This window comes from Cydia amplana, chromosome 4 (assembly GCF_948474715.1).
Source record: "Cydia amplana chromosome 4, ilCydAmpl1.1, whole genome shotgun sequence".
NCBI lineage: Eukaryota > Metazoa > Arthropoda > Insecta > Lepidoptera > Tortricidae > Cydia > Cydia amplana.
The window spans coordinates 8,915,726-9,147,110 of NC_086072.1; the positions used below are offsets into that span (position 1 = coordinate 8,915,726).

At 36.2% G+C, this 231,385-nt stretch overlaps 4 protein-coding genes across 4 annotated transcripts; 1 reads left to right on the forward strand and 3 right to left on the reverse strand.

The window, feature by feature from the left end:
* Positions 1 to 359: 359 nt before the first annotated feature.
* Positions 360 to 4,666, reverse strand: LOC134663186 (endoribonuclease CG2145-like). Its single transcript, XM_063519565.1, has 7 exons — positions 4,474 to 4,666; positions 2,750 to 3,644; positions 2,337 to 2,448; positions 1,773 to 1,857; positions 1,403 to 1,546; positions 1,000 to 1,088; positions 360 to 596 (listed from the first exon to the last, which is right to left on the reverse strand). Exons 1-7 carry the CDS (start codon positions 4,532 to 4,534, stop codon positions 363 to 365), a joined length of 1,620 nt encoding a protein of 539 aa, XP_063375635.1. The 5' UTR covers positions 4,535 to 4,666; the 3' UTR covers positions 360 to 362.
* Positions 4,667 to 7,388: 2,722 nt separating this feature from the next.
* Positions 7,389 to 69,753, forward strand: LOC134663213 (dynein axonemal heavy chain 8). The gene is made up of 91 exons (XM_063519601.1): positions 7,389 to 7,837; positions 7,923 to 8,033; positions 9,260 to 9,371; positions 9,789 to 9,931; positions 10,813 to 11,014; positions 11,285 to 11,448; positions 12,905 to 13,081; positions 13,525 to 13,628; positions 13,930 to 14,149; positions 14,323 to 14,469; positions 14,547 to 14,686; positions 14,789 to 14,873; positions 15,022 to 15,167; positions 16,082 to 16,226; positions 16,482 to 16,580; positions 17,248 to 17,374; positions 18,729 to 18,831; positions 19,387 to 19,552; positions 20,250 to 20,385; positions 20,952 to 21,063; positions 21,602 to 21,666; positions 21,905 to 22,064; positions 22,220 to 22,352; positions 23,207 to 23,339; positions 23,933 to 24,072; positions 24,521 to 24,701; positions 24,934 to 25,141; positions 28,063 to 28,192; positions 28,606 to 28,769; positions 30,527 to 30,670; positions 30,965 to 31,075; positions 31,557 to 31,711; positions 32,027 to 32,112; positions 32,203 to 32,402; positions 32,850 to 33,021; positions 33,157 to 33,405; positions 33,538 to 33,672; positions 33,971 to 34,099; positions 34,203 to 34,408; positions 34,482 to 34,620; positions 34,840 to 35,050; positions 35,353 to 35,509; positions 35,659 to 35,852; positions 36,335 to 36,500; positions 36,706 to 36,807; positions 37,034 to 37,256; positions 37,520 to 37,649; positions 37,809 to 38,026; positions 38,692 to 38,828; positions 38,996 to 39,048; positions 39,194 to 39,401; positions 39,577 to 39,838; positions 40,248 to 40,370; positions 41,277 to 41,394; positions 41,669 to 41,764; positions 42,019 to 42,125; positions 43,757 to 43,920; positions 44,113 to 44,313; positions 44,633 to 44,773; positions 45,258 to 45,362; positions 46,156 to 46,340; positions 46,460 to 46,593; positions 46,792 to 46,923; positions 47,623 to 47,825; positions 48,104 to 48,218; positions 48,509 to 48,685; positions 48,950 to 49,117; positions 49,204 to 49,304; positions 53,418 to 53,616; positions 54,171 to 54,382; positions 54,768 to 54,906; positions 55,019 to 55,203; positions 55,900 to 56,026; positions 56,442 to 56,577; positions 56,787 to 57,004; positions 58,046 to 58,288; positions 58,364 to 58,499; positions 58,760 to 58,913; positions 59,172 to 59,291; positions 59,401 to 59,461; positions 61,794 to 61,973; positions 63,000 to 63,112; positions 63,231 to 63,316; positions 64,927 to 65,188; positions 65,717 to 65,956; positions 66,304 to 66,471; positions 67,224 to 67,365; positions 67,688 to 67,877; positions 68,196 to 68,317; positions 68,583 to 68,744; positions 69,299 to 69,753. Exons 1-91 carry the CDS (start codon positions 7,535 to 7,537, stop codon positions 69,422 to 69,424), a joined length of 14,034 nt encoding a protein of 4,677 aa, XP_063375671.1. The 5' UTR covers positions 7,389 to 7,534; the 3' UTR covers positions 69,425 to 69,753.
* Positions 69,754 to 72,044: 2,291 nt separating this feature from the next.
* Positions 72,045 to 113,715, reverse strand: LOC134663174 (uncharacterized). Its single transcript, XM_063519537.1, has 5 exons — positions 113,437 to 113,715; positions 79,330 to 79,555; positions 73,125 to 76,013; positions 72,746 to 72,863; positions 72,045 to 72,412 (listed from the first exon to the last, which is right to left on the reverse strand). Exons 2-5 carry the CDS (start codon positions 79,505 to 79,507, stop codon positions 72,349 to 72,351), a joined length of 3,249 nt encoding a protein of 1,082 aa, XP_063375607.1. The 5' UTR covers positions 79,508 to 79,555; positions 113,437 to 113,715; the 3' UTR covers positions 72,045 to 72,348.
* An 83,813-nt stretch (positions 113,716 to 197,528) lies between these two features.
* Positions 197,529 to 203,721, reverse strand: LOC134663158 (uncharacterized). The gene is made up of 5 exons (XM_063519507.1): positions 203,577 to 203,721; positions 200,219 to 201,845; positions 199,041 to 199,801; positions 198,182 to 198,311; positions 197,529 to 197,733 (listed from the first exon to the last, which is right to left on the reverse strand). The coding sequence occupies exons 1-5, from the start codon at positions 203,662 to 203,664 to the stop codon at positions 197,685 to 197,687; spliced, it is 2,655 nt and encodes an 884-aa protein (XP_063375577.1). The 5' UTR covers positions 203,665 to 203,721; the 3' UTR covers positions 197,529 to 197,684.
* Positions 203,722 to 231,385: the final 27,664 nt, after the last annotated feature.

Consider the following 231,385-nt stretch of genomic DNA (forward strand, 5'->3'; position numbering starts at 1 on the left):
ACTCGGGAGAAAGTCCACCTCATCCTTATAATATTGTAGTCAACTAGGTAGTCTTACTTCTTAACCTAAACAACGGGGATGAAATGATACAAAATTTGACAACATTAACAGCCACTAAAATATTTAATGAAAAACCAAAATTACAAGCTTTAGTTGTATCTAATTTAATTTGTAATTTGTATCCTTATTTTTTAGTTTTATCAAAAAAAAATTAGGATTACTATAGCTATAAAAAAATTACAATATAATGTTAAACAAATCTCATATAACAAGTAAATTTATTTTTATTTATAAAATGAGTCAAAATAATCCCTTACAATGCTTACAATACTTTATAACATGCTTACAATATTTATTAGGCCTTAGATTTGAGGATAAGCACTACCAATTAAATTTTTGCTACGATAGCGGAATGTGTGAGATATTATTTGGACATCTTTATTGGCCAGCTTCAGCCTGCAGTCATTATCAGCACGAGTAACAAAACAAATAGTGTACAGTGCTACTTCCAGTTCCGGCGATGTTCCAACGAACATAGTATCAACAGGTTTGTCAGCACCATTCTGGTTAAAGTGGAGTTTCATTACAGCTCCTTTCTGTAAATATAAAATAACTATAGTGTAGTCGTATAGTAACTAGCATAGTGTATAAAATTGTGCATTACTATTTTGGCTGGTTGTCTTGTTATACTTGGTCAAGCAGATCTTGTCAGTAAAAAAGGTGGCAAATTTGGAAAATGTAGGCGTGAAGGTATATCGTCCCATAGAAAATTTGAATTTCGCGCCTTTATTTACTGACAAGATTTGCTTGACCAGCTATAAATACTGAATACATTCAAAGGGTTATGTTATTGTAAATTCTTAATTTAATTTAGTAAAAAAAAATTAACAAAAGTAAAATGCGAGGATAGAAATGGCATTCAGCAATTATACATCCATCCATTCACCGATGTCTGCATTAACTGGTTAAAATACCTATATAAATATTTATTTTACTCACGTCACCAATGGGCAAGTATTTAAGGTATCCCAAATAGTTGACCCTGTTTGCTGCCTCTTCTTTAGCAAAATAAATCCAGTTATGCAGTCCTGTACAAACAATATAATAAATAAACCAGTGCTACGTTTTAACAACTGATCGTTGTCCAATAAAACTCGGACTCCTGTTTCTTACATATCAGAATATTTTTTGGGTTCATCATTGTCAGAGGCTCAGAGCGCGTTCGCAAGAAATCTTGTGAAAAACAAGAAATTCTATTTAGTGTAGGTAGAGTCTGTGCGGAAAGAGAAGAGAGTGGGATCCAATACATTCTACGATTTAAACTTGTAGGTACACCGTCTTTCATATTAAGTCTAAATACGCCTAAATATGTATGTATATACCATCATATGATTGTACTTACCCAAAACTTCTCCGTTCCTTAATTCAGAAACAAAAATATGTTCAAATCCTGAACTGCTTATTTTTCCTTTACCTCTTGAATACAATCCAAACCACAACTGCTTTAGAAAATCACGCTGCTGTCTTGGATCCGGTGTAACATATCCTTAAAACACAAAATGAGTATTGTTAATCTTCATACCTATTTAGTGGAATATCAAAATTTCATAATACGGATAAAAATAAAACGTAGGTACCTTTACTTATTTAAACAACAATAGAATTCACATTATTAACTCAGTTAACACTTTTTTGTGTACACGATTTAAATGAAATTGACATAATATAGGTCGTAAAAAATCTAAATAGGACTAGATCTAAAAAAATCTCACCTTTTTCCTTCAAGAAGTTCATCATGTGACGTATGACGGTAGTAGACATGATAACGTCCATAAAAGCATTTTCTTCGTTTCTTTCCTGAAAGGAGAGTACTTACATCTTTAACTACTTTTTTATAAATTACTAATAATAATAATTACTATATATAGTTTGTCAAAGGACTGTCTCATTTCAAACATAGACAGAGAGAATCATACTATCTTTGTCTTACAGTAGTACTAGCTAGCACCCAAAAGAAATGGATGAGTATAATTTTCCTGGTTCTTACTGACTGACAAATTGGTTTGACCAACTGTATTAACATATACTTATAAAAGTAGCTATATAACTACTGTAAATATTTATCTTTTATTTATTTAATTTTTTTCATAAATCCATTTCTCGGTCAGTAAATTACAAAGAAAAGTCGATAAGAACAAGTACGATTAGTGCTTAAAATAGTGTATTCGTAATTTGGTGACAAAGGCCAACAAATTCATATTTTTGTAAATTAAATATTTTATATCTTGGATATTACTTTGTAAATTAAGCTTAATTTAAGCAACATTTTAACTAACCTGTGGAGTAACATATTCATTAACAAGAGTATCCCTTTCGTAATTATCTAATAGAGGTACAAATTTTTGAATTGTCGGAATGTTCCAGGCTGCTTGTGAAACTGTTAGTAATCTGTGGAAAAATATTGTAGGTAAACAAGTCATTCATCATCCGAATGATTCGAATATGACGGACATGCTATAATGTATAATTTAATTAAATTACGTAATGGAAAGATAAGAGAAGTGACAAAGAGCACTTCTTTAAAAAGTTTAATATACTTAATTTGAATTTAATTTAAAATGATTACCATAATGGTAATAAATCGTAAAAATAAAGATGCTATATATTATATCTAGCTATCAATAATTTATAAATAGAAATGAAAATATGTAAATATGTAAACATAGAATAACTACACAATAATACTTACGGCAGTGGCGCCTTATCTTCTGTTGATTGGGATGTTGTTTTTTCTTGATAATTAATAGTTACATACTTTGCCGCATTATTAGTATCCTTCCTCAAAAGCTCTTCACTTAACGATTGAAGTTCGGCATCACTTGGACCATTGGAACTACTGGGTTGGTTATTATTTTTATTGTTATTTAAAATTGCACTTGGCAATTGTGGAGACACCGGTCTTGGCGTTGGTGACGTAACTCTTGATATTGAAAATGAAGGTTTCGTTGAGGGCTTTAAAGTACTTTGAGCATTAGACCCTGACAAAATAGAACTGTAACTTTTGGTCGTTTGTCCTGGAGGCAGTTTCGGTGTAGCATCTGTAACAGGCTGATTTACTTTCGTACCTCCCCAGACCGTTACAGTGGAGCCTTGTTTAGTTGTTCCTTGCAAGATGGAGCTGTAAGATGGTGGCTTTGGTGTTACAACTCCGTTATTGCTTTTACTATCAAAAAAGTTTACTAGGTCTTGCACTTGTCCAGGTCGTTTTTGATGATGTTGAGAATTATCTAAAGGCTTTGGAGTTGTGAATTTCGGGTTAACGAAGTCTCTTCTAGGAGCTGTGCTTGATGGTTTTGCTGTGGTGTGTTGCGAAGTTCCGAGTGATTGTGTTGAAAATGTAGATGGCGATACGTAATCTCTCTTTCCAGTGGGATTAACAAAGTCTCTTTTTGGCGATGTTGCAGTATTAGCAGTAGTTTGATGTGAAGTACTGGATGGAGATTGTGATGAAAATGAAGGGGCTACATAATCTCGTTTGTCTGAGTTTGTCTGTGTCTGCCCTTGATATTGTAATGACCCTGTAGCTTCATGTAGCAGAAAATCCGAGTTTTGATTGTATCGTCGTGACTTATCAATCTCCAGACCTGGAAATATAAATCAACTGGTAAGTTTTTTAACTCCCTTAAACTTTTTATACAAAATCACTGGTAGGGTGACAATAAATTTCTGTTAAAATTTAATTTCAACTTCAAAAGTAGTTATGATAAAAAAAGAACTGAGTTGTGTTTTTTTTTTACGATGATTACCTTCCTAGTTACAAATTTCACCTAAGACTTATGTACCAAACATATACCTATTCCTGATTATTTTTTAATTACCAACCTTATAAATCAGTGTGTCTATAATTAACCTACGGGTATGATTTATTCGATCATCAAAGAAAATTAATATGAGTAGTTAATAAAACCATATTTATGTCACCGAAATCGAATCAGCAATGTCATTAATTCACACAATGGTCACACACCACAACGTCCACAATAAACCAGCTCACCAGTAAAACAAAGTATTGTTTGTAGTGTTTCTTATTTGGTCAGCCAAAGTAGGAAATATTAGCTAGGTATAGTAGCGATAGTAAAATTTCAAGACTATTTACTTTAGCTTCTCTGCAATAAGCAGTAACGGAGAAATAACTTTTGGATGAAAAAAAAAAGATTTAATTTCATTGTTGTTTTTGATGTAATAACAACAAAAAATAATATAGGTAGTGACTAAAAACATAGTGACAAAACATTAATATGTGTTATTAAATGTTATTATAAACTCTTAATTTAACAAGAATCATTTAGTTCGCATTGATATCAATTACAAGTGGGTATTTAAGTTTTCAACCTTATTGACTTATATTTTGCACTTTTGCTCAACTCCACAAAACCTCAAACAGTTAGATAAACAAGTGAAACAACGACTCACACTGATTAACATAAAAACACATGAATATCGTAAATATCACAGATAAATGTTTATCAAACATTTTCACTACTTAGTATTAACCTATATAAATAAATAATGATTTCACAGCAATTCAATATTGTGACTAGATTGACCACTTTCGTTAACACCGTCTGGCCAGACGCTATGTTGAATGTTCACTAGACGTGTAGTCGTGTACCAAGACGTTCATAATATCTCATCTGCCCTACTTGTGGCCGCTTGTACCAGATTGACTGCCACAGACTTTTAATTCTGCATAACATGAATCGTCGTTATATTATACATTTTTTATACCGTAAAAATATGATAAATATACACAGCAATTAATCAACGAGTAGTAGGTAATATGATGATTTCAAAGATTTTATATTTATATTCACTGTCAAACTAGGTAAAGAAATGACGCAGAAAAAACAGATGGCAGCACTAAAGTCATTAAAAAAATCTTCCGCGGGAGCACATAAAAACTTCCTCTTTTATAAACTGAACTATACAGGGTCAACCAAATCTTGTCAGTAAATAGGAACAAAAAAAATTATACGCATCCTTTTCTTTTGGGTGCTAGTACTAGTGTTAGACAAAGATAGTATGATTCTCTCTATGTTTGAAATCAAACAGACCTTTGACACACTATAGATGTCATGTACCAAAGAATAAGTGACCAAAGTATAATTTATGTATAGGATGTGTGACTACTTAAAACACAAATACATATTTTTTAATAATAATTATAATGTGATTTGTTCTCTACTTGAACTTCGTTTTTTATTACTAAAATAATGAATACAATACTTTGTATTAAAAGCACTGACTAAAATTGTCTAATAAGTGACACATTAAAATAATGAATATAACTATATAAAACTATTTAAATTGGTTAACTATAGTAGTTTATGCAACAGTGATATAATAAGGGTTCTTAAAATTCAAGGGTCGAAGTTACAAAACGAGACGTAGTCGAGTTTTGTAAAAAAAGACCCGAGAATTTTAAGAACCAATTATGAGCTGTTGCATACATTACTTTTTCTATGACAGCTGCAGCAAAAAAAAAAAAAGAAAAAAAAAAAAAAAAAAAAAAAAAAGAGAGTTATTATTAAAAAAAAAGAGATTATTAAAAAAAAAGAGTTATTATTTAAAAAAAATTGAGTTATTATTTAAAAAAAAAGAGTTATTATTTAAAAAAAAAAAGAGTTATTATTGTAAATGAAAACATACCTCTTTCAATCAAGATGATCGGAACTAGTATCTTTAAAAAAAATAAAGCAGTTGTATTATACTCATAAGATGACTGCTAGCAGTCATCTTATGAGCCTATAGACAAAGCATTCAAATGACATTGCTTTAGATATCACTGTCAGTCATTTAATTGACACATTTAAGTGCTGGAGTAGAAAAACATATAAAGAGCGTATTGTAGGTATATTACGTATTATGTATGTATGTATGTATATACTTTATTGCACATGGAAATAAAAACACGAGAAACATAGTTACAGAGTAAATTAAATACAACAAAGGCGAACTTATCCCTGTATGGGATCTCTTCCAGTTAACCTTTGAGGAAACGAATAAAACAAAACATAAGTAACGATTAACCTAAATAAAATAAATAAATACTCAATATATATCATAAATAAATAGATATGAGCTCGAACCAGAAAAGTAAAGGAAACTAAAGAAGTACTAATCGAGGAAACCCGAATTACTTACGTATCGAAAAGCCACATTTTTTTAAGCATATTATCGTCTTGGTCTTGGTTTATGCGTTTATTACATTTAACATACCTACTACGTTGTACGCAATTGTTGATTGTTGTCAATAAATTGACCTTAATTTATTATACTGGTCATGCTCAAAGTAAGTGTCGTACCGTTTCTAGGTTGTGAAATTTGTACGGTTGTATATGATTTATTTTAGCACCTAAATTTCATAAATATAATATTGTCTTCGGTGACCGCGATAGTTACTCACCTCACTCGCGATAGTTTTGAATATATTTGTCCCGAAGAGTTTCTTGCCGGTCCCATTCCTCCTCCTACAATTTAGGAGATAATTAAATCTTCTCGGGTCAGAGGTGTAGGGTTAGAGCCGGCGTAGCTTTATCGCGTAGCTTTATCTTTACTAGAAAATAGTTGTTATGTAAAACTAGCTTTATGAACTAATTTTGCACGTTTAACGTATAACCAGCCTTTGCATGTATATTCGTCATAATGGAGAGCAGTACGTAGTACTGACATTTTAGATTAATTTGGTTACTTAATAATAAAAAAAGTAAGGTCAAGTAAAAATTGCAAATAAGTACGAACGTTAGTTTAAGATAAATGAAAAATAATTGTGACAGGAATTATAAAAAAGAAGAAGTAATTTCTCTCTCAATCTCTTAACTCTAAACTTTTAATATTTACCCTACTTTATGGGTAAAGGAACTCGCTGACCACTTCGCTTAGATACCAAAAACAACAACACTCAAAGAAGGTAGGATCCATGTAGGATCCTATAGAAGTGGTATACGCGTGCCTCCGTGAGGGACAAAACAAAGGCAATGCGACACTATGATTGGTCGAATTTATTTGTTGCGCACCATAATACAGTACTAAATTTACGATGGGGAATAAAAAAAATGTGAGACTGTGACAAGGACACACAATAATAGTGCTTTCGCTGCTACTCTTACTGAAAGCTACATAAGACTATCCCGTTCGGTAATTTCCCCCACCCCTCATGCCAGGTCCAGTTAAAATACTAGATTCATGACAACCCCTTACACAGAGCAAGAAAGAAATATGTAGACCATGATGCAGACCAGACCAAAATCACGGTCCGGGACGCCCGTCTAGTGATGCCATTATAGGAAACGGAAAAAACATTTACAAAGCAGAAAATGTCTATGGTAGAAATATTCGATATTTAAATTTGAAATTGACCTCAATTTCGAACTACAGTTTTTATGTGAATGTTTGATACTTACGTCAATCAATTATAACAGAGAGGCTGTTTGTGCATATTGTATTATTTAATTGAATTGATTTTCTTAAAGCCATGGCAGACGAGGCTGGTGGTGCGGAAGCTCCGCCTGCCGAAGGCCCGGCAACCAGTGATGACAAACAAAGAGCGGAAGACATTGAGAAAACTGCGGAGAAAATTGAAAGTCTAACACACATTGCCCACCGCAAAGCTTCCATGTTTCCGCAATCACAGGCCACTCAGGAACGGGTTGAAGTGGACCGAACCGCGCTTGAGGCTATCCTTGACGTCGGATCACGGCTGAAAGACATCCAGAAGAGAAGCAAAGTTTCTATGAGCACTTTGGCACTAGGCCAAGAGTCTTATAAAGAGAAGCAAGTAAATAAACTTTCTGATTAGACTGGTTTGTTTTATTTGTCTAGTTAATTTAGATATAGTTCTGAATTGACTTTTACTTTTGTAGGCTAAGGCAAAGGAGGCGCGTAACAATCGCGTGGGAAGCCTGAAGACTCAGCACAGGTTTTTACTCGAGATGGCAGGCGCTATTTTGAATAGAAAGGCAGATTATGTACTGGTTAGTTTTTTCTTAATGTATTTCTTTACTCACTCTTATCTACATTCGTATTTCTTCTTCTTTTCTTTTTTTATTCTTGAAGTGACAATGGACACCCATATCAAATTTTAAGAGGTACCTAGGTAGTAGCTATTACAAATATATTTGCAATAGTTTTTAATTCGCGGACATTAAGAGCTATGGGACATATCTTTGAGTAGGTATGATGTGTGCACTGTGCACCCATATTTTTACACTTGACTGTACCATTGAGTAGAGTACTTGTTAGTCTTGTTACGATAACATCATGGTATAGACCATGGATAACATTATGAAAGCCGCTAGGTATCTCTCATTATGACAATGTACGAAATGGTACAGTAATGAAATCCCTTGAGAGAGAGTATTCGAAGATACCCTGAAAAAAGGTACGGTACCTTTTTTCAGGGTATCTTCGAATACTCTACCACTACCGATATGCTATTGAACATCAAAAACGTAATTACTTTAGAAAATCCTTTCTCCGGTTAACTATTAGTTGTCAAACTACGAAAAGGGTTCAAAAGAGCGTAACATTTCTAAGTCTGAAAAGCAAACTACGGTGCGGCTGCTCTAGTGAAAAGTTTTAACCCTTAAATGCATGATTTTTTCTTTTTGCCCGTAATTAATATATGTATCACATAATTGTTTGCCGTTTCTAGGAAAAATTGTAAAAAAAATTATATCATCGATTTTCACTGCGAAATCAGTGTTAAAAGTTGCATAGGCTAAATCATATTTTTGGAAATATATAGCTATTAGTAAAGGATATAGGAAAAATCTTAACTGCCATCTGAAAGGTACACTATTTATGATGTTCCTATGATAAAGTTTGTAAATATAAAATAATTACAAACCCCAAAAAATCTGCCCAAAATCACATACTAAAAATCATCAACTTCCAGGTTTTTCCAAGTTTTCCGACATTTCGTCTATAAACAAATGTAATTTTTATAAATTAAAATACTGCGTAAATTTATGTTATAATTCGGAAATTTTATTAGTTTTACTATTGAAATAATATACATGAACAAATAGAATTTGTTTAACCCTTAATCTGTGAGCTGTCTTATGCTTTGTAGACATTTGGCAACATTATGCATTTAAGGGTTAAGAATAAGAATAAGAATGATTTATTGCAGTACTGTGTACATATGTAGATGGTAATCATGGCACAATTTGTTTCAACAGTTGTTGTTTAATTTCAGGAAGGTGTCTACGATGCGGATATTCATATTGATTTGTTGGACAGTGCAGTCGCTGAAGGTGGCCGCAACTGTATAGTTCTCTGCGATGCCTTGTTACCACCAGTAAAAATGGGTAATTTTTGACATAATATCTTGAACGTTTTATAAACAAATATTACGAGAGGAAAACCGAACATATTTAAAATAGAAAAAACTCTACTTAAGTAGAGAAGGTAAGTTAATTTATTTTATTATTTTTTTTATTTTTATTTCCACACTTACAACTATCTTTACAGGTGACCTAAGACAATAGTGTAACTATTAACCATACAGTTAACAATCAATCTTCAACATCAACATTAAGTTGACAATCAATCTTTCTTTTAATACCTATGTGCTCAAATTCTTTCTGCACACGCTTATATGTTTACTTCATTCACCATAGCTACTTACAAAGTTTTGATGGTACTTACTTAAAAAAAATGGCATTTTTTTATCACTGAAAGACTAAGTGCAGAGGCTATAATCATATACGTACTTATTTTTTCAGAATCCGGCCGATTTGTGCCTAACCAAAGAGGCAGGATGGAGCGAACATACATTTCAGACGCTTCGTCTATTGGCACTTGCGGACGATGTATCGCTATGTATAGGATTAAAAACAAAGTCATTGAGACTAAAAATGTTGCCGACGTAAGTGCCTGAAAGCATATTTCATGATATTTTTGCCTGAATAGTTTGTAATGAATGGCGTGTTTGCATGAGGCGAAAGATTCCAGTGTGAGTGTGATTATCTATGTCATTACTTACCACTGCTGGTCTGTTGAATGGAGACGATTAGAGATTATAAATAATCTCATCCTACCAATTACCTATCTACTTACTTTTATTTTAATTGTGTTGACAATCCTTCATGGAGTTATGATTTTATTTCATTAGTATTGTTATCATTTTCATTTTTATTTTCACGATCATGATAGATATTCTTATATTTTTGACATCAATGCAAACTTATTATGTAGGTAATTGTCTTTCATGAAATAAATCATCTAATCTAATCATCTTCATGTAGGTATCTACTCTCTAGTTAAAGGTTTAGCACACCTAAAAACTCGGCACCGGAACGGCACCGTCTCAACCGGTCCCGCTCTGTGGGTATTACTTATTTGTAGGAAACAAAATACAACGGGAAATGAGGTTAACGCCGGGTTATTCCCAGTAGTTACCACCAAGTTGTTACCAGTGGAAAAAAATAACAACTTGGTGGTAACTAGTGGGAATAACCCTTAACGCCTAGTTGACGGTGAGCCGACTTGGGGCGGCGGCGACGCTGGTCTGATGGCGAGGTTTCAGATATTTGCATTTGTGACAGATTTTCCATCAAATTTATCTACGGCTGACTATACAGTTCGCATTTAATAGAGGCGACAGTCAAAGTTGCCAAATACATTGCAACACATCCTTGTTCCTATAGTACCAATATAATCTTGAAATATAATTGGCCAGCAGAATATGGCCGAATGAGGTATATTTAAAATAATTTGTTCTCTAGTATCAAAGGTGTTGGGTTACAGGATTATTACTTGGTCTTTATTGACATGGACCAAGAGAGTGAAAACGTAGTGTCCGGAGTATACAAGATGTTGACAAGCGCGTATGTGCCCGCTCTGCAGGCGTGTAAGGCGTGGGGCGATATCAACCCCCCAAATCCTAAGAGCGATGATATAATAAAAACGTACTTGTCTAAGATGAACTTGTTCTTTGATTATTTAGCAAGTGAGTATTAAAATACCTTAAAAAATATTTATTTATTTTAATTTATTTAAATACATTAAATTATACCTTACCTTAAAGCCTAAAATACCTTAAAGTTACCCTGGTAACTATAAAATAATTGTAGCCAAACTGTGAAAGCGGAGCTCAAGGAACCTCATTGAGTTTTGGAAGATTATAATTATTTTGGTTGTGCACCTAATGCACAATGACTATCTAGCTGTTTTACATTTAATTTTGTCATAAACTTGAAAAATAACTCATTTTGACCAGAGACAAAAATCGACTTGGATTGCTGCACGAGATTTAAGGTAAATGAGGTGTTATATGAGGAACATCTGTCCAGTGCAGAGAAAATGAAAGTTGCTATTACGAAAACTTACGTCTTGGAAGAAATTTGTACTTTCGTGAAACAGTGGATGAAACAGATTACTATGGTAAGTCAAAGCTGCTAAATTACGACGTAGCATTGATGTAGAATAAAGAACTGGATACCCAATCAGCCGCAAAAAATGGCCCCGCAAAAGTAACGTGAAAACAGATCACGCGTTACTTTTTCGTTTAGTCTTGTTTGGAACGCTCAAATGTGAAGTTGTCAAAAATGACGAAATGTGCAGTAAAAATATGCAAAAATAACAACGATAAAAAAAGGAAAAAGGATGGAATTTATTTCTTTCGGTTAGTTCTTTTGATAGCATTACAGAATTTATGTAATCTGGTGGTAATTTCACGGTTTTGAATAAATTATTTTGTTAGTACCAAAGAATCCCTGTCAAGGAACAAAAATCCAATGAGTCGATGTGAGGTCTATATTTTTTTAAATTTTTATATAGAATTCATAAGGAATATTATTATGTTTAAATTCAAGATTTCCAAGAAAACCTATGCGACGTGCAGAGTGGAAAAAATTAGATTCTTACAATGAGCTCTTTCATTTGATATGTAACACGATATAGTTTGAAAAACTTTATTTTTTAATTTTATCATTTACCCCCCAAAAATGGCCTCCATATTTAAAATTCATTTATTTACGTTACACGTCCATCTTTGGGTCACAAACTTACATATGTGTGCCAAATTTCAACTTAATTGGTCCAATAGTTTCGGAGAAAATAGGCTGTGACAGACGGACGGACAGACAGACACACGAGTGATCCTTTAAGGGTTCCCGATAAAATTAAACCATACCAAGAACCTGTGTACGTTAGTTATAATGAGTAATAACCGCGATAGTTTAAGGAAGAATATAAATTTGTTTTATTTCTTATTTTGATTTATCTGTAAAATTATATTAAAGTATACCAAGCGACTCCATTCGTTCATTATTTTAGTTTGACGTAAATACAATGGTCACGTTACGTTAGTGCCATCGGACTAAATTTTTTAACAGTGTTGGTACCTCTGTTTGCAAATTTGACACTTAACGCTTACGACATTAAGCTCTTTTATGTACGAAACATTTATCTTGACTCAAAATTTACGTAAGCGTTTTTATCATCAATGCAAATGATGCGAAACGTCATTGGGATTGGGATCCACATTTGTTGATGTTTTTGTTCTGCTTTGTGTGTCTATTTCTTTTATATTAAGTCAGTGCGACGTAGGTACAATTTTTACCATTTTTTTCCATCAATATCATATTGCTTGTGGAACTTGGAAACGACAATACAAAAATAAAAAATAATTTTCGCTTAAAATTAATTAAAAAAAAATCTTGATCGTACGTGCTTGCAAACTATTAAATTATTGCTTTAAAAAATATTGGTTTAAAGGGTTAAAAACCGAAGTGATCCCATAAGTGTTCCGTGAACAGTTTTGTAAGGAACTCTAAAAATCGTGGTATTAAGATCAGGCCTTTTGAATTAACATATTGTATTTGGGTGTTACTTTAAGGTCTTAGTACAAAGCCAGCAGCTAAGAAGAGAACCGTCCAACATTGGTCCTTTGGCTGAACTGGACCATTGGAGACGCCAACTTACTACGTTCACTTCTATCATAGAACATATCAAAAGTGACTTATGCCAGATGTATATACATACACTTATCCGGGCTAAATCCAAACTTATAAAGGTACTTATTAACTTTTGTTTTTTTAACTTTTAAATGTGCATCTATCTATCGAGAAAATTGTTATTTAATTTTTATTTAAAGGTCAACCCAAGACAATCTTAACCGGTTGGTAAAGACGATGAGCGATGATTTTGTAGTAGAAGGTATCTAAGTTATAGGACTAAAACTAGGGTATCGTCTCTCTCATTCGTTTTATGATTATTTCGTATCATTCTGTATTCGTCACTTTGTTCTTTACTTTTTCGTTTTTTTCGTTATCTTGTTTGGTCAAAGTCTGTCACTCTTCATTTCTTATTATTTTGTTGTCACGGTCTTCCTTGGTCTTATTCGCTATTTGCCGTCCCCGTATTTCGTATGTAGGTAATTATTACTAATCGCCTCTGTTACGGTAGACCTTTTAAGTAGTAAGTAGAAATAATTTGATAACGTTAAATAATTTACAGAAATGGAGATTACTGGACAACCAAGTTACCGATTATTATAATGAAGCGTTTGATAACGTTAAATATTTATATGCTTTGGAAAAGTATTGCGAGCCGTTATATCGGTAAGAAGAAGAGTTCTCATATGTTGTTTTATGATTTCAATGAATCCCTACCCGCCTTGTTCATGAACCTTAGCTAACCTGTGTTAAGCTATATCTCTTTCTAACAAACACAAATGACATAATGGCAGATAAACGATTATCAACATTTTGTTTTATTTAAAAGCCTGAACAGACGATTACATGTATTAAATGTGTTTATTAAATGTATGTAAGCTTAATAGTAAGAGTAAATTGATGTAAATGTATCTGATTGATTTTGCTTTACTTACTTTAAGTACTCGTATACATTTTTTTCTTCCAGATGTGATCCACATACTATGGAACAATATATACCTGGACTTTTATACACCGTGCGCATGGTTTATGCTACATCTCGTTATTACAACACCACTAAACAAATATCAACATTGCTGGTCAAAGTCACCAATCAAATACTCAATATGTGCATGAATTATTTGACCAAAAACGGAAAAAAGACTATTTGGAATCAAGATAAACTAAACTTTATCAGTAAGGCATTGGTAAGATTTGAACAAAATAATAAGGTACCTATATAAAGGTTTGGTAGCAAGTATTTGCCACTCTAAGACGGTTTCTAAAAACTTTTAGAACTCATTCTTAAGCTCCTATGCTTCAAAAATATGTGATCCAATAGATATTTAGATGTAATTTTGATTATTTTGTCGCTTTTCAGTTTTGTCTGGGTTTATACAGCTTTTACCGTGAATGTTACGATGAGACACAAAAAGAAATGCAAGAGGCAGCGGACGAAAAACCTTTCGGTTGCTCTGAAATGTACATATTCGGAAAATTCGAGACTTTCAGGAGAAGACTTATCAAGGTGTATTTGAAATAATAGAAAATATAATTTACATAGTGACGTTTGGTATTCTAATACTAATTTAATATTGTTTACAGATTATAGATTTGTTCCAAACTTATATTACCTACTATATCTTAAACAAGACCACTTTAGAGGGCATCGAAGAACATGCGTCATTGTTTAATAAATTCTTTAAATCTATATCGTCAAAAACCTATGACGCACTGGATCATAGGTAGGTACCTACTTCTATTTTTACGGTTTTTGAAATACGACATGAAACTGACATGGAGTACCTACTTGTTACGTAGATATTTATGTTTTACCTAAATTTCAGACGACCTGATTTCGACAAGGATTACAAGACCTATAAAGACGCTGTTGCTAATCAAGAAGTGTTATTAGAAAACTTTATGATAAATGTAAGTACCTGACATAACTATCTTATAGTACCTATAATGTTACTTTGTATACCTTATTTATAACAAGAAGGTTGATTGGAATTAGAACGAAAACATTTAATTTTCTAGAGCTTGATTGAAACAATGATGAAAAACATTTATTTTTTAGAGCGTCAACAAGTGTCCCACTACTGAAATAGCTCTCCATTTGCTGAAACGATTCGAGAATCTCAAGTTGGGTTGCTTGTATCTTGAAGATCAATACTATGATTTGATAAGCAAGTTTACTTCCGAGATTGAATCATTACGTGACAGGTACAATAATTGATTGCAGCAAGCCCCACTATTTTCTTATTTTATTATAATCAAATCAAATACATATCATTTATTGTTCGGCTGTAATGGCCCATAGGTTGTAGGCAGCCAAGTCAGCTGGTTATTGCTTCAAGCAAAGATTCATTGATTCTATAAGATGGGTATGTAGTCTAAGAGAACAGAGTTTGACAGCTGAAGAAGATGGCACTGTTTTGTGGAAACTGTCAAACGTAAACTGTTGACAACTAGAGTAGCCACATTCAATCAATGATTTTTGCTACCTATTGTGCGCTATTTGCAGTTTTTTGCAGCACTTAGTTTTGTGATTACGCCTAATGTGTATATTGCATATATATAATTAAAATAAAATCATTTGATTCGTGCCGTCGAAGTTTTTAATGGTTAAGTATTGAAAGTAAATTTACAAGATAAATATGAAACATTAAAAACCTAAAGTTGCCTGGGGCATCGTCCCCAGAACGCTTGCTGCGTTTCCCCGCTGGATTGCCAGAGGGCCTACCGCGAACCACGTTCGATGTGTTGTCTCCCTGTCACACTTACGTACAAATTTACAAGTGCGACAGAGAGCCAACACGTCGAACGTGGTTCGCGGTAGGCCCTCAGACTAACGCTACGTCTTACGTAGGCGAACAACGCGCGAACGCCGCGCGGCCGCCGCGCGGCATTCACGTCTAAATCGCTCACGTACGAGTAGGACCTACTACCTATACGTATCAACGGTTTGTTTCATCCTCGCCGCGCCGCGCCGCGCCGCTCCGCGTTCGCGCGTTGTCCGCCTACGTAAGCCGTAGCGTTAGCCGCTGAGCGAAATATTCGTCCGCCCGAAAGTCGCCAGACACCCAGATAAATTTCTTTCACATCTTGTCTGGTGTCTGATTGAATCGTTTTGGTAGGTATAATGAGGAGAGAGAGGACCCGGACGTACCTTGGAACATGCCCCCCGTGTCCGGAAGGATTATGTGGATAAGGTTCTATGATAAAAATATTCAAGGTCCGATGGCAGAGTTCAAGAAGCAAGATGAGATTATAACACATATGGTATTCAATCCTTATATCTTTTATTTTGTGAAGAGTTATTTTTGATCAATCAAAATGTTGTGTTCTACCGATGTCCGAATCCGACCATCGAATATCATACTTATTAGTAGCTATCAAACTTGAATATTTATATTGCGTATGTATACTTATATAATTAAAAAGGTCTTGCTGTATATTATTAAATAGGTATTCGCTTTTATGTATAGTTTAGTAGTAGTTATTCAGATAGTAAGATATATAATTGTTTCATTCCAGAACACGCAGAGATGTATAAAACTTTTTAATGTCATGTACATAGTGTTTACTGAATTCGAGTTAATTTACCACAAAGCTTGGGCTGAAAATGTCGGTCAGGTGGGTTAAGAATAATTACCTACTTACTTTAGTTCCATGTGTTACTGTTATGTTTGAATTTCTCGTCAAAATAAAAATAAGATAAATATAAGTCACTGCATTGCACTTACCACTATTTGTATTGAAAGATTTCACTTGAAACTCACTCAGTTACACTACATAAGGTGCTATTTTACCTCCCTAGCGCGGAAATTAGCACTTTACGTGCCGATGTCGAAAATTTAGCTTCATATGTACTGTAGAACGTTGTACGATAAACGTGCGAATATTTAATAATTCGCAACTCGTGTCAATTTAAAACACTCCCTTCGGTCGTATATTAATTTATTGCCACTCGTTGCGCATTTCTTACTTTTCGTACTTGTATCGTAATAGACTATTGTCTATTATCAAAACTTACCTATGTATACGAAAACCAAATTTACCTTATAATATAATTGAGTATAGAACAGTGGTTCCTAACCTTTTCAGTCCGGTCACTCCTATGACTAACTAGGGAACCTGATTTTACCCTTCCTCCCAATGGTAATAAAAAATAAAACGTGTACGTTTGTTGTATTGTTATATTAGGTTAGCTTATTATCCCCGTAAAATGCCAGTTTTACCCCCAGGTTAGGAACCACTAGTATAGAAAAATATAATACCTAGGTACTCCTTTTTATTACAGGTCAGACTGGGCCTGATAGCGCCACTTCTCATAAGGCACCCGACGACAAATTTGTATATTGTTAATTTCAATATTTATATCCCCGAATGTATCAGAGAGGTCGAATATATGTGGCAATTAGGACTAAGTATGTATATGTAATTTAATTAACCTTTTAACCGCCAGCAATTTTTGATCGAGCGTGCTCGTGTCGCCACCGACAGTAATTGTACCACGCAGAGTAAGGTTGGCATAGTTACGGGAGTTATAAATGTGCAGAAAAAACCAAATCAGATCTTTGTCTTATTTATCAGACTGTGGCGAAATGAGCTGGATATGTAGTGTCTTATACACCGTGTTTTTATTGAATTCCGTTAACTTCGGGGTTTGGTTAAGTACGTTTAAGAGAACTAAATGGCATATTCAAATTTTCAAAAACAATTTTTTTTTTTTTGGTTTTTATACAAAAAAAAATAAGTTTAAAAAGTAATTAAATGTAGCACATAGCGTTGTTTTAACACGGGCATTACATTAAACTCAACCAAACAATTGAAATCTGTGACATATCAATGTCATTTCGAACATCGATCGACCGAGATTGTACTTAAGTTTAGTAGGAAATGTATGAACTCATTCTAAACACTAATCAATATGTAAACCGGCCCTAAGGCAAGTGTACACGCTTGTAGAGGCCTTATAGGAAAAAAATAAATTATTGATTATCTCCGAAATGGAGTTAATTAGAATATTGGTGTCTTTGAGAAAGTTACTTAATTTAAGCTCAGGAATGCACCCTTGAAATTAACGGAAATCAAAAAAAACACGGTGTATATCAGACTCTGGCGGTTAAAGGGTTAAATACACTAAGTGCCAGTTGCACCATCCGCATTTTAAAGACTGAACAACGTCGCCCGGCGCGCTGCGGCGGTTTACTATGAAACTTTCCATATAATAAAATTTAGCGAACTCTTTAACAATGACAAACAGTTTGGTGCAACCGACCCTCAAAGTGGTAAAAGTAACAATTACCATAGAGAAAAAAATACATAGAGTGCTCACTCCATACATCAGTTCAGACTATTAATTTCAGTGTCTACATCTAGCATCGAGTAGCGGAACTATCAGTACTGCTACTTGACAATAGATGTAGCAACGACCGGAAAGTCCTATCTCAACAGCATAAGACTTTCCGGTCGGTGGCGACATCTATTGTCAAGTAGAAGTACTGATAGTTCCGCTACTCAATGCTAGATGCTAATAGTCTTTTTGGTACTAAAACTGATGTATGGAGTGAGCACTCTATGTGTTTTTTTCTCTATGCAATTACATAGTATAATTATCCACTAGCCGCCCACGTCAAACCTTGCCAAGCAAAATTAAATTTTATTTTGTCAACACAAAGTTCAAATTAGAATGGAACAGGAGACCTTTTTATAGGTCTCTGGGTGACTAGAGGTTATACTATGTGATATCAACCTTGGTAATATTAACAATAATTTTAGGTGTACCAGATTCCGCGCAGGTCGTCGCATATTGTAAAGATCAAATATTAGAGAATTTCGAAAAAATGATGTATTTAGTGGAGCGAAATAACAAAATTAGAAAGTAAGCTTTTTGTTCATCCTATGATCCTTTAGCTTTTGTAACATTATCTTGAATAACCTATTAATTATTGTAGGCAATTGCATAATGTATAAAAATCAACAATAAAATATTAATTTAGGCTAATGTTTACCAATCTCATATTTGGGCGTTTTCTAAAATAAATATTTAAAACCCGATTCTCACAGATCCTGGTGTTTTTGGGTTCTTTCAACTCAGAATCACTAGCATATACAATCTTAATGATAAAAAAACTTGTCCCAAAAATTAGTATGAAAATAGTACAGTCCACTACGTCACGTCCATACAAGTGAAAAATTTTCTCATAATAAAACGTGACGTAATGGAATGGACATTTTGGGACATCTTTTTTTAATGAAAGGATAGAGAGTGCTGTCGATTCTGAGTAGAATGAGCCCAAGAATGTCCAGATTTGAAAGAATCAGGTTTTCGATATTTATTTTAGAAAACGCCCATTTAAGGTCACTAATTTAACACAGATTAGTGATCTTATGGATAAATTATAGCCATAGTATAAAAATGTCCGAACATATACAGGAGTATGCCAAAACTATATCTGCCATTGCTTCGAGCGCAGCTTGTGAAGTTGGAAAAAGCTTTCCAGCCCGGCCTCTCTACCATCACTTGGACATCTCTCGAGATACCAGCGTACTGTAGTGCCATTGAAGCCGTGCTTAATGAAGTCGATTTGTTTGTTAAAGAGGTATTTAACCTTTTAATGTACCTATTAATCCTCCCAAATATTCTTCGGCCCAATGCCTATGTTACTCGCCAATACATATTATAAAACAAAGTCCCCTGCGGCGTCTGTCTGTCTGTGTCTTCGCGATAAACTCAAAAACTACTGAACTGATTTTCATGCGATTTTCACCTGTCAATAGAATAATTTTGGATGAAGGTTTAGGTGTATAATTTGTAATGGTTTTGTGTAAATTGGTTGAACTACCCGTGCGAAGCCGGCCGTGATATGTATATAATAGGTATAAATGTACTTAACTAAAATCACACTAAAATAATGTCTTTAGTGGCAGATACGAAAGATGCTGATAAAAACGGACAGACAGACAGACGAGTGATCCTATTAGGGTTCCGTTTTTTCCTTTTGAGGTACGGAACCCTAAAAACATTAAGCTATCTATCTACAAACTAAATCTTCTTGAGGTTTCTACCACACCACAGTATAAAAATACTTCAGCAAACAGTTATTATCTGCGCAACGCATCGAAAATATTTGCTGGTCTCTGATTTGAGCCTTTAGTGAATTGCATAAAATTTGTCTTACATTATTCAGATGTCACAACTATGGAATAAAACATTGTATTTTAATCCCATAAATGAGCCATCTCATAAAATGTTATAGGAATGTACCTCAAAACACCATTGTTTTTAATTTTTTTAAGGTGATAGATATCAAAGAAGCTCGAATTGATGCTATTTTGCAATCCATCGCCAAGACCTTATTGGTATTATTGCCTGAACAAGCGGTTGACCCAAATGTGTTCTACGAAGATAACCTGACGAGACGTGATGATATTGGTAAGAAAAATTATAGACTTTATGGCACAGAAAAGACATACTCCAGACTGAGCATAGTAGCGCTACCCCCTCTGCCACAAATATACGGTAGTTTTACTCCATTTTCGAGTCAAAGTGTCTTTGTGTGACGTCCGTGTCTTTGAACGGACCAATCACGGCACGGGACTCGCTCACCTCGTCCTCCGCACCCCAGTATTCTTGGCAGCATCGCGGCTTCATGAAATAATTGCTCTAAACTCCGTCTAGAGGATTCCTAGTCTATGCTTTATGCTCTCTGGCAACCCCATATTTCGTTTAGGCATTTTTATTACACTCCTCGTGTAGTCGTTAGTACCCAATTGGTATTTAATTTGTATTTACCTGAAAACATTTTTCCTCTATCTATAGTTTGAAAGTACAAGCCAAATCAAGTTAGGGCTCTGTAGAGCCATCTCATTAACCAATCGTCAGCGTGGTGAAATAGGCGCCTTAGCATAGATATTTTTAATTAAATTTGTATACATTATGAATCGAAATATACTTCAGAACAGTGATTAAAATTGCACTCTACATATTTTTTCTGACAGCGACGGAGTTGCAACACAAATCATGGACTGCAGAAACAGCTGTGATTGAACTTATCAACAAATTTCTGGACAGTGTTCCTAGCCAAGCAATAAAAGATCTAAAGAATAAATGGTAAGTCCTTTTTTAATGCTAACGAAATAAAATAGCTATAAAATAGTATTTTTTACACTGGACTGTACTGTACATACCTTGCTTAGGTATGTACAGTACAGTCCAGTGTAAAAAATACTTAAAATAAACGAACATTTTCATTTTGGAAACGGAATATTTTGATGCTAAATACAAAAGTCACATCAGTAATCAATTCAGTAGCTTTTCCATGGCTATTTATCATTATATTTTCAACTTGTACAGAAAGCTGTAGAATAAATTTTAAAGTGGTTTAGAAGTGTAACGGTAGATGTCGCTCGGGCGCCTACCTAGGCACATATGGTGGAAATAATGGCTGTCCTTGGGAGAGGTCTTGGTAGCTCAGATGGCAGAGCAAAGGGCTAGCAATCCAGTGTCGTGAGTTCAAGTCTTAACCAAGACAGTAAATTTTTAAAGATTAATAGCATTTCGCAGATGTTTCTGCTTAATACAAAAATAATTGTAGAATAGTTACGATGAATTAATTTATTGATAAAGTACCTATTACTATAACTTGTAGGCTTGATCCGGATAAAGCCTTGAAACAAGTTACTTCAGCTACAAGAGTATTTCCAGAAGACGCTGGTTAGTAGACATTTATTTCGTGGGTTGGGTTTGCGTTGCTTTCTTTTGACATATAAAGGAAAGAGATGCAATACGAATATTAGGGCAAATCCCGCGAAAACGAGCTGCTAGAAAGCTGACAGGCATAATTTTAATTAACATGTATTGTATCTAATTGCGCTGTATGATTTGATAGAGGGCCTCTAACGTTGATAGATGGATTAAGATTACAATAAATGTCGAATGTCTGTTATTGCAGCTTTCTTGGAGATAGAAAATCCAGATCGTTTTGAACCTCAGCACGCAATAAATGAATGTAACGAACTATTTGCATATTTTGCTACAAAGTGCTTTGAAGCACTTATTAAATGCACTCGGACGAGTCTTGATATGCTGAGACGCAGAGCTTCCGTCTCTAGGTAACATTGTTGCAATTTACTCGTATAAATGTTTACCCCTACGTATGTGTAGTAATATGAAAAGCTTTGACAATGTTAGCTATTTAAGTCGCACAGAATCCCTTTTCGAAATATGTAGTAGGTACCTTCACGAACTAATATATTTCTATTTTCAGTTTCTTAACGATGACAACTGATCCAGAAGAACAAAAGAAACTGAAACCACTAATGAAGACAATGATGTATTTACAAATACCTCGTATTTTAATTACACCAACATTAGAAGAGATACAGTCTGCTTTCTCTCAAGTAATCTTAATTTTTGCTAAAAAAATCCCAAATCATAGTCGGTATTAGCTTTTAAATTCATAAGTCATATTATATCTAATTTTCCACTTATATACTGAAATGTCGCCGACAAAATGCAGGAGAGTAGGCTGTGATGATATGGCCACCTAAAGAGGAGACCACCAGACTACGTTGGAAATTTAGCACTACGACTTTCCATCCCCGGTAAAAGAGGCAGAGGTAAACCGAAAAAAAAGATGGAAGGACGTAGTGCCAAAAGATATCGCCGCTATACTTACTCAACCTCGTATCTGCAACACTCATTTGATGACAAAAACACCCGTATTCCGAATGAAAGAAAAGCGACATTTCCATCAAATGATTGTTGCAGATATGAGGTTGAGTAAGTATAGCGACGATATGATTGAGTGCAAAGTATCCGAAAGCGACGTCGAGAATAGGGCGAAGTGGAAGCGAGAGACACGGAAAGCTGACCCCAACACCATGTAGGATAAATAGCTTGGAAGAGAGAGAGATAATACTGAAATGTTGCTTACGAGCTTTTATTTTATTTGCAATGTTCGTATGTAATAAAGAACGATAGGTATGTAAGTTGTTTCCAAATTATGCAAACATATTTCGATCACTTGTTTGACCGTTTGAGTCGAAATAAAGTGAAGAACTAGAGCAATATTACGATAAAATCCATCTGATTGGACTGATCTGATTGATGGATACCGAAGGTCGCCGTGGGAACTCGGTGATAATACATAACGCAATCTTATTGAATTTGCTGTTTTTGGAATTTAAAATCGTTGCAATGTAAAAACTAGGAAAGAAAAGGATATTTTTTTGCAGAAAGTATATACTTTCAGGTCGTGTTAAATTGCATCATGGACACTCACAGAAACGTTTTTCAATGGAGTCAACAAGAACTAATACTGAAAGAAGGTGGAGTCGCGTTTACTTCTGGAAAATCAGTATCAATGCTATCTAAAAGTAGCATCGGTGGTAGGTTTCACTATCATTCGTTGAGGTAAAGGATGTCCTAAATTTAAGAGCCTGGCTTTTGTGGCACGAGTAGCTATTTTGTTTATTATATTTCCATCATTTGAGTTTCCTACGCCTCGGTTTTTATTTATTTTTCTTCCGTTACCTATGGCAAAGAAAATTTAGCATAGATGCGGATTGTCAAAGTAATTTTTGTAGCCACAGTAAATTTACTGCCATTTTTCGACACATGATTTAAACTTACAGAACGCAGAATTTGACTTTGATCCTTGTTTTTTCACTGATATGTGTTAATTGTATTTTGATTTCATTTGATTTGATATCTTTAGATAGCGCCATAAAAACAAAGATGGCAGTAAATTTACTGTGGCTACAAAAGTTACTTTGACAATTCGCCTGTATACTAAAATTCTTTTGGTTATGGTCTTATATGTAATCGTCATGTCGCACTACCTACATGTTCCAACATATGCCCCTCGAAGTATATTTAATTCATAAAAGAAAATCATATACCTTAAATAAGAAATAGTGTTCTTTTCTCTCAATAAAAACATACATGTATGTATATGTAAGTATGCCGATTTTTATAGGTTCATCAAAATCATCAATGACTGGTGGAATCAAAAGTTACTTCCGTATGGTGTCCGAGCATAAAGATGTTGTTCGTGCTGTTATGGCTTTACAAGGGATGATGTATATGTATAAACCTGACATTGAAAAGTTACTAAAGGTAAAACTGCCTGCTTAACAATAAAAATGATGTCAATGTGTCGGCTCGGCCACGACGCGGACGCCATACATTTGTTGAGTGTGCGTTCCATAGTAAGCCAATCAAATTAGATTCAAAAATAGTGTTTTGAGGAATTAATTCCCGGCTTAAAACGGAAAAAGAGCAAACATTTATGCACGGATAACAAGCATTTAGGACCAAATGAAGGTATGAATAAATTTTCCGACAAAATCTAATTTGATTGGCTTATGTCCCTCTGGTTAGTATAATACAGATGCAGGGAATCAAAAAGATTAATAGAAAATTATTATCTTAATATCTTTTTGTAGAGTATTTTTAAACCGCTTAAACTTAACAATAAAAATTGTAGGTTCGACTTGCAAGAGCTTAATTTCTTATATGACCGTAAGAAAAACCTGTAGAATTTTATTGTACGTACCAATTTCAGGGTTACGGTAGATATTCTTACTTGTGGGCGGAGGATAGAGTGCAGCAAGTCCAAGAATTTGTAGATTCTAACCCCTTGAACGTCATCATCAGAGACATGTTGAAGAAGTACGAAGGACAGACGGAAGAAGTGAACAACTTGCCAGAGAGGCATATTATTGGATCTATACAAATTAACACTGGTATTTGTCAAAATCATATTAGTTGCTATGTATTTTTTTCCTTTTGAAATATACTGCTTATGTGGAAAGTTGTATGTGTCAGAGATCGAAGTTTTACTTGCATTTAGTGCCTTCTTTTACGGAGTTTTTCACTTGCTCGTGACTCAAATTAGTCAAAATTCGCACTTACAGCAAATACTACTTTTGCTCTATTGTGCTGAGTTAATTTAAATTAACTTGTTCTATGGTACAGATAATGTCAAGTTGGGTTTACATGTTGAATCTATTGAATGGAAGAGGATTTTGGGCAAACTGCTGAGTGTGGCCTATAAGGAGCGCGTACTTAAAATGATGCAGTTCATCAACGACCGAATGAAGGCAATGGCCAAAAAGATTAAGGATTTGGATGACGTTCGCGTCGCGATGCTGTGCCTCGCAATGATTCGAGAAGCGTTTATTGAGTAAGTATTTTATGGATGTTTACATTTTTAGTGATACTGCCTATCAGGCTATCACTAATCTATATATATCTATATATATAAATGCACGTGTCCTGACTGATTGACTGACTGACTGACTGACTGACTGACTCATCAACGTAGAGCCGAAACTACAAATGCTAGAAAGTTGAAATTTGGACACTAGGTTGCATTTATAAAATGTATAAGAGCTAAGGAGCGATTTTGAGAAATTCAACCCCTAAGGGGGTTAAAAAGGGGATGAAAGTTTGTATGGGGTTCAAATTTTATTTTGAGCTAGGAAATTGAAACTTTGTAAAAATGTACTATATTAAAAAACAAGAAAACTAATTTCTGCGTTTTCAAAAATTCATCCCCCAAGGTGGTGAAAAAGGGGTTGAAAGTTTATATGGAGATCAAATATTTTTATGAGTGTTGGACTTGAAACTTTGTATATGGGGATATTATTATAAGACGGGAAAAGTAATTTCAGCGTTTTTGAAAATTCATCCCCTAACAGGGTTAAAAAGGGGTTGAAAGTTTGAATCCATTACAAATGCTTTGAAACTTCTTAGAAAGGCATAATAGCCGATGACAAAAAAAAGTAATTGCGACGTTTTAGGTAATTCAACCTCTAAGGGGGTAAAAAAGGGGATGAAAGTTTGTATGGGGTTCAAGTTTTATTTTGAGCTAGGAAATTGAAACTTTGTAAAAATGTACTATATTAAAAAACAAGAAAACTAATTTCTGCGTTTTCGAAAATTCATCCCCCAAGGTGGTGAAAAAGGGGTTGAAAGTTTATAAGGAGATCAAATATTTTTGTGAGTGTTGGACTTGAAACTTTGTATATGGGGATATTATTATAAGACGGGAGAAGTAATTTCAGCGTTTTTGAAAATTCATCCCCTAACAGGGTTAAACAGGGGTTGAAAATTTGAATCCATTACAAATGCTTTGAAACTTCTTAGAAAGGCATAATAGCCGATAACAAAAAAAAGTAATTGCAACGTTTTTGGAAATTCAACCCCTAAGGGGGTTAAAAAGGGGATTAAAGTTCGTTTTAGGGTGCAAATTTTATTTTAAGCTAGGAACTTGAAACTTTGCAAAAAGGTATTGAATTAAGATACAAGAAAACAAATTTCAGCGTTTTTAAAAATTCATCCCCCAAGGTGGTAAAACATGGGGTTGAAAATTTGTACGGATATCAAATATTTTTGAGAGTGCGGGACTTGAATCTTTGTATTTGGGGATATTATTAGAAGACAGGAAAAGTTATTTCAGCGTTTGGTAAAATTCATCCCCTAACAGGGTTAAAAAGGGGTTGAAAGTTTTTATGGCGTTCAAATTTTATTTTAAGCTAGGAACTTGAAACTTCTTAAAAATATATGTAATTAAAATACAAGAAAACTAATTTCAGCGTTTTTGAATATTCATCCCCTAAAGTGGTGAAAAAGGGGTTGAAAGTTTGTATGGATATCAAACATTTTTTCGAACGCGGGACTTGAATCTTTGTATTTCGGGATATTATTAAAATACAGGAAAAGTAATTTCAGCGTTTTGTAAAATTCATCCCCTAACAGGGTTAAACAGGGGTTGAAAGTTTGAATCCATTACAAATGCTTTGAAACTTCTTAGAAAGGCATAATAGCCGATAACAAAAAAAAGTAATTGCAACGTTTTTGGAAATTCAACCCCTAAGGGGGTTAAAAAGGGGATTAAAGTTCGTCTTAGGGTGCAAATTTTATTTTAAGCTAGGAACTTGAAACTTTGCAAAAAGGTATTGAATTAAGATACAAGAAAACAAATTTCAGCGTTTTTAAAAATTCATCCCCCAAGGTGGTAAAACATGGGGTTGAAAATTTGTACGGATATCAAATATTTTTGAGAGTGCGGGACTTGAATCTTTGTATTTGGGGATATTATTAGAAGACAGGAAAAGTTATTCAGCGTTTTGTAAATCCCCTAACAGGGTTAAAAAGGGGTCGAAATTTGGTATGGAGTTCAAATTTTATTTTAAGCTAGGAACTTGAAACTTCGTAAATATATATGTTATTAAAATACAAGAAAACTAATTTCAGCGTTATTGAATATTCATCCCCTAAAGTGGTGAAAAAGGGGTTGAAAGTTTGTATGGATATCAAACATTTTTTCGAACGCGGGTCTTGAATCTTTGTATTTCGGGATATTATTAAAATACAGGGAAAGTAATTTCAGCGTTTTGTATAATTCATCCCCTAACAGGTTTAAACAGGGGTTGAATGTTTGAATCCATTACAAATGCTTTGAAACTTCTTAGAAAGGCATAATAGCCGATTACAAAAAAACGAATTGCAACGTTTTTGGAAATTCAACCCCTAAGGGGGTTAAAAAGGGGATGAAAGTTCGTCTTAGGGTGCAAATTTTATTTAAAGCTAGGAACTTGAAACTTCGTAAATAGGTAGTTAGGTAAAGTTAGGGGCTTGAAACTTCGTAGGTTGTGAAAGACAAGTCTCATGCGTCGTATAATATTAATAATTAAGAAATGATTAACCGTCCTACCGCAATCTCTTGCTGCATAATGTTCTAAGCTAATGTAGAATATATAACCACCAATATACAAATCCACGCGTACGAAGTCGCGGGCAACAGCTAGTGTCTAATAATTTAAACGTTTGGTCCTATATTAAAACACTGTATTCCGATCTACGTTCTATCATTTTTTCATATATTTTACACCACATCGTAATACATTTATTGTTTGGATGCTCATAAAAGGCAGAAGATAACTCCGGGCGGTATTAAAACCATAATCCAATCTGAATTTTATCACTAATCTAAAATCTCGTTGAAAATAAGTTATTCACGCGCCTATTATTTAAGTTTAAGCTTCTGGGAAAAGTTCTGCCAACAGTTCAGTACTTTTGTCACCTCTGTTTTATTTACAGCATGGACATGGAACTGGATTTAATTGAAGAAAGTTACGCGACATTCCATCAATTTAATATTGACATTTCCAAAGAAGATTCTGATATGGTTGACGGGCTGCGCTATGCATTTACAAATATGTTAGAGACTGTAAGTACAATTATGATGATAGAGTATAATGTTTTGAAACTAAATTAGAATGATTGCGTTAAATCTCGAACCGATTAGAAATGCTATTAATATAAACAGTGTTATGTATAACATTATTAACAATTTCTTGTTTTTTTTTTCTGTTACAATGTAGCAAAATTAAAACAATATGACTTTAAATTGGAAAAGTCGAATTATGTACATGAAGCAAATAACTTACGAATTTTCACTTATGTGCGTGTTCTGTATGTTGTGATCTATTAAACCTCACGATTTGACTTGGCGTTTTATACTAGTCATCTTAAATTTAGCTAATCTACTTAGTACTTACCACCTTTTCGATTTATGATTCTAATTCTTTATAATACATGATTTGATGGTAAAAAATACAACGGCACATTCTTTTGATCCAGGCTGCTTCAGTACAACAAAGAATAGTCGATATGCAAGGTCCACTGCAGAAGGAGTTAACCTCTGGCGTAGCAACCTTCATGCAAGAAGTGCTCAAGTTTGACGCTGATTACGACGCCTTTGGACCTATGACTCCGGGATTAACAGCGCGGGAAGCTAGTGACAGGTTGATTTTTATTGTAGACGCGTTGTTATATAAACAACCTATATATAACACAATAAAAAATAAATGTAGCAATTTCAGTGCCTAAAAAAAGAAGTTTGACAGCTATATATTACAAATCATACCGTCCCTTACTAACGCAACAATAGTTATTTGTACAACAAGAGATCAAAGTTTGATATTTCTTCGAGTGCTTATTTTGAGTCCCGTGCACGCGAAAGATTCTATAATAGATTCACGAGCGTAGCGAGTGAATCTAATTTAGAATCTTGAGCGTAGTAAGGGACTCAAAAGCGCACGAGATGTAAATAACTTTGATCTCGTGTAGTTCACAAAACTTTTCACCTCAGCAGTGAGAACATATTAGAGAACCCGAAAAATGTATTCCTTCTTCATCACTTACTTATTCACTCATGTTTTCTTAAGATATACCAACAATTAAGTTTTCACCTCAGCAGCTCAAACAAGGGTACTTTGCTACTTAAAAACAGTGAGCAAAATCGCATTTTGCTCACTGAGTGAGCAAAATCGCTTTTTGCTCATTTTGTCTTATCAGTGAGCAAAATGCGATTTTGCTCACTGTTTTTTAAGTAGCAAAGTACCCTTGTTCGAGCTGCTGAGGTGAAAAGTAAATTATTATCAGGGTTTTCTAGGAGTCATATTTTGCGCATCATTAGTATTACCTATCGCACTCAATATGGTTATAATATCATTATTCTCTTTATTTATTTTTCATCTTAATTCGTCTTTCGTCTTATTATTATTACATAAAATTACCCTATACTGAATAATTGTTATCATCTTATCCGTGGTCGTGTCGTGGTGCAAAGTAAGTAGTAATCAAAATTGTAACAACTTTAATAACTGCTTCGAGCTCGCAATGTCTCGAGTACGTCCGAGTTCTCTTAAATCCCCATAACCTTTTAAAGGACAAACTGAAATCGTATTTTTCTCAAAAATGGACGGCAAAGTCGACGTTGCCGGTTAAAAAATAGGTCGCGAAGTGCGTAGTTTATGGTCATTCAAAAAATTAAAAAGTTAAAAACATTGCAGTCTCGATTTCGGGACTGCAATGTCGCATACAAATTCCATTATTTAACGAGTTCCAAACTTTTTAAAACTTTAAATGGCCATATCAAATGAAGGCATAGGTCCCTTAAACAGCCAAACAGATGATCAGCACTTATTATTATAAAGCCTATAACAGACTATCGCACCGCACCGCGACCTTGGAGCGTCGCACCCATAAGTGAGAGCGAGAAAGAGATATCTGTTTCACCCATAAGTGAGAGCGAGAAAGAGATATCTGTTTCACCCATAAGTGAGAGGGAGAAAGATATCTGTTTCTCGCTCTCACTTATGGGTGCGACGCTCCAAGGTCGCGGTGCGGTGCGATCGTCTGTTACAGGCTAAATGTTGGTACCGCGACTATTTAGGTGTCTCAAATAGGTTGGCGTATTTTCAGCAGAAAAATACACTTCTTTTTTTTTTAAAGGCGGCAAGCAAATTTTTTTAATGGTTGTATTTTTCTGTGAAAGTTAGAACGTTGCTTCTGTAAGTTCTGTAAAATATTTCTATTTCTTGCACCATTTTTGAGAAAAGCACTATATATGACTCCCAAGGTCGTCCGTTTAAAACGAATCCTCAGCCAGCAAGTAGCTACTTCCGAACCTCGACAATAATGTACTATTGAACTATAGTGGAATAAAAGAAGGTTCCAAATTCAAAACTGCAAAAGTACAAATCATAATATTTTTCAGAGTCATATTGTTTCAATCGAGATTTGATGAGCTTTGGAGAAGATTTGAAATGTATTCCAGTGGTGAAAAGCTGTTTGGCATGGAAGTAAAGGATTACCCCATCCTACACGAAAAGAAAAAACAATTCAACTTACTTAATAAACTGTAAGAGTTTTTTCGCAATGTTTCTCTTTTACATCGCTTGTCCATTGATGTGAACAAATTGGTTTATTGAAATGAAATAATAAAAAGAACGTTATTATTTTTTACATTCATGTGTAAACACTTGGAATAGTTCTACAATTATAATACTTCTTCCTAATTTGTGTTTTTTATCATTTACTTATCATGACTTGTCATCTTTATTTCGTCTCTCGAGAGACGATATATGCTTGCTTGCTCAAAAATGTTAAAATTAAAAATAACAAACATCACAAGATTTAAAATATTAAATTACAGGTATAGTTTATATTTAGCCGTAATGAATTCCATCGATGGATACTTTGAGACTCCGTGGATAGCAATTGATATCGAGACCATAATTAATCAATTGGGAGAGTTCGACAAGAGGTAAGAACGAAATAATGGCTACTCTATGAATGAATTAATTCATGATGGGTTTTTAAAGAATGTAGCCACAGGTTGGTGGGATTGACGCGTGACCAGAGGGCTGGGTCATATCTAGCACAGCGGATCAGCATTGCCATACAACGTGGCAATGCTGCTAGCCTTCTGGGCACGCTGCCAATGGACGGCGATTTGGGCCAAATTTTTTATGTATAGATTATTTTTATGCTTAGTTTTTAATTCTAGTTTTGAATTTTAGTTTGTAATTTTTATTTTAAGGCTTTTTATTATTTGTTTTATTACTTTTAGAATTTTAAACAATAAAACCAACACACACTATTCATGATGTGTCCATGCAATTTTGTAGCTCACTATATGTAGAAATAAGTATTTCTTTACCAGTTAATAAACATCATCGATTAGTAATATATAGGTAGTTATTGTATTTATTAGCGAGCTTCTAACGTTGAACGTGTCTGTTAAGGTGTCGTATGCTGCCGAAAGCGATGAAAGACTGGCCTGCATTTATTGAATTGAAAAATAAGATTGACGACTTCAATCAGACTTGTCCACTGCTAGAATTGATGGCTGAAAAGTCCATGAAAGATCGCCATTGGAAGAGACTGGAGAAACTATTAGGTAAATTTACGTAGTAACGTAGGCCACTATTCCCTAGTCTTACCTTCTACTCGTACGTAGTATTCGTATGTAATATGTAATTGAAGTGTAGTAAGTAGGTTAGTACCTACTCCCTAACCCTAGTGGGTTTACACGAAAATTCACGGTCTAGATTGAGAGGCACTTCTTGGTAGGCACACGAACATGTTACGAAATCGGAAGACTTAGGTAAGTTTATGAAACAGGGTACCTATACTTATCGTTTAATAATGTGTTTAATTTTAATATTAAAAATTTGGTTTAATGGATTTAGCCATCTATCTTTCGTATTTTTAGGTTGTGTTTTGGATGTGGAATCAGAAACGTTTACATTGGCTAACGTAATGGAAGCACCGTTATTGAAATACAAAGAAGATGTCGAGGTAATATTTAAACTTACTAACTAATTACCGCATAAATAAACTATTAAATAACCATATGATCGTGTTTGTACGCATTTTGGTTTATTTTAGGATATCTGCATAAGTTCAGTGAAAGAGAAAGACATTGAATCGAAACTGAAACAAGTCATAGTTGATTGGGCTGTTGTTGATTTAACATTTGCACCTTTCAAGAATCGTGGAGACTTACTAATAAAGGCTCAAGATACCTTAGACATTATTACGATGCTTGAAGACAGTTTGATGGTATTGAACTCCTTGGCGTCAAATCGGTACGTTTTTGAATGTCGCAAATTGTGTTGTAAGCCTCCTAGGAATTCTAGAAAATACTAAACAATTTAATAAATAAGCTCTAATCGAGATATTTAGACACTTGACAGGTTACAATTTTATGAATATTGGTAAGTTTATTAGCTGTTTTTTTCCCAAAAATTTTCCAGTACAGTCAGCAGCAGTAATTGATAAGCGGGCGAATTTTGAACACCTCGCCCGCTTAGCAACTGCTGCTACTGACTGTACAACGCAAATTCAGATGTTTTACAGTACACATAGAGAAGTAAGGAACAGTGCATCGAACAAAACGACTTGGCAAAATATTGTATACTTACCATATATTTTTTTTTACAAACATATACTATTGCTGTGTTGCTACTCCTCATTACAGTCTTATTCTCAAATAAATCAATGTGTCTACTAAAAAACATTATAAATTCATATAGATACAACGCTCCATTTAAAAAAGATATTATATTATGGATTAACAAACTGGTAAGCACCAGCGAAATTCTCGAAAGGTGGCTGATAGTACAGAACTTGTGGATGTATCTGGAGGCTGTGTTCGTGGGAGGCGATATATCTAAGCAACTGCCTGCAGAGGCTAAGCGATTTGCGGTAAGTTTACATTGGACGAGTTCTGGTAACATTGTATTCAGGTCTCATTAGCTTTTCTACACTTTCGCTTTTTCACACTCGGCTAGTAAAAAAAAATGTCATTAAAAGATTTAAAAGTAATAATCTTAATTTTAGACAATCGACAAGACTTACGTTAAGATAATGTACCGTGCTCGAGACATTGTAAACTGCGTTGAGACTTGCACATCGGATGACAGTTTAAAACAGCTTTTGCCACATTTGCTGGAACAACTAGAGGCTTGTCAAAAGTCTCTTACAGGATATCTTGAAACAAAGAGACTTATTTTCCCACGGTTCTTCTTCGTCTCAGATCCAGTGCTGCTAGAAATTCTTGGTCAGGCTTCAGATCCTCATTCGATTCAGGTATGTTAGCTGCATTTTAACGCTTACCGCATCGAAAACCTGATGACTGTGATGTTCATGGCCTCATAAATGAATCAATGACCAGGCTTTTTCTGTGATCTACGAAAATGTAACTATGAATTTGTTGCTTAGCCGCATTTGCCCAGTATTTTCGACGCACTCAACACGGTTGACTTCGATGACAAGGAAAGGATTGTCAATATGAATTCTGATAACGGAGAAAAAATACCATTGGAAAGACCAGTTGTCTGCATGGGTGGTGTTGAGGTAAAGTTACCTAATTATTTTTACAATCGACAATCCCTAGAGAAAAGGAAATGTCACATGATAAAGTATCATGGATTAAGCAGCCAGCCTATTATGGATAGCTTTATCCATCTTTATCCACGTGATAAAATAACTGTCACTGTTTAACACCGTGGGAAAGAAAGTGACGGACACCGTTTTATCACGCTGTCACGTAGACAAGAACGACCATCATATCCGTACTGGTTCTATGTTGGAATGTGGATCAATGCAGTGGGTATTGTAGTCTAACACAGTTATATAGCATTAAAATTTTCAGAATTGGTTAAATGTCTTACTAGACACTATGAAAGATACCGTTCGAAATGTGATTGCAAGTATTTCACAAACCTTGGCTGGAGATCCAGAATTTGATTTTTTAGTCGGATTTTGGACATTTCCAGGGCAGGTACAAACATAATTAACCTTATACTTAGACTTTAAAATTTGTAAAATAAATAGCATTGTTTTAGCATCGCTCGATTAAATGACATGTTAATTTGGCGTTTTAGGCAGGTCTCTTAGGCATGCAAATCCTATGGACAAGTGACGCTGAATATGCACTTAAGAAAGCTAGAGCAGATCGCTTTATAATGCGTCTTACCAACCAGAAATTCCTCGATTTACTAAATGGCTTAATCGATTATACTGTTAAAGATCTTCTTCCTTTGGAAAGAACCCAGATAGAGACCATGATTACAATCCATGTACATCAGAGGTAAGAGTAAACAAAAGTATTGATTGCGGTTAAAGTTCATTTATTTAATTGAATTCTTATTTTTACGTTACAGAGACATCTTCGATGATCTTGTGAAGCTGAGGATAAAATCACCAGGGGACTTTGAATGGCAAAAACAGGCTCGGTTCTACTACTTTGAAGATACAGACGACTGTCTTGTGTGCATCACAGATGTCATCTTTTTGTACCAGGTGATATCTTACTGAATCTGTACGATGTTCTTCAATGCTATCTTTTAGTTATATGTATATTGTATTACCTAATTTAAAAAAACTCCCGCGGGAGCAATATTGGCCTTTGTCTGTGTGAAGAAAAACTTTTAAATCACAAAACAAAAGCAACTGGAGTTGATGCGTCATGCACAAAATTAGTCAGCTAAACCCTGTATTTTGTAACATTATTACGCACAGAACGAGTATTTGGGCATCACCGAGCGGCTGGTAATCACACCTCTAACGGATCGATGCTACATAACACTCTCTCAAGCTATTGGAATGAATATGGGTGGAGCTCCGGCCGGGCCTGCTGGTACTGGCAAGACTGAAACCACCAAGGACATGGCTCGGACTCTAGGCAAACTAGTCATCGTGTTTAACTGCTCGGATCAGATGGACTTTAGAGGTAACTTTTTGGGCGAAGGTAATTAAGGAGTCTGAATTCTGTCTGGTTTTTCTGAATAACTTTATTAAAATGACGTTTGCGAAATTTCTTGGTCATGTCATGGTTAGCATAAGCCTACATTAATCCAACTGTAGGCCTATATTAGGGTGAACGTAGGCTACATACATAGGTACTAAGTACATGACCCAGTGTGAGTGAAGAATGTTGAAAGTATTATTTAAGTAAGATTATTATTTAAGAACTAAAGAAATCTAGACGAACTAAAAATCAAATATTTTAAATTAAATTACCCCATCTTTCAGGTTTAGGTCGTATTTATAAAGGCCTGGCACAGTCCGGGACATGGGGCTGCTTCGATGAATTCAATCGTATTGAATTACCTGTACTCTCTGTAGCAGCGCAGCAAATTTACATTTGCCTTACTGCAAGGAAGGAAAAGAAGGAATTCTTCTTATTCAGGTATTCGTCTCCGATCCATAGTATCCGTTGCATCCTTAGTTCCTTTAAAACGGTTACATTTTTACATTTTTATTATTACGGTTTTGTGAGATGTCCGATAACATTATGGAACTTATAAATTACTTACTTGTAACTATGTCAATTTTTAGTGATGGCGATACAGTGAGCCTAAACCCAGAATTTGCATTTATCATCACGATGAACCCTGGTTACGCCGGAAGACAGGAACTCCCTGAAAATTTGAAGATCCAGTTCCGTTCCGTAGCCATGATGGTGCCCGACAGACAGATTATCATTCGCGTCAAATTGGCTAGTTGCGGTTTCAAAGAAAACATTTTATTAGGTGAATGGTGAATGTTTTACATCTTAAGGATGACGGTATTTTAAAAGCAACCGTTATTACTCCTCAGCTGAGCATTTATTTGGTTGCTTTTTAGAGTTCAAAGTCTGCCATTTTTGCTTGCTGCTTGCTTTCTTAACTTCCTGAGAATTAGTTTAAGCAGTTTCACATAAAAGACTGTCACATTATCTGATCATTCAACACAGTGGTCTAATATTGGGATTACTTCGCTGTGCTTTGTTAACCTGGCTACAACTACCTTATCACTGCCATCGAGCATAAATACAGTGCAGCAAGCTTTTTTGTAGATATAAATGGGCTGTAATCTCAATCTGGTACATTCACTCACATTCACATTCACTAAGATAAGAACGTACGTAATAAGGTTTGAAGAATAGTCTTTATTGTCTATTCCTCATAATTCATAAGCACTTGCTCTACTACTTAATTAGTACAATTATGATTAAATTCGTGTTTACTTGTAGCACGCAAATTCTTCACATTATACAAGCTGTGCGAAGAACAGTTGTCCAAACAGGTGCATTATGACTTCGGACTTCGCAATATTCTATCCGTGTTGAGGACTATGGGTGCTCAGAAACGTGCTAACCCCGACAGTACTGAAGAGAACATTATGATGAGAGTATTAAAGTAAGAAATATTATCCACACAACACTTGTCATTAAATTTTACTCGACTAAAGACGAGTTCGTTCGCAATTTTATCAATAAGCAAAAAGCTCAAATACTAGTGTAAATCAACCTCTGACCCGCCTTCCTGGTACTAATTAATAAATATAAACATTAGGCTGTTGAAACATTGGAAAGATAACATCATGACAAAACTTTTTTTACAGGGAAATGAATGTGTCAAAACTAGTAGACGAGGATGAACCACTGTTCGTATCTTTGATTGAGGATTTGTTTCCGGGAATGAAACTCACTCAAACAGTGCAAAGGTGACTAACTGTGAAATTAAGAAAGAATTTTTATCACCAAGACCACGAGCAACTGGCGGATGAGGGTAACTTAGGCAGGTCGCTGTGGAGATCATTGATGTAGGTCATAGTTCACCAGTGTCACTTATCCTGGCTGATATGATGACGAGAACAGTTATTGATCTACGCCGGTTCATAATACTCGTACTATGCCGTTCACGTCACTAATGTTTTTGTCACGTTATAGAGAAATGCAGCGTGCTATAACTGTGGTGACCGAACGCACAGGCTTAGTGAATCACCCCGACTGGAACTTGAAGATAATTCAGTTGTACGAGACTTCCCTCGTGCGGCACGGTCTGATGACCATGGGCCCGACTGGGTCTGGCAAGACTACTTGTATTCACAGTTTAATGGCAGCGTTAACTGTGGTTGGGAAACCGCATAGAGAGAATCGGATGAATCCGAAGGTGATTATGTAGATTTTTTGTAAAAATAGTTGTCATTATTTACTTTTTTTTATAATAGTAAACTTGTGGCAAAAAGAAGTGTTTGAGAAACATCGATAAATCTGTTATTGATAATTTAGTCATAGATTAATAAGATGTTACTTCTACTTGCTGTAAGTAACCGAAAAATTTTAAAAATGCAAATCAATTACAAATCGGTACATTTTTGCTGAATAAATGTTGAAGTTTGAAGTTTTAAGTTTATAAATTGTTCATAATTTTAGGCTATAACTGCTCCTCAAATGTTCGGACGTCTAGATGTCGCGACTAATGACTGGACAGACGGTATCTTTTCTACTTTATGGAGACGAGCGTTGAAAGTAAAGAAGTCAGATACCACGTGGATTGTCTTAGGTAAGTCGAGCCCAAGATAATCATTAATCAGGTATCTAGTCTTAATACACCGAACTTTAGAGATCTACTTGTAAGTAATGTCAAATCTTCTGAAACTTTTGTCTGAATTTTGAATGCATGCACCAACAATTAATGTTGTAAAAAACTAATATTGTTTAGATGGTCCTGTTGACGCTGTGTGGATTGAAAATTTGAACTCCGTGTTGGATGACAACAAGACTCTAACTCTAGCCAATGGTGATCGTATATCCATGGCGTCCAATAGCAAATTGGTGTTTGAGCCAGACAATGTCGACAATGCCTCGCCGGCCACAGTTAGCCGAATGGGGATGGTATTCTTGTCGTCATCTGTGTTAAAATGGCAGCCGATATTAGAGGTTATATATTATTTGTTTATAGTCTCAACCCTTTAGGCTCCTCTACACCATTGGCCATGATGGGCAATTACAGGTGATTCCGATCGTCTGGAGGGCTTAATGGCATACTGTGGCCCATGAACGGCGATGATGGGGCGTAATCGCCATTCTGTCGGTTTTCGGGCAAGTATCAAAGGAAGTGGTGGCCATGACTGTGCGCGTGCCCACACGATGCAATTGTCGCCCATTCTGTAATGGAACATCATTGCTAATGGTGTAGAGGAGCCGTTTAAAGTGACAACTCCTTGACATGTCATTTTCCACTGTGTAGGTACTTTTCTTAGGGTACGTTACTACCTCTATAAAACTGTGTAGTACGAGTAAGTCGAGTAAGCTGGCCGAAACAAACTAAGTTAAATTATACATTCTATGAGCACTATTAGGTTACGATATGATTTTTGACGGCCAGACCCCACTTGTGAAGTAATATATTATCGAGGCTTAGAGCACATGAAATTTATAATATTTGTTTAATACTTACACATTTAACAGAGCAGACGGAAATCAATACACAGTAGAAGTGACTCGATTGTCAAAAATATCTAAAATATACACACTGGATTCAATATATATATTCTTACTGCTGCCTGTACAATAACATAATAAAAAATCCGTAATTATTTTAGGGTTGGCTAAAGAAAAGGACTCCAAAAGAAGCTGATTCTTTGCGTAACGCGTTTAATAAGATTTACGACGACGTTCATGCATTTGTACAACAGAAGCTACCCGCCAAAATGAAATTACTCGAAGCCATTTATATCCGGTAGTACATTTGTGCTACTTAAAGTATTTAAGATTTTTTTTTAGATAACCGGTTATTGATATAAATATTGTATGCCATCTATAGAATCTTATAATTTTTTATTTAAATAACTGAGTCAATTACAAGTACCTACAGTAATATGTAACGCTTGATTATATTTTAAACAGGCAATGCATCGATGTACTTACTGGACTGCTTACTATTGAGATTCCTAGTGGAAGTAAGTTTTGCTATTGATTATTTTTAATAAAGTTAGGCCGGCAACTCGAACGAAACGAGTTTTTACGAGTTGTACAAAAATATGACTATAACCAGTTTACTGGAGAATTAACATAGCTCATACTCATAATATAACTCACTTTCAGAAAGTCACACGGATCGACATTTGGAACGTCTCTTTATCTTTTCCATGATGTGGTCGTTGGGGGCCGTATTAGAACTGGACGCTCGCACGAAAATGGCCGAGTTTTTCACTAAACTACCTGTTAAAATGGACTATCCGGGTGGCAAAGCGAAGGAATGGGTTATGCCATTCGAGTTCATGGTCAATCCAGCTGGACAATGGCAACATTGGTTAGCTTATTTCAATTGCTCTATGCGTTTGCTACAGCGTCATTTTACGAAGTTGGTGCAATACATACGATACATGAATGCATTAACGACGATTTTTCAAGTTCAAAGGACATTAAAATATAATCCGCTGTAAAAGCACAGTTGTTGCTATACTTTATTCATACGTCCTTTTTAGGTCCGAAATCGTTGAAGATTATATTTACCCGACTGACAGCGTGCCTGAATATGCTTCAATTTTAGTCCCTAACGTCGATAACGTCTGTATTTCATTCTTGATCGATACGATTGCTAAACAGAATAAGGCTGTATTGCTGATAGGTGAACAGGGAACTGCTAAGACAGTAATGTTGAAGAGTTATATGGCGAAATACGACAATGAGGTCAAACTTTTCAAAATGATAAACTTTTCTTCTGCGACTACACCAAATATGTTTCAGGTACATGTTTGTATTTCATGTTAATTAGATCAATTAGGGTTCCGTAGCCAAACCGCAAAAACGGAAGTTCAGAAGTTAACATTTCTTCTTTAGTCCAAAAAAATGTGCGCCCACCCTCACTAACTGAACTGGGCGTCCAATAACTAGAAAGGTAAGTAGGCCCTTTTGTTTTTATGGCTTTTTCATATCGTATGAAGGCACGGGACCCTCCATTAAGGATAACGCACGCTAGAACAGTCCGCGTCCGGACAGACTAGAATTTCGTACTCGTGTTAGATTATTCGTTGAAACAACTTCAAAAGATAAATAATAGGACGTAAATTTAACTTATTCCTCGCGCGTTGAATGATGATCCCTATGGATATGCTAACAATAGGTGCAATAATAACTGCTTTTTGTTTTAAAACAGAGGATTATAGAGTCTTATGTGGAGAAGAGAGTAGGAATGACGTACGGCCCTCCCGGCAACAGAGCTATGACTGTCTTCGTGGACGACATCAATATGCCCGTTGTAAACGAATGGGGTGATCAGGTAAAATCAATTATAGTTATCACTTACTTTCTGTCTTGACACCAATGCTTTTGTTCCTAGTGATTCATGTGTGCAATGCCAAAGAGCCATTGATTAGTAGTAGCATAGAGAAAGAAATACATAGAGTGCTCACTCCATACATCAGTTCAGACTATTAATTTCAGTGTCCACATCTACCATCGAGTAGCGGAACTATCAGTACTGCTACTTGACAATAGATGTAGCACCGGCCGGAAAGTCTTATCTCAACAGCATAAGACTTTCCGGTCGGTGCTACATCTATTGTCAAGTAGCGGTACTGATAGTTCCGCTACTCGATGCTAGATGCTAATAGTCTTTTTGGTATTAAAACTGATGTATGGAGTGAGCACTCTATGTATTTTTTTCTCTATGGTAGTAGAGGTGTAAAGTCACAAGTCTAAACTAACCAGCAAAGTATATCGTGCCGGTACTTATTGAGAAAAATATATTTTAAGATGATACCTACTCGTATTTCCGAAAAGAAGGTGGCGGGACGACTTAGACGCGTTCTACCCAGAATGGTGGACACAATACGTAACCAACGACAGAGTCGAGTCCTAGCAGTGGGTCACTAAAGCAGGCTTTTAACCCTTTAACCGCCAGAGTCTGATATATAAGACATTACATATCCAGCTCATTTCGCCACAGTCTGATAAATAAGACAAAGATCTGATTTGGTTTTTACAGCACATTTATAACTCCCGTAACTATGCCAACCTTACTCTGCGTGGTACAATTACTGTCGGTGGCGACACGAGCCCGCTCGATCAAAAATTACTGGTGGTTAAAAGGTTAAAAAAAACATGATATGTATATCAATTTTTGCCCACGATTACGATTAATTACGTCAAACAAATAACAGACATTTGTTTCTTGCATTCACAGGTCACCAATGAAATAGTACGTCAAATGATGGAGTGTGGTGGTTTCTATTCTTTGGAAAAACCTGGAGAATTCATAATTATAGCTGATATACAAATGTTTGGTGCAATGATTCATCCAGGTAAAAGTTTAGGCAGAAAAGGTCGCTGTGTACCCAATGTGATGATACTGGACACGAGTGATTATATTTATAAATGCTTGTTTTGATCACCAATCATGACCGCCGCACACAAAATTGTATGTTGGGCAAACTACATTAAGGACCACTTGCATCACCCAGAGTTAGCCACTAACTCGGAGTTAACCTTTAACACAGGGTTAAATTATACTGGTGTCTCCGGGTTTAACGGTTAACCCCGAGTTAGTGTCCCTAAGTATAATACCTGTTTTCACAGGTGGCGGTCGAAATGACATCCCGCCTCGACTAAAGAGACAATTTAACGTGTTCAATTGTACATTACCAAGCGATGTATCGATGGATAAGATATTCGGTAAGTCACTGTTTTCATTATATATTAAACTAGCGACCCGCCCCGGTTTCGCACGGGTTAACAAATTATACACAAACCTTCTTCCAGAATCGTTCTATAAATAAGTGAAAACCGCATGAAAATCCGTTCAGTAGTTTTTGAGTTTATCGCGAACATCCAAAAACACAAACAGACGCGGCGGGGGAGTTTGTTTTATAAGGTGTAGTGATTAATTTTGCATGTCACTATAAACACGTCTTTTATTGCATAATCAGAAACCATCAGTGCTGGATATTTCTGCAAGACTCGTTTCGACAAGAAACTTGTAGAGTTTATGCCAAAGCTTGTGCCTGTAACGCGCGTAATCTGGCAGCAGACAAAGGTAATAAAAGTATTTTAATCTGATTTTCATTATCAATAAGCAAAATGCTGCTGTGCGGCAATAATATAGTAGTTTATGCAACAGTGATATAATAAGGGTTCTTAAAATTCAAGGGTCGAAGTTACAAAACGAGACGTAGTCGAGTTTTGTAAAAAAAGACCCGAGAATTTTAAGAACCAATTATGAGCTGTTGCATACATTACTTTTTCTATGACAGCTGCAGCAAAAAAAAAAGAGGTATTATTAAAAAAAAAGAGTTATTATTAAAAAAAAGAGTTATTATTTAAAAAAAATTGAGTTATTATTTAAAAAAAAAAAGAGTTATTATTGTAAATGAAAACATACCTCTTTCAATCAAGATGATCAGAACTTGTATCTTTAAAAAAAATAAAGCAGTTGTATTATACTCATAAGATGACTGCTAGCAGTCATCTTATGAGCCTATAGACAAAGCATTCAAATGACATTGCTTTAGATATCACTGTCAGTCATTTAATTGACACATTTAAGTGCTGGAGTAGAAAAATAAGTATTTTATACCTGCTGACACGACTAATTTGTTGGAAAGTGACGTTGTATGTACCAGGAACTATATGTAGTCAACCTTAATGTATGAACAACGATTATATTTAAAAATACTTCAATTCCATTCCATCCTTATAGTTAAACTGATGAAGGAAGGAACTACGAAATAAATATAAACAACATGGACTTAATACTAGTCACTAGTAAATACTTCTGACTAGAAAACATTAGTTACATACTTGCGTGTACAATATTATATTACACGAAGATTATCGTAGCTATAAAAATCTAAAATGATATAATTAACTTCTTAAATGCCTTCTATTCTGCACGTCACAGTGCGCACTAGATTTAAAGCATTCACTGCCAGCAACCCGCCAGGCGGGTGCACTATCCGTAGTCGTTTTTCGCTACATATGGTTTTTCTCATGTTATCGGCTACGCTCGTAGCGCGTAGGAAGCGCTGGCACTGAATGTGTTAATTTTAAAAGTAAGTACCTAAGTAATCGTGTATACTGTAATTATGTTCATTGATTAAATGTTATTATTAAAAAAAAAGAGTTATTATTTAAAAAAAAGAGTTATTATTAAAAAAAAAAGAGTTATTATTAAAAAAAAAGAGTTATTATTTAAAAAAAATTGAGTTATTATTAAAAAAAAAAAAGAGTTATTATTGTAAATGAAAACATACCTCTTTCAATCAAGATGATCGGAACTTGTATCTTTAAAAAAAATAAAGCAGTTGTATTATACTCATAAGATGACTGCTAGCAGTCATCTTATGAGCCTATAGACAAAGCATTCAAATGACATTGCTTTAGATATCACTGTCAGTCATTTAATTGACACATTTAAGTGCTGGAGTAGAAAAAATATTTATCGATCCAGTTATTTATTTTTGATATTGCTTGCTGAAGCTTTCCTAAAAAGCCTTTTCCTGCTATGACGGACCGTTCTAAAAAATAGTAATAGGTACATTTTTTTCCATCCATTCTATTTTAGAATTTCAGAAAATGTAGGTATTTGTTATTTTTACTCAGAATCATATTTTGTTAACGGTATAAAAAATGTATGACAAATATCTGGAAAACTTTCTGATTTTCTAGGCCAAAATGCTCCCAACTCCAGCAAAGTTCCACTACGTGTTCAATCTTCGTGATTTGTCTCGAATTTGGGAAGGCATTCTCTTTATTAAAAAAGAAGAGCTGCAATCTATTAATACTGCTTTAAAACTGTGGTTCCACGAGTGTCTACGAATAATTTCTGACAGGTAAACATTAAATGTGTATTTGTGAACACTCTGAACTCTTACTTTAGACCTACATTACACTAACCCATTTCTTTGGAATACTCAAGTATAATGTAGCAATAATGTTATAGGATCACCATCACCAACGATTAAAAAATAAACCTCATAGCGTATACCATATAGTTACAGAAACATACATATTGCATATTACAGATTCACAACATTCGACGATAAAGACTGGTTTGTACAGAACTTTTGGAAAACTGCAACTAGGGAATTGCCAGAATATGTGGCCGACTTTCCCGAAGGGAACACATATTTCGTCAACTTCCTGCGGGAGCCTGCCGATCCCACCGGAGATGAAGACGAAGAGTTCAGTTTTGAAGCGCCCAAGGTTTACGAAGAATTGCCGTCGTTAGTTTTTTTTATTGTATTATATTCTAATGATGGGTATCGCATCGCAGTGCACGTGATACAGATGTAGTACATAATACTTTACCATCGCATTTTCCCGAAAACGTTCGTATTTGTCATGCTATGTCAGACAACCTCAGTACTTTTTGAACTGAAACTGGACATTTTGAAACTCTCTAAGTATGTCGCAGCGCAGGCGTTTCAAAATTAGGATTAAAGATAACAATAAAGTGACATTATTTCCTGATCAAAGTAATTAATAATTACGGCTTTTGTAAGTCGTGATTGTTGTTTATTACTATCCTCTATGTTGTTATAGATGGGAATTTGTTCTTATGAAGTTGGCAAGTTTCCAAGATCTATATAACGAACAAATTAGAGGATCTTCTTTGGATCTGGTGTTTTTCCTTGATGCGATGGTTCACTTATTTATAGTTTCGAGGATCATAAATACACCAAGGTATTTTCTCAATATCATCAATAACTGTAAACAACTTCACTATTTTCATAATCATGCCATTATTATAAGTCCTCATGTGTATCTTATCTAAATTAGAGTTGTCTTGCATTTTATGAGGGCCCATCGTGCAGAGGGCGTACTGGAGATAAAATTTTATGCTGTTTATTAGGCAGACATTTTTACACATTTTAGATTCCGTTAACTCTCAATATTCTTTATTAACATGGTGGTTGCTTTGTTTATATGTGTCCTATGGTATGGTGTGGGTTCCGCTTAGTGTACCGTGTACCCACTACATTTCATTAAATTGTCAAATGGGCCTATACTTGTGGGCTTCGGGGCATCATTAACCTGTGCGGTAAAGATACAAGTTGAATGAAAAACCATAATACTCGTATTCATAATTCTATGCTTAATTGTTTCTCTTAGTTTGTAATTTTTGTACAAATTGAAAGTTTAATTTTAATTTAATAATAATTTTTAGAGGGAACGCCCTTCTTGTGGGAGTTGGTGGGTCTGGCAAGCAAAGTTTGACGAAATTGGCTTCATTCATTGCAAATTTTTCATTCTATCAGATAACCTTAACCAGGTATGTTACCTACATTATAATTAAAATGTGAATTGTTAAAACAGGCCTCTTTCTGGTTGGTCGATACATATATAATTAAGTTCCCGCGATTTATGCAATAAAGCATGAGATTAGACGACTATCTAAACTATAATATCAGCAAAATGAAAGGTGCAGCAGCTACTCCGTAGTTAACTTTTGTGGAGCAACACTGTACAACAATAGATATCTAGGTTAGTTAGCTAATGTTGCAATGTTGCTCCACTTTAGTTAAGCTCTTACCGCCCAATGTACATTAGGATGTACACTCAGTTTCGATGGAATGTCAACCTTAATTAAAAACAAAGTAGGTACCTTTGTCATTTCATTTGTCTCGTAAAATTTTCGAACAAACGAAATTCAACCCAATTGAAAATAAAACAAGATTCAAACTTCCTTGGCTATACGCAGTGTGGATACATCTAAACTGACCGGGGTTGTAAAACTTCTCATTCACACGGTTTTCGAATAGTAATAGTAGAAAAAGCTACACCTTGATCCTCTGACTGATTATAACAAGAGCCAAATGTTGAAGTCTGTATATGTAGGTATATGCGTTATTAAAATTTTGCGATTGCTAAGTTTTGGTAGGTAGCAGCAGTGTGCAGCGTGTTTCAACTGAAAATTTTCATCGGACACATGCATTAGATACATACACTGATGGTATTTATACCATTGTAATTTGTGAGAATTTTATTTATCTTACTGGACTGGGAACGTTATATTATGGCCATCAATAATTTCATTTTACGTACCTATACTTCCATCATTTTAGATCATACAACGTGAGCAACTTTATGGACGACATTAAATATTTATATCGTGTCGCTGGTTTACAAGGAAAGGGCATTTCGTTCATATTTACTGATAATGACATAAAGGACGAACAGTTCTTAGAGTTCCTTAATAATATTCTGAGCTCAGGAGAAATTGCTAATCTGTTTGCAAAGGATGAAATGGGTAAATATTTTAAAACTTACTTTATTTCCTACTACCACTGCCACTTATTTCCTACATTGACTAGTAATCGAGATACAGAACAAAAATATTCTGCTTAATCGAACTGATATTTATTACAGATGAAATTTTAAACGATTTGACTCCCATCATGAAAAAATATGCACCAAGAAGAATTCCAGTGCCTGACGTGTTATATGAATATTTCATTATGAGATCTAGAGCTAATCTACACGTAGTGTTGTGCTTCTCTCCGGTAAGCATTCAAATTTATAATATTTGTCCAAAACTTACTTTATAAATTCTTAGAAGTATAGTGGTCAAACCAATTTGTCAGTCAGTAAGAACCAAGAAAACTATACTCATCCGTTTCTTTTGGGTGCTAGTACTAGTGTAAGACAAAGATGGTATGATTCTCTCTGTAGCTTTTAATGATGAATGTTTTTAATTTTAGGTGGGTGAGAAATTTAGAAGCAGAGCGATGAAGTTCCCTGGATTGATTTCTGGATCAGTGATGGATTGGTTCCAGAAATGGCCAAAACAAGCGCTCATTGAAGTGGCTGACCATTTCCTGAGAGAGTTCCATGTTAGTTATGTCACAAAATACTTAATTCAAGTATCATAGGTAATCACTTTATCACTCAGAAGAAGTTGCTGCTATAGATTGGAGTTCAATAGATATTTGTTAAATTTTACAAGTTTTTATTGAACTTGCAATGTATGTATATGACACCGTAAGATTGTGAACGTGTTAATTTACAATCTAACGTCGCTTAAGGTGAGTTTACAGTGTTTTTTTATTTCCGTTAATTTCAAGGGTACATTTCTATGCTTAAATTAGGTTACCTTCTCAAAGACACCGGTATTCTAATTACAGATGTAGTGCATAATTGTTTTCCATCGTATTTTCACGGAAACGTACGAACGATTCTTGCTGTTTCAGTCAGTCTCGGTACAAAAAGTACTAGAATGCTTAGTTACCTAAATAGGTACCTATTTGTTACGTAGGGTAGACTTACAAGTATGTCGGTAGTTGCACATTTGGAAATAAACCAGTCTGCTATGGATCTCGATATTTTATTCATCGAACATTGGCGCAGCCGGTAGGATACACCAGCCAAGGTAGGCCGCACCGTACCACTTTGAAAGAGGCCAACGGGTATTTTTTCGCGTGTTAATAGTTTTGTTAAATTAAGAAATGAAACTATTGATAGCGATTGTTAGAAAAAACTTACTTTTCCCAATATTATCAATTATCATTAAATTGAACTACTTTTGAATGCAGGTCGTCTGTGCTCCAGAAACCAAAACTATGCTTATTGAGATTATGGGCATGGTTCAAGATGACGTAGCCGATGCGTGCGTTATGTACTATGACAGATTTAGAAGACAGGCACACGTTACTCCAAAATCATATTTATCGTTTTTGGAAGGCTACAAGGTGCTGTATAAAGAGAAGCACGAAAATATCGCAGAAATGGCTAGGAGGTTTGAGATTTTTTGGAATTTGATTTATTCTCAGAGTATAATTTGCCTCTTCCGTATTATTCAATAACTTTCCTCTTACTTGAACCATTTTCTCATTTATTAATACCTAAAATGCTTAATACTTATCATTTTATCTTACACAGTCGATATCATTAGTCAGTTCTAAAACTTTCGCTTTGAAAGATATGATGGAAACATTCGCTAGGCAGGCTGATGTCCTGTAGTCGCCAGTTCGAGTCTCGCCCGAAGTAGCTGATCAAATTATATTTTGATTACAGAATGACAACAGGTCTCGACAAACTGGTAGAAGCAGCTGCAAGCGTAGATATACTGAAGAAAGAATTGGAACTCAAAGGTATAGAGATTGAAGAAGCTACCGCTAAAGCAGAGGAGGTAAATATGAATATGGCGTAGTTGTTACTTCTATTCTATTAACCTTATGATCAGAGGCCGGAGTTTACGTTTCGTGGCATTTTGAATTGACATAGACTTCTTATTTATCGACTTCCGATATGCAATATAATTCGATACAATAAACATTGCCGTCAGTTTGCCACACATACTTATGCGTCGAAATAGGTAATGAAATGACGATGGATAAGTCCATTTTCTAAACAACACCGGTAACAAATAACTAATCTGTTGAGGTTTTTTCAAATCATGATTGAGAGTGATTGCCATAGGTGCTACAAGCCGTAGCAGTTTCACAAGCGGCAGCCGAAGTAGTAAAAACAGAGGTGTTGGAAGTAAAAGATCGCGCCGTGAAGCTCGTGGCCGTAATAGCAGCAGAGACTGCCATCGCGGAAGAAAAACTTGCAGCCGCACGACCCGCGCTCGAAGCTGCCGAGGCTGCATTACTGGTAATTCCGAGACCCTTAAATCTATCCTTTGGACGTGGTCTATTTTGACCATGGCTACTGTTTGCTAAAAGATGATACCACGGCCTCCAGTGCCTCAGGTTGGAATTAAATCAGCATATTCAGCTTCCGCGGTTGACGCCATAAACGCCCCTTTCGCTTCGCTTTCGCTTTTTCGCTTGCTACTTTGCAAACAATGTTATGCAAGTTAGGCTGGCTATATTGCCGTTTGCCGTATTGCAGAGAAATATCAATCTTGTTTTACAGACTATTAATGCCGGTGACATTGCTACTGTAAGAAAACTGGGCAAACCACCGTTCCTCATCACACTTATTATGGACGCAGTAATTATACTGTTCAGAAAGAAAATTGATCCTATCAAGCCAGATCCTGAGAAAAACTTTTTGTCTGCCTCTTGGGCTGAATCATTGAAGGTAACGTTGCCGATACAACTTCCCATTCCTTAACATTATCGCAACGTAATAAGTTCCTCTATCTCATTTATTATTTGTGTGTGTAGGTCATGGCTGATTCAAGATTTTTGAATAACTTGAAATTTTACCCAAAAGATGAAATCAATGCTGAAATGGTGGACTTGTTGCAACCATATTTCCAATACCCGTAAGTTGCTGTTTTAATCAAAATCATAATAAACTCGGACCATTGTCTCTTCGACTGATAATGAATGAATAACTTTCAACTATCCAAGAGATCGGGGCATTTAATTGCATTTTATTATTATTTGTATCTCTTACAAAGTCTCGGGTATATACATCCCCGGTTATTTGATAGGCGTGAGTGGGGATACAGATCCAATACGTAGAGGCCGTTTGGAGAAGTTTGCTGTTATGTACGGTGTTGAATTTTGCCTGGTCAAAAGATTGGGCTATTGCTGACAAGTCCGGACACCTGCCATAACAATGTCAGTACACGTTATTGAGGCAGGTGGTGAGTCGCCGTGAGAGTCAGGATGGCGGGTGTATGTAAACAAAAATAAACAAAAAGCATACCATATTTTAGTACCTAATTTGTACTATTTGGTACCTCATATACAAAAATTAGTACCTCACGGTATTTAAAGTTATCAGCAAAAAACGTTACACCCGCCAACCTGACAGTCAGAATGGCGGGTGTATTTTATTACGCTATGATCCCGCGATTATTGATAAATTCTATAAAAGCCAAATTTTAGTACCTTTTTAGTACTTTCATATTCAATTATAAATTGAGCCATTTTATTTGTGGTTTCCGAGTTATACTCATTTTACATTTTGCATTGCTATTAAAAAAATTCAGGCGCTTTAATTTTTCACCGTATTGATATCGTTTTTAAGAAAAAACGCTACGCTACAACTATTTTTATTACGCCAGGATTTAGTACCTTTCATGATTAATCTGTTACCCTTTCACGGGTAATCTGTTAGGTTCAATTAACTATGAAAATTACGTCTTACAAATGGCCAGGCGCCATGTCAAAGGATTCTTCCTAAGAAGAAATTCCGCTCTTCGTTGTGCATGTAATTGTGTACATAATACCTACTCTTAAGTAGGTACATGGTGATTAATCAAATAAGAAGAGTGGAGATCGAGGGGGGGAGGCCTTTGCCCAGCAGTGGGACACTGTAATTGTATAGGCTTATAATAATAAAAATAATAGGCCCATCTAGTGCGCGGCAAGTCCCCACCTGCCTCGATAACTTGTGAACACATTGTTATGGCAGGTGTCCGTACGTCTTTGTAATAACCCAGTCTCATAGTCCACCCAAACTTCAATCCATAGATCGGTATACTGTTCTCTTTTTCTACAATAGTCCCAATGCCTCTGTCTATTGTTGCACCTGTGAACGGGTTCCAGCAGGCGTTCTACATGACATAAAAGCTCTCCAAGGGGCCTCTACGTGTTGGATCTGTGTCCCCACGCAAGCCTATCAAAAAACCGGGATTATAGGCCCGTGATATCCAAGGAGATACAAAATAATAATATTTATAATAATACACTAACTATCCGTCCTGAGCAATTTCTATTTCGTTAATGTCTGCCCTATTATTGGGCACATTAATGTGCAATTGTTTTACAAGGGGCAAAGTTGTTGTTTAATATCCTCGTGCTAATATTGATACACGAGTAAGTGAAAGTTTCAAAAATAGAACCATGAGCGTAGCGCGTGGTTCTAAAGTACAGGAATCTTGAAAGTAGCGAGGGTTTCAACTACAACGCATGAGGCTTAAAAAAACTTTGCTACCAAATGAAACACAATTTCTTTCCACACCAACGCGAGGAAAATACTTAAACAATTTGAAATCAAATTAAATAAACGAATGCTGTAATTATTAGTGGCTTTTGTTCACTAAGTATTATACATTAATTAAATTTACAGAAATAGGCATGCACGTCATGCTCGGCGTTTTGGCACTTTTATATGCAATTATGATTATGGTAAGTCAGGATTATGATAATCATATTGATCATATGACCAGTCGATAGAGTGTGTGCAGAAGAGTCGTGGAATGTAAGGCATATTTATACGAGTATAAATATTTTTTTCATTTTTATTTTCAAGGCAGCCCATACATTTCACGACTCTTCTCTTTCCGCACAGACTCTATTAATCTTTACAAGAAATTATAATTTTCACACTCGACTTAAAATAATAATTATTGTTGAACTTTTTTAAGGATGCACATGTTTAGCGGTATTTTTTTAACACCATTTCATGATAAAAACAAAGGTGTGTTACTAGTAGATTGTTAACCAAGGGATGAAAGGCACTCATTTCTGCCGAGGTAGTTTGGTGCTCGAACGCAGTGAGAGCGCCAATAGTCCGAGGCTGATATGATGCCTTTCACTCGAGTTAAACACTCTACTTTTCATTTCGAATACGAGGAAAGTAAAATACGTGTTTTATTAAAACATGACTAAGTATAAAATTATATATTAAATCTTGAGGGTACTTATTACAATTACCTCACAATTTAGGCAAAAGTATCGTTATTTATGGAATGGGGAGTTAAATATCAGAATGAAAATTGTATAACAAATCCATTTAAACTCAAATTTCAATTGCTTATCGTTAAAATTTTAACATAGTCTTATTTGCAACTTAACGTAACATGCTCTACGTAGTACGTAGTGCAGAAACGTATCATCAACACCTTTTAGAACAACGTTCTATCAGAGCATAAGAAATATATTTCCATCCATTTTGATCCTGATTTCGGTTTTAAGTTTCGTTATTTAGATTTACTTATTTCCATCCGCTCTAAAGGAAAATTAAAGACACAAAAGGCGCTAATAGGGTTCAGTAATGAAATTTATAATGGTACATTACGAAAATCTTGCACAAACACGGCTTGCACGTTTTTATTTAGATAAAATAACGACATTTGAAAAAGTAGTCGATATAAAACAGTCAAACACCGATAGGTTATTAATCTAATATCTATACTTAATATACCTCCCTGGCAACGGAAATGCACTTATTTTTTGGCCAACCTGTATACCTAGCTAGTGTGAATCATTAAGTTGACGAAGAAGAAAGTTTGTCAAGGAAATGCTTGCGCAGCATAGGTACGCTTGAATGTGAATTTGGTCTGCGCTTACCTGATAGAGAGTGGGAGAACGTTCCAAAGTCTGATAGCCTATGCCTGTACATGTACCTACATACTATGCCTTAAACAGTTTTTTGAAAAAAAAAACACTATAGCCTAGTTCGGACTATATTAGTCGAGTGGCGAGTATTTTAGTTGACTAAAATCGGTCAGCTAAACTAAAATCGTTCGCACTACAGATGAGGCCACAATGAAGAGCGGAATTTCTTAGGAAGAATCCTTTGACATGGCGCCTGGCCATTTGTAAGACGTAATTTTCATAGTTAATTGAACCTAACAGATTAACCGTGAAAGGGTAACAGATTAATCATGAAAGGTACTAAATCCTGGCGTAATAAAAATAGTTGTAGCGTAGCGTTTTTTCTTAAAAACGATATCGATACGGTGAAAAATTAAAGCGCCTGAATTTTTTTAATAGCAATGCAAAGTGTAAAATGAGTATAACTCGGAAACCACAAATAAAATGGCTCAATTTATAATTGAATATGAAAGTACTAAAAAGGTACTAAAATTTGGCTTTTATAGAATTTATCAATAATCGCGGGATCATAGCATAATAAAATACACCCGCCATTCTGACTGTCAGGTTGGCGGGTGTAACGTTTTTTGCTGATAACTTTAAATACCGTGAGGTACTAATTTTTTTATATGAGGTACCAAATAGTACAAATTAGGTACTAAAATATGGTATGCTTTTTGTTTAATTTTATTAACATACACCCGCCATTCTGACTCTCACGAGTCGCCGCTGAGTAGATGGGCGACGTTTTAATAAGGTTACCATATAATTGGGTAACCAAATTGATTGGGTTACCGAATTGATAGACTTGCCTAGAGAGGGCTATTCTGGTCCTTTGACGGAGGTAACGGACTGATCGGACCGGAGTAAAATGGAATTCCACTCTTACTCGTATTCAGTGGAAGCACTTGTATCCATTTCACCATTGCGATTTAAGCGGACTCCGGACGGAGCCTGTTCCGCTCACAGAGGAAGTAATGTGACGCTATACGCAGCGTACGGTATCAACGAGAGACCGAGTCCTTAGTAAAGCGATAACTATGCGATACGATGCGATGTTTATGCGATAACTAATTTTGTGTATAACTTTTTTATGATTTTTTCAGTCAGTACACGTTTGAAGCGGCTAAAGTTGCTTGCGGCAACGTTGCTGGTTTAATTTCGTGGACTATTGCCATGGCTCAGTTTTACTCTGTGAACAAAGACGTCTTACCCTTAAAAGCTAATTTGGCTGTAATGCAGGGGAAATACCAAGCTGCAAAGAGAGAGCTCGACACCGCAGAGGCTCTATTAGCAGCGAAGGAGGTACTATCATTATCACTGTTATTTTGCGGGCCTTCAAAATTCATCCATTTCGCTGGGACTTGTCCGTACTCCGTACACTTATAGTATATTAGCGCGAGAGAGACGCACGCGCGAATTAAATTATAAATCATTCATTCATATTCATAATTTTTGGAAGGCTACAAGGCTACTGCTATTTAACTATACCTCACGCGTCGAATGTTGATCCCTATTACTTAAACCCACCTAAAAGAAATTTGAAGGAACTGCCATAGGGACCATCATTTAACGCGACAAGTATAACTGACATGACATCATTCAGATATCGTTTTGATGTCAGGCGCAAATTCGAATTGGCCTGATGTTCACAGACTGGATTTAGATTGACCCACCGTGTACAAAAATATTTTATTCAATCTTCCACCCATTGCACACTCTTATGAAACATTTACTGGATAAAATGTTATGTGTGCTATTATGTTCTGTTTAATCACAAAAGCATCATTTTATCATACGAGTATCTATGATATCAATATGGAGTACGGATGTAAATGTGACACCTTTTTAAAATACAGCGTGAGTTAGCTGGTGTCCAGCGGCAATTCGATGAAGCTATGACATTGAAGCAAGCCGTGTTGGACGACGCTGCCAAATGCCAGGAGAAGATGGACGTGGCTACCTGCCTGATCAATGGGCTGAGCGGAGAGAGGGTCCGGTGGACTGAACAGTCCGCTCTGTTCAAGTCGGAAATTGAGCGGCTCATTGGAGATATAGTTCTCTTATGCGGGTTTGTGCTATTTTACTTGAGTAATCATGTTAAAAATAAATAGGCGTACTGTGAAACAGTATAAAACGTAGAAATTAATAAATAAATGATTAAATATTGGACATTCTTACACAAATTGACTAAGGCCCACAGTTAGCTCAATAAAGCTTGTGTTGTACTACTCAAACAACGATACATATCATAAATATCATAATTATCTATTATAAATACATAAGTACATAGGAAAACCCAGGAATTAAAATCAAAATATCTGTGCTCAAAATACAACGGCTTCATAGGCAGGGTCACTGCCCACTAGGCCAGACTGGTCGTCAAAAGTTATGTACTCGAGTTACAAAAAAAAACACAAATGAATATGTAATCGCAATTTATATTTGATTTACAGATTTTTGTCGTACTCGGGTCCATTCAATCAAGAGTTTCGACAACTTTTAATAAGGAATTGGTTGAACGAGTTGATTAGAAGAAAAATACCCGTATCTATTAATTTAAACATTACGGAACAACTCACAGATACTGCTACGGTAAGATTTTATACAATTTAATGAAATCTATTATATTAGATATACCGTTTTTGAAGTTAATTTTTTACGTATACCTTTTTAAGAGTTAAGTACAATGTGCTTTCCTTGACAGATTGGCGAATGGAACTTATGCGGTCTGCCAACGGATGATTTATCAATTCAAAATGGCATAATCGTCACAAAGGCGGCGCGCTTTCCTTTACTGATTGACCCGCAAACTCAGGGAAAGAACTGGATCAAAAATATGGAAAAATTCAACGATCTCATTGTCACGACGCTTAATCATAAGTATTTCAGGTGCGCCAAAAATAATATTTTCACCTCAGCAGCTCGAACAAGGGTACTTTGCTACTTAATAACAGTGAGCAAAATCGCATTTTGCTCACTGAGTGAGACAAAATGAGCAAAATGCGATTTTGCTCACTGTTTTTAAGTAGCAAAGTACCCTTGTTCGAGCTGCTGAGGTGAAAATTTAATTGTTGGTATATCTTAAGAATCTTAAGAAAACATGAGAATAGAGGTAAGTGATGAAGAAGGAATACATTTTTCGGGTTCTCTAATATGTTCACACTGCTGAGGTGAAAAGTTTTGTGAACTACACGAGATCAAAGTTATTTACATCTCGCGCGCTTTTGAGTCCCTTACTACGCTCAAGATTCTAAATTAGATACATAGTATAGAATCTTTCGCTTGCACGGGACTCAAAATAAGCACTCGAAGAAATATCAAACTTTGATCTCTTGTTGTACAAATAACTATTTCTGGAAGTTCCGGAACCGTTGAATGAGGGAGTTAGAAATCGAAAAAATAACAGATTTTGTTACTTACTTACGTTTAACGTTAGATCCCACTTTCGTCAATAATGATTTTTTACAGTTTATGTCTAATGTCTAATTTGTCGATTTTATACATCTTCTCTAAACAAACTTGCCAATTAATATGATGTAAGTATACATACCTAATACACAAAAAAAAATGATACAAATATTTTAGGAACCACGTAGAAGATTGCGTATCATTGGGAAGACCAATGTTGATTGAAGATGTTGCAGAAGAACTGGATCCAGCTTTAGATAACATTCTTGAAAAAAATTACATCAAAATAGGTTCATCTTATAAGGTGAGAGGAAAATTATATTAATGTCCTATTAACGATAGCTTCAGAGTGCATTTATGTGAGCGCGATTAACCTACCGATTTACATTTATGATATCGATTGATACATTGATTTGGTTACAATTATATGGGATCGTTGAATCCATCCATCTTCAATTATCTTTTACAGTTTTTTCCTGACGTACTTTGTCGAGTATCTTTAAGTTTCTCAAACCATTTTTCATTTGAAGTGACTGTTTATGAGCTAAGTATAACGAGTTAAAATTGTTACCTACATGTAGTAGAATATACACTGTCGGGTTTTTGTTTTAAATTTACTTGTTAGTTAAAATTGTTACATGTAATAATAATATAATACACTGTCGGGTTTTTTAATGTTTTAAATTTTCTTGTTAGTAATAAATTAAAACTTGATTTAGGTAAAACTAGGAGACAAGGAGATAGACGTGACAGCCGGACATAAGATATACATCACGACAAAACTTCCTAACCCTGCCTACACTCCTGAAGTGTCAGCGAGAACCTCCATTATAGATTTCACTGTAACCATGCAAGGTAACTGACTGTTCATCACCTTGTATTTTTAGAAAAGGCGCACTTGCTTCACGTGGCTTTAGAACTCATTACCTATGTTATATGAAAATATAAACTCCATTTACCAATATGTGGTAAATGTAAACAGCCAATGGATATTAGCTAAGTCTCGTTTGGTATTGTAAATGAAGTCTATTTAGGAAAATATTTAATAAACTTAATTTATGTAGGTTTGGAGGACCAGCTACTAGGTCGAGTGATTTTAACTGAAAAGGCAGAAATGGAAGCAGAACGTACGCAGTTGATCATGGACGTGACTGCGAACAGGAGGAAAATGCAAGAGTTAGAGGCAAACCTCTTGCACAAACTGACCACTATTCAGGGATCATTGGTTGAAGATGTAACACTAATTCAAGTGCTCAATGTTACCAAGTCTACAGCTACTGAGGTAAATTACATTTTATTGTCTATCTATGTAGGTATTCTTTATTTTATTTATTACCTAGACACTCAACTGTTGCAGCTGTTGATAATGTTAGTATACAAATGTATTCACGAACAACAATAGTTACAATGTAAGCATAAAAATTAAAAACTGTATTGACTACAGTCTGTACATCGTTGCATCGCATTGGCATGTTATGTAGATGTAAAGCATTTGTTGCTGTATTGAAAATATTTATTGTGATCCTATTTAAGTTTGACATATATTATTGTTACTCCACTTTGGACTTCACGGGCCTATAAATCCCGGTATTTAGATAGGCTTGCGTGGGGATATAGATCCAACACGTAGAGCCCTTTGGAGAGCTTTAATATCATGTAGAACGCCAGCTGGGACCCGTTCCTAGGTGCAACAATAAACACCCATGAACCGGTCTCAGCAAGCATTGGAACTATTGTAGAAAAAGTGAACAGTATTCCGGTCTATGGATTGGAGTTTGGGTGGACAATGAGACTGGGTTATTGCAAAGATGTCGGACACCTGCCATAACACTGTTAGTACACGTTATCGAGGCAGGTGGTGACTCGCCGCTAACTAGATAGGCCCCTGAAACGGCCGTCGTAAAGACGACCAGGGACAACATCGGTGTGAGCAGCCCAGGGGTGTCGAGAGGTGTGCGCCGCTTTCTACCCAGTGGCTGTTAACAGCCACTGTGCCAACTCGCGTCTTATGTATCTTTCACTTCCACCCCTGGAGCATATAGCTCTTACGACTCCCCTCTGGACGGCCAATGAAGGTAAGCCAGAGCTGAGAGTCCTGCGGGTCCCCTTGGGGTCCACTCCGACCAACGAAGACACGCCGGAGACGGAGACCTTGACCGACTCTCTGGAGCACTCGGGTCCGTGGGGTCGTTACTCCCCAACAGCTCGCCACAAGCTGTCCTTATATTATTATTAATCTATTTATTTAAATAAAGAACAGTGATTATATTTATAGCTTGTAATCAATACATTAATATGCAATTATTATTCCTTATGATCCTAGGTAAAAGAAAAACTTGATATAGCAAAAGAGACTGAGATAAAAATAAACTTCGCTCGAGAAGAATTCCGGCCAGTGGCAACCCGAGGTTCCGTCTTGTATTTCCTTATATGCAACATGTCTCTTGTTTGCAATATGTATCAAACCTCGCTGGCTCAGTTCCTAGAACGATTTGATATATCCATGGAGAAATCGCAGCCTAGTCCTATAACGCAGAGAAGAATTGGGTTTATTATTGATTACCTGGTAATTTTTTTGTATGCTTTGTTAAGTAAGGTCAGTCCGTGAATCCATACTTCATATTTTGAATTGGTTTTACAGACATTTGACGTCTTCAAGTATATATCCAGAGGATTTTATGAAACGCATAAATATTTGTTTACGTTGCTGTTGACGCTCAAAATAGACATGCAAAGAGAATATGTATCATTTGTCGAGTTTCAGACACTCATAAAAGGTAATTCATTATGTCGATTTTTTTCTACCAAATATTATGAACACTCCATTATGTTATAAATATAACCTACTACTAACTTTTATTTACTTAGTAAAAAAAACTCCTCAAAATCGCTTTTTAATCATTTCTTTGCACGTACGGTGTGGAAAAATGTTACATTTAACCGGAATGGTTACGGTTTGGTTACCATTCCGGTTCTTTATATCCATTAACACTCTCCGTTGACGGTTTAAACAATAGCTTTTTAAATACTATCATAGGTGGCGCCGCGTTGGATCTCAATGCATGTCCTCCGAAGCCATTTAAGTGGATAACGGATATGTCATGGTTGAATTTAGTGTATCTCACTGGTCTACGTCAATTCACTAATATATTAAACCAAATCACGAACAACGAAAAAGGATGGAAAAATTGGTTAATATTTATTTTATTATGAGCTTCTACGTATAGTTTCGGTTCTTTTAAGTTATTAGGTAGACATTTAAGAAAGTGGTCCCAGTAGCCAAATGGGCTAGTCCAGATACCGATATTATGCGACTTACAAACAATTGTGGCCATGGAATTGAATCCTTGTGTTTACTATGCGGAAAAAATCCTTTTACCAGCAGCTTAGAAATTAAAACTTGTCAGTAAAGGCGTTAAATATCGTGATTGGTGATGTGTGTTAAACAGGTTCGATAAAGAGGCCCCTGAAGAAGAAACTTTGCCCGACGGGTATCATACACTAGATGTTTTCCGAAAGCTGTTAGTAGTGCGGTCCTGGAGCCCCGACAGGACTCTCGCCCAAAGTTTGTAAGTATTCTTTTAATCTACATAATAATTATCATGATTATATTATTTTATTAATCGACAATACATTACGTTTTGTCTAACTAATGCAAATATGTTTTTCCTATTTTAGAAAATATGTTGTATCTTCAATGGGTCAAAGATATTCAGAAGCTGTAATTGTTAATTACGAGGTATTTAAAAATTGTTATTTACGATACAAGTGCGGAAAAGAGGAAATTCGAAACGAGTGGCGATAAATTAAAACACGACCGAAGGGAGTGTTTTAAATCGACACGAGTTGCGAATTACCTATTCGCACGTGTATCGTACGTTTTACAGTACGTACATATGGCCCTTTAACCTTTCCCACGCCGTGTCAAACACAAAAGCTGTCACTCAGACGCCACATCATTGAAGTGTCAAAACTGAAGTTGAACTTTATGTATATGAACGTAGGTCGATGTTGCTCTGTGGTCTGTGACCGATTAATCGGTCTTTGGCGTTGAACCTACGGTGCGGATATATCGGCCATTGACGTCCAAAAGGTTAAACTTTTGACATCGCACGAAAAGTGCTATTTTACGCACTTGTGCGGGAAAATAGGACCATATGTACTGTAAAGATCATTTCTAACGTGACACCAGATTATGTAAAATTTTTAGTCTCTGAAGTTCGGCAAGAAAGGGTATAGCCGGGTAAGCATGGCCAAACTGCCCTTAGCGAAAAACACAATTTCCTTTTACTGGATTATTAACCTATATATAAGTAGTGCTTTCACCAAATATTAAGCCTCAAATGCTTCAGATTTAAAAAAAAAATGCAAAAAAAGAAAAATCATTTTTATTTTATTACAGCCAAAGTACTAATCCGATTTCTTTGTAATTTGGGTATGTTGTATATACAATTAAGGTCGCTTTCTGAAAAAAATAATATTGAAGTATCTCTTAAAATAATAGTAAAAAATTGAGATGAAAAATTTCAGAAAAATAAAAAAAATACGTGCGAGATAGCGACAGTTACCAAATTTACATATTTTATGTAGAATTTAATAATGTTTAACATATATTTTTTTCAAAAATTAAAATCGGGATTAACAGTGTGAAAAACTCGAATTTGTAACATCCCATAATACTCTCTCTTCATACAAGCAAAGCTAAGTAGTCATAAACGAATGAAGTATATTGTGAACGCAGTCTTTACGAATTTGAATTTAGAATGTGACGTATTTTATTCATCAAAGGAACAGACATTTTTCAATCGTTAACGCTCTGTATAAAATTCGTGCCTGTTTTCCTGTTCCCGCGCTTTTTTTAGGGTTCCGTAGCCAAATGGCAAAAAACGTAACCCTTATAGATTCGTCATGTCTGTCTGTCTGTCTGTCCGTATGTCACAGCCACTTTTCTCCGAAACTATCAGAACTATACTGTTGAAACTTGGTAAGTAGATGTATTCTGTGAACCGCATTAAGATTTTCACACAAAAATAGAAAAAAAACAGTAAATTTTTGGGGTTCCCCATACTTCGAACTGAAACTCAAAAATTTTTTTTTCATCAAACCCATACGTGTGGGGTATCTATGGATAGGTCTTCAAAAATGATATTGAGGTTTCTAATATCATTTTTTTCTAAACTGAATAGTTTGCGCGAGAGACACTTCCAAAGTGGTAAAATGTGTGTGGCCCCCTGTAACTTCTAAAATAAGAGAATGATAAAACTAAAAAAAATATATGATGTACATTACCATGTAAACTTCCACCGAAAATTGGTTTGAACGAGATCTAGTAAGTAGTTTTTTTTTTATACGTCATAAATCGCCTAAATACGGAACCCTTCATGGGCGAGTCCGACTCGCACTTGGCCGCTTTTTAAATCTCTGAATGCCGTTCGCCCTAGCCGCATACAGCCACGGAGTTTAAGGTCCGCGCTCAGCGAAATAAGTCGCGTTCTAAATTCAAATTGCGTTGGGAATATAACTTTCTAGTATAACGTACAAGTTATTTTGTATGAAGAGAAGGTATTATGGGATGTTACAAATTCGAGTTTTTAACACTGTTAATCCCGATTTTAATTTTTGAAAAAAATATATGTTAAACATTATTAAATTCTACATGAAATATGTAAATTTGATAACTGTCGCTATCTCGCATGTATTTTTTTTATTTTTCTGAAAATTTTCATCTACATTTTTTACTATTATTTTAAGAGATAATTCAATATTAATTTTTTCAGAAAGCGACCTTAATTGTATATACAACATACCCAAATTACAAAGAAATCGGATTAGTAATTTGGCTGTAATAAAATAAAAATGATTTTTCTTTTTTTGCATTTTTTTTTTAAATCTGAAGCATTTGAGGCTTAATATTTGGTGAAAGCACTACATATACATAGGTTAATAATCCAGTAAAAGGAAATTGTTTTTTTCGCTAAGGGCAGTTTGGCCATGCTTACCCGGCTATACCCTTTTGGTCATTTGGTTTTGTAAAAACAACGTGATGCTGTAATGAAGTTCTACGATTTCAGCATATGGTTCTGGAATCTCGACCCCTGGTTCCATTGATAGGCTTTTTGGCGATGGGTTCAGACCCCACGCCGAACATTGAGGTAACAGCTAAGCGACTGGAGTGCGTCTGTTCCGCGATATCCATGGGCCAAGGACAGGAGGTTCATGCTAGGAAGTTGATTGATCGCGCCTTAAAGGAGGTAAACTTGACCTGTTGTTATGTAATTGCCAGTTAGGTACAATACATTTCAATTGTTAAGAGTCTGGGAGAGAGCGTTTCCATTTCATGCTCAGGTTGTATCAAACATTGAGCGTACTCGTAATGTCCCTAAATTTATCAAAGCTTATAGTATATGCCCTAAAGGTTGGAGCTCACCAAAGAGCTCGGCACCAGACCAGCGTGCAGCGCCGCCTCAACCCGACCCGCTCAGTATTCTTACTACGAAACTTCATACTGCAGCACACACCATATCGGCATCGGGACAGCATTGCCACAAGCTAAGCGGTGCGTTGACAACTCGCAGTAACGGCGCTTCCAACTGGTTATCATCGCGCTTGCGTCTCGCCATCGGCGCAGGATCGGCGCGATTACCGCCCGTGGTTTCCGCCTATCGCTGTCATGCGCTGTCGCCCCGACCCGCTGCAAGCGCGATGTTAAACAGCCGTAGTCGTGCCTACATGTGGGCCATTTTATTTAAAGTTGTCCCCTACACTTTTTTTTTAATTTGTGAATTTCTAATTTCTATGTTATTTCTACTCAGAATCACGAGCTCTTTCTATCCTAATAGGAGAAAAAAAGTGTCCCAAGGTTTTTTCCCATTGCGTTACCATTTTTCATAGACTTTGTATGGCGGTTTCGGAATGGAAAGATCGAAAAATGTATGGAAATCTTGGGACACTTTTTCTCTCCTATTAAGATTAAAAGAGCTCATGATTCTGAGTAGAAATAAAATAAAAAATCCAATTAAAAAAAAAGTGTAGGGGACAACTTTAAATAAAATGGCCCATGTCTGAGGCGTTGAGTTTGCTCCGTTACGTGCTTGACGAATGGTAATGGCTAGTTGACGTCAGGGCATGAATTGGTGCGCCGCTGGTCTGGTGCCGAGCTTTTTGGTGTGCTCCAATCTTTAAACATCATTTTAGTATAGATGCGCCGGGCAGCCGGCACCCACGAGTGCCAAACCCGTGGACCAATATTTTTTAAAGACACTTATGTATTATTTCAGGGAATGTGGGTTTTATTACAAAACTGCCATTTGGGCCTGGAATACATGGTAGAAGTTATGGAGCAGTTTGCCGAGTTAGAAAAGGAACCGGAGAAGGTTAATGAGATTTTCAGGTATTTATTTTATAAATAAATATTAATTATGAAATATTTAGTAAAAACCTTACTTTTATGTTTGTAAAATACTGTAAAAGGATGCTATGATATTTATTTATTTGTTGTACATTTTCAGATTGTGGATTACCACTGAAGTTCATCCCAAGTTTCCGATTACATTATTGCAAATGTCTATTAAATACACTTGCGAACCTCCATCAGGTACGTTTCGTTAAGTAGAGGGTCACTGATGCTGATGTTGATCCGAAATTACTTATATCGTTCTTATTCATTACTAATACAGTAATTTTATACATTTAGCGTTTGCGTCAAATCCATTAGTTCTGATTTTTTGCAGACTTATTTATGATGTTGATCCAATGAATAATCCAAGTTGTGACCTCGAGCGCCGAACGCAACTTTGTCAAAAATCGAAAAAACCGCGAAAATTTCGGTTTTTTTTAGTTTTGGGCGATTCCAACCCTAAAGGACTAGTTTTTGATAGTACCTTCCTTAGACGTTTTTAAAGAAGGCTAAATTTTGTACAATACGAGATTAGAACTGTTTCTGTAGATTGAACAGTTTCCGAGATAAAGGATTTCAAAATTTGGATTCTTTTGAAATTGAGCTCGTAAGCTAAGTGAGTGCAGTGAGTATGCACTTTTGACTCGGGCGATGCCGCTTGGCACGATTGTTCCTAAGGTCAAACAAAGCTGATTTGGCCCAGTAGCTACGAGATCGTACCGTGCCTATCCCCCAAAAAGGGAGGGGAAAGGGTCGGATTCCCAGGTCCAATCTTAGCTATATTTCTTCCTGCTCTTAGCAACTAGTGCAAGTTATATATGATTTTCATATAATTTAGGGCTTCCTTATTCTATAAAGTATCACTTCAAAGCAGGCATTCATACATTTTTTTGTAAAAATATGAAGCGGATTGAGTGACGATTTCCATAGAAATGTAATTATGGCCAAAGTCAAAAGTTAAAAATCTTTAAAAAAACACTTGGCGTTTTAAAAGTATGAATATAATGTTTTCATCCCTAAATTATATGAAAATGATATATAACGTGCCCTAGCTCCTAAGAGTAGGAAGAAATATAGCAAAGATTGGACCTGGGCATCCGACCTTTGCCCTCCCTTTTTGGGCGGTAGGCACGGTACGATCTCGTAGCTTTTGGGCCAAATCAGCTTTGTTTGACCTTAGGAACAATCGTGCCAAGCGGCATCGCCTGAGTCAAAAGTGCATACTCATTGCACAAACTTAGCTTACGAGCTCAATTTCAAAAGAATCCAAATTTTGAAATCCTTTATCTCGGAAACTGTTCAATCTACAGAAACAGTTCTAATCTCGTATTGTACAAAATTTAGCCTTCTTTAAAAACGTCTAAGGAAGGTACTATCAAAAACTAGTCCTTTAGGGTTGGAATCGCCCAAAACTAAAAAAAAGCTTACGAGCTCAATTTAAAAAAGAATCTAAATTTTGAAAGCCTTTATGTCGGAAACTGTTCAATCTACAGAGACAGTTCTAATCTTGTATTGTAGCAAATTTAGTTAAAAACATCTAAGGAAGGTACTATCAAAATCTAAAAGAAAACCGAAATTTTCGCGGTTTTTTTCGATTTTTGACAAAGTGGCGTTCGGCGCTCGAGGTCACAAACTTGGATTATTAATTGGGCCAACATCATAAATAACTCTGCGAAAAATCAGAACTACCGGATTTGACACAGAAGAGCCGCATTACAAAATTCTAAAATTTTACTGGATTATACAAGGTCTTTGTTAATTTCTTCGACCATACCCAACAAAGATTTTATTTTAATTTCTCCTAACAGGTATCAAGGCCGGTCTAATGAGAACATATGACTCTATGAGTCAGGATTTCCTCGACTACAGTGACAGCCCCTACTATTTGCCCTTAATCTACACCATATCGTTCTTACATACCGTAGTGCAAGAGAGACGTAAATTCGGCCCCCTCGGTTGGAACATACCTTATGAGTTCAATTCAGCGGATTGGTTGGCATCTTGCATGTTTGTACAAAATCACTTAGATGGGTTGGAACAAGGCGAATATATTAGTTGGACAACAGTGCGGTAAGTGTAGAACAAACGATTACTTTTTGATTATGCTACTATGGAGTGATTATGATTATTATAAAAAGTTTACTCTTGTCTTGTTTTGTCTTGTTTGTCTTGTCTTGTTGTGTCTTGTTTTTGTCTTGTTTGTTTCTCTTGCAAATTAAATCCCAGTATGGAGTTACCGTAAGGCGCGAGTAGGGTCCAACCTGAAATAAGCGGCAGATTCCTGCAGCCAACCTGCCTCCACACGTATTGGCTCGCCTTTCCTGTGGGTTAAGACAGTGAAGCCGAGAGGGTAATGCAGGTGCTGGGCATCCCTGCGTTTCCTTAATTCCGTCCCAGGCGGTGTTAAGTCTGGAGAGGTCATTGTCTCTCCGATTTGCACCATAAATCGTCTGCAATAGACGCAAAGGCCAATTGACTCTTGTCAGTTATTATTTATGATTTTTATGAAACAGAGATGTCGAGTGACTCACTTATTTTTTTACAGGCAAAATTTATTCTTCATTTTAAGGAGTTACTATTTAATGTAAAATATTTTAGGTATATGGTATCAGCGGTGCAATATGGCGGTCGAGTGACTGACGACTATGACAATCGTCTCCTTGTTACCTTCTGCCGCGTCTGGTTCACCGACCAACTCTTCACTGAAGATTTCCAGTTCTACAAGGGCTATGGAATCATGAAGTTTAAGAATATTCCGGAATACCTCGAGGAGATTGAAAAGATGAAGACGGTTGATCCGCCCCAAGCATATGGACTGCATACAAACGCTGATATTACGTAATTATGACTTAGTGTGAGGCCTGAGTCACTGAGTGGACGCTCGAAGCGGAGCGTTCGGCGGGGCGTGCAGCGTGGCGTCGGGCTCACAAGTGATGTGAGCAGCGTGCACGCCGCACGCCCCGCCCCGCTGCATGCCCAACTCGAGCGTCCACTCAGGCGTTACACTTAGGCTTCCATCCAGCGGAGGGAAGCGAGTGGAGAAGAGAGAGTATTTTCTGCTGGCGTGTTTTTTAGTAACCGCTAAAAGTTGATTTTTAGACCTGTAATTTTAATGTACCTATTTTACGTTAGAAGTTTTTGCTTCACATATCTTACTAATATTTTATTGAATGCAATCATTATAGTTACCAACGAAGCAAGACTCAGAATCTCCTGGATACAATTTTGTCTATTCAACCCAAAGAATCGGGTGGCGGTGGCGGGGAATCCCGGGAAGCATCAGTGTACAGACAATCCAAAGAAATGCTGGAAAAGATTCCCCCGAATTTCGATCCTTTCCAAGTAAAAGAAAGGTATCTGTGCCGATTTTATCTGATACTTTACGTTCTTTCCTCAGTCCATATTTTTGTATGTACCTATCTTTTACAGTTCGAACATTGCTGCCCAGTGAAACCTTTTTTTTTACACTAACGTTAGGAAAATACTAGCTGTTGTTAGCTAATTTAAATGCTATTATACAGGGTGCTTCCTGTAACAGGAGCAATAAATTAAACTGTAGGCTGTACTCCTCAAACTGACCAACATTTGTTCAACAACTTTTGAAAACAACTCATGTTTCGATTTTTATTACACTTTAAAGTTTATTCTAAGACGCAATGTATTGCAAATTTTGTTATGATTAAAGCGTGACAAGCAACGTCAAACACACCGATGTCAGCGTACATTGAAGGCAATATTTATTTTGTATGAAAAAGAGGAAGTCTAAATTTTTAAAAGTTGCTGAACAAATGTTGGTCAGTTTGAGGAGTACAGCCTTTAGTTTAATTTATTGCTCCTGTTACAGGAAGCACTCTGTATATTTATCATACAAAAATAATGACTTAAAAGAGTTAAAAGTCCATCCTGCCTGCTAACGTTACTTTGCCCGCCTATTCCAAATAAGTACCTAACAAAGAAGTTCAGAGTGTGGTCAAATAATTGACATACTTTATTTACAACTTTCCATTCTGGGTTTAGTGAAAATATTTCTTATTAAACACTTTTTTACTAGCCAAAATGCTGAATTCTATTTTCGTGATAATTTGATAAAAACGTTGTTTCACAGGTTAAGGATAATGGGCCAGTATAATTCAATGGTCATTTTCCTTCGACAAGAAATCGACCGAATGCAAAAAGTTATCGGCTTGGTGCGAACTACTTTAAAAGATTTACTCCTGGCTATTGACGGCACTATTATTATGAATGAGGTAAAATAGTATGTCACATTTTATGTCATTTATACTTAATTCAATTTAAAACAAGAGGTTAGCTGTCATTTTTTTTTTATTTCAAAAAAGAAACTGAAGTTCAAGTTTTATAAAACATAATTATGTATGTACGTATATATACTTTCATTCATGATACCGATATGGTTATTTCTTATGTTAACAGTGTCCTTTAACATTGAAAGTTAAAGACTTTTTGTTGTCTGCCTTCACCGCAGTAACCCTATATTATGTGTGTCTCTCTGTTATATTAAGGTTGTGCAATAAAGAGGATTTGTATTGTATTGTAACCCTATTTGCTCAGGCGCTGCGCAATTCTCTAGACAGCATTTACGACGCGAAGGTGCCAGTGATCTGGCTGAGAAGTTCATGGTCGTCGTCCACTCTCGGTTTCTGGTTTACGGAGTTTTTGGAGCGCAACATTCAGTTCTCGGCTTGGTGCTTCGTAGCAAGGCCGAACTCTTTTTGGATGACTGGATTCTTCAATCCGCAAGGTTTGAAAATGAATAAAGGCGCAGAGCTTAATGCAGATAGCGCCACAATCGTTTAAATAAACATATAGGTGTGTCGTTAAGTAGATATGCCGAGTCCAAAGAAAGATCACTTCTGCGGATTTCTAACCTCATTGTTTTATATGCCCACAGCACAGGACGCACGTTTTACACGTTTATATACATCGGGTGCAGACAATTTAATATTTATTTTCATATTTGGATGCTCTTATAATGATAATAAACTTTAAATTGCTGGAAGTGGAGGTCATTTATCTACTAGGTAAAATAGTGTGATGTAAAGTTTTAATTGTTTAACAGGCTTTCTTACGGCGATGAGACAAGAAGTGACTAGGGCCCACAAAGGTTGGGCTTTGGACATGGTCGCTCTGCATAACGATGTCACCAAGTTTATTTTAGAAGATGTGAAAGCTCCTCCACCTGTAAGTAATATTTTTAATTGGTTGATACTCAATGTTTATCTCTTTTATATTAATAAAAGAGATAAGCATTGTCAGGACACCATAACTTAACAATTATGTTTAGTTATGGTGTCCTGACTCAGCAATTCGATTTAACTCGTACTCGTAGTAGGTACTGTTCTAATTTTTATATAGGTAGTAAAACTTTTGACTGAAAACCAAACTTTAATACCTTAGCGCTGATCTGTGCTTTAATTTTATTTAATATGGGGCGTTCGTCTTTTAGGAAGGTGTGTATGTCCACGGCCTGTTTCTAGACGGGGCGAGCTGGGACCGACGGAATCTCCGTCTTTGTGAGTCTACGCTCAAAGTTCTCTACACAGCCCTGCCAGTAACACATGTATATGCGATTAATTCTACTGCCCCAAAGGACCCCAAATTATATACGGTAAGCAGCTCTAATATAGTTAATAAGTTTTCAATGCATTTTTCAAGTACAATTGCACATTACATAATTATACTTCTAGAGTCCGTGAAAGGATAGGTAATAGGTATGTTATTAACTTAAAAAGGTTAGGTTTAAATGAATTAAAACCTTGCTTTCTAACTAGATAGCGTTGAATAACTTTATGTCCATACCTATTTGTATTTGTGAATCTGGGGGATTTACTTATACGGTCACATTGTGTATGACTTTATCATTTTCCTTTGTAATCTAATACCTTTAAACGATCAATTCTTGTTTATATATATATATTTCGGGGATCTCGGAAACGGCTCTAACGATTTCATTGAAATTTGCTATATGGGGGTTTTTGGGGGCGAAAAATCGATCTAGCTAGGTCTTATCTCTGGGAAAACGCGCATTTTCGAGTTTTTTTTATGTTTTCCAAGCGAAGCTCGGTCACCCAGATATTAAGTATTTATTAAGGAAAGATGATGCCGAACGAATATTTAGGCGGCCATAAGGTTTTGCATTACATTTTCCCGTGCATATTACAGTGTCCCGTATACAAGAAGCCAGTACGTACCGGACTGACATTCATCACGCCACTATGGCTGCCGACGATCAAAAACCCCGACCACTGGGTACTACGCGGAGTTGCCATACTGTGTGATATTAAATAAACAACAGACGCGTCTGGTAAAACACATTGCCCTACTGAAATACAGTATTCCTGTCAGCCTCGCTTCTCACGAAAACCACAAAAATTAAGGAAGAAATGCTGAATGTCATTTTTGCTTATTTTTTTGTAAGAGCCCCATAAATATGGGTGGCCTATCTGTAAGAAAGGTACATGTAATGAAATAAAGATATATTATGAGAATTTTACCCTTTTGAAATGATATTGTAATAATAATTTATGCGGCTCTTAATAAGGTTGTAGAAACGGTAATGGAAACTGTTCATTTTATATAATTTATACGTTTTGATAAATAATATTGTCAGAATTATTTCGAATTGTTTTATTTTGATAGGAATGAAGCCATATGTATATAATCATTTAAATTCTTTACAAATGTTGTTTACTGAAAAGTTATTAGTATTACAAATCAATACTGTACACGGTATGTAGTAAATATTACATAACAATTGGATCAGTTAGATTGTTTGACAGGTTCTTATTTATCTATTGGCAACGTTTCGCAAAATACCTGGTTTGACTTTACTCTACGGCCACTATCGTGGTCTGGCGAAGATTTTAGTTAGTAAATGGTGCATTATAAAATCGTCTAACTTATTTCATGTTGAATTTATTCCATGATTAGCCCTTTAGACCTCCTTTCGATAGTCAAGTCGGGTTAAGAGCCAGGTTGGTCTAAGCTGATATGTGGTAGTTTAAACTGGCAAATGTTGACACCCAGTCGTCAGGAGACGGCACATTTAGTCAAGAAAAATTTAGAAGTATATGATGCACCAGCACTAGTTCATCGAAACCACAGGATAGGCATAAAGTTTCAGCAATATTACTTTGGCTGGCTATTTTGCAATAGCCTGCGCAATGTAATTATACATTTTGCTTCAAACAGGTACTTATGCGCAATTACGCTTGAAGAGCATAGTGCGGTGGTGTTTTACTATTAATAGTTACAAGTGTTACAACCAGTTTTACTAGAGCTCTCCTTAAAGCTTCAAACTGTATCTGAATTACAATAAGGGTGTGGATAGGTATATACTTATTTGAACAATTGACATTTTAACAATTTAATTGGACGGAGCTAATCGGTGTTTTGTGTAAAAACTGTAAATAAAACAAATCGTTACCTACAGATTTATTAAACCTACGTTTAAAAGCACGTTGTATATGGATGGAAGCATCGTCGTATTAGGTTGATTTTTACACTAAGTTTGGCCTACATTTTTTCATAGATTATACATTTCATTTAAAAAATCTGATATCGTCATCAGTTTAGTCTCGTATCGTAGTTTATTCTCGTCTCGAAAAAAAACTTAATTTATTAATTAACAGGTCAAGTTATCGGTGTATTTTCTCGTAAATAAAAAACTAACTTTGTGTAGATAACTATCTAAATTCCAACTCCAATATTGTAGTAATAACATGTCAACATGAGTAGTTTAGAATTTGACTGTCACGTTTAATATGGTCAGCTGACGTGACTAAAATTTAGACGATATAATATGTAGTACCTCTTATACAAAATTCAGAAGTTAAGTGTCCTTAGTTTTCATTGTGCCTATATTTGCCAACTTTCATCTTAGTTTTTTTTTAATTAACCATTTCGCCGCCACGTCAGTGAGGTAATAAAGTGTCATCAACGCCAAGCCACAAATTGCTCGTAAACAACCCGTATAATAATATAATATATCAATTAGTGGCGTTTGGTGTGTGTAAATATAGACTTTATATCAAGTCAATGGCGGCGAAAAGGTTAAAGTCATTCATACATTTTACTAGAGTCAGACCAAGATGACTCTGTACGCACTTTTCAAATTTCTACGAAAATATGACATTTATTGTGACAGTTCCACACTTTGTCAGCTTACATGGAATCTATGATAGAGTGAGGCTACGAATGAAATGTACTTTGCACAATAAAAACTTATATTATAAGTCTGTTATAGTTGTGAGATTATGTCTAACTTTGGTAGTATTTAAGGTGCCTACTCAAATTAAAAAGATCAGTCTATAATAAGAAATATCGAGTACATGTCACGTTAGTAGGTAGGTATACATTATTTAAAATACAAAGGCTCCTGATAGATACAAAGCAAATCAACGAACATCCACGAATCATAAATCATAGTGCTCTTGGCATAGATACACTAAACGCCCATTATCTATCACAACAGCTACAAATTCATTCTTACTATCATGGTTAGGTTTCAACGAGATCTAGCTTGCCTAACAAAACAATATAACGAAAAAATTACATATACAAATTACGAAATTCTCTAGTAGTTTTTCATAAACGATACACATAAATACAGTCTTATTGTAGGTCTTCGGCTTATTTAGCCCTATAACAATACTTTGCATTAATGCTGTATGAATTCAACATTATTTACAATCAACATTCCGTAACATGTATAATATAAAATGATAATTATAAAATCTATTTACTAAACTATGCATATCTACATAAAAGCTTACACGGACATCATACACATCGCAGTTATACTTAATACGTGTTTCGTTGGAAAGTAGAAACTGATTTTTTTAACGTTTAACAAGAGACTTATAGATTAAGTAAATATAGGTTTAAACATAATAAATAACTATATAGTACATATAGTATAGCGACTACGTCGCAAAAGTAGATTCAACTCTGTATGAAAACAGTCATTGATAATATTACAGTACAATGATTGTTATAGTTGTTATAACATTTAGCGTCTTGTGTACAATACTATGCGTTGAACGCAATTATTATAAAATACATTCTTCTGAATACTATTTGAATGTTATTGCAGAAAACTGTATTTCTACGTGACTCCAGTTAGTTGTTATAAAAAAAAAGTATTGCACACTATTAATCAAAATTTCTACAAACTTTGTTTTTATCGCGGTTCTAATTCATCTGCCAAATATTCACTCCTTTAGATTGTCGCAGCGGAAATTACCCAGAGGTTCCACAGATCTTGACCTAGGTGCTCTGAAAAAAATTTCAAACCATAAATTAGTTTTTTTGTAAACCTTTCTTCAACTCTTGTCAGGTTAAAATGTTGATTTGAAAAACGGAATACATGGTAGATAACATTGTTTATGGTTCGCGCTCTTAACTTTTACAATGCAGCTCTTGTTCTTAACTTTTACAGCCGTTTATCTACGAGTATAATTTGTCATTCATATTGATACAAAGCACGATACGTAAGCGGGCCTTTAAAACAAAACGGCTTTTAAAATGAAATAGCGCCACATTTAAGTTTTTTGATGAACATATGACGTACGAATATATATTCTCAAAAAGATCAAAATTCATCATTACCTTCTTCTTGAAAGCGTCAGTTCAATTTTTCCTTCTTTAACTTGTTTGAAAAGCGATATGGCCCCTGCATGGCTCAGTCCACGGGTTGGCACATTATTGACTGACAAGATCTCGTCACCTGTAATGCAAAAATATGAGCACTTTAAAGTATCGAGTAGAAATTTCGTGGCAGATGGATGAGCTTATAGGAATCTCTACAAACAGTATGGTTCGTAAACGTCATTAACTCTATAGTGATCTACTTATAATTTTAACGAATAGGTTCCAAGTATAAGAAAATAGTTTCGTAAAACTAATCAAACATTTTCTATGTATGTATATAGTACTAAACAAAAGTTTAATATTTGTTATGTTATGTTATTATTGTCACTATAATTACCTTCAAAGATAGTCCCCTTATCAGCAGCTTGTCCGTTAGGAAAGACAGTTTTCACGAAAATTCCCATTTGTCCTTTCGGGGAATCGGTCCCTCCAACAATACTAAATCCTAAACTTTTATGACCATGTCCTTTCCAGAATTCTGCGATGTGCAAAGAATTGTTCGAATAAATACCACTTTGGTGTCCCTCATTCTGCATTAATGCGTGTTCTTGCTGTCGAGACACATGACCATGGCTTGGAGAGCAGCGTTGGGAACCAACCCTATTGAAAAACCGGCTTCTGTTACTACTTCTCAGAAGTTGCTCAGGAATGCTTTCAAATGATCGGTTTTGGTATAATCTTGGGACATGTTTTATGTAATGGGGTGACTTTTCCTTTATCTCATTTGTTGTGTTCTCATTACTTGTTGAATACTGCTCGACCATAGGAGGTGGCCTTGAATTGTGAAGAGAAATAGGTCTATAATTATTTGAATGTCTGTTTCTTGGTGTTGGTGAAGATCTCATTGATATTTCGATATTTGTAATATTTTGCAGTGTGGCTGATGGTGCCGGATAAGCCCTCTCTAATAATTTTTCGTCATCACTCTTTTGATTTAGTTGAATTGAAGGACTATTGTTTCGTCGTCGCGTACTATGCTGGAAATTATTGGTAGTGCTATTGGTACCACTTCCATAATTACTATAAAATTGGTTTTCACTAGGAAAATGAGTTTCAATCGTTATTTGATTTGAAGCCGTGGGTTTATGAACGGTTTCCGAAATTATATCAGGTGGAACGTTAGATGTCGAAGGCGCTATCACATTTTGATCGCTAGTATGTCTGTTTATTATCCGACTTAATGTTACTGGAGTAATTTCATCATGGGCCATAACAAGATCAACTTGGTATTTTTGTGCTCCTTCTTGGCAATTTGCTTCAGTTGAACACGAGTTAACAATATGCTGTACTTCTTTTAGTGATGATAGACCTCTTAGAACTTTTCCATTCACATTAACTATTTCATCACCGATCCGCAGTCTTCCATCCCTATGCGCTATGCCGTCAAAATCTAGTTTTACCACAATATAACGTACCTCAAAATTAGAGCCACTGCTATCGAAGTCTACTCTGTGTTGCGTTAAATAAACTCCGAGACTTTCATCTAATCTTGACTTTATTAATCTTAACTTTCTGAATCGCTTTGTACATGGTCCCCGTCCAAAAATATCAGTTTCTGGTACAGGAATACTGGGGCCTTCATTGTCCACTGGTGGTATTACAGTACTGAGATTGGGGTTAGAGGAATGTTCTACTGGCAATAATTGGGAATGAAGTAATTTAATTTTTCGTGTTTCCACACGTTCGTCAAGTGTGATAGTTTTATAAACAAAAGGTATTTTTTTGTTTAATGTCTTTTTTGGCAGCGGCGGTGGTTTAGCATCATTATAATCTAGAACTTGTAATGGGTTATTGGGATACTTATGAAACTGTTCCCTGTTATTGTTTACATATTCATAAGGTATGCTATTTTCTATTGGAAATAAAGCACATGGTGTAGAACTCCGTCTAGCAGGAACATGTACTCTGCTCACGTTAATTTTATGGTTTAAGCTCAATTGTCTCGAAAAATTACCGTGAGTTACATCTCCAGTAGTATCAATTGGTTCTGCTCGCACAGTACCTGGCGATATATGACTCGAGTATCCTGGCGGTGAGTGGTTGCTATGTTCATCTGTAGGACGTCCATCGCTGTCATAGCCAGACTCATTTGAACTAACATAGTTGCTTAGTCGATGAGTCTGAAGAATCTCAGTACTTTCTGGCCCGAGATGTATACTTTGAGACGATGTCATAAGTTCAGTTTTTATGTCCCTGACGGACCCTAAATACGGACCATATTCATATACAGGTAAACTGTTTCGATTTCTCGGTATGAGCATTGGATCGTAATCTAAAGGCGGCCTATGCGATATCATTGACGAACGTCGGTGAACGTCTTCGAGTCGCCGTGCGGGGTACGTGCCATCGATTTCATTGATACTTCTCATAGAACTTCTATTGAAATCAGAGTATTCATTTCTTAAGGCAGCATTAAGCAACATGTCTTCATGAACCGATATACTATCGTTGCTTTGATATCGTTCCTCGGAGCGAGAATTTGAAAGAAATAGCCTGTCTTTGCGAAATTTTGGTGATTTTCTATCTATTCTTTCGGAGTAACTTTGCCTTATGCTGCTCGTTCGTTGTTGTGATGCCATACTGTTTTCTTCGGGTAAAACCGATAATTTAGACCTTAAAAAGGCGTACGGAAAGTTTGGTTTTTTACACATACCATTACTTTGCCCTTCAAGATTAGGGATATTATCACAACTAATGGCCTTTGATGAATTCACTAACGCATCTTCAGTTAAAATATTATTGTTCTTTGAAGGAGACTTTTTAATATCATTATCAGCGTTCTGTAAATCAATATCATCAGATGGATCATCAGCCTTAACATACGTAGATAGATGTGAAGTTGAACAGCTTCGATAAAGCGTAGGTCCACTTGCCACCGGATAACTGTTTTCTGATGTTTTATGGATATTTAGTGTTTGGGACCTAGATGAGTTTAACATTCCCGTTGAACCCATTCTATGGAAGAAAGATTTGAATGGGCTAGGCGATCGGTCTCGGGATCCGCTTCTAATGGAATCAGTGTCGTTATCCCTTTTCAAGGAAGTAGTTTCAGAACTGCTTCGTTCCATTTTCCATTGCTGCTTTTTCTTGAACTGGCCAGATATGCTTCTCGGGGAGTCCTCATTAAAGCTTTCATTACTAGGTTGTTCTTGTGAAGCTTCTTTTGCGTCAGGTTTTCTCAGCATGTCAAGCTTTTTTCCCATACGACGACCCCACGTTGCGAACACTGGAAAGTAAATAAAATATAAATTAATATTCATTAGACATTAAAAACATATTCTGGTATGTAACAAAATGTCACAGTCGGATCACCAGTCGTTGAGGATCGACTTTATAAAGATCTGTCAGATTACTTATCATAGTTTCTCGTCTGTAGGATATCTTGCAAGTCTTGCAACCTATATCTAGTATTTGACGTATTTAACGAAATCTCAACCAAATAGTCACAACTTTTATTGATGCATAATTATGTACCTACTTTACTTAGAAACTTATCAAGCGTATGTATGTACGTAATATGTGTATGTATGTAAATTTCTTTGGCATGCCTTACAGCCCAAACGGCCGGTTATTGACATAATGAGGTGTGGTTGAATTCGTCAGAATTATGGTAGTGACATAGGTTAAGATATTCATTTTTAAAATGGCGCACGCAAATAAAATGCGGGGTTGTTTTTGTTTTCGTACCATTGAAATATGGGTATCAAATGAAAAAAAAAAACATTTCAAAAGATAAGTCCACAAATAAAACTAAAAAAGTCTGTTTCATTATTTTTAAGTAGTCGGGCTTTTTGTTTTTATCTTCTATCTATCTATATATATAAATGCAAGTGTCCTGACTGACTGACTGACTGACTGACTGACTGACTGATTCATCAACGCAGAGCCGAAACTACAAAAACTAGAAAGTTGAAATTTGCACACTAGGTTGCATTTGTAAAGTGTACAAGAGATAAGAAGCGATTTTGAAAAATTCAACCCCTAAGGGGGTTAAAAAGGGGATGAAAGGTTGTATAGGGTTCAAGTTTTAGTTTAAGCTACGAATTTGAAACTTTGTGAAAATGTATTATATTAAAAAACAAGAAAATTAATTTCAGCGTTTTCGAAAATTCATCCCGCAAGGTGGTGAAAAAGGGGTTGAAAGTTTGTATGGAGATCAAATATTTTTGAGGTTGTGTGACTTTAAACTTTGTATATGGCATTTTATAAGACAAGAAAAGTAATTTCAGCGTTTTTGAAAATTCATCCCCTAACAGGGTTAAAAAGGGGTTGAAAGTTTGAATCCATTACAAATGCTTTGAAACTTCTTAGAAAGACATAATAGCCGATTACAAAAAAAAGTAATTGCGACGTTTTAGGAAATTCAACCCCTAAGGGGGTAAGAAAGGGGATGAAACTTTGTCTTGGGGTCCAAATTTTATTTTAAGCTAGGACCTTGAAACTTTGCAAAAAGGTATTAAATTAAAAAACAAGAAAACTAATTTCAGCGTTTTTAAAAATTCATCCCCCGAGGTGGTGAAAAAGGGGTTGAAAGTTTGTACGGAGATCAAATATTATTGAGAGTGCGGGACTTGAGTCTTTGTATAAAGCCATATTATTAAAACGCAAGAAAAGTAATTTCAGTGTTTTTAAAAATTCATCCCTTAAAAGGGTTAAAAAGGGGATGAAAAGTTGTATGGGGTTCAAGATTTATTTTAAGCTAGGAATTTGAAACTTTGTAAAAATGTATTAAAAAATAAGAAAACTAATTTCAGCGTTTTCGAAAATACATCCCACAAGGTGGTGAAAAAGGGGTTGAAAGTTTGTATGGAGATCAAATATTTTTGTGAGTGTGTGACTTTAAACTTTGTATATGGGTATATAATTATAAGACAGGAAAAGTAATTTCAGCGTTTTTGAAAATTCATCCCCTAACAAGGTTAAAAAGGGGTTGAAAGTTTGAATCCACTACAAATGCTTTGAAACTTCTTAGAAAGGCATAATAGCCGATTGCAAAAAAAGGAATTGCGACGTTTTAGGAAATTCAACCCCTGAGGGGGTAAAAAAGGGGATGAAACTTTGTCTTGGGTGTAAATTTTATTTTAAGATAGGACCTTGAAACTTCGCAAAAAGGTATTAAATTAAAAAACAACAAAACAAATTTCAGTGTTTTTAAAAATTCATCCCCCGAGGTGGTGAAAAAGGGGTTGAAAGTTTGTACGGAGATCAAATATTTTTTAGAGTGCGGGACTTGAATCTTTATATAAAGCCATATTATTAAATCTCAAGAAAAGTAATTTCAGCGTTTTCAAAAATTCATCCCTTAAAAGGGTTAAAAAGGGGTTGAAAGTTGAAAGATTGTATAGGGTTTAAATTTTATTTTAAGCTACGAATTTGTATCTTCGTAAAAAGTTATTTCATTAAAAGAGAAGAAAACTAATGTTAGCGTTTTTCAAAATTCAACATTTAAGGTGGTGAAAAAGGGGTTGAAAATTTGTATAGAGGTCAATATTTTTTGTAAGTACGGGACTTGAATCTTTGTATAATGACATATTATTAGAATACGAGAAAAGTAATTTCAGCGTTTTTAAAAATTCATACCCTATAAGGGTCCAAAAGGGGTTGAAAGTTTGTATAGGGTTCAAATTTTATTTAAAGCTAGAAACTTGAAACTTCGTAAAAAGGTATTTTATTAAAAAACAAAAAAACCTATTCAGCGTTTTTAAAAATTCATCCCCCGAGGAGGTGAAAAAGGGGTTGAAAGTTTGTATGGAGATCAAATATTTTTGAGAGTGCGAGACTTAAATCTCTGTACAACGCCATAGTATTAGAACACAAGAAAACTTATTTCAGCGTTTTTAAAAATTCATCCCATAACAGGGTTAAAAAGGGGTTGAAAGATTGTATAGGTTATAATTTTATTTAAAGCTAGGAACTTGTAGCTTCGTAAAAAGGTATTTTATTAAGAGAAAAGAAAACTAATTTCAGAGTCTTTGATAATTCATCCCCCGAGGTGGTGAATGGGGTCGAAAATTTGTATGGAACCCAAATATTTATTAGAGTGCGGGACTTGAATCGTTGTATAAAGGCATATTATTACAATACAAGAAAAGTAATTTCAGCGTTTTTAAGAATTCATCCCCTAAAAGTTTAAACAGGGGTTGAGAGTTGGTAGAGGGTTCAAATTTTATTTAAAGCTAGGAACTTCAAACTTCGTAAATAGGTAGTTAGGTAGTAGGTTTTATTAAATAGTGGACTTGAAAATCTTCTGGGGGTTGAGAGAGATTATATCGAGATTATCGAGAACAATTTTATTCAGTTAGGGGCTCGAAACTTTGTAGCCAGGTTGTGAAATACAAATCTCATGCGTTGTATAATAATTAACAAATGATTAACCGTCCCTACTGCTATCTTTTGCTGCATAATGTTCTAAGCTAATGTAGAATTTATAACCACCAATATACAAATCCACGCGTACGAAGTCGCGGGCAACAGCTAGTACCTAATAATTGACTTGTCTACCGACAAGTTGGGTCTATTTCAGTATAGATGATATGACGCACCTTTCTTCATTTCCCTAACGTCGTCCTCCATGACCATAGCTGGTAGTGCCGTGACTAGGGTGAAGTCGTGCGGGCGGGGTCCGGCGCCAGCGGCGTCTCGGCACGGAGACGGCGCCGGCGTCGCTGCGGCTCGCGGCCCGGTCACTTCCCTGCGCTTCGGCCCTCGGAAGAGGCGCATGATGACCGTTCACGAGTACATCGCGTCGCACCGCACGCGCTCACTGCTCTGGAAAAAAGACGGTGTCTTTTAATTTGTTGTTAAAAAATTGGTTTATTCTCAATACAACTTGAGACTCCGGTGCCGTTATAAGATGTAATCGTCTTTCGATAGATGTCGATTTATGCCACACCAAATGCGAGTATACATTAGGGAAGGAACGGAAAGACTTGCGAGGTGTGGAGTGCAAGGCTTCCGTAGCTCAATTGTTTAAGAGCAATGCACGGATTGCAGAGGTTCCTGACGGAAGCATATTTTTTTTTCTTTTAATATAAAAAAAATATGTTAAAGCTTTGGAGCACTCTGAAATCAGGCAGGCGGTCGCTTGAACTAAACTGTTATCGTTAAAACGTAGGCTATTTTTAGTATGGGGAATTTCTAAGTTTACTACTGAGTAGCGTTGATTAGTCTGTCAAGTCTGAATGAGTTTCTCTGAGAACCCTTAAATTGATAAACTCGGTTGTTATTAACAGTGATATTTAAAAAAAATCCCTAAAAGTCAAGTTGCCTACTCATTCCACAAATTCTCAACTATATTGATAGTTCAGGTTTCCCTTCACGGCAAAAAAACTGGTACATACCTACGCAAATTAATCATACCTAATAAGTCTAATAACGCCGTCCAATACACACACAGGTAAATGATTAGGAGACATATATTTCAATGAAATCTTAAATCTCGACTATTACAATTCTCTTTTGAATTAACAAACTGAGCATTTTGATTGCGTTGTTCTACAATGATTATAAGATGTTTATAAGTAATCGTAACTTGTTTAACCGCAGGACATGGATTTTATGTATCCGTTCTCACCGGTAGCTGTTTCTCATTACTTGATTACAATGATTACTAGATAGTTGTAGTTGGACTCACGCATAGCTTGAATCAACTGAATAGGGACGTATTTACCTTTTAAACCTTATTAGTCGGCTGTTCTAAAAAATATAGCCTCTAGTTTTTTTTTTAATCTATACCTACTTATAATTTTTAGGTGATTTTTATTTCTACTGAGAATCACAAGTGTTTTTTAGGTTAGTACTAGGGAAAGTAGGGAAATATACAGATTGAACGATATATTTCAGTAAATGATGTTTGCGTGTTACTTAGTATAGATAGGTCAAGCTATACGTAGGTATTATATTTTTTGCTTTTATTCTTATTTTTTTCGGTTTATTATGTATGTGTCTTTGGCACGCTATATATTTGAAACCGCTTGTATAGCATGTAATATATAAAATTTACACATATCTGAGCGTTTTCCAAAAAAAGTGTACATGTCATTCATGTCTTCAAAATATTGACTTCTTGGGCTCATTTTACTCAGAATCATTTGTACATTCACGCCTCATACATGAAAAAATGTGTCCCAAAATTTTGTATGAAAAAAATTTTTCTAGTGCGTCACGTTCATACAAATAAAAAAAAAATCATACAAGAATGTGACGATCAGGAAAGTAAATTTTTGGACACATTTTTTTATGTATGAGGCGTGAATGTACAAATGATTCTGAGTAAAATGAGCCCAAGAAGTCAATATTTTGAAGACATGAATGAAATGTACACTTTTTTTTGGAAAACGCTCATCTGATCAGCATTCGCTTTATATTAATTGTTTTATTTGTCTTTTATAATCCTCTTTTGTTTTATTAGTCCTTTATACTAACATAACAAAATATAAATAATGTAACTAATAATATTAGCGAAAGTCTCTTTCTAATCAAAGGAATGGAAAAGAGACTTCCGCTAATATTATTAGTTACAAGTTGTTATGCAATCGGCCCCTGACTATGTTTCTAGAAACTTGGTAAAGTATCATCCAGGATTAAATTAGCCTTAAGGTTTTATTATATACTGAATGAACAGGTCCAAGTGACTCATCTTAATGAGGCCCCGTAGTAATATAGCGGTCGGTAAGCGCCGGAAATCCATGAGACCCGCCACGCTCATACTATGCCAGATTATATACCTGTTACGGCAGACATGCCACTTATAAACTATCGAGACGGATGTATTGTACAGTCATCAACAGATATATCGGAGCGGCCGAGGTGGTCAAAAATATCTGAACACGCACTCTAAACCCTTGACAATAGAGACGTGTTCAGATATTTTTGCGACTGTACATGCATCACTACACCTTATAAAACAAAGTCCGCCGCCGCGCGCCGCGTCCGTCTATCTGTATGTTTGCGATAAACTCAAAAACTACTAAACGGGTTTTCATGCAGTTTTCACCTACCAATATAGTGATTATTGAGGAAGGTTTAGGTGTATACTATTTTAAGGTTTTGTGTAACCTGTGTTAAGCGTTACGATTAAATTCAAAATTGATGGGGAAAATTAAGTTTCTCTGGGAAAATGTAAACGTACATTGTTGCGAGTGGCGAATCTGCTAGAAATAATCGGTGATATTATACAGTAGCCGTCCACAACCTGTTCTGACAACTATTCCTCAGACCAGTCCAAGGTCTTATAATTAGGAGATAAATATAGCGTGGATAAATATCAATTACGTAAACCAGTGGTGGGCAAACTTTTTTCAAGGGGGGCCAGAAAATTACAAAAAATCCGTGGAGGGCCGAAACTGCAGAAAAAATACATTTTGATTTGAAACAGCGACGTCGCGAGCCATAGGTACCTATACTAATTATTTCGAAGGACCGGCAGCGGGACGGATAAAATTCTTGCGCGGACCGGAGCTGGCCCGCGGGCCGTACTTTGCCCACCACTGACGTAAACGTTAAGAGAGAACTTTGTTGGTTTTTATGTCGCTCTGCCATATTTGATCTGAGGAGCAAATTACTGTAGGTAGGTATAAATATTTAGAACCCAGAATTGGCAACCCCATAATAATGCTAAGGTACACTTACCTTCCCCCTTATTAATCCCTTGGGAGTATTGTCCTATTGTTTATTTCAGGATATAAACAATTTAAATACAAATTTAATTAGGAAAATCAGTTCAGCCTGTGGGGCATAATAAGTGCAATCAGACTATTGGGTGAATTGCAAAAAAAACTTATTTAAGGAGCTGTAATTAGTCTTAAGTTGACTCCATTGTGTTACGACAATTACGCAATTTCTATTTAAGTTACAAGCATGAAAGTGTGTTGTCGTATGCTATAAACTCAAATGTGTATAAATTAAGTACAATACAATACAATTTATGTGATCGAATTTAAACTGTTGTGAGACATACTAACATTGAATAATTTTACGGTTTTAAGTCACTCGCACTGTTAGTGCTTGAGAAAGGAGACCTAGGCTCTCCGAAACATGTCGCGCGAGTGATTTAAAACAAGTGAGTCTAAACCGTAAAATTATTCAACAATTTACGTGGTTAATTTTCATAACAAAATGGAATAACACCTACTATGTACATGACAATAAAATATTGAATAAATTGAAATAACTTAAGATTGCTTAAGACGAATCTACTATGCTTAGCTACGTACAATTTTTTTGCAATTCACTCAATTATCGCTATTATTATCTTTATATTGTTACACGAATATTAGTGAATGCAAATTACTGATTCCCATACTCGTAAAAATATCATCAAGTGTATCAAGGAGCTTGTCTGCTTATCGAAGTAATCGTAGGCGATTGCAATACGATCAGGGCCTATTAGTTTCTCAGTTATTATTTAGCGCAGCCCATAGATTACCTCCCAATAGATTACATACCCCGCAACGGAGCTAGCAAAACCGTAGCATATGACAGTTTTGTGTCAGGGTTGGCGATTATGATGAACCATTTTGCTTTAACTTTATTGTATGTAAGATTAATAAAATTGATCGAGAACCTTGTTGATCCTCTTCCGATATAACCCGGTTTAATTTACTGTCAAATAATATAAATTAACAGGTCAATGTCAATATTAGATGCGTTTCAATGTATCTGTTATTTTGTTTATAAAATCAGGTTTTTTTTTCGCATATATTTCAAATATTAAAATGGAATTTTCATTGCTTGAAAATATTGGTGTGTTTGAAAACAAAGAAAAAATATTTTTTGTACTTTAGTTTATGCGTAGTTGTGATAACCTTGACGTACAACTGCTACAGATTTGCTAGCTCGGTTGCGAGGTATGTAGATTACATTTTAAAACAATATCTGGACACCGAGCTTTTTTGTAAAAAATAGAACTTAGAATAAGCATTTTTTTATTGAGATTTTCTTCATTAAATATTAAATGCATTTTAATTTCAAACCCCTTCCCGTCCCAAGTTATTTTTTCTTGATATTTTGGCCACATTTTATACACGCGCGGAATAATAAACGCTGATTATAATAATAATATGCGGCTCACGGCGTTAATTACATATTTAATAAATGAAAATGTACTGATAATTATTAAGCGCCTCTTTGGGTTAATCCTGTTCACGTGTCCTGAAAGTCTTGAATCACCCTGTGTGCTCCATCTAGAGATAAGTAGTGATCTGGGTATTTAGCGCAGCTGCAGCATAGCCTTCCGACCGTTCAATCTAATTTTAATGGCCGCCAGTTACGTAGGGATACTCGTAGGAAACATTAATGAATTAAGCGCGATTTGATTAATACCTGCCTCAGTCCTGGACAGGTGCTCAGGGTAAAGTGATCTGGGGTAATTCAGAAAATTTCATAGTTTCGAAAATACATTTCACAAATGCCTTAACCCTTTAGCAGGTTAAGGGATATATATTTCCCACATACGGTACTTCAAACAAGTTCTATTTTCGACGAGTAAGACTGACATTTAATTGTCATTTTTGAAATGTCAGCCTACGTTTTGCATGATGTTTTGAAAATAATCTTATATCATTTTCTTACAGCCGTTTCGTGAAGTGACGCATTTCAACTATACCACACAATGTATTATGTGTACTACTTGTAAATTTATGTAAATTTTGAATATTCTTACGTTAATTTTGCTAACCGAACCTAACCTAACCGAAACAATTTTTTTACAAAAATGGTATTAGTTTATCGGAAAGATTAAATATACCTATTTATTTTAAAAAATCTATATGGACTGTATCTTAGTTTTTTGTCCAGATTAAAGCGATGAAATCAATTATCTACTCCAAAAATACTTCGGCATTGGAATAACCCCAAACTCCCTTACTAAATTAGGGTAAGAAATGTGCAAAGACGGAAATTAATGTAGTGCGATTTATCAGCGCGAACGGTTATAATGATTCACGGTAGCGACCACGGATAAGCGCTGGACTTGTTCGGTCGCAAAATTATTTTCTAGTTTTTAGTCGTATAAAAATGTGACTATGTATTATATAGTTTTAGCATGTTAAGTGATACATAAAAAAGGGACCACGAAAAAGGGCTTTTTATATACCTAATTTAAATTTTTAAATTTTATCTATACGTCTTAAAACCTACATAACATATCATGTTTTACAGAAGTGATGAAACGAATGAGTTGATTTTTATGAGATAATTGATTTTTATAAGCAGGGTAAAGTTTATAGGTTTCCTTAACCGACTGCCAAGAGGAAACGGTTCTAACCATGGTATAATAATATACTCCGCCTGGTACTCTATTCCGAGATTCGCGAATGACCTAACTGGCACTTGCCTACGTCATAATGCTGTTTACAGGTTCTCAAACTTTAAAATGTGGGAGAATTTTAACCAACAGTGAAAATTATTTTAACGGCATTAATTTTAAGTTATTCATGTAGAAACATAGTAAAATAAAACAAATCTATACTGCACTTTTCACTCCTACTCTTACAGTTCCGAATAGAGCAGCCAACCATTTTCGTGACAAAACATTAATTACGAAGCTTACGACGTGAAAAGTTTGGAAAACACTGCGACTGCTGACACTGAGCGAGAAGGGAATAACAATTAACACGCGTTCGACAAGGACGGTCGGCAGGGACAAAATGGCGGATTGTCAAATGTGAAAGCGCTATCCTGTGTTGCCAGTAGTGTAAACAGAATTACCCGAACGTCTGAAATTTCTTTCGTGAATCGGAAGATATTGCTAATGAATAATTAAAAATGACGTGTTATTGTAAAATTTAAGATAAAATACATATAAATGAAAATTATTAAATTATAAAGAAATAAATTAACTTATTATCCATAGATATAATGTACCCATGTAACATGTTATGTTGAAATAAAGTGGCAATGTTATTGTGACGTAGACAAGTGACACTCTGGGAAGAGAAGACCATGTTTTATTAGACCATGGTTCTAACATAAAAAGTATTATTCCATAAACTAAAACAAAGTGATAATCTGATAATTTAGTGCAACAAAATTTCTGATACCTACGCTATATTTTCATATTTTTTTCAAAATTTGACAAGTTTAAGTAGAGCTTTGGAAAAATTTGTTAAAAGATGCGCTAAAATAATGTTGTATTTCGTTACAACACAAGTTTCGAACCAAGTATATAATAAATAAAGTACATTCAGAGTTGTGTATCGGTATTTGTCCCAATGGAGCATCACTTTGTACGTAAGGCACGCACGTATTGATACCGTTATGAGAATATTAATAATCAGATATAACTCGCGGTGTACTTGCGTGTACAGAAAAATAAGCGTGGAACTAACTCGCACCGAGTCTTATTTCTAACAGATTTTTATATCTAAGTATTTACATCGTTTTTAGGGTTCCGTAGCCAAATGGCAAAAAACGGAGCCCTTATAGATTCGTCATGTCTGTCTGTCTGTCTGTCTGTCTGTCCGTCTGTCCGTCTGTCCGTCTGTCTGTCCGTCCGTATGTCACAGCCACTTTTCTCCGAAACTATAAAAACTATACTGTTGAAACTTGGTAAGTAGATGTATTCTGTGAACCGCATTAAGATTTTCACACAAAAATAGAAAAAAAAAAAACAATAAATTTTTGGGGTTCCCCATACTTCGAACTGAAACTCAAGAATTTTTTTTTCATCAAACCCATACGTGTGGGGTATCTATGGATAGGTCTTCAAAAATGATATTGAGGTTTCTAATATCATTTTTTTCTAAACTGAATAGTTTGCGCGAGAGACACTTCCAAAGTGGTAAAATGTGTGCCCCCCCCCCCTGTAACTTCTAAAATAAGAGAATGATAATACTAAAAAAAATATATGATTTACATTACCATGTAAACTTCCACCGAAAATTGGTTTGAACGAGATCTAGTAAGTAGTTTTTTTTTATACGTCATAAATCGCCTAAATACGGAACCCTTCATGGGCGAGTCCGACTCGCACTTGGCCACTTTTTATTGCGTATATTTAACACGCAAAACCTTTGCCAGATTTTTAATGCGACTATTCATAGCAACGAATCGATTGACAGTACACTCACCGTCACCAATATCGGCTTGGTAATTTTCACGTTCACGACACAATCTTACCTATTGCTTTTCAATTTTGTACCAAGTGTTCTAACATTAATTTACCAAGCGAAACGCTTAAATTAATATTTGCAAGCATCAATTATGGCATCTATTTATAATTTTTCCATTATTTTTTATAGTATTTTCTTATGTTTTACGTCGTTGTCAACAGTTACAGTAGAAGTTTTAAGCACGCGAATGTTTTATACAAACAAACAATAATTTATTTGCAAAAAAAGGCTAAATATTACATGTGTTAGTGTAAAATATTGTTTCACCTTTCCTGACTGTTTTAAACAGTATGCAAATGTTACAAGGTTTAATAGGACATAAGTTCTTATTATAATTTTATTATATTCTAAAATACTATAATCTATAATAACTAACAGCACCATATGCGAAATGGTAACATCAGTAAAATTAAGCTTTAATTCAGATGCATGAAACTGAGTAACCTAGTTTAAGAAATTATTGCTAAACATTACTTTGTATGATTCATAAAATCATTTACAGTATAAAAGCAGTAATCAAGGAGCCAATATGCGACGCTGCGTTTCGCATAAAACAACCGCGTTATTTAAGTAATTAATAATATTTATTTTGTCGGTTTCAATGTCAATTGAATGTCAGTTGAGTCCTTCTTTAATAAATTAGAAATCAAATGTAATGGCAAATAGGTAAGTATCTAATTAAGTATTTAATCAATTTTTCAGAGCCTTTGATAATCAATAGCCTTGTCACAGATATCAAGGTTTATTAGGCATGTGATTTGCTTAGTTACGCCGAACCATTGACCCTAAAAGCATCTACTTTTGTTGTACAAATGCTGAATAAATATTAATTAGGTTCTAATCGAGTGGTTTCATCGAAATGGAGTGGTCCTGGTCAGTAGGCGAGCGGCGTAAGTGGGGTATCCGCTCGACGTAACAGAGCGTGAACGTGTCTGCGCGTGGCGGGCTCTTGTGGATTTACGTTGCACCAGCAAACTTTAACACAATAGTTTAGCTTAGAAGCAATTCGCAATTTCGCAAATCCTTGTATTGTGGTACTTTTATTTCCTTGTTATTATAAATAAATAAAAGTAAAAATAACCTATTATGTAAAGTTGCAAAGACCACGTTCAAAAATTTTGCGAGACCTACTTATTGGCATTGTTAAGATGTTTTTATCGTCTTTAGTATGGTGATGATTACCGCGAAATTTTGAAGTTTGGAGCACCGTAAACCAGACGCCAGTAATGGATACAGAGACAATAATTTACGGTCTAGGCTGGTAACAGTCCCGTGCGTCATAAAATAACGCCGTGTCGAGCATTCAATTCGATTTTTTATTATTATTTAGTGTTTTCTGTCATAGTTTTTTTTTTGTTTTCCAAACTCAGCAGATGTGCCATAATTCATGATCTTTGACGAAATGTTTAATTTAGTAATTTTATTCATTGAACATTTAGTTAGAGTGCGTATTAAAATGCTAATTGCAATAATAACAATTTCTACGACTGGCTTAATAGCCCACAAATCAACTTAGCGAGATTATAAATTATTCAAGGGATAAGCTGTAAAAATAGATGCATGAATAAAATTTTAAGCAATAAAATTAAATAAATTAAGTGCTCTACGGTCGTGTATGCCCTGATCTGAACATTAACGACGCACTATAACGAAGTAACTTTTAATTACTAAAACCATTAAACATTTTTAAGAAGAATATATTTTTAGTGAAGGGCCGCACCACAACAAGTCTACAAGGGAGCTTCGTATATTTTAAATCTGAATTACACTATTAAGTTTATCAAGGCTGTTATTGTGTCTAATAAAATTCGTACTTTTATAAGGCAAACTTCATGAAACTCGGTGTATTTATGTAACTATGTCTGCCATCATATTTTTCCTTGGACTAACGATATGAAAACCAGCAAAGATTTGTCATTTGGATCTATAGCTTTTTCCAAGTTCCACGATCAATTTCAACAGGCCGAAATTTGAGTCACCAACAACTTCACAATAACACCCTATTGTATACTATAAGTATTTTTTGAAAATGCTGTGTTATGATCATAATTATACAGGGTGACATTTGAGTTGTGATCAGTAATATGGTTTTCTAACTCCATAAACAACGAGCAATTTAATACCCCTACTCTTGCTAAAATCAGACAAGATTTGTTTTACTTTTTGTCATTTATTTTACTTTTATAAGTGGATTTAGGATCTGACAACGGCTTATTAAGATATTTAAATTAGTAAATTGAATCGTCTCTTTGAATCGGAACTGTCATTGACATCAATTTTGTCATTTGTCCCAGTTAGAAATAAAATTTACTCAATTTTTCATTTGAAATATCTTACAAAGCTGTTTAAATACCACATTGCCACTTATAAACGTAAAATAAATGACAAAATATGAACAAAAAAATAAAAAAACCTTGACTGATTTTAATAAGAGTAGGGGCATTAAATTGCTCGTTGTTTATGGAGTTAGAAAAACATATTACTGATCACGACTTAAATGTCACCCTGTATTATGAGATTTATGATATCAAGGTGTTTAATTAAGTTTTTTAAAATAGGTGAAGGTATTAATTTCACAAAGCTCTTGTGTAAAACAACATAAGGACAGTTGGCCACATTTTTTTTAGAACGCGATAAAAAATAAGTAGGTAGGTATATAGGTACATGTAATTAATGAAATCTTTATTTCTTCATAAACTTTGATCAATTGATTTTCGAAAATGTTTTGTCTATTGAGATCGGCTTTAAAATTAAGGAAAAAAGGCTATCTTTGGGGTGTAAACATGAGCTGAGCTTAAACAATATTATTTAATAACATACATACATAGTACCTAGCCGTAGGTTGACTTAAATGTAGCCAGGCTGCATTCCAAACCATATTAGCACGTCGTGACGCAACGCAGTGTTCTATGAAAAAGCAAGTTTTGTGCACATTTGAAATAGTAGGTAAAGTGCAGATATTTTTTAATCGTTCCGTCGCGGTAACGCATCGTTACTGGTACCTACCTACCTGAGATTAGTGGTCGCTAATTGCATAATACGACGAATTCCTTGCGCGCGCTCAGCGCTGACGAACGCCACGAATCGTACTGCGTAAGGCAGGATAATAGTTTTAAATTATCCCTAGATTACTTCCCACTTAAGATTCCTAGTAACCGAGTGAAGATATGCCGCGTAGTTTTACTGACTATGTATGTTATCCATGTACTAAATAAGAACAGAGGAATAAACATGGTTATAGCTGGTCAACCAAATCTTGTCAGTAAAAATGGCGCGAAATTCAAATTTTCTATGGGACGATATCCCTTCTCGCCTACATTTTTCAAATTTGCCGCCTTTTTCTACTGTCAAGATCTGGTTGACCAAGTATAGCTTTAAAATAAATTTAAATAAATTAGCTATTGTCGTTTTATATACGTTTATTTTGCCGACTGTATTTCCGGTCTTTTGCACGCGTTTATTAACTTCTAATGAAAAGAAATAAATCTGTCTAAACTGATATTGATATTGATGTTTATATTATCTTAACTGTAGGTATGCAATTGTATTTGAAATAAATAATTTTAAATGAAAAGTAGAACAAGATAGCTACTCGGACAAAATGCTGATATTACATATTCGTAAGTCCTTATTACGTAAAATTTACCTTTACCTACAAAAAATTCACACCCATCTTGAATTAAATTGTCTTGTAAGTAGCAATAATACGAGTATAAAACATTGAATGAAAATTTAACTTAGGAGTTTTAGGCATCTTACACTTCTTACACCACACCATATGGGAAGTAAACTTAACACCTAATCTCCTCGTTGCGTTAACAATCAACAATTAGCAGTTACGGATGGTAAATGTCGTTTTGTAACGCGTTGTATAAGCAATGCAAGCAATTAAGTTACTTGCGGTTCGTGGTACGAGTAGACATGTGATGTGACCGTCGTCTTGTACATGTAGCTCAGATCAATTATACTATAGATGGCGCATATAAGACAACTCACAAGCACTAACGTGTCTTCATTCTCCCAAACGAATTTAATATGACATCGTAAATGCCAGTTTAAAATGGTTTCTCACTCGTGTATATAACTTACAAATATTAACAAAATAATTATGGGGATAAGGAGAAAAAACAAGCAATAAAGAGTAGAAGTAATTAAAGGCGCCTCGGAGCTTAATCACTTAGCGCCACTTGCACCATCTCACTAACAATTTAAACCTGGAGTTATTTACCATGGTTACCAGTTCAATTTGACACTGGGTTAACAGTTTGATGTACCTCTTACCTCGGGTTAGTGGGATGGTGTAAGTGGCCCTTAAACTATAATTAAGTATTCTTGCAAATAAATGATATTGATTGATTGATTAAAATATTATTCTTCGTTTAGGTACATGATGGTTGGAAACGTCAAACATATATGTGCCTACACAATACATTCCTGAAATGTTGCCCCATCAGCATGTCTCGTATGTTTACCATCTAAATGCAACAATATTCGTTTATTTTAATACACATTTCACTGGAAATCTAATATTAATAGCTAGCATTTTATAGTTTTTTCATTTATTCATATTCTTAAATACTGTCGGACAATAATTAAACTTAAACCCTTCATAATGCATTGTCAGAGGGAGTAAGTCTGTGACGTTTAGTTATATCCCGTGCTATAGTTAGGGCACGTTTGACGGCCATTGACATCGGCCCAGACAGGTGCGCGCGCGCCGCTAATAGCGACTAGTACTTATGTACCTAATGATAGGGCCAAGATGCCTATGTTGCCAGTACCGTCTTTACCATAAGGGCACACGGGACCCGTGCCCATCCTCAGGGGGCCCCCAAAGACAAACAGTAACAGTATATTTGATTACCCATAATAAATATAAGGTCATAGTAGAATTTTTTTAATTTAATTAGCTTTCTTTACTTTCCCAAAGGGCCCCAAATTCTTGTGTGCCCAGGGGCCCCAGCATAGTTTAAGACGGCCCTGTATGTTGCTCTTAGCGAACATCTCAAATGTACACGTTTTTATATATGAATCATATGGAATGCCTGTAAGATACACAGGCATCCCATATGATTCGTAAACATACAAATACATGTAACACGCCACTGTATCTTTCATGCATATTATATTATGGTCTTGTTCTAAACTTCTAAAGGCTTTTAAAGGCTAGAACTTATAGTTACTTATTACGAATTAGCTATGTATATGGACATTACTTATTGCGTTTCCCGTTAGGGCTATTTAGGACCAAGTAAAATTATGTGATTCGCACACTGACTTAATATAAAAGAAATAGACACACAAAGCAGAACAAAAACGTCAACAAATGTGGATCCCAATGACGTTTCGCACCATTTGCATTGATGATAAAAACGCTTACGTAAATTTTGAGTCAAGATAAATGTTTCGTACAGAAAAGAGCTTAATGTCGTTAGCATTAAGTGTCAAATTTGCATACATAAGTACCAACACTGTTAAAAAATTTAGTCCGATGGCACTAAACGTAACGTATTTACGTCAAGCAACGTCAAACGAGAATAATGAACGAATGGAGTCACTTTGGTACACTTTAATAGGTATGTACAGAAAAACCAATTGAAGTAATAAATAAAACAAATTTAATTTAATCGGGAGTTCAAATAAAATTAATTCGTGGTTCAAATTCAAACAAATTAAATTTTTAATAAGTATATACGTCTTTAAATACTAATTTCCTTGAAATAAATTCAACTTATTAAATAAAATAACTGTGTATTTTAGATCTACATTTACTCATCGCACGGGTGCACGGGGACATTTAGGTGCTGATTGGATTTTTTTTATAAAGTCCATACTTTATAAAAAAAATCGGGTTATTCCCACTAGTTACCACCAAGTTGATATCAGTGGCAACTACTAGGAATTTTTTTCCCACCTTTTACCACTGGTAACTACTGGGAAAAATAATTCCCACTAGTTACCACCAAAGCGAGTTGGTGGAAATAACCCAAAAAAATCCTGTGGTTGTCACTGTGTTCAGACAGGTTTAGCATTTACAGTTAGTCGATATAAGCCCTTATTGGTTGTCGGAAACAGGGAAATGGGCCGATCACACAAGTGCCGTTTTGCTTTGTTTAAAACTGCATCACCCCTATCTCTTGCTATAATTAAATAGCAGTCCACTTTGCACGTCGCATAGGTTTTCTTGGAAATCTTGAATTTAAACATAATATTATTCCTTATGTTATGAATTCCATATAAAAATATAAAAAAATATTGACCTCACATCGACTCATTAGCTTTTTGTTCCTTGACATCCCTTCTTTGGTACTAACAAATTAATTTATTCAAAACCATAAAATTACCACCAGATTACATAAATTATGTAATGCTATCCAAATAACTAACCGAAAGAAATACATTCCATCATTTTTCCTTGTTTTATCATTGTTATTTTTACAATATTTTAACGGCACATTTCGTAATTGTTGACAACTTCACATTTGAGCGTTTCAAACAAGACTAAACGAAAAAGTAACGCGTGATCTGTTTCAACGTTACTTTTGTGGGGCCATTTTTTGCGGCTGATTGGGTATCCAGTTCTTTATTCTATATCAATGGATTCGCAGCTTTTGCCAGAACTGAAAACGCACGGCACTAAATGGCCGCACAGAGTAACATAAATGTGGTATTTCTAAAACATTATAGTGCGTTGTTAAATAATATTTCATTAAGTTTAAAAACCGCGGTGTAGGAACAATTTAATGAAAAATGGTAGAACTCATCGCGGCGAGCATGATTCGAACTTAAGGTGCCATAGGTTCAAGAGCGGGGTTTTTGAAAAAAACGTACCGCTGTTTTAGATCACAAAAGGGTTGTTAAAAAATTAATTAGCAATTTTGAGCATTTTGTTTAGTGACTTCATTAATTGAAATCTTGTTTTTGACTTTAGCTTGATAGAAAAAAAAATCACGAACATAGGTCTGAAACGCACTTAAAAATGTGTTACAATCTATGCACAAAAGCTATATATACCTACCTATGCAAATTGCTTCTAAAAATATACCATGTTGTTTGGTAAAAACAAGGAAGGATAATTCTAAAAGTAATGTTTTTGCGGATGAGTGTTCCGTATTGAGTTCCGGTTAGCTCGGCCAATGATTGAATTTCATATCAAAATATTCACGGTATTTCCTGTTAAGCTTTGCCGAAATCCGTTTTTGTTTGATCTGATTCTTTTAAAACTTTCATTGAGTTAAAGAGAGTTGATTATAACGTAACATTGAGAAAGTGATGTAATTAATTCAACCGATACATGCACGATAAGATTAAAAAGATAAGGTGCACACTTACCTGGTTTGTTTATAAAATCATTCATTGGAATAGAGCCTACAGTTAAAATATCGTTGAAAGAATTTAATTTACAATATTTACATACATATGAGTACTATAATATGTTGTTGGTAGTTTTTAACTTTATGTTCAAGTCACGATTGATGTTAAGTATAAATAACCTAGACATAAATACGATGTGTCGTACTAAACGCGAAGCGTTCGGATGACTCAACTCACATCATGCTAGAGCACTGGACTGGAAGCCTATTCAGATTTTGAAAATACGATACCAATTTTATTTCTTCCACCATCAATATGTTTATGAGAGCGAGTAGGACGTATTGCGATTGAAATGAAATACGTATAATATTTATCTTATTCTGAATTTACCACCTGCACATGGGATGCGGCATGGACGCAACTGCAAATAATTTATCAGATTATACGTCAAGTGCAGCTTCGTTCGATGTAAAAGATACGAGCTCTTACAGGAAACATAACTTCAATATAAAATAATATCATTGCGCTACTGTAATCATAATACTAAGTCTAGGTTTTATGTTTATTTCTAATTGAATTCCTAAACCAATCTTGATTTAATTCGCAAGCGAGGAATAAACTTGAATAAATTGTAGATTACACGCATTATAGGGAACAAAATTATGTAGGTATTAACGACAAGAGTGGTACATTAAATGCAGAGCAAAGCGAGAATTCTGAGCTGGGGAGGCGTTGTCAAATATAAAAATAATCAAGCGAGGTAAACTACAGGTATTTATGTATATGTATGCTTGTGTTAAGGTATTTATTTATGAGCTATTAATTAGTTGCCTGAAATAAACATTTTCATTTCATTTCATAAAATGTCTCACTTTAATCTCCGATTTCAGGGAAATAATAATAAAATAAAAGGCAGGATTGAAAAATTTTAGGAACATTTTTAGGTGCTACTAAAATTACGAAGTGTTTTGTTGACGTTTAATATTAGGCGAACGTTGACTAACAGGGAATACAAAAGCTGGGAATAAAGGCTCGCTTATTAATTCTTTTTTTTCTTTGCATACATCAGAGTTTTTGGTGTGGGAATGATTTCGTGTATTTATAACTTTGTTTATGGTCATTATTTTACAATAATTATAAAATCATTACCAGACTATTATGAATTAAAAATAGGTAGTAAGCTCCAAATGTGCTTAGAAATGTTAAATTAGCATCGGTTTTTACAGTTTTTACCTATTTTTTTGGCTAGTGTAAAACATTTCCGCACCGAAAACTCCGATGTATGGTTCTTTGGTAACCAACACGGCGCTGACAGTGATTATTATTTTATGTGTTCAATAACAGCTCAGTTATAAATTATTTCTATAATAATTCAACCAACGTCTATGGATCGGAAATATAAAAATTCCATCACGTAGAGAATGTTTATCGCCATCCATCGCAGGACAATAGGACGGCGTTGAAAGAGTGCCTAATGGTTCTATGGGAGGTAGTCTACTACCTCCCATAGACTTCGCATTACAAACTATGCTCGGACTTGTGATCGTCGGACATGGCTAGTTTAGGTACTTGTGAAGTTGCATATCGCACCACTCAGTTGCATCACACGTACCTAATTTTACTATGTACAACATTTAAAGTTTATCCCTGTAACATCAATTTTGTTTTTAAGAATTTTTAAATTTACGGATTCTCGGACCATAACTAGTCAAAAGTGGCCCGGTCACGTTAATCTTTCGTATGTTGCTGTCAAAAATGTATAGCGATCATGACAAATACATGTGTTGAATATAGAGGTGCACTGCCTAAGAATACTAAAGGTTGATAATTATACAAAATTAGAATGAAAGCGACTACTTATACGTAGTTAGCGCAAGTCGTTTGTATAAAGTACATGACCCATTTAATAGTAAGTGATCTGTGTCCTAATGGCAATGTCAGCCTATAGGTACTCGCCGTCACCGTGACATGCTAATAGAGAGATTCCTAGTGGCTGTTGAGCTTTTACGGGCAATAAATAACTAAATACATTATTTACATACTGATGTAATAGTTCTTAATGTTAAACAACTTTCTTGAATCTGTTAATAGTACCTAATGATATGCGTAAGTGAATTATACTATGTACTTACGTGGCTATGAATATGCGTATAATTTTTTACTCTGAAGTGAATAAATACTATACCTATAAGGGTTATGGTTTGTAATAACATTATTTATCAGATTCTGATCTTAGTGTAGGTAGATACAAAATAATGGAAAAATTATACTAACGTGTAGTTATGTTCTCTATAAAACCTAAACATACATTACCTACTAGAAATGATACGCCATCGAGCTGATTTTTATAGGTTTACTTCTAGCAGTAAAGTTCTTATTGAAAACATGATAAAGTATTAATATCTATATATGTAGGTTCTATAAGTATTTTGTCTAGAATTGCGTGTGTATCGTATGACTTTCTCAATTTTAAGACTTAATTTTAGTTCTTAATCATTGACTTGAAAGTTTTTTTTAGCTACGGGCTCGTAAAAATGAAGTCGAGTTCTCTTTAGACTCATAAGATTCGAGTTCTTACATATACCAACTTTACAACATCTACATAGAGCATAAATGTTCACCTACGTACCTAATAAGTATTAAAAATTTATAGCATCTCTTGCGTCTAATAAATTTGTATACTTCATCCTAACTTTCATAAACATTGCATTATGTTTCCTAACTACATATGTATTAAAAGGCGGCATCGTCAAACAGCGGTCTTGACATCACTACGAGTCGGGAATAGAGCAACACTATGACGTCTGTCATCTAGAGATCGGTTTTTGCGCGTGATGAGCGTCGCGTATTACCTAAGTCCAAAACTCTGATTATTATTGTGATTCCCTAATAAATATTGTTCAAAATGGTGCTCTGGTGTTTTTACCCTTACAGCTTCAGAAGTGCGATAGTGATTCCTCGCCTACTACGATATAATTTGTCGAAATTGACATTACGAAATTTACCGCGCGTAGTCCTTCCTTGTTTCATTGTTCTGATCGTTAATCTGATTGTAATGAGTAAATGCACCAACACCACTCATCAGTTAGGGACTTAAATATACAAAGTCCAAGATTGGTGTCAAAATCATACCTACAAGAATAACCTAAAAACTAACCTGTGCCGGCTATTGGCTGTTGGCGTATCGAGCCTTGCCGTGTGTTTTGTGTTTGCTTTCAGATACCTATTTCAGTTTATGTACATCAATGATCATGACTGTCAAAAATAATACATATTGACAGTGTAATAAGGCTGCTGGCATGTATGTATATTACAATATTCACAGCAGAAGATCACAAGACATAAGCTGACAGATACCATTAGGTACTCTTGAATTTTGATATTGGTATGAATAAAATAAATCCTTGGGATTTGAGAGTAACTCAGGTAAAAGTTAACTCAGGTAAGAAGTCTGTGTTGATCCAACACCTAACAATGCTCCGGGGCCATAGTGGTAAATATTCACTGCCTCACTTATATGTTGTGTTATTTTTGTAATCTATGTGCTTTCAGATACATAACATAATGTGATTAAGTATGTCTACATGACATATTAACAAAATGCTATGAACATTTTCTAAAGTTTGTGTCGTGGTGAGATTTGCATTCAAGTAAAAAGCATATAAAACAAGTTTGGTAATGTAAATTTAGCCTTGATTGATGCTATATGTATGGTGGTATTATGCTTTCATGATTAACAATGAGTGCTATTTAATACTTTATCCTTTCAGTCAAATTAAAATAGATTACAAGTTTTCAAAAACACTGGAATATTGGTTACAACAACAATAAGGAGAAATTACTTGTTGTTTCATATGTGTGTGTGTATGATATTACACATGCTTATTGCAACTGACATAATGCTTTGTTGGTGTGTTTTTGGTTTGTGTAATTTCCAGATATTTGACAGCAATGATTCTTGAATTGAACGACCATACCGTCATTGAAGACACTAGAGTGGCTATCGGGTCAGGCCTCTGTAATGAACCCGGATGGACATGGCTAATATTTCAAAATTAGTTGGTTATGGATGCCAGGTATAATATGTCCTAGTGTTCAACTAATTCATTATATGGAGAAAATATGTTGATAAGTGACTAATCTCCGATGTCATGGAAAATGAGGTATTTATTTAGAAATAAAATGTTTGTTCATGTTGTACATATATACTAACGGTCAGTACGTGTTACATTGACTGTGTGTGGTTAGTAAAATGCGCTTTGTGAATAAGCGAAAGGTGACATTTATTTCAAGCTGGTTAGTAGTGTCTGCGACAAATGTAGTCACTCCATGTTTCCGGAGCCTCCTCGGACTGAATATTTTAAAAGACAGTTCATATAACATATAACCTCCTGCATCTTTGCAATTAACATTAAGCTGCAGACATACAGATAAATAAGGCAGTAAATCATGTGAGATGTTGAGAAAATTTCTGTCTGTACATATTATTGATTGGTTCTATGTATGAAAAATCTTATGAATGTTTATACAAATTAATTGCATACAGCTTATAGTATGTTGTGGTTGTTGTTTTGTTCATTGGGATGTTGGTTTAAGTTTGCATTGCAAATATTTTTCACAAAATGTCATGTTATAAAATGAACCAAAGACATATATTTAAACAGACTTACCAAACTAATGAAAGTTATTGGCATGACATTGTCAAGTGATGGGGGTATTGACAATGATAATCATTTGTGTTCTAACAGTATGTTTCAGATGCATTTCCTTATAACAAAACTTTATTGCTGGTGAAGTTTTGACCATAATTTTATAATACTTGCACCGATGAAGTATGATTACAGGAGTTTCCAAGGTTTAATCTTGTCAAAGAGATGGACATATTGAACAAGATATTTATTAAGCTGAGTATGACACTGGTAAAGCAGGTTGTTGCTAATGGTAAGCGAGGTGAATACTTTCAGGAGTCAATATGAATATTGACGGTCTATATGATATACATGTCTTTACATACAAGTGCTACTGGACTCTAAACGTACCGGTCAGTTAAGTGTTAAATGGATGAATATTAAACGAAGGTAAATAGCTTGGTTAAAGCTTTCCAAATAACTATTTTAACCCATTCACTGCTAATGAACATTGACTGAAGAATATCATGTCATGAGCTACTGTTTGAAGTTATTGACGGTCTTCGTCTGAACTTGTAGTGTGTTATGGTACTGTTTGCTTATAAAACAGTACACTTTTATTACTTCTGGGTTTCATAAATCAGAAGTTATAAATAATAACCACAAATTTTGTGGGTTCACTAAGTATGTATTTCATTGTTTTGAAAAATGCTTAAATTGTGGTTTATTATGTTATGAACTCATTTACCTTACAATGTGTGCTTGCATGGCATTTAACAAAATTATTTAGTTTTGTGCAGGTATAAGTTAACCTGGATGATGATGTGTTGAGTTATCTACACATAAAATGCACATGCACAGCTGGAGAAAATCAACCATGTGTGTCTTGGGATTGGAAGCTTTATGGTTTAAGCATATGTGCCATGATTTGACTGATTGATCATTATCAATATAGACTTCATGATGGTTGAAAAATACAATTTGTGAAACCTCGATAAGGCGAACCTGGGTAAGAGAGGAACCTCGATAACATGAACTTCTGTTCAGGCTCTACTGTAGTTCAATGGTGGTATAGTAAGAGTGTTGCCTTTATTTAGGGGCACGGAAGAGGCAAGCCAAGTTGCACATGATGATTTACAATTGGTTGCATAGTAGCATCTGCTTATTATTTTATATTTTCCATGTTAAGGGAAAATGCCGTTATTTCAGGTACCGTTTTCAGATTAAGAACTGACTACGAGTATATTCTCAGATTAGGAACTGAGATATAATTTTATTAGACTGAGTGATTATTTTATTTATATTACTTACTCTCGAGTTTGGAATCGAGTTGTGATTTTGTTTAATCCCAGATTTAGAACTGGGTTACTGTTGTCATACTTATGTGTTTTGTTAACAGGTTTGCCGACTAAAATAAACACATTGTGCTTGATTAATTTTATTAGACACTCGGATTGAGAACTGAGTGATTATTTCATTTATATTACTCTCGAGTTTGGAATCGAGTTGTGATTTTGTTTTATCCCAGATTTAGAACTGGGTTACTGTTGTCATACTTATGTGTTTTGTTAACAGGTTTGCCGACTAAAATAAACACATTGTGCTTGATTAATTTTATTAGACACTCGGATTGAGAACTGAGTGATTATTTCATTTATATTACTTACTCTCGAGTTTGGAATCGAGTTGTGATTTTGTTTTATCCCAGATTTAGAACTGGGTTACTGTTGTCATACTTATGTGTTTTGTTAACAGGTTTGCCGACTAAAATAAACACATTGTGCTTGATTAATTTTATTAGACACTCGGATTGAGAACTGAGTGATTATTTCATTTATATTACTTACTCTCGAGTTTGGAATCGAGTTGTGATTTTGTTTTATCCCAGATTTAGAACTGGGTTACTGTTGTCATACTTATGTGTTTTGTTAACAGGTTTGGCAACTAAAATAAACACGTTGTGCTTGATTAATTTTATTAGACACTCGGATTGAGAACTGAGTGATTATTTTATTTATATTACTTACTCTCGAGTTTGGAATCGAGTTGTAATTTTGTTTTATCCCAGATTTAGAACTGGGTTACTGTTGTCATACTTATGCGTTTTGTTAACAGGTTTGGCGACTAAAATAAACACATTGTGCTTGATTAATTTTATTAGACACTCGGATTGAGAACTGAGTGATTATTTTATTTATATTACTTACTCTCTTCAATGTCTGCTATAGAGCTTTAATTATTATGTGCTCTTTAAGAAGGGCTGTTACTTTAGTCTTGGCAAGGGATGCTATCCTTAATAGGCTACTTCCTGGCGCCGGTAATCGCAACAGAGGCTTTAAGGAGCGGCCTGTTGCTTGTCACTATCCTTGAGAGGGTGGTTGTTGCTGATATTTGCAGTGTAGGCTTTAAGAGGCGGACCATTGCATGTGATATAAGACTATCCTTAAGAGGATGGTTGTTTACTGGTATTTGCAGTGTAGGCTTTAAGAAGCGGACCATTGCATGTGATATAAGACTATCCTTAAGAGGATGGTTGTTTACTGGTATTTGCAGTGTAGGCTTTAAGAGGCGGACCATTGCATTCCTTAAGAGGATGGTTGTTTACTGGTATTTGCAGTGTAGGCTTTAAGAGGCGGACCATTGCATGTCATATAAGACTATCTTTAAGAGGATGGTTGTTACTGGTATTTGCTGCAATGCAGGCCTTAAAAGGCGGACCGTTGCATGTGAGCTTAGATTATCCTTAATAGGCTAATTTTGTTACTGGTATATCTGCAGTGCAGGCCTTAAACGGCGGACCATTGCATGTGATATAAGACTATCCTTAAGAGGATGGTTGTTTACTGGTATTTGCAGTGTAGGCTTTAAGAGGCGGACCATTGCATGTCATATAAGACTATCTTTAAGAGGATGGTTGTTACTGGTGTTTGCAGTGTAGGCCTTAAGAGGCGGACCATTGCATGTGATATAAGACTTTCCTTAAGAGGATGGTTGTTACTGGTATTTGCAGTGTAGGCCTTAAGAGGTGGACCATTGCATGTGATATAAGACTATCCTTAAGAGGATGGTTGTTACTGGTATTTGCTGCAATGCAGGCCTTAAAAGGCGGACCGTTGCATGTGAGCTTAGATTATCCTTAATAGGCTAATTTTGTTACTGGTATATCTGCAGTGCAGGCCTTAAGAGGCGGACCATTGCATGTGATACAAGACTATCTTTAACAGGCTAGTTTGTTCCTGGTATCTGCAGTGCAGGCTTTAAGAGGCGGACCATTGCATGTGATATGATATTATCCTTAAGAGGACCATTATTTCTACTACCGATGAATGTTTTATCTATATCGTATCGTACTATTTGTTGTTGACCTTGAGAGGTTGGCTTGAGACCTTGTTTACAAAAGGATATTTTAATGACCTTAAGACTGATGATCTCAAGGTTACCTTGAAAGGGTTGCTTGCACTTATACCTTCTAGGGATCGCTGGCGAAGTACCGGATCCAGTAGAGTTGGAGGGAGTGCCTGTTCGAAATACCCAGTTGGAGCGAGTGCGTGCACCGGGCTCCGTGACAACCTTATCGTGAAGGGCCGACTTCTACGGTCGTTGCGCCTACAAGGGCAGTGGTGTCCTAGCCTAGGCAGCTCCGCACATGCATGAGACGTGTCCCATGTTAGCCTCTCACGAGTTGTACGCATTTTTGTGCGTGCATGCGAGGGAGTCTTACATCCTACAACGGAGAAGCCAATTGTGAGTTTGTTCCAAGTCTTTGCTTTTAAAACGACACAAATAGTCATTGTTACGTTAAGCGGTCAGTATGAACGCACCGCTCAATGGAAGGTTTGGGTTAGCTGCATGGGTATACATGCTAGAAATTTATCAAAATCTAATAAATCCTTCAAAGTTATATGACGTTATTCACAAGAAAATAATTTATGTTAAATGGTGTTACAAAAAAAGGGGGTGGTTTATCTACCTGCCGCTAGATGTCACGCTCATCGCAATATTTTATTATTTTGCATAATTAATTAATTGGTATTTATATCCTCTTGGTGTCATATGCACGTGAATTAAGCCTTTTGTGTATTTCAAGCAAGTGCTGAGCAGACTTGCATATCCTAACACCTCTCATACCACGGATTATTTGGTACCTAGCCTGGTCATGTTTTCTTACATTTGGTTTAGTCGGCTTAAGCCCTTACTCCAATTCGACTGAAATAGAACTAAATATCTTGGTGTAAGTTGATAATAACGAAATAGACCGTTTCAACGGAACTCGAGTCGAATTACTCAAAAGGACCAAGGCTTGTATATCGGCTGAGCGTAAAAGGTGCTTGTTCAATTCGCAGAATATTGAACTGGTGGAGGCTACATCCACCTGGTGAAGACCCAGCTTGCTGCGACTGCGTTGGCTGTGGCAGACTTCAGTGGCTGCACTGATGACAGTGACCTGCGGGGCGCTGGTCGGGTCAGGCGATGGCCGAGCTAAAAGGCGGCATCGTCAAACAGCGGTCTTGACATCACTACGAGTCGGGAATAGAGCAACACTATGACGTCTGTCATCTAGAGATCGGTTTTTGCGCGTGATGAGCGTCGCGTATTACCTAAGTCCAAAACTCTGATTATTATTGTGATTCCCTAATAAATATTGTTCAAAATGGTGCTCTGGTGTTTTTACCCTTACAGTATAGATCTTTACATTTACGAGACTAGTTTTCTTAATAACTTTGGCTTTATATGACTCTTGTTTAGTACCTACAAAGGCTACAAACACAGTATAAGTAAATTAACTTAGAACATTTAGGAATACACGTTTGACGTTTAAACCACGCATGCTCATCTCTGCTAATCCAGGCTAGCTGTGGCCGTGTAGCGGGGTGTTGTTTGCATGCACTCCGCTGTAGGTATTTGATTTGTTTGAAAGTAGACTATTTTGCCGGTATTTTCTTTTTCATGAGTTGCCCAGAGTTATCAGATAATATCAAACAAATTTCACGGTGACTGGTGTGTGTTTGTTAGGCCAGGAGTCGAGCTAACTCTAACACAAACACCGTTTACGGTAAAAACGACAGAGGCCTGAGAGGCCGGCATTCGCCAGCAATTAAGTGCAGATGTTGACATTAGGCGGGACACGGCACGCCTCGTGACGCCATGCGCAGAGATTTACGCAATTTTAACATCTATGTTGTGATATTGCTGTCTACAGAAGCTACTTCTACCTTAAACGTAGGCCAAAGAGAAGCCCAAAATAGATTACGTAGTATTACGCAGCAAGGCTCCAGAAACCAAACCTATTTGATTCATTTATTTCGCTGTCAACGGTTATTTACCCTATACCCTATGTAATTCAATGTATTTTGAGTAGTAAAATTAAATGGGAAAAGGCACGGAAAAAGATGAGAAGAGTATTTTGAGTAGTAAAAAGTAGTTATATGTAATTTTTAATTAACTCGTAGTTTTATATCTAACTGGTACGGAACGTTTCCAATTAACTCAGAGCCGTGCTCTTTCTCTGTCACGTGATTTTTAACCTACTTATGGTTCTTGGAAAGTGGGAATGCTCTTTAGTTGATGTTTTATGAGATAACTGTAGCGGAAATGTGTCAGAAGTAATTGATGCGTATAAGAGAAATAGACGCGGAAATAGGTGCCTTGGTTATAACGAATGCATTAAGTAACACGTAGTATAAGAACTACACAGCAGTTGCTTGCTTATTTATTTATATATTTATTTATTTATATATAAGAATAAGAAGAATAATAATAATATTTATTAAAAGAAAAACCTTTTTAATAATACATAATGTCCAGTGGCCCCCACACTAGGCTATGCCTGTCACGTGGTGGCCGGAATCGAAATGGTGTCTCTCTCTCTCTCTCTCTCTCTCTCTCTCTGTGTGTGTGTGTGTGTGTGTGTGTGTGTGTGTGTGTGTGTGTGTGTGTGTGTGTGTGTGTGTGTGTGTGTGTGTGTGTGTGTGTGTGTGTGCGCGTGCGTGTAAGGCTACAAATATATATTCGGAAACGGCTCTAACGATTTCGATGAAATTTGCTATATGGGCATTTTCGGGGGCGAAAATATATAATTGCTATATATAATTTTCCATTTTATGTATATATTCTAACATAAGTTCTTCTCAATATTTTGCTTTGATAACATCTGTCCTGCAGTAAAATAAAGATAAAAATGTCTCTTAATCTTTCAGTCTACCCATGTAATAATATGCTAAAATAGTAATAAGGTACTAAACAGAGTAAAATACGTAAAAGCGATGCCAACATTCGCGCAACATTGTTGTGTATATGTTCACAAACATATGAACTTCTAAAATCTTTCACTATGAAATACAGAATATACAGGGTGTTACACGGCTATTCTGCGCCAGCTGATGTAGGTGAAGCATACAGAATGAGTAATTTTTTAGTCAATCTCAAGATTGTGCAAAAATGGCCGTTTCATATTTTTCAACTGATTATATCCGTGTTTCCATCGAGCTTCAATTATTTTCACGATTGAGTGGTTATTTCCCTTGCTGGAAATTGTTCAGTACAATTTATATATTTAATGTATTCAGCTGGGTTTGAAGTGCGTAGTATGGTTAGAAATATCTTGTTTAGAACATCCCGATACCGATTGGGATGTCCTTTAGGATCATAAGAAGTTATCTTACTGCTTCTCTGTGACGAGATCATTAGTATAGTGTTTCAGTCCTAAAAAGGCGCTCTGCCTACTTTCATTGTAATTTGTATACAGATTTAGTGGTAGATAAAGCAATTGAAATAAAGTAAGATAATCATAATATTATGCGGTATTTTCAAGGCTCTTGTTGTTTTGTAATTCTGATAATTTTATTCAGGTTTGTTATTTACATGTACCTTTTACTTTTTTAATGATTTTCTTAAGAATCATTAACACTTCCGATCCCGGTAAAATAACCCATCAGGCAGATCAAATTAAAATAAACCCCAAAACTTGGGTTATGTTAAAAATATATAAAAAAAAATTGGAAATTGCTTATTATATAATTACGGCATGTTGTGTTAATTAGTTTTATACCAAAAACATTATAATTTAATCACAAGATTGACATTATATAGTTTTTTTTTTTACAAATACCTACGTTCATAATACCTGCGGCACACAAAAACTACATTCGAGCATGAGCATGGTAAATATGAATTTAACGTAACTACTTCCTCTTAAAGTGCCTGTAAATTTGTTCCTTTCATAAAACACCTTCACACAAATGAATGTCCAAATTAAAAGTTAGGGTCTATTACTTATGTTTTACATGGGCAATTTGTTCTGGGTACAGTTAGCGCAACAATTTATATCCATGTGGGCGGGCGGCGCGCGCGCCGTGTATTAGTGGGCGAGCACCACTCAATGGAGATGCACAGGTACAGTCGGCAGAAAAAACCGACTCACAGGCCGATTCGAACCTACACTGACATTAGAATGATACCTGAATGATGTTATTTAGTTATCGTGCGTCTCGCTTGTGCCAATACATGTACAGACGTACGGACGTACCTTGAGGACCTTGAGGTCCGTTCGAATGGGCCTATAAGAACAAATTTATAGCAAGATGTAGGTATTAGGTCATTCATTATATTCTTATTTGACCGCTTTCGTTTTATTGTTTATGATTGTACCGTCCTACACGGGTACGTTTTACGGTACCCCACTAAACATTAATAAAAATTTAACAACTTTACAACATAATGCTTTTAAAAAATCGAACAATGGTACCCACAATTTCTACGCCGGATAGAAGCTGTTTGTAAACAATATGGTTCATTGTAAAAGATCTGATTGTCTGTAAGACAGATTAAACTAATTTCTTTGTTTGGTTTCGTGGTGTTATGTTTTAAACAAAATAACAAAAGACAGGCGAGATAAGTCTGATAATACAACATGCTTGTGAACATTCTAACTTCGTAGGTTATATCTCTCTTTGGATAGGTAGGTACTTTTTAGGGTTCTATACCAACTTTCTATGGGTTTTATTTTGGCCTTTAGGTAATAATATATAAGTATATCATTTGTCATGTTCAATTAGTAAATACGCATTAATGCCTCTTATATTTTTCGAATCTCTCTCGATGCTAATTAAAGCAGTAATAATTAACGGTGGAACGGAGGAATTCACCCGTGTGATAGGGACTGATTAGCTGATAAGGCGAGTTATACCGCCGGTGTCGGAAGTGAACGCTTTGCTTCTAGGCCACAAATCACACGCGTCAAGCTAAGAGACAGTAATGGCGGTAATAAAACAAACCCGACTCGCCTAACCGTCGCTGAGATTGTTTCCTGTCAGAAAATTTATAAAAAAAACCTTTTAAACCTGTATGAATTTCATAGGTCATAAATCGTCGTTTCATAAATCCCACAACAGTTTTCGGAGCCCTTGACTGAAAGGTTCAGTACTTATAGGAATAATGTGAAGTCCTTTCTTCCTTTGACTCTCGGTAATTGTACAATAAACACGACCCTCAGCAATGAGGAATTTAATACGACGCGATCGGAGAAACACAATAGGGTAGGTATGTCTAATAAACAACCTATACATAATTTCTACGGTTTTAACACACTGTCCATATCACTTTTTTGTATGTAGAAATAAATGTTCTGTGTTTTTGTAAGTACTTCCTTTATTTGTGTAAACACGTTTTAAAATTAACACTTGGAAGTGAAACTTGATTTTAACGAGAGTTAGGTGCCTAACTGTAATATTTTTATTTTTGGCTTGCCTTAAAATTTAAAACATGGCCTTAGGTTATTTTGATTATTTAAATTCATGTGTGATCTGTAGAATTCATCAATTAAGCGTTTTTAACGCATAACATTGGTCATGCTTCATGGTCACGGAATAGACATAACTTTTGTAAAAACTTAATATGCTGTGAACATAGATGTTCTCTGGCTAAAGCCTGGGGCGAACGACCTATTCATTGGCAATGTACCTACGCGATACCTACTAACACCAACATTTTATCAATTGAATCTATATTACCAACATAAATAATAATATAACGAATATAAGTTATTTTTCTATAGTTAGACTCAACAAATCCATTATTTTGCCTATTTTAAATTGTTAAGCATCACATGTTTATTCTATATTAGGATGTAAGGTGCATCGTTAAGTTATAACGTTTACAGAGGTGCTTAGGCATAGACCTATTATTGCTTAGGCAAATTTTTGAAATATTATAATCAAGGTACCTAGATAAAGAATTTAAGTGTGAACGTACCTTTTATTAATAATGGATTAGCTCCAAATTATACTACATAATATGTACATTACACGATTTTTTTCCTGAAAGTTTATAATTTTGCACCTCTGTACAACCCAGAATGATCTAAGTAATTTTTAATATTCACTTAAAATATTAGGTACATTAGGTAATAATGCAACTTGTGGTTACATTACGTACTAGCGGTGGTCAACAGAACCCAATGAGTCGAAACTCGATTAGTGATGAATTAATCTAGTTACCTCAGCGTTGCGTGATGCTTCAGTAGTTGTAATATCAAATCTAGCATAATTTGTACGTACTTAGTGAAATCAGGTTACTTAATCTCTGTAATAGATTAATAGCCGGCGCTGAAGGGCTCTAAATCGATCAATTTCCCAATCAGTGACTTTCTGCGCAATCTAATCGCGTTACAAAGTATGTACACCCTGTATTACCCTGTATTGTCAAGGAACTCTTAAGGGGCTATTCATAAATTACGTCATTTCAAATTTGGGGGGGGTCTGGACATCGGATGATGGTAGCAAGACGTAGGAGGAAACGGGGTCATTAGAAGCATCATTTTAGGGGGATCAAAAATCGTCCCAAATAGATTAGGTAATTTATGAACAGCCCCTAAATTAATTACAACAAAAATGACATATTTTATTATTGTCTGTAATGTCACTTCTAAAGTGAGCGTCAATAGTGGCGGATGAAACTATGCACCAAAAGTATTTGCAAAATAATTGCGTAGGGAGTAAATTGACTCACAATTAACTACAATCCAACGGAGGGCAAGGATTGAGCGACAAACCTGGCGCTCAATCGTCCTCTACTCTTGTGAATCAACCATAATACATATAATACTTATGTAGGTACTCGTAACATAACCGGCCTAACCGAAAATTAAAAGCGGCCAAGTGCGAGTCGGACTCGCCCATGAAGGGTTCCGTATTTAGGCGATTTATGACGTATTAAAAAAAAACTACTTACTAGATCTCGTTCAAACCAATTTTCGGTGGAAGTTTACATGGTAATGTACATCATATATTTTTTTTAGTTTTATCATTCTGTTATTTTAGAAGTTACGGGGGGGGGACACACATTTTACCACTTTGGAAGTGTCTCTCGCGCAAACTATTCAGTTTAGAAAAAAATGATATTAGAAACCTCAATATCATTTTTAAAGACCTATCCATAAATACCCCACACGTATGGGTTTGATGAAAAAAAAATTTTTGAGTTTTAATTCAAAGTATGGGGAACCCCAAAAATTTATTGTTTTTTTTCTATTTTTGTGTGAAAATCTTAATGCGGTTCACAGAATACATCTACTTACCAAGTTTCAACAGTATAGTTCTTATAGTTTCGGAGAAAAGTGACTGTGACATACGGACGGACAGACGGACAGACAGACAGACATGACGAATCTATAAGGGTTCCGTTTTTTGCCATTTGGCTACGGAACCCTAAAAAGCCGATTAATAGACTTGCATCTCGCCTCCGTGGAACCTGTCCGCTTCCGGAGTTACGCCAAACCAGTCCGACACCCACAATTTGTACTTATCTTTTTAATTTCATTTTAAGATATCTCCACGAATCGTCACTTATTGCGTAATAGCGGACTCAGGAAACGACTTTGACTTTTTAGTCTGAATCCATTTCAATAAATATATCATCAAAGGAGGCTCGGGGCCTAATATTATAAAATTAGCTTACATTACGAGTAGCAGGAAGTTCTTTCTAACGACTCGTTTGTAGGAAGTGATAATTTTGCGTAGGTAAGTTAATAACCTATTAAATGTAAACATCATCATGTTTGAAAAAAATGAAATGAATGAACTTAATACTAATCTTACAAGAACATACACAAACGCTTCAAGGATAAGCACTTTTCAACACCATATCTAACCAACATTTGCTATAGAAAAACTGGATCTTTGACCAACTGTGAAACCTTTTCAGATTTAGTAGATACCTACATCATTGGCATTATATTGATTTAAAAAGTAAAATTATTCTGAAACTGAAAACGTTCTATGGTGGATCGCAAACAGTATTATATTCTTTGATCACAAATCAGTTTGCTCGATTGTACACATCATGTCAGTATGAATGTCCATTTACTGATACGTCCTGTCCTACTACATCTTAATCTGTGGTAGGGTTTTATTTTTATCGATTGAGATGTTGTTAGATTGGTCGTCGTTGTGTGATTGATATATATATTATAGTTATACAAATATATTACGTAGATTTAAAATAATTAATGCTAATAGCAGCTGCAGCACATGTATGAATAGACAATATACAAACAATACAAACTGGCCAGCAATATCGTTTCTCCCTTGTGCCTTGCATCTGAATATTTACAAGAATAACGTCTACGTGCAAGGTATACCTAGCAATGCAAATTAGCTTGTGCGTGTGGACTACTGGTAGGCGTTAATGGCAAGTTATTAAATAATACAGCCTTATCTGTAGGTACCGATAATGTTATGTTAATAGCAAAATAAATAATTACGAATGAGCTGACCAGATATGTTAGTTACATAAATAAGTAGCTGTAATTGTTACGAAGAGTGAGTTTCTGTAATGAAACTAAAATGTATAGGTAGATACAGTTGAACGTTTGGAGCGCAAATGCGCTGTTATGTCATTGATGGTGTTGATAACCGCCTTACGTATAGTTTTTTAACATTTTATTGATTTTATAAGATGGTATCTTGCAACCTCTGTTATAGTCGCTATTCTCGTTTCTGTCATATAACTTGTTTTCCACACTAATGACTGCTTTAATTTGCATTATGTATAAGTATGACCTAACCTTATTTATTTCAAACAGCGTTGGCACAGTTAACCTGTGACACTACTAATATGCCATTTTCAAAACAAACAATGTCATAAACTTTTATTATTGGTCTATATATTGAGGGTTATTTGTACTCATCATTGAAAAACTTACATGCCAATGCGGTATTAAAACACTGAGGTAGTTTATGGACTTGTAACGGGTTTTTAAGAGTTTAATTTGTCCTGTGGCAAGAAAGTACTAAAGTAGCGTCGTTTTTGTCGTTAAGGCGCTGCGGCATGAACGCGGGAAGATGTCCCGACTCAGTTTAATTAAGCAGGCCGCGTTGATGAATTGTCCAGATTAATTCATGGGCCGAGGATCGCGCCGCATTCAGGTCACATATGCGTGTGCGCTGCAGACTTATTCCCATAACTTACCTAACATTTTACTTACGTTATCCACCTTAAATGTGATCACGAGATTTGTAAATATAACTTACAAAGTCTGGAGTTTTACTTATAATGGTTTGTCGGAGGCAAGTACTCGTTAAACGATCAGAATAACCGTGTGCGAACTGATCGGGCTCCCCTCAATGAGCTCCTATCTTAACATCGTAATGTGCGGATAACTCGAACATAGTAAGTATTGCGTTCCATAAATGTATAAGTAATGGAAATGTCGGATACAGTAATTAAACGCGCATAGATAAGGGAAGCCTAACAAATTCGTAATCTGAATGAGTTTAGGAAATTTCAACTTCCTGCAGGATTTCCTACGGTCGTAAATGATTTGGTAGAGCGACAGCGATTGCATGTATGTAAATTATAATAATACACATATTAAGTAAACTAGTTATTTTATAAATACACACTTAATTGTTGTTTTTAATCGATGAGTTTGTTAATGAAAATAAAATCTACATGATTCTGTAACGGGAGCGCATCCATCATTTGCATTTTCTTGATGCGGACGCATCTATGATGCTATGGTTAAGTAAAAAACCCGCACATTGAGTGCACTCGCGGCTTTCTACGATAATCACTGGCATTACCGTGTTTATCATGGAAGCAGTAGCTATAGCGCACGGTCGTTAGGGCTCCTCCTAAAGTGCACAGTAATCACTGATGCGCTCACGATATCGTTTACTTACAAGTAGCTCATTATGCACGTGTAGTATTTTCTCCAACTTATTGTTTAGTATTTATTATTACAGGAAATTAAACTTTGTTGTAATACTAACGGCCCGATTCGGCACCTATTAGGTACATATTTTTTAGACATCGCCAAGATGCGATAACGATATGTTTGAGATCTAACCTGTCAAATTTGACATTTCCGCGATTCTGAAGATACTCTTGAACGATTTCCATAAGATATTACTTAGAGATCTAATTCACATCTAATAGATATCTAACACGATCTATCGTAAAAGTGACATTGGTTGCCCGAATTGCGCTGCAAAAGAGAACTAGTTGAAATCTAAACTATAACGTATCTAGAATGGATCTAGTACGTGTCGTCTCTTGTGAATATCTTGAAGTTCGAATACGGCAGTTACATAAATAAACTAGAGCGAAATGTTTAGGGAAACGAAACAAGGCAGAATTTTGTCGATGTAACAATGCTTCATAATTCCGTCTCAATACATAATTAAGACTTATGAAAAGTTGTGAACAGTTTAGTTTTAATACAATTTCTCGCCAGTCCTCGGGCTTTAAATATTTACTTCTCTTTTATCTTTTTTTTTTCATTTGGAACCTATCGTCGATGAAGTGGACCTACGGGATGTTGCATAAAATATAGTGTATTAGGTATTAAAATTTTCTAGCTCCCGACCGGGCTCGGTACGTAATCAAGACTCAATATAGGTAGTAACGACTTTTATACGAGCTCTATTATTGTATGGTAAATATTATTGTGCACTTGTGCGTAAACTGTAACTTTTTGTTATTGAATAAGTACTCTGTCGGTAATATAGCTTAGTAAAGTTAATTTACGAATAAAAGTACAGTTCAACTTATTTTTGTTTATTCAAATGGCCAGAGATGTTCTCGTGTTCCGGCAACTCTTTGACGCTCGAACGAGCGCGAGAGTAAAAATACACGCGCCTTTTGACGCTCTATCGACTTGGAATATGTCTGTTTTACACTCCGTCAAAGTTAAAATCTGTTTTGCCTTACTCGTGATCTATTATTAGACGTAACGGCTAAGTGCGACGGTTATTTATACAAAGCGGGGCACATGTTTTTTAATTCAATATGTTTAACTCCGAGTATTTAGCATAAACATCATTATAATGTTAGAAATTGTTATATGACCTAGGTCCTTAATTAAAGTTAAATACCTACATTAATAAGATCCTTTCAGTAGTATGTTTGTTGTAAACATATGCTTTGTTTAAGGCATTTACAAATAAAAACGATCGTTCTGGTAAAGTTCAGGGTAAAGTCGGGTTGATATCGGCCTGCCTATATTTTTCGAAAGTAAATTCATATATATAATCAAGGAAACTCCCAATTAAAAATGACATTTAAGCAGATACACGTTAAAAACGTAAACATAACTTACATACGAGCTTTAAAATAGTCAAATGTCAGCTGTCAAAAATTCGTCCCGTATTCCAAGGCACCCAATTGACAATCACATGTTTCACAACAACACTGTATCACTGGAGTCACAGTCACGTTATCAAGCGTTCGCGGATCGATCCCGAGCGGCGGCTGAATGTTTTGATAAGAGGTTTGGGAGGAGGCGCGAGAGGAGCGGAGGCCACGGTGCGCGCGACGCGACTGCGGGCTGCGGCCGCCGCAGCGCCGCGCGAGACCGTCGACTCCCGTGATAACACTGCATACCGAGATACATGCATACATAGATAAATGCATCTCATTCATTTCATTAGTTACTAGGCTGTTGCCGAAATTGTTGTGATAAGAATCTTGAGCTTTACTTAGCTGGTAAGCCCCAAACAGGTGCATACTTTTTTGATCACTGACATTTTTATAAACGCATTTATGTTGTTAGGAAACTTTTCAAACAATAGTGTAGGTACCCTGAAGAAAACTATAGCTCTTAAGTTTTTAATTAAAGAGTTAAATGAACTGGAACATGTTAAGTGGCGCTAGCTCTGATAGATGTGGTCAATTAATGCGGTTGATCAAGTTGATGTGTCTTCAAAACCCAATCGACATATTTAATTAAACTCATCGTCGATATGTTATCTGGCCTGTGGTATGCCGTTGGGACTTATAAATAGATAAAAGTTGTTAAAAATACTAACAGACAAGACAGGAGAGTGATACGAAACATATAGCTTTAGTCTCATGAAGTGAAATGTTAGGTTATTTCTTTTGAGAATAATAAATATTACTATTTAACCCGATATTATTATGCACTAATAATGTGTTATCATATCATACATAGGTATTAAATAATGTACCTATTTATCATGTACCTGGGTGTACAATTTTCGCTGAAGTGAATGGTAGATAATAATTTTAGGAAAATTCCTAAAACAAGAATGGAATAAAATACTTATCAATAAAATAAATCTATATAATTATAAAATTTCTCGCAGCAATTCGGTCGCTCGTTTCTATAATCTTTAAAATAAGTACTTTTAAGATACGGAAACTCCTCATATACCTACTTAACGGCAAATTGTTACCTACCGATAAGGAAATTTAAAATGTAAAGAAGACTTAACGTTAATTAGTAAAATGGGATCCCGAGTATGATATTAAATTAATTAATTGCTCTTGCATGTTTGGTAACAAACCTTGAATTCAAACCTGACAAATCTGAGTTCCTTGTATTTAATGCCAGCTTATTACACATTAATTGTCTGAATAATTACTCATGCTACAACTACACGACAAAGTGATTCATTTGCACTTTGGTTTTATAGTGATGATGTTAATTTAAGCGTCCTTTAAGAGGCAACAGGAGTGGTCATTTCTCCATACAAACGTACTCGACTGTTTCCTCCGTGGGTTTTGAAGCTAGAGCAATGATTATTTTAACACAGATTAATATTGTCAATGTCTGTGTCGGACCGTTTTGCCTTTTTTGATATTTTTGTGTGTGCGCTAGAGCCCTTCAAAAATGGCCAAAATGGCCTAATTGACTATGCCGCAATGAGAGGCGTGATATTCAAAACTGATATCAATTAGCCAAAAAAGCAAAACGGCCGACACAGATAATTTCATAATCATTTAGATTTCCAAATTCGGTTACGATTGGTTAAGTTTTGGAGGAGGAAACAGTCGAGTACGAAACCTCGATTTTTGAGAATTTTCGCCTTGTCTTTATCGCACTAGTTTTAGGAGCCGCTTCCGTTAGCGAGATGGGTATATTTACCTAAAATATTTAAATCTCAGCTCCTGTTTCGTCTTAATACAGGATAGGCAACATTTTACATAGTAAACTAGTGTTCAATTTAGATTATGCCTTAACTCTAGTACCTATTTTTTTTATAGTAGGTACACATATGTAAATACACTCGTATTTATGTTTAGTCGTTAAATATCATGTTTCGGTAATAGGTAGGTAAATTAGTACCTTTGGTAGATCCACTAGATCACATAATTTTCAATGGCGAATTTATTTTGTTTATATAGTAAATTCTTCATGGGTGATGTGAAAAGGAGTAGGTATACTTGGTCAAACCAATTTGTCAGTCAGTAAGAACCAGGAAAACTATACTCATCCTTTTCTTTTAGGTGCTAGTACTAGTGTAAGACAAAGATAGTATGATTCTCTGTGTCTATGTTTGAAATGAGACAGTCCTTTGACAATCTATATGTGTCACATGGTAGCAAAATGATTTTCATTTAGGGAGTTAACAGTTGAATCCCTCACTACGCCCACGTCCCTAATATGTCATTCTGTTCCCTTATGTGACACAAACTACTATTATGTATCTCCAACTGTATTTTCCCTGCAAGTTTTTCTCTTGCTCCATAGTTTCTTTTATCCTCCTAACTAAACAATATAATATAGATCGGATTAGTCAAATTGATTTTATATTTGTTTTATTTTTCCTAATTATTGAGACGAATTTGCGTCAGCTGATGATTGGCAGGAAGCAGCGCAGGCCTGAGACATTAGTTTCTGAAGCCGGACTGTTTCGCTGGGCCACAATGCCACAATGAAATAATATTCTTGTTACTTTCCCATACTGTTCACCTGTGCCTATGTATGTTATCTCAATAATTCGAATGTTCCAACTGAACTTGCTATATTCATCGTACCGTGGCGTTGCGATATGGTATAAAGTGTACAGCGTCTTCCGAGACGATGAGTACCCACCATACCATACAGTTACATTACTCCCAAATAAAAGGTATTTGTTAATCGGGAGCGGTCCAAATTACCCACTTGCATTATAATGCAAATGACTACTTATCGTTTATAATTATGATTTCCAATGCGTCCGCTCGGCGGAATCAGGGTCATTTCAAAATAAAACGTCGCTACGGCAAACCTTACGAAATTCAGACAGGTTTAAACTTTAAAGTCAAAACAGATATTTTTACGCGTCGCAAAGATTCACATTAAATTTTAGGATACCTATGTAGAGTCTGAACGGAAAGAGATGAGTCGTAGAATGTATTGACTCTTCTTCATATATTTTAGGCCTATTCGACATACCTATACAAATTCGCATTTAAGAATGTGAGCCAATATTAGTGCCTACATTGATACACGATAATATTTGCAAGACAGCCTGGAATGCACATTAGGCAATTTCGGTATCGATAAGGTAAATACCAGATAACGGCTTGGCGGCAGTGGACTGTCGCGGCGCGTGCACGTTTCGCGCCGCGGACACGTGCGCGAGCGCACTCTCTGATAACGATATCGCCTACACTTGTTTTGGACGAGGAATGCATGTTGATGTTATTTCAGATTACCGAAAACTTGAAAAGCCGGTCAGCATTTTATTAGTATCCTACCTATTTAGCATTATCCTTAAACAATGTCAATTATTTAACAGATTTTTTTATTACAAATGTTCATAATCAAAATTTTTTTAATAGGTAGTCACTATTGTGAATCATCTATTTTTTATTTGTCAGATACAATCACAACTCAACAATTAGTCGGTATCATTTTTGTTTCAAAATCAGCAGTTTGTCCGTACCATCCTTGTTTCAACTAAGTATAGTGGTAATGGTAAATGCAATGTACTATTTAACATTTATCAATGCTAAATATTTTACGTGGTTTAAAAGTATTCACAACTGTACGGAAGCTCGTGTAAGGTGTAAAATTTGATAGAAATCAGCGCATAAAGATGATTTTTAACTTCAAAATTACCTAACCGTTACTCGCTCATGTATTATTCAGTGCTACACTTGTGATTTTAGCTTATGTTTAATTGCCAAAAATTTTGAGTTTTTGCCGAAAATAATTAGAGTGCGCAATGTGATGCGAATAACAGTTCGAACGCAAATTAACTCCAGTTAAAAGTATTTTTGTTCAAAATTAAACTTAATTAAATAGGCCAATAATGGCAATAATCTCATACAGTCATTGTACTTACAAGGGCACTAATTCATCACAATTTAACGTTTCGATTGTTTGCAAATGTTGCTTATCGAAATAACAGATATGGGCATAAAATCATTCTTGTTCTTGTTCAGTTTTTCTTACTGACCTAGTTCGGGAACCAATTTTAAGGAATTTTAGTACCAGGCACCAGAACTGAGTTTTCGGTCCGCATTTAACTTTGATAGCCTTATTTTCGTAAGTTTTTGTGTTTATTAGATTACAACATACACTGGTTCAATTTACAATTTGGAACATGTAAAGTTAACATTCAGTTGCGCTAACTTTATTTCTATTCTAGCTAAAACATTGCAAACGAGAATCGAAATTCGGTTCGAAAACGCGGCATCATACAGTTTGTAAAAGGTATAATTAGAAACATAAGTACGAGTATCAGCTTGTATATCAATATTATCTTTGATGTTCCTAAACGACGCATTTTCGAGGTTCTTAACTCATTGACTTAAATAATATAATCGCTTGCCCTGCCCGACTTATAGGCATGGTTTTGCGTAGAGGCTTCCATTCTTATGAGGCAAGTGCGGAGGTGGGCGGTGTACTTGCAACACTGTGATATCCTGCGATGCGACCTACAATCCTAATCATAGTTTATTACGGGATCGTGCTCAATGTTCTTAAAAGCACGCATGCTACATGATTACGTTAGGTTTCCACTGTCGTCTTCGTTTGACTAATAATAGGAGGATTCGAACAAGTTCGTTTAAATAAGAATATAAAATCCTGAATTCTGCTTACAGTTCGCTCATACTTAGCTCATAGCAATTTTTTTTGCGTGATACGATTTAACAAAATAACATTTCTTTCTTTTTTGAAATTAGGGCACAAAGTTGCATTTTATTCGTCACGTTCGTTGGTGGGATGAACAGTAGTCATAATTTTGGAATGGATTTGACTTTTATTTTTTAGATAGCTAGTAACTATTAATGTCGCGTTGATGTGATGAAACATTTTGTAGAACTGGAAGATCACCTCCCGTACCTAAAACTTTCGCAACGCTTAATAGTGTATTATTTAGAATCTAGATTTAAGTATCTTGCTCGTGTCTCAATATAAACACGAGGGGTAGACAATAACTTTGCTCCCATTATTAAACAACCTACCTATTGCAAGGTATCTTGAGATGTGATAGTAGCTGATTATAGAGAAAGATAAGGAAGATCGCTTTCGGCTGCGCCAATTTAACGTCTTAATTAATATTATACACAATTCTTATGCTACGTGGCAGTGGAATGTAATCACATTTGCAACACATTTGCATTTGTTACTACTAACGCTAACAATATTGCAAAATATACGTACTAACAAGTTTTGGAATGTTACAACTTGGTGAAATGTTATATTTTAACATGTTACATCATGCGACCAAAACAAATAAAAAATAAAATCTTCTTTGTCAGCCTGGTTGGGCCCCAGCGATACTAAGCTAGTTAAGGTTTAAGTTAAAGTAAGAAAAAAGTTTAAGTTATTTGCGTTACACGTACTTATATTTAATTTACGTGCTCAACTGCTCACATTGTAACTTAGTTGTCAGTGACGTAAATTGTAAATACGTGTATAATTTAATTTGCCGACTTAGTTGCTTGATCCTTTATAATAATACGTGATACCTTAGAAAGGTCTAGGTTACCTTGTTGACATGTTATTGAATTTGTAGAGATAGATTAATCTTTTCATCCATTGATATTGATGCTGTCTATCCGCCAAGTAAGTAGTTGGTGTTTTCAGTCAGCAAACAGCAGTAACTAGCAGTATATAGTACGTTCTAAGAAGATGTCTGTAGCTGACTTGAAAATTATAACTACCTACATATCTCTCTCTCTCTCAACTAACCTCTTATTTCTAGAGGAAGCTATAACAGTTAACTAGAACTAAGCAAATTAACCGCTCGACAGTAAATGTTTGCTCAGATCAAATCTAATTGGTTTCCTCATACTTGCTAACTATAAGCTTGCTTGTTAATATTAATTGAATTCAATTTAGGTACTATGCACGCATTTCAGTAACAATCTCAAATTATGTACGAACATCAGATGGCTTAATAAGATAACAGCAAGTTCGTATTAGGCAATTGAACAGTAGAGTGTGACTGATATTGTTACCTACTTGTGGGTTACGCATATTTTCTGGTGATACAAAAATAATTATTTTATATTCCTTTTTTAGCATTAGAAAGAACCTCGCAGAAGTAAGCTTGTGGTTTAAAATCGGACACTTTTTGCGGTAAAATTTTGAAGTAAATTATAAGTACATTAGATAATTCCATTATTATTAACAAATTAAGAACCTGATTAACTGCACGCGTAGGTAATTCTGTGGAGTCTTTTGCTGCAAAAAAACGAAGTAGGTATGTACTTATATTCAAAGGTAAAAAAAGTACCAGGAGAATGAAAATAAAACAAATAACGTCCTCGTGGTTTGGGTCCATAATATACCTACTAGCATAAGACAAAGACAGTAGGGGCCCGATTCGGATTTTGAAATAGACATCTATTAGATATCTTTTAGACATCACCAAGATACGATAACGATATGTTTAAGATCTAACCTGTCAAATTTGACATTTGCGCGATTCTGGAGATACTCTTGAACGATTTCCACAGGATATGACTTAGAGATCCAATTCACATCTAATAGATATCTAACTCTATCTAACGTAAACGTGACATTGGTTGCCCGAATTGCGCTGCAAAAGAGGACTAGTTGATATCTAAACTATAACGTATCTAGAATGGATCTAGTACGTGTCGTCTCTTGTGAATATCTTGAAATTCGAATACGGCAGTATATCCTTAGTTATAAATCTCGTCGTCCTTGTTATCTAATGAACACACAGCCCTGTTCATAAAGGTATTACGAAAGCCATTAGCCGTATGATTAAATTGAATTTTGTTTCCATTAGTCGCCAGTTACGAATTGATGAGAGAAGTCAGGAAAAGTTTACAAAATGATTTTTATAAATAAAATTTGTACATCGTTTTATATTTAAGCACATTTCTCGTATATATTCGTTACTAAAATAGCTATAATAGTTATTTTCGATACAAGTGCGAAAAAGAGGAAATTCGAAGCGAGTGGCGATAAATTAAAACACGACCGAAGGGAGTGTTTTAAATCGACACGAGTTGCGAATTACCTATTCGCACGTGTATCGAACAATGTTTTACAGTACATATGGCACTTTAAAGTTTCGACATACGCACGAAAAGTGTTTTTTACGCACTAGTGCGGAAAAGTAGCCCCATATGTACTGTAAAACATTTTACAGTACATATGGGGCTACTTTTCCGCACTAGTGCGTATAATAGCACTTTTCGTGCGTATGTCGAAACTTTAAAGTGCCATATGTACTGTAAAACGTTGTTCGATACACGTGCGAATAAGTAATTCGCAACTCGTGTCGATTTAAAACACTCCCTTCGGTCGTGTTTTAATTTATCGCCACTCGTTTCGAATTTCCTCTTTTTCGCACTTGTATCGAAAATAACTATTTTACATCTTTGGAATTTACAACATTATCTTATTCTTAGGTATTTATAGCTACAAATAAGAATAGGTATGTTATTTAAATAATTTGCATAATTGCCATCATTTTTAGTATGTGCAGAACCTTCCATGATTTTAATACTTCGTGCTTATTTTGATACTATTACTTTTCATGTTCTAATAAGTATCTTACTTTATGCGTGTGGTCTACGATTGCTGCAATATGCAGTTATGTTTTGATATTTATTAAGCAAGCGCCTAATGATCAGACAGATAACATAGTATATGCTATTTTTCATTAGGTAACCCTATGTATGTTTAAAAAACCAGGTAAATTTGTAGACGACTACCTTACAACACATCTCCGTATTTATCCAGTGAAATGTTAAAACATTGTCAATAGTTAGTTATTAAAACAGTTAAGTATATACTTACTCGTAATTAATGTTTAAAAATGACTGCATAAATGTAATTGTACTTAGTTTAAACGTGAATGTTATTTTATTTTATTGTCTCAGAAGGAATGTTCGGCTACAATAAGGGTATGGGAAGCCGAGACAGGTGCTCGTATGTCAGCGGGATTCCTGTGGCGTCCGTCAAAAAACTAGGGTTTACGTATGGGAACCACTGCTCAATTAAACCAGCTGAAAAATGTCGCCGGGCGTATAAAGAAAAAATATGCCCATCTAACCACTATGTACCGTTTTAAGTATTCTACAATGTAGGTACATTTTTTAAAAAGAAACATACGAAGTTGAAATATTCCTACAGATTAACGTTAACACCAAGAATGTTTTTTTATATATCTAACAGACATATTACCATGACGCGTTTTATAATAAGATCTTCTGTATAATTGTATGCTATTTGCGCTTTGAAACAGCTTAAATTATAAGCAGAAATGTAGCGTTCTTATTTAAATATATAATACTTTACTATGGTTACTACTCGCGGTAAGACACATAATAAATACATATAAATTACCTACATAAAAATACCCTCACAACACGAAGTAATGGCTTCCTTTATTTATCGCTCCTTTACTTTCGCTGTATATTTCGCGACACCGCCACCGCAGTCTCAATCTTTGGCTACACAGAGCGTGTCATATAAACTAGCCCCATCCAATATCTTATCATTTAGCCACAAATTGACACATGGGTTGCGGCTGACACCGGCACCGCTCGCTCCGACAATTTGTTTGCCGTTGTTAGACGAAACAAGCGACGATCACGAGAACATTGGCAGAATTAGATCCAATAAAACCATTTTAGCATATCAAATGGATGTTAAAACACCTGAATCAATAGAGCGTTCTATGAAAACACGATAATGGTGATCTAAATACCTCATTGACATTTCAAGTAAGTAAGTAGGACACTCGCAGTTACTGATGTTTCCGTTTACATATTATAAAGTCTTAAATTTTTTCAGTTTTTTCATTTGTGAAAACAAATGCGACGAAAACATTAACTGAATTAAAATCGAAACGAATGATTCTTTGTTAGGGTTTGTTGTCAAATTACATTTCAGCAGGCTCGCGTGCCGTCATTTCTTTCCATTTTCATTGCGATCTATTTTCTTTTCTTTATTATGTCGTTGGCAGGCGCGTTGATGTCCCGTGACGTTGACAAATCGAGTGGCGAACGCATTACGACAGCCAGTCCTTTGACGTTCGATTATATTATGCAGCGCGAATTAGAAAAACATGGTAGCTATAAGATGCGAGTAGGCGAGGTTCGCGGAATTCAACATCATTACAAGAGATCATTACCTTCCTGAACAGATGCTTCGATATTAGTCTAGAAGCCGTAGATTATTTAGACTGACGACTGACTTATAAACGCCCAAAACATAGGTTATATAGGTATTCGGATGTATGTTTTGGACGTCTATCTACTTATTTAGTATTGAGACAGTTAATAAGACGTTTCGAAACTCACGCATTCATAATTAGTTTTTGTTTGCGTGACGAAAACTGTCAAAAAAAGTTTTGTAATCCGAATGCGTCGTCAAATTTGTCACCCCGAATGAAGGGTCATGTTTGTGATGTCAAGGGAAGCTGACATTTTCCAACTTTATCACAGGGTATTTCTATGTTGCTTAATCGATTAAACTCTGTTACGTTGGACTAGAGTCGATTATTGATTGCGCTGCAATATATTTCTGCCACTACTGGGTCAACAACTTCACATAATATTATACAGGATTGTTTACACACGGACTGGGCACGTAAGAAAAGATCACGCATCAATATCTTTATTGACAATACAACGCGACTGAATGGAATTCTTTGTTTACATTGCTTATGATTTGTGCTTATAGATGATTGGCACTATATGTCATGACTCATAATTATTTCTTACTTTGATTATCTTCATGGAAAAATGTATCATAATGTAATTTTTGTTTCGAGGTAGTTTTAGGGAGACCCTTGATTGAAGTGATAAAATTATTATGTCAGTGGATTGAATGGAGATATAAAATAAGGAGGAAGAATTTTAGTTATCTGAGATGTGGTTTTATTGGTACTAGTCCTTTATATTCGAATTGGGTAGTATCTAAATGAATATTCGATACAAAAGGAACAAATTAATTCATAAGGGCTTATTTACGGCGCGCGAAATTGTATACGATTTGAGTTACATTGCGGACCATTGAGGTTACATCAATTCAGCCGACCGATCAAATAACGCAATGTAGTGAAACTCGCATGCGACCTAAAGAAGGCAGCATTTTATACTGAACTGACAATATTTTCATTAACATTCGCCATTCGGTGTAGCGTCTTTAAAGCAATCTGCAAGGCACTAAACATTCATTACTCATTCATAAGCATTTTATTCCAATTCAATGACATAAATTGTCATTGAATTGTTCGGCGCATCCTGAATTCCTGACGCTCACGTAACGCTTCCCAAAATGGCTCGAGCGCAGGAAGAGGCCAGTGAGTCAGCGACCTTATGCGCTATTGTACCTTCCAACTACCCACACTAGCACCTGCCCTTTCACGATAATGAGTAGGTAACACTGACGTAATAATTGACTATCGATTTGTATTCATGGTTTGCCTTCTATGGCTGTTGCTTTTTAAAGACTGTGTGGTTTGTTTTTACCATATAGTGTCATTCAATAGAACTTGCTAACTATGTAAACAAACCGCCATACTAAGATTGACACTGAATGTCAATTTACTAGTAACTTTTGTTTACATAGTTAGCAAGTTCTATTGAATGACACTTTAGGTTTCTTTAGCAAGTTCTATTGAATGACACTTTAGGTTTCTTTACTTATATCCTTGTCTCATTCTCGGTGAAACAATCGCCAACCATTTCTAATCCTTTGATTTTTTCTTGCATGACACCTTTCTGGCTGGCTTTTTCACGTACCTATTTGCGTTTTTTAAGTTGAATTTAATTGGCGCAGACACACGACTTTACGAATGATTATGATTGCGATTTTAACGATCAACGATTTCTTGATTTTTGCATCGACAACGCCTTACGATTGGTACGGAATAAATAGTCAAGTCTGATGTTTGCAAAATTGAAACCACGATACCGCGTCAAGACTGTGTAGTGTATATAATTGACCCTTCACAAATTCGATTATTGTTGTCCCCCATGGGTATTGGACGTGTGGCATTATTGTGTAAGTATGGTACTAAAAGTTCGCGTGAACGACCGGCCGGCATAGTTTGTTGCACTCCCGGCCGCGTTGTCCGTTGACACCGCACTGCACTCGATATTATTGACGTGCCCCGACGACGGCCGTGGACTTTCTACAACGATGATTCTCTCCAATTAACGGAATGATTGGCGGGTTGAGAGCATCTTTGTCTGCGCACGCGACACACTTACTCTTGTTACGAATCATGCGATTTTGTGTAGTTTTATTGCCGTAAGCCGCGGTTCCGCTCTCGTTCCCCATTCACTAAACTCCATCACGCTGATCAGGCTAATTGCCACTACGGCGCGGGGATTGATCTGCCCTGGTAGCACGGTCGCATTTTTATCGTTTGTCACCATGCCTATCACGTTCTAACTAGTATGTAAATGTGCGAAAGTGACGGGTATAGTGATAGTCGATAAAAATGGAACCGTGCTGAGCCCGCTGATTTAGACTATGTATGTCACATTCGTCACATGTTTTGGTAGGGTGACTGCTATAGTTACTGGCCACTACATAGTAATTGGCCTTTCCTAACAAATCAGAAAGAAACAAACGAAAGTAAGTCTTTTTGTTAAGAGTTAGTAGTCACCCTAGCTATTGTGATTTTTTTTAACTTAGTAATCGGAGTAACATAGACGTAGAGATGGACCAGAAAACGCTTCCACGCTCTGTTCCTGCAAAATCTCCTCAGAAATAGCTTGGTCCGTCTCTATGTCTCTTATCCCGATTACTGAGTTTAAAAGAATCACAATAGCTACTTAGCTAGGGTGGCTACTAACTCTTAACAGTAAGACTTACTTTCTCTTGTTTCTTTCTGATTTGTTAGGAAAGGCCAATTACAGATAAGGATAAGGATTTGACGTTTATGGTGACACCTTCATAAACGTCAAATCCTTATGAAAATATGATGTTTACGATGGCACTGCCACACTTTGTGACATCAAAGACGGTGCAGGCTTAGACGGACTCTATGTAAGTAGGTACGTTTTTTGCGAAGACAATGTCCTTGAGCGCCATGACCCTTGAAAAAACACAAGGTTAATGCTAGGTAAAGAAAAAACATTAATAGCAGCAGTCGTGCCGTTTTCCAATTTACTTTAGTCACTAGTTACACAATCCTATCAGTGACTATGACTTTTGCATAGTAACATTTCTAATATTTCTACTTAGTAGAAAACGTATTCAGATTGTGTATTGTTGCGGTGAAGAGTGGCATTTGTGATACGATATGAGCTTTCACTTATTTGTATGCATATGACATGGCAAAATAAGGGATTGGTAATTTTTATTCGTACCTGTATGTCTTTTTAGAATAAGAATAAGAATAAATTCGTTTATTCATGGCAAACTAAAACTACATTTCATACAAACATATTACAAAAAGTATATTTCAAACAAAAATTATAGTTTACCACGAAATGGTCCCGCCTCAGCATAATGCTAACCCGAAAGTCAGCGCTGGTGTTCCGGCGCCGGCTTTTTAAAACTATTTTCAATGTTTCTATTTCTTTGTTATTATGTTTGTCCGGCGCTAAATCTACACATCTACAAAATATAACACATCCACATGCAATGTTACATTAAATGCATTATTTATGTACCGATGTACTATGTACTCAAGTAATGCAAATTCGTAAAGGTAGAGTTGACAACATAAATGCCGTAAATATGAATATGTACATAGTATTTTATCAACACAATATACTTTCGAATATACATTTGTATATATCAGATCGGACAGGGATGTAAAGGAAAAAAATAGGTGAATTTGGTGCAGCATCCGTGGTAAACATCCGGGCTCGATAAGGGTACCAATTTTGTTATCGCCTTAAGGTAAACGTACTGGTGCTCGACGGGTCCCAGCACATGCCATCTTAAAACTTAAGTCATTGTCAATAGAGGTGACAGCAGAGTGTCATCTATTGGGCATTTGCATGTCGAGCTACTAGTGTACGTTTACCTTACAACCGCAAGGGGATTCATACCTTTGTAGTTTATCGTGGATTCCGTACCTAACTTTTACTTATTAATATTTAGACTAAGTATATAATTATCTTATCTTCAGACTTTATGTAGGTGCATATAAAATGCAATAGAGTTTGAGTCTACTGTGAGTTGTACGAATGCTGGTTGTTAATTGTAATCACATTCATAGTTAAACTGTCATTCAATAGAACTTGCTAACTATGTAAACAAAAGTTACTAGTAAATTGACATTCAGTGTCAATTTTAGTATGGCGGTTTGTTTACATAGTTAGCAAGTTCTATTGAATGACAGTTTAAATACCTACTCGATTATATCCTCAATCTATTTAAGTAGTTCGTTTTTTTAGCATGAGAAAAATACTACGCGATCTTGACGTGTCTTTTAATTGAAAAACGCTTTTTAAATATCAATAACTATTACTTATGAAAGCAAGAGAATGTAAATAATCGTATATGATTCATAATTGTTACATATTTGCCGTGACTTATTTTTCAAAAGTGTTTTTCAATAAAAAGACACGTCAAGTTTGTTTACCTATTTTTAATGCTAAAAAATCGAACTATTTATAGGATTCTGAACTTATATGTATTTAATTTTTTACAATAAAGAAAAAGCAGTGCATCTTCGAGAAAACGTAATGTTGTTGCTACAACATTTTGGCTAGTTTAAGCCACGCGGGGACAACACCAAACAGGTGCGAACGCGCGAACTATGCGGATATCGCGCAAGCGCGTGGGTACAAAGCGCGCCGGCCTTCGAGGTCGTTCCAGTTGCACCGGCCACCGCACTATAACATAGCCGAGCAATCTCTTCATTAGCAAACAAACACACCTGATAAGTATAATAAGCAAAGTTATTTGTGACGTAGCGGTGCATAAAACGACTGTAGGTACCTAATATTTACGACAGTATGGCACGCTTATAGCGATTGCTCATTTTACGACGATTTATACAAGTGCCTCTGTCTGTGATATGTGGACCACGCGAACCCCCATGGCTCCGCCATTATGAAAAATTCTGAAAACGTAATCTCCAAAAAAACTATTCTTGGACCTGCTCACAAAATTTCACGAGAATCGGTTGAGAAATGCGACCTGTATAGGAGAATATCCTGGCATACAAAAGCATTTTTGTCCAAGCTGAAACGGAGACCTTCGATAACCTGATTACAAGGCCTTATTTCATACAGTCGAATATTTAACAGTTAAAAAAAGGCATTTATCGCAAAATCACACACAGAGAAAGAATAACACAAATCACGCAAATACTGAGCCAGTGCCAATGACTTCCACATCCTTTAAACTAGCAAATCAAGGCCAGGCTGCGGGGGCTCTACAAATCTAATGCCTCTATTACGGCACTACACAACTCGAGAAATACGAGGGGCGTTCAAAATATTCTCGGTATTGATATCTTACGACCTCTTCTAAAATTTCTTTCGTTACTGGCCGCTAAGGTTTATTCATTGACATTAAAAAAAAGTATAATTCGAACCGAGATGGTCTTTTGTTTTTCTGCAATTGCTGAACAAACATGAACATCATGTGCGAATTGACAATGTTAACTAAATTAGAACATCGATGCGTGATAAAATTCTTGACAAAACAGGGTAAAAATCAAAAAACCATAAAAGAGGAAATGGATTGTGTTTACCGTGAGTCTGCTCCTTCTTTATCTACCATTCAAAAGTGGTCAAGCGAGTTTAAACGCGGAAGGGAGAGTATTGAAGATGACCCTAGACCTGGCCGGCCTGTAGTAGCTACTTCACAAGAAAATATTGATAAAGTGGAAAAACTTATATTGGAAGATGGTCGAGTGAAGGTAAAATCTATAGCACAAGTAACCAATCTCTCTATTGGTACCGTACATGATATTATACATGACCATCTTAATATGTCAAAAGTAAGTGCAAGATGGGTTCCGCGAATGCTGACTCGGCTTCAAAAAGACATGCGTGTAGCTTGTTGTTCCGATTTTATTGACCTGTGCGGTGAAAATCCTGATGAGGTGCTGCAAAGAATAGTTACTGGAGATGAAACCTGGGTTCATCATTATGACCCAGAGAGTAAACAAGAGTCCATGCAGTGGCACATTAAGGGTTCAGCTCATCCCAAGAAGTTCAAGGTCATCCCTTCAGCTGGCAAGGTCATGGCCACGATATTTTGGGATTGTGAAGGAGTATTACTAATCGATTATAAAGAAAAAGGTGTAAATATCACAGGACAGTACTACGCTAACATTCTACGTCAATTAAAGGATGTAATTAAAGAAAAGAGGCGAGGAAAGTTAACCAAAGGTATTCTGCTTCTGCATGACAACGCCCCCGTCCATACTGCTCATATTGCCAAGGCAGCTATTGTTGAATGTGGGTTTAAAACTGTTACTCACCCACCGTATAATCCGGACTTAGCCCTCAGCGACTTCTTTTTGCTCCCCAATCTTAAAAAGGATCTGCGTGGAAATAAATTTTCTGACGATGAAGCATTGAAGGCGGCAGTGGAGGAGCATTTTTACACGAAAGATAAAAAATATTTTTACGAGGGATTAAAAAAAATAATTGATCGATCTTTTAAGTGTATGAACATAGGGGGGTAGTATATTGAAAAATAAAAATATCAAACTTTTCGTACTTGTTTGTTTTCATTCTCATACCGAGAATATTTTGAACACCCCTCGTAATGTCCATGTCTAGCTTCGGAATTAACGCTGTTTTTCTATAATAGTCGCTAACAGCACTAAACAAAGAGAGCGATTTATACAAACGACACTTAATAAGGCCCTAATGGGGGATTGTTTTTTACTTTCTCGCAGCTCGCGGCTGCCTCGATTGGTCAGATGGACAATTTGTGGCTGGATAAAGGTAGCCAGTGCGCGCTAGTGTCAACAGATTGCGTTTGCAGTGAAACCTGGACAAATGGAATTAATAGTATCCCAAGGGTCAGTCGAATTAATTGTAACATACAATCATGTATGGTTATTTATAAAAATACCTAATTGAAAGAAGTTGTAGAATTTGTCTAATTTCACTAATTGAGGTGCAATTAATTTATCATTATAATTTTTATCGTAGCGGTTTCAATTATATGTATAGGTACATTAGGTACCTAATAGATATATAGAATACTCTTTATTGGCACACCTCAGTAACAAGATAAAAAAGAAAAGAACAATTGATTGAATGTAGAGGCAGACAACAGGCGGTCTTATCGCTAAAGAGCGATCTATTCCAGACAAACTTTGGGTAGAGGAAACAGAGAAATAATCAAAAAAGTAGGTGTTGCAAAAACGTTATGGAGCCTACATTTACACACACATAACCACACCACATTGAATAAACATACACATAGGTATACGAAATACAAATTGACATACATAAACCTAATGTGAGTAAGTATACTTCATTATTTCATTATGATTGATTATTAATGTATAATTTCTGATCGAATAGTAGCCGGAGCTAACAGTGTAAAGTAAATAAATAACGCAAATTTTTACCGGGTGCCATTTAACCAGGCCCCACTGTATTACGTGAATTACGTAGGAGTCGATCTGTGATGGCACGTAAAGGTAATGGCGCTTGTAGATTACCAGAGTCGCAGGCGCATCCGCCCTCGGATATACTCGTAATTGGTCGCCGCCACAGACAAGACATCCTCTAGACTGAGCATAGTAACGCTACCCACTCTGCCACACATACGGTAATTTTACTCCATCTTCGAGTCAATCCCGTGCCGTAATTGGTCCGTGTCTTTGAACGGACCAATCATCGGCACGGGGTTCGCTCACCTCGTCCCCTCGCACCCCCGTATTTTTGACAGCATCGGTTTCATGAAATAATTGCTCTAAACTCAGTCTAGAGGATTCCTAGTCTATGGTCGCCGCTTCCCCGACCGGTCTCACGAACTATGGGAAACGTCGACTTAATTCGATCTAATGCTTGGTTCACACTAATCCGGGAAATTACTAATACGATTTTTGACGTGTATCCTGATCTGACTCAAATTGAAATTGAATGTATATCTTGATATGAATCGTAGGTACTTTTTAGGGTTCCGTAGCCAAATGGCAAAAAACGGAACCCTTATAGATTCGTCATGTCTGTCTGTCTGTCTGTCCGTCTGTCTGTCCGTCCGTATGTCACAGCCACTTTTCTCCGAAACTATAAGAACTATACTGTTGAAACTTGGTAAGTAGATGTATTCTGTGAACCGCATTAAGATTTTCACACAAAAATAGAAAAAAAACAATAAATTTTTGGGGTTCCCCATACTTCGAACTGAAACTCAAAAATTTTTTTTTCATCAAACCCATACGTGTGGGGTATCTATGGATAGGTCTTCAAAAATGATATTGAGGTTTCTAATATCATTTTTTTCTAAACTGAATAGTTTGCGCGAGAGACACTTCCAAAGTGGTAAAATGTGTGTCCCCCCCCCTGTAACTTCTAAAATAAGAGAATGATAAAACTAAAAAAAATATATGATGTACATTACCATGTAAACTTCCACCGAAAATTGGTTTGAACGAGATCTAAGTAGTTTTTTTTTATACGTCTTAAATCGCCTAAATACGGAACCCTTCATGGGCGAGTCCGACTCGCACTTGGCCGCTTTTTATAATTACATCCTCGCCTTCATCGTCAGTATTTCGTCACTATTTGCCTACATAAAATATCACTTTATTTATCATCAACATAATATGGGACTTGTCCTGAAATAAATGTTATTCATTCATTCATTTATTTATTTAGTGGCGAGATAAATACAATTTGTGTCCAATATCACGAGCAACTTTTATGGCGAATCGGTTATTAAGGTATCAACTAGATACCTATCCAATCAAATAAGGAACACGGTGGTCAAATCAAATATTTTTGAAAAAATGGTTTTGGGGAGACAATGGAAAATGGGATGTACTCGTATAGGCTAGTTATCTAATTTTAAGTTGATTCCACCAAAAATATTAACAATTTAAGAAAGGCCGTGGTACCTTTTAAATACGAAGGTATTACGACTCTATTCATATATTAGATTTCTAAATCAAAGTTATTTTAAAAGATAACGGGTATTATTCAATTTCTAACTTTGATCCTTACTTTAAATATCTAAAAGCTCAAAACTTTACCCCACTCTACTGGCTACTAAAGAAGATCGTTTGAAATAATCTTCCAAGGCTCGGCAAAGGCCGAGTTATTTTAGGAGAAGGGTAAGGCTTATGGGCTCAGAGGGGCTACCGGGAAAACCGAAATTCACAAATTGCGGGATCTTTCTCTTTTACTCCAATGAAGGCGTAATAAGAGTGACAGAGAAAAATGCCTGCAATTTGCGAACTTCGATTTTCGTGGTTATAGCCCAGGCAAGACGCGGCGTTATATTTTCTCTATTTCATTGTCCAGGCGGTCCCCGCGGCGACGTGTGAACCTGAACGTTTCCGGACTATCTTGATTTACTAATATGGATGTAATTTACACCAATGGGTTTTCTATTTGCTACCTCATTTCTACGTTCGTAATTTCTGATTTTAGTAGAAGAATATATTTTCGATTTATTTTATATGACTTCAAAAGCTTGCAGCGACCAAGGTGTAATATTTAATAGATTAAAATTCGTTGAATATAACTAGGAATGACAATGCATTTTGTAGACACATATTTTATGTAAGGAGTGATTCAAATGATTATGAATTTCAAAATTTGAGAAACAGAGTCTCATGGCAATTTTATTCAAAGAGAGAACGGCAGGAAGCTTCTCATTAATATCCTTTTTGGTGTATAAATAAATAAATAAATAAAACTTTATTGCTTTAAACCTTACATTACATTTATTATAAAATGTATTAACAATAGAAATAGGTGTTGGGTTGAGCCTCTGCCTTCCGTACGCCCCTATTTCACCAAGCTGACAGGTACGACAATTGTCAAAAAAATTACAGACCTTTGTTTCACCACGCCGACATTTGTCAGTGACATATGTCGAGTGACAATTGTCAAGTGACAGGTGATAGATGACAATTTCGTAAATTGTTTTGTATAGAACTTCATATAAACATGACAGGTAGTTTGGTACAATTGTTCATATCAAATTTAATGACAATTATTTTGTGAAACAAGGGTAATGTTTACTAGTCGACATATTTATCAATTCTTCACAAGAGATCGTTAATTGCTTTCGATGTGCCGTGTTCTCATCACTAACATGATATTGATTGAGATCCCATCTGTGTCCCGACCCCATCTAATGCAGCGTATACCTACATTATTTGTTGACAAGGCGTCAAAGCATTATTTTTTGTTTGTTTTAAGTAATTTTTTCTGCAAATGCAAAGTCAGTGACGTCAAAGTAGGAATCTATTCGTACTTTATATATTCCCTTGTATAAGAATATCACCACTATTGCTTTCGCGGAGATTCATTTTCTAACTAACCAAAACCCTAACTTTACTGTTAGTGCCCAACTTCGCCTAAGTAAATTATTAAAAAAACAATACCTACTTAAACATACCTAATTACGCTACGGGTCCCCAACTTCGCATTATAATTATTTTTAATTATGAAAACTATACTGAGACTTATTCCAAATCCTAAATGTTGAATTACTAAACGCCTTCATAGGCAACAATTACAATTTATAATGGAATTATGATTTAATGCTAGTACATAAAAATTTAAAAGCGATTTAAAGCCATTTTTATTTGTACCCTAAAGGCGAATTTAGGGTACACAGTTTTGCTAACGTTTATTTACAATGAACTGCAACAATGATAACGGGGTTTGCTAACAACGAAAACACTACAATTGTCACCCAAACCAGACACAGCTCCGATCTCATGTCAAGAATTACCGACAAATTGACAAATATGTCGACTTATAAAAACTACTCTTGTTCCACCAAATCATTTTCATTAAATGAAAGATGGACAATTGTAACTAAATGCCTGTCATGTTTATAAGCACTTCTATACAAAAACAGTTTACGAAGTTGTCACTTGTCACCTGTCACTTGACAATTGTCACTCGACATATGTCACTGACAAATGTCGGCATGGTGAAATAGGGGCATGCCCCTGTGACTCGGGAGTCAGTGATTCCTTCTAGGTGTGAGCTCTCAATTTGGAACTTATTTAGTAATCAGGTTCAGATACATAGATTTATACAAGCTGGCGCGAGTTTTTTTTTCACTCTCAATATTTTCATAGACTGTATTGTGTGCGATCATTTTTAAAGCAGTTAATCTTAAACCCGGAAAGTAAGAAAATGATGGAATCTCCACATTTATGTAACTTGAGCAGCAGCGGCGATATTATATATAATTTCATATTACACATGACCATATTCGCCAAAGAATTCTTTAGCCATAACTGAGGGCAGCTAAGATACACCCAATTAACGAGTTACCCGTTTGAAAGCTAGGCGAATCAAATTCCGAACCACATTCTGGCCGGCCCGGAGTATCTCGAGCAATTTGTGTATAGCGCAGAGACAATACTCGCCACGATCGCGTAATTAAACCGTAGAACCGGCTCCACATCGGCTATTCATCGTAAATAGGGTCCTTGGAAAGGCACTTGGTATTTTACTACACCTAGCATTATATAGCTACTATAGCATTTATTATACTGGTACTGCCAGAATTAAGAAGTTGCTTACTTCCCAGCGTTTTTGATTGTTTCGTATTCGGGAAATGGGTATTAATATGATAATATATTCGTTGGTTCAAAAAAAAAGGAAAATCTAATATCAATAAAATAATATCACCAGAACTGTATGGTTAAAATGATCGGTTTTGCCTAACGTTTTTTTAGATTTAGTTACCTACTCCTTTAGTTTTTTTTTGTAATCCCATGTCTAGATACCTCAAGAATAACTTTAGGCATTAAAGTGTCAAAATAGTTTCGCAAATGTTCATATACAGTGTGTAAATCCAATACGGGCGAATATTTAAACGGTGGTTAGCATAAGACCTAAAAAGTATATTGAGATACATTTTACTTAGAAATGCAATGAAAATTTTAACCATACAAAATAATTCGGCCCGCAATGTAATACACCACACGTTACGGGATACGAGCTTTTTAAATAACTGCCAACGTTTGTTAGCAGTTACAATAAAAAGCTCGTATCTCGTAATGTCATGTCATCTTCTGTTTCTTAATGTTTGCAGTACATTGCTGCTTGGTACATGTGAAAAAAATTCATTACGGAGTCATATTAAGTGTGACTTTAAAAAACTTCTTAATTAATGATTAGACGGGTAAATTCTTATATCTGGCTTAATTTATTGCCCGTATTGGACTTACATACTGTACAAGTAAGTGCCTAAACTGAACAGACTGATGAAAACAGTAAAAAAATACATAGGTACTTATTTATATTGAACTGAAGAATATTATTTATTTATTTGTTGATATATGTCTTACCCTTGCTACGACAATTCATATATATGTATAAAATATACTTTTTACAAACCTGTCGCCAGTTTGGTGGATGGATTCTACCTACCCATGCTCAGAATATAACATCAAGCCAGTCCATCAAGCAAGACATATTTCCAATTAGGATCGCATCATAATTAGATACTATAAACAAGAAAATTTAATTTGTTTTTGATAGCGAAAATGACCGCGGATAAAGGATAAAATATTGCGTCTAGCAACCCAGCCGGTCTAGCATGAGTTGCGTTCTCGCGCGCGACTCCATACATCTAGCGCAGTGGTTCCTAACCTTTTCAGTCCGGTCACCCCTATGACTAACTAGGGAACCCGATTTATCCCTCCTCCCAATGGTAATAAAAAAATAAAACGTGTACGTTTGTTGTATTGTTATATTAGGTTAGCTTATTACCCCCGTAAAATACCAGTTTTACCCCCACGGGGGTAATTACCCCCAGGTTAGGAACCACTGATCTAGCGCGACTTCAAGTATGGACTCGCGCGCGAGAACGCAACTCATGCTAGACCGCCAGGCAGGAGCGGACCGAGGGCGCATTCCCGATTCGTTCCCTGTTGTTTTTGCGGCTAGGGCGCACTAATGGGTACTGGTTTAGCAGAAGCGCGGTTGCGGGCGTTGGGGTATCCGAGATGTCTCCTACTAGGTATCCCTCATTTTAAAATGGCGAAGGCAGGAATGGCGCGTAGCGTTAATTTTAAGGAAACTGGCCGAAACGATGTTTTGTGAAACCGATTTTTTTTTCATTTAAGTAGGTACCTACTCAAAATGTTTGAACAAATGATTCTATAAACGTCAATAATTAGTTATAATAATTTAAATTTATTCAATTGTCATGTCTTCTGCAAATGTTATATATGTAATAATAATGTTATCTATCAGTTCAAATTTTAAATGTAGAAATGTCAAGAACGTAGGTTAATTTAAATAAAATATTATACCTATCCCTTTTTGGTCATTTAATTATACGAAATTATTAAATACTTGCAATAAAAAGAAGGCATTCTTACTTAAAGTCCTGTTTATAATATAAACAAGGTAATTCTCATGGTATATAATAATCGTTAGTTTTCCGGCCCGCCATATTAACCTCGGGCCCCAGGTGGCGACTAGTGCTTTACCGAGGGGTATGATTGTAATCGCTTACAGAGCAGACGCGAGTAGAACACTCAATCATAGCTGTAAGAAGTTAGTAAGATTACAATTACCTAGATATTTCTGTACTAACTAAAACCTTGAGCTAACGATATCATAAAAAACCGGCCAAGTGCGAGTCGGACTCGCGCACGGAGGGTTCCGCACCATCAACAAAAAATAGAGCAAAACAAGCAAAAAAAACAAGCAAAAAAACGGTCACCCATCCAAGTACTGACCCCGCCCGACGTTGCTTAACTTCGGTCAAAAATCACGTTTGTTGTATGGGAGCCCCACTTAAATCTTTATTTTATTCTGTTTTTAGTATTTGTTGTTATAGCGGCAACAGAAATACATCATCTGTGAACTGTCTAGCTATCACGGTTTGTGAGATACAGCCTGGTGACAGACGGACGGACGGACGGACGGACAGCGGAGTCTTAGTAATAGGGTCCCGTTTTTACCCTTTGGATACGGAACCCTAAAAATAACTAAAAGGAATAGCGGAAAATTCAACACCTCGCGCAAGGTCTTTTGGAACACCGGCCCAAACGCTCCACCAACTAGGTGACGGCTTACCTAACCTAGCTGTGTGAATCTCGCTCCGTGTGAATTTTTTTCCTTTATACCTCTAGGTATTAGGCATTATTATTATTGAGATTTTGTGGGCCTTTGAGTGCTACTTCGACCAAGCTGTGGTCTATTGTGACGGCCCTTTAAAGTTCAGGTATTATGCATAGTTCGATTAGCTACTTCTTAGCTGTTATGGAGCTCATGTTCCCAGATACGCTGGTTTGCTTTTTAATTGTTTGACCCGCTTGGGATCGGTAAGTGACAATGAACACCCGGCCAGTTAATTGTCACCTGTGTTGAAAAAGTTGCCACTAATACATGGTCCTGCATGGAGGCAAGGATCAGAACCAGACTGAGCGGTTTACAGTTACACGTCACATGTTTGAAGGTAGCTCTACTTAGGCGATATGCTTAAATGGATCGGAGAAGCTATATTAGCGGAGTTAATTAATGAAGACCTTACAAGATCTCTTCAGGTATTTGTAGTGTACAAAATAAGAAGAGTAGCTGTTCTACCGCTTCTTGGAATAAGAGGGTGGATCAAATAGGGGGATGATGATAAGTGCGATTATATTTTATGAGATGGCATGTTTTTGATGTTACTAGGATGTAGATTAATAGCCACTATTAACGTAAGCTATTCCGTCTAACTGTGTGATATATTATTCGGTTAAGCTAAATAAATGTTGAGTATCGACGGCATTACAAGTACAATTTATTACTTTTTCTATAAAGACATTAATAGACTGTACTGTATAAAAATCGAATTTCAAGTACGTATTAGTTTTATCACTTTTATCAGACTACAAGAAATTACTTCGCTACTTACATATTAAATTTATCTAAATGCAGGTTGTAAGTTTATATTAATTTATATTAAACTGAAACTATAAAATCTAGAGTATTACTTCCATAAATAATACTTTGCAATGTTGCATTTTTATAATCGCAGCAAAATATCCATTAAAGTCACTTTCCACACAGTAATATTAAAGTCGTTATGCCCATTTATTGCAGTCGTCATTAAACCATTGGTTTCAATTCATGATACCTACTCGGTTGTAATAGGTACCTACACATAAGTTCGGTAAGTACTTTGAATTTGTTAAGAACTGGCCACTTAACTATATCATTCATAAATATAATAATAGTTTATGTTCCTGTAAAAGTTGTATCCGAAAAAAGTTCTTCGCATTATAAAGGTTTGCTGTTGCAACTTAGAATAAAATAAAACAAACTGCACGTTGCACCACTTATCTTTGGCAACAGCTTCAGCTTGTTTTGGACGACAACAGGAAGTTTGGTTTTTTCAAATCCTTCTTTTGCGTAAAAAAAATCCTCTTTAGTTACTATGTTTGCTAGTCCATCTCAAATTTCATACTTTTGTTAAATTTTATAGAATAAGAAATATAAGAGCCTCGGTAGAGAGTACCATTTTGTACCATTTGGAGTTGAAACTCTAGGTCCATGGGGTCCCAGCGCGCATAAGTTGTTCGCAGAAATCGCGAAGCGTCTGGTTGACGTAACTGGTGACCGAAGAGCTGGCGGCTACCTCGCACAACGTATCAGCATTGCGATACAGTGAGGAAATGTCGCCAGCATCCTTGGTACAATGCCTCAAGGGCCTATTTTAGATTTAAGCTAGTTTTTAATTTCTTTTAGTAATACCAGTGTATATATCTTGTTCGTAAATAAATGATGTTAAGTATTTCATAGAGAACATATTAGGCATTGTTTTAATTGCTTATGTTATCTGCTTAGGGGGCCCATCCTGATCTAACACCGCCCTGGCATTGTTATTTGACGTAATTTATAATTAAGAAAAATATAGTGACTATTAAAATGAATTACTTCACAAATTTATTTTTATTGCCGTTAAAATAAGAATCATAAAACACCCTTGTTTGTTTATACCACATCAAGGGCAATAAGAGTTTCACAAAATGATCCGTAACAACCCGCTGATTTTATTGTTCATAAATGTTTATCTCCGCTGTGATCGACAGTCAATTTTATGATGAGGAAAGTAAAAGACGTATTATATTATCTTGTCTGTCGGTATTTACTCGTATCGGTATACCAAGTGGGTCTATTTACCCAATCAGTGCGTTCATGTAATTTATTTCTCTTGATGTAAGTAATTCGCAAACACAAAGTTTCTGTATTGATTTATATGTATACTAGCGACCCGCCCCGGCTTCGCATGAGTTAACAAATTATACATAAACCTTCCTCTTGAATAACTCTATCTATTGAAAAAAACCGCATCAAAATCCGTTGCGTAGTTTTAAAGATAAGCATACAGATAGACAGACAGTCAGGGAAGCGACTTTGTTTTATACTATGTAGTGATAGTGATAATCACATGATAGGTGTAGTTAAATATAAACCATAGCTGAAACTGACGAAATTACCCTAATTACATATTCGGTATTCGATGATCTTTTGTTCAGTAATGTAAACTTATCAAAAGTTAGGTATGTATTGGGTAGGTACACAGTGGTTATAAAGTTAGTTATTCATGTGGTAGTAAGTATACATAACTTAGAGACTCGAATCTTGGAACAATCCTCAGATCCAATTGCACGACCCCACTAACTCGAGGTTAACTGGTTAAACCGTTAACCTAGTGTCAAATTCTACTGGTAACCGTGAATGTGGCAAGTCGCCCTTAGAGAGCTTTCCTAAAATAAACTTTTCTAAGATTTTCTTAATTAAAGATTTCTAATTAATGTTATCAAGCTAAAATAAGGTAGTAACATAACGCGAGTTAGCGATAATAAAGAGCGGGCTCCCGGTGAGCAGCGCCCTGGTAATGCGACTTTAATGTGACATAAATTGGTAATTATGAAAATTAAAACGTTTGCCTCATTTACCGTTCTTTTTAGACCCTAATGAATTTACCATGTACCATTTAACAACAGAATTTTGGCAGTATAACTGTGAATTTCCGTTGAAATATTGTACTAGAGTAAATTATGGATGAATTGGACGAAACATTTCTTGTTTAATTACGAAGTACGTAGATTTTATTTGCATATCTATATGTTACATCTGAGCCGTAGTAAAACAATGTAAAAATGAGTACGCTTTGATATTGGTAGCTTTCCACAGATCTACCGCTTAGTATACGTTACTTTCTTTTAGGAGAATTGATCCACTTTCGGTTTCATATATATTAAAATTGAGCATTGAGGTGTTATTAAGGTTCGTGGAGCAACGAACCTTGGGCCGTGACTTCCTTTTTAACAGCTGCAATGAGAAAGTGTCGAGGAATTAACAGGAGCGTGGCGAGGGCCTTTGTTCTACGTCTGTGGTGAACGCTCGTCTCGCCTGTAACGACGACCTACCCGGACCATTATACGCCTAGAATATATTTGTTTGTATTACTATTTGAATAATGTCATGTTTTTGAGGTAAGTAGCGCTCATTTGAAATTTAATGCAGGGCTTTTGTTGAATATTCATGTAACTTCTTGACGACCTATGTCATATTACAAAGATGACGTTCTTTTGTCTGGTTCTTTCACGTTCAAGACGTACATTATAAAGACACGACATAGCGTGAGTAGGTAAGTAGGTAATGTTTTATTGTAATGGTATGACTGAGCGAGTTAATATAATTTGTGTGATTCCATATTATGCATTTATTTACCTATTTATGAAAATGTTTTCAAAGCGTCAGTCGAGCAGAATTGGTATTATAGACAAATGTGTTCCGTGAACAAAGTTTTGTACGGAACACTAAAAATGAACCTGTTTATGCCACGAGTATCCATAAATATTATACAATGTAAATGTAAATGTAGATGGTTGTTCTTATTTATAATTATGTACTTAGACTAAAAATACAAGCCCCAAAACATTTGATTGGATAATTCAACTGACGTTTTATACAGTAAAATTATCCATGACTTTTATTTTCTAATTTATTCAAATATGAACTTTGCATCTCTAATTTTAACAAGATATGCCGTAATGGAAACAAAATACCATTTACAGTACTGTTTCAACCACGTCACAAACATAATATTGTATGGAAGATATTTGTCTAGGCACGGCCGTGGAATGAAAGTCAATAGGCGCAAGTCATCCGCGCTAATAAGACAGGTCCTATTACATGGCATCGCATTATGGCCGCGGTCTGTATGTCAGCGAGCAGCGAGTCGACGAGCGATGATCGCAATTTATTGATCGTCCGCTCTCGTCGCGTCGCCCCGCTGCCTGCTGGGGGCCTAGCAAGATGACGGGCCTAGCGGATCGTACATTGCTAAACGAAAAATTTTTTATATCGGGTCGATAGGTGCTACGAATAGTCAGATGACTATTTTCGTACATTATTTGACTTTTAATTGGTGTTTCTATCGACAATTAATTTTTATCTTAACTAGGCCGGCTCTGGCGTCTATAGCGTGGTCAATCGGTCATATTGGCACTTGTAAATTGCGTGAAAATATTTTATTTCCGACGGATTAAATTTGTAAACTCATATTTACTATTATTTTTATGAGAGAGAGACCAGATCCCTAAATATTATTTAAGTAGCCTAATCAAGCATGGATATTAAAATACCTTACTCCTCACCTCAGTACCTTATTTTTCCTAATTCTTGATAACAAGTTTTTCGACATCGTCAAATCCTATATGGTGAAAATCTGTATACTATGTGGCCAACATACTGGGGCACTTGATCAAGTCACCCAATGATGGGCAATGAAGTTTCCTTGATGGTAATTAAGTCTTCCATGGGTGTACTATATGCGAATAAAGTTAAGTTAAGTTTTAAGTTAAAAGTTTTATTTATATTGTCAATAACTCTGATTATTGGTGTGTCGTTTATCAATCGCATTAGGTAAAACCTGTAATGATAGATTTAAGTTTTAACCTGTCAGCTCCCAAGGGCTCAAATTTGAGCCAGAATTTACTAAATAAATAAAAAAATAAATATTTGAAATCACAAGTTGCACAGAAAATTACCTACCCTTAGGTAAAATCTATATCGATCGTATTTCCTAAATAATATCTCAACAGATTTATAATAAAAGGATAAAGGTTAACTTAAAACGCGAGGATAAGTTTCTCATCTACAATACATAGGTATTTCATGCCTTGAAGAAAATCTTCAACTCGAAATTTCATTTGTCTTTAGTATGGGTTAGGGTACTAAAGAAATTCTAGGCTCGGCGCTATCTACATATTCCACATTTACATCATTTCTAACCAAATTGCGATTAAATACCTAACGGTAAGCATTTATGGGGTCTCAGGTTTTCAATTCTAACTGTCCATTGCATTGAGACTTTAATAAATGGATTTGTTTACGCTGTGGATTCTATGTCCGTCTATAATATTTACAATGTAAGTAGGAGTTACTTGTTTTTTGATCAAGGAAAATGTGCTGTACGGATATGATGGTCGTTCTTATCTACGTGACAGCGTGATAAAACGGTGTCCGTCACTTTCTTTCCCACGGTGTTAAACAGTGACAGTTATTTTATCACGTGGATAAAGATGGATAATGCTATCCATAATAGGCTGGCTGAAATCCGAGAGAAGATAAAGAGATTAGTAGGATTTGAAATGATTTAAACTTTCACGATTTTTACACATTATTAAATTGTACAACGGGTCCTCGTCCCCGTGTCCTCGAAACGTCGGAGGTAAATCTTAAAAACTTAGATACGCGATTAAGTCCCGTTGTACAATTTAATAAGGATTTGAACTCTCCATCCTATATCAGCAAAAAGCTCCACTAAGGTAGTGGTAAAGTACGTACCTATCGTATGTTTGGCGTCGTCATTCGTTCATCTCCCTAGTGCAGTCAGTCGAGATAACAGCCCTCCTATACCACTTATGCCATATGCTTTATATACCATTAACGAAATTTGCTGAATAAAAACTACTGATTCCTTATGCCATATCATTATACCCATCTACATTATGCAAATTATGATTACTAGTCAAAGACACAACATACCTTCTGGACACACAGCCTTGGACCTAGGAGTTAATTTAAAGAAAGAACGTCATTACGTTATCTATACGCTCCTAAGACCCCATGATCCTACTCGTGTCCTACCTAATACTGCCTACTACTACTACTGGTACCAATGAAAATTAATCACATTAAATCTTTTTTTAGGGTTCCGTACCCAAAGGGTAAAAACGGGACCCTATTACTAAGACTCCGCTGTCCGTCCGTCCGTCCTTCCGTCTGTCACCAGGCTGTATCTCACGAACCGTGATAGCTAGACAGTTGAAATTTTCACAGATGATGCCGCTATGCCGCTCTGTTGCCGCTATAACAACAAATACTAAAAACAGAATAAAATAAAGATTTAAGTGGGGCTCCCCGAAGTTAAGCAACGTCGGGCGGGGTCAGTACTTGGATGGGTGACCGTTTATTTGCTTGTTTTTTTTTTGCTTGTTTTGCTCTATATTTTGTTGATGGTGCAGAACCCTCCGTGCGCGAGTCCGACTCGCACTTGGCCGGTTTTATTTATGAAAATGATATACATTTTTTTAAATAAAACACACAAAGTACTTATCCTGTATATTTAGGTTAAAATTACATTATCGTTAAATCATTATGGCTTGTATATTTAAGCAAGAACTACGTCCAAATAAAGCCTAATTAATTTGTGAACGCTATTAAAAGAAACTGGTAATGTCTAAATTAATTCAGGAATCGTGACAAAGTGAAAAGAACTTAATTAAAAATTAGACACAAGTGTGGGCCGTCGACAGGGAGGGCTCGCTCGTTCATTCGCGCTAATCAGGGTCTCGAGTTTCAATTATCACCTTATTACTTTTCTAAAACCTTTTTGATTTTATTGTGCCATTGAAAAACTAACTCTTATATTCACTACGTAAGCTTGCTTTTGCTTTTTAAGAAGGAAGTTAGATAGGAGTTTGCGGAAGTATGCGGTCGTTGTGCTTTCATCGACTCATGAGCAAAGTATTATGTTTAATGTGCAGCCGCACCCGCACGCAGTCCGCAATGAACGCAGATTGGATAATGCGGTCGACATCATGATCTTATTTTATTGAACGCATGCTCTACAGCTGACGAGTTATACTTTGTGCGATTTAAGTGCTCGTATTTTCGCGTTTTCACCGTGGGCACCTACCTAATTTAAAGTCAAGATTAGTTGTAGGTATTTTATTTAAAAGTCACGTTAGGTCATGAAATATTTAAGTCTTTTTTTAAACTTTAAAGCATTTTCTATTTTCTGTTTGCCTTTACCACAATGTGTTAGGTAAAGTTAAGGTGTTATGTAGGTTACATCATAAATCAAGAAAATTTATGTCTAATTAAAATCGCAAATGTGACATGATAAATTAACAATTCTAATATATTCTCGTATGTTGTTGTATTCTGACCCACTTCAGTTAGTTGTTTATGGTTATCTTGCATAATAGTTTCTTGTATTTAGTTTTGTAGGAATTTTAATAACAATTGGTGACAGTATACTTATATCGACTATATCGACCGGTATATGAACCGTGATTACCTTTTGTATTGTTTTCAAGCTCCCGATATCTAGTCTAGTCTAGTGAAACTTACCGTGAATCATTCAAAACTGTAAGTGCTAACAGGGTAGGCAGGGGGTTTATGTTATACAACTTTCACACTAATGCCCAAAAGTTAAATTAAAATGTGCTGGCACTGCATATAGCAATGGCTCCTTGCGGATGTAGTGGCGTCCAATAAGGTAGGACTTAAAGTGCAAATTGTTCGAATAATAGAAGACTAGGAACCGAGTTGGCGAAACGCCAGCGGCGAGCGACGACCTCTACAAGTACAACTCCCCTCCGCCTAATTTGGTAGCATTTCAGCAGCCGAAAAGCTCGAGATGAGTAGTGTGTGCTGACCGGCCGGCCGATATTTACTTACGGCGGATCGTGAGTCATATTTCGCCACTTATGCTCGCGCCACCCACGGCGTTGCATTCAGTATTATACCATACCTACCAACAAATTTTATTTATTGTATTACCTGAGCCCCTTATTACGCGAGTGGATAATATACTTAACAAGAAGATTATCAAAATACTCAAATTACTAAATAAAAGACTACCTACATTATTGCAGGAATGGAATGAGCTTTTTTTAGTTCAATGGTTTGTTTTTTAAGTCCCATCTGTTTCAACACTCGAGATTGTCTGTACCAGATGTCCCTCTTTAGCCGGTTATCAGTCGAGATAAAACGCACGACTATTTTGGGCCATTCACTGCACGTCAATATTAAATGAGGTATAGTTGTGTAGCCGTCACAGTCTAAAAATATAGGTCTGCTTTAGTAAAAAATGAACTGCCGTGCTACAGTATTTTTGTTTACACATTTGTTAGCATATGGTTCTCCGTAAGAGTATTTATGACATGTGTGTACGTGCATTAAGGTAATGCTGCACCTTGAGATTTACGATGCATGGATAATTAAAAGCAACGGGTAAACATGCGTGCACGCACCTCGTCCTATGATAGCACAGATAACAAAGAAACCGTTTTAAATCCTTTGACGTGATGCTCTTCATACTATGAACAGTTGGTTTGAGTAACATATTAAAATAATTTAACAGTAGAGTCTGTGCGGAAAGAGAAGAGTCGTGGCAGAAACGGGAACTAACATTTTCAATTTTATATGGCAATAAAACCTTTGTCTTGTAAAAAGTAAACAAACTTCTGTCATTGTATATTTTATTAACAAAAACCGCAAGTTTTATTTACAAAATATTTTCAAAACACGATAAAACCGTACATAAAATCACAAGGAACAATTGTATTTAACATTGTTCGGTTTTGTCAGCGGGGAGAAAACGGCTAAAAGCCGACTATCGACTTACTAAAAGTCGCGGCACGTGTTTCCGCTATTGACGGGATTGATGTTGTATTTCATATTAAATAATTACCTATTTAATAGGCCCCCTTAGTAAATTGTCTCCGGTACATAATCGGTAAGTATATTCATTCAAAATATGTTCATTTTCGTAAATACGCAGGTCATTCATGATCTTTAAAATAACGGACAAATATTCTTGATACTTGCCATTTTATGCATATTTATATGTACCTATTTTATTTTTCAGGATTGAGTAAAAGTACTTACGGTATCTCGAATAAAAGACCACTAAGTAGGTGATATGCAGGAATTTGTAATCTACGTGCCAGATTTAAGCACATCCAATTCAGATAAAGATAGATCTATCAGTTCTATGAGTCTTCCTGGTTGTTCTGATGAAGCTAGCTCAAACATAAATGACATTGAATAATTCATATTATATTCTTATTTTTTGATATATACAGGGTGCTTCCTGTAACTATTTGTTGTTTCTCATGAAATAGAGATACGAAAACTTATGCTGCGTAAATTAAAACTTTCTATTACGGATATTAAAAAAAACAAGTAGAGCTAGAGCCCACTAAACGACATATCTAACTAAAAAAGGTTTTTTGTATACCGATAAATGTTCAACGGATGGACGGACATTTTACCTCTATTGGGTAAAAAATCTAATATTACTATATATAACTTCGAGTGTACTTCAAGAAGTACCACGGCTCGTGTGCACGTGGAGATATAAATTAGGCCGGGACAACGTGTTTGTACAACAGCCGCGTTATGTTTCTACTCTAATATTGATTCAGCAGCGACAACGACACACATAACATAAGAAAGCATATTTGAACTCATTTTGATTACCAAATCTCTTTGAAATAAATTCCAGGACGTGTGCTGAATAATATTTCTAATTTAGTCTTCGAGAATGGCTTAATTTAACCAATGTTTACTTTGTATAGGAATCTATCTAGGTTTCCTTCAAACCAAAGTCCTGTTTAGTTTAAGATGGTTTAAGCAAAGCTCAGTTTCGAGTCAAGCTGTGTATACAAGATATTTTGTATAAAATATACTTGTTAAATTCACCGTGATGCATTTTTACTTACACCCTAAATAATAAAATGCATAATGCAATCAAATAGGTATGTTTATGTTTTAAAATACCTAACATTTCTCAGTTTTAATCTTGTTTTAGAATAAATAAGTATAACATCGCATACATATTCTTCTTGTATGAAAATACAAAAGCAATATTTATGTTAATGTTCCAAGTGTTTACAACTGTACAGTCTTCCCAATATTCATTAAGAACAGTTATACTTGTACTTGATATAAGAATCTTATTAAAGAAGTGAAATAAAATGTCGAAACAAGCTGAACTACTTTGGTATGCCGGGCGAAATCAGGGCTACATAAAGGAAACGTTGGCGACGTAAATTTTTCGTGCGCCATTTATTTGGCCGAATAGCGCGGGTCGGGGCACTGAAAATGGGCCAGGCTCTGTGTTCCCGTAGCTTACCGAGAGCAGTTGGTACAGGATAAACAGCAACTAAAAATTCAAGCTTCGTAACATCTATGTGTCGTTGAAGGACGTGCTAAAATGGATACGCAGAACTTCGGACTAGTTCGACTCGCTTGCGTACCGTCAATGCATGGAATACAGCCCGGAAACGTTTTCTGAGCTTCCACCCCTCGGTGTTTTCTCGGATTTCGTTTTAGTTTCTAAATTAAATAAATAAATTAAATAAATTATTATTTATTTGCGTGAATAGGGTCAGATTAAAGTTGTTATATATATAAGTACATAAAGTTTCTCCTAATTCAACCGTTAATCCTTATTCTATTGTGGCGAACTTATTTTTATAGTATAATTATACATTATACAATATCCATATTTCAATTTGATTGTAAGCAGCTCATCTAACGGAAATTAGCCTGAAAATAGGTGACACCTAAAACTATATGTTTGTATAAATAAAGCTTTTTTTCTTGACGTGATAAGATTTTTAGTAAATTACATCTCGTGTGCTTAATACTACACTTGAATACGTAAGTGTAACTTAATATCAATAGTTTTTATTAAAAAAAAATCTCCATTTACCTATCTATGTATAAAATTCAATGAAGCAATAAATCACCGATTTATATTATTGGTAGGTACTATAGGTAATCATTACTCTTTATACTCATTTAGCGATGACGACAAAAGACGCCAGGCTTCATTTTGAGTCGGCCTTCAATGACCTTGATGTAATTATTGGTATACACGAAGTAAATATATTATTATATTATGAGAAACTAACTGATATCATAAAAATCAGGATCGGCATATAAAAAAACTTCTGTAAATTAATTAGCGTTATTTGTCTACTTTTCAATGAAAATTTGTATTAAGTACCTACATGCAAAAATAGTGAAATGCAAAACCAATATTTGTATAATTGATACACATTTTATCTATTTTTTCCCTTCAAAGCTATTTAAGTAGGTAAGTATTGTTCAAAGAGCGGTTTAAAAATTAAAATACACGTCGTACTAATTGCTTATACAGTGGTCATAAGCGTTCATTAAAGCAGTGTGTGATGGACATTGTAAACGAGCTCGTGAACCTGCTTCGTGACGATACTTCACAAGATGCACGCGATTGTTTTCGTGTACCTACTGCCCAAATACAAACAAAAACAAATGCATTCATTCATAAATAAATACCTGGTCTGTTTACTTTCCTTTGTTATCTGCTAGTCATTGAATAGTTTTAAGATCATTGTTGTTTCTTTTAGGGTTAAATCTGTACCTATATGGCTTTTAATTTATCTTTCCTGTTGCCGACAGCAAAGGATATGGGAGCACTAAGTACCGGTTCCTGTGCAGGATAAGAGTACGTTTGGAGGGCATTACGTGGATATAGGTACTAGAGCGGTACGCCAAAAAAAAACGCTGCAAGTTGTGTTAAAAGCATGAAAATCGGTAATAGGTACGATCGATTTAGTGTACCACATTGATGTCACTTTTAAATAGATAGGTACCTAGAATTGTATTTATATTCGACAACAGCCACGTAAGGACACATCGGAAGGACGGCCAACGTTACATTACTTGATATTCAAAGTCGCTTCTGCAAAGTTCCCGGAACCTTTTCCATAGTCAGCGGTCCTCGAGTCGTCCTTGTCATACAAAGTGATACCCATCGCTACGCCGTATTACTGCGAATACGCAAAGTTTTATCTAACATGTACAAAAATATTGGTGTAGAATGCGAAATATCGGATTTCAGTCTTAGTGAGAGATGCTGCTGCTGATGCTGGATGCGTGGACTTTCGCACAATATTACCGGCCTAGACGACAAAGTGTTCTTGCGCTTTTACAATGATGACCTTTTATATCTCTATGATGTTGTTACTTTTACTTTTTTTATACATAGTAGTTGCATCTATTAACACAGTCCAAAACTTACACCAAAACTTGTATCTTGAAGTTAATCAACTTTTCCACGCCTCACTACTCGTATCTCGTATGCATCAAACGTCGTAATAGGTGCGTGAGTAATACTGAGTATCTTCTATATTATCGCACTAATACATAAGTAATTTATAGTAGTTATTACGTTGGTATTACGGCATAACTTAAGTACATATTTGGATAATGGAATAATAAAATCATTTAGTTTTCACATACAAATGTACCCGGGTAAAAGGAATGGCACTCCAGTACCAAGCGTTCATTAATTTTATTATCGAAACGAAATTCCATCTATATGAAAGCAAACGTACTCATGCTAATGACGAGAATGACAAACCGATTCTGCATTTGATATTTTCGTCCAACATTATGTAAAGCTTTTTGTTCATTAAGGATTATTTTTAGCCGGTTACATTCTCGCGCGATTGGCAGTTATAAAACGTCAATACAAGTATTCATACTCGTTAAATATTGATTGGCGTGACTGCTAAGGAGATATTTCCATTATGGTGAACGTTGATCGCTGGAATGCGTTATCTTTATGTCACAGTGGTTTTGTATTACGTGGGAGGTTTAAGAAGTTGCCGAGCCTCCTCCGTTGCGGCGCCATTCTGTTTGGGAGCTGTGCCAATGCGAGGAGTTCACTTTGATAAATGATCGCAGTGCTTCGCTCCCAGCCTTGGGCGTCAGGCCGTCTGTGCGCATTGAAAACTTTTATCAAAACTCACTGCCACCTCTTGTTAATAGGCATTAATACTCCAAACGCTATCCATCTTGACTCTTCTCATCGACATACGAAGCATTCATTATTTTATTTCATATTAAATTCTGAACCATTTAAAACCGAGCGCGCATTACTGGTTTTGCATTAATATTTACTGCTTGAGAATCCAGTCTTCAAAAAGTGCTCGTTGTTAATGAACATTATAAAAATAATTAACATTGCCAATTATAATGTATGTGCTCGCAAAAAATGTGAGTCAACATTCTCAGGGCTCGAGAATGGAAGTAGCAAGAATTATAATCACTCGTGTGATCATTTCAAATATCTTGTTAACAATTTGACTCGTCATTCAACATTACGTGTATGATTTACGTTACGATTCATATTTTCCTGGTGATATGTGTAACATTTTTATTCCGGCATATCATCACAAAATGTTAACCAAAATTCATCCTGGAATATTTAACTGTTTATGTACAGTCGCCACAAAATATATCAGAGTGGCCAAAGTGTATCACGATATATCTGAAATGCGACTCTACATGCTGTAAATGTGCAAAGATGTGTATATTTTAGCCGAATTTTATAAATAGTAATAAGAAATCCTCAAAGGTTTATCCTCTCGGTCATTGATACGAATCAAAATGAAAAGTGGTTTTTGACTTAATATTTAAATTGACTAAGTACATATTACTTTGTTAGAATTGCTGTTGTAATCACTATTAGAAATCCGTTAAAAAAAGACAGCCACCTGGGCCGTGTGCTATCGTGCTGCGTTACTTACCTCATCGGGTCCTTTATGGCGCTGTATTGTCTAGGTACCTACTATTTAACCTCAAGATATTTACATTACATTATTTTGGTGAAATAATATTGTTTACCAAAAAATTAAGTAGGTAGGTAAATATTTGCACTGTGGCCCGAGATGTGTAAAATAAAGTACATGTAGTTATTACATCCAGCTGCGAGAAACACTGACATGCGTTCCGTCCATTCAATTAGGTGGCGCTAAAAGTGCCTTCATCTGTTATACTCGATTGGGACAAAAAGAAAATATTGGAATATTTTTCGTACTTTTAGCAATCTTGAGAGACTTTATACAATCAAGTTATGAATTTATAATATTGCTTTGGGTCACCTTTGGGCCATTGCATTGTAAATATCCTCGCTATTCACAAGGAGGTGACCTTCACCTTTAACAATACATAAGTAAAAGAAAAAAATATTAAAATGTAAATGTTTTGTTGTTGTTGTTGACTATGAAAGTTGAACTAACATAAGTTTAGAGTTAACTAATAATACTATATACGCTAAATTATAATAACTACAAATACTTTGTTTACTAAAAAGGTACTTAAATGTTTAAATTGGAATAAATACTTAGTCTGAGACCAATATATCATTATTAGCCTATATTTCTACGGTATATAGTAGTATTTCACAACACAGTGTGGACAGATACTTATGTAGGTACCTATATAATGGTATTATGTATTACCCATTCTATAGGTATAGGTAGGCTGTACCTGAAATATTTATATTCGACCTAATGTTTTTGAAAAACGTCTTTTGTCTGAATCAGCTAAAAATACAGAAGAAATATTTATGTACAATACAGGGCTGATTAATTCACAAAGTGCTCAATAGTTTCTATTGTTAATCTATCCTTGATTACTCCCACCTACCAATTGATGACTATCAACTGTATAAAGAAGCCCTGCCGAGACATCCGATCGAGTTGCGAAGCTTGACGTGTCTCGTACTGTCGACTCCGGAAATCACGTTTGGTTACTTCCTTCCTCAGACATTTTGCCTTTTTGCGACGCGTCGTTTCAATTCAACCCGCCTTGTGTGAACATGTGCCAAATATCCGATAGTCGTTTTGCTCGACCCAGTTCTGATTTGGGATGAATAATGTTGATAGTTTTTATTTTTGTCTGGGCATCTTGTATGTACGGTCTTAAAATAATGAAACTCGTTGAATTGATTATTTAATTTTACGTGCGAGTTATGAAAATTTTATTAGACTAGTCTAGGTGTAGATATAAATTTAGTTAAAGTGTAGAATGTGAAATAAACAAACCAAGTATTGTGTAACCCGAACATGCTCCCGCTAGCTCCTGGGAGTATCGACTCAGACGGAGCCATGTAGTTGATGTTTCAATCTTCTCTACACAAAGCACATTTCTATCTAAGTATCTGTTAGTCTGTTACACTGTTGAGCGCAGTAGGTAGCATGGTTCATTTCAGCGGAATGTAGGTACAGAATATAAATAGCCATAGTAGTGGGGAACACAGATGGCAAACGCCTTGTGGCAGGTCAGAATGAGTTTTATCAGATGGACAATTTATAGTGGTTTTAGATATGATTGAAGCCGACAGAGGCAAACTATTACACTCCCAAGTGCAGATTTTTTTAACAAGCTTTTATTAGGTCGACCTGTATGTAACTATGTAATGGAATCTTGCAAGTTAAATTTGATCCACTTCCCGGTTTCCGATTGAGCTGAAATTTTGCATACACATGTAAGTCGGGTGACAATGAAATATTATGGTACCATCGAGCTGATCTGATGATGGAGACAGGAGGTGGCCATAGGAACTCTGAGATGAAACAACGCGACCTAATTGTGTTAGGGGTTGTTAGAATTGTCTCGATGAGTATTAGTTGTCTGTCGTAAGAAAAGTACAGTCAGCGATAAAAGCTTGATGACTGATGAATTTATAGATGACTACGTTCTTCAGTTATTTATAAATAAGCATGTGTGAAGAGAACAGATTTATTATATTTTTTTAAATTGCCAAAAGAAAATGCTTATAACATGCAAACAAGAACACACTTTTTAGAGAGGTAATTAGCGAGTAATGGTGCATAAAGTGACTAACTAATTTAGAACCAAGATCAAGTAGATGTGTAACAAGTGTAACAACGTGTGGAATTATGTTACACGAGGTGTGTTAGCCCTTTATAATGTGTTAGTGTAAACACCTTGAAACACTACTAAGTTATCTCCAGGGAAGGATAAGGCAAATAAATGAGACTCGACGTCTAGTAGACGAAGCATAGTTAGTGCAGTAAACAGTATCTTAACTTCACACCACAAATTTGAAAATGTCGAAACTACCAGTAACGTTCCAAATGCTGTTGTGGACGATTGGACTATTATTCTAACAACAACTGTTAGAATTTGTCGAGAGAAATGTATGTACAATGTACACGTGATTATTTGTGTACAATGTACTTCTGTGACACATATCCACCTGACCTGACAGTAATTTGTTTGCAGTGTAGGTAATTAAACCAGATGTCAATGCATGTAATGCTTTCATTGCTTTTATGTGAATAAAAAAGTACTAGTCATTGCGGATGTTGCTTTTATAATTCGCCAATGTTGTAGGTCTGTATGGGCCTAGCTAATTGCTTACTGAGCTTAAGTGGCAGTCAATGTACTGATTATCAGTTTAGTTTAGCCGTCGTCGGGCCCGAGTGGGGGGCAAACGGGGAAAACAAAATAAAGATCAATGACCGTCTTTACGCCACGCAGCAGTTGATGCCACCTGATCCCTCATTTAGCGTTCATTCCCGCCCCCTGTTTACTTACAGCGCAGAAAATGTATTTACCAGATAAACTTGTAAAGGGTAAAAAAGAGGCTTATCCTATACGCCTTGAGATTGTTTCCTATTGAATTTAGTTTCTTTTATGGAGAGTTTTTGGATTCGAACAAGATAGGAAAGTTGTAAAAAGATTACAAAGTTTCAAAGCTTACGTGTGCTTACATGGGAAGATAACAAATATATTAGGCATTAAAATGGTGAGCAATCCAGATAGGCCAGGGTTTTAATTTAATATATTTTCTACATTACCAAACCAACTGTCAATTCCATAGATACTCGTAAATGGGTGTTAGTTAAATTATGCAAGCATACTCAAAATTAAGCACTTTGTCAATGGAAAAACGGCATTTGTTTTAGAGACGTTAACATTTAGTAATATAGGTATTATAACTTGTGCCTGCGATTTTGTCTGCGTTGTATATATTAGTAATAACGCACAGGTGTTGTTCTTAGTAGAATAGTGATTGTCTGCAGATTTTACCGCTTATAATACGGCTTCCAGCATCCGGAAGGGATGGAAACTCTACGGTCATAGCATACATTTAATATTCAAGTATGGTCGCCCCAATAAAGTAGAGGGCGTCATATCTTCGGGCGGCAGCAGGGTTATTCAGTAAGATTAAGGGGCGCATCGAATTGGGCGGACCAGTGTTATATCCGATGGCGAATAGTTTATTACAGAACATAGGTTTTGGGTGAGATTTAATCAAAAAGGTCAGAAAAAAAAAATGGTATAGGTACATGGTCGCAATAAAATGAGCATTTTTCATGTCAGAATTTTTCTTTTTTTAACTACCATGACCTCTCGGTCAAAAATAAAATAAAATAAAAAAAAAAGCCGAAAAAAAAAATTCGAAAATAAAAGCTCTTTTCTGGCGGTGCGTCACCGATTTTAATTAAAAGTCCTAGTAAAATAAATACAAATAAAAACGAGGATTCCCAACCCGATATTAAGTTCAAGCTACGCTAGGGGCGAGGTTACAGTGAAAACAGAATGTTTGGTGAACGTAGCAGACAGATATTGCGGCGGCGGGGATCGATCCGGCGCGACGCCGCGCCGCCAGCGCGTCGCTCGCGCCGTGCCGTGGCTGTGGTGTACTCTATTAGTCCACGTCCTCTGCTATTCTCTGAAAGTGATTACCAAAAATCTAAAATATTACTGACTAGTGGCTCTGCGAGCTGTCGACATCGAGAACCACCATGAATCTACCATTATGAAATAAAAAAAACACTACAAACATGAAAACAATATTTAATTATCGAACCTGCTGACAAGAATAAGAATAAGATCATGATTTTACGAGTATAGGTTTAGATGTACATGAAGAAGAGAACAGCCAGACATATGAAAGCGTTTTTTCTGCCCAAGTTGGAGATGGGTCGGTTCGATTCGCCGCGGGTATTATATCAAGACTAAAATTAACCAACCAAGCAAAGCTCTTTGATTACAGTGCTTAAAACTACACGACTGTACTTCGGTCGAGTGGCTTAATCAAAATTGCTTATCATACTGTTTACCTTAACAACGTTAAGAAGAGTTAGAGGCAAACAAGAAAGTTACAGGTCTTTATAGCCGTTGTTGATTAAGTTCGTTCAACTTAACTAAGCCTATTTGTGTGTAGGTATCTTTGAGCATATAGCCTAAGGAGATGTGATACACGGGCGACCCCCTCCGGCAAAGTACATTGGTCAACTGTTCAAACACGTTATATAAAACTACTTGAAGTCGCTTCACCGCCATTTTGCATCGTTCCGTGTCGCGAGACGTTTCTCTTAAAAAATGGTGACTTGTTCAGTATTATCGTGTAAAAGGTGATCTGATAGCTCAAATTTAAAACAAGATTGCGTTTCCTATCATAAATAAGTATTTATACTAACTATTAAATGTATATTGAAGTACAATCTCCATTTAAAGAAAAAACCGTTGCGATACATAAACGACAGAAAAATGTAAACATGAATACAGTGGTACGGGGACGAATCGGTCTTAAGGGATGTGACAAAGTCAAAAAGCGGCCAAGTGCGAGTCGGACTCGCCCATGAAGGGTTCCGTATTTAGGCGATTTATGACGTATTAAAAAAAAACTACTTGCTAGATCTCGTTCAAACCAATTTTCGGTGGAAGTTTACATGGTAATGTACATCATATATTTTTTTTAGTTTTATCATTCTCTTATTTTAGAAGTTAGGGGAGGGGGACACACATTTTACCACTTTGGAAGTGTCTCTCGCGCAAACTATTCAGTTTAGAAAAAAATGATATTAGAAACCTCAGTATCATTTTTGAAGACCTATCCATAGATACCCCACACGTATGGGTTTGATGAAAAAAAAATTTTGAGTTTCAGTTCGAAGTATGGGGAACCCCAAAAATTTATTGTTTTTTTTCTATTTTTGTGTGAAAATCTTAATGCGGTTCACAGAATACATCTACTTACCAAGTTTCAACAGTATAGTTCTTATAGTTTCGGAGAAAAGTGGCTGTGACATACGGACGGACAGACAGACGGACAGACAGACAGACAGACAGACAGACATGACGAATCTATAAGGGTTCCGTTTTTTGCCATTTGGCTACGGAACCCTAAAAAGCGACTCAACATTTGAATGATTGAATGAATCATTCATTCATTCAAACACTGCAGTTTGTTTAATATAGCTGATCAAGCAAATAATGTCAGTAAAAAAAAGGCGCGAAATTCAAATCTATATATATAAACGTGAAAGACCTGACTGACTGACTTAAATCAACGCCCAGCCCAAACCGCTGGGACTAGAAAGTCCAAATTTGGCAAGTAGGTTCCTTATAAGGTCTAGGGGTCCACTAAGAAAGGATTTTTCAAAATTCATCCCCTAAAGGGGTGAAATGGGGGTCCAAAATTTAAAAAGAACTCTCCTGCGCGTGCGAAGCCGCGGGCAAAAGCTAGTTTTCTATAAACCCGGAAAACCCGCGGGCGACAGTTCATTCCACAGTTTAGCTGTGCGTGCGGGCTAAGACACAAAGACACATAAATACAGACAACCATACATACAAACAATCATTTTATTGGCTACCTAATATCTTCAATGTACAGAATTTTCACTTTTACAATTTTATAATAAATAGTATAAGACAATTCAGTTTATTCATTAAACTGATTTAACTCATTCTTCAGATGTGACCCATCACTATTATATTCGTATGTATGCTGCATAGTTATGTGAAAACTCTGTGTGCGTGTAATTTTTGATGTGTTGAATTTTATTGTAGTGTGCGTTTGTCGCAACAGCAAAATCTGTGTCTGTTGAGTTACTTATCTTTTGGTGGTGTGCTGTAGGTGTTTACCTTGCCCCCCGCTAAAAGTGGTGAAAAAATTTGTTCGAAGAGTTTACGTTATCACATCTCCTTAGGCTATATACTCAAAGGTAGGTATCCAACACTTTTAAGGGGCGTAGTCTGTTAAAAATTTGACATCTAAAAATAAGAAGATAAAAAGTCTTTTGAGATAAAAAAGCAAACTTAGAACTGATGGAGTACCGAATTTACCTTATGGCAATGTTGTAATTTACTTAGTACTTTCAAGTTTTTAGATATCACTAAATTCAGTGGCGTAGCTTGAACTAATCTAGCTGTGGGCGAAATCGCATCTGCGAGGCCCTTTTCTTTTACTGTGCCCTAAGGGGCCTCGCGCGAGGCCCCTCTTGGGGCGCGAGGCCGTGGGCGATGGCCCACTTCGCCCACGCCTAGCTACGCCACTGACTAAATTCAGGGAAAGCAATAAATATTATTATCATATAAGCCCTGCTAAGTTTAATGGTTTAACTTAACTAATATAACTTGGTTGTAAATATGAATTGAAAAAGCGGCCAAGTGCGAGTCGGACTCGCCCATGAAGGGTTCCGTATTTAGGCGATTTATGACGTATAAAAAAAACTACTTACTAGATCTCGTTCAAACCAATTTTCGGTGGAAGTTTACATGGTAATGTACATCATATATTTTTTTTAGTTTTATCATTCTCTTATTTTAGAAGTTACAGGGGGGGGGGGGGGGGACACACATTTTACCACTTTGGAAGTGTCTCTCGCGCAAACTATTCAGTTTAGAAAAAAATGATATTAGAAACCTCAATATCATTTTTGAAGACCTATCCATAGATACCCCACACGTATGGGTTTGATGAAAAAAAAATTTTTGAGTTTCAGTTCGAAGTATGGGGAACCCCAAAAATTTATTGTTTTTTTTTTCTATTTTTGTGTAAAAATCTTAATGCGGTTCACAGAATACATCTACTTACCAAGTTTCAACAGTATAGTTCTTATAGTTTCGGAGAAAAGTGGCTGTGACATACGGACGGACAGACAGACGGACAGACGGACATGACGAATCTATCAGGGTTCCGTTTTTTGCCATTTGGCTACGGAACCCTAAAAACAATCCATAATGTCATTATGATACGTGTACTTATATGCTACTTAACTAACCTAATAAATATCTATTAACATAAAACTAAGGATCGTACAGATAAGGTTTCAGATAGTTAGTATTTAATTACAACGTCCCTAGAATCGAATTCGAGCGTCGTCTGGCAATTAAAACTAGCTCGCATGACGGATCTTCCTTTCTGATCACGTTTCTCGCACCCGCAAACCCACTGTTTATTTCCAACCCCGCTTATACTTATTCAACAATTTTTTTTAATATAAACCTCATTTTAAACGCAATAGGGCTGGTTTTGCATTAAAAAGAATACCTAAGATATGAGGATGACAAAGTAAGCAGTCGGAATAATTCGAGTGGGACTCATCATGGCCACTATCCTGTCATCGCTTAGCGAGAGGTTTATTTATTTGTTTGTCCGAGGATGTAATTCCACCTCACGAAGCCGCGGCCAATCCTGTCTAACTGGTCGCTTTAATATAATCTGATTAACTAGATGCCAATACGTGGTTGTAACGCAAATATTGGAGCTATCATCGTACGTAGGTATCTGCGATGCGACCGTTCGTGCAGGGTGCTTGTGGATACATTTTAATATACCTAAGTTTAATTGGTTCGGCTTAACTATACATACTTACTACTTAACGAGTATGTGTAATATATACCCATTAAACATTAGCTAGTGACTATTGTTTTATAATAAGCAGTCCTGTGAGATATTTTAGTTTTAAGTAGATACCCACCAACTATGTTAAGGGCTTATGCGACGTTCCATCTTTATTACAAATACCTATCTAAAATATCTGACTTCGTATAATAAAATCAACCTCAACAAAAGACTCTCAGAAGAATATTATAAAACAAAGTAGTTCAAATCGCTAAGAAAAATTGCTGGTTATATTTTTTTGAAGAAAAGCATTGTTAACATAATTTTGCATAACAGAGTGGAAGTTAAGGAAATGTCCAGGAAATTTATGTTTCTGGATTTAGCTACAATAAGAGGAAAAAAAACCACCGCCAGAGACAGGAAGCGAACCGTGTGTCAGCTAAAAAAATCAAACAGTCTCTGAAAACATGACATGATTTATGTACCTATTATAAAACAGGTTGACTTATTCATTCTTAGATAGAAAGACTGTTATGTATGTTGTTTGGCTATCATCTAACTTATGCTGATTGTGGAATGCGCCTAAAATTATCTTAAAGGAATTCAAGGCAATTTGTAACGTTTCAGAAACGAAGTTTCAAGCTAAACCTCCCAGTGCTTAACATGTTATGTCCAATAATTGATAGCTGATGGCTCTCACCTCTATTGCTTATTATGTTACTTAATTAAGTTTAAAGAGACATGTAGTAGGACAGTGACGAAGACTCGAACATCTACCTTAAGGATAACTCACGTTAGACCGGGCCGTGTCCGGGCCGGAGTTTCCGAAGCTTCGTTTTCTATGGAAAGCATCACGTGATCACCGCCATCTGTCATAGAAAAGTAAGCTCCGGAAGCACCGGCCCGGACACGGCCCGGTCTAACGTGAGTCATCCTTTATAGATGCTCCTAAGATCTAAATGTCTTCGGACTAAAGTACCTAAACATAGCCAATAATACATTTTAAAACAATAACTATTGATAGCGATACCAAAAAATCTTTATGGACTTACACACACACAAACTCACATGGGTTATAAGACTTATAAGTCGCTTAAGTGATAGGTATAATAATAATAAATAAAGTAATTATGGTTTCGTACCCAGAGATAACTTTTATAAGCTCTATTTTCTTTTAACAGTATTAATTTTTTTTTAAACGTGATTATAACTGTATACATATTTACATAATATGTACTGTGACTCGATGAAAATGTAGCACAGGTCCCCATGGCAATACCAATTGCTTATTCATGGGTATTAGTAGCTGACTAAGGAGTTATATACCATCAGGAGCAGGTGTTCAAAGGCACTATTTCTCATTTACTTGTACTATATATTTGCGGTAAAAGATGAGCAATAAACTTTCCACCCTGGGGGCCGATTTTTGAATTTCGAACGTTCGAATTTAAAAGCGAGTGGTCGAAAATAATCGTACCTACACCAAAATTTGTCACAATTTTTTTCGCATGATCCTAATAATACTTATTTTTGAAAGTCACCATTCGACCGTGTAGTTAGTGATTGACTATCGATAATAAGGATTTAAAAAATATTTATATTTCAATCAAAAACTAGCTAATCTAATAAACACAATGAATCGAATAAATTCATTCCTTTAATATATTTTTTTTTATTGGCGGCATAAAATACAAATATGACTAAAATTGTGGATACCTACTTTCTACTGATAGAATTGAATACGAGTGGTCAATACCACTCGATTCTCAAATTCTATCAGTAGAATTTCAAAAATAGCATTTCAACGACCACTGATTTTCGAGTGACGAAATCGAATGGTCGAGATTCAAAAATCGGCCCCCTGTACCTGATTTTGACCGAACGTAGTAAAATAGTGGAACGTAAAGGGATAGTTAATTGAAGCTTTCCGGTGAAGTAAATATAGGGTAAAGGCACCAGTAGTCAGCCTTATAACGACTTTTTTAAGTTTGAACGTTCGGCATTTCTACAGGATTAGTCGGATAATTAAACAAATGACATGGTTAGATCAATTGTTTATCATAGTTTTAAAACAAAATATTTAAAAAAATAACAATCCTCTTTATAATATCTCTAATTAAGTTTAAACAAAAAATGGCACTTTTCTCCAGTAGTCAGCCTCCAAAATCCAGTAAGCAGCCTCTGTGTACCCAGTACTCAGCCTATATAAACTATTCATAATAATTAGATCAAAATGACTAATATTTAATCAAAATCAACGATATTACAATATTTATTTTTACTTTATAATTTTTGTTATCGTTATTGTAGTTGTAGTTTATAAATTTAGTTTATAATTTTTTGCATGTATCAAAATCAACGATGTTATAATATCTATTTTTTATTTATAATTTTAGTTATTGTAGTTAGTTGTAGTTTTTAATTTTAGTTTATAATTTTTTTGCATATGTATATTTATTACTTACCTACTTGTTTACTTATCTAATATTTTTTTTCTTATAGGTACAATACAATTCTTATGACAAGAAAATAAATATTGCGATTCTTAGTTTGCAAAAATAGTGTTACTTAATTAAGTACCTATTACTTAATTAACTAACACTATTTTTGCAAACTAAGAATCGCAATATTTATTTTCTAATAATTAATCCGTCAAAAATTAACGAGGTACATCAGGTAATATATAATTATGTTCCTAGTAGGTATGTATTCGGTAAAAAATAATTAATCGAGTCTATGCAGATCTATATAATTATCATTAATAAACAAAGTCATATACCGACCAGGAAAAAGCAAAATGATAGTTATGTAAGTATAGTTAACGTCAAAAATATCTATACACTTTTGAACCTTATTTCAATGAGATAGGCTTTAAAAATGTGGACATATTTTTGGCGGCGACGTACCAAGCAAGGTCAATGGCTGAGTACTGGATCCGCGAAACCCAGTGCTCAGCCGCATTAAAACGTTATTTCAAATGCGGCTGACTACTGGGTTTTACTTTAAATTGACTAGGGCATGCCTAACTAAATTTGAAAATGTAAATTTAACGGTCCTAACGGTCGCATTGGTTCGAAAATAATGAAATAAACGAATAACCCAAAGGTCAGCCGTGGGGGGCTGGGCACTGGATTCTTTGGAAAAAAGTGTTATCCAATGGCCAGCCCCCTCAATTTATAAGTGAAATATTGATATTTTCATTCAAATATAATGCAATTTAATAGATAAACTAATAAATAAACCAGTCATTAACAAAAACAATAACTATTAACATTAAAACATAGTTTTTCTTGCCTGTTAAGAGAACACCACGTGCAGTAAAAAATATGGCGGACATGACACTATTGCACTCGTCGACAAACAGCACCTCTATGAACGAGTATATTTCTTCCCCCCGTTCCCTCACCGCACCTGTCGTGTGACGTATTAACCAATAAGGAATCAAAGCTCCTATTTGAGTACTGGCGATTTGTTTAAACGAATATACCAGATATTTATGACCAATAAACGACTCAAAAGGCTGACCACTGGTACCTGGCTGGCCACTGGTGCTTTTACCCTAGTGCTCCCAATGTTCGGCTTCGAGCGTGAGTCAATGTTTACACAGGAGCGAAGAACTGCCGCAGGCGATGTTAGCAAAGTAAATCTTAATAATTTATAAATGTTACCTCAGTTTATTCGGCCATATGTTAATGTCAATAAAGAATGCAAAATAATCTGCACTTTTTATTAAATTTTGCACGCACATAGTTTGACGCGTCACTGGGCATGCGGCTGGCGCGACTGAAATAGACGCAGAATGCAAAACGACTCACTGCCGTATTCGAACTTCAAGATATTCACAAGAGACGACACGTACTAGATCCATTCTAGATACGTTATAGTTTAGATTTCAACTAGTTCTCTTTTGCAGCGCAATTCGGGCAACCAATGTCACTTTTACGATAGATCGTGTTAGATATCTATTAGATGTGAATTAGATCTCTAAGTAATATCTTGTGGATATCGTTCAAGAGTATCTCCAGAATCGCGGAAATGTCAAATTTGACAGGTTAGATCTTAAACGTATCGTTATCGTATCTTGGCGATGTCTAAAAGATATCTAATAGATGTCTATTACAAAATCCGAATCGGGCCCTCACTCAGGAGTTCATCATCCGCACCGCTATTCCAGAAATGCCTCGAAAAACGCCAACAGGAGTTGCAGGAGTAGCGTGGCGCCGTGCTTAGCGGCTGGAACACTGAGCCGATTTATGCCAATACATATCACAGGTACTTAAAACCAACCTTAAGCCTGCGCTCAGGATAGGTACTAAGTAAGTAGTGATGTACCGACTATTGATTTGGCCGACTAGCCGACTAATCGGCGCTCGGATGGCCGATTAGTCGGCTAGTCGGCCAGATCATTAGTTTGGTCTAAGTTCGGTTCAAATGCACTAAAAAACAATTGTTTTACCCTTTCGTCGCGCTACATATCATATAGTAACGCTAATAAAATTAAATAAAAAATTCCTAAGGTTATATTTCATACGGCGACCGCACAATCGGACATAAAAATGCGACCACAAGGTCAATAATTTCGAACAAAAGTTTTCGTAAGCACCCTAAATAAAAATTTGGGTAAAATAGGTAAAAAGCTTATGAAAATATGTCGTGTTTATTTTTTTTAGCCCTTTTTTCTGTCACTTATAAAGTGCCGACTAATTGCCGACTACAAATGAGGCCGAATAGTCGGCTTTCCCGACTAGTCGGCGACTAGTCGGTACATCCCTAGTACTAAGATTGTGAATAATCTTTTCACGTCAGTCATTGAATGAGTACTAAAACTAAGTATGAGTAATCATAACAGCTTAGAAAGGTACTTTGAATGATCTATAATTTACCTCCATTGTAAATACTACGCTTAAAAATTTGTAGCGCATACTTATTAGATTTAATAAATAGATCATTTCAACAGAATACACAAAAATGTGAGTACATACATAGTTATGCCTATTTATGGTTTTTATTAACAACTACCTAGATACTTGTTAAAAAGTTTTTTTAAGGTCTAATAAGGCTTGGCACCGACTTCAGACCGTTTCTAGTGCATAAAGGGTAATATTTTATTTTTCCTCTTTTGGAAGTCGGTTTTCTTTTTTATGGTGCTGTTGTTGAAGTAATTGACAAGCTGAAGTTGGGTGTGTCGGTGCGTGAGAACGGTTCTGTATTTATTTACAAATCGACCAAAAACGTCGGTTCACAACGTTTAAATGTCGATATACATAGCACTGTTCGTGTACCAAACCACTCAGTACAATAGTACAATTGGAGTGTAAAACTGTGTGTTAAACTGTTTATAAATAAGTAGCCTGTTGGGGCGATGTCGGGTGGCATTTCACGATCTCAAACATTCCGATATGGACGCAGAACCGGGTTGCAGCAAAAAAGAATTCCTTATCAATTATCTCTATGGTCCTCAGGTATAAGCTCAGCCTCAGTAAGCAACTATTCTGTAGGTGTATTTGGTGTGTTTACACCATTTTTTGGTACAAGGCTTTTTACAGAAAACGTGGTGTCTATGACGACATAACTATGTCTATGAGTCTGTAAAATACTGTAATATCGAATTATTGTAAAATAAAGAATGACAAGAAAAATATTAAAGTTAAATGTGTCGTTAGTAATTAATATTTGTAATTTTATAATTAGCATTTTATATTGGTTTGTATCTACTAGCTATTTAATTTAATTATTTTAACTACGTACCGTAAAATGGGGTGAGTAGGGTCAAAACTGACATTCAAACCTCGATAACATTTCATTTTTACATATGCAAACTGAATGGTGTATATAATAAGTGTTCCGGACGTTTGTATTTTAGTTTTTATTTTATTTTGGGTAGTTCCATTTCATAACTTTGACGATAAACAGGAAAACCCACCTCACCCCGTAGTCCCTCGTATTTGGGGTGAGCTGGGTTTTCATACAAAGGTGATTTTGGAAGATTGTTGGATCGATTTTTTTTTATTATGAGCATTACTATAGCTCCATTTTAAATTGGAATACATTATTTTTGTAGCAGTAGCCTTAAAATTCCATCTCACCCCCCTTTCATCCCTTCTCTCCCCATTCATAACCCAACTCTCACCGCGAAACCTACTCACCCCATTTTACGGTACCTAACTTTTTTGATCTATATTTGTTCATAAACGCTGTTGTAATACCGACAAATAGCTATTACATATCTATTAGTTTAGAACACCAACGAGGCAAAATTGCAGCAGGCAGATTGTCAATAACACGAACCAGAGGATATCGATGACAGGTGACCGAGATACTACCGTACAAGCGTTTTCTTAAAATACCTTGAAATAGCCTCTAAATACTTTATAAAACTACTTATTTACTTATAAGTAAAACTTTCATGTCGTATGCGTTTTTCTTACTTATAAAAATATTTTCCATAAGACGAGCTTGTTGAAATAATAATCGCATCTAAATTGATACATATCACTGAAGGTTTTTTTTAAGAGATTAGCTCGAAAATTTACAAAATAACTGTGCAGTTATATAATGAAGTACTAATTAGCAAGTTAATAAAAACAAATTACATTTTCCCGTTTCTTTATATCGGAAAGTTTAGAATATCGGGAAAACATTGGCGTTTGCAAATTAACTGAAATACAAAGTAGTTACCAAAAGAGAGAGAGAGAAAAATAAAAAGATATAAAATTTGCATTCGGCACTTGCCTACATTTTCTACTTAGCATTTTTATATGCTCAGGGAACCAAACGTGTTTCGAAAGTTAAGGGGGACAAAATAGAATAACAGCAACGGATTGGATATTTTTATTTATCCTCTGGGATGTTTTTGAGGTGATTCACATCATAAGTGGTTAAATAGGTAAGTAAAAGAGCTGTAGGCTAAAATGTATGCAATTGCAGTTTCTTATAATCTTACGAGTTATATTTCTTATGTTTGCCTATATTTGATTCAAGTGGATACCTACTAAAAACACGTATATACTCGTAAGTATCTACTTGCTGACAGCTTTGTAAATAATAACTAACGAATCAAAACGAATGATTAAAAGGTGAAATATTTTTATGCCAAACTTAGTCGAATTAGCGCCACTTGCAACATCTATATATATATATATACTAAAATGTTAAACCGTTAACCCATTTTCAAATGGTACTGATAACCATGGTAACTCCAGGTTTAACCGGTTAACCCCGGGTTAGTGAATGGTGCAAGTGGCCCTTATTGTTCAATTGGTTTTCAAACCATAAACCGCAACTTCAATTAGTTTCGTTTATTATAAGTGTTATAACCGTTAAACTTTGAGAATACGATTTCGATTAAGTACCAGACATGAGTGACATGTCACTGAGACATGTAACCTACCTATATGAAACTAGCTATGTTTCCCAGGATTTGTTCCGTTTTTTTTATAGCGTTAACGTACTGCTGACACATTTAAGGTTACATACGCATGATGACTGAAGCATCATTGATGTTGCAGCGTTACTGCTGCAACGTAGACGCGGGCGATGTCACCATCAGTGTTAATTTCCTTGATGAAATTTGTTACTAATAGAATGTGCTAATTGTGACAGTAATACGGCAATGACAACAACACAATTTATTTAGGAAATTGGCATCGCTCGCATCAACAGCAGTGTCGCCCTCCGAATATAGCCTTTATCATGATGTCTCAGCCGACGTCCGATATTGGATATTTAAGGCATTTACGTTGTCACAATGTTGGGTTTGATAGCCAAAGCGTGTCGTTTACTGTGTAAGAGCTCAAAAGTAATAAGTTATTGGCAAAAATTTAATTTTTGGTACAAGCTTTTATCGCTGACTGTACTTTTCTTACGACAGACAACTAATACTCATCAAGACAATTCTAAAAACCCCTAACACAATTAGGTTGCGTTGTTTCATCACAGAGTTCCTATGGCCACCTCCTGTCTCCATTATCAGATCAGTTCGACAATACCATATTATTGTATTGTCATCAGAACTACATAGAGCTGCCAATTTTCATCACGCTACGATCCTTGGAAGGTGGTTAAATTAGTTACCTTAGATTCCATTACATAGTTAGTTACATACAGGTCGACCTAATAAAAGCTTGTTAAAAAGCCCACCTACTGATTTATTCATATTCATATTCATATTCATATATTTATTCATAATAGTTCGTATTATATGTCACAATATTATTTACAAGAAATTATTTACAAAATAGGATTTGTAACATTTTACATAATAACATAATATAAAATTAAATTAAAATCTAAGTTTAGGTACTTATTTTGTACTCCATAAACTCATTAAAGCTATAAAAAGTGTGCTCGATAAGCCATCGTTTCAGTGGCATTTTAAAGCTAGTTAATGACGGCGCATTCGTGACATGACTCGGCAGTCGGTTGTACACAGTCGGCCCCATCACGTGGGTTAGTTTCGCTGACTTGGCTAACCTATGCTTTACACCCAAGAGTCTGTGGGCATTCCGCAAGTTACGACCGTGTACGTCAGCTCCTCTCACGTATTCATTAAGGTGGCATCGCACATAGACAGCCACTTGGTATATAACTACAGAGGGCAGAGTGAGTATCTGGAGGTCCTTAAAGTGTGGTTTTGCAGATGTACTTTGTCCTACCTGCACAATCGCTCGGACGGCTCTTTTCTGCATACGGAAGACGCGCTCCCATTCGGCAGCGCGGCCCCACAGCTCCGCACCGTATTGGAGGATCGAGTGCACAGTGGCAAAATAGCAAGACCTCACCACATCCCTGGGCACCACCCTTGCCAGGCGTCGCAGTGCGAAGCAGGCACCCGCCAGTTTGTTGCAAACTTTAATAGTGTGTGCTTCCCACTGGAGGCCCCTATCAAGTTCAATGCCCAGAAATGCGGTGCTTTAGCACTAGCTCCTACAATCGGTTAAAATTACGCCGGGCCTTGTGTAATTAAATAGGTACTATCGTCTAGTTGTAGGCCTTGTTTTCCGGCATTTCGCTGTTTATTGTTGTTTCACTATCTTACGGTTACCCATTGTAGTCTTTATGGATATTGAACTTAGAAACAATAACAATATAATTTTCACCTCAGCAGCTCGAACAAGGATACTTTGCTACTTAAAAACAGTGAGCAAAATCGCATTTTGCTCACTGAGTGAGACAAAATGAGTGATGTTTTTAAGTAGCAAAGTACCCTTGTTCGAGCTGCTGAGGTGAAAACTTAATTGTTGGTATATCTTAAGAAAACATGAGTGAATAGAGGTAAGTGATGAAGAAAGAATAAATTTTTCGGGTTCTCTAATATGTTCTCACTGCTGAGGTGAAAAGTTTTGTGAACTACACGAGATCAAAGTTATTTATTTACATCTCGTGCGCTTTTGAGTCCCTTACTACGCTCAAGATTCTAAATCAGATTCACTCTCTACGCTCGTGAATCTAGTATAGAATCTTTCGCTTGCACGGGACTCAAAATAAGCACTCGAAGAAATATCAAACTTTGATCTCTTGTTGTACAAATAACTATTACCTATTTATGGATGATGACTGAGTAGGTACATAATTATTGTTATAAGTATGTACCTATTTTATTACCTAATTATATTATTATAGTCTCATTTTAGTTTTCTGCTCTGTAATATAACTTTTTTGCACGTTTGATATTACATTTGATATCAAAATGTTAGCCTCCTAACTTTAAACCAACGTATTATAATTACATACATACAAATAGTTACAAATGACGTCGTTATTATTATTTAGGTTTAGGTTTAAAGATATTTATTCTCATAAAAGACATACAAGTCACTTACACGAGAACAGAGTTATAAAGTAAAAGTAATTATATCTACGGTAGCATACAAAGTCGCTCGAGACGAGAGGTACACGCTCACACAACTATTTTTTTTTAAGGTGGGTAGTGGTTTAAAATGTACTGCGATAATTTAGCTTTAAACTCATTGAATGAGCCTGCCCCTCTCAGATCAGACGGTAATTTATTATAAAGCTGTGCACCTTCATACGTAAACATTTTTTTACCTAATTGTGTTCTTATCTTTATATTATTTATAAAAAGCATCTGCTCATTATAGATTTGTATTTCTGAAAGACATATCGAAACCATTATAAAACTGAATGAAAGGTATAAATAATACTTGTTATGATATTTTCGCTTCCGTTCTTAACGCTAAAACGATCTGTTAATGCTGTTACATTAATTACACCTTCCTGTGGGCATTTTGGTCGTTAAGTATAAATAGGAAAGGGACATCTCGAAATAAACTCCATCTGTTTATGGTTACTTCAGCGGGCAGTTAGACGAGGTTCTAACCTCTACGTAACGTAACGTCTACGTAAGCATTTAAGCTTTTCTGTTTTAGTAAACATTATAAAAAAGTTTAAATTAGGGACATTCTGGGTAAAAGGTTTTTGAAGCGAAAACTTCTTTAGCGGCGCTGTGCACTTTTTGAGGTGGGGAAAAAATGTGGGGAAAATCTCGAGACAGCGTAAGACGATCACGTGACCGTAAGACGGACACGTGACCAGAGGCGGCTGGTAGCTATGTATTATGGGTGTTCACTCACAATAAAAAACAAAAACTAAACCTACACATTCAATTAACCGTCGCAAAGTACCTAGATGTCGGTTTCCGTCCACCCGGTCATTGAACTCTCTCATAGATTTTCGGTATTACGAATATCTTGACGACCGATAGACGCCAACTGCAGTTCATTTTACAAATGGATATAATGTATTTATTTAAATTTTATGGAAAGATGTGTTAAATTGTTAACACACCTGTTTCGGTCCAAACAAACTCACCGCACAGCCGTCGCCTGCGCCCGCGCCAAACACAAAACATATAGGTAAAACGAAAAACAACATAATCTAGTTACTTTTATCACATTCACACAACACAACCACGGTGTTTTTGCATATTTATCTGATTTAAAAAATATATAAGTTTTTGTTTTCGACTAACATTGCTACGAAAGTTCAAGGTCGTCCATAATTTAACTCGAGTCGATTTTGTAAACTTTTTCACATTCTCACGTTACATTCATTCATTTTTAACCACCTCACAATAAAAAAATTATGTGCTTTAACTGTTTAAACTCTTGTTTCATTATTTAGAATGAAAAAAAGCCAAAATTGCATTCCCGCACATACTTTAAAATTGACTAAGGTCTGTTTAGAAACAAGTGACAACAATATTCAACATGGCGCGCGGGATGCGCGCGCAGATCAACCGGGCTCGGAGCGCCGCACGGATTTTGCCTCTTCCCTCATAGAAAATATTCCGTTTCACGCGCGGAGCTCTGGCGAAACTTCTCTTTCGCTCTTATTGAATTTCCTATTGATCGAATGTACTAAATCTTTTTCCATAGGAGCGCAATCCAAAGCGCTCCGCTTCGCGCGTTACCTTTGACTTCTATGAAATTATAGGAGTACGCCGTGTAGGTAGTGGTGAGCTGTCTATAAACTTATAATGAATAAAGATATTGAGTTTTTTACGATCGATCTTAAATAGTAATTTATTAAATAGGTACCATAATTTCATTTTGATTATTTATGGGAGTGCACCGCACAAGCGCTCCTTAAGGCGGGCCGCGCCTGCACGTGACCTGATCGAAAAACTGTTACATGTAATGTCATTGAGTTTTTCTTTATTCATTTAAATGCCATCTAGCGAGTTTCGCTCTAACTGGTATTAATATAACTAGAGTACTAACAGTGATGTGCTTAGGGGTTTCAAGTAATTAACGCTAACGCTAGATGGCGTTAACCTCAAATAATTGAGGTTAGGTTGTATAAACATAGGTAGTGCATTTTGCAATAGTCATTGAGTTTTCACCACTGCCGGCACTCCCTGAGTATAACCCGTTGTTTTTTTTTATTACCAATTAAAGATCTTGTTTTAACTTTGTCCTTGGCTTCAAAACGCTGTTACTATGGTTTATTAACTGTTGCTGCAACTTGGTGCCTATCTTGTCGCATAGACAAATAGCGGAAGTTGCAGTGGCGGCACGCACCAACGACTCGCTTCAATGAAATTAGGAGACACGTTCAACAACATTAATTTGTATGAAGGTAATTAAATTTGAAATTTGTTTACCTAATATCTATCAGAAAAAATATTATTCACGTGCTATTTAAAGTCCATTGCAACTGGTGCTTATGCAGAGAGGTCGGGCGTAGTTTTAGATGATAGTGGATGATCGTTTACAGCTAGTTTGACTTTTTTAATTTTTTTAATTATTAAAAATACCCCTTATCTCCTGAACTTCTAGACTTATATCTGTCGGCGGCAGATCGTAAAATCGGGCATATCGAGATATTCCTAGGCATATCATGAAACGCCGCCATTTCATGATCTGACTAAGATTAACGCAGGCGTATCACGATCTGCCTTATAAAAGAGGCGGCAGATCGGTCAGACCAATGTATTCGTTTATATTCCTAGCTTCATACCGGGCGCATCGTAAAATAATTGATGAGATATTCCTAGGCATATCATGAAACGCCGCCATTTCATGATCTGACTAAAATTAACTCAGGCATATCACGATCTGTCTTATAAAAGATTCGGCAGATCGATGGGAGCAATGTATTCGTCGAATTCCTAGCTTCATTCATACCGATCGCATTGTAAAATAATTGCATTTTTTGCCACTGGTGGCGGCATTCTATATGGCGCTGCGTCCGAGTGACCAGTGTTGCCAGATCGTACCTTTTAATACAAGTTTACGTTCCTTTTGAGCCTTGAGGTTTGCTCGATATGGCTGGTGGTCGCTAGGCAGATCATGAAATGCCGGCGTTTCATTATCTGCCTAGGAATATCACCCCTTGAGGTTTGCACGATATGGCTGGTCGTCGCTAGGCACATCATGAAATGCCGGCGTTTCATGATCTGCCTAGGAATATCACCCCTTGAGGTTTGCACGATATGGCTGGTCGTCGCTAGGCACATCATGAAATGCCGGCGTTTCATGATCTGCCTAGGAATATCACCCATTGAGGTTTGCACGATATGGCTGGTGGTAGCTAGGCAGATCATGAAATGCCGGCGTTTCATGATCTGCCTAGGAATATCACCCCTTGAGGTTTGCACGATATGGCTAGTCATCGCTAGGCAGATCATGAAATGCCGGCGTTTCATGATCTGCCTAGGAATATCACCCCTTGAGGTTTGCACGATATGGCTGGTCGTCGCTAGGCAGATCATGAAATGCCGGCGTTTCATGATCTGCCTAGGAATATCACCCCTTGAGGTTTGCACGATATGGCTGGTCGTCGCTAGGCAGATCATGAAATGCCGGCGTTTCATGATCTGCCTAGGAATATCACCCATAGAGGTTTGCACGATATGGCTGGTGGTAGCTAGGCAGATCATGAAATGCCGGCGTTTCATGATCTGCCTAGGAATATCACCCCTTGAGTTTGCACGATATGGCTGATGGTCGCGCTAGGCAGATCATGAAATGCCGGCATTTCATGATATCCCTAGGAATATCACACCCTACTTATTTGATATGCCTAAACGTCGCTAGGCAAATCGTCAAACGTTGATGTTTGAACGATATGGCTGGTAGTCGCTAGTCAGATCATGAAATGGCGGCGTTTCATGGTATGCCTAGGAATATCTCGATATGGCCGATTTTACGATCTGCCTCCGACATATCGACCGAGATATCAACCGTGATTACCTTTTGCATTGTTTTCGAGCTCCCGAGATTTCGACGCAGTCTAGTAAAACTAACCGTGAATCATTCGAAAACTGTGGTCCTGAACTTTTGTCTAAAATTTGAAAATATGTAGGTCAAGCGTGATCAATCTTAAAAAAAAAACGTAATAAATGGGTGATGTAGCACTAGTACCATGAAGCCCACTTGCTTTAGGGCTCGCACTTGGCCGGTTTTTATTTATTAACCACGAAGTATATAAATAGAGTGTTCTCAATCTTTTTTTTTTACGGAATCCTTTTGGAAAGCGAAATACTTGATGGAACCCTACAATAAAACAATAGTTTTTAGAAGTGTATTTTTTTATTAATAAGCATAATTATGCTTATTTTATTATTCTAAATTCTTGCGGAACCCCTGCAGGGGTGTCGCGGAACCCTAGGGTTCCGCGGAACACATTTTGAGAATGGCTGAAATAGAGTATGTTTGTACTTTAAATATCAATACAAAATCCGATGACACGTTAAGCTGTGTACCGAAGTAGAAGGTTTTGATTGTGAAAGGATGATCATTAACTTTTTATATTCCAATTGGATAAAATCACACTTGGAAGGTTTTTAGAAGGTCATCAACTTATGGGCTACTTAAAGCAATTATTGTGGTTATAATAAAGCGTTTTATAGGTTTTGTATTTTGTTAAAAGTATTACCGCTTGACGTTATGCCATTTTTAAAACAGGGTGCACTAAAATACGTGTCTGTATGGGATCAAAGTTTCCTCTTAAATGATTACTCGCTGCACCAATCTAACGTTCTATGGCCGTTAATTTGCTGTAAGGACACTGCTTAAAAAATAAAACGCATAGACCCAATACATTGCACGTTATAATTTTCTACAGCATACAGTCAGCCTGAGTATTATTAAAATGTATGTGGTTCAATCAGTTAAAAATATATTTTATTGGTACCATTGATTTAATAATTAACGGTAGGTAGGTCGGTAGGTAATTAGCGAAAGTAACACATTTCCGGCAATGAGCTTAATTTTTAACAAAAGTTCATATTTGTTGCAGGCTGGTTTTAAAAAAACAAGCATTTATTTGTATAGTATTCTAGTAAAAAAAATGAGGGCAGCACCAGTCGTGCACGTAGCGAATAGGCATACATACAATAATATGTATAGCAGTTTATGTAGCTATTTAATTAACAAACCAAACATTTGCAACTAAATGCTTACACAAAAGCGTGGGAATAAATGGGTCGGACTAAATATTAGCTAAGAAGAGAAGGTTGCTCTTTAGCAGATCCTCGGACATTTAATCGATATAGTTCCAGGGCGCGGGTTAGGCAACAGCTGATGACATTTCGAGCAGGTCATCGGTGAGAGGCAGCGTTCCGCAACTCTCGACCCCCGCGGCCGGTAAGTACGGATTCCTGCTCCATTGTATACAATGTATTGTATAGTCAATGCCAATTTAGTTATAGATGGTCAACCAAATCTTGTCAGTAGAAAATATTTTATTAAAAAAGGCATATTTGAAAAATGTAGGCGCGAAGGGATATCGTCCTATAGAAAATTTGAATTTCGCGCCTTTTTTTACTGACAAGATTTGGTTGACCAAGTATATATGTTTTATTAATAAACGTATTACCAGATATTACCAAATGTGGCAGTGGGCAGAACACTCGTAGAATATATGAAGAACAGAGCGATTAGATTTAGATTTAGATTTCTTTATTTCACGATAAAAATTACACTATAATTTTGCATCAATGTCAAAATTATGTTTATCTTCTTATCATGATCGTCAAACATTACATACTAAAAAAATCAAAATATATTAAATTAATTATCTCTCCCAATAAAGATCGTCATAAGTATATTTATAAACAAAACCAAGTCAAGTATAAAGTAAAGTAAATCTTGAAAATCGTCCATCCCAAAAATTGTGTCTCACAATGATATACTGCCGTATTCGAACTTCAAGATATTCAAGAGACGACACGTACTAGATCCATTCTAGATACGTTATAGTTTAGATATCAACTAGTCCTCTTTTGCAGCGCAATTCGGGCAACCAATGTCAATTTTACGTTAGATAGAGTTAGAGATCTATTAGATGTGAATTGGATCTCTAAGTCATATCCTGTGGAAATCGTTCAAGAGTAATATCTCCAGAATCGCGCAAATGTCAAATTTGACAGGTTAGATCTTAAACATATCGTTATCGTATCTTGGTGATGTCTAATAGATGTCTATTTCAAATTCCGAATCGGGCCCATAGTGGATGAAGTACGCGGTCGCGGGGTGAGGCTAGTATGCAAACGAGTATTAAGTATATAAATATTCAGCAGCTGGCTGACTCTTTTCTGCTTACATGACATAGATTTATACTACCCTAATCGTATTCCAACAAAACGGTAAGGAGGACTCACGCTAGAACGGTCCGGGCAGAGGCAACCGGATCTATATCTGAATCCCTAGAGTCTTTTCTCCTATCATTGCATTCCCTAATATTGTTTGTCATAATGATCAGTTAGTTGTCCTAACACTAAAAACCCTAATTTTGGTTTCCCTAATTATTGATTGCTTATCCTAATGTTATTAAGCATATTTTCTTTTTTGCGAGGGTCGCAGTTCTAACCCTTTTTTTTTTTTTTTTTTTATTAGGGGGGAAAATGCATTCCGCATACCACACGGGTGCGAGGGGTGACCCGAGTGGTTATGTGGGACTCCCGTCTAGGCTAATGAGGCCCACGGTATACCCACTAAAAACCCCCCATATGCCGCCTCGCCGCCCTATTGGTGGGGTTACGGGAACGCTTGCGTGCTCATCCGCGACCCCACCGGCGGCAGCCGCCTACGAGCGGCTCCTTCGCGAATGCCCGAAGGCCCTTCACGTTAGGCGCGCCAGATGGTTCGGCGCGCCTTCCTCCTCGGCCTCCGTTCTGCACTGTAGCGGACCCCCCCGAGCCCGCCACAAGGAAGCCACGGACGCCAGAAAATTCCCCGGCGCCCGGCGACAGATCAGGTCTATGGTCCTGCCGCAATACCACAACTCGGCTGCAGAGGATAGGGAGAACGGCACATCGTAACACCGACACTCCTCTTCCTCTGCAGCCCCACCAACGCCGCTACAGCGGAACGGCCCCGCCAAGTTCGCAGGGGATAGGGAGAGTGGCGTATCGTAATACCATCACGCCTCTTCCCCTGCGATCCCACCTCGGCCGCCGAAGATAGGGAGAACGGCTCACCTCAATACCGACACTCCTCTTCCTCGACGGTCCACCTCCAACGCGTCACAAGCGGGCTTAACAAGCCCACTTGGAGCGTCCTCCTCGGGCCAACCCGCACCTCAAACAGGCCGGCCCTGGTTGCCTCTTCGCTTCACCGTGGGTGACCAAGCCACGGTTACTAAGCCCCTCCACCACGACAAGGTGAGCAACCTGCGGGGGGCGCAGTTCTAACCCTAACCTAACCCACTTTTGTGGCAGAAAGTTCTAAAACCTAACCATTTTTCAGAACCTTAATTATGGAAAATAATCGTTATGACAATTGACCGTTAGGGCATGTGCCCATTAGGACAAACCAGTTAGGGCAAGAGACTTTAGGACAAACGTTGTTAGGGATTCAGAATGACACCCGAGGCAACCGACATTTAGTTTTCTATGACCGGTCCGGTGATCATGTGATGCTTTCTACGAGTATAGAAAACGAAGTGTTGGATGCCTCGGCCCGGACCGTTCTAACGTGAGTCCTCAAATTATGTATTTTGTGTCAGCATGTTAAATTTAAATGTCAGTACCGTTACAAGTACGCTTCCAACATTGTAGCCAAACGTATTTAACACTTTCGTTGCCTAGAACCGGCATGACAAAAGTACATCATTATATATAAAAAGCTATAGGGAATATTAAAAGCTTAGCACTGAAAGTGTAAATGCCGTTTTATTTATTACTTATTATGTTGTTAGGTATATGGTGTTGGTGAAGCAATAAAATTTTGAACACCCGTGATTTAATATCCTGACTTATAACTCGTATAACTTAAGCCAGGTATCGCAATAAAATCTTTACCTTCATTATTAAACATATCTGGGAGACCATTGCTCGGAAAACATATAAAAACTCAAAAATGCGCGTTTTCTCAGAGCTATCCTAGCTATATCGATTTTTCGCCCCTCGAAAACCCCCATATAGCAAATAAATCGTTAGAGCCGTTCCCGCGAGATCCCCGAAATATATATACATATAAATAAATAAATATACAAGAATTGCTCGTTTAAAGTTATAACATAAGATGTATCCAGACTTTAGGTATTTCTATATGAGTACACAGAGTTTTTTTGTCGATTTAATTTAACTCGTTCCAGTACGTTCTATTAGTATACTACGTATATTTAATACGTTCGCAATATTTGTATTTATCTTAAAGTATCCTTTCGCAAGGGCTGGGCCCCAAGGGCTACGTGCACGAGGAAACAAATTTTAATAAACTGCTCAGCCGAGGATCGTGCCCCTTTATGTAATGAACCCCTACCTATGATGCGTTTGTGCCTAATTCAATGAGATTCATATCACACATTACTAACTTATTACAGTGAACTAACAAAAAATAGTTGTCTGTAAAGTCGGTTTACGGACGATAATTTTGCGTGGATAACGTCATAAGAAAACATTGATGAAAAATTGCATACTTTTATACGTTACCATGGAGATCTGTCCACAACGTGACACTTTTTCGTGCATGCTACCGGTTTTCATCGATTTATAAGACGTTACCACGTCAAAAAAAATATAACATCCATAGTTTGCGTCTCATTTATATTTAGCACTGCAACGCAGTTGATAAGTTGTCATTGTCACAGACTATTACCAACGGGGAGAACCTCTCACTTGAAACGCAAAGGGTAGAGCTTGATTAAGTAGAAGTGCAGGGATGAAGAAATATTAAATCGTTTAAATAAATTATTTCGCTCGGAAACCTTTTATGACTAAATGATTATTAAGGTTCCACGAAACAAGCCACCTATTTTATTTATGAAAGTGCTCAGTCAAATGACTAAGCTTAAAGATTTTCCTAACGAGGTGTTATCATTAATATTACCTATGCCAGTCTGTTTGTGAAAGGTCAATAAGATTATTTATATACCTAATAATACTTGATTTTGAGTTACTTTTATCCCTTTTTTGAAGTGAAAACTTCTTTAGCAGCGCTGTGCAATTTTTGAGGTGGGGAAAAAATGTTAAACTCGAAACAGCGTAAGACGATCACGTGACCTGATCGAAAAACTGTTACATGTAATGTCATTGAGTTTTTCTTTATTGATTTAAATGCCATCTAGTGTGTTTCGCGCTAACTGGTATTAATATAACTCGGGTACTAACAGTGATGTGCTTAGGGGTTTCAAATAATTAACGCTGACGATAGATGGAGTTAACCTCAATTATACATAGTGCATTTTGCACTAGTCATTGAGTTTTCACTTCTGTCGGCACTCCCTGAGTGCAACCCGTTGTTTTTTTTTAAGTCGCTTCTTAGTGGTTGCTACGTTTTTACGTTTATATACTCGTACAGTACAGTTGTTTTTTTTATGGGGCACTGAGGTCAACTATAGCTGGTCAACCAAATCTTGTCAGTAAAAAAGGCGCGTAATTCAAATTTTCTATGGGACGATATCCCTTCGCGCCTACATTTTTCTGCCGCCTTTTTCTACTGTCAAGATCTGGTTGACCAAGTATACATGTCCCACACTGCTACTTCTTAGAAGTAATAATAATTATAATTGGCAACCATCCCTTACTTTTTAATTATCACCTATTGATATTTACAGATTTTGGAAAAAATTTACAGTAAATTTTGTCGAAAAAAATTACACATTACCTACATTTCTGCCGTGTATTAATGTAAGTAAATTACGCGCGCACTGGTGATGACACCGCGATATGCACTGCTACCTCGGAATGCAATACTCATAAATTTACCCCTATAATAGCTGCAAATTGAAGAAAAAATACAGCAAAAAGTGCAAATGAATACTTACCGATACGTCCATTTACGTTGAGTAACGACGGTATCAATTAGCTCTTACATATGTTTGTGTCTTAGGTAGGTATACGTTTGGCCTTTGTGTTATGTTAACATCAATTTAAGTAAATTGGTATGTAGGTATGTGCATATTAACGAAATTTTCACAACACTTTCAAGTTGTTATGTATAGATGCATTTTGGAAATAAGAATAATTTTAAATACTAACTAGGGACCTACCTTATGGAACCCCCTATTTATTAAATTTAGGGAGATTCATAAATTGTTCATAAAATTGGTTCTAGTATTTCAAGACATTAAGGCTGTGTGTAGAGTACGACTTTGCTGTATTCAGACTAACATGGATAAAAAAAATTGCTTTCGTCCTTGGTATAAAAACTAAAAATAGGATGAATAAAACAAGTCAACTTGTGATTTTCGGGGTTACTAATCGTGAGCAATAAAAAAGATTTTTCTATTTAATATGCCAGACACAAATAATGTTACGGTCCATCTGATATGTAAGTACGAAATTATCTATGTCTATAGATGTATAGAAAATAATACACATGGGACGTGTCTTGAATAAACATTCCAATCAACTTATACGGAACGCGTCCCATTTTTATTTATCAGGTCAATGTTCCAATACACTTGAGCGAGCATCCGCGAATTCGATAACCCGAACCAATCCACTTTACGAGTGCTGATAACGGAATGTTCTAAATTAGGTACACGCTAGCTGATGTAGGTATTTTGGTTTTATTGCTTTAAAAGTACTTACTTCTAATTATCTCAGTTAGAATTAGACGTTCTTGATAGATAGACTATAAAAGGTACCGTAAAACCAGCTACATAACTATGAGTACCTATAGTTAGTATAGGCCCAGAGACCCAGAGGCAGACCTGCGGAGAGATGGCTCGATGAGATTTTAAAAGCAGCAGGAAAAAACTGGATTGATAAAGCGAAGGACAGATCTATGTGGAGAAAAATGGAGGAGGCCTTCACTCTATGAAGAGGTCCTTGATAAAAATGTTTTTATATATTATTTGTGTTGTAATTGTTTTTATTATTATTTAAACTAAAATTTATAAAATTGCATGCACTCAAATCACAATACCATTGTAAATCAAATTTTATTAAGGAAATAAAAAGGCTTAATTATTATAGTATAGGCCAATACCTACAAAAAAAATTTAAGACCGAAGGGATCCCATAAGTGTTCCGTGAACAAAGTTTTGTATACGGAACACTAAAAAATGATCCAAAAGTTTAATACCGTAAAATGGGGTGAGTAGGGTCAAAACTGAAATTCAAACTTCGATTAAGATTTTATTTTACATATGAAAACTGAATGGTGTATATAATAAGTGTTCCGGACGTTTGTATTTTAGTTTTTATTTTATTTTGGGTAGTTCCATTTCATAACTTTGACGATAAAGAGGAAAACCCATCTCACCCCGTAGTGCCTCGTATTCGGGGTGAGAGGGGTTTTCATACAAAGGTGATTTTGGAAGATTGTTGGATCGATTTTTTTTTATTATGCCTATTACTATAGCTCCATTTTAAATTGGAATACATTATTTTTGTAGCAGTAGCCTTAAAATCCCTTCTCACCCCCCCTCCCAAACCTTCTCTCCCCATTCATAACCCAACTCTCCCCGCGAAACCAATCACCCCGTTTTACGGTACATGCAGCGCATGCGATGATATCTAATGATGATTACGACTTTCCCAAGCTCCATCCGGTAAACCAGATGAAAAACAAAGTAAAACACCCACACCTGTAACAGACAGGCCAGTGGGATCAAAATATGGAACGTTTTTCTTAAGATTTAACATTTAAGTGCTTAAGTATAATTAGAAAACCATGAGAACTTCAAACAAACCGTTTTTACGGTGTCTCGAATAGTCTCAATTTGTCTTGGTTTTAGGTCACGGACGAGTAAAATACAAAGTCATCTCCTACCCCGACTCGCCTTTTAAACGTTTTGTATAGGTGTGGACGGTTGGAAGGTTATACTAAACGACCAAGCTTAATACCAGGGATGTTGCGGATGCAGATTTTTTGACATCCGCGGATGCGGATGCGGATGCGGATATTTAATGGCTCACATCCGCGGATGCGGATGTCATGCTTAGGTACTTAGAAAACGTCAAATATTACATTTTTAGTGTTTTTTTATTTAAGAAAAACCGAAACGTTTAGTATTTGAGCAAGAATATAGGTGCGTTATGTATTTAATAAACAGTAACTTGGCCGACTTTTCTGGATCTAGACGATTTCGTTATAGGTAATGACGAAATTGCCTAGCACTTACGCGGCTTACGCCGCCGCTAAGACGTTCCTGTACCGACTTGTTCGACATCCGCATCCGCATAAGCTCCGCATCAATTTTATGCGGATGCGGATGCAGATGCGGATGTTGAAAATAATGCGGAAGTTCCGCGGTTGCGGATGCGGATGTTCGCAACATCCCTGCTTAATACCCTATAGGGCTGTATTCAGAAACGAATATTCGAACCGAATATAATACCAATTCTAAATTAGCATCATTGTTTCATGCTCGCACATATGTGATTGTGCTTTGGCTAGAAAAGCGCACGCAACCAGACATTTAGAGACGTCTAATGCACATCCGAGAATAGGGTTCTAGCTGAATGGGCAAGGTTAATCTATCTTGTCACATCCAACAAAATATTGTGCAGGGCTTTCATGACCTTATTCTAATTAAGTAATGGACATTGCTTGATTTAATGAAATCATATATAACTATAATGATTTATATTCTTCTGTAAGTTACCCGTAAGAGCATATTATAAGTATGTGCCTACCCAGCGGTTCCGAGATGGATGAAACGACACGCTGACGAGAATTATTCCGAAAAGGACTTTTACATAATTATTAGTCAGCTTTTTTTAACTTCAATCAGTTTTTTTTGTATAAGTACTCCTATAAGAACATAACATTATATAGAACATACAGTAAATTTAATTCGATGTCATACGAGTTAGGTTTGTTGCTTTTTTAGTTTCAAAGAAAAGCTTTATGACGAAAGTATAAGAATTTAATATTATAATAGACCGGTTTCTGACGGGATGAAATGTTAAAAATAGCCACAGAGACAAGACACTCTTCCCACAATTTTAATATCTCAGCAAGGATCTTGCTCTGAGGCGAGCGGGCAAGGTGTCCCTGTTATTATAGCGCTAATGTCTCCCTAATGCGACACAATTTCCGCGCCGGCCGACTGACGACTTCCTTTCATATCAGATGCATTAGCGCAAAGATAAAAAAAAACATTTCCTTTACTTTATGAAGTCATATAAAGCACTGGGAGTTTTATTTTCACGTCACCTCCATCCGCAGATTGCGGGTCAAACCCCTGTTCCTGTTCCTACCAATATGTTTTTCTAAACGTACGATGTATGAATTGTATGAAATAAGATATGATATGTTTTTACCATATTGCATTGCTCGTTATTAGAGAAATAAAAATTATGACGAACACTGCATACATAAGAATTTCGAAATTGGGTATGTAGTTCCCAATCCTCGTTCGGCTATCGTGGAAACTACAGAACAAACCCTTTTGTAAACTATCAATAAATCACTTTTCCTTGCAGGGTAAGGTAGTTACAGTAGTTCGCATACCTGTAAGGTAAGTAGTTTGCATTAAAAATTCTAAAACTTTTCGGATAAGACGACCCATATCAAGCAGAAAGTTTCTTATCTCGATTTATTTAACAATTTGTCGTTACTAAAGAAACTCAGGCAAGCACACGCTGACAATTTGTTAAACCAAACTTTTACAGGCAAATTTACTCCGCCCAGTTTAGATAGCGGTAGCTCGGGCGGCCTGTTATCAAATTCCTTAACAAGCTACATTAATGCCTCTGCTTTTGTATACTAATGAGTTAAAATATTCATTTGGATCCAAAACATTGACTACACAATTTAGGCATGGTCCTAATGGGTGGATTTTATTACAAAATGTAAAAAAAAAGGTTTGGGAGGACAACATGCTATGATATGATGACGCGATCAGGTTAGGTTATTTAATTTTATGCTAGACAAGTAGGTACCTAATAAAAGTACAGGTAGGTATATATGTACTTATAAAAATAGTAATGGACGAACTTATAGAATAATGATTTATTGCTACAGGGGTTTCTAAAACTACGTAAGTATACGTAAGTAGTATTTATTTATTTTACGCGTATGGATGTAATAAATCGTCTTTGCCGCTTTTGGGGCGTTACGCCTCGAGAGTCTTAAGGGTTCGAGTCTTTAAGCTTCGAAATGAGCGTTATGCACAACACTATCCCTATTATGTTACAAACTGTTGATATTTTTTACCATGATACCTACCACAAAGGACTATATTTTCATAGTATATATATATATATGTACATTGTTTTGCAAATCGCGACAGTTTTGGTGCAAATGTAAGTATATTAATAAATATGTAAAATAATTGAGCTTGACAGGAAACTAGCCTATTGTTCGCCCCTAACTGCGGCAGTGTACGCATTGTGAAGTTGGCAGGTTGCAGAGTCGTCTTCATGGCCCATTAACGGGTTCCGTGCTCGACCTGCTTGCCATTGTGTCTCCACAATGCGGCGACGAATCGAGCCTTGCGACACACAATGAGGGGGTCGATTCTAAACTTCCTTGGCTTTTAGCTGTCTCGAAATACGGCTGTTACTTAACTAATATCCTGTTCGTTACAATTAAAAATTTAATGATATGTAGTGCACCACATTAGAAGGCTGTTCTCAATATATATTCTTATATACTTATATAGAACTGTGGACTTGTTGTGTAATCGCAGTAGCAGTAGAAGAGCATCAATAAAGGGACAATAACGAGTTATTTTATAGGACTACCAGAAAACACGAATTTTAAACTTTAAAGCGTATGATATTATTACAAAATTGTTTTATATTTACTCCTGAAAAATAGGCAACATACATTTTAAACTTGTGATTAAACCTGCGATGAATTGTAAATTACTATTGTGAGCATGCATGATAATAGAACCAGAATATTTAACTGCCTATATAAGTGCTGTTAAACGCAAAACGTTTAAAGTTTATAGTCGATTTGCAAAAAGAACGCCAACGCCTTGTTTCATCGTAATTGTTATCGAATAGTTCGTGATTAGTGGAGCCTGAATTTGGCGGCATTCATGCGTGTTTGTAAATCATACGTTGCGTACCTATTTACGCCTTGTGTGGTGTAACCTTTGCTTCGAGGAATGTGTAGTACACTGAGGTATGCAAAGGTCTGACGTAAGCATTCCTACTTTTAAAAGCGTTTCCTTCCCTTGATGTTCTGCAAAAGTGATCACTGATCAGTTACTGTTACGAAGGAAATGTTGATCCACCTGAATAGATAGAGCGCAAGTAGCAGTGTTACAATCATATCATATCTAATCACTAATTGAGTAGAAAAGTGGAAATAGTAATTAGGTAACGGTGTGTAGTTTTACACCGACTAAACAGTGTATTAAACCAGGTATTACTTTGCGGAAATCTATAATGTTATTATTTTAAAGCGTATTGTTGTCTTGAAACATTAAAACAATATTTAATACGCTTTGCTACTCCGCGATTTGATTAATTAATTAATTGCATGTAAAAAAAAGTGTAAGTAACGTGTCAGCATTAATTTAATAGAGCACGTTATTATATCGCTTATAAGCAAAGCAATATTGTTGTTCTAATAAATAGTTATTTTCGATACAAGTGCGAAAAAGAGGAAATTCGAAACGAGTGGCGATAAATTAAAACACGACCGAAGGTAGTGTTTTAAATCGACACGAGTTGCGAATTACCTATTCGCACGTGTATCGAACAACGTTTTACAGTACATATGGCACTTTAAAGTTTCGACATATGCACGAAAAGTGCTATTTTACGCACTAGTGCGGAAAAGTAGCCCCATATGTACTGTAAAATTGTTTTTATACAGACTGATGGGCCCAACAACGCCAGCAACCTACGTTGCACGACGCACTACCTTAATTCACACATGACGAAACCGTAGGGTGACTTAAAATGGTTGTTCTAAATGTGTGATCGCGAAAGAACGCTTACATAATAGTACCCCCAAGATTGTGCATTGTATGTTGCCCATATTGTATTACGAAACAACGCTTCCTCTAACGCGCTTACGATAACACAAATTTTGGTGACATCAAAATCTGCGGCAGACCGTTCAGACAAACTAACAATGGGGTCTCGTTCATTGTAAGCTGAAGTGCAAATTGTTATACAATAATGTACTTATGCTCGTATTGTAATGTTAGAAAATATTACAACATTCTGAATTATACATAAGTTATATTTATTTCCGTTATTACACCAGAAGCAACCAAAGTTGGCTTACACAACATTTAGTATGCTCTTCGTTCATAAGGGCTCTCGGATTATTGTGAATGACGAGGGTGAAACGGCCTCTCCGAATCATTGAGGACGTGAAGTCGGTTTGCCGGGAAATTGAACTCGCTCTGTGGGTCGCCTGGGCCTCGTGAACCGGGAGGGACCAGACCGTGTTCCTATTGGTTGCTTGAGAGGCCTCTATATTCGTAATGTGTACATACCTAATTGGAGTGCTGATACTGATTATCCCTTGAATAGATATTAGTACTATGTCATATAATATCATTTCTAGTAAGTTTCATTCTAGTTTAACTTGGGCTAGAGATATGGAAATATTCGTCATGGCAGTTCATGACTACTGGTCTACCTGCGGCGGTGAGCATCCGGAACAGCTTTGCCCTGAGTGTCGATTTACTCCAACCAACTTGTGGACTTACAGCCTTAATAAATTTTCTCCAAGAAGGGCTCGGCTTTCAGAAATAAATATCCAGATTTCACGTTCCAGTCAATTCTTTTTCAACCTTATGACCGTTAATATTATTAAACCTTTCACTGCTCTTGCGTAGGTACCTATTATTATTTTCTAAATCTTATAAAGTTACTTATGTATTTGTAAAAATAGATCATGTACAGATTTAGGTTCTATAGGTTATTTAACGTTTTCGTCCCCGAAAGTTAAAAACGTTCGTAATACTTATGTGTTTTCTTATGTATCTACTAGAAGTACTTAGTACCTACGTATACACCTAAAGTATAAAAAAATACATAGCACTGCAGATGGAATTTCAAAAACCATATGTTCAAAACCATAAGTTAACCATAAGTTTTAAATTTTACATAATATGGTCGCCTGTTTCCGGTAAACCTCTGTGATTAACAGCTTCATTGTGCTTTCTAAAGTGAGAAATTATAAAATACGACAGTAAATTTGCTGGTTTACGGGTTGGGGTCCTAGCGTGCGCATTGTGCACAAGAAACGTCAGTTACTGGCGAGTGGCCCTGCTGGAGAAACTCAAGTTATCTGCGCACTCGGTTCATGTCAATCGTGACTGTCTTCTTAATAACGGTCTGCTTTGTCTCGTTTGCCGCGTAAGGCAGAGAAAAATATTGTAGATTACCTATTTGTAATACTTTTGTGACTAAATTCTAAACCTGCTTTAGTGTTCCGTACAAAACTTTGTTCACGGAACACTATGTGATTTACTTTGGTCTTTATTTTTTCTTAGAAATTACTTAAACTAGGATTCAAACTTATATGGATCAAAGCTAATAGGTGGTAGTTAGAATGAACAAATCTAGATATTTTATATTACCTACGAGTACTTTCCTAACAACATTTTATCAAAGTTTCACAAAAAGTGTTCACTGTGTCAAACTCTTTACTTAGATGTTGGTATGTGGATCTTCAAAAAAAAATTGGCCACTGAAATATCAAAATCAATAAATCAGTATCCCTTGGTTTCGTGATTAAGTAATTCTAAATTTCTTCCAAATTGTATCAGAACAAATTAAATTATTTTCAGAAAATATTTTAATTTGTTTTTATTTCAAGTAGACACACTACTACATATATAATTTATAAACATTAAATAAATGTCATATACTAAGAAAAAGTGACCAAGGCCTCCAGTGCCCCATGCTGGAATCGAACCAGCGTCCTCTGCTATCGCGGCAGGTGCCTGACGTGCCATTCGGTTCGGTTCGGATTCGGTTTTTTAAGTTTCTTCCAAATTTATAAGTGAAAATTGTTATACAATAATGTACCTTAAGTAATTAAAATAAATTAATGTTAGCTTACGCAACATCCAAGTTAGTTTGACTTTGGTTTGAAAATAATTGTTAATAGTTTTAATCGAAGGATTCTTAATCAATTAATTGTCGCTTAATTATATTTTTACGAGGAGGCAGGGTAATAATGTTTATTTCCTATACTTAAAATCATCTTATTGTTCACCCCCTCAGTTGCTAATAAATCGTTTTCTGGCACTGAACCATTGCATTGTAAAAGTATTTTCGTGTAAAAAAAGCACAGTATGGACTTCCGGCATTACGGACTCTGGGGAAATAGCTACGATGTTTATGGAAATAAACCTGCTATGGGATGATAATATGTTAATCTAATACCTTTAAACGAGCAATTCTTGTTTATTTATTTATTTATATATATATATTTCGGGGATCTCGGAAACGGCTCTAACGATTTCGATGAAATTTGCTATACGGGGGTTTTCGGGGGCGAAAAATCGATCTAGCTAGGTCTTATCTCTGGGAAAACGCGCATTTTCGAGTTTTTATATGTTTTCCGAGCGAAGCTCGGTCACCCAGATATTATCCATATTATACGTATAAACCCTGTATAAGGCTAATAATAGGGCTCCGGAATTCAAATAGTTGCTTGCGTTCTAAAATCGAATTCGAATTAGATCTAGATTAGTGTAAGACAAAACTGATAGTCCCTCTAAGTGGGTTACGCTAAATCAAGTGTCTAAAAACTGTTTTTATCTTTATTAAAGCACTACAGTAGCTAGCGACTACATTACGGCGCATCATTACCATGTATCAGGTATAAAAAGGTCCCCGTAGCCGTAATAAGTGTCGTTGACACTAATTCATTTAAGCTTATCAGGCAAACAGTTCCGTCGTACCGATAACAGGAGACATTAGCGTAGCCTGGCCCTGTATTTAGTCGCTTAGCGAATGACTGCAAGCTTTTCTTTCAGTTTTGTGAACCACCATAAATGGGTCTCGAGAACCGTAACTGCAGAGACAAGTAAATATTAAAGGCGGTAAATCTGCTTTAACTATTCTTCTTTTTTTACTCACGCACAAAATTACTGTTTCATACGTTTCGGCTAATCGATAAATCTAAATCCAATCCAAAGTCTCTATAAATGTGAGTTCGTGTGGAGGACTAGGTACGTATATATTAGTTGTGTCTGGTAACAGCTATGTGTAATCGGATAGTTACTCTTACACAGGTACCTACAGCTTATCTCCAGCGTGGGGCGCTGGGAATATTAGTACAGGCTGCTGATGGTGTAAGCCGAGAAGAGATGCTTCCAAGAAACAAGATACTGTTGACATGACGTGTGTGCTTGCGAACATTATCTTTAACTTATGCTAGGTTTAACCGCTGTACAAGTTTTACGATGAAACACAGATTGCGGATGCAGAATCCGCTGGGTAGCCATCCTGTCATTGAATGCATGTTTACAAACATTACGCGGGTAGATTTTGAAGAGATAGGTAAGCACCTAGATGAAGATATGATTATAATTTAGAATAACTTAATGTACTCATGAACCCAAAATTGTTCTGAAATTAATATACCTACATATTTAAAGATCAGTAGTTATAGCACACATTATTTTGTAAATCTCAAGTCAGTTAATACGTATCTATATAATTGTTGCGGTGCCTAACCTTACTTTAGACGAAAAACGCTTAGGTAGTTTAAGAAATAATATTAATTAGATAAGATACATTAATTTTTTTCAGGTAAAGTACGGGTCTTGCAGTGCACACATTCACTGACTGAAACATGAAGAGAATAAAAATAATTCATTCAATGGAAAAAAAACAAATAAGGAAAAACTCGGTGGTATTATTATCAATTTTCAAGATTTACAAATCATATTTTATTGGCTGTATTGGCACAGAATAAATAATAAAATATAGAAATATATAAAAATATAGATAGGTATGTATGATTTATTGTATATCACATGAAATACGTTATAATAATACCGTGAAATATAAACGCCCAAAACGTCGCTAAGTAGACAAAATGAATAGGAGTTTTCAGAACGCGTCGACGCAGCTGTTGGGGCCCGACTGTTAATAAATTACTTAATAACAAAACGGTAAAACGATGAATTTTCGTTTATAGTATTTTATACAATCGTGATATAATGGAGAGCTTTTCAGTCGAGTACCGTGTTTAGGCAACGAAGCTTGCCGAGTTGCCTAAGGAAGGTACGAGATTGAAAAGCTTGATTATATCACTATTGTATACAATACTTTTTCTACGAGTCAACAAAAAAAATACTTAAAACTAGTAGAAGAATTATATATGTAGGTAAAAAAACCAAAAGTATACTTACAGCTAAGATGCGCGAGCAGCAGCGATACCTTCATTCTCGTACGCGACCCGGCCTCCGCGCCCCGCGCCGCCGGCCGGTTGGTCAACGATACCTTCTCGTAACTCATGAGGCCCTGGTACTTGCTCCGCGCTTTCGATTGGTCAATATCATTATAGTTGACTAAACTGTATCGAAATGAATATTATAGTTGCCTAAACAGTATCGAAATGAATATTATAGTGGCCTAAACAGTATCGAAATGAATATTATAGTTGAGTTGGGGTCCCATAGTGAAAAAAGTATACGATTTCACTTTGGTATACGAAGTCTTAATTCAAGCATTGCAGTCGACGAGTAGAAAAAAATTTTTTCATTGCGAGTTTTCAAATTTATTCTAAGCTCAATATCTTCGTGTAAATTAGGTAGACTTTAAGAGTAGACGTTATTTTTTAAACAATAATCATATTTGACAAAACCAACATTTTGGGCACTGGACTATTTGAGAGGAATAATCGACCTAAGGTCCTAATATGCAGTTGAAAGAGACCCAAGGCAAAGTTTAATCTTAGTATAGATATTTTTCGCACTAAGAAAAACGCCTGCTAGTGATCTATGTCCTTTAATTAAAATGAGTGACATACACTTAAGTTTGATTTTATGATTATGGCGATGGCGACTAAGCACCTACCTACCTACTTCACGAAAGTTACGATGTCACGCTCACAAACCGTCAAAAATATGTGAAATTGCGCCTCTCAAGAAGGGTAATCTTGAGGAAACAAACATGTACTTAGTGTGTTTCATGTGACTTGATCCCTTCGCTTCCGTCCCTACAATTTGTGCAATTGACGTTTCTAATTTCTATCTCACTTCCATGCACGTTTATTCCATTGTTTTCAATACAAATAGAAGCGAAAGTTTCTCACGTCGATGGATCTATGATTGGCATCGGGTGACGGAATGACGTGAAAGATTATCACGGATTCTTACCTCATGCACTTCCTTGGATAATGATACGCCATTAACCTTTTGGACGCCAATGACCGATATATCCGCACCGTAGGTTCAACGCCAAAGACCGATTAATCGGTCACAGACCACAGAGCAACATAGACCTACGTGCATATGCATAAAGTTCAATTTCAGTTTTGACACTTCGGTGACGTGGCGTCAGCGTGACAGCTTTTGTGTTTGACACGGCGTCGAAAAGGTTAAGGGTTCATAATAAAATTTAAGATTGTTTTTGAAAGTAAGTACCTAAATAGGAGTATTCTGATTGGATATTATAAAGTTCATGTTCAGTGGCGGCACATCAACAATATTCTCAAATAAACTGATGATGACTGAATGGGAATCGTAATCTATGGACGCCCGTCATTGTTTACTTGCAGATTTCTTTTGTCATTTCGATGTTTTGTATATTTCTGTAAAATGACGCCAATTGGGGTTAGCTACAGCTCACAAAGAGAAAAGTGCTGGTGGCCTAGCGGTAAGAGCGTGCGACTTTCAATCCTGAGGTCGCGGGTTCAAATTCAAACCCCGGCTCGTACCAATGAGTTTTTCGGAACTTATGTACAAAATATCATTTGATACTTACCAGTCGCTTTTCGGTGAAGGAAAACATCGTGAACAAACCGGACTAATCCCAATACGGGGCCTAGTTTACCCTCTGGGTTGGAAGGTCAGATGGCAGTCGCTTTCGTAAAAACTAGTGCCTACGCCAATTCCTGGGATTAGTTGCCAAGCGGACTCCAGGTTCCCATGAGCCGTGTGGCCAAAATGCCGGGACATCGCGAGGAAGAAGAAAGAAAGTGTACAGTGAAGTGTCTAGTTTTCTTTAATAACATTATTCCAGGAGTTTGATTGTAAGTTGTAACCTGACGACACTTTCCTAATCATTACACAAAAAAAAGTAGGTTTATTTGATACCTACCTACCTATCCTAGTTACGTTTCTCGTATGGTGCCTTCTCAGATTATTTAATATTAATAGGTATTTTTTTTACAATAATAATTTTACTATGTATTTATTTATCAAAAATGTAAAATTATAAAAAAAAACAGAATGAGCAACAACAAAAATATGGCGCTAGTGCAGGGTGGAGGTAGACGGGTTAGGTAGGGCTGCACCGTCATTGAGACCGAAGAAATGTTGGATGGGTTGGAATCTGTTAAAATTTCTTATATTCATGAACCTATAATATTACTTATATTTTAATTTTTTTATTTCTTATATTTTATTTTTATTATTTGTAGTTGTGACGGAAATGGAAAAAACACACAAGATGAACATTGTCAGCTATATAAACTACTTACCTACATAAGTAATTATTGGTATTCTAGAGATACTTAGAGCTCGCAGCAGATAAACAGTTAAGACTAAGTTATAATAAGGTTTTTTTTTTACCTATTGGTTACGCAACCATGAAAAGTCAAGTAAGCACTTGGGAAGCTTAACGGCCAAAACTAGGTAAGTACCTACTCAAGTGAATTTGGGTGATGAAATTTTCATTTATGTTATGGGTAATTAAATGTCTTATTCAGCCTAATATTAAAACAAGATAAACACTAAAATGAATATAATCGACATACTCTATCTTTATCTACCATTAGAATTCAACATAATTTATTACATTTAAAAAAGCGCCATCTATAAATTTTCACAGTTACTATATTATTAAACTTTGATAAAAGCGCCATCTGTCAAAATATCTAAGAAACCCGCACGCGCCGGAGTGAGCTATTTTTGTTTGTTTAATAAAATTAAGATTGCGCGATTTCAAAATAGTTTCAATAAATTCTGCTAGATGACGCGCTTCAACATAAGCGTCCTAGTTCTCCATATATACTGTTAGATGGCGCTAATCAGAAAACTCATCGTTAATTTTGCGCGGCTACAAAAAGTGCGACGATTATCATTATTAACTTATTTATTGTACTAATAGTCATGAGTTCATGACTATTGTAATTATCAAATTGCATTGATTTTTAAGCGAATTTTATATGAATATGTGTAGGTAAGGGGTCCTTAAAAATGGAAAAATAATTATGTGACAGTAAAGTACAACATGGTTCAACAAAACAAGGACGACGATTAAGTGCAGTTATGCGATGCAGTGTGGAAACAGTCTAATAAACAAAATTAAAGATTTTGTTTTTCTCTGGTTACTCTAGTACTAGATCTTAGATCCCGTTTTCTAAGGGGACCTTGCATTTTGGAGACAAAGCAAACCGCTTGGAACAGGTGTTCCTGGGGGTGATCTGAGCTAATTTCGCCCGGTTGCCGAGAGGTCCCCCCCAGCAGGTGGGCAGGGGAGGGGGGGGGGAAAAGTTCCTTCGGCGCGCCTCACTCTAAATTTTATATCTGCATACATCTAGCAACTATATCAAGTTTGGTGTCTTTTTCGTATAATTTGAGGATGGAGAATTCATTTCTGTTACTAAACTTTCACTCACCCATACAAAAAAATCGAAAAATTCAAAATTTAAAAAAAATCTTTACACTTTTTTTTTGAAAATCCTCTACAAAATTAAAACTATGAGGATCTGCTCTAAAAAAAAATACATGTGAATAGCCCAGTTATTCTACTATATAGAATAATAAACTTATCAACCATTTTTGACTAATAATTGTATTTAAAAAAATGTTTTGTGTCGCACGGCGGTCCGTGCTGAAGTAGGTATACCTACACGCATTTAGTTTAGACACGCATTCACTTCAAAACATTATTCAGCATAACGCAAGTAGGTACAGAAAGTAAATATTTAAAACAATAAAGGAATTTACAATAAGTACGATATAACTGAATATTGGATTATCCTATGCAGAATGAGTTGTCTACCTACTGGATAGTTTCACGACAGATCAATTTTTTATTTAGTTATTGTGACCTTATATCTTCTACGTCTTTTGAGATACTTATCTATGTATACATAAAAATTATACTAAATTTGCATGTAGTGTAGGTATTAGGTATCTAATCTAAACGGAGGTGAATGCGGTGCAGTGCAGCGGCGCTCGCGCTCAGGGACCGTTGGTATTAGTTCCCAACATCTTTATTTAACTTCCGTTAACTTGAATCTTTTCCGCCGTCTCACTATCTGAAGGTTGTCTGGAAGAGATCGCTATTTAGCGATAAGTCCGCCTGTTGTTACCTACATTTTTGTACCTGTTCATACTTTTGTAACATTTCTTTTGTAGTGTGCAATAAAGCATTTTATTATTATTCACTTTATTTATCTTTCATCTTAAGTTAGGTTTTTTTATAATATGAATATAAAAGTAAAATATAAAAACACTTACAAAACAATAAAAAATACATATAAACACATTATAAAAAACCTAACCTAGGGTGCCGCCAGCAGCGGGGCAAGGCCCAAGCTGCCGGTGGTCAGGGCCGCAGAGAGAGGAACTGGCGGACTATCCGCGCCGTTTCCAAGATCACCGCCTTCTGCATCTGGCGCCTTCTGGCCCTTGATCCAACCACCTAGCGAGTCAAGATGTTGGTCGAGACTTTTCGCTATTAGACCGTTCACTGAAACGACTATCAGGACAATGATCGTCGAATTAACATCCCACATGGCGGTTATCTCGTGAGCCAAGTACTTACTGGACTTGTCCTTCTCGGCCTTCACGAGATTCTCATAATGGGGGATTGTTATGTCAACGACCACGGCCCGACGTTGCGATCGATCTATTATCACAATGTCAGGCTTATTGGCTACAATAGTCCTGTCAGTGATGATAGATCGATCCCAATAGAGCGTGGCACGACCATGCTCGAGAACAGGCGCAGGTAAATACTTGTAGTACGGTACTTCGCGGTCCACAAGACCGTATAGAAGAGCAAGTTGCTGGTGAATAATCCTGGCTACGAGATTATGTCTGTGCAAGTACTCGCCGTTAGCAAGATGAGAACAACCGGAAATGATATGCCTGACTCTCCGGGACGGCGGCATGCCCCACAAATGTCGACCGTACCGTCCTTCAGGATATATTTCCGATAGTTGTTCGTCATCATTACTTCGTCCGCAATTGCACAGGCAAAACCCTCGGTTTCTCCGAAGAGGTCCCCGAATCGTAACCAGTTCACCGACCCGAGCAGGTCCACATCGGGTCCCGTGAGGGCCTTGTAGAACCGCCCGTGTAGCACCTTACTCTCCCATGCCGCCTTGCGATCCGCAGTAATTAGTACCACAGGTTTGCGCCAGTTCTCGTTTGCCAAGGAGAGCGGCGTGAGGTTCCTGTCTACTGCCACCACATCACGATGCATCCCACACTCGTTGTTAAGGAAATAATTCCTGAGATTGTACACCTGGCGGTTGTGGAGATCCTTGGCGTTTAGGAAGCCTCGGCCTCCACACTTCCGTGGGATGTACAATCTCATAACTGACGAGCGTGGGTGTAGCATGCGATGCATGGTGAGCAGTGATCGGACCCTCCGATCTAGGGCGTCCAGTTCGGTCTGAGTCCACCTTAGTATGCCAAAGGAGTATGTGAGTAGGGGCATTACCCAGGCGTTGAAGGCACGCACTTTGTTGCCTCCTGACAAAAGACTGTTAAGGACTTTTGTGAGCCGACTGAAAAAGCGCTCCTTCATCGACCGTCTAATACCCTCGTCCTCAATACCCAGCGACTGTGACATACCAAGGTATTTATAGGTTTCTGATTCAGAGATAGATCTGAAAGCCATTATCTCAGAGAGTTGTAAATTTGTTGAATTTACAACCCTCCCCGCTCTACATGTATAACCGCACATTTATCGACACCAAACTCCATGTTGATGGCACTACTGAAGACTTCGGTAGTTTTCAGTAGGTCCAACAAGTCTTGGCTATTTTGTGCAAATAATTTGAGGACATCCATGTAGTTTTTTGCTTCCGGATTCTACCGGACTTGAAGAGCAGGAAGATGACACCAGTTGTTAAGGAAGGTGGGAGAGAACCAAGCTCGAGGGCTTGTTGGAATTGTGCTGCCACTTATTATTATTATTTATATATTTCATTTATATTTGCATATATATCACGTCCAGAAGTAATATATTAATGTAATCTACAAAAAGAAGCATAATAACTTATAAGAAACCATCAAAACATACTTAAAAATCCTAAAAGCTGCATACTGCTCTTACAATGCAGGTACGCCGCGCGACATAAATATTTTTTTTACAGAGTTATAAAAGAAAAATGATTGAGAAGTTTACTATTCTATATATAAGGATAACTAGGCTATTGACAGGTATTTTTTTTTGTAGAGCAAATCCTCGTAGTTTTAATTTTGTAGAGGATTTTCGAAAAAAAAAGTGTAAAGATTTTTTTGGAATTTTGAATTTCTCGATTTTTTTGTATGGGTGAGTGAATGTTTAGTCACAGAAATGAATTCTCCATCCTCGAATTATACGAAAAAGACACCAAACTTGATATAGTTGCTAGATGTATGCAGATATAAAATTTAGAGTGAGGCGCGCCAGAGGCACTTTTGCCCCCCCTCCCCTGCTCACCTGCTGGGGGGGACCTCTGGGCAACCGGGCTAAATCAGCTCAGATCACCCCCAGGAACACCTGTTCCAAGCGGTTTGCTTTGTCTCCAAAATGCAAGGTGGTGGACCTTAGATCTCTTGCTACTCCGCATAATGTCTCGTCTAGACCAACCGTCAGTGGTGTAGGTACTTAATAGTAAGTTTAAAAGAAAAATAGTTTATCATAATTTTAATAAAACATTTAATTGATTGTCATAATAATAATAATATCATCCGTCCACTATATAAGGTGATCAGCTAAATTAGACTAAAGTCCCTAAGCGTGTATACGTAGGTAATTCATTAGGTAGGTAGTAAAATATTACTATGTTCTTAAAATTATTTTTTTTAATTCATAACACATACCTAATAAAGTACTCGACACTACGTATAGTTGGCACCTTCAATCTTCATTGAAATCCATGTCCAATGCAAACATGCTATAAGGTATTTGACTGGTCAGTCAAATCAGTTTCTCAGAACGATTATCACTGCCTACGTATGGCATCTATGTGCAAAAACACAACAAGTGAAGTTACAGTCAAGTTATGTACTCTATAGTTCTTTCCCATTAATTAAATATTAATTGTGACAAAGAATAACTGCGGGTTAACCTTTTCGACGCCGTGTCTAAAACAAAAGCTGTCACGCTGACGCCACGTCACCGAAGTGTCAAAGCTGAAATTGAATTTTATGCATATGCACGTAGGTCTATGTTGCTCTGTAGTCTGTGACCGATTAATCGGTCTTTGGCGTTGAACCTACGGTGCGGATATATCGGTCATTGGCGTCCAAAAGGTTAAGTAGCTTTGTTTTTTTATAATAATCTGGTGCTTTATTTCCTGAATCGTGTAAATTATTTTTCGACATCCCTATGACTGAAATTGGAGTGCCAACTTATTTTGTTCTACGCTCTTAGAACCTTAGTCTACGCAGGCTTATCACGAATATAGGCTTATATACAGAACAATTGAATAGTGCATAGTACTGCCAATTATCAAGTCTTATTGCACATAATTATAATTTCTAAAAGTGACATCCATCACTAACAATTATTTCTATAATAGCCAAGATATTAATGCCTACATTTATTTTTACATACAATCGCGAGGCTGTAAATTAACAATAACATGTCATCATTTTTAGAAACGCTTGTCTGAAAAGCAAACTATCACCCTTCAAAAGTTTTTTTATGAGAGGAATGTAGGTACCTAGGGCAAATCAATCAAAAGGGGGTCACTTTACATGGAATTTTCATATAAAGTCTCTCCACCATGATTGATTTTTTTAAGCCGCCAACTTGTCAAGATTGGAAAAAAAACGTACTTTCTATGATCGTAGAATTAAGAAAAGCCCTTGTCTCGAGAGTTAAGATGTATTCAAGAAATATAAAGTGGTAAGTAAGTATACATTGAAGATCCTGGTTATTTTTATAAATTTCTAGCAAATGTTTTTACAAAGGCTCCCCCCGAAGAATGCAATAGTACATATCCCTTGTATTTTTCGCAAAAAAAAAAGAAAATAAAGGTATCTTACTTGTACAACATGACAAAACATGTGTCAGCGACCATCCTAAGAATATAATGAAAAGGCGGAAGGAGATAAAGTTACTTAATCTAAAACATTAAAAACACAAGGATTACACGACCGCCATAAACATTGCTTTGTTACGAAACACGTGACCAACGAAAAAACTCAAACGGGTTTTTAATGTAGGTAACCATCAAAAGGTCTAAAGTGTAAAGTTTGTGTGCAAATATTAAAACAAGTTCGAGTTTTTATAGATCGACGCAGCCCGCACAGCCATACTTTTTGCGATTTTACAAAACATGACATGCCTCTTTAGAAAGTACATTTAGGTATGGTATGCTTTACAAGTACATATATTGTTTTGATACATAGGTAACGGAAAAGTTCTTACTTACTTTGAATTGAAAAGGGTTAAACCACCTCAAGATTTGAGTGAACTTTTGAATAAGGATTAAATTAGGTAAGTAGGTATATACGAGATTTTTTTAAAGTGTTTTTAGCGCTCTTATTAGGACTTTCATTCTTAAACCTCTTTGGGTCCGTAGGTACAATGAAATTAAAGCTTTCGAAACTTTGTAATAAACATCTAGTTCAACTTACATTCTATCTCCGATACAGGAGCAAAATGTTTCGGACTCATCCCGAAGAAGGGCATTATTACTACAAAGAAAATAAAATGGTTTGAATTGTGATTTAGAAAAAACAAGCCCTTATCTCTAAGCCCTTTAGAAAGTGTACAGTGATATGGGTGTTATGATCTAAGTTCTAACTTCAATAAATGGCACATACTTACAACATACATAATATTATCTCAAAACATTTTGATTATTATGGGAAATGCATGCGTGGTGTAGAAATATATAAAACAACAATACCTCTATTTCAATAAAATGTCAATATTTGGATACATTCATAATGCGTTCTTATTTTACTTGATAAATATATACTTACATATGAGTTTATAATTGTTTAACTGATTATTTTGAGATTTGATTTTTAATATTAACGTAACAATCTAATAATATTTACAGCAGCATAACGTTGGTAGTGATTATTCATTCTTCATCATTGAGAAGATCTGTACATGACTTCGCTTTGGTAGTTCTGTAAAAGAAATGTAAATAAATATTATTATAATTATACCTACAGGGTACGATTATAATCAGTTAATTTTTAATTTATTATTATTTGTTGCAATAAAGTAACTGCAATACTCGTCGCAAAACACACTAGGAAAATTTCAAACAGACCTACCTACAACGGTTCTTGAGATAGAGCCCGCAGACAGACAGAAGTAAAAGGAATGTTAGCGGTAGCTTAGTTACTGCTAACCGGCGACCCATAATGGCGTAATAGAAGAATGAATTCCCCAACAGATATAGTTCGATCATGTAACTGACTTGCGGACATGTCTGTCGGCCGGTAGCGCACTGTACAAACAGTGTAGTTATGCTTCCTTATCTATCTTGGACTTGATATGGGGATATTCAACTCTGGATTTAGGACCTACAGTTGTTGTCCCTATGTGAAGCAATATAGATATAATACTAACTGAGGATTCCTTGCTCTTCGACAGACCCTGAGCTCGATGGGGCCATTGCGCACCGCTTTGAAGAGAGCCAGGGCTTCCACGTGCGCGAGCTCATGACACGCCTGCCCGTTCACCGCCAGCACCTCGTCTCCTGAAATTAATCATGTAAACGTTAAGAGCACCAAGTATGATTTTTTTCAGCTTATCCTACCTGTGTCTGTTTTGTTAGCTTGCTATTTTACATGTTCTCGGAGAAAAACGCGTGCGACAGACTGATAGACATAAGATTACAGAGTTGAACATAGGTGTACTTTTATTATAATTTACCTTTATTATTTTTCACTTATGCCACATGACACTAAAACAACTGACTGAGCTAGCATAAAGATCCAAAATGAGTTGTTGTTGTGGTTATCTCCGAAATAAGAGTGAGTAGCTATATACACCAATTATCTTACCACCAAACGTTTTCTGCAATAGGTACTTAGACAACCAGGATGGTAGTGCGTATTTAAAGGACATGATAACTTGATAAGTAACTATATCATTATTATTTACAATTTGACATTTACGACTTCTTCAGTAAAATTACGTTACCTATATTGAATGATTACAAGCAATTTGCAGAAATGAATAACAGCAACGGAAGTCAGTAGTCTAATACCTAAGTCCGACAATCCATTATCAAAGTGCATTGCAAGTTAACGGAACATGTCAACAACGCGAGGTCCGGTTACTGTATTTCAGCCTTATTGATAATACGCTGTGTACACGTTGTGTGGCTTCTTATCCTTATCAAATTACATTCTTTTCACGAGGTTTAATCATAACAGGCGGCCTAAAATGCCTATATATTGGTGTAATATTTTTGAAAACGTACCTGCTTGAAGTCTTCCATCGTCGATAGCTTGTCCTTGTGGTAAGATGCTTTTTATGAATATCCCCAGCGGACCTCTAGGGGAGTCTCGTCCTCCCACGATGGTAAAGCCGAGAGGTTTCTTCCCGTTGCCCTTTTCGAACGTGATCGTGTGGTAACTGTGCGTGGGTGCTTTCGGCTTGCGGGGAAGCGTGCAAAAGTTTGCCGCGTTCGGTGTATGCGGTTCAATGTTGTTTTTGACTTTGGTTCGTTCCGCCGCGTCGGGCGTGTCGACGTCGACGATGTCACCGGCACAACTGAGCGCGAGGCCCTCCTTGTTGGCGCCACCGTAGCTGACGACCTGCCGGCGTAGCAGCTTGTTGTTCATGCTGCTGTAGGTCGCGTTCTGGCCCTTATGGAAGTGTGAGTGTGTGTTTGCCCCGTCGCTCGCCCCGTCCGTTGCAGATAGCGCGCTCTGATTACACGACTCGTCCTGCGACCGCCGCCGGTCTATCCTGACGTCAATTTTATCGACTCTCCTGTCTTTACCTAAAATTACTGCATTTTCATAATCAACTGAGCTCTCTCTCATCATTAGCGGCTTTCTTTGGGAAGATGGCCTTTGTTTAACATCAGGGGCCGTTTTGTCTAGTTGCCTGCCTATTATAATATCGATTTCAGGGGCCCCTGATTTAAGAGCTTCTTTTGCCTCGGCCATTGTAAGATCACGAAGGCGTCGCCCATTCACGTTAAGTAATTCATCGCCAATACACAACGTCCCTTCTCTGAAAAATAACAAAACAATATTATACAGGGTGCTTCCTGTAACAGGACCAATAAATTAAACTGTACGCTGTACTCCTCAAACAGACCAACATTTGTTCAGCAACTTTTGAAAATAACTCGTGTTTTGATTTTTATTACACTTTAAAGTTTATTCTAAGACGCAATGTATTGCAAATTTTGTTATGTTTAAAGCGTGACAAGGAACGTCAAATACACTGATGTCAGCGTACATTGAAGGCAATATTTATTTTGTATGAAAAAGAGGAAGTCTAAAGGATTCATAATTTTTAAAAGTTGCTGAACAATTTTTTGGTCAGTTTGAAGTTGTAATAAGCAATAATATTTTTTAAACTGGAAGTCTCACGAGTAAACTCTACCAATAAAAGTATTAATTACAGATTATATAGGTAACTTACTTTTCAGCGAGTCCTCCTGGAACTACGTGAGCTACCAAGTATCCAACGTGACCTTCATCGGGCAGTTTTGTTTTTGCAATAAATATCCCTAGTTCTTCAGAAGGGTGTCGGCGGACGATACGCACCACTTTGTATTCCACTTTTTCGGATTTATTACATTTGGTGGGTTTTCTGCAAGGAGGAATCGGTGGGATACCAGCGTCACCTTGGCTAACGTCTCTTTGCCTCATTTTTTGTTTTTCTGTCAGTTGCAAGAAATGAGGTTCCTCAGATACACTGTTATTTGGCATGCGTCTTAGAATCTCTTTACGGTCCAGTGATAATGCCCTTTGGTTATGTCTAAGCCGTGTTTTAGAACCGCTGTTTCTGTCTCTACTCAACCGGCTTGAAACTCTCGCCTTTATATAAGTGTGATCACCAGATACGCTTCTTCCGTGACAAGGTACTAAAGTATTTACATGTGACGCAGAGCTTTCACAGCGAGAAGATATTCTATCACTATCAAATATTGAAGAGGCTGCCGATTCGTTGACTAGAATTCCTGAGTCAGCATCTTCACAGTCTTGTATTAACACATTTTCATCATCACATGATGCTTGGTAAACATCATCATGAAACACAGAGCTATTGCCTTTTTGGAATTCATCTAAACCTGGTAGTGCACCGTAAGAAAAACTCCGTAATTTAGCTTTGACGCCACCACGTTTCTTTCGACTCCTGTTCAATGCACTGGTTGATTTTAATATATTTTCATTACTCCCATCCACTTCGTCTTCGTCACCTTTTGGCTTATAAAGTTTGGAGAAAAACTTATTAGTGGATGACTTTAGATATCTATCTGACATTGCTCTTAGCTTAGCTGACAGACAAGAACTAGGTCCGATTGTGTCCTTATCATCTTTTTGCTTAAATTTATCAGTCTTTTTTTGTGGTTTGATTAGAATATTTGAAGGTGCACTCTCAAAGTTTTCGTAATCATCATTAAATATTTGATCACTAGACTTGGAAAGTTTTGTGCCGACTTTAGGCACAGGATGATAGCGATCACATTCAGATCCTGAGCTGTAGCATCTAGTGCCTCTAGCATTGAATGATTTACCATCTCTCCAATGTCTATCAACATGAGTTGGAATGCCTTTAGGAACAAACACGTCGTCATCGTAGTTCGGCATTCTTACCCAGGGATTCTGGTTTTCAAATTCAATGTGACTATTGGGATAGTTTCCGTCATATCGACAATGAGCAACATCTTCCGGAAGTCCAAATCGGCTACACTCACTGCCCGAAGTCGAAGCAGCGTCATCTCCATAATGCAATGGTCCTATAGACTTGAAACAGGACAATTTAGTATTTTTCACTTTGTCTAGTAGCGGATTTCGTTTTTCGCGGTACACCATGTACTCCTTTTCCAAAGAGCCCCCGCGGTTTTTGCGACTCGTGTATGTATCTTGCGGTGGAGTGAAGCTGTTCTGCACGGATATTCGGCGAGCAACAGGTGTGTCCTCACTTTGGTGACATGGAATCGGTGATTTATCTACAATTATTATTTGGTCGCTGAGGTTATAGAAATTTGTTTCCACTGAACTGCTGCTACTGTTCCGATTGGCAAACCGTCCTGGAGACATGTCTGTAACCAAAAAAGTTACCTAGTTAAAAAGTAGTTCAATAATTTGTTAGAATTTAAAGTAATACGTAGAAAGTAGAAACTATGTAATTTCTATTAGGTAGATACTTATGTAGGAAGCGTAGTGAAAGATCGAATATTTTTCTGTGCACTAAAGATAATTACACTCCGTGTATTAAAAAGGTGCGAGCTATACAACGCACTATCCACAAATGCCAGTAAACAGGCATACATAGCCTACTACAGCGTATCGGGCAAACTATGCGAGAATCTTGCTATATTTTGACACGCGCTGGATGTTTATTGCATTTGGCTTATCGCATAAAAGTCGAAGGTCACAGCATATAAATTAGCTTTGATTTTACGAGTATGCTTATGCAACCTGCGAGATACAAAATGTAATGTATGACAATTCGAAGTCTATCTAGACACCAATATATATTTAGAAATATGGACCAACACTGATTAGGCTTGACAGTTGCCCTTACATTAATTTGACTAGACACAATAAAGTTTTATTGAGCATTAGAACATTGAGTGGGTTGAAAGGAAACATGTAATACGTCTTATTGTAAGTCCAGACTTTGAATTAAATAGGCCGTGGGATAGGATGAAGTTAGCAATTGTGTTCAACGCCTACTGGTTTGTAAACTGGTTGGAAGAAACGCAATATCTATGATATTACGAATTGAAACTAATATTCTCGAAGGAATGCAATTAACTGAACTCGATGGCATCTACAATGAAAATTGCATTTTTTATTAGACAATCGTGAAGTTGACCTACTAGGATGACAATGACACAGTTAAAAGAGAGTAGGTATTCTTGAGGTATTTTTACAAACTTAGACAAAATGGTTGTCATGTTGCGGTATTACTGCGGTGGCGTCACTGGCAGTCGCTGTCACTATCAATTTTCTTGATATACTCGTTCAAGCAAATCTTGTCAGTAGAAAAAGGCGGCAGATTTGAAAAATCGCGTGTTAGCAACACTACGTTTGAATTATTCGAAAATCGCGTGTCATTTATATCTTATCTGTGGAACTGTTTTGTTTACATTTCATCGTTGTTCGATGTACATTGCTGCTTTTTGTTTGTTTCCTAGGGATACCATACTTTAGTTTGCTTTACATTGCTACTGACATATCCGGCTTGACAGACTATAAAATTAATCCTGTGCGTAAAGCGAACAGTCGTGGAATATAAGGACCCGATACATTATGTGATTCTTCTCTTTCCGAACTGACTCTATATAGTCTATATCCCGTTACTTATTCATTAAACGTCTGTCAAGTCTAATATGCCGTTAATAATCGCTTGTTCTTGCGTGCGTCTTTTTGCTATTTGTGTTTATTAGAAAGATACAAAATTATGACGTTATCTATGATGAAAAGGGACCTTATTGTTGATGGTGCTTACGTACGCCATTATGAACGATGCTCCGACATAAATACAAAGTCGCGCGACGCTGTGCGGCGTAAGCGCCATCGACAATAACCTTATTGTCGATGGCGCTTACGCCCCTTAGGTCCCTTTTCATAGATAATGCCCCAATTTAACAAAGGTTATCTAAGATTTATAAGGCCCACTTGCACCAACCCACTAACCCGGGGTTTAGCGGTTAAACCTTAACCCAATGTCAAATTGTACTGGTAACCATGGTAACTCCAGGTTTATCCAGTTAACCCCGGGTAGTAGAATGGTGCAAGAGGGCCTAAGTAAGGGGGTAGGTTACCAATCCTGGCGCGGCGCGACGAGCGTGTCTCGGGCTCGGGCGTCGCGGCCAGCAGGCGCGGCGGCTCTCCCTTCTTGAACCACCGCATCCTCGCCGGATGTCACTCCATCGCGTTACTACTGAAAAGAACGAAACAATGACTATAAATTCATTTGTGTAACAAGAAGATACAGCCGTTATATAATAACCTTTTGGTACAAATATTAAGTCTTCCAGTTCCTAAAGGTCTCAGAATGCCAATACATTGAACCAACCATGAAGAGCTGATTACCTGCCTGTTCTCAATCTAATTCTAAGCTATTTTCTATCTGGTACCTATTATTTGTATGATATAGCTATCTCACACTTCTTATAATATACCTATAATTTAATTGAAGTTACAACATCAAATTGCTTGGTGGTAATGGTCACCAGTTGTTTTGTATTTATGTACAGTCACCAGCATAAATAAATGACTATGGGCAGCCGTGCAAAAATATCTGATGCTCCATTGGAGGCATAAGTATATGACGACACTACCTCGGTAAAAATATGTGATCCTTTGTGACCAGCAAAAATATCGTTAGTCCGTATCCGCATAAATATCGGATCGGGTCGCTTAAAAATATTTGATTACTCATAAAATTCAAAATTATGTGATTACTCTCATCTGGAATAAATATCTCTCCACTGTAAAAGCAAATACATCGGTTGGACGACAGACCGCCTATTTATCTAACACGTTGGAAAATCACAAATATGTTATCGACCTTTAAAAACGAACCATACATGTTTGGTATATAGCCGTAAATTGTATAAAGTGATTTGACAATTCACGAAAAGAGTGCCGACTTGTCATTGTATATGTCTTCAAATAATAAACTTCAAACAATGTAAGGCTCTATGCTATCCAGGTATGGTTCGTTTTTGCCGATTGATGACATATTTCATAATAACGTGTCAGATATACAGGCGGTCCGTCTGCCATCCGATGTATTTGCATTCACATTGGAGAGATATTTATGCCAGATGAGAGTATTCACATAATTTTGATTTTTATGAGTAATCAAATATTTTTAAGCGATCTGATCCGATATTTATGCGGATACAGAGTAACGATGTTTTTGCCGGCCACAAAGCATCACATATTTTTACCGGGGTAGTGTCGTCATATACTTATGCCTCCAATGGAGCATCAGATATTTTTGCACGGCTGCCCACAGTCATATATTTTTGCTGGTGACTGTACCTACCAAACAATAATAGGTGCATTTTTTGTTGTGTCAAAGGATCGGCCAAAAAAGATGACGTTACCAATTAAGAAATAGTACTAATGATTAACTAAGTTAATTAATGAATACCTGTTACTAATTATACCCGTAATACATCAAACTGCATTTGTTTATTACCGTTAAGCATAATTATATGTAATTAAAATGCTTTATGCCTCATAGGTACCTACTGCTCAACTCTGTTGGTCCTTTGTCATTGAAATAGTTTTTTGCAAATGCTAAATTTATATACGAATTGACAGATGATAATTGACCTCGAGGCTAGCAGCTGTCCCGAATGCCCGATGGTATGGGTAATGACATTTTTCGTCTGAAAAACTTAAATTGAAAAAGTTTAATTTTCCATTTCTTTTAATAATTGACCTATTTTCATTAACTAATTACTCGTAGCTGTTAACGGTTTGTTTCCGAATAAAGTCTGGTTGGGTATGTTAGGTTAGTAGGTACTTGACTCAAAGGTTAACTCTATATTTTTGCTGTTTTTAACATCTCTTTGTCTCATCTACCTGGTTTAGTTTTAGTATTATTATTATTTATCGTATGGCATATGTACATGTCACTGGATTACAATGTCAAAGTTAAGGTTGTAAGAAAATCTTAGTTAGAATTTCGCCCTTCCCAGGTACGCGACTGCTTCATCTGACAGGGTCTTAAAATCGTCTACTTGGCCTGTGTATCTAGTAAGGGGGCATTCCAGAATGATGTGGTTGATGGTCTGATCTGGGTGCCCGCAGTTACAGGCAGGAGAGGAGCTCCAGCCCCATTTATACCAGTGGTGGCCGCAGTTGCCAACTCCTGTTCTTAGGCGGTTAAGAGCGGACCACACCCGGCGGGGTTCCTTGAAGCCTACTGGGGGTACACGCAGGGGTAGAGTAGAGAAGGGGTTGGCTTGGTCTCTGAGGGCTTCCCATTCTGCGGTCCATGCCTCCTCCAGCGTCCGGGTGGTCAGGGAATTTCCCATCAGTAATGCAGGGGGGTTTCGGGATTTAAGACGTTTACTTTTAGTTACTAGTTTTAGTATTAAATAAATACTATAAAATTGTGCCTTTTGTCGGAGGCAAAGTCTCATTTTAGGAGCCAAATGGAGTAACAGGCGTAGGTATTCTGATTTTTATAAAAGGTTATAAAAGGTACCTACCTATTAGATCTGTCAGTGTCAAAAGTGACCGTTCTGGTTGAAGAAAGGTACACAGAAGTACCGTAAAATGGGGTGAGTAGGTGCAAAACTGACATTAAAACCTCGATAACATTTTATTTTTACATATGCAAACTGAATGGTGTATATAATAAGTGTTCCGGAAGTTTGTATTTTCGTTTTTATTTTATTTTGGGTAGTTCCATTTCATAACTTTGACGATAAACAGGAAAACCCACCTCACCCCGTAGTCCCTCGTATTTGGGGTGAGTTGGGTTTTCATACAAAGGTGATTTTGGAAGATTGTTGGAACGATTTTTTTTAATTAAGAGTATTACTATAGCTCCAATTTAAATTGGAATGCATTTGCATGCAGTTTTTGTGGCAGTAGCCTTAAAAAACCATCTCACCCCCCTTTCAAACCTTCTCTCCCCATTCATAACCCAACTGTCCCCGCGAAGCCTACTCACCCCATTTTACGGTATCCATTTATCATATCATATATTATACATATAAACATAACTCCATTTAAGATGAATTTTGAAATAAACAAATTATAAAATTATTCATAAAGAACATCATCCTAAATGTGTCGTAAAAAATTACCGTTTTATGTCTCATCACCTTATTAAATGCCACCATCTGTAAGTCTACACAATATTAAAAGCCGTTATGTCAACCGCTTTAAAGGAAAGTTGTCCGTCCGTCATTGAGACATAAGTAAGTACGGTAATGACGCAATGGGCAAATAATATGTAAGTACCTATGTATATTTAACGATTGGACACCTTCAAGACCTTACCTCGCTACATGTTTCTCAACTCGTCACGAACCTTTTACGATATAACTAGTAGTTACATGGTTAACATGACCATATTTTACAACTCGTGTACGGCCGTATACATACTCTGAGTATTTCCAGAACAATTTCGCTTATGGACTCGTACTTTGGGGTTGGCTAATAGGTTTTACACAGAAATGTTGTCACATCGCTTGAGGCGTGCGTACTCAAATGTGCTTGAACAACCTTTCAATAGAGGATGTACTTCAAGCCGGTCCCGGTCATGTAACCATTATATATAGGGGTGCTTTTATAAATAATGAAAATCTAGGAGAGCTATCACTCTAACTGCTGTGATAAAAAAAAATCTAGCTAAACAACGGCTGCCCTGGTCTTGAAGGTAATGATTAATATAATTTCTTAATAACTATACTATCAATTAGGCAATTCATTTATTCTATACAATTGTGTTATATAAATATTTGCGGGCTAATGAGCTTGTTTATTTGCACGCAATAAGGGGTCGAAACGAGATGGTAGCGATAATGTCTAATATAAATAAGTATCTATAATAAATGCCTACATAGTCAAATTGTGTCACAAAGGTCTTTAGCTCTTATTATTATTAATTCAAAGTCTAAATTCGTTAAATCGTATAGCCGTCGTGAGATGGCATATCTTATGCCTGTAGTTCGCAATATCTATTACATCAACGGGCTTATTGTAGGTATGCATAAATTGACGCTTGTTATAATGTATCAATCTGCATGCATTATAATCTCAAGTTGTCAAAACTAGCTAATCTGGCGGTCTAGCATAAGTTGCGTTCTCGCGCGCGAGTCCATACTTGAAGTCGCGCTTGATGTATGGAGTCGCGCGCGAGAACGCAACTCATGCTAGACCGTCTGATCGTTATAATATAATAAACGTAGGCACTGATGTATAAATATTTTGGATTAAATCGTTACTACGTAGGTAGATAAAATTGTGAATTATTAATATTATATTTTTCATAAAATAGGTGGAATTTAAGATATAAAGTCCAACAGAGTACAGACAAGTATTAGAATTAATCATATAACTTTATTGTATCATCACATGTTAATGAGAAGTAAAATAAAATATACAGGGTGCCATTTGAGTCGTGATCAGTAATATGTTTTTCTAACTCCATAAACAACGAGCAATTTAATGCCCCTACTCTTACTAAAATCAGACAATTTTATTTTTTATTTTTTTGGTTATTTTTTGTCATTTATATTACTTTTACAAGTCTTTTAAGGTATTTAAACAGCTTTGTAAGATATTTCAAATGAAAAATTAAGTAAATTTTATTTCTAACTGGGACAAATGACAAAATTGATGTCAATGACAGTTCCGATTCAAAGAGGCGATTCAATTTACTAATTTAAATATCTTAATAAGCCGTTGTAATATCCTAAATCCACTTATAAAAGTAAAATAAGTGACAAAAAATAAACAAAAAATAAAAAAAATCTTGTCTGATTTTAGTAAGAGTAGGGGCATTAAATTGCTCGTTCTTTATGGAGTTAGAAAAACATATTACTGATCACGACTCAAATGGCACCCTGTATTTTGGTAGAAATTAGTTTTAATGTAGGTATTTTAACCCTTTATAGGGCAAGGGTCTCAAAAAAGACCACCCTATAACATCGTATTTTTGTATTTTTTTCTTGTACAATTTTTTTTGTGCTATAGATTGGCGATGAGGCTTGAATTGAGGATTTTTTTTAGTCTTGCCCGCTAAAGGGTTAAATGTTAAAATATTAGATCCAGTTCCAATAACACTATCTGAATCTGGAATTCAAATTGCAACTGAATTAATTTAGTAATTGAATGCTTAATGCATTATTTATGTTTGTATTTACCAATATGGCTAGTAAAAATTCATTACAGGTAATAAACTGTTTTTAATATAACAAGAACAAGTATGGTGTTGTGTAAAATTACTTAATGCACTTGCGTTGTCTACTTCTAATTCTGCATATCTTTTGTTACATGGAATCTGAATCAAATTCCGTAAAAATCACCACAAAAACACGAAGTTACATTTAGGAACGAAGAAGTTCACTAGATATAAAACCAGATATGAATTTTAAAAGCTTAAATAAAAATATGGATGTTATGCGGGCAACTGTAAAAGCCTCGCATCCTTTATCGAAGGGTCGGTCGCAAAATGGACATTACGAGTACAATTCCCAGTTAGAGTCTGTGCGGAAAGAGAAGAGTCGTAGAATGTATGGGGCCCAATACATTCCACGACTCTTCTTTTTCCGCACATGTGACTTCTGCGGGAAAATTCTATCCTTTACGGCTCCGTCTGTTTGACATTGTTACGTAATGGATCTGTCGAACCATGTTATTTAAAAGACTAAATCCGATACCTATTAGGCAAATAGAATTGAAAATTAAATAATTAGGTTTCGTATTTCCAACAATTCACTATTAATAGAAAGAATAGAATAGAATAGAATAGAAAGTCATTTATTCGATAAAGCACACATACACAGGACAAAAAGATGAAAAACAAAGAAAAAGAAAAGGATAACAATAACAATGCAAAGACAGCAGAGAGAAATTATATACACACAGACAGACAATTATACCTAATTTGACAGTTATTTTTAAACTGATGAGTAATTTCGTTTATTCTAATTACCTTAACAATTATTTCCATTTTGGGCCAAACATAAGAACCTTTTGGGAATTTCCACCTATTGGTACAAGTCAAAAAGGCTTATTGGACAAAACTTTAGACCATTAAGAATTAAATATTGTGCGATTCAAACTATGTGCAACATTGATAGTACTTAGCCTTGTAGTTAATCTTTATCACATCGTTAGCATGTATTATTATCACATTATGAAGCTCTAACGACATGCCAAGATGGACATGTGAGACGCAATCTTGGCTACAGGAAGTTTAAGAGGCACGGAGTGCTAAATGTTTTCCTAGTGAGCTCAGGTGATGTCATTTGGTGGGTAATCGAAGTGTCATCGATTTGATGTGAACGAAAGATAATTTCCGGCGTGGGGCTACAGATCGCCGGTGACATAATTTGAAGCAACAGCTGTGTGGGCCAAAGAAAACAGAGCCGTTGGTTAAACGTGGCATGAATGTTTAGTATAGTACCTAATGTGCTTGGTTACAATACGTCCATATTCAAAGTTCGTATATGCGACATCGTTACAACAACGCAACTCTAAAATGTGAAATAAATATCCGGATGTGACGCGTATTTGGTAAATTTTTATTATTTGAAAATTGAATTCTTGTAACTATCTAGAGAATTTGCACATTTACTTGTGAACCCTCGAGGCGCTCTTTGCATCCCTTGGAAATTACTGTACCTAATTCAATATCCAAAACCATGGTTACGATAGGTACTCTATAAATTTTATCTTTAGATACCTACTTAATATAAATAATAAATTAAGGAGACCTAATAAAATGCATGATAGGTACTTACTTAGAGTACACTGCTGGCAAAAAAACTGTTCTAATAAAATATAACGTTCGAACATTAAAGGCACCTCAGGGCGATAATTAAGCTTTTATGTAGAATCCTAGGTAATAAAGTTATATGGGTGTACTAAAGCAACGATTAAATTACTCCCAATGAAAACATATTTATCTCAATGCTTCGGGTGTTACTACCCGGCAGGCTATTTAACGACTAATCTGCTGTAACAGACGATATTAATTTTAACCACAAGATTAACTAGGGCTAGTTACGTATAAATTAATCTTTCCACGATGAGGTACCTTCATAAGATGAATATTGGCAAACAACGGCGTAGAAAAAACGACCAAATGCTATGTTTGTCAAGGTTCAAAATCAAACGATTAAAAATACTGGAAAAACCTAAACTGGTTGCGGCCAGGTGTCTTCCTCCAATCGCTTGCCGAGAGCAAAGGAATGAATCACATCAAGTACAGTGTGATCCCCTACATCAAATATTTTCTAAGGAAATGAAGGTCACTGATTTATTTGGTTCCTAGGTTACACACAGCTCGCCCACACTTGTTAAGCTATAGCAATACACGACCGGTATACACGCATACAAGTTAATGGTTGTTTTGGCACCGAGATTTTAAGGATAATTAATTATACCGCAACGTCTGTAAAATGTTCTTTGATAACGTTGATGGTAATTTTAATGATGATATGGCGAAAAATAACGTGGTCGCGTTAGAATATAAAATGATACGAGTAAAATTCTCATCCCGTGCAATAAATCACGACCTTTTAATTTAACAGCATGAGAAACTTTTTTTGGTCTTTTTATATTTATTTTATCATTCCGCCAGCCCGACATTTTATTTATTTGAGGAAAATACATATGTTTAACTAATTTGTATGTATATTTACCAGTTTCGATCAAATCTTGAAGTTCTATTTAGGAACTGGTCCCGGTGATGCAAATTATGATAATAAATTGAATAATTAACTCAAGTAGCGTGTAAGATGATTTACAATGCAAATAATGTTATGGTAATGGCATGCTTTATTGTAGCTTATTATGAATATTATGATATATCTGTACGTAACTACTGAGAAATGCATAGCTGTCAAAAATACTTTCAAATATAGGTAGGTATATCTATCTATCTAATCTATCTAATACCTTTAAACGAGCAATTCTTGTATATTTATTTATTTATTTATTTCCGAGATCTCGGCAACGGCTCTAACGATTTCGATGAAATTTGCTATATCGGGGTTTTCGGGGGTGAAAAATCGATCTAGCTAGGTTTTATCTCTGGCAAAACGCGAATTTTTGAGTTTTTATATGTTTTCCGAGCAAAGCTCGGTCTCCCAGATATACCTACTATGTATGAAGATGGCTTCAAACTTTGCAGCGATTTTAGGATAATATAAATTGTGTTTAAAATGTGTATTACTAAAACCACCGATTAACTCTGACGCGCACTCGTAGGGGAAACCAGGTTTTTAGGGTTCCGTACCCAAAGGGTAAAAACGGGACCCTATTACTAAAACTCCGCTGTCCGTCCGTCCGTCCTTCCGTCCGTCCGTCCGTCCGTCCGTCCGTCCGTCCGTCCGTCCGTCCGTTCGTCCATCTGTCACCAGGCTGTATCTCACGAACCGTGATAGCTAGACAGTTGAAATTTTCACAGATGATGTATTTCTGTTGCCGCTATAACAACAAATACTAAAAACAGAATAAAATAAAGATTTAAGTGGGGCTCCCATACAACAAACGTGATTTTTGACCGAAGTTAAGCAACGTCGGGGGGGGGTCAGTACTTGGATGGGTGACCGTTTTTTTGCTTGTTTTGCTCTATTTTTTGTTGATGGTGCGGAACCCTCCGTCCGAGTCCGACTCGCCCTTGGCCGGTTTTTCCTTAATGTAAGGCCTGAGTGGACGCTCGAGTTGAGCGTGCAGCAGGGCGGGGCGTGCGGCGTGCATGTTAAACAAATGCAAACGTATAGTAGCGGCCTTAGTGCACGCTGATCAAATCACTTGTGAGTCTGACGCCACGCTGCACGCCCCGCCGAATGCTCCACTTCGAGCGTCCACTCAGGCCTTACACTTAAGGTGACATTTAGATGACGAATTCAACAGCATTTCTGTTGAAACGTTACTGCTGCAGCGTTGACGCGGGCAATATCGCTATCAATCAATTTCCTTGAAAAATCCCGTTGTTGACGCATAACTGCAGCGATTAAAACGTTGCAATAGTAGGTAATGCTGCTGCAGTCTTCATCCTAATATTCGGCAACCTCACACCTGCTTCAGTAAAAAGGATACGTTATGACTAGTCCGATGGAATATCTCATTTCAATGTAAATCCGTGTTTGAACGGGTTTGTCATAGGCCATAGCCAGCAATTAGTTTTACCATACATAGTCACTCGTATACCTTTACAGAGAAGAGAATATGAATAAAGGAAGCAGGAAGGCAAAAAATTAAGGAGCGGTAATTAAATTGTCGAACAACTTATCTTGAGCTGCTTAAAGCCGATAAAATACATATCTAGTACCTAACTTATAATTTCACAATGGTGTTATATATGGATATATATCTCTTGTTGAGTAACTTAAACGTTTTTATTAAGGTAAATGTTTTAGTGCTCTTCATGCTAGTGCCCAATAGACGACATCCTCCTGTCACCTGTATTGATTATGTCTTAAGGGGCCCACTGATTAACAGTCCGCCGGACGGTATCGGCCTGTCAGTTGTTCGGAACTGTCAACTTTGTGTTCTAACTGACAGGCCGATATCGTCCGGCGGACTGGTAATCATAGTCGGCCCTTTTAAGTTTAAATATGACATGTACTGGGACAGTGATGAGACTCTAATGTATACCTTATAACTGGTAAACTTAGCAAAGGCGTTTGATTTACCGAATAAACATGCTACCCATATTGATTAGGATTACATATAGAGCTAGAGGTAGGTATAGTTAATATATTGGAAAGCCCACAAAACTTTTAGCTGCGTGCTTACTAATAAGGTTACGTTAAAGTTAAGGAATATCGATAGGGTTGACTGGGCGGAGTGGACGGCCTCCTCTACAATAGTCGGCCACTTTATTAAGAGGAAGGGGAATTTTCCTTTCTGGATATTGACATTATTGGAAAATATTTTTACATCATTTGATGTTGATTAATCATAGCTATGCCCCTAATTTTGACTCTTTTCGATTATTGTAAAAATTAGGTGCGAAATCGATATTTTATGATATTATTCGCAAATCGCAATTGTCTTTTGAAATTTCGGAATTTTCTTGAATGGTCATACCCATTTCAATCTAGTTATTTCCGCTTTGGTTAACATAATGTGCGGAAATCGTGAAAGCTTAAATTAAACTCTATCTTACCTTATATTTTTGCTGGTAGTGGCGGCAGGAGCCGCATTAAATTTCTGTTTTCTGTTTTGCGTTACAACCTATGAATAAGAAATAAAATAAGGTTAATAATAATTTTGTAGTTTTTTGACATAATACCTAATAAGGTTATGATTTTCGAATAATGACTAATTATGAATATAATATATTCAAAATATTCATCAATTCCCATAATGTCACTGCTTATGAATGAATGAGTGCTATATGGTACGGGATAATACCTATATGTATACATATGTCGGCAGAAAGCTGAAACCTCGTGAGAAAGATGATGATGATATTTACTATGATATTTATCATAACAAAACTTTTTGTATAAGTTGCAACCTAGACTCCACAATTCCACATACGAGTAAGAAATAAAAAAAAATGTATTTATTAAGTATCTTAATTACACAGGTGGACGTGAAACCTCTTTTTAAGCGGTAGTGGAAACTGAAATACGTAGGCAACAAATAGCCTTTTGTTCATATTATTGAATGTAACTATATTTAAAGCAGAAATTTTAATTTTCTGTTACGACTGTAAACGGGACGGTCATTTCCATGCAACACAGTAAAAGTGAGACTTTATGAGTACTAACTGTCAACGGGGCGTAGGCCGGCCCGAGTTGGCGCTCAGCAAACAATCAGCAAAAACAAGTATGCAAACACTTAAATTTGTAAGCGTATAATAAAATGCAATCGTCATCCTCTTAGGTCTGATCATAAAATACAATTGTGTAAATGAGTATTGCTAAAGCTTACGTAACTTCAGAGCAAATCGGGTAAAGAGCCGCAAAGCGCTAAGTGCAATGACGTGAAACATGACTAATATCTAAATAGGTGCGGTGTTCAAAGGAAAACGGAAAATGTAAGAAAACGAGTCGTTTTAGGAAAAGTATTCCGACACAGCGTTTTTCCTTGAGTAAAACAACATTATGGTCGTTGAAACACGTGCACAATATTTATGAGCACAATAAAGTCAAAGGAAACAAATACGCGTAAAGGTACAGTCAGCATTTAAGTATACGATGATAGGAAGGGTTGAAATAGTGAGGCATGTTTTTCTCAAGTAAATACATAATAATGAATGTTTGAGTTTACTATCGCCGACAACGGAAATATTTCAAAGACAATACGAAGTATTCAAACTGACGGTATTCAAACTCACATTATAGTCGTAACTAGGAATAACTACCCTACCTACTACAATATGAAGATAAAGATAAGATAAAGATAAAAATAACTTTATTCAAGTAGGATACGTTGGATCGCTTTTGCATCGTCAATGTCTAAATAAGAATTAATACATTACAATTTGGAAAATTAATACATTACTACTTAATACTGAACTAAAAAAAAAGATAATAATAATAAAATAAAATAAAAATTAAATTAGAACATGCAAAAGTGCGATTACCTAATGGTAGTTATGTCATTGTATATTTACAATAATTTTTAATTTCATGCATTATCAAAATATATACAAATTATAAATTATACCTACCTAGTTAATGGCTGAATCAGCATTTTGCATCGTCAAAAACAAAATTATAAGCGCAATAATCAAAAAATCTAACAATAATAGGTAATTAATTATAATGAATTCACAATAATTTCCAAAACAAACAAGGGAAGAAGTTTAGGTACATTACATTAAACAGTTATTTAAAGGTCTAATTTCTATAAAAATAATTCATTTCTAGGCTTCATGCAGTCATTCTTATTTTGGTTCCATTTAGGCCAAGCTGTTTTATCGTTAAGGTACTCTTCGACACTGTAGTATCCTTTTTTCATTAAGGAGGTTTTTAAATATTTCTTTAAAGTTGGCATTGCCAAATTAAGCACTTCTTTGGGCAATTTGTTATAGAATAATATACATTGCCCCAAAAAAGATTTATATATTTTACGCACACGAAACTTGTGCATTGCAATTTTATGCTTATGTCTAGAACTACTCATTTTCTTAAACGAATCTATGTGCTTTAGAGCATAAACAATACACTCATAAATATATTGAGATGCTGCTGTTAAGATATTTATTTCTTTAAATCGATCTCTTAATGATTCTGGAGACCCCATCTTGTAAATAGATCGGATGGCTCTTTTTTGTAAAACAAATATTGTTTGTATATCCGCTGCCTTACCCCACAGTAAAATTCCATATGCCATTAAACTATGAAATTGGCTGAAATATACTAAACGTGCCGTCTCTACGTCAGTCAATTGCCTTATTTTCCTAACTGCAAAAGCTGCAGAACTTAATTTGTTAGCCAATGACGAGATATGAGGACTCCACTGCAAATTAGTGTCCAAAGTTAAACCTAAAAATATGGTTTTATCTACTAACTCCAAACGGTCTCCATTCAAATGACATAAATGTTCATTTGAATGGAGACCGTTTGAGTTGTTGTCATGCTTAACATTAGGTAATGTGAATCGCATGCACTTGGTTTTTAGGGCATTAAGTAGCAGGTTGTTCTTTGTAAACCAGTTTAATACTTTCGAAAGAATATCATTTATGCTTTCGTAATCAATTGTTTTTCTATTCACTTTAAAAATTAAAGATGATACATCTGCAAATAGAACAATTTTGCAACAGTTTTCGACAATGGAGGGCAAATCATTAATATAAACTAAAAAAAGAAAAGGCCCCAAAATAGAGCCTTGAGGCACTCCTAATTTGACAGGCGCTCCGCTAGATTGTATTCTATTTATGACTACTGTTTGAGATACTATACTAAGATATGATGAAATTAATTTTAAAGCATTTGCAGACAACCCGTAGTGCTTCAGTTTTAATAGAAGAGTACAATGTTCAACGCAGTCAAACGCCTTTGAAAGGTCGCAAAATATGCCTATTGCGTCGCAAGAATTCTCCCATATGCTATAAATATATTTAATAAGTTCTGAAGCAGCATCAGTTGTAGAACATCCCTTCCTGAATCCAAACTGTTGGCAGTGAAATAGATTATTGGCTTTAAAATAACTCTGTAACTGTTCTAGCATAATTTTTTCAAAGACTTTACTCAAGGCGGGCAGAATTGATATAGGGCGAAAGTTTGTTACGTTGTTTCTTTCGCCTGATTTTTATAAAGGTACAACTTTGCTTATTTTCATTAAGTCTGGAAACACTCCCTGTAGACGACAGAACCTGAAAAAGAAACTTAAAACTAATACTTACCTATGCTTATATCTATATATACCTTTTTTACTTACCTACTATGTATGATGATATACTTCTTATTAAATAAATCTATACTTACGCATTGAATGGTGAGCGCGAGCGACATGCTATACTATATATATACATACCTAGATGCATAGATGCATACGTACCTGTATCGAACCCAATTCAGTTGCTAACTGACCACTGTCACACACAGACGCTGTCCCTCGCGGCCGCTATACCTATCTTTCATTTATCATACTTACTTGTTTTTCTCCTGCTACTCTTCTTCCCTGCACCCCTTTCACCGTCTACAGTCTACAAAGTGGTCTTCGAGCCGGATCTGGAAATTACCTGACCGCCGCGCAAGATGGTGAACACCCGCAGAAATGTAAAAAAAGAACGTGAAAAGCAGGAACTTGATATGAAACGGGCGGAGAAGGAGGAAAGTGATGTGAAGCAACTCACTAAGGAGTCTACCGATGAAAACTCAAAGAAAAACGTTAAGGAATTCGACAAGACTTACGTAGCACCCGATCCAGGAGAGGGTACTTCAAAAATATTTTTGAACCCGGCTGATAAAGAGCCCCAACACCCATCCGGTTCACGCTGTAGCAATCGCTCGAAGTCGAAGAATTCTCCGTCGTTTAAGAGTACATTATTGGATGAACGCAAAAATTTAAAAATAAAAGCTGCTGAAGAGTTAGCTCGCATACAGTCGGAATTGGTTCAAAAGAAACTAGCGGCAGATCTAGCAGCCTTGGAAGAAAAATACAGTCACATATCGTCGTCGAAGTCAAGTGAAAAGAAGAGTAATGGAAGTGAAATTGTGAAGTGGATCGACCAAGGTCAACAAGTGCTTCAACAGGCTCGCGAGGAGGGTGACGTCACTAGCCGCCCGCCGGCGCCTGCCGCCAACGACCCAGAAGCCACCGTGTCTATGCTGGCACAGGCCCTCAAGGATCTCACAGCTTCCACCTGCAAACAAAACAATAATTTAATTAGTCGTTTGAGTACACCGCGAGAACTACCTACCTTCTCCGGTGATGCTATGGAGTGGCTAAACTTCAAACAATCCTTTGATGAATCTACGGAACTCTGCAATTACAGCACTAAAGAAAACATGTGGCGTTTGAGGAAATGCCTCGTCGGCGCGGCACGAGAAGCAGTAGTCGCATTACTTACCAGCGGTTCGTCGCCCGACACCATCATAGCAACCCTCCAACTGCAATTTGGAAACCCAGAATTAATTATAAATAAAATCATGAATGATATCAAGAAGATACCTGCATTACCTCAAGATTATATTGGGGACCTCGTGAAATTCTCAATAAAAATTAAAAACTTCATGGCAGCAGTGAAAACGCTCAACCGAGATGAGTACCTAAAAGGCGTCAGTATTTGTACAATCGTCTTATCAAAGTTACCGACTGCCTTACTCACTAAGTGGTCTGATTATTATTATACACAAAAAGAAATTAAAGGCGACATCAAGCTGAACAAGTTGGAATTATTATCAGAGTTCCTCTCAGAAGAAGCTACAAAAATTACTGAATCTGGTATCAGTTTACTAAACATGAAGCAAATAAATTACAGTGCTGATAAAAGTGGATTTAAACAACATGCAGTTTGTACGACAAGTCAACAAACAGAAAAATGCAAGTTTTGCAAGTTATCCCCTCACAGCCTACTTAATTGTAGGCTATTTAAAAAGTCGTTACGCAAAGAGCGATGGAACTTTGTGAGAAATAACGGGATTTGCTTTAAATGCTTATCAGCTGATCATGATAAGGACACCTGCCAAGCGCCGATGTGCGACAAGGACGGCTGCGCACAGCCACACCATGCACTACTTCATTACCCTATCAACAAACAAGCCCCGAAGCAAGTTAACGCCGTGGATGTTATCGCTGAAGATAAGGAGGTGGAGCCTGAGGAAGACTCACAATCCTCACAGCCCGAAAGTGAAACCGCGTCTGAGAACAGTATTGTGGCGAACGTTAGTGATAATAACAACAAAGTATTTTTAAAAGTTGTTCGTGTCAATGTTCACGGTCCTAAGGGCGTGATCACAACGCACGCCTTTTTAGACGACGGGTCGGCAATTTCATTGATTTCGGAAAACGTGGTAAATCGAGTAGGGTTGACTGGAAAAACTCAAAATTTGCATTTACGTGGTGCCTGGAACTCTGGAGAAATCTTGTGCAAATCGGAACTAGTGGACTTAAAAATATCAAACGTGGACAATGAATGTTTTGAATTACGTGCTCGAAAAATGTCGGAACTGAATATACCGGTGCAAAAGTTATCTAAAATAAACATTAAAAACTACGAACACTTAAGTGAATTAAATAACTACTATTATCAAAATACGGATGTGAAACCGGAACTATTGATCGGACAAGATTATTATCACCTAATTAAGCCTCTAAAAATAATTTCGCGTGAACGGAACGAACCTTGTGCTACGTTGACTGTTTTGGGATGGTGTGTGCACGGCCCTATAAATCAAGCCTCGTCAAAGCAGCGCACTGCAAGCGACATCCTTCTCGTGTCTCACTCTCCCGCGTGCGCGCATCGTTCTCTCTCGCTCGCTCCTGGCAAGTTAGGCGCATCACCTGTTGTCAATGAAGCCGGCCGCCTTACCTACGATAACAGCGGCCTGCCCGGCGCCGGCGCGCACGCCGCCCCTGCAAGTACATGTGCATCAGCCGTGTTGCCACCGGCCGAGCAAACTTGTTTTGATGAATCTGCAGTTTTATTTATTGATGCCAGTGAGCCCGCTGATAATTACAACGCAGATGTGTTATTACACGAAACAGCGAGACATTATTTTAACTTGGAAAGTGCCGGAGTAACTTCAAAGAAGAGGGAAAATAAAGAAGAACAACATGCAATTTCTATTTTAAATAACACGGCGAAGTTAAAGAATGCCAGATGGGAAGTGGGACTTCCCCGGAAAACAGAAGTAAAACCGGAAGAAAGTGGAAATAGAATTTGGGTAATTTCCCACTTTGGAGTAGATAATCCGAGAAAGAAGAAACTGAGATTAGTTTTTGACTGTGCTAGTATTTCTCATGGAAAATGCCTAAATGATTATTTGCTTCAAGGTCCTGATTTATTAAACTCGCTTTATGGGATTATGTTACGATTCAGAGAAAACCCCATAGGAATAACGGGTGACATTCGTGACATGTTTCTAAGAATTAAAATAAGAGAAGAAGATCAACACGCCTTGAGATTTTTATGGCGCGACAGTCAAGATCAACCAATAAAACAATATGTTATGACGTCACTTTTATTTGGAGGAAATTGCAGCCCATTTATTGCACAATTTATAAGAGATAAGAATGCTCAACAATTCATCGAAACTAAGCCTAACGCCGTCCGAGCTATTATGCATAGTCATTACGTAGACGATTTCATAGACTCGCTGCCCATAGAAAGCGAAGCGATAAATATTATTGATGATGTTTCTACGGTGCATAAATTCGGAGGATTTGAGATACGTGGCTGGACAAGTAACAACAAAAATGTTTTGTCACACTTACCTAAAGATCAATTAAGTACTAACGGAGAAAGTTTGCTGGTGGATGGGGAAAATAAAACTCAACGAACTTTGGGATTATTATGGGATCCGTCGCAAGATACTTTGGCAGTCGATGTGTCTCTTAATAACATACCCGAAGACATCCTGGAATTCAAGAAAACGTCGACAAAACGAGAAATTTTACGCATCACGTCAATTTATGATATATTTGGTGTATTGGCACCTGTAATAATAAAAGGAAAAAGATTACTAAAGTCCATCTTTATTGAATTTAAACACTGGATCACTGACCTAAAGAGTTTTGTTCACCTCAACATACCAAGATGGTATTTTACTACGTCTGCAAATTTCATAACGAGTGCGAAAGAGACAACTAGCATTCTGGAACTTCATATGTTTTGTGATACAGCGACGACCGCCTTCGCAGCTGTTGCATACTGGAGGTTTGTGAATGCTAATCGGAAATGTAAAAACAAAATCCCGAGTGTTAGTGAGACCAGCAGCTCGCATAGTCCGCCTACCAGTGTGAGTACTGCCGAAGCAGTACTGGGCGGGAGATTGTAGACGACAGAACCTGAAAAAGAAACTTAAAACTAATACTTACCTATGCTTATATCTATATATACCTTTTTTACTTACCTACTATGTATGATGATATACTTCTTATTAAATAAATCTATACTTACGCATTGAATGGTGAGCGCGAGCGACATGCTATACTATATATATACATACCTAGATGCATAGATGCATACGTACCTGTATCGAACCCAATTCAGTTGCTAACTGACCACTGTCACACACAGACGCTGTCCCTCGCGGCCGCTATACCTATCTTTCATTTATCATACTTACTTGTTTTTCTCCTGCTACTCTTCTTCCCTGCACCCCTTTCACCGTCTACAGTCTACACTCCCTGTTTCACACAACCGTTAAAAATATATGTTAAATAAGGAGAAATTACATCTATTACATTATCAAGAATTTTCACAGAAGTTCCCCACAAGTCTTCGGTACTTTTTTCTTAATTGTTTTAAAATGTTTTGTTAATGTAAAGGGGTCAACGGTATTAAAATCGAAGATATTATTACATTCCTTAACACTTGAGCACATCAGAGCTTCAGCCTGCGCAGATGATGACTTAAGAGCCTTAGTAGTGTTACTTGCTATATTTGAGAAGAACTCTTCAAATGTCGTTGCCACTGCAAAATCTGAATTTATGACTTTACCGTTACTAAGTAGGTTATACTCACATTTTTTTCCCTTATATTTACCACTTTCACTATTAATGATTTTCCAAGTCATCTTAGTTTTATTATCCGATCTTAACAGCTGAGATTTAATATAATTTGATTTTGCGGCAGTACAAAACTTTTTTAAAGATACGTGAATACGATTTAGCGATTTAACATATTATTATATTCTCTCATGCCATATAGCTCATAAAGCCTATCTCTACTTTTGCGTATACCCGCAGTAGCCCAATCACTAAACTTCTTAGTTTTGCGTCCCGAAGTTGTTTTTAGCTTAAATATTCCATTAAAATTTTCAATTATTACATCCAAGAGAAGTCGACAACGAGCATAATAAAACATTACTACTACCACTACTGCATCAATGATATCGTTGAAATTATTAGGTATTTATTCATATTCCTTGAAAACAAACACAAAGTTAACTATATTCTACCAGGCGTGTCTCACTCCGCGATTTCGTCGCTTTGCTACAGGTAGCTAAAAGTACATCCGTTCCGCCCCAATTTTGGGGAAAGCCATAAGCCGCGCGTGGCGCTGTCGCCACCTAGCGGCCATATCTGTGCTGATCGTAACAGACGCGTTTTGTTAGAGAGTGAGTCTTCTGTACTTAGTACTATTATTTATTCTGTGATTCTACACAAAATGCTGTTGAAAGCAATACGTGAGAAATTTAATTTAGTTTATTGGCATACCTCTTTGTAGTTTTATTATATTTCGGGAAAGTAAGAAGCTTGGAGCTTTTTCAATACCTGTATACATCATCTGAACTAACGAGATCATAATAATATTATGTTCATCTTCTTTCAGCATCCCTTTGACACGTGGTTGGGTTAATGGCATAGTCGTGTTTTATTGAATTTGTCTACGATAATTTTTACATTACACCCCTTTACGTGTCCAGTCCCTATCCCGTCGTAAAGCAAATTTTTGCCAAAAAGTAATTAATACCTAATAATAAGAAAATTAATAATCATCCGGGTAATTAATTAGTTTTTGAAGTCGGTGCCAAACCAAAATTTTTGAGAACCGATATGTTAGACAACGAAGAACGCTGCACATACTTGCATTATAAAGACATACTTAATTTACTCATTAATTTAGTTCTTGTAGGTACTACGTACTCGTATTTTTTTTCTGATTGGTAGTAAAGACTGTTTTTGTTGGTTTGGCACCGCCTTCAAAAACTAAGTAATTACCCGGATGATTATTAATTGTCTTATTATTAGGTATTAATTACTTTTTGGCAAAAATTTGCTTTACGACGGGATAGGGACTGGACACGTAAAGGGGTGTAATGTAAAAATTATTTTGTACTTTTCAGTGGGTTGGTTTTTTGAAGGCGGTTCCCTTTTTTTTAAAAAAGAAATTATATTAAGTTATTTTATTTTGTTTTTTTTTTTTAATTTTTTAATTATTTTTTATTTATTTTATTTTATTTTTTACTTTTTAGTGATAGGTAGGTACTTCATTTATTTTAGGTTTTGGGCTAAAATACTAGTTTATTAGGCTCTCCATTTAGTTTTGGGCTAATAACTACCTACTAATGGTGGTGATGGCCTAACTCGATGATAATCGCGACACAACATAATATGACGTTTTGGTGCTAAACGATTTGTATGTATATTGCTCCCACTTCCACTCCCATTCCCAGTCCCAGTCCGAGCCCGACTCCCACTCCCACTATTTTATCTAAATCGGTTTCAGCAACATAAATTTGTTGGTAGGTATACCGATAGCATGGCCACCTACCGGGTCCAATTGGTTTTTCAAACCATCCATGTACTGTACACTAAAACTTTCTCCAGAATGTAACAAACACTTTTCTGAAAATCGCATCAAAATCAGTTTAGCCAAACGCGAGATAATCACGAACAAACATACACACATACATACGTACATATATACATACGGGTCAAACTGAGAACGTCTTTTTTTAAAGGCAGTTAGAAAAAAGTTCATCGACCCACCTAGTGGAACTCTGCAACATAGGCACACGACGACAAGTCGGTTAACCAAAACAAAGTGTGCCTATGTTGCACCAAACCTAAGTTCCACTAGGTACAGCAAGGGTTCAGCATCAGCTCTATCTTGGGTACTGCTCTCCTAAGTGCTCATCAAGATGTGACAGATGACCAAAATAGCGTGGGCCTATTAGGGAATGCTCCCGGTACTGAGTTTGTATGGCGAGAAACGGTAATTCCCGGTTCCGGTACTGTATTTATGTACTGCTCTCCCAACTGCTCATCAAGATGTGACGGATGGCCAAAATAGCGTTGGCCTATGTTGCACCAAATCTGAGTTCCACTAGGTACAGCCAGGGTTCAGCATCAGCTCTATCTTGGGTACTGCTCTCCCAACTGCTCATCAAGATGCGACGGATGGCCAAAATAGCGTTGGCCTATGTTGCACCAAATCTGAGTTCCACTAGGTACAGCCAGGGTTCAGCATCAGCTCTATCTTGGGTACTGCTCTCCCAAGTGCTTATCAAGATGTGACGGATGGCCAAAATAGCGTTGGCCTATGTTGCACCAAACCTGAGTTCCACTAGGTACAGCCAGGGTCCAGCATCAGCTCTATCTTGGGTACTGCCCTCCCAAGTGCTCATCAAGATGTGACGGATGGCCAAAATAGCGTTGGCCTATGTTGCACCAAACCTGAGTTCCACTAGGTACAGCCAGTAGTGATGGGTAGGACATCAATTTAAAATGAGTTTGTATGAGTACCTCATTTTCTAAAATGAGGTGTTACAATGTCTTACTTCAAATGAGGTGAGGTACTAGCATATTTTCAGCGTCGACTATTCCATTAATTCCAACGGCGACGAAAATATTTAATGTATATACATATTTATGTATTCATCACTTCCTTTATAAATAAATAAATAGTAACATTTAATTGGAGTGCAATTCTGGAGGTTAAGTTAAGAATAGAACTTTTAGGAGAAAGATGATTTTAGAATCAAGTAAAATGAATAGAGGAGTGAAGTAAGACATTTTTGCGGTACGAAGTACTGCGACAAATTAACAAAATGAGTGGTACAAATGAGGTGCCTCACGAGTGAGCGACTCAACACTAACAGCCAGGGTTCAGCATCAGCTCTATCTTGGGTACTGCTCTCCCAAGTGCTCATCAAGATGTGACGGATGACCAAAATAGCGTGGGCCTATGTTGCACCAAACCTGAGTTCCACTAGGTACATCCCGAGTTCCACTAGGTACATCCAGGGTTCAGCATCAGCTCTATCTTGGGTACTGCTCTCCCAATTGCTCATCATGGCATGTCGGATGACCAAAACAGCGTGAGCCTATGTTGCACCAAACCTGAGTTCCACTAGGTACAGCCAGGGTTCAGCATCAGCTCAGATCTATGTATACTAAAACCTTCTCCAGAATGTAAGAAACACTTTTCTGAAAACCGCATCAAAATCGGTTCAGCCAAACACGAGATAATCGCGAACAAATATACATACATACATACATACATACATACATACATACATACATACATACATACATACATACGGGTCAAACTGAGAACCTCCTTTTTTTTTTGAAGGCGGTTAAAAAAGGTAATATTTTTTTAACATATTAAATGTATGTAAAAACACAAGCGATCCGTGTACTCTTAGTGATTTTACCGACTAGGTCCAATAATTAACTTAACTTATTTAGTTAAGTACACATAATTATCGAAGATTTGATTAAAATCAGTCCAGCCGTATAAGCTTCTAAATAGAACTCGTATTTTTTTATAAACTAAAAAAGTCATATACTCGTATTGATTTACTGTTCTTTGTCCTTACCTTACATTAACACGTACATTTAAGTTAGTTACTAGTATAAAATCCAACTGCCCACTGATTTTAAAGAATTAAGAGAGCTTTTCCGAGCGGGAGTGGTAGGTATTATTTTTTTAAATATAGTAACATATTGGGAACTCAATGGCTACATATAAATTGTAGCCCAATTACTTAGTTAATACGGTATCTCTTGTATCTCTTGGGTTGTCGGCTATGATTTGACTACTAACCTAGTTCAAGTTTCCACTATTGATTTTCTCTAAAAATAGGTTTTGTCTAAAATAACGTTTCATCGGATACAATAAATACCACTTCTGGCATGGTTTTATTTCACATCTATTACAGTACCTTCTGGATTAAGATAATCGAAGTTGAAACCTGATTCATGTCAATGTAGGAAAGACCTACATAGTTACCTAGTAAATTAATATTGTTACTTCGTGAACTCTAAAAAAAGCCTTGTGTTAAATGTATGAGTGACACATTTTTTTACAATACCTATGATTTTTACCTCCCTATCCTTTATTCAGTAAATTGTGTGTATGTATGTCCCGAAAACGATAAGAACAAATGCTAAAAAACGTTTGGCGAATGTTAACTTTCCTTAAAAATTAGCATGCATTGTGTTTCTTCCACAGCACTACATCCTATTTGACTTTAAAATTTCAGGTGAAAATCTGCTATCTTAAAACTTGGGTCACGTCTTGGAGTGATTAGTATTGAGGTCGCGATCGGCGATACAGGATGTTCGGAATTCGAGAGTGATACTCGTACCATTCGATCCGTGCTTCGACAGTGCGTGACAGATGTAATCCGGAAAATTGGATTGATTGTCAATGGCTCTCTGTATTTTCTTTTTATATTATAACGTTGACTTACATTATCCAAAGATATAAAGATATCCGCGATTCATCATTGTTTTATATTGTTTATACCATGTAGGCAAATATACAAAACATAATAATGTTTTAAACTCGTTTTTTTTAGTGTTTGAATCACGCATAATTTAAAGATTATAAGAAGATAATTATAAGAAGAATTCCTAAAAATAGAGACATCACTTTTATTTTGTATACCTAATGCGCTAGCGTTAAAAATAATAACTAATAACGTTCTTTTGAAAATACACCACACACGGCGCGACAAGACCCATGAGTAACGGGACGAAGAACCGCGACCTTATCAACTTTACCTATTACACTTAAACTGTAAACCCGTGTTCGGCATTGTTCACAAAACGATTTTATGCTAATTGAGGTGAAATTATCGATAACACTAAACACATAACGCGTTTAAAAATAAAGTAACTGTATTTTTTTCTGCTGTTTTAATTTTTAACATTGCTAACCTAGCTAGCATTGCTAGTAAAGAAACAGTGTCTTATAAATTATTGTAATAGGAATTATTGTATTGGGAATAGTAATAAAAGGACCACATTATAGTTTTCGCGGATCAAAATAGGTCAAGAGTTATCGATTATTGTTATCAAAAATTATCATGCTATTGGATGAGTTATCTTTGTAATTCTTTATCACTATACATTTGCAAACATCGCTTCAATAGTAATTCTAGCATATATTGAATTCCAGCGTGATAAGTAATCTGATTACAAGTATAACTACGAATAATATACCTGTATAGATAAAGTAAACTGGGTCAAACAATAGAAAATACAAAGGACCAAAAGTAAAAGGCCCAACGGCATAGGAAATCTAATTAAACTCGAGAGCCTCACGTTGATTCTTAATTACCCATCAGACAATTAAATCTCGGGTAATGAAGATGGGCTAAAAAATAATAATTGTGATTGTAGACGGATAAGACGTGAGTCAGGTGGAGGTCAAGCCATGACGACATCTTGATAGCTAAGATTAGCTATGACGCACCGCGGGCTCGGGTGGATTACGCGCGGTCACTACCCTGGAGGCAAACAAACAATCGCACCTAGTTCCATCAAATGATAAGACTCTTTATATTGGTATCGCCATTGAAAAAAATAGGTATGTACAGAACTGTCTATTAGGAGGGCGTTTGAAGCCAGGAAATTAGAAGCAGACTAAAGATATGGCGCGCCGCGCGAAACTTGCGACGGAAGAAATTACCATCGCGCGGGTTTTACTCCGTGTTACTTCGAAAACATAATTCTGTTTGAAATTTTGCTGGTCAGGTCCCTCGTCAATATCACTAGTTATAAATATATACTCATAATTACAGTGCTATGATATGCAGGATAACGAACGATATAAGTACTTATGTACAACTGAAAAAAAAAATAAGACATGTTTTCTTAATTGTTTTTATCAAACTATCTTTAACTTTTTAAGGTTGTGGTTAAAGTCTGCCTTTGCAATGTTGCATCGTAGGTATTACAATGTACCTTAATGCAGATATCAAGCAGGTACCTATGAAATAATACGAGTTTGATAAGTCCTATTTTGCGCTTGCTCATCAAGTATTTGATCCTGATTGTGTAAATGTTTACTAGTTATAATGTACAGAGCCCGTACCATGAGTCACTGACAGTGTCAAAACTGACATTTACGCTATCGAGAACGTAATTTACTTTCTATACATCTCGTTTGCACTAATATGCGAGTACGAGCGAGATGTATAGAAAGTAAATTACGTTTTCGACGGCGTTTATGTCAGTGACAAACTGATGGTAGCCGTAACGGTCAAAGATGGGCAACTAGTTTCACGTGGATAAAACAATATTTGCATAGTTGATAACTGCGTTTTATTCGACATTCTTTGGTACTTATGCGAGTTATCCGTTCCTGGTAGCCTTGAAACTTATCCAAGTGCCGTTAGCGAAGATGAACCGGTTAACCTTTAGGATTCATTTAAATCTTTGTAGTTCTGGTAATAAAATATAATAATATCATACTGAAATAAGAATCTCAAGCGCATATATGTAGTTTTATATATGGCTAAAACGTCTTCAAAGTCTACTCTTAAAAAGACATTTAGGTAAAAGGGTACCAATGCAAAGGTTCTCCTTTCAAAGTTTCCCACTTTATAAACTCGAGCGGATATTCTATAGATAGAAAGCGGTAACCGTCTCAAAGCTGCGCTATTTTGTGGCTGCATTCTATAGAAAGGAACCGGCTCAGGCTTTCACGAGGCGGAACAGGGCTCTTTCTTACCTCCTGTCTCGTAGGGGCGATTCTATTGAGTGTCAGACATTGTGGCTCGACCTCAAGTGTGAAACGCGCTGCCGTTGCCAGCCACTTAAACGGATACGGATTTTGGTGTTATTTAGAAAACGCGGTTGGTTGAAATCAGGTATAAATAGTATGGTTAGCAAAATATACGTTCTGATTCTGAACAGTATAATATGCATAAAATTGAAACCTCTGTTACATAGTTAATCCTAATAATCAATGTCTATCCCATAGGGAATTTCGCTAGGTTCGAAGGTTTTCATTTGAAAGTTGTCGTCGTAAACTTTGTCTTCTAAGAAGCGTATCTTGAATTAAATTCGTTTACTTACTCGTACATCTGATACTATGTATAAAAGACATAAGGTTAGCTCTACTTGCAAAAGGAGCATTTTCAGATAGTCGTGATTGGAAATTTGCTTCAAAGTTTTCATTTGATTTAAACCTCTTTGATATCTTTAATGAAATACCAAACTCAATTATCAAAAGGTGTTAAACTAAAGCATTTAATGTGCTCAAATGTTTACGGCGCCGTCTAAAGTAAAATTCGTGTCGCCGAGCCAAATTGACTCGCAGGACTTACGATCACTTTACGATCTGTTCCCTTTTTACGATGTGCAGAAACCCAGTTAAACTCCAGTTTTATTTGTTTCAAAGCGAGTTAGCCTGTTGTTTTTTAACAATTCCCGTCGGTTCACGTAATAGAGAAAAGCTGTGAAACTGTATAGTTACGTATTTTATGGGTAAGAAAAATACCACACTAAAAGCGAAGGTAAGTGATCTTGTATTGTTCATTAATACTATGCAACGCCGCGTACGCTTTTGTTACTGAGATTGTGCGTAGCTTATATAAGTGTTTGAAAGACTATGGTAAAATTTAATTAAACGCTCATAAGGGTATTGTGTATCTACTTCAATGTAACGTGTTTCTAGAATTGTGGGATTCCATGAATTTACTTTAATATTAATGAAATATATTATAAAGTCTGTGCGGAAAGAGAAGAGTCGTGGAATGTATGGGGCCCAATACATTCTACGACTCTTCTATTTCCGCACAGACTTTAATATTTCGTTTGTCATCTGTTTATCAGTGTGAGTTATCTGGTTATCGCTGTGAGTGAAATAATTAAACTAAACCTCTCATGTTCACAGACTTCACAGTAGATCCTAACAAGTAAACTCCTCTCGGCTACTCATTTTTTTCAGGACTATCAGAAAACACCTTTGGGATTATTCATTCTTTCTTATTTTAATAGCAATGTTTGACGTGGTGAATTGTTGATCACATACATATATACCTAGGGACAGAAAAAACAAAAACCTTTTTGCCATTCCTAAGAAGAGCCAATATTTTCCAGAACTTAAAATTTTAACTTATCCAACTTACATTGCCAAGACAAGTTAGCTAACAATTTATTAGTAATACTGTAATGTAAAAGAGGTGCCTAAGTGACAATTTGCATCGCGTTTCTAATAGGTATTGAAATATGCAGGAAGACGTCTGTTTCACACAAATCAACGCACATATTTAGCATTGTTATTACCAGCAGCATTTGTCAACTGGTTTTATGATTATTCAGTTTCGTAACTCACTAGTCTCACTACACTTTTTGTTTAACTAGGCAGAAACATGAAATATTAACTAGGTTCTTTGTCTTCAAAATTGTGAAACTTGGTAAGAACATGGCTATTTTACAATATAAAAGACTCGTCTTGTTAGCTGTCATAAACTTATCTGGAGATAAAGGTGTTCCGCCGAAAGAGCTCATTGTCCAAAATGTAATGTAAATTAACCAAGGAAAATATTAATACTACGTTAGCAAATTATATAGGTATATATTAAAGATACCACAAATGGACATGATAGTAGAATTACCGTCCCAATTGGAGATAGGTACATTTTTTTTAAATACCGCTTCTGCCTTTCCTAATAACATTAGTCATTACAAGCTTACGCGTGCTTACAAAAATCGCCATTTGCACGACGTAATAATATATTATATAGTTACTTATGTATGTAAACGGGCGTGCGTGATCATTTTGTTTCGTTACATAGTCATGACATGATATTAGGAAGTTTAATTGCAAAAACCATAATGAACTATTGCGTCGTTATTCAATAAATTACGATTTGTTTTTAGTTTTTTCGAAAACCATCTTGCTCGGCCTTTGATAATATAACACGAATCTCGAGTTAGATGTAAAAGAATTTTGGTCTTTTCTTCAAATGAAGTTTTGTGGGTTTTTATAGGGACGTGATTCATTTAAAAAAATCGTTAAATTTTTGAGTCTCACATTGTTTGATGTTTACTTAGTACTAAGAAGTTTAATCTATACCAGTTCGCGGTGGTTTGAGTCTTAAGACAGTTTTGTATTAAAAACTAGAAAGAGAAAAAAAAGAGAGGACAAATCAATTCATGTTTTATTTTGTAGGTTATTGTTGTGTGTGCAGAGAATCGTCAAGCTATACTTGGTCAACCAGATCTTGACAGTAGAAAAAGGCGGCAAATTTAAAAAATGTAGGCGCGAAGGGATATCGAATTATCGACCCATAGAAAATTTGAATTTCGCGCCCTTTTTTACTGACAAGATTTGGTTGACCATCTATATCTAAGCTTGAAGAGGTTAAACTTTGATGGTATTATTACGTACTCGTATTATTAAATTGTACAACGGGACTTAATCGCGTATCTAAGTTTTAACGTCGGAGGTAAATCTTAAAACTTAGATACGCGATTAAGTCCCGTTATACAATTAAATAATGTGTAAAAATCGTAAAAGTTTAAATCAGTGGTATTATTACGATTGAAA

What these genes read in the sequence shown, in the direction of transcription:
- LOC134663186 (XM_063519565.1), bottom strand. Translation starts at nt 4,534, where the DNA reads ATGTTTGATAAACATTTATCTGTGATATTTACGATATTCATGTGTTTT. An exon ending in AAGGAACGGAGAAGTTTTGG is followed by an intron (nt 1,089 to 1,402) that starts GTAAGTACAATC and finishes TTGTTTGTACAG; the next exon opens with GACTGCATAACTGGATTTAT. An exon ending in AATACTTGCCCATTGGTGAC is followed by an intron (nt 597 to 999) that starts GTGAGTAAAATA and finishes TTATATTTACAG; the next exon opens with AAAGGAGCTGTAATGAAACT.
- LOC134663213 (XM_063519601.1), top strand. Translation starts at nt 7,535, where the DNA reads ATGGCAGACGAGGCTGGTGGTGCGGAAGCTCCGCCTGCCGAAGGCCCG. An exon ending in CTGCCGAGGCTGCATTACTG is followed by an intron (nt 48,686 to 48,949) that starts GTAATTCCGAGA and finishes CTTGTTTTACAG; the next exon opens with ACTATTAATGCCGGTGACAT. An exon ending in GAAAAAGGATGGAAAAATTG is followed by an intron (nt 58,914 to 59,171) that starts GTTAATATTTAT and finishes TGTGTTAAACAG; the next exon opens with GTTCGATAAAGAGGCCCCTG.
- LOC134663174 (XM_063519537.1), bottom strand. Translation starts at nt 79,507, where the DNA reads ATGCGCCTCTTCCGAGGGCCGAAGCGCAGGGAAGTGACCGGGCCGCGA. An exon ending in CGTTAGGGAAATGAAGAAAG is followed by an intron (nt 76,014 to 79,329) that starts GTGCGTCATATC and finishes TTTACTTTCCAG; the next exon opens with TGTTCGCAACGTGGGGTCGT. An exon ending in TAAGGGGACTATCTTTGAAG is followed by an intron (nt 72,864 to 73,124) that starts GTAATTATAGTG and finishes TTTGCATTACAG; the next exon opens with GTGACGAGATCTTGTCAGTC.
- LOC134663158 (XM_063519507.1), bottom strand. Translation starts at nt 203,664, where the DNA reads ATGCGGTGGTTCAAGAAGGGAGAGCCGCCGCGCCTGCTGGCCGCGACG. An exon ending in CCAGGAGGACTCGCTGAAAA is followed by an intron (nt 199,802 to 200,218) that starts GTAAGTTACCTA and finishes GTTATTTTTCAG; the next exon opens with AGAAGGGACGTTGTGTATTG. An exon ending in CGAAGAGCAAGGAATCCTCA is followed by an intron (nt 197,734 to 198,181) that starts GTTAGTATTATA and finishes TTTCTTTTACAG; the next exon opens with AACTACCAAAGCGAAGTCAT.